We start from the raw sequence: 257064 nt of genomic DNA, 5'->3' as shown, positions 1-257064 counted from the left end.
TGACCCAGAAATCTAGGAACCAAGGGCAGTGCAGAAGGCTAAGAAGTAGGAAAAAAGACACAGCAATCATGTTACTGCTAGAACAGCAGGTTCAAAACACTGTTCCCACTGCCCCACACCACCGGATCACCTGTATTTATTTTTGATGTCTTTGAATTCAAAGTATCCGAAGAGAAGGCCTCAGGGGCCTGGACTCTTGTCACATGCCTGCCTCCTGGCTGAAACTAGATCCTGGTAATGGAAGGATTTGACCCCTAGCTTTCTTCTGAATGGTAGCAGGAGACAGCGAGCTGCAGTTACCCTTCCATCAAGACACAGTGGCAGGAGGTTAACTCACCAGTTGAAAGTTGTGGTGCAGACCAAAGGTGGCAGTTGACTACAGTGCCAGACAGAGTATTGGAGGACAAGGAAAAGCTCCGGCACAGGGAGAAGAGGGACATCTTGAGCACAGAACACAGCACAAGCATGCGCAGAACCACGCGCACGTCAGTACCGCCATGTTGGGAGCAGGGATGTGAGCGGGGATTGGGGAGAGGGCCCCGCGTGATGTGCTGCAGAACTTAGACTTCAGTCAGTAAATAATGAGAGCCATGGCGGGGCTTAAGCAGAAAGTCTCCAAGAGATGATGGTGGGGGCGGGGAAAGTATGAGAGAATCCACCACTGGAAAGAACCTTGAAGGTCATCTTATCCAATCTCGTCATTTTCTACCATATGACTACCAAATGGGATAAAGATTTGAACTTCTCCTGTGACAACTTGCCAAGACAAGTTATTCTCTTTGAAAGAAAGACTAGTAGAGAGTTTTTATTATGTTCAGCTGAAATCTGCCTCCCACAGCTTCTATTCTTTGGTTGCACTTGGAAACTCAATGTTATCCAAAAATCTGTTTCCTTGTCATTTGAAGGCTTTTCCCCTCAGTCTGAATATGCGTAATTCAGTAACTATTCCATGTGTGACCTGATTTTTAGATCCCCTTCACCTTCCTAATCACCCCATAGACAATTTCCTGAGAGCTGGGTCCAACATTAATATAATACCATATGGACTCTAGCCTGCCAGGCTCCTCTGTCCATGGAATTCTCCAAGCAAGAATACTTGAATGGGTACCATTCCCTTGTCCAGGGGATCTTCCAGACTGAGAGATCAAACCGGGTCACCTGTGCAGACAGATTCTTTACCGTCTGAGCCATCAGGGAAGCCCCCATAATACTATCTATATATATATGTATATATTTAATATATAAAATTCATAAATATATACTATAAAAATATAATTATAATAAATATATTTATATTTTAATATAAATTTTGTTTTATGTTTATATAAAATATAAATTTTATGATAAATATAAACATATAAATTTAATGTATAAAATTTAATATATAAATAATATTAATATATATGCCAGCCCAGAGTAGAAAAAGGTGAGATTTCTAATATGGGAGCAGCACAACAGGTGTCAGGAAGAGGGCTCTGGCCTACAGCACACTCTTTTGTTGCAGGAAGGGAGGCCCCTTCCAGGACCCGAGAGTGGGCTTTTGTCTAAGAGTTGGAAATGTGTTGTCTGATGAGACACACAAGCTGACAAAGCAAAAAACTTTATTACGAAGAGGCGCCTAGACAGAGCAGGTTAAGGGAAACCGGGAGGTCTGCTCTGCCATGTGACTTGCAGTCCTGGGTTTTATAGTGATGGGCTTAGTTTCTGGGTTGCATCTGGCCAATCACTCTGACTCAGGGTCCTTCCTGGTGGCACATGCATTGCTCAGCCAAGATGGATGCCAGCGAGAAGGATTCTGGGAGGTGCTAGGACACGTGACATCTCCTTTTGACCTTTCCTGAACTCTTTCAGTTGGCGGTGGCTTATTAGTTCCATGTTCCTTACTAGGACCTTCTGTCATAAAATAACTCAGGCAAATAGTTACTATGGTGCCTGGCCAGGTTGGGCGGCTTCAGTCAGTGTGTTTCCCCTAACACTTTGACATCTTTTGCTTTATGAACAACTGCTCTCTTAATCCTCAACTCAAGCATCATCTTTTCCAAAAAGCCTTTCCTGGGGACTTCCCTGGTGATCCAGCAGTTGGGACTTTGCCTTCTAATGCAGAGGGTGTGGGTTTGATCCCTGGTCAGAGAGCTAACATGCCTCTCAGTCAAAAAACCAAGACATATAACAGAAGCAATGTTGTAACAAATTCAATAAAGACTTTAAAAATGGTCCACACCAAAAAAAAAAAATCTTAAAAAAAAAAAAAGGCCTTTCCTGCCTGCCACCCGCCTCCACCCCACCAACCACAGTGGGCAGGGCCCCACTCCATCCTGCCAGAACCCCCTTTGTTACAGCACTTCCCACACCACGAGGAAATGGTTTCTGAGTGTGTCAGACGCTCCCAGTGGATTGTGAGCTCCCCAAGGGCTGGAATTGGCTGACTCAGTGCAGTTCCCCAGAGCCCAGAACCGAGACAAGAGGATAATCAGCCCTCGGGGGGTGGGGGGGTGGGGGTGGGGGGGAATGTTCAGCTGAAGTGAACTGAATTGGAATTTGAGCTGCGTTACAAGGGTAAGTAGGCTGTGAATAAGCACAGGGGGTGAGGCATACTTGGTCTATGAATAAATTCAACTTAAAGCAAAGAAAATCTACGGGTGACAACTGGGAGACAGGGAGACTTGAGACTTGCTGGCGGCCTTCCTGCCAGACTGGCTGCGGCAAAGTCATGAGCTGAAGTTGGAAGGGTGGGTAGAGACCAACCTGAGGCTAAATTAGGAAAGTTGGAGTAGGGAAACGGTAGGAGAGTGGGCAGGGAGCAGGGCAGAAAAAAATAGTAACTGGATTAGAGTTTTTTTTCAGCTGTTTGCTATTCCCACATCTGCATGCTTCCCCCTAGTGGACAGGGATCAGAACCTCTGCCTTGGAAGGAAGGCAAATTCTTCACAGTTAGGAAAGTCTGAGGGTCAGGTTGGGGATCAACTTGAGTCCACAGAGTGGATTCCTGCAGAACCCAAGTCATCTTCTTCCCCCTGCTTTCTTTCCCCCATGACCTGAGGGTGCCTGGATAATACTCAGTCAGTGAATCTTAGTCTTCAGCCAGAAGGAGTCTGTTCTACTTGTATTCAGAGAAAACTAAGGTCCAGAGAGCAGTGATCCTTTGATTTACAAAGCAGTTCAGGGGCAAATCTGGGACTAATACTCAGGTCTCCCAACTGGCAGTCCCTTTCTCCTTCTGTATAAATATTTAGTAACCAAGCTTTCCATGTGGCTCAGATAGTAAAGAATATTCCTGCAATGCAGGAGACCCAGGTTTGATCCCTGGATCAGGAAGATCCCCTGGAGAAGGGAATGGATACCCACTCCAGTATTCTTGCCTAGAGAATTCCATGGACAAGAAGCCTTGTGGGCTACAGTCCATGGGATTGCAAAGAGTTGGACACAACTGAGCGACTAACACTTTCACTTTCAACCTACCAGGAGCAGGATCCTGAACAAAAAGTTGGTAAGACGTAACCCGCATATTTAAAAAGACAAAAACAATTACAATGCAATAGAATTGCAGTAGTAAAACTAAGTATAGAATGCTGCAGGAATAGAGGAGTATCTTTGCTGGATCCTGGAAGGGCTCTAAACAATTGCTGGGAGCCTTGAAAGAATAGCTGCTGCTGCTAAGTCACTTCAGTCGTGTCTGACTGTGCGACCCCATAGACGGCAGCCCACCAGGCTCCCCTGTCCCTGGGATTCTCCAGGCAAGAATACTGGAGTGGGTTGGCATTTCCTTCTCCATGAAAGAATAGCTAGAGGTAGAGAAAAGAGGAAAGACCTTGCAGACACAGGAGACAAGAAGAAGAAAGCAGGAAGAAGCATCCTGCAGAGGCTGGAAAATAGGTTTCTGATCTCAGCCAATGGTATAGATTTTACACACTTTTTCTGGGTGAAATGTCCAAAGTTCCAACTATCACTCTGAAGTTGGTGACCTACATACAAGTCTATGTGTTTAGGCCAGACCTTTCTAAGCTTCAGAGCCACACAGGATTTCAAGAAAAAGAACTGACACATGCTCTTGAGGCATCTTGAGGCTTAATAGTGCCACTGCTTCATTCCATAGGCCAAGAATGTCACAAGGCCACTTCAGATTTAAGGAATGGAGAAATAGTCTCCATCTTTTGCTGGGAAGAACAGCAGGGTCACAACTCAAAGAGTATGGATTCAAGGAGGATTGAAAGATTGTGACCCTTTTTTAATTCACCACAGTATGTACTTTGTGACTGTAACTGTTCACATTCCTTGCACAGGCAAAATATGCTTACCTTCATTTCAGAACCCCTAAAAGTCTCTTGCTGTTATGTCATCAGGCTGTAAGTCTAGGATCTTATCATCTACATCAGGTTTGTAGGTGACTTGATGAATGTTGTTCTTTCTGATCTTGATACCTATGAATTTAAAAGACAGCAGACATTTCCATTCAAGAAGGAAAAGCATGAGAGATACATAATCATCTTTAAACAGAGGCAGTTCTGGACTCCAAGTTGACAAAATTTGTTAGGTCCCCTCTCCTGGGAGAGGGTATATTCCTTTCTGAGGCCTAAATTCTGCCCCCGGGAGTAGTTCCCAGTCTATTGATCTCTGTGCTTCTTGCTCTGCCCCCTGGACTATGCTTTGTCCATCACCTTCCTTGGCTACTTCTGAAGAAGTGGCTCATATTGCCAGCTGAGTGGCAATTTGAATTATTTAAGCCCCTTTTAATCCAGGTTGGTGATATTCTCACATGTGTAACCAATTTAAAATGTTTGTGGGTCTTCTATGTATCTGATTGTAGTCTAATCCATACTCCAAATGCCACATTCACGCAATCGTTTTTGAGACATCTCTCAAATTTATCATTGCTATTTTGGCATTAGGTTTCTGTGGATATTGCTCTTAAGATTTCAAGAAGTCATTTTGTCTAGGAGTCTACTAGACATCACTTTAATTCTCTCAAAGGTCTTTACAAAGTGTGTTACAGCCACACCTTTGGTGTGATTCACATCTCTAGACTATATTTCCCTGTAAGAATTCTTCACTGGCTAGAGAGCCTCAAGATGAAGTTTTATTTTTTAAGGTAGTAAGTCCTGGCCCTCTCTCTTCTCTCTAAATTCATGTTTCAAGCAGGCCAGTTCTTTCTTTAACTCATACCTCTCTCCCTGTTATAAGGTTATCACACCTAGCTGGGAGCACCCAACTGACACTACATTCTCCTTAGAAATTTCCTTTGTTGGATCAAAATTTTAGTATTTCCCCCCATCTCCCCCTAGTTACCACAGGCAACAGTTTTGCCAATATAAAATACAGATTACCATTTTTCTAACCAGTCACAATTTCCTCATCATTTTCCCAGATTTCACTGTTTACTTGCCAGTTTTCCAGTCTCCACCCATCCCTGATCCCAAAGCCAATGCCATGAATTTTGGGACTTTTTTTTAAAAAAGCAGTATTTCAGACACCAGTTCTGTAACAGTCAACTTTTGCTGCAAAACAAACTACCCACAACTTTAGTGACTTAAAACAACAATTATTTATATATCTCACAGTTCTGCAGTTTGGACTGGGATCAGCAGGCTGGTTCTTCTGGTCTTAGTTGGGTTCACTTATCAGATGGAAGTCAGCTGCCAAGTCACCTGGGTGCTGGTTAGCTCAGGATGGTCTCAGGTGGGTCGGCCAAGCTCTGCCACGCTCCAGCAGGCGAGCCCAGACATGTTCACATGGGTGCCTGCATGGGGTTCCGAAAGTCAGGACTGAAGCATGCAAGGCCTCTTGAGGCCTAGGCTCAAAGCTGACACATTGTTCCTTTTGTTGTATTTCATTGGCTAAAGAAAATAGTAAGGGGAAATTGACTCCTTAATGGAGGGAGATGCAAGCTCACACCACCAAGGGTGTGGATACAGGGAGGAATAAGGATCATGGCTGTCTTTATAGTCTACTTTGCTTTCTCAGAGGCCACCCTCCTCTTGAATCTTTTGTGTCCTTCCCTTCCAAATTTTTAAATTTATGTATGTGTACATATATACATGCACACATATGGTATTATTTTGTCAGTTTTCAGTTCAGTTCAGTCACTCAGTCATGTCCGACTCTTTGCAACCCCATGGACTGCAACACGCCAGGCCTCACTGTCCATCACCAACTCCTGGAGTTTACTCAAACTCATGTCCATTGAGTCGGTGATGCCATCCAACCGTCTCATCCTCTGTCGTCCCCTTCTTTGACTTTAAATGAATAGCTTCATATATACTAAAGAATTTATGTAACCTAAGTGTAAAATATAAAGAAAATAATACTTTTGTACCTACCACTCAGAGAAAGAAATGGAATTTTACCTATACATTTAAAGCTTCCCATGTACACCTACCTCCTAACTAAACATTCATTTCTCACCTGGATTATGCAGCAGCTTCCTAATTGGTCTTTCTACCTGTGACCTTGCCTCCTCCAATCAGTTCTACCCATTATAGTCAGAATGATCTTTAAAAAACAAAAATCTAATTGCATCATTCCTCTACTTAAAACTGTTCAGTTGCTTCCCATTGACCCTAGTGTAAAAGTAAGCTTAGAGTAGGCCCTTCATCATTTGGGTCCTGCTTTTACTTCATGCCTCTTTTTTGCCATGCATCCCTCCATGTGCTGCGTTTTTTCTCAAAACTGTTCATTGGTTTTTAGCCAAATGACTACCATAGTTCCTTGCACCTTCCCCGGCATGGCATATATCACCATCGTTCTTGACTGTTTACTTGTCTGTCTCTCATACTTGCTATAAGGACTCAGAGGACAGGGAAGTCATCTGGCTCCTCTGCTGTATTGCTGGTTACCAGGAACAGCACCTGGCACAACCGATGCTCAGTAATGGTTAAATGAATGAATGGATGAGTGGTAGGCTCTGGGGACAAAGAGACACTCCACAAAGAGCTAGTCCCTAGTCTAGGGGCTTTCCTGGTGGCACAGTGGATAAGAATTCACCTGCCAATGCAGGGGACACGGGTTCAGTCCCTGGTCCAGGAAGATTCCACATGCCATGGAGCAACTAAGCCTGTGAACTGCAACTACGGAGCCTGCACACTCTAGACCCCACATGCTGTAACTACTGAGCCCATGTACTGCAACTACCGAAGCCCGCGTGCCTAGAGCTGTGCTCACCAACAAGAGAAGCCACTGTAGTGAGAAGCCCTTACACAGCAACAAAGAGGAGACCCCACTCACAACAACTAGAGAAAGCCCGTGCAAAGCAGCGAAGACCCAGCATAGCCATAAATAAATAAATAATTTAAAAAAAAAAAAAAGCTCCTAGTCTATTGGAGAAGAGATACATACACTGAGGTATTAATCTTGTTTCTAAGCAGACAGCAAGTGTTTAACAAGGATTATGGGTTTGAGTTGGCTTCTAAATTTCACCAGGGGGCGCTATAGGAATGCCTCAGGTTTCTATAAAAGAGCAGGTAGGATCTTTTCAAGGAAATAACGATTTTCAGAGATGGTAGTGGTTGTTCTGTGTTAGAATAAACTCCCTATTCTGTCCATTTGGAAGAGCTATAACTGAGCCATCTGCAAATCTGAAGAACTGAAGTAACTTCTCTTGGTGTCCATTTTATACCTGTAGTGGTTCTTCAACTTGGAATCAAAAGAGCTTTGAAAAACATGATTTAATTTATCTTCCACACCAACTACTAAAAGCCAGAATAGGGGTTGTTGTTATTATTTTCATCTTAAAAGATGATAACTCTAAGGCTCAAGAGGTGAAGTAATTTTCCCAAGGAATCGCAGCTGGTAAATACCCAAGCAGGGACTTGAATCTGTCTTCCAAATTCAAGTGTATTCATTTACGAAAAATAGTATGTATTGAGTTCACAGCTCTGGAAAAGATGATAGGGCTACAGAAGCCTGGCCTCCAAATTCAATGTCTTAGAAGACAAGACTGTCAGAGCTGGAACTTTGGAAATCATCTAAGGAAGTGTTCTCAAACGTGCACGAGAATCACCTCATGAGCCTGTTAAAAATGAATCCTTAAAAAAAAAAAAAAAATGAATCCTAGACTTTGCCTCCCCTTCTCCTACATTTTGATTCAATGAGTCTGGTAGCAGTATGTCTCCTGAGCACATCCACTTTCCCCGCTATGATTCTGGAACAGATGTACTGTGGACCACGCTTGTAGAAACATCAGTCTATTGGTTTAATCCTTTCATAACACAAAGGAGAAGAGAATGAGACATGAGTATCCCAGAAACTCTTCTTGAAGGGAGACTGAGCCAGGAGCTGGTAATGAGCACCTGAAGTAATGATATAGTGGAAAGGGTACTCAGCTGAGAACTGGAGACCCTGGGTTCAATTTCAGGCTTTACCATCTTGCTGCTGAATCACTAATCTCAATGAACTATGGTTTTCCCAACCATAAAATGCAAAGGAACAATACATACCTCGTAGGCTTATTGTGAGGATAAAGGAGATGAATAAGAGAAAAGACCTGGCAAAGGACGGTCACATAGAGGACCGTCAATAAACAGATTTAGTAGTAGGATTATTTTGAATGCTGTATTTGCTCTATTCATTCTTTTTAAATGAGTACCCACTATTGCCTGTTACTCTGCTAAGCACAGTCCTGCCTACATGAAACTTATGCTCTGGTGGAATAGATAGACATGAATTATAGAAAAAAGAAATTACAATTGTAATAAGTGCTACCAAGGGAAAATATAGGGGGTATTTTGATATTATGGGGATTCGACCCTAATCTGCAAGCAAATGAAAGATTCTTGAGGAAATGAGTCAAAGGATGAGTAGGAGTTAGTCAGAAATTACACATGAATCAGGAAAGAGGTTGGCAGGAGCAGGAAATGAAAAGGCCAAAGGCCAGCATGGCTGGTGTGGAGTGAGCAGGGGAGAATGGCGTGACATGAAGCTGATGACTTCTGGGAAAGCCTTTCTCTTCTCTGCCTTGATATTTATTTTGAAAGTCATGATCTTTTCCTCGATCCTTTTATTTCTGCTTTAACTTTCTATTTTTGCACTTAAAAAAACTAAAATAATAGTAACATTTCTTTAAAGCTAACATCATTTTTTAGTTTTTAGCATTCCGAAATAGAAATTGTGTAATAATACAGGTCAAAAAACAAACAAACACCCTGCTGAATACCAAACAGGAACAAAAATTGAACCTCACAAACTTAGGTCTCATAGAAAAGATCGATTCTATTGTCACATAAGTATTTGTTTTTGTAATATAATTTAGTTAAAATTCAGTTTGGCTTTAGTCAGACTTGGAAGCCTGTTGTTATTTAGAGTGACTTAAAGTCCTCTCTGATGCAGAATTAAAATAAAATATTATAATGTAGGAAATTCTGTTTGTTGGAAGATGTCTTGCCCACTGAAGGCAGCTATAAAATCTAGACAGAATAGAGCAGGCATTTGAGGACTCTATAGTCAGAGTGGGGGGGAAAGCCAGAACATGAAGCACCGCTGAACTGGCAGTGAGTTTCCTCTTTTTGATCCTCAGTAGGCTTAAACCTGTAAGTGGACCCCAGGTTGAGGACTGGGAAAGCTACAGGGGAAGCCCTCTAGCTCTGGCTCAAGAACAGGGAAAGAGGACCCTCACATTGATGTGTAGGGGTGGGGTTGGGGGTAACATCCACTTGTTTTTTATCTTTTGTTCTCCATCCTCCTGCACCCCTCCCACCAGGCAATCCTGCAGTGATGGGCCACAATGGAAGTGGTGGTAGTGAGTGCATATGGCCACCTAAAACTTCAAGTTATCTCATGTATTCCATTCACGCACATTAAAACCATATAAAATAATGCTGTAATTTTTTCTTCCAACAATCCCAGTAGGGTGGGGTAAACCGCTGTTGAATTTTTTTCTCCCTCTATCCTCCCGTGACTTGGCCCCAGATACATGAAAAATGCAGTGGAGAGGAGAGCAACTGAACCTCCAAGATTTTTGGCCGGAGGGCTCAAAAGTGGGGGGTTCAAAAGACTGGAAAGTATCAGAGAAATCACAAGAGAGGGAGGAGTTCAGGAGAACAGCCCCATAGTTTCTGACCTCACCCCTGAACTGTGCAAGCATCAATCTGATGCTAAATAGCATACCATGTACTTGGGTACTGAGCATGGAATGGGCCACTGTCCAGATCTGAAGCTGACCACTGGGTGGCGTACAACCAGGACAAATCTAAATAACATTGCAGAACTTTGAAAACTGGATGACATTTTGGGTTTTGTTTTTTTTTTTTTTTGCTTTTTAAGTTTTTTTTTTCCATTTATTTTTATTAGTTGGAGGCTAATTACAATATTGTAGCTGTTTTTGCCATACATTGACATGAATCAGCCATGGATTTACACGTGTTCTCCATCCTGAACCCCCCTCCCACCTCCCTCCCCACCCCATCCCTCTGGGTCATCCCAGTGCACCAGCCCTGAGCACTTGTCTCATGCATCCAACCTGGGCTGGCGATCTGTTTCACACTTGATAATATACATGTTTCGATGCTATTCTCTCAGATCATCCCACCCTCGCCTTCTCCCATAGAGTCCAAAAGTCTGTTCTATACATCTGTGTCTCTATTTCTGTCTTGCATATAGGGTTATCGTTACCATCTTTCTAAATTCCATATATATGCATTAGTATACTGTATTGGTGTTTATCTTTCTGGCTTACTTTACTCTGTATAATGGCTCCAGTTTCATCCATCTCATTAGAACTGATTCAAATGTATTCTTTTTAATGGCTGAGTAATATTCCATTGTGTATATGTACCACAGCTTCCTTATCCATTCATCTGCTAATGGGCATCTAGGTTGCTTCCATGTCCTGGCTATTATAAACAGTGCTGCGATGAACATTGGGGTACACATGTCTCTTTCAGTTCTGGTTTCCTTGGTGTGTATACCCAGGAGTGGGATTGCTGTGTCATATGGCAGTTCTATTTCCAGTTTTTTATTGAATCTCCACATTGTTCTCCATAGTGGCTGTACTAGTTTGCATTCCCACCAACAGTGTAAGAGGGTTCCCTTTTCTCCACACCCTCTCCAGCATTTATTGCTTGTAGACTTTTGGATAGCAGCCATTCCGACTGGCATGTAATAGTACTTCATTGTGGTTTTGATTTGCATTTCTCTGATAATGAGTAATGTTGAGCATCTTTTCATGTGTTTGTTAGCCATCTGTATGTCTTCTATTGGATGACATTTTGGAACCACAGAAGCAGGTCAGTACTTCTGAATCAAACTGGGCAAGCTACATGCTAAAACAAACAGCAAAAAAAAAAAAAAAAAAAAAAATTACTATTATCCATTATATTTTTTTTTATGTCTGATCTTATTTATTTGTTACTCTTAGAACATCTCATTTTTGACTGGACTCAGAAGTAGAAGTTCTCAGAGACGACAGCCTCCGTCTCTTGGCAATCTGTTCCTGCCGTTTTTCTTTGGCCTCCTTCCTTCTCTTGGCCAAAAGTTTAGCATATTCTGCAGCCTCGTCTTTGTTTTTTCTTAGTACGCTGTTTCTTCAGAGCAATACGCCGTCATTTGTGTTGCAGAACTCGTGGAGTCACGAGACGCTGAATCTTCGGTGCTTTAGTCCTAGGTTTCTTACCTTCTTTGTTTAGGGGCTTTCGCACAACATACTGGCGGACATCATCTTCTTTAGAGAGATTGAAAAGTTTGCGGATTCTGCTAGCTCTTTTGGGACCCAGGCGACGAGGCACTGTAGGATTAGTGAGTCCAGGAATATCCTTCTCCCCTTTTTTCACGATGACCAAGTTGAGAACACTCAGATTGGCATCCACAATACAACCCCATACAGATTTGCACTTTCTCTCTCCAGTCCTCCTTGGTCTGTAACAGGAATGCCCCTTACTCAGTAGCAGGCGAACTCAGCCATGGGTCAAGACACTCTGCTTCATGGGGAAACCCTGCTTATCGTTCCCGCCACTGATTCGGACCACATATCCCTTCCATTCTTCACCCAGAGCATCAGCAGCAACTTCTGTGGCCATACGCTTCTCCTAGAAGGTACGAAGTTTTTGTTCATCATCCACTTCAATGAGCTTCTGGCAGCCAGTGGCCGGAAAAGAGATGTTCAGCTTCATTCTGAAGTGGTCGACAGCCTCCAAGGTGCCACGAAAAAGAGACTATCCATTAGATTTAAATGAGATCTAGAAAAGAGTCGGACATGACTGAGCAACTGAACTGAACTGAGACATTTATAACATAATATTCAAAATGTCTGGGGCTTCCCAGGTGGCATTAGTCGTAACTAGAGGTTTGAAAGTTAGAGTGTTAGTTCCTCAGTCATATCCAACTCATTGCGACCCCAGGGACTGTGGAGCACCAGGCTCCTCTGTCCATGGAATTCTCCAGCCAAGAATACTGGAGTGGGTTGCCATTCCTTCTCCAGGCAATCTTCCCAACCCAGGGATTGAACCCAGGTCTCCTGCATTGCAGTCAGATTCTGTACCATCTGAGCCACTGGGGAAACCCAGTAGTGGTAAGAACATGCCTACTAATGCATAAGACAGATATGGATTCAATCCCTGAGTCGGGAAGATCCCCTGGAGGAGAGCATGACTACCCACTGCAGTATTCTTGCCTGGAGAATCCCAATGGACAGAGGAGCCTGAAGGGCTATAGTCCATAGGGTTGCAAAGAGTCAGACATACTAAAGCAACTTAGCATGCTTGCATACATTCAACATGTCTAGTATTTAATCCAATGTTATTCAGCATATAAAGAACCAGGAAAATCCCCATTAGTATGAGAAGACAATCAACAAATGTCAAGGAAAAGATAACACAAATGTTTAAATGATTGAAGATTGTTATAAAATGCTCCAAGAAGTAAAGGTAAATGCTCTTGAAGTGAATGGAAAGGCAGAAAATGTGAAGAAAGAAGAGATATAAATAGGAGCCTAATGAAAATACAAACACCAAACTAAAAATTTCACAGTTTACTCAACAGCAGAATACACCTGACAAGGGAACAACTCAGTGAACTTGAAGATAATTCCATTAAAATCATCTAATCTGAACAACAGAGGGAAAAAGATTGTTTTTTTAATGAACACAGCCTTAATGACCTGTGATGCAGTACCTAATTTATGTCATTATAATTCCAGAAGATTTTGAAAAAGAAGTATTTGAAGAAATAATATATGGATATTTCCCAGATTTGACAAAAGACAAAGTGAGAAGTTCAGTGAAGCACAAACAGCAAGCTGAATCCAGCAACAAAGAACAAGTTTTATCCCAGAATGCAGTGTTGGTTTAACAAACAAAAATCAATCATTATAATACAAAATATTAATACAAAAGATAAAAACCACATGATCATCTCAACTGATGCATAAAACATATTTGACAGAACCATTAAAAAAATTAGGAGCAGAAAAGATCTTCCTCAACCTATTTAAAGCATTGACAAAAAACCCACAGCTAACATCATACTTAATGGTGAAAGACTGAAACCTATCCATCTAGCACCTGAAACAAGACAAGGATATCTTCTCTTGTCACTTCTATTCAACATTACACTGGAAGTTCTAGGAAAGTATTGATAAGTTAGTAAAAAAGACATAGCATCCAGATTCACATGGAGGAAATAAACTTCATTTTCCAATGTTTTGATCTTTCATGTATATAATTATAAGGATTACACACAAAACCACAATTAGACATAATAAGCAATTTCAGTAGAGTTACAGGACACAAGATATGTATACAAAAATCAATTGTATTTCTATGTACTAACACTGAACAATCTAAAAAAATGAAATTAAGAAAACAATTTCATTTACTGTTGAATAATATCAAAGGGAAACTATTTATATGAAGCATCTATAGTAGGTAAATCCATATAGACAGAAGGTAGATTGGTGGTTGTCACATGGGAAGGAGATAGAGTGACAGCTAATGGGTATTTTTTTTTGGGGGGGTGAAGAAAATGTTCTAGAGTTCAATAGTGGTGGTGGTTGTACAACCTTGTGACTATGGTAAAAATGAATGAATTGTACACTTTAAAAATGTGAATTTTTATCGTATGTAAATTATATCTCAATTTTTTAATATATTTCAATTTTTAAAAGAAAAAAACACTTAGGAAAAGTTTAACAAAGTTATATATAATTATCTAGTTCTATCTGCCAAAAGGACCTGGGAGCAGAGACATTCCAGTTGCAATGAGCATACCTAGCACCAAGATCTTGGTTTCTGAATACAAGGAACCAGGGCTCATGGGGGGAATGCTTGATTCCAGGACAGGAGAAGTACAGACAAGTTGGAATATCTTGGAAGTAATAAAGTATGAAAGTCCTCAAGGAATAAAGGGAACATATCAAAAGGACACAGGAGCCAGATTGAAGGGGCTACCTCTGGGCAACTCTAGGGCAATTTAAGTTTCAAAATAAGCAAGTAATGAATTATAATTCATTCGATGAAATTCATGAGCCCATACTGATATCAAATAAGTGAATATATAACTGGGGCATCTCAGGATCCTTAAATTAATCACACCTGCAAATTTCCTTTTGCTATGTGAGGCACCATAGTCACAGGCTTTAGGAATTAGGATATTAGCATCTTGGAGGGGTGGGGGGCATTATTCTTCCTACTACAACGCTCAACCTTCTAAGAGCAGAAAGCAGGCTGAGATGACTACTCAGTTGCAAATACAGACCCTTAGTTATTCCAACATTGCCACCATAAGGGGACGTGTGATAAAGAGGAAGTCAGAATGGAAAGAGAAAACTTAAACAACTGTGGTTAAAATAGCTTTAATTTACAAATTTTACAAATACATATAACAATAAGAAAATAATGTTGGGTTCTGCCACCCCTCAATCCTGAGGGTGTTTGTTGGAAAGGATTTGTGCAAGTTAGGGGCCTTGAAGCTTAAGCTTCAAAAGCTTCATGATAAATCTGCCTCTGGTAGCAATTAAGAAAATGGCACCCAGACCCACACCACCTGGGTTCAGGTTACTGCTCTACACTTACCGGCTGTGTATGTTGATTGTGTTGCTGTTACAGCTTGGGTTCTCCAGAAGCAGATGCTGAGATGATGCTTGAAGTGCAAGATATTGCTAGGGATCAGGGTCTGTGAAAGCACAGGGAAAGCAGAAAAGGGCAGAGGAAGAGGTCAAAGAAGAGGTCAAAGCCTTGGTCCATGTGGCAGGTGGACTAGAGCCTATCAGAGCTGTCTCATGTTGGGCCTAAATCACTGGGCTTTTATTCCCTCACCTTGCTCAGTCACTGGACGACTATTAACGCCCTTAAAAACTTCCACTGGTAAGATGCAGAGGGAGGTGAGAGGGAGGTAAAAAAGAAAAAGTTTCCATTGGATTTTCATAGCAAACAGGCTAAATTTCTTAGTATGACATGCAAAACCCCTTCACAATCTGATAGTCCCAGCCCCAAGGAATTTGTCATCATTTCTGCAACTCGAACTATTTTCCATTTCAAACCTTGGTATACGACGTAATCACCTTCTCCAGGAAAGCCCATCCCTCCCTTGCAGTAGAACAGGTGCTAAATATTTGTTGAATGAATGAGTGAATCAACATTGCCTGGGAAAGAGGGGGAAAGGATAAGTAGCAGGATTAACAATGCTTTTGTTGGCTTAAATGACCATGGGTATGTCGTGCAGAGTAATGACCCAGGACCCCAGAAGTTTTGATTGTATAGGTCCTAGATTTGTCACGCACTGACCCTAATGGCCTTCACCCTCTTTACCTCCGGTCAAAATTCTACTCATCCTTGGAGATAGTTCAGACGTCAGGTCCTGTGTGAAGTGTTTTCCTTTCCCCTGGTCTGTCACAGCTCTTTATTCACACCGCTGTTACCATACCACAACGTTTACTCTCTTGATTTGTCCATCAGAATCCAGGGATGTTTCTGTATTTCCACCCCTTGATCCAGGGAGTGAATATTTTTGAATGACGTGGTACAGCCATAGACTGATGAATTCATTCCTCACCACACCCGTTGCCTTAATTTCCCCAAGTGTGAAATAGGCACAGTGGAAATGCTTCCCCAGGGATGTGACTGGGGGAGGCCGGGGGACACTGAGGCTGCAGGCAGCCCGCATGCTGTCCGAGGGGCAGGAAGGTGGGGGGTGGAGAGCGAGAGGAGGGGTTAGCGAGGAGTCGGGGGCGGGACCCAGGGGCTGGCGGGGGCGGAGCGGCGAGAGCAGCGCCCAGGCGCGACGCTCGGAGAGGACGGGCGCGAGCGCCGGCGATGGGCCCCGCGGCGCGGCTGGCAGCGCTGTTGGCGGTGCTGGCGCTCCGGGCCGGGGACCCGGCCGAGGTGGCGGCGCGCGGGGACACGTTCTCGGCGCTGACCAGTGTGGCGCGCGCCCTGGCGCCCGAGCGCCGGCTGCTGGGACTGCTGCGGCGCTACCTGCGCGGGGAGGAGGCGCGGCTGCGGGACCTGACCAGGTGAGGGCACCGGGGGGCGGGGTGCGAGCCGGAGAGACTGAGTCTCGGAGGACGGACGAGGCCGAGACTTTGTGCCGCAGGGTCGGGGGTAACTCAGCTTCGTGGTCAGCCTGCTGGGACTTCGGACGCGGTGTCCAACCCGCAGACCAAGGTACAGTGGCCCAGTGTGACTCCCCAGAGCCATCGTCATCCTGAGGGGCTCCCCGAGACACCGTGTCACCCTGCGTAGGACTTCAGACTCCGCTGTGGGAACGTGCGGTGGAGCGACTGTGGGGCGGAGTGGAGCTTCACAAGGTACTGAGGCAAGCTGTTGGGCCCCCAGTTTCGCTGTTAACAGAGACACAGCGACTCTGAGAGAGTGAAACGGAGAGAATGCGGTGACACTGTAGCCACACGTGTGTTGACCATGTGACCCAGGGAACTGATGTTTAGTATGGGAGGACATTCTGTGACTGTGTATGAGATTTACATGTCATTGTGACTGGGTGGGCACAACCCTATGGATATCATGCGGAGTAATTGTCCAGGTCTCTATAGGAATAATGCTTCAGGTTTATCAATTCATTCAACATAGATGTTTGAGTGTCTACTGTGAACCAAGCACTGTTCCAGGCACTGGGGAGAGAATGGTGAACAAGACCCTACCCTGCCCTCTAAGAGCTTGGAGTCTGTAATATCATGATTGTTAATCTGAGATGTCTTCTCTTTACACACACATAAGAACTCTAAATACTATCACTGAGATGTACATGTGTATGAAAGTATTTGACAGCAGGAAAACCAAACCACTGGGCAAAACCATACTTGATGCTTGGAGATGCTGAGTGTAGCACACACTAATAGATGCTCAGCCAATATTGTTTTGCGATACAATCAATGAGAAAAACATCTACTTCTGCTTTATTGACTATGCCAAAGCCTTTGACTGTGTGGATCACAGAAAACTGTGGAAAAGTCTTAAAAAGATGGGAATACCAGACCACCTAACCTGCCTCCTGAGAAATCTGTATGCAGGTCAAGAAGCAACAGTTAGAACTGGACATGAAACAACAGACTGGTTCCAAATTGGGAAAGGAGTACGTCAAGGCTGTATATTGTCACTCTGCTTGTTTAACTTATATATGCAGAATTCATTATGAGAAATGCTGGACTGGATGAAGCAAAAGCTAAAATCAAGATTGCTGGGAGAAATATCAATATGCAGATGACACCACACTTGTAGCAGAAAGCGAAGAAAAACTAACAAGCCTCTTGATGAAAGTGAAAGAGGAGAGTGAAAAAGTTGGCTTAAAACTCAACATTCAGAAAACTAAGATCATGGCATCCAGTTCCATCACTTCATGGCAAATAGATGGGGAAACAATGGAAACAGTGACAGACTTTATTTTGGGGGGCTCCAAAATAGCTGCAGATGGTGATTGCAGCCATGAAATTATAAGATGCTTGCTCCTTGGAAGAAAAGTTATGACCAACCTAGACAGCATATTAAAAACAGAAACATTACTTTCCCAACAAAGGTCCATCTAGTGAAAGCTGTGGTTTTTCCAGTAGTCATGTGTAGATGTGAGAGTTGGACTATAAAGAAAGTTGAGTGCCGAAGAATTGATACTTTTGAACTGTGGTGTTCGGGAAGACTCTTGAGAGTCCCTTGGACTGCAAGGAGATCCAACCAGTCCATCCTAAAGGAAATCAGTCCTAAATATTCATTGGAAGGACTGATGCTGAAGCTGAAACTTCAGTCATTTGGCCACGTGATGCAAAGAACTAACTCATTTGAAAAGACCTTGATGCTGGGAAAGATTGAAGGCAGGAGGAGAAGGGGATGACAGAGGATGAGGTGGTTGGATGGCATCACCGACTCAATGGACATGAGTTTGAGTAGGCTCCGGGAGTTGGTGATGGACAGGGAGGCCTGGCGTGCTGCAGTCCATGGGGTCACAAAGAGTCGGACATAACTGAGAAACTGAACTGAAACTGAAAATACAATCAACAAATTCTACTTTAGGACTTGGAACACTGAGGCACTGTAATCATGTATTGACTCTCTCAAACAATGAAAGATGAATGAGTGGATATAACACCATGGTATGAATATGTGCTGTGCACCTTCTCTTGGGACACTGAGAAACTCACAAAGTGAGAAACGGGTGTAACCACATAGTTACTTGAATATTTAATGCTGTATTTATATCCTGTGACCCTCAACTGAGCTGGGACAACAGAGGGTTATCTGTTGTCTCACAGTGTACTGCTTATAAAACTGTGAGTGAGTGTATGTGGTAGTAATACTGTTTTCAGGGCATATGGGAAGAAGGTGTGAGGGCCACTATGGCTATGTGGGAGAGCCCATGTAGAAGAGAGTCAGTGAGTGTGAGGAAGTATGTGTGAGAGATCTTGTTTGTTACTCAGTGGTAACTGAATGATGATGTAATTTGGTACATGCTTTTAAGTATGTAGCTTGTATATAAGCAGTTGTATGCCTGTTTAAATTTACTGTTAGTTTTATCTCGAAAGCTAAGATCCCACAAGGTGCATGGTGTGGCCAAAAATAGCATGATCACACAGACACACACACACACACACACACACACACTATATAATGCATATAAGTGTGTATTAATTATTATAATCTGCTATACTCAGTTGCTTAGTTGTATCCAACTCTTTGCGGTCCATGGACTGTAGCCCGCCAGGCTCCTCTGCCTATGGCATTTTCCAGGCAAGAATACTGGAATGGGGTGCCATTTCCTACTCCAGGGGATCTTCCCAATTCAGGGATCTTCCCAATTCAGGGATCAAACTCAAGTCTCCTTTGTCTCCCAAATTAGCAGGCAGATTCTTTACCACTAGCACCACCTCGGAAGCCCAATTATAACAATAAATGATGATAATTTTAATAATGCTTGTCACTCTTTGGAGTAGCATAGTTGCCTAGTATTCTGTGGGCCCATATTTACAGAGTAAAATGATTTAATTTGTGGAATCCTTGATGGTCCAGTGGTTAGGACTCTGTACTTCTGCTGCTCGGGGCCGGGATTCAATTCCTGATAGGGAGAACCAAGACCCTGCCAGCCACATGGTGTGACCAAAAAAAAAAAAATTTCATTTTATTCTTAATCCATATTCATTGGAGTCCAAGTTCATTGGTGGAAATAGAACAGACTTTTTCCTTTGATTTGAGGCACCATCATGCTCCCTGCTACCAGTGTGCTTGTTCTCATAACTAGTAATCTCTCTATTTGGGTGGCTCAGATTGAGATGAGAGTCAGAATCCTGATGCTAGGCTTAGTAGGGAACAGAGTCAGAAGAGAGAGCTCATGATGTTGATCAGAGTGGCTGGCTAGAATTCCCCCCTCCCACCTGCATGCCGGTCTCCTTTACTGTCTTCTCACCATTGTAATTGTCACAAACTTGTCACAGTGGGAGGTCTTGCACAAACCCTATCTCATTTGATTCTCACACACAGTGTTTTGAAATAGGTTTGTATTACTCTTTTAAGCAAATGAGAAATCATTTTAAAGTGTGAGAACTACAATTTGTACCTTAATCCAAGATTATAAAATCTAGTAAGTAGCAAGGACTTCCCTGGTGGCTCAGTGGTGAAGAATCCATCAGCAATGCTGGAGACACCGGTTTGACTCCTGGGTTGGGAAGATCCCCTGGAGCAGGAAGTAGCAACCCACTCCAGTATTCTTGCCTGATAAATCCTATGGCCAGAGAAACCTGGCAGGCTCCAGTCCATATGGTCACAAAGAGTCAGACATGACTTAGTGACTAAACAACAGCAAAAAGTAAGTAGCAAAGCTAGGACTAGGACATAGTTCCTTTGACTGTTTCTTTCTATCACGCTATAATGTCCCTACTGCTTGCTTTGTGTGATATGCCAGGACGCTGACCAAGCCCCATAGCTGTTGAGGTTTAATGGACAGCTGGAGTACATAGTGGTTAAGAGTTTGGATTCAGGAATGTAACGTTTGTTAGAATGCTTGGCTCTGACCTTGGGCAAGCTCCTTTACCTCTTTAAGTATTAGTCTCCTAATCTGTAAAATGATGATAAAAATAGTACCTACCAATATGGGTTGTTGGAAGCGTTAACGGAAGCGTTAACTACCATGTAAAGGAAAGTATTAATTGCTCTACAAATGTTAGTTCTTTATGATTGTTGTTTAAGACTTGCTGGTGGAGCTAGACACAACTTTTGGCTCTACACAGTAGCTAGGGTTGTGAGAGCCCAGATAATAAAAAAGAATCAGAAAAATTCTAGAGTCTCTTCCCATATGACTTATGAGCATTTAATTTCAGAAAGCTTAGTTTGATAACTTAGAGACTGTCTGTTCTCTAGTCACTGCTCTAAAACCTGGTGAAATGTTTGCTTTTAAAACAAGAATGCTGGCAGTTCCTGCTCATTTTCCTATACTCACAATCTGGTGGTCTAATGTAACTTGAGATGTTATTTCTAAGGGGCCTAAGTTGATATTCTTTGAATTTCTAAAGTTAGAAATTAAATATTTTTTGATGTTGAAACTATACTCCCTACCCCAAATTGATGAATAAAATTTATACTAGTTACAATATATATAGCTATGTACTAATATAGTATTATGTATACTTGTCATATAATATTTAGATAGTTAACCCCTAGCTTCTTTTGTTGTTGCAGTTTTTAAAAAGTACCAAGATTTAGAAAGTAGTATCATCAGCAATGACTTCTGTGCTAGGAATTAAGCATTCAGAATGTCTCAGAAGAACTGAAACAAAGCCATTTATGAATTCCAAAGGAAAAACATGTTGAATTAAAACAGCCCATATATTGTGGTTGGGTAACCTGTCCCAAGCTATGTTTAATGCAGAGATTGGGTTGCAGCTTTTATGTGCAGATTCTTGAAGGAAAGGATCTGATTTTCCACTCTCCGCAGCATTTGTTAAAGCAAAAAAGCTGTTTAGGAAACCCTGAGGTTTGAATTCAGCATCCAGTAACTCGGTCTCTGAAAACCAGCTATTGGCTCAGAGGCTGGGCATAGGGCCAACGTTTGGATTCCAAACCAGCCTCAGATATCAGTTGATAGGTTTTTTCTTTTTTCTTTGTGTGACAGAATGATGACATACATGAACACTGAATTGAATTATGTTCTTCAGTAGAGATTAAACCTCTGTCCTAAATAAATTGACGCCATAATACAAAGTGGGATGTGAAGAGAACAAGGAGATGGTGCCTTTGATCTTCACCCCTCCGTCATGCTTCCTTTGTGCCTCAGTTTCCTCTGAGGCTTGTTATATTGGGTTGGCCAAAAAGTTCGTTTAGGTTTTTCAGTCAAGATGTTATTTTTTGGCCAACCCAATACAGTAGGTCTCAAGCACCAGATGAGGAGTTTGTTTATTTGGTTGTGGAAAAGGTGATGGAAAGAAAGAATAGAATGGTTGTGCTGAAAGCATCCATGGAGATCTTCTAGACTAGACCAGGTCTACCGTCTTATAGGAGAGGAAACTGAGGGATAGCTAGAGGCTGGCTCAGGATACCTCTCATGTCTCCTCCCAGCTCCTCTCCATGCGACTGTCTTGTAAAATCCCTGCCGCTCAGCCTCAGTTGTCCCTGGACACTTACCCTTCAGTCTGAACTCAAGCCCGAGTCTCTGCTTGTATTTTCGTCTAGCAGTGGAATATCTTTCACTAAGTAGTTCCATATGGAGCTGAAGCAGAAAATAATGGGTATTAAAAAAAAAGTCCCACACCCTGGAGGCTGGTTTAGTTTTAAAACCCTTGAGTAGGTTTAATTTAAAAAAACCCCTGTCTTAGGGATCAGAGATATCCTGGGACTTAACAGGCTTCCTATTTCCTCCCTGGGGCACCCAGGAGCAGACTGTTTTTCTTAGTTTATGCTTGAATTGAATACTTGGCTCACTAGAAGCATCTCTACCCAAAGCAACTATTCTGTTTCAGGCTGTGTTTATAGTTGAGGCCCCACCCTTGAGAAATCCTTAATCAGACTGTTTCAAGGGATTGAAATCTTGCACCTTACCCCCACCCCACCACTCCCTCTATTCCTCACTTCCATCCCTTTCCGCTCACTGAAGTCCTCCACTGTGGCCAGAAAATTCTTCTATTCTCACATGCTCTTCATACATTCACTTTGCACCACGCACACTTTTTCTTTTATTTCAATTGTTATTGTATTATTTTTGAAAATAATGTTTAAAACAAAGGGAAAAAGTGTTAGAGGGCAGGACTAGAACTCTTAAGTCTGCCTTACTGTAACTAATAAATTTCAATAATATAAATCCCAATAGGGAATTAGAAATGGGATAACCATAGTATGCCAGGAAAGTAAACACTTATATCTTAATTGTATGAACACTCTTATAGGACATTGAGGAGGAGATAAATTAATGAAAAAGATGATCACTTCTGGCCCCTAAATTTCTGCCCCTTTACTGCAAATGTTGGCAAACCAGAAAGGTTGGAAGCGTGCTGAATAACCCACCTTTTCATTCCCCATTACAATCTTCACCAGTTTCTGTATGATTTGCTTCCTAAATATCTCTCTTGAAACCATTCCATTCTCTGCCCCCACTGTCACTGTTTTGGTTCAGACTGTCCTGTCTTTTGCTTACAGCTTTGAAATGGCCTCCTAACTGGTCTTTCTGCTCTGGTTACTTCCACTTCTAACCCCTTCTCCTCACCCTCTCACAGATTTATATATGTAACGTATCATAGTCCATCCCACTCTCACTTAAAATTTTGCTGCTCCTAATTGCACTCAGGGCAGAACCCAGATTTCTCAGCAAGGTCTGTGAGCTACTCCTTGCTTCTCCAGTCTCGTCTCCCCATCCTCCTAATACATTGCGTGCTCCAGCAATACTCAACGGTTTGTAATTTCCCTGCTGCTTCTCTCTGTAGTTTTACACATGTTGAACTGTCTCTGCCTTCCTGGAGGGAGACCTCCTTCTCATTATTTGCTTTTACCCATCAGGTCTCCGTTTATTATCTCCTCTGTGATACCTACTGTGATCTGCTCTGGCAGATGTGTGTACTTTTCCTCTAAGCTTTGTTTTAAATCTGGGGTTGCATCTGTAATGCAATTATTTGTGATCTCAAATGTTTTGAGATCAAGGTTATTGACTTATTCAAAATTTTGTACCTAGGTCATAGAAGAATATATTTTATTCATTCTTTCATAGAAATATATGTTGAACTTAGGAAAAGGGTGATAAGAGGAAATTCCCCCATGGTCCAGTGGTTAACACTCGGTAGTACTTTCACTGATGTGGCCCAGGTTCAGTTTCTGGTTGGGGAACTAAGATCCCACACACTGCATGATGTGGAAAAAAAAAAAAGTGATGAGAAATCAGCTGTTTTCTTGTTCATGAAATTCTTGATCATTGGACCCTGGTTTGCCTTTTTATCCCCGGCTTCCAGCATAGAGTTTGACTTCTAGCAAGCGAGTTACTGAATGATTAAATATAAGTCAAGCCTCTGTGCCTTTGGATACATTGGTCCCTGTTGGCTCAAAAAACCCACTCTCCTCCCTTCTTTGTTCTGATTCCATGGGAAACAGTATGGTAAAATCAATCAAGAACCCCAGCTTCAGAGTCAGACAGGCTTCAGTTCACTCCTGGCTTTGTTGTTTACCAACAGCATTGCTGTGTTTCAGTTTCCTCTTCTGTAAAATGTGCGTGATAATATCTATTCTGAGCATTTGGGGCGGGGGGAATTAAATGAGACAATATGTTTAAAACACTCAACAGGATGCCTAGTACATGATAAGGGCTCAATAAGTAGTAGCTATCAGTATTTTAACCAGTCCTTCCAAACTCAGATTAGGTGCCAGATCCTCTGTAACGTCCTCCCTTACACCTTCTAACTCCCACCTGGGTCAGGTGCCCTGCTTACAGATTGCCAGAGCATTTCATAGCGTTATATGCTCTCTTCTCTCATAGCACATACCACAGTTATTGTAATTAATTCAACAATGTTTTTTAAGCTTCTATCAGATTCTAAGTTTTGATTATAGAATAATGAGAGAAAAAAAGATCTTCTTATTTGTAACCTCCTTGAGAGCTCCACCCTTTCTTGCCTTTGGGTCTCGAGCATCTAGCATGATGCCTGACATATAGTGATTGAGCAGTGGAGACTGACTTGAATGAACAAATGAGTGGACCTACTTTTGTTGTGTTCGTCGTTTTCACCCTCTTTGTTCATGTTGCTCAGAATATAACATGAGTCTCAAGGGGTTCAGCATTTCATTTTTAGCTACTCCAAATGTGCCTTCACTTGGTAGAGCGGTTGTATTAGTGGCTGAGGTCATTCTACTCCTCTCTTTCAGATTCTATCACAAGGTGCTATCTTTACATGAAGATGCAGCAACCCCTGTGTCTAACCCTCTGCTTGCATTTACTCTCATCAAACGCCTACAGTCTGACTGGAAGAATGTGGTACATAGTCTGGAGGCCAGTGAGAATATCCAAGGTAATGAGGAGGAGGGCTGGAGGGTAAGAGAAGATTCTATCTCCTGACTTAGTAGAAAGGAGAGAGATTCTGATGGGATGTGATGATGGATAATGAAGTGATCTCCTTAGCTCTGTTACAGAGAACTAGGTTCTTTTGTTAATATGTTTATGCAATTTATGCAATTATAATTAGAAAGCAATTTTGTATCCATTATCTCATTTTTTAAAATACTTTTTTGGCTATACCGCATGGCATGTAGGATCTTAGTTCCCTAACTAGGGAGTGAACCCGTGTCCCCTGAAGTGGAAGCGCAGAGTCCTAACTGCTAGACTGCCAGCGAAGTGCCTCCATTATCTCATGTGATTTTCACCCAATCCTGTGAAGAACTATAGGTTATATCATCCCATTTACATATGTGTAAAAGTGATGTTGTCTATTAATTTCTGTTTTATTAAGTTGCCACTACAGTTCTGTAGTAAGATCACTTTCCTAATTTACTCTACTTTGTACTTGAAAGGCTTCCCTTGGGGCTCAACTAGTAAAGAATCTGCCTGCAGTGCTGGAGACCTGGGTTTGATCCCTGGGTTGGGAAGATCCACTGGAGAAGGGAAAGGCTAACCCACTCCAGTATTCTGGCCTGGAGAATTCCGTGGACTGTATAGTCCATGGGGTCGCAAAGAGTCAGACACCACTGAGCGACTTTCATTTTCATAATTGAAGAAGTTTGTCGACTTTGGGGAAGTTAAGAAGAAAAGTTTTCCCCTCAAAAGGCAAGACTCCCGGAGACAGATAGAATGGAACAACATGATAAAGATACTTAGTTTTTACTCTGGAATCTTTATTCCTCATTCAGAAGATTTATTACCCTGGGGACAAGATCAGATAAAGCATTATCTTTGCTCATGAAAATATTATGAACTTAGTGATTATAGTAATTAAGGTGATGATGCCTCGCTGTATCAAATGCTCACCACCTGTTTTTTGAGTGATGGATTGATGCTTTCATGACTTCCACAGCTCTCAAGGATGGTTATGAGAGGGTGGAGCAGGACCTGCCAGCCTTTGAGGACCTCGAGGGAGCAGCAAGGGCCCTGATGCGGCTGCAGGACGTGTACATGCTCAATGTGAAGGGACTTGCCCGAGGCGTCTTCCAGAGGGTCACAGGCTCTGCTGTCACGGACTTGTACAGTCCCAGGCGACTTTTCTCCCTCACCGGGGATGACTGCTTCCAAGTTGGCAAGGTAATGGTATTCAGAGGGAGGGCAGATTGCTCAGCTCTGTTTCTAGGGCATAAAATCACTATACTCTGATTGCTGTTATTAATACATATTTCTAATCCTGCCAGCAAAATTGGAAATCGGGCATTATTCTCCATTTTCAGATGAGATGAAAAAACTGAGGTTCAGAGAGGGTAAATGATTTGCCCAAGGTTACACAAGTTTAAGTAGAACTAAATTTTGAACCTGTGTCTTTTAACTCTGAATCCCATGCGGTCTCCATAATAGCTAGGGTAATCACATACTTAAGACACTCTTGAGAGTGAAGGAAGTGTTATTAGCCAGGCTGAGAGACATAAAATGGGACTATCTTGGGGAAAATGGCCCTTTGGTCACCATAACCATAGCATTCCAGTAGATGGACAGCCAAGTGGGAAGGAGAAGCAAGGTCAAAGGATGGGGGAAAGGAAAGGAAATGGTGATGTGAAGGTAAGATCACGGAAACTCAGCCTCCTGGGACTTCATGAAATCCCTTGCAACATTTCCTAGCCACTTAGAGATACTAAAGTAGTGTCAAAAAAACAAACCATTTGGGAATTCCCTGGTAATCCAGTGGTTAGGACTCCATGCTTCCACTGCAAAGGGCATGAGCTCGATCCCTAGTCAGGGAAGTAAGATCCCACAAGCCAAGTGATGCAGCCAGAACTAACCCCACATTGCTATAAGATTGTTTGAGAAAATAGACTTTAGGAACCTTCCATATGAGATGTTTAACTGATCTTTGTTTAGAAGTTCTGAGTACACTAGAGGTTATTTTACAATATACTCTTTGTTAGCCTTTGCCCAGAAGTAATGGGGTAAATCCTTTTTAATTTTGAAGATGCATACTGCAGGAAAGTGAATTTTTCCCAGCCCCTGCAGTATTCGTTAGCCAATCTGAGAGTGGGCCTCATGTGTCCTAAATCCAAGTTTTGAGGATACATGCTCCAAATTAACAGAGTGGGTTTCCCTAAGCCTCTCCATGTATAACTTTTCCTTTTCTGAGATCCTAATAGAATCAAGCTCAATCATCATGTTCATGGCTAATTTAAAATGAAGTCAGTTAAAACAGTTCCATATATGGTACCAATATTTGCTTCCTTAGTGAGATTTTTCTGAGACTAAAACCATATGTTGAAAATTCAGTTAAGTCATTTCCTGAAAATCTCACTGACAGTCATCATTTCTGTATTTACTTACTTATTTTGAAAGATAAAACATTTCAAATATAAGAAAAGTACACATAAAATAAGCAATTTTATCTATAATTGAGATGAAATATATGTTCAAATTTTGCTGTATTTGTTTCAGATTTTTTTTTCTAGATTTTTAAAAAAGAATGTAAAGATAACCAAACACACACTCCTTTTCCTCCTCACCACCCCCACCCGTGCTTTTCTTCCCTTGCCCAGGTACCAAGCGACCACTGTCCTAAACCAAATAGTGCTCTTGAGTCCCTTAGCACCTTGTATCTGTGACATTTTATCCATGTTGCTGCATTTATCAGTTCAGTTCAGTCGCTCAGTCGTGTCCGACTCTTTGCAGTGCCATGGACTGCAGCACGCCATGGACTGCAGCATTTATCAGTAGTTCATTCCTTTCTATTGCTGAATAGTATTCTGTTGTTTGAATATACCACAAACTGTTTATCAACCTCATGTTGATGGATTCTTAGATTTGTTTCCAGCATTAGCTGGAATAACGCTGCTGCTTTATTGATGTGTCTTTTTGTGGACATTTGTGTTCATTTCTCTTGGTTAAATACCTGGGTTGAAGAATAAACATAGATAATTATTAGCATGTAGATAAGTCTGTTTTATCTACATGCCCTCAATTCCCTCCTCTATTGATTATTTTACTTTTCTTCTGAAATGCTTTATTGTCTAGTTCTTCTGTTCCACTGATGTGTCAGTTGACTCTTGCTCATGGTCTGTTATTTCCTGACATAGTTTATCATGTTTGATTGTGAGCCTGTTTTTAGCAGGATTCCTCCCCCACCGCCAAATAGAGTCTTTTTGCCCAGAATTATGGGAATATCCCTTCGTAGAGTTTTGGGTTTTCTTCTTTCAGGTACTCTGTGGTATCACTAGCCTTAGAGTCCTTTCTTTTTCCCCCTCTACATTACATCTGCATGGCTTATTTATTTTATAACTGGAAATTAATACCCTTTGACCCCCATCATCCATTTCACCAGCCCCCTACCCTGGCCTCTGGCAAACAATCTGGTTCCTATATTTATGGGCTGGGGGTTTTTGTTTCTGCTTTTTTTTTTTTAAGATTCCATATGTAAGTGAAATCATATGGTATTTGTCTTTCTCTGTCTTATTTCGTTTAGCACCGTGCTTCAAGGTACATCCATGTTGTCACAAATGGCAAGATTTCATTCTTTTTAATGGTTGAATTATGTGTGTGTGTGTGTGTCATTTTATTCATTCATTCATCTATTGATGGACACTTGGGTTGTTTCCATCATCTATTTCTCTGAATTGAAACCAGACAGAAACAAACCAACTTTCTTGTCTCCTTGTGGCAGTGGATAGATTTTTTTTCTGGTCAATTCTTTCCCTTCAAGTATAGTTTTTCATGGGTTTCAGTTTCATGAGTGTGTCTTAAATCCAGTTTTTAAGTTTTTCGAGGTCTACAAAAGGCTCATGTACTGTCCTCCTGTGGGCGTTATAACCTCAGATTACTAAGTACGGAGGTTACTAGGACTAACATCCACCCCATCCCAGGCAGCTTCAGCATCTGCTCATCAGCTTGTTACTTGGATTTTCAGCTTCTCTTTTATTTCTGGTACTTGGATATTTCCCAATCTTTCTAGAAAATATATGATTAAATACTTACTATATTTTATTCAAAATTTCTAAGTCTTTGTGGTTAAGGATGGATTCCAGTTACCTGTCTGCCATGTTGCTAAGACTTAAAGTTCCTCATAGAAATCTTAATTAAATAAATTGGTAACTTAGCAGGAAAACTTCAGTCATTTTTTGGTTATTCTTCAAATTAATCTTTCTCAAATAGGAAACTTAAGGACCAGAAAGATAACACAGCAGGCTAATGGCAGATGGGGGATAGGAATGGACTTGCTGTTTGGGCAGCAGAACTGCAGTATCTCCAGGTTCTGCTGTTTTTCTGCCTGTGGGGAATTATGCCTAAGTTAGATCATTTTGCAAGAGGCCTTCCAAATCTGTGACTCTATAATTCCATGCTGTTTCCGACATCAATTTCCAGGAAATTCCACCTGCAGGTCTGGTCTTCTAGTTAACTGTAAGCTCTTAGGAGACAGGAGCTATGTCTAGTGCATGGGGCCATAGTCCCCACTTTCTGACATTTAACGAGCTATGAGAGCTATTCACTGAGCTCTCATAGCATTCCAGTGTCCACCTTCATTAAGGTGGCTAATGCATTGTATCACAATTACTGGTTTACTCATGTGCCCCTTGGTTGACTGCAAGCTCTTTAAGGGCAGGAACCTCCAGGTACATTATAAATACAGTAAATATTGAATAAATAAATGCATTTAATTCATTAGTCACATTGCTGCCAACAATATCTTCCTAAAAACATGACAGTCACATCTCTATTTAGTGAAGCCCATATAGCCTTTTTATGTTTATTCCCTGCTTCGCTTTGCCTTAGACTATAGTCACAATATACTACTTGAACACATTCTTGATTTTGGCTTCTGTTTCTACCGTTCTTTCATCATAAAATACCCTTCATCCCAATCTCTGCTCATTGAAATTCTTTTCCTTGTTTAAGGAAGACTCAGATGGCATTTTTTTCTTAATTTCTATATTTTTTATTGGAGTATAACTTTCCTGGTGGCTCAGATGGTAAAGCATCTGCCTACAATGTGGGAGACCCAGGTTCGATCCCTGGGTTGGAAAGATCCTCTGGAGAAGGAAATGGCAACCCACTCTAGTACTCTTGCCTGGAAGATCCCATGGACAGAGGATCGTGGTAGGCTACAGTTCATGGGGTCACAAAGAGTCGGACACGACTGAGCGGCTTCACTTTATTGGAGTGTAGTTGATTTACAGTGTTGTGCTGTTTTCTTCTGTACAGCAGATGAATCAGTTATACATACATATACCCACTCTTCAGGTGGCACTTCTTCCATGAAGCTTGCGGAGATTCTCAAGTCTCCACCTTTCTTTATGCCTCCACAGCATATTATACATATTTCTTTCAAGTAATCTTGCCATTCTGCTCAGTATTCTAGTTACTTCAGTTCATATTTCTCACTTCCCATTTTTGGCTGTTCTGGGTCTTTGTTGCTACACGTGGGCTCTCTCTAGTTGTTACGAGTGAGGGCTACTCTCTAGTTGCGGCGTGCAGACCCCTCATTGCAGTGGCCTCCCAGGTAGTGCAGTGGTAAAGAATGTGCCTGCCAATACAGGAGATGCCAGAGACGCAGGTTCGATCCCTGGGTCAGGAAGATCCCCTGGAGTAGGAAATAGCAACCCTGGTATTCTTGCCTGGAAAATTCCATGGGCAGAGGAGACTGGTGGGCTCCAGCCCATGGGGTCGCAAAGAATCTAACACGACTGAGCACACACATACCCTTGTTGCAAAGCATGGGCTCTAGAGCATGTGGGCTTCAGTAGTTGCAGCTTATGGGCTTCAGAGCATGGGCTTGGCAGTTGTGGCGCATAGGCTCAGCTGCTCCTCAACATGTGGAGTCGTCCCAGACCAGGGACTGGGCCGTGTCCCCTGCATTGGCAGGCTGGTTCTTAACCGCTGGACTACCAAGGAAGTACAATATAAATTTTTTAAATGCGAGAACACTTCAGTATTCTCCACACCTAGTTACATTGCCTTGTATATAACAGATGCTTAGTATATTTAACTTAAATGAGTTGGAAAGAAAACTTGCCTTCTTGGGTTTCAAAGGCCCCTCACATTTTTGCATTGTTATTTCCTTTCTCTACCTGTGGACTAAACTTTAGTGATGGTACTTATGTTCCCTGCAGGTGGCCTATGACATGGGGGATTACTACCATGCCATTCCGTGGCTGGAGGAGGCTGTCAGTCTCTTCCGAGGCTCTTATGGAGAATGGAAGACAGAGGATGAGGCAAGTCTTGAGGATGCCTTGGATCACTTGGCCTTCGCCTATTTCCAGGTAGGGGAGTAAGCAAGAGATGCACTCCTTTCATCACAATAAGCATAATGCTTTATATCTGCTTTTATCACTTTTTTAGCATTTTCATGTCTCTTAATTTATTTCATCTTCCCAACAGGACTAAATGTGTCAGGCAGGTAGTTGTTTTATTATTTCCGTATTTCTCATGTGAGTAAACTGAATCTCCAAAGAATTCCTAACTTGTTACAAAGTTCACAGAGGTCAGATTAGAGCCTGAGTCTATTTCTTCCTCAGTACTCTTTCCAATGCGCTGACTACTTTAAAATCATCATCTCCAATGTAGGAGGCAGTTTCTCACTTGTATCAGTAGCAGCTGCATTTACAAATGTTTAGTGGCTTCATAGTTAATGCAGGTCACTTTTTTGTACTCTAAACAATTCATAACTCTTGCCATGATATTGCCAATGTCAAGGAAGAAGTTTGATTGTTTCTTCTCCCATCTGCTGTCAAGTCCAACTGTGATGTGAATCGTGTCCAGATACACAGCTGGTGTCATTGGTCCAGAGCATCAGCTCATTGCCTCCTGTAGGTGTTGTTTTTCATTGGTACCACTGACCTTTGATCTGTTGTGTCTCTCGTGAAAGCTCATTTCTCTTCTTGTGGGAGCTGCCATCCTAACCCCACGTCCACCAGAGTTGTATAGTCTTTAAGAATAGGCTGGAAAAATCACTACAGAGTCAGTTCCCTAGAGTTTCCAAAACTAATAAACCATTTCTGCTCCACACATTCCTTTTTCTTTCCCCCTTTTCCTGAGAAAGGGAGGAGGATGTGGGTGGTCCAAATCTGTGTGTTGCTGCCAAAACAGATTTATTCTCAGTGCTGCAAATGGTCCTTTTCCTCTCATAGAAGTTCCTGGCTCTTTGTTGTAAAACTTTCCAGGGTGCTCTTCCTATCTGTCCTGCTTAATTGCTATTAAAGCTGAAATAGAATCACTGTGATACAATAAAGGGTGAGAAGTAATTGAATTTTAATAGAAGAAAATGGAGAATTGATATGGAGACTCAGAGAAGATAAACTAAAGCAGCTCATCTGAAAGATAGAGTTTTAGATACAATGTCTAATAGTTTGGGGTTTTTTCCCCCTATGATAACTTAGATTTCTTGTCTTCTCACTTGTAAACTCTCCCATCCTACAGTTGTGCTTTGTCTGGTAAGTATTATTCATCTTACCAGGTGTAGCTCAAATGTCTCCTGTTTTGTGCAGCCTTCTTTAATTCTCTTTAGACCCCTCAGAATCTCCTTTGTCCTCTTATTGTGTGTGTGTGTGTGTGTGTGTTTATGCCACAATAATAAAACACATTGGCATTGTCTTATAGGCAATTTCTGGTCCCCTTTTTACCACTAGTAAATTAGAGATGAATGTTCCTCATGGATCTTTCATTATCATATAAAACTGTGTATATATACCACAAGAAGTATAATATGTCATATTATATGTAGTACTAGCATTTAACACATTTTCAGGATATGTTTTAGTAAAAAATCATTTCAGTAACTACGAATAATGAGAAACAGTGTGTAGTAACTAAACCATAGGCTCTGAAGTCAGGCAGACCTAGGTTCAAGTTCTGTGAAAACTTGGGTAACTTACTTAACCTCCCTAGACCTTAATTTTATTTCTTTTTGTTTTAAAGCTTCAGTTTTCCTCTATGATCAGATTTTTCTTCTTTCTTCTTTTTTTAAAAAATACTTACTTACTTTTATTTATGTGTTTATTTGGCTTCATTGGGTTGTAATTGCTGGACTTGGGATCTTTGGTGCACAGGCTCAGTAGTTGCAGCCCATGGGCTTAGTTACTCTGCAGCATATGGGATCTTAGTTCCCAGAGTAGGGATCAAACTTGTGTCCCCTGCATTGGAAGGCAGATTCTTAACCACTGGACCACCAGGGAAGTCCCTAATTTTCTTATCTTTAAAGGGTAATACTAATGATAATGTGGGAGTGTGGAAATAATTTTCCCCATAACCTTCTGAGTTTTTGGCTGAGTCCTCTCTGTAATATAAGACAGACTAGTAAGAGGAACAATAAACGTAAGTTAACTAACATGTATACCTCCTGTAGACACAGGAGATATTGGGGGGCAGGGGATGAGTAACTCTCTGAGGGGATCTAAACCTTCATCTTAAATATGATGTATCCAGCTAAAGACAAAAGAAAGAAAGGTATGGGGGAGCCAGTTCTGGGAGGTGACCAGACCAAGCAAGCAAGAGTAAGGCTGTAAGGTACCAATAGATTTAGGGTGCCTTCTCCATTGATAAGATTTTCTTGTGATGCAGAGTCATCCTACTCTTTCAGGTACACAGGGGAGAGAACCCTCACAAAAGGAGATTTCCATTGTAAATATAAATTTCCCTTATGAAAGCGTAGCTTCTACTCTGGTTTAAAAAATTTCTCCTGTATCTCTGATGTTTCTCAAAATAATTAGCTCAAAATAATCCTTATGCCAAAGAGGCATATTTGGGGATGGCCTATTCTGCTACCCTTTGTTGACTTAAAAAAATGCACAATGTGAGAGTTGTGCATCAGGTTTTATTTGGGGCAAAATGAGGACTGTAACCCAGGAGACAGCACCTCAGATAGCTCTGAGAAACTGCTCCAAAGAGGTTAGGGGGAAGGTCAGTATATATGTGATTTTAGTGAAAGGGGAGTGCATGCACTCAAACACATATTTTTTTTGCAGAAGGTTTCTGTTAGTCTTGAGGAGCAGTTGTCACCATGAAAATTTTGGTGCTTTTCTAGATATGAGGAAATACAAGAATTAGGCTTTTAAAATCAGCTTCTGAAAATATCTAACTATATGAAGACCTGTTCTGCCAGTTTTTCCCAGTGCACAGAGTGCCTCATTTCTGCTCTCCACCCTGAACTATTTTCAGGGGGGTGTTGAAAGCCAGTAGCTGCAGCAGCTCGTGATTTAATCTTTGTGGACGTAGATGGAAGTGCCCATGGCAAGTGCCAGTTTGTAGTTGGCACCTTCAGCACTCACCTCAAAGGGCTGGCATGAGGATTAAATGAGCTAATACACGTAAAGCCCTTAACCCAATTCATAACACATATGTTCTCAATAAATGTAAGCTATCTTTACAATATACACAAGTGTGTGTTCTCCTTTTTCATTGAACATTATTTACTATACACATTTCCAGAGAAATTTAACAGGGGTATCAAAAGTAGCTCTAACTGTTCTTGATAAAACATAATTTTATCTCCTGATAAAGCCCTTGAGTTTTAAAAATATATAAAATTAATATTTTAGCTTTATTCATCTCAAGGGGTTTGAAAATCTATAACCCTGAGTTAATATCTGACATTATAAGATATTAGTAGATTAATTAACTACCCCTCAAGTACAGAACAGAATAATTCATGATATTAACTAATTAGAAACAATCTATTTCTGAGGACTATGTAAAAATATAGAAAGTACTCCTGATTACACTGTAGAGGGAAACCATCAGGATATGAAAATGTATAATAAATATGACTGTAACTGTGTACACACTATATATTATTCCAAAGTGCTTGAAGTGCCTGAGTTTCAGTGGAACCTTTACCCCCTATTTCTCATATGTTTTATAGTGTCCTTCTTCTTGCTTTTATCATTAAAAATGCTTTTTTTTTAACATGCAAAAGTGAAATGATCAGAAGTAAATACACGTCTAGTGACTTATCATCATTTCACAGCACCCAGAGCAGGATGACAGCCCACCCACCCCGAGTTCTGTTCCCCAGGCTTGTCTGGAAAGCTTGTGTTTACTTTTGACCATGTGTAACCCAAGGTTGAATGGCTGCAGGGAGAGTCATTGCTATGCAGTGGGAATGGTTCAGGTTTAGCTCTCCTTTTTCTTCCTCTCACTAACTTTGTGGATTCTCAGAAGTGCTGAACCTGGAGAACACATCATATTCTCAGTAGGATTGTTGCAGTCCCATATTAACATTTACTAATAAAATATACCAAAATAACAATACCCTACAATTATATGGGTTTGCATGCTTTGAAAGATTTGAGAGAATTTTAAGAAAGTTTATTTTCATTTATTTTTCTCCCTTCCCTGGTAAGGGTGGTAATAAGTCATTTGTAATTGAGGAAACTGAGGAGACCTGATTTGCATCAGGGCTGCAAATCCTGAGTTAGGACAGAGAACCTCTACATTTTAGTCTGCAGCTCATTTCAGTGAGTCTTACTATCTACTATTGGTAAGCTTATTTTAGAGGTTTTTTTTTAATCCATTTAATGGTTCATTAGGGGAGATATCCTCAGTGCAGTTAACTCACTCTTTCCCTTTTCTTTCTTTTTTACAGGCAGGAAATGTTTTGTGTGCCCTCAACCTTTCCCGGGAATTTCTTCTGTACAGTACGTAATGATAAAAGATAACCAGAGGTCAGACCTGTGGGAAATCCCTCTTGCTCTTGGCCTTTCATCCCTGCAAATGAAGTATAGCTGTCTATTTTTATTTTTCAAATTTCATAATCCAAGGCACATTTCTAATTTTTTATTAAGTCTTAACATACTGTTCAGTGCACCAGGGGGAGTTTTTAAGTTCATTGGAAGTGCTAAGAAGATACCAGCTTGTGCCTTCCTCCTCCACCCCTATTGAGTCATACGTATTAGTGTTGCTTCAGTGGGGAACAAGTCCTAGGTTGGGAGCCAGTTTCTTCAGGGACATTTGAAGATCCAGGTTTTGGGAATAGACCTGGGAACGAGTGCAATCAATGAGAGCTGTGTGTGCAAGAAGGAGAGCGACTCAGCAGGGTTGTTCACTTTGGCTGCTCACAGAAAGATAGCAATTCTTCTCTTTATAGTGGAGCTCACTTTGCTATGCAAGCCTTCTGCCCAGCTGGCCACAGCGTTCAGCTTCAACCCTCTCAGGCAGCACTTCACCAGAGTTAAACTAGGAGAGAGATTCACTAGCTTAACTCTGCTTAGATATTTTTGCTTAAAATTTTGGTGGTAGAGGGCTTCCCAGATTTTCTTTTAATAAGATGGATACTAAAAGATAGGTACATGTTACAGATATGTGTATATACAGATATGTATATGTATCAGATAGGTTAAGATACGTAATAACCATTCACAAAATTAGGTTGGCCAAAAAGGTCGTTAAAACCCTGAACAAACTTTTTGGCCAACCCAGTATTTATGAAGTATTTCTTGTACTTACTTCACAAATGTATGTATCACTTTTTAATGAATCCATTTAGTAACGTTATTCCTTTCTGATAGTTTGGCAAACAGTAGGATAAGGCAGTAGCTGTGTGGTCTGGAAACATGTGGACAGTTAGTGGTACTGACAAATTGATAACACAGCCCCTCTTTATTTTTTGTGCTTGAACTATTTAAATCTCTGCATATCCCAGAGAATGTAAATTGTGCACTATTAAAGGTGAATAAGTAGACACAGCAAATTGAAATTCCTCGTTCCATAAATGGTCTCGCAGTATTTTCATTGGTATTTTGGGCCCACTGTTTCTATTCCTCCAAATTTTATTTCTCCTTTGGTTAAAAAAAGGATGATAATTTCTGTCCCCTCGTTTGCCAGAATGATGGTAATGGTGGAAGTGGTTAAAAGCACATTGAGCTCCTCAGAGAAAGATGCTTTGGTGACCCTTACAGCAATGGAACACCTCCTTCTGAGATGCACTGAGATAATGCAGAGTCTAGCTGGCCATGGGTAGCTGCCAACTCATGGCGGATCTGCAACCAAAGTGGGCACAAACAAGACACAAGATCCCTGTCGGGACCTTGGCTAGAACCAAAGTCTAGAACCCCTTTGTCCCATAGTGCTCTGTTGTGTCTAGGCCAGGTCGGGATTCTGAGGAATCTAGTAGAGTTGGGAATGATTTAGCTTCCAGTTCTCTAGGGAAGAACAGAGTGAGTCTCTCTGCCCTAGGCTTTGGCTCTCTGGACTTCTCTTTCATAGCACTTTCTTGTTGTGTTTTGTTGTAAGTAGTTAGTTAATGTGTCTTTTCTCTGATAGACTCTAAACTCTGAGAGTTTAGCCTCTAGCGCAGTGTCTGGTACATGTTCACTGGAGAGTTACTGAATGGACGGGTGAATGAATGATTGACGCTTCTTCCCTATACATAAAACTGACCATCACACTGTCCTGCAGCCCCGTCCTCATGATCCCTTGGTCTAAGAGTGTTCCTTCAGCTCTACCAGGCCCTACTTAATCCTTTTTAATACCTGGTACTCTGGGGGTGCGGGGCTTACACCCTCCTGTGCGTGGACATAGGAAGTTGTCCAGGTGCTGGTGGCGTGTAACAGTGAAGCTGCAGGAAACCTTGGCAGCACTCCCTGGGACCACTGTTTGTTAATCTGTTAATTTGTATTTTTCCCTGCTGATTTCTTCCAGGCCCAGATAATAAGAGGGTAGCCAGAAATGTCTTGAAGTATGAAAAGCTCTTGGCAGAGAGCCCTAACCAGGCTGTAGCTGAGACTGTCATGCAGAGACCCAATGTGCCCCACCTGCAGACCAGGGACACCTACGAGGGGTTATGTCAGACCCTGGGTTCCCAGGTACCATTTCTCATGAGAATAAAAAGGGGGAACCAGCTTGGGGGATGGGAGAAAAGGTAGAATTGGGACAATTTGAAGGGAAAAACTGATGCATTAAAAAAAAAAAAAAAGTTCACTTGGATAGCATCAGTGACTGAATTCTGAATCTCCTGAATTTCAGGTTTTTTATGCTAGAGTTCCCGTAAATTGGTTTCCACTCCTAGACCCTTCTTCTGAGCTGATTCTAGTCTTTCCTTTCAGCCTACTCACTACCAGATCCCCAGCCTCTACTGCTCCTATGAGACCAGTTCCAGTCCCTACCTGCTGCTCCAGCCGGTGCGGAAGGAGGTCATCCACCTGGAGCCCTATGTTGTTCTCTACCATGACTTTGTCAGTGATGCCGAGGCTCAGAAGATCAGAAGGCTTGCAGAACCATGGGTGAGTGTCCCCAAGGCCTGCTGAGAACCCCCCTTTGTTTCTTTGCGTGACTGATGTTCAGACGTGTGAGAACAGGCAGCCTGAACAACTAGATACTTCATCTGTTCAGGAGTTCAAAATACCAGTCATTCCATAAAACTAATCAGCGGTGAAAAAACTCACAGTCGTGGTTGCTTCTGGCTGAGAAAGGGTACAAGGGGATTTTCTGGGGTGTTCACAATGTGCTTTCAGTATCTTGTTAGTGGAGTACATGGTAGTATGTTTGTGAAAACTCAGCAAATGGTACTCTTGAGATCTATGTATATCACTGTATGTAAATTTAATCTAAAAAAATTAAAGGAAGCCCCCCCTCCCCAATATCAGTCATTCAATATAAGTGATAGAAGGAAATAAAGGGTGAGAGAATTCTCTGGTGTTTCAGTGATTAAGACTCAGCACTTTCAATGCCTCCCTGGGGCCTGAGTTTGATTCCTAGTTGGGGAACTGAGATCCCACAAGCTATTTGGTGTGGCCAAAAGAAAAAAAAGGGGGTCAAATGACAGGGGAAAGGAGAGATTTCCTAGCACAGAAAAAGAGTGTGAAGATTATTTAGTTAAACTTAATATTTTGTTAAAGAGAAATCCGAGGCCTGGAGAGGGGAAGAGACCTCAGGTCACATATATGGCTTGGCCCAGAATTGGAGCCCAGAGGTCCCGCTGATTGCTGCTCTGCTATTTGGCCTTCATGTATCAGTTAACTTAGGCTGTTACATTTGGTAATGTTGCAGGAAGTGGGGGGACCCCCTTCAGGGCCTGAAAGTGGGCTCTTGTCTAACACTCAGTAATGAATTGTCCAAGGAGATACGCATGCTGACAAAGCAAGAAACTTTATTGGGAAGAGGTGCTTGAGCGGAGAGCAGGAAGGTAAGGGAGCCCAGGAGGACTGTTCTGCCGTGTGGCTCGCAGTCTTGTTTTTTTTGGTGATGGGATTAGTTTCCAGGTTGCCTCTGGCCAATCATTCAGACTCAGGGTCCTTCCTGGTGGTGCACACATTGCTCAGCCAAGATGGATTCCAGCAAGGAGGATTCTGGGAGGTGGTAGGACACGTAGCATCTCCATGTGAGGTGAATTTTCCCAAATTCTTCTGGTTGGTGGTGTCTTGTTAGTTCCGTTTTCCTTATCAGAACCTCCTATTGTAAAATAACTCATACAAATGGAGCCTAGAGAATAGGCAGTTACAGTTAGGATTTCCTCTAACAGTAACAAGCAGCCCCCAAATCTCAGGGAGGACAACAGCAGTAGAGGTTGGCTTGGTCCTTATGTTATGTGTCTGTCTTGTGCTGGTTGCTGCTCTGCCCCATTCTGTCTTTACCCTCGGACCCAGCCCAACAGAGCAGCCTTTGTTTGGAACACTGCCATCTCATTGGAGAGGAAAAAGGCAAAGATAGCAAACTACTAGCTGGCTTTTAAAGCTTCTGCTTGGAAGCACCAGGCATTACTTCCATCCACATTTCCCTGGTTAAAGCAAAGCATGTAGCGAACACTGCAGTCAGCTTGGTGGGTATATCTCATTCTTCCATGGAGAAGGCTCTGCAGCCACTGTGCCAAGCTTTATGTTGAGGGGGAGGGGAGTTAGTCCTCCAGAAAGTGTTGTTGTTATTCAGCCCCTCAGTTGTGTCCAACTCTTTGAGATCCCATGGACTGCAGCATACCAGGTTTCCCTGTCCTTCACTAATTCCTGGAGTTTGCGCAAATTCATGTCCATTGAGTTGGTGATGCCATCCAGCCATCTCATCCTCTCTCACCTCTTTCTCCTCCTGCCCTCAGTCATACCCAGCATCAGCGTCTTTACCAGTGGGTTGGCTTTTTGCATCAGGTGGCCAAAGTATTGGAGCTTCAGCTTCAGCATCAGTCCTTCCAATGAATATTCAGGACTGAGAACCTTTAGGATTGACTGGTTTGATCTCCTTGCAGTTCAGGGGACTCTCCAGAGTCTTTTCCAACACCACAGTTCAAAAGCATCAATTCGTCGGCGCTTACCCACTCCACTGTTCTGGCCTGGAGAATTCCATGGACTGTATAGTCCATGGGGTCGCAAAGAGCTGGACACGACTGAGTGACTTTCACTTTCACTTTCCAGCCTTCTTTATGATCCAACTCTCACATCCATACATGACTACTGGAAAAATCATAGCTTTGACTAGATGGACCTTTGTCAGCAAAGTAATGTCTCTGCTTTTTAATATGATGTCTAGGTTTGTCATAGCTTTACTTCCAAGGAGCAAGCATCTTTTAATTTCATGGCTGCAGTCACCATCTGCAGTGATTTTGGAGCCCAAAAATAAAGTCTGTCACTGTTTCCATTGTTTCCCCATCTATTTGCCATGATCTTAGTTTTTTGAATGTTGAGTTTTAAGGCATTTTTTTTCACTCTCCTCTTTCACTTTCATCAAGAGGCTTTTTAGTTCCTCTTTGCTTTCTGCCATTAGGATGGTATCATCTGCATATCTGAGGTTATTATTTTTTCCAGCAATCTTGGTTCCAGCTTGTGATTCATGTGGCCCAACATTTCACATGACATACTCCATATATAAGTTAAATAAGCAAGGTAACAATATACAGCCTTGACATACTCCTTTCCCTACTTGGAACCAGTCTGTTGTTCCATGTCCAGTTCTAACTGTTGCTTCTTGACCTGCATACAGGTTTCTCAGGATGCAGGTAAGGTGGTCTGGTACTCCTATCTCTTTAAGAATTTTCCACAGTTTGTCGTGATCCACACAGTCAGAGGCTTTAGCATAGTCAATGAAGCAGAAGTAGACGTGTTTCTGGAATTCTCTTGCTTTTTCTATGATCCAGCGAATGTTGGCAGTTTGTTCTGTGGTTCCTCTGCCTTTTCTAAATCCAGACTTGTATATCTGGAAGTTCATGGTTCACATACTGTTGAAGCCTAGTTTGAAGGGTTTGCACAATTGTGTGGTAGTTTGAACATTTTTTGGCATTGCCCTTCTTTAGGGTTGGAATGAAAACTGACATTTCCCAGTCCTGTGGGCACTGCTGAGTTTTCCAAATTTGCTGGCATATTAAGTGCAGCACTCAATGAAACTATGAGCCATGCTGTGCAGGGCCACCCAAGATGTGTGGGTCATAGAGGAGAGTTCTGATAAGATGTGGTCCGTTGGAGAAGGGAATGGCAAACCACTTTAGCATTCTTGCCTTGAGAACCCATGAAGATATGAAAAGGCAAAAAGATATGACACTGAAAGATGAACCCCCCAGGTTGGTAGGTGTCCAATATGCTACTGGAGAAGAGTGGAGAAATAGTTCCAGAAAGAATGAAGAGCCTGAGCCAAAGCAAAAAACGATACCCAGTTGTGGATGTGTGTGATGGTGAAAGTAAAGTCTGATGCTATAAACAATATTGCATAGGAACCTGGAATGTTAAATCCATGAATCAAGGTAAACTGAAAGTGGTCAAACAGGAGATAGCAAGTGTGAACATCAACATTTTAGGAATCAGGGAACTGAAATGGACAGGAATGGGTGAATTTAATTCAGATGACCATTATATCTATGACTGTGGTCAAGAATCCCTTAGAAGAAATAGAATAACCCTCATAGTCAACAAAAGAGTTCAAAATGCAGTACTTGGGTGTGGTCTCAAAAATGACAGAATGATCTTGGTTTATTTCCAAGGCAAACCATTCAGCATCACAGTAATCCAAGTCTATGCCCCAACCATTAATGCCAAAGAAGCTGAAGTTGAACAGTTCTATGAAGACCAACAAGACTTTCTAGAACTAACACCAAAAAAAGATGTCCTTTTCCTCATAGGGTGCTGGAATGCAAAAGTAGGAAGTCAAGAGATACCTGGAGTAACAGGCAAGTTTGGCCATGGGGTACAAAATGAAGCAGGGCAAAGGCTAACAGTTTTGCCAAGAGAACACACTGGTCACAGCAAACATCCTCTTCCAACAATACAAGAAATGATTGTACACATAGACATCACCAAATGATCAATACTGAAAATCAAATTGATTATATTCTTTGTAGCCAAAGATGGAGAAGCTCTATACAGTCAACAAAAACAAGACCTGGAGCTGACTATGACTCAGATCATGAGTTCCTTATTGTGAAATTCGGACTAGAATTGAAAAAAGTAGGGAAAACCACTAGGCCATTCAGGTATGACCTAAATGAACTCCCTTATGATTACACAGTGAAGTGACAAAAAGATTCAAGGGATCAGATCCGACAGACAGAGCACCTGAAGCACTAGGGACAGAGGTTCGTGACATTGTACAGGAGGTGGTGACCAGAACCATCCCCAAGAAATGCAGAAAGGCAAAATGGTTGTCTAAGGAGGCCTTACAAATAGCTGGCAAAAGAAGAGAGGAGAAAGGGAAAGATATATCCATCTGAATGCAGTTTCAAAGAACAGCAAGGAGAGATAAGAAAGCCTTCTTAAGTGAACAATGCGAGGAAATAGAGGAAAACAATTGAATGGGAAAAACTAGAGATCTCTTCAAAAAAATTAGAGATACCAAGAGAACATTTCATGCAAAGATGGGCACAATAAAGGACAGAAACAGTGTGGACCTTACAGAAGTAGAAGATATTAAGAAGAGGTGGCACAAATACACAGAAGAACTATACAAAAAGATCTTAATGACCTGGATAACCACGATGGTGTGATCACTCACCTAGAACCAGTCATCCTGGAGTGCAAAGTCAAGTGGGCTTTAGGAAGCATCACTATGACCAAAGCTAGTGGAGGTGACAGAATTCCATTAAATTATTTAAAATCCAGGAATTGTGGCAAATATTTAGAAAGGTCATGCAGTTGACCTCACTGCTATACGTATGTTGCTTCTTTACAAATGGCACATAAGACAGTTTCAGAATTCCTGTGTCAAAGCAGACATCATGCCCTTCATGGTGTGCTGTTTGCCCTGGCAGCCAGACCGTCATTCATCACTAGAACAGAGCGTGCTGTGTGCTAGATGCTGTACTGGGTTCTGGGCTGTTACACGGAGGTTAAGTATTGCTCCCTCTGATTTCAGAGCTTCCTGAAGAAAGGGAAAGAGATATTTACAATGCACTGGGATACGTCCTGTAATAGCATAGGTGTTTGTGCTGCAGCAGCATAAAAAAGAGAACCTTCCTCCAAGGGAAAGGCAGTCAGGTGAAGAGCAGATGGGGCAGGGGGAGAAGAAAAACAGAGGCTTCCCCGTGGATGTGAGATTCATCCGAGTTAAAGGTGACAAAGGAGAGTCCAGGAAGACAGGCAGTCTCTGCACAGGCCTGCTGTGTGGTGTGTTCAGAGAGTAGGGGAAGCTGGGGGCTGAAGTGGGCAGGGGTGGGTGTGGGAGGTGATGGGAGATGCAAGGTGAGACACAATTAGAAGCTCCAGAAGTACCACGCTGGGGAGTTTGGATTTTATCCCAAAAGCCAGGGAAAGCAGTGGGACAGTTTGAAATTGGAGAGCGCCCTGATCAGATCTGCAGATTTTGAGGGAGACTTTGGCAGCAGACATGAATTGGAGGAGAAGAATAGCAAAAATAATTCCATCTAAAAGCCCTTCAGACGAACCTGGAATCTTTGTACAGAAAATTTTTGAAGCCATTAAGCTCCCCATGAATTGGAATGATGTGTTTTCAATATCTTTGGTTTCTCAGTGAGCCAGCAGCAGCGTTTGGCCTGAAGTTCCCTTTTCCTCAGGACAACTCTGTTGCTGTGGTAACAGGACAGGCGGCCCACTTGGAGATGTTCATTTAATCCCCCGTGGCCAGGTCATCTGTCTGGCACGCACAGACCTTGCCACACTCCCTTCCCCCAGAAGTGTCTTGCCAGAGTTGCTGGTCCCTGTCTCGCCCTTGACTTGCCCAGGAACAAGTCCTGGGTGTGTGTGGTAGTGGCTGCCCCGCGGGAACCAAGCCACCTCAGTGGCTTGTGTTGAATTTCTCTGCTCCTGTTCACTGTCTGTTTCTCAAAAAAGAATTTCTCTGCTCTTTCATCATTCCTCCCCCATCTGCATTCTGCCCATTCTTGAAGACTCAGATGAAACCGGACGCCTCTTTTGGCTTCCTAGCCCTCACCACTTTGGCCCACTTTTACAGATTCTTTCAGTAGGAACATTTTTTCCAGAGCACTTTTTGGGGTCACCTACAATAACCTTCCTCCTCTGAACTCAAGAGTTTTTGTCTCCAGTTGTTTGGTACTTTCATTTATTCTGCCATTTACATGTTGTCTGGAATTGCTCAGAGTTTTATGAGTTAGTCCCTTGTCCCCCTCAACCAGACTGGAAGCTAGCAGGGATCATATGTTGTCCTTGAAATGCATGGCCCTGTATTATGCCTGTTGCAGCCAGAGCAATCTGCAACCGGTCACTTGCAACTGAGTCAAGCCCTTGCTTAAACTCTTTAATGGGTCCCTTTTGCTCTCAAATGATTACAAAGCCCCTTGGCCTGGCTACTGCCACCCTTTCTGCAGCATGCCCCCTTACACTGACATCCCAGAAGCACTAAAAACAACTTGTGTCTCCATGAACAGGCAGTACTCTCACTGGCCTCCCCACACACTCCTCTCTGCCTGAAGCACTCTTCCCCCGGCCTCTTTTCACCTGTGTGATTCCAGTTGTCTTTTGGGCATCCTGGGAAGCCTTCCTGCCCTTCATAAGAATGGCTGGTTGTCCCTTCCGTAACCCTGTACTTTTCTAGTAGGGCCCCACTGAATGACTTATGGTTATCCTATATTGTGTTTACAGTGTCTAGCACAGTGCTTAGTCAGAGGACAACCAGGAAGTGTTTGTCCCCTCAAATGAATGACTTGTGGATGCACAGTAAATAATTGTTATTCAGAGTGTATAATGCAGTATACAGATAATTTACACAAATAATTGTGTAAATGCAGTGTGGCTGTGGAAGGGAGGGGGCTGGCAAAGTGGAGTGGAGATTCTGTAGGATTTGTTTTTAAACCGTTGATATTGTCCCAGAAGAGGAGCAGGGACTCTCCTCACTATGAAGGCTCAGGAGAGGAGCTAGATAGAGGACCACACAGAGATATTATCAGTCATTTACCGATTCTCCGCAACCTAGTATTGTAGAGAGAGAGGCTGAGAAGGCCTCCAGGAGTGTGTTGTTCACATGCTGCATTTTATAGCTGAGAAAACGGGTCCAGGGAAGGGAAGAGCAGAGCCCCCTCCAAGGTTCTCTACCTGGTTTAGCGGCAGGAACAGTAATATTGTTGAAGCCTCTGAGAAAGGAAAGGGTGCCCTGCGTTGCTCCATGCTCTACTCTGACTGCACACGGAGTGCCGGGACTGTGTCTTTAGGCTCAAGACTCTGGTTCATTCACTCCTGGATGCATTTCACCAGTATTTAGCACCTACTCCCTGCCGGGCCTTTTCTGCACCCTCGGGATACAGCACTGAAAAAGGACCAAGCGCTTGCCCTCATGGAGCTGACATTCTGGTGTCAGATGCAGAAGCAGACATCCTCATGTAGATATTATTTCTCTTTCTGTCCTTGGTACAGTATTTTTGCAATTAGAGGCTACTTTATTTAAAAACAATATAAAATTTCTATCCGAACATTCAGAACAAAATAGAGACATTCAGTTGAATTAGTGACCTAAGACCTGATGGGTTGTTTTTTCCCCATAACAAAGGCAGCTGCAAGCAAAACAGATTTTGATTCTCTGTAAGGAAGGGATTTTATCTGAATTGTTCAGAAGGAGCAGGCTGCCTCTGAGGGTAGAGAGTGTCCTGTCATTGTCATTTAATTTGTCAAACACTAAAGTCAAAGCTTAGCTGACCCTTAGTCAGGCCCTGACCCAGACACTGGGATATAAAGATGAATAAGAAATAACCCTTAGGGACTTCTCGGGAGGTCCAGTGGTTAAGAATCCTTCTTGCAATGCAGGGGACATGGGTTCCATCTGGCTGAGGAACTGAGATGATCCCACATGCCATGAAGCAATAAACCCATGTGCCACAACTAGAGAATCTGTGTGCTGCAATGAAAGATCCCACATGCCGCAACTAAGACCCGACACAGCCAAATAAATAAATATTAAAAGAAAAAAGAAACAGCCCTTGTTCTTACAGAACTTACAGTCTTGCAGATGCAAAAGGGATTAAAAATCACTTTTATTTCAGTTCCAACAGACTTTTTTCAACATTTAGTATTTACCAGATATGAAGCTCAAGTTCATTGTCAACTTTGAGTTTTTATGTCACTTCACTTATTTTTTATTTTCAAGATCAATAGCTATCACTAAATTAGTAGCGAGTGCAAAATATCCCTTAATTAAGGAGAAACTGGTAATTGTTAGGCTTATACTAAGAAAGGGGCATGTCTATGCAAATGAGAGTCCTTCCCTTTGCATGGTAACCACTTGGACTTTCTCTTACATCCTTCACACCAGTTACAGAGGTCCGTGGTGGCGTCAGGAGAAAAGCAGTTACCAGTGGAGTACCGCATCAGCAAGAGGTAAGAGGGGTCCTTCCTTGGCAGGGACTCTGGTCACACCTGCTGGCCGCCCTGGCACAGGTGACTGAAGGTCAGCAGCAGTCATTCAGGTGCCATCGGAGATGCCACCGGAGAACCTGTAGTTCAGGTTTATATCTGTGCATTCTTGCTGAGAGGGAGCAATATCCACTCCCCTCACCCAAGGGCCTTTTACAGGCTGTTACATGGTCTGAGGACTTAACTAGGAGACCATTAGGGAAAGAGCTGGAAAAGCTCCTAAGCCCTAGACCAAAAATTAAGTATGTAGTTGTTCTCCTAAACAGGATTGCTTTTCCAGAAAGTCTCCTTTCAAAATTTGACTTACAAAATTCTAGTTCCACCTCCTGATTCATATTCAAAGCATGACTTGCCACCACTCAGGCAAGAGGGAGGGCCAGAATCTCTGGATCTGGTGGCTTCTCTAGAGGGGAAGATCCAGCTGCATTCCCTTCCCTCCATCCCTAATCAGCCCCACTGCAGCCCTTGGTTTGCGCCATAAGGACAGTATGGATGATACAGTAAGAGGAGGGTCCCGACCAGAGCCATGGGAGACGGCGAGGACATCCTTGGGGAGAGGCCAGACCTCAGGCTGGGTGGATGGTTTTTGTAGTCTGGGAAGTGAAGTGAGTGATGAAGGCTTGGATTCAGAATCCTTTGGCTTAACTTACTTGGTCTGGTTTACATTAGGAAGTTATTTTCTAAGTTTTGAAAGATCCATATAACTTCAGCTTCATTGCTTTGCTAATCTTTCTGACATTGTAGTGTCAAGGGGAAAATTCAACTTTCTGTTCTGCTTTTAGGGGAAGGAGGTGGTATTCTCCTTACTTTTCAGGTAAAGAAACTGAGACCGTCATTGCCTCCCCTCATTCACCATCCCCAAGCCCAGCCACCACATTGCACTCATTTGAATTTTGGTTCTGTCCTCACAGGGCTTCCCCAGTGGCTCAGATGGTGAAAGAATCTGCCTGCAATGTGGGAGGCCAGGGTTCAATTCCTGGGTGGGAAAGATCCCCTGGAGGAGGAAATGGCTACCCACTCCAGTATTCTTGCCTGGGAAATCCCATGAACAGGGGAGCCTGGTGGGCTGCAGTCCATGGGGTCACAGAGTCAGACACGACTAAGTGACTAACCCTTTCACTTTCTGTCCTCACAGCTTCACTAGAACTTGTCCCTCAAAGGTCACCAGTGAACTCCTAATCACTAAATTATTTTCCTACACAGAAACCTCCACTGACTCTTTCTTATCCACTAAGACCAGATTCCTGAACCCAGGGTCCTCAGCTTACACAACATGCCCTGAGCCTGCTCTTCTTGCCTAATTTCCCGTTACTTCTCTCACAGACCAGATGCTTTCATGTTGATATATGTCACCCCAGCACATCTGCACTTACACTATTTCTTCAGCCTGAAATACCCCTATGTTTTTTCTATCTATTGAAATTTTATGCACCCTTCAAAATTTGGCCTACATGTCCATCTTACTGCCATGCCAGTCAAAATTAACATCTTCCTCTGTGCTCCTCAGGACTTTAAAGGCTGGTTCTCATTTTTCTACTTCGATTTATACTCATTGTGTTTGTGTATATTTGTGTATCTCTTCTAATGAGCTCTTTGAACATAGAAGCCTTGTCTTGAGTACCTTTGTAAACCTTAGCGCCCATAGCATAGCACTATGCATGCACTCTATACAAAGGAGTAAACAAATTAATCCATCATTTATAGACCCATATGTGCCAGGGTACTTCCCTTAAGAGCCCTCATCATCTCCCTAGGAGACTCACTGGTTTGCTTCCTTACTTCCCAGGGACCTACATTCTGATCCCAAATCCTCCACTTTATCAGAACTTCAATAAGACATTCAGGAAAAAAGACTGAACTTTGCTCTTTGGCCTTTGACCTATCGTGGTTTGTCTTGGAGTAGAGCAGAACAGAGATTTTTCTGCGTTTTACAGCAATCACCAGCATATAACATACAAAGCATTTTCATAAGCATTGTCTGTCATGATCTTCATAAGTCTCTGTAATAGATATTATCACCCCCGTTTGATAGATGAATGCATTTCCTGTCCTCCCTGCCTGCCTGCCTTCTGGCAGTTGACATCATTCATTCATTCATTCACAGTTAGTCATTTCTGGCATCAGATCACTAATGCTTCAACTTGTGGTGTGTTTTAGTGCCTGGCTGAAGGACACTGTTGACCCAGTGCTGGTGACCCTTGACCATCGCATTGCTGCCCTCACAGGCCTTGATGTCCAGCCTCCCTATGCAGAGTATCTCCAGGTGGTGAATTATGGAATTGGAGGGCACTATGAGCCTCACTTTGACCATGCCACGGTAACTATGGGGTCAGTGACCATCTCCTGGGGGTAGGGAAAGAGGGTATTACTTATTTCTCTGAGGCAGAGCTCTAATAGGGCCCCCAGGGAACATTGAGTGAAATCTTAGAACAAACGTTCATGTTCTAGGTAGATCTGAAAGTCTTAGTTTCAAGCTGATAGCTGCTGATTCATCTTTTACTAAAACTCATTGAAGAACACTCTTACAATGACTGGATTTTATGACATGTAAATTATATCAGTTAAACTCTTCTGTAACAAAAGAATATGTCTCTTTGGCAAATAATTAGGAATTCCAGTCTTATGACTTGGCACGTTTACAGAATAATTATCTGTAACATTTTATATATTAATTTATTTCACTAAAAACCTGAAGATACAATGAACCACCAGTCCTTTCATTGAAAAGTGAAAGTGAAAGTCACTCAGTTGTGTCTGACTCTTTGCAACCCCATGGACTATACAGTACATGGAATTCACCAGGTCAGAAGACTGGAGTGGGTAGCCTTTCCCTTCTCCAGGGGATCTTCCCAGTGCAGGATTGAACCCGGGTCTCCCACATTGCAGGTGATTCTTTACCAGCTGAGCCACAAGGGAAGCCCAAAAATACTGGAGTGGGTAGCCTATCCCTTCTCCAGCGGCTCTTCCTGACCTAGGAATCGAACCGGGGTCTCCTGCATTGCAGGCGGATTCTTTACCAGTTGAACTATCAGGGAAGCCTTTAACTACTAATAAGCAATTTAGTTTGATTAGTATACAGTTCACTTATATGTGTACCTAATAAATTGGTAAAAGGAAAAAAAAGTATATTGAGTAACTGCCAGCAAAGACAGGCACATATGTGACCAGGTATAGCTCAAGCTCTCTCCCATCTGTGACTCCCCCATTTTTCTCCTCCCTGTATTGTGGTGGAATACTGGTACCTTCTGGTTGCCACTCTGGTGCCTCCTGCATAAAATAATGATGTGTTCTATTTTTGTCTCAGTCACCAAGCAGCCCACTGTACAGGATGAACTCTGGGAACCGGGTCGCAACATTTATGATCTATGTGAGTCTTGCTCTGGAGGGACCGGGGTTACTTACTTAATGATTATTTCTCTCTCTTTTACTTTATGGTTTTCAAAGCAATATAAGATACTGATTTTATGTGATATTCACAGCAGAAAAATTTCCAGGATGTTTGTAAATTTCATATAGCACTCTCATTAGGCACCATAGGAGGAGTAAAAAAATACATGTAGACCTAACTGTGACCTTGTCGTTGGCTGTGATTAGGATGGGAAGTGGCCTTACGTGAAGGCCAGGAGATCCTGGGACCTGAACAACACGGGAAGGGGATGTGGTTCTCTTTCTTTGAGGTCCCATAGACTACTTGCTGTAGAAAAGCATGGACCTATAGATGAGGTCGTGGAGCTGTGAGGGTAAGAGAGGAGAGAAATGAAGCCTCTGAGATTATGAGAAGGAAGAACAGAGATGCCTACAGAGAAATTCAGTAAGTGTGGCTCTCTCATATGTAATGAAAAATTTCTTCCTTTTCTCCTTATAAAGTCTTCAGTTAACTCTACATTCAGTTCAGTTCAGCTCAGTTGCTCAGTCGTGTCCGACTCTTTGCGACCCCATGAATTGCAGCACGCCAGGCCTCCCTGTCCATCACCATTACACCCCTTTAAAACAGTAAATTGGCCTCTTCTCCTAGTTTCTGACCTGACCCTATAGAATTTGGACCTGGTCTTTATTATCTCACTGATCCTCTTCCTGTCAGATCATGTGGTTTTGCCTCCTTCTCTTTGGACAAGTCATAATATCAGCCATCTGTCATTTAAAGCATAAGATGTGTATTATACTGTTAAATATAAATGCTCTACATTACACTCTAAGATGAGGGCCTGGTTTCAGGCTCATTAGAGTAGCAGACACCCCCACCCTAGCATTCCCTCTTTCCTTAGTCCTGTATCTGGTCTCCACAGTGCAGCCAAGAAAGGATCGAGGCTAGCACTCTATAGTCTTATTGCTGGCAATCCCAACATGGCTTTTTTCACATGGCTTGGTTTTAACTTTCTGTAAAACTGGAAAGCTGCCACTGCCAGTGGTGTCTGGCCTCTTGTGGTCATTCTGAACATTCTGATCAGGCGGAGGGATGGCTGACGTCAGCTCTCCGGGCAGGGCACATGGCTTGGATCAGCAGCTAGTGCATCTCTGGTTGATGACTCAAGCTGGCAGGTGTGAAGTCATAGGCAGTTGATGTCTTTGGACATCCACCAAAGAATGGACTTCCAGGGGCCACAGTCTCTCTGTTCTTTATCCCCTAGTGTCTTCTGCAGCTGACTCCCTGATTACAGAGGCCTGGTTACTATGGTAAAGGTAGCACAGATGCAGGAGACCAGCAGTTTTAAATGGCAAGTGCAAAAGTGCATCTGTGTTTGGATTTTAAGCTTCTGATACACAGTGGAATGGCATGCATTTGGGTTTGGAGTCAGTTGGCCTGATTCAGGTTCTGCCACTTAACATGTGGCCTCAGCACAAATCACAATTCTCTGAGCTTGTTTTCTTGCTCTGCACCTCCCCTCAGGGCTGTCAGGGGGACCTGATGAAGTCAGGTGAGGGGATATCTCTCTGTGAAGTTTCATACAGTATGTTTTTATCATTCTATCCTAGAAAGCAAGTATAGGACCCCATGAAGGGGACTGTGGGACCTAGGAAGTGCTAGCTTATTCCCAGTTCTTTCATCTTCAGATTAGGGTTAAGACCATCATAAACATTTCTGAAGACAAGAGATAAGGTTTGTGGAGAATATAAGAATAATATTATAGGGGGAAAATAATCTTTAAGAAGTAGAGGATTGAGTTGAAATCAGGTTAGTGATTTCTGCTAAGGGCATGGAAGATCAGTCCCAGTACAAAGCAGTGGAAGGTTTACAGAGGGAAGATTTCCCTGCCCTCCACCAAGCTCACAATCCATGCCCTGCTCTGGAGCCTCACAGCACACTGATCCAATTCTCTTTTCAATCTGTTGTTTAAGTCCTTCCACCCGCCTGTGCTATGATACCACAGGTAGTGTGCAAGAGTGCCATATGATGGTTAGCCGCAGGGCCTTCATAGTCAGATAGCATTGGCTCAGCTCCAGTCCTGGCTTGGAGTTATGTGACCTTTTGTAAACCACTCAGTCTCTCTGAGACTTGGCTTCCTTATCCCTAGACTGTGAATAACAACAATCCTAACTAAGGATGATATATTTGTTGTGAGGAATAAGGATTTAGTATGATGCCTAACATCACTCACTGCTCACTCATCACTCACTGCTCACCTACCACTCACTGCTCACTCATCAATCTCTGCTCAATAAATGTCAACTATTATCGTTAAACTATAACAGTGCTTTTTTTTTTCTGAATGGTAAAATGATGAATAATATAAATTATTTTAAAGTATTTTCCAGTATTTTTCAAAATGTTTAGGTTGTGTATTTCTTTGAAAATCAGTAAAAACTCTTCAAATTAAGTAAACATATCTATAATTCTAGAATATACTAGTGGTGAAGCTCTTTAGCTGAGGTTACCTGGAGAGGGTCTGAGTGATCTGGGAAACACACCAAAGGGGCAATCAGTAGTTCCTATGAGGTCCAGCTTTCAAAAACAGTAAGTGTTCTGTAAGCCATTGGTCATGATGCATTACTAGGCTGTGAAATCAATTTAGTGGATCTGGTCAGCATTTAAGAAACCTGAACTAGAAGACAATAAAATAAAATGGAAAATAACAGACAGTATCTCATGTAGTAAGAATGTTCTATGAAACTTAGGGACATGTACGTGTGTCTTGGGCTGTGATATAAACTAAATTTCTTCCTGAGGGTCTCAAAGCTTGGAGCTACCCATGGTAACCCTTAATAAGGATGTTAGCTGGAAGGGTAAAGAAAGGGGGGATTTCGAATGTCCTCGTGTGGCCATGTGGGCAAACACTGATGCCACTGGGTGGGCTGTCTTCATTCCTAAACTGGGTGATTGTGTTTCCAAAGTATTTCTCCTAGAGTCGAAATAGGGGCACACAGGAGGGAAATTTATGCAGAAATGACATCAGATGTCACATGGAGCAGAGTAAGGTAGTCGGGCTATTTCAACTCTGGCTTTCCCTCTGGCCTTGTAGTTGAGCTCGGTGGAAGCCGGCGGAGCCACAGCCTTCATCTATGGCAACTTCAGCGTTCCTGTGGTCAAGGTGAGTGTAGGTCTGATGCCAACAGATGATTTTTAGGATTGTTGGAACTAACACCTCAACTTTTGTGCTATCTGTGCTTGTACGCTTGTCGGGAGGGGGGCAAAAAAGAGGTCTTTCTTGATTCCCAGAATCAAAGATAGTTCCTCAGTTTTCTTGACTACTGCATTTACTTATACCTCTATTTTTTTTCATCTTATTTACACTTGTATTACAAGTAGATGATTACATGTCTGCCTTTCTATTACAATACAACTCCTCAAAGGAGAGAAATCGTTTATTCCCCTTCAGAATCTCAGCAGCAACTGGTCCCTTCAGTCATTCTTTCAGTAAATAGTGGGGGCTAGAGGCACTCAGAGTACAGAGGAAAGGTCATAGTCCTTGCCTCCAGGAGCTCACGGAGAGGTTGACAGGCAGTAATGGTATACTGCAAAAAGAGCTATAAAGTCAAGCAAGGCATTAGAAGAGGGCCAGTGTGGTAAGAGGTTTACTTAATGAATGAGTATCTCCCCCAAATTTCAGAGCAATCAGTCAGTCAATCAGGGATGGCAGCCCTTAATTACTTCAGGAATGAAATGAAGACAGATAATTGAGATCGTGCCTCCTAGCACTTAGCACAGTGCCCAGCACATCCTAAGCATTCAATAAATAAATGCCGGGTATTTAGCAAAATTCAGTGGTTTGGCCAGGGATAAAGTAAGTGTGTAGGAGAGAAATCTGAGTATAAGAGGTAGAAAGAACATAGAAGATTTGGAGTCAGAACACCTGGGGTTGAGTCCTGACGTTGATCTTCTTAGTTACATTATTTAAAGCCCCTAAGCCTCATCTTCCTTGCTGCTAAGGTGGAAATGACAATGATGCCTGCTTCCTGGGGGTGTTATTAGGAAGTGCCTAAGAAAGGCTAAGCATCAGAATTAAGTTCTTAGTTGTGTGAAGAATATTTTGCTCCCCCTTGTGCTTTTTGTTGAGTGCCTGTCCTCAGTGATCCCGTGACACCCTGTGCTCCCCTTTCCCCTGGCACCTGTCAGTCTCCTCCTGGTTTGTTTTTATGTCTCTCTCCCACGAGACTATGAGCTCCCTGAGAGCAGAATTGATCATGATTTGTCTCTGCATCTACAGGGTCTGGAGTAGGGCAGGGTCTTTAATAAGCAATGCATCAGTGAATGAGCAATGGTAGCTTGTCTACCATTTTGTGCCATTTTATGTATTCCTTGCCCCCATCTGCATGGGCAGTTTTCTTGGTTAATGACATGCACGCATTTGTCCTCAGTCAAGTGCTTCCCTAGGACTGAGATTCTGGGCTGACCTTCCCTGGGGCGGGCTCTGCTTGCTTTCAGAATGCAGCACTATTTTGGTGGAACCTGCATAGGAGTGGTGAAGGGGATGGTGACACACTCCATGCTGGCTGCCCTGTCCTGGTAGGAGATAAATGGGGTAAGGCCTGGCTTTCTGGGCATGGGAAAGGGCTGAGGGGTTCAGGGGAAAGTGAAATAGGGGTTGGATAGAAAATAATATAGCCTTTCATTCCAAAAGCTTCATAACAGGGACTTCCCTGGTGGCCCAGTGGTTAAAACTCCGAGCTTCCATTGCAGGGGGCCTGGATTTGATCCCTGGTCTGGGAACTAAGATCCCACATGCTGCGTGGCCAAAAGAAATAAAGAAGAAAATCTCTTGAACTGAATAAAAATGAAAATACAAAAAATCAACTTTAAAAAAATTAAATGGAAAATAACAAAATTAGGGGGAAAAAAGCTTCATAACAATGCCACGTTATATTGAGGTGATCAGATTCTGGGCTAGCGGCCACCAGTACATTAGGAGGCCGTAAAGAGGAGGCTTCTGTCCTATAGTCAGTGTAGTAAAAGTTGACTGGCCTGACCAGATAGGCCCTGATTCCTCAGGACAGCTAAAGAAGAATCGGTGCAAAGTCCCACTCCTCTGTTCCAAGGAGAAAACCATCAGGTGCTTTCCCATGAGGAGAGGTCAGACAAGGAAGAGATACGTAAGTAAGGGACACGCTCACGTCATACATGTGTCCACTGGAACTTAGCTCTTAAGACAGAAAAAGGAGTAGAGGAGGGACTCTTGTGCTGAGGTGGACCTGACCAGGGGGATCCAGGCCTTTTCTCTTACTACCCTGAAATGGTACCCTGTGGGAGGAGGGGCTTTCAGGAGCTACATGAAGGGTAAGTGACCACAGTACCCATGGGTTTGAAAATTAAGTCTCTAGTAGATAGGACCTGTGGGGACTTTTTCCAGGGGCCACTGCCCTTCTTGCTCTTTATTGCTACTGGATGCAACATCTTGTAGTCCGTGACAGGTCTGGGACCAAGATGAGGCGAGCGAGTCACCGAGGGTATGGAATTTAATGACCCTGTGAGTATCGCCTCTGTCTGCTGAGCCTGCTCTTCTACCTCCCCGTTCTTCCCCAGTGGCCAACAAGTGGATACACGAGTATGGACAGGAATTCCGCAGACCCTGCAGCTCGAGACCTGAAGACTAAAGTGTTGGCAGAGAGAAGCTGGAGGAGTCCTTTGGCTTTCCAAAGAAGCCAGAAGTCAAAAACTAGGGTAAGAGAGGAGAAAGGGGAGCAAGCTTCTGGAGGAGGCCCTTGTCAGCATTGTCTGTTCCTTGCAAATGGGAGACAAGCAAGTGGTCTCTAGCAGGGGTCACCTGAGAACTTACATTGTTTCTCCTCAAGCCATGACTCACAGCAGAATGAACAAGACAAAGGAGGGGGCACGAAGGCTGGAGAGAGAAGTTTCTGGAGCTCAGACTGTCTGTTGGAAACAGGGCATATCAACAGTCTCCAGGGTTTGGTCAGTGGGGCTTTCGCCACTTGAGCCTTGACAACAGGGGCCCAGAAGTGGCAGTGGGGGCCCCTGCAGGCGGCGCCTCACTCCCACCTGCCCTTCTGCCCACTGACTCCTGCTGAAGGCTGAGCAGGGGGTGTCTCTGTATCAGGAGTGTACCTCATGTGATGACTTTTTTAAAAGCAGACAGTAACTTTTAAAAAAAAATGATTTTTAAATACAGCCATTAAAATGTTTTAATAGTCATAAAAAGTGTTTACAGATCATTTTTCACAACCATGAAACATTCTTACGTTGTAACGTTATGTGAAAACAGCAGAGCAAAATGTTTTATTTATGTATAATCTCATCTTGGCTCATCTCCCACCACTCCCCGCTCGGTGCATTCCAGACACATTCTTTCTATTTCTTAAAACCGACATCGGCCCCACCCTTCAGGTCTTTGCACTCACTGCTCCCACCGGGGCTGAGCCCTCCTCACCATTCCACTCTTGACTCAGTGTCGCTTTAGAGAGAACTTCTCTGACACCCGTCCTTCTAGCCATTTTGTTCACATAGACCAACTTTATTTTCTTCCTAACACTTTTCTCAAAGTTACTGTATTCATTTAATTGTGGTCAGTTGCCTGCCCTGCATGGTGAGTGCTTTAAGACCCCTCTCTACTTTGTAAACGCCTCTATTGTAGTCCCCACCTCACTGAATTTTCCAGTATTTGTTTATTTGCCTGGCTGCTTGCACTCCTTATACCTCTTGGTATCCCCCAGAAAAAGGTCTGTTTCAAATAAGTAGGCATTCAGCAAATATTTTTGGATAAATGAGTAAGAAGGCCTCCTTTGAGCTATGCTTTGGAGGACAGGTAGGATTTTTATAGGCAGAGTCTAATGAGGAGCAGCACTTCCCCGGACTAGCGTGAGCTAAGGCTGCAGTGATGAGTGAGTGATACTTGAGCACTTGTGCAAAGTGAACATTCCAGGCAACTTGGCTCAGTTTCCCCAACAGGAGATGGGCTGTGTGTTGTGCTCACAGAGAAGCCTCACAGGTAAAAGGCTAGATGCTTAGATGCTGTGTTGCTTCTGCCCCCTCCCTGTATCACGCATGTCAGGATTTCTGCCTCCCAGAGCTCCGTGGGCCCCAAGAAAAAGGTTCCGGCGTGCTGATATCCGGGGTCCAGCAGGGCCTCTGTGAGCACCTGTCACCAGTATTTCTCCTGAGTGCATCAGGACTCTGGAAGCCCTCTTACTAAATTACTGTCACATAGGTGAGGAAAAACACTTTTCCCCTCCCCTTCTGAGTTCTTAGGAGTTCTGAGTTCTTACAGAGGTTCTGAAACCTCTTTAATAAAAGACATATTAACAAGAGGAAAATAAAGTTTATTAACATGTATATATCATATATACATGGGAGATACCCAAGGGAAAATGAGTAATTTCCCGAGGTGGCTTAGAACTCAGGATGAAATACTGTCTTAAGAGAGAAAGGAAGGAGGGGAGGTAAGCTTCTTAGATTTTTAGGAACAGTGAATAGCCCTTAGAAAGGGGCCCACAGACGGGAGATATGATAGTGATTGTCTGGGTGTGGTGTCCACTTGTGGTCTCTTCTCCTGTGCAGTTTCCTTGGATGGTAAAACTCTTGAGGGAATTTCAGACAATTGAGTTCCTTTTGGAGCATCTGTCTTCAAGCAGGTGAGGGGAGTTTAGAGAAAGGGGTGCAGCTGTGGGGTCCCAACAATGCTTAGTATGTAGGTAGCTATTTCTAAATAGGAGTGATTGTGGCTTGGTGCCTAGTTTGTTTATAATTTTGCTTTTCTTTCTTGCGCTGTTCTTCGGACGTTTTTCTAACAGCTTTCTCTCCAAACTCGGCTCCTGGTGTTGCACTTATATCCTCACAAGACTTGCTCCAGGGAAGATTCTTTATCTTAATGACTGTTATCATTGTCAGTAGTAACATACTGACCACGTACTCTTGGCCAAGCACTGTGCTAAGAAGTGAGGTAGGTGTACTTGCCTCCTTCAAGCCTCACAATGAACAGGTACTATTATCTCCATTTTATAGATGAGGGAAACTGAGGCAGAGAATATGTAACTTGCCTGAGGTTACATAGCTATAAAGTGGCAGAGGCAGGATTCAAAATACAAGTGTCTCCCCAAAGATCTCTTTTTTAAAATTTAAGATTCACACAACACTGTAAAGCAACTATATGCCAATAAAAAAATTTTTATAGCAATGAAAAAAATTTTTAATTGAAATATCATTTCAGGTATACAGTGAAGTGATTCAGTCATACAGTCATCTTTTTCAGATTCTCTTCCCTTACAGATTATTACAAGATACGAGCATAGCTCCCCGTGCTGTACAGTAGGTCCTTGTTGGTTGCCTATTTTATACATAGTAGTGTGTATATATTAGCCCCAGGCTCCTAATTTACCCCCCGCCCTTTGCCCCTCTGGTAACCATAAGCTTGTTTTCTATGTCTGTGAATCTGTTTCTGGTTTGTAAATAAATTCTTTTGTACCATTTTTTTAGGTTCCACATAAAAGCAATATCATGAGATATTTGTCTTTCTCTGTCTAGCTTACTTCACTTAGTATGATAATCTTTAGGTCCATCTATGGACTAGAAAGAAAGAGAAAATATGAATTACCAATTCATATTTACCAGTACTTAAACTGAATCAGTGTAAAACTCCCAACAGAACTCCCAGGTGGCACCAGTGGGAAAGAACCTGCCTGCCAATGCAGGAAACATTAAGAGACATGGCTTTGATCCCCAGGTCGGGAAGATCCCCTGGAGGAGAACATAGCAACCCACTCCAGTATTCTTGCCTGGAGAATCCCATGGACAGAGGAGCCTGGTGAGCTAGTCCCTAGGGTCAGACAGGACTGAAGCGACTTAGCACACACGCAGCAACAAACAAGTCCAGCACCAGATGCCTTCACAGGCAAATTCTACCAAACATTTTAAAGAGTTAACACTTATCCTTCTGAAACAATTCCAAAAACACTGCAGAGGAAGGAACACTTCCAAACTCATTCTATGAGGCCACCATCACTATGATACCAAAACCAGACAAAGATATAACAAAAAAAGGAGAATATTACAAGCCAGTATCATTGATGTAGATGCAGAAGTCCTCAATGAAATGCTAGCAGACTGACTCCAGTAAAAAGGATCATACAACATGATCCAGTGGGATTTATCTCAGGGATGCAAGGATTCTTCAACATCCACACATCAGTGTGATACACCACATTAACAAATTGAATAAAAGTTATATGATCATCTCAATAGATGCAGAAAAAGCTTTTGATAAAATTCAACATCCATTTATGATAAAAAAAAAAAACCTCTCCAGAAAGTGGGCAAAGAAGGAACCTACCTCAACATAGTAAAGGCCATATATGACAAACCCACACCTAACATCATACTCAGTGGTGAAAAACTGAAACATTATCAGGAAAAAAAAAAAAAAAGACTCCTTTTATTGCTCAGTTAACTACCCAGTTAACTGTTTCCTCCATCCACCTATAAGGCCAGCCACTTGGCTAGTCTCAGGTTCCAAGTTTTCGCCTGGCTACAGGCTGGGGTTTCTAGCAAACTGCTGGGAGAGGAAGCCAGCTCTAGGAATATGGGAGCCTCTTGAGTTTACATAACTTTCTGAGCCTTGGACCCAGACTGAGAATGTGTTGACTCTGGCCACTGATGGGACAGCCAGCTGGGGCAGGAGAAGAGTTGGCTTGAAGATTACAAACAAAACACTGTCCCTGCAGGAAAGGGTATGACTGCTGTTTGCTTTCTCAACTCCTGTTGTAGAGTCTTTTCTTGCTTTCCCCTTGTTAAAAGTCATGACCCTCTAATTCCCCAGCTCCAGTTCTGATGACTCAGGCCCTTGAATCCAACTTAAGGGTCCTTGGCACCTCACTGTCCAAATCAGTTTGTTTTGTTCATTCCACTTCTTAAAAAGCGAGCCTTTCTCCTCCTCTCATCCCTGCAGCACTTACCTAGTTCAGAATACCTTTGTCTTTTACCCAGACTACCACTGCCTCTTTACTGCTATCTAGTCCAGTGCCTGCAGTTCATTTCCACAGGTACCAGAGTGACTTTCCTTAGTGTCTGGCAACTCCCCGTCTTGCCACTATAGGCCTTTATATCCTGCCTCCTTCAACGTCTCCTGTCACAGCTTTTACTCCAGCCACACTGATCACACTCATCTACCGGCTGTGTCAGACTGACCTTCTTGGGCTTGTGCATGCTGCCTGCTCTCCCTGCAGTGTATTTCCCTTCTCCACCTCCATCTTGTGATGATGCTTCAAAGCTCAACTCAAATGCTACCTACTTTGTGAAACTATCCCTTGCCTGTTTCCAAAGAGGTTTAGTTGTCCCCTTCCCTTTGTACAGTGTGGTCACTGTTTCTATAATGGTCTTTCTAGACGATGAGCTCATTTAAAAGGCCTCATTATTTATCTCTGCCTCCAGAGTCAACTGGAAGTTTGGCACTGAGAAACTGCTCAGGTTTGCTTAATCAGCAAATAAATGCTGATTTATTTGTAATAGCAGCTTTAGAAGAGGATAACAAGAAGAAGTTGTGCCCAACTCTCCTCAGCCCTTTGAGTCTTCTCAATCTCAAGATTCTGCCCCCCAACATTAGATCTGTGTCTACCCCATTTGCCCACCTTCTTCTTTCAGGAAGTTCTCCTTGGACATTCTTTAATGTATGTGTCTGACAGATTGGCCTCTGGTTTGACCCAAATATGTTCCTTCTGGCTTTGTGGAAATCCTTCATTCAAAGGGTCCAAGGGTCTCCTTTATTCTCTTCCTGAGTTTGGGGTGCTGATCTGCAGGCTTCACAAGGATGCTACATCCAGCGCGTAGCAGGTGCTCCTTAAGAGTACATTATGTGGAAACCAACACAATACAATAAAGCAATTACCCTTCAATTTAAAAAAAAGAATACGTTATGTGAAGATATGAATGGTCTCGTCTCTACAAGGACATAGTGGAATGCTCAAAGATGCTGCCACCTCCTAGCCATGTCTGTGAGCAAGTCATTTCACATCTCTGAAATTCAGTTTCTTTGCCTTTAAATTGGGGGAAAACTGGATAGCTACATGTAAAAGACTGAAATTAGAACATTCTCTAACATCTTAAAGTGGATTAAAGACCCAATAAAATAAACTCAGAATGGATTAAAGACCTAAATATAAGACCAGATACTGGGCTTCCCTGGTGGCTCAGTGGTAAAGAATCCGCCTGCCAACACAGGAGACTCAGGTTCGATCCCTGGTCCGAGAAGATCCCACATATTGTGGAGCAACTAAGCCCATGTACCACAACTACTGAGCCTGTGCTCCACAACAGGAGAAGCTACTGTAATGAGAAGCCCCATGCACTGCAACTCGAGAGTAGCCCCTGCTCTCCACAACTGAAGAAAAGCCTGTGCAGCAATGAAGATCCAGCACAAAAATAACAAATAAGTAAAATTATTTAAGAAAAGACTAGATACTATAAAAATCTCTGTAGGAAAACATAGAACACTCTTTGACATATAATCACAGCAATATTTTTTTGGATTTGTTGCCTAAAGTAATAGAAATAAAAGCAAAAGTAAACAAATAGGACCTAATTAAACTTAAAAGCTTTTGCACAGCAAAGTACAGCATAAACAAAATGAAAGGACAACCTACAGAATGGCAGAAAATATTTGCAAATGATGTGAACCACAAGGAATTAATTTCCAAAATATACAAACAACTCACATAGCTCAATATCAAAATAACCGAATCCAAAAATAGGCAGAAAACCTAAATAGTTCTCCAAAGAAGACATGCAGATGGGCCAACAGGCACATGAAAAGATGTTCAACGCACTAACTAGTCAAGAAATACAGATCAAAACTACAGTGAAGTATCACTTCACACCAGTCAGAATGGCCATCATCAAAAAGTCTACAAATAATAAATGCTAGAAAGGGTGTGAAATGCTGGAAAAGGGAACCCTCCTAGGAATGTAAACTGGTGCAGCCGCTACAGAAGACAGCCTGGAAGTTCCTTAAAAAACTAAAACTAGAGTTGCCATATGATGCAGCGATTCCACTCCTGAGCATGTATCTGGAGAAGACGGAAACTCTTAATTTGAAAGATGCAGCCACACCAGTGTTCACTGCAGCACTATTTACTGTAGCCGAGACATGGAAGCAACCTAAATGTCCAGCAACAGATGAGTGTATAAAGACTTGGTGTGTGTGTATGTATACACAATGGAATACTACTTAGCCATAAAAAGAATGAAACAATGCTATCTCCAGCAACATGGATGGACCTACAGATTATACTGAGACAGAAAAAGACAAATATATGATATCACTTCTATATGGAATCTAAAAAAAATGATACAAATGACTTTATTTAAAACAGAGACTCACAGACTTCAAAAACAAATTTATGGTTTCCAAAAGGGAAAGGTCGGAGGAGGGGTAAATTAGGAGTTTGGGATTAATGTATACACAAAATATACACACATAAAGTAGTTAAACAACAATGACCTATTGCATACCACAGGGAACTATATTCAATATCTTATAATAACCTGTAATGTAAAAGAATCTGAAAAAGAACACATATATATAACTAAACCACTTTGCTCTACACCTGAAACTAACACATTGTAAATCAACTTAAATTTTAAAAAATATATACTTAAATTAAAAAAATGACAATTTATGTGAACTTTTAAAAAAATAATAAATTGGGAACAATAATGCCCATACTTCACAAGGATTCAAAAGATTAAGATGCAACTAGCACAGTATCTAATATAAAGTTAAGTGAATGTTTCTTAGTCTCCATCCATCAAGCCTCATCATCATCCTCTTGCCAGGTATCTGTACCAAAATGACCTCCGCCCAGTGTCCCCTATATTGTCCAGGAGGCAGTGAATTTGGACCTAATGCCTGCCTATCAAATGACAACATCACCTACCTCATAGGGTTGCCATGAGGATTAAATAGTTGTGTGTAAAGTGAATTAGCTGCTCAACTTTGATGACTATTATGCCTTAACCTGGTGAACAAGGCTGTGTCCCTGAAAAACACACATTTGACCATGCTGCCCCCCTGTGGACAGAGTGCAAACAGCCCAGCAAAGAGACCTTAGTAGGCCTCTCCCTCCCACAGAAGGGCCTGGTGGAAGCACACAGAGGACACACAAGGGACTTTTCTTCTCCGCTAGGGAGCTCAGGCTTTACTCAGCTATATTTAGTGACCATCCAAACCAGAACTTCTCAGAATAATGTGCTTGTTGGAATGTAGATCAGCACTGACTCAACAGGTCTGGGGTAAGGACAAAATCTTGAACAAGCTTCCAGATGATACTTAATGCCACTGACCACAGGTCACTCTGAGTAAAGAAGGTCTTAACTATAATATGGGAGTGACATGACAGGAACTATTTATTAGGTGCTTACCCTACGTCAGTTACCGAGAGAGTTAACCTATATTAACTTGTGTAGTCTTCAAGACCCTATGGGGTAAATACTGTTGACCTCTATTTTTCAGATGAGGAAACCAAAGCATAAAGAGAGAAAAGTACTTAGCTATCTCATACATCCAGTAAGGGATGGGCCTTAGGTTCTAATTTAGGCAGCCTAGCTCCAAAACCTGCTAAGAGGACTCCAACAACGTGTAGAGAATAGCCAGGGGAGGGGCTGTGGCAAGGACAGGAGGAGACATAGAACAGAGAATAGACAGCAGTTATGAGTAAGAGAGGAAGCCATCAAGGACACTTTGGCTGCCTTGTTTAGACCAGCGGAGAGATGGTGGAACCTATCACTACTGAGCTAGGAAATATGGGACAAAGAACAAGTTTTAGGGGGAAGGGAAGGTCAACTTTAGGAATGGTCAATGTGAGTGACTTTTGGTCATCTGGACAAGTAGACAGACCTGTGTCTAGAGTCGGAGGTGCTTGAACTTGTAGACAAACTTTGGGCATTAGCAGATGCGAAACTCTGAGAGCTTAAGGTCATGTGGACAGTGCACAGACTGTCCTGTTCTAGGCCAAAGTCAACACAGTACATAACTGGAAGAGAGAGGATTGGAATCTACTCTCCCTGGCTGCAGTGGAGGCTGGCTCTGTCCATTCTAATGGGGATTCTGGCTCTGAGGAGCAGGCAGAGCATAAGATGTTGATGGGCTGCAGGAAACAAACAGGCTTTTCTGGAGCTCTATGGTGACTAAATCCAATGAACTGTCCCCAACCCCTAGATCAACAGAAATAAGGACAACTCCATAGAGAAAGACCAGATTAAAGGTTGGGAGTTATTTATTTTCTTTAAACAAGGTCATAAATAACAAAGAAACAAAGAAGGCTTCGGACCCTGCAGCAGGATAGGGATAGGAAGTTGTGGGGTCAAAAGGTGGAGGGGGCTACGCATCACCTAAGACAGTCACAGAAAAGATGGGCTGCAGGAGACTGCCCCTCCCTACCCTTGGAAATGGCGTGCCTGGGCAGCAGGGAGGCTGAAGTGCTCTGATGAGGCAGCTGGAAAAGGGCAAATGTTGAGGATGCTGGACTGTACTGTTTCTATGAAGGGTGACATGGGAACCACAAACGACTAAGATAAGCTGTGGGTCTAGAAAAGGCAAGCGGGCACTCTGCATACCTCCAGGGACCAACTATGAAAATGGTTAAATCTGCTTCTTAAAAACAACTCCACGGGCCTTAGCCTGTGGCTTTGTGCATGGGCTGTAGTCAACCTGGTTTGCTCTATGGCAGGTGAGGGCTCAAGAGGCCCCTGGAGCAGCCTGGCCTCAGCCCAGGGCAGGTGCCCAGACATGTGGGAGTGGGACGTGGGCCCTCCGCAGATGGGAGGCCATGTGCTTGGACTGACTGAGCCTGGTTTTTCAGGCTAGTTTCTTGTGATGCTATCCACCACCCCTCCCCTCTACCTAAGGATGAAATCCTGACCTCTCTGGGTCTTCCAAGCCTAGAAGAATAAGACGGGGATAAAAAGGTATCTGACTGGTGTTTTATTTACGAGGGAAAAATCAAGGCCATCTTGCACATGGTCCAGCCTGTGAGGCAGGGCAGGACCATGGCAAGAACAATCTCAAGGAACGGAGGTTCCTGTACCTGGGCAAATGTGGGGACCCAGGTACATTACCAAATGCCAGGAAGAGGGCCCAGGGCGGCGGTTCTGACGGAGGCTTCACCCGAGGCAAGGCAGGGAGGACAGGCAAGAGCTATCCTTGAACAGGGAAGGGAGAGGAGCTGGGGAGCCTTAGACTGGGGAGACCAATGTTGATCAAAGGCCCTGGAAAACAGTGCTTTGGGCAGGAATACACGAAAGGGTTTGTACATCTGGGGATGCCCGTCTACAGGGAGCCGGTGTCACATGGTCGGGCGGGATGGTGAGGAGGAGACAGCGGCATCACAGTGGCCTCTGGTGCGATGTATTTACAACAGAGCTCAGTGTTGAGGGAGGAAAGGAGAGCAGGTCACTAACAGCCAGGAAACACACTGTGAAGAGTGGAAAGAGAATGGAAAACAAATGTGACTGTCACTAGCTTACCCCGCTTACCCTGTCTCATCCAGGAAGCCCTCCCTAATGATCACCAAGGCCTTTGCAGATCTCGCCACCTCTTCTCAGCCCCATCCAGGGCTAGACACAGGGTGTGCTCTCAGCGTACAGCTGATCTGACCACAGTTCCAAATGGGCCAGGGCCCCCGGACACTGCTTACTGAGAGAAACTAAGTCTTTATTGTTGATTCCTGGGATCCATCAATGGCCAGTTGCTTGAGGGATGGTTTGACATCAGGGAATCACTGTGGCTCACTGTACCAGGCTCCTGTCATCATTTTCAATGCCCACCTTGCTCTGTCATCCACACTGCTTAGGCCCTGGCATTCAGAACTCCCTGATGTAGAAACTGTATTTATTTCTTCAACATTTTTTCTTCAAACTTTCTCAGGGTGGGGAACAAGTTCCCTTGGAACATCATCAGAATCAGAAAAGAGATTTTCCAACTGGCAGGCATGACTCTTCATATGGCCTGTGGGGCTCTGTGAGAATGGGGCCTTCTGCAGCAAAGACAGGGAGCTCCTTGAGGTGAGACCAGGACCATGTGGTTTGGGTCACCACGCCTCTCTTCCTCCTCCTCCTCCTCCTCAAAGAAATCTACTGTGTCTCCTAATCCGACAAACAATTTCCTAAGATGAGAGGCGTCCTTTTTCCTCTAGACCAGTGGTTCCCAAATGGGAATGACTTTGTCTCCCTTAAGACATTAGGTAAAATCTAGGAACATTTTTGCTTGTCACAACTGTGTGTGTTGAGAGGGTGCCAGTGGTTCCTAGTATGTAAAGTCCGGGGATATTGTTCATCATGCTACAGTGCACAGAAAAGCCCCACCACCACAAAGGATTACCTGCCTCAAATGTTAACAGTGCTGAGGTTGGAAACCCTGCTCCAGATCTCTACATAGCCTCAAGGTCTGCCTCACCTTCCTCGACAGCAGGGCGGGAGAAGGCATATAGAATTTTTCTAAGAGCCCGGAAATGGACAATTCCCATCCCAGCCTCCACAGGAAGGGGCATCTCAAGAAAAAGTACACATCACAAAGGGGGTAGGGGACTAGGCACCGTTTAATGTCAGTTTAGCAACAACTCACTGGACCAGAGCACACGGAAAGAACTAACCACAGCTTTGCAGAAACACACACGCTGGGCTCTGTGTTGAGGAGGAAGAAGAAAGGCATGGTGACCTAAACCAGGCAGGGGTAAGGCAGAGATATTTACAACCTTGCAAATATCTCTTTGTTGGGGTATTGCTGGGCTCTTTAAATCTTTGTACTTCCTTACCACTGGAATCCACCGATAGGCTCTGCAAACCTGTGCCGAATCAGGAAAGTGGCAACAGCTTCAGCTACCTGGAAAAGGGAGAGATATTCCAGGCCATGTTAAGGGTAGCTACAGGGTTCAGCCTTGGAGGTCCTATGGGCTTCTGTTGGAAGTTAAGGCGTTATAGTGGACTCATGGTCCTGCAGTTCTGGGAAGCCTGAAAGCAAAAGGACCTGAGTCCTGCAGGGATGGCTCCAGAAAAGTCAAGAGGAATGATGTGAAGGCTTAATTATCCCTGTAGAGTTACAAAGCACTTTTTTCCTAAAGGAGGAGCACATATTAATTCCTAACTGTGCGTGTATTTTAGGGAGCAGTGTCTACCACAGTTATTCCTTCTTCCATCTGGCTTTTGTGGATAATGGAGAAGTACAGCTTACAATCTTAACCACAGTGTGTCAGTCGCTCAATCGTGTCCGACTCTTTGCGACCCCATGGAGGAGGCTCCTCTCTGTCCATGGGATTCTCCAAGCAAGAATACTGGAGTGGGTTGCTATTCCCTTCTCCATCTTAACCACAGGGCCCTGGGTAAAAAAGCAGGGCGCCAGTAGCTCCTCAGCCCATACACAGAAAGGTAAGACCAAAAGCAGCTGTCAGGGAGATGGCTGGGGGGCTGGTGGAATTGCATGTGTGTAGGCTCCACAGCAGCTGCTGCAGGCAACACAGGCTGACTCAGGGGCTCATGCTGTCTTCTGTGAGATCCACAGTTACTCTCACAGTGGCCCTTTTACAGGCATCCAGCACCACGCTCACCTTGTCTGGAGCATCCTCATGGACCGCGTGGCCACACTGGGGCAGGACCTGCATCTGGAACTTCCCTGGGGAAGATATAAACCAAAGCCACCTCAAGGACTGAAATGGTCCTCTCCTTACCATCTCTGCAGCCTCACAGGTCACACTAGCAGGCCAGGACCTCCCCATCACCCCACCCCAACAGTCTGGACCCAGTTAACAAGCCTGTGAGGAAGATGGTAATACCTGACATTGTAACCTTGAGCAAATCATTTCCTTTCACGTCTTCCTTCTGCACCTACTTAATATGCATTTACTTTGGGCCAGACACATAGAAAGAAACAGTTCCTGTTTACGCTATAGTCTAGTGGGAGAGCAAAACATAAAACTCAGATTTTAATGCAGCATGTAGTTCCTAGCATAACACTAAGCACATGGAACTGGAAAAACACAGGAATTGGGCCTTTGCAATAAAACAGGGATCCAGGAAGGCTTCCCACATAGAAAAAGTAACTTACACAAAGAAACGGAGGATGAAATGGTATTTGCTCCTGCCTGAGAAGATAAACTTTGGCATGGTGCTCATGAGAGTTAACAATGAGGCTGGAGATGTAAGCAGGGGCCTTATCATTAAGGGATTTGTAAATTAAAGATTTTGAGATTTATTATTACAATAATAAGTTACCATCTGAGTGCTTAACTATGTTCCAGACAGTACTAAACACTTTTTCACACTGTCCTGTATAACACTGTAAGCTCAAACAAATGTGATCATTTTATTAAGAGTGGACAGAGATGACTGATAAAGCAAGATCTCTAAGGAGACCAAAGAATATGAAACCCACCCCTCGTCATCAAGGCCATGAGACATCCAAGCAGAGATGTCCAGCAGGTTTGATACATGGTCCAGGTCTGGACCTCGGGAGAGAGGTATGAGACGAGTCAGAGGTTTAGCTTTGTGAGTTATCAGGGTGTAAATGGGAACCATGACATTGTCCAGGGAGAGTAAGTAGAAAAGAAGGAAAGTCAAGAACAGAATCTGCTTAACCTTGGCCCTGGAGTTGGCACCTTTTTTCTTATAACCCAAAGGTGCCAATGCCAATTGACTTCACCTTCACCAAGCCTTTCATCTGTACTAAAGCCAAGAGCTTCCATGAAATTGGTTCCACTGCCTCCACAGTCATCTGGCCAACACACCTGAACCTGAGCACATGTCACTTTCCTACTCATTACACCTCACAATCCCTGTGAGGCTGCCATCAATTTTCTCATTCTACAGATTGAGGCAGGTCAAGTAACTTGCCCAGGGTGAAAAAAAATTAGTAGGAAAGAAATAGTACTCAAACACAGTTCTCCCAACCGTAGAGTCCTTGCTTTTACCACCTCATCATGTTGTCTTCTAAATAGAACTTGTATCTTTTTGTATCTGGGTTATCTTGGACCTTTCCCTTTCCTAAGAGTTCTAACAATAATAAAAATACTGACCAGTATTCAGAATATCTCCTTTCATAATATATCTGCACACAGTACTTTATAATGCCCCTTTCAAAGACACTGCATCACTTTAATTCTTACAATTCTGAGGTCTATGTGGTAATATAATTCCCATTTTTAGACAGAAAATTTCCACATGACTTTGCCCATTTCTCTGCCCTCAGGGGACCTAGGAATGTAATTTCTTCATAACTTACCTTGCATTTGGCCTATAGTCAGATCTTTATCCAATCTATCAACACCTAGAATAAAATAGAATCCACAAGTAACTTACTTGAAAAGGCTGTATGAAATAGGTTTTGCTGTTATGAAGTAAAAATTGTTACAAAGTGGTAAACATGATGACATTCTCAATTCATGTTAATGCCAATCCTAACTTCCTGAGGGTATAGTCTCACCACATGAAGCTTTCAAGGCTGAGGTTCCTCATAATCACTTTGCTTGTTTAAGCTGCTTTCTGAAAACAGGTTTTACTTTTTAAATTTCCTTTTTACTTAGAATATCCTTATACCACTCAAGGAGAAGGACTTGGGTTTGACCAGGTACAGAGACCAGGCCAGAATTAGGTCATCCCTGGTGGATGCTCATGCTTAGTTAGTTATGGATTTGTCAAAGGAAGGAGAAAGGGCACAAATGAGTAAGGATGGTATTTCACTTTGGAAGTCACTACCCATATGGTAAACGCTTTTAACAAAGACATAACTGAGATGACAATATACATATGCTGCTAGGGACTGACTTGTGTCTCCCCCCCCCCCCCCCCCCCCCCCCCCGCCGCAAAAAAATTTTATATGATGAAACCCTAATTCACAATCAGACCACATTTGGCGATATGAAGGTAATTAAGGTTAAATGAGGAAGTAATTAAGGTTAAATGTGGTCACAAAGGTAGGGCCCTCATAAGACAAGATTAGTGTCCTTATAAGAATAAACACCAGACAGCCTGCTCTCACACACTCTGCCACATAAGAACATAGTGAGAAGGTGGTTGTTTGCAAGCCAGTAAGAAAGCTCTCAGCAGAACTTGACAGGCTGGAACCCTTATTTCAGACTTACAGCTTCCAGAATTGTTTAAGCCACCCAGTATTTTGTTATGGCATCCCAGGCTGACTAATACATACACATGCACACTTACCAGCCAGGAGCAACAATTTAGGAATAGGACAACTAAGAAAGAGATTGGATAAGCCTCGGAACCAGCCATCCCAGTATTTTTCTGTTTTTGCCAGTTCAATTCTCCAAGTGTATGGATGGTCTTTCTTGGTCTAGAAGAGTAAGAGCAAGTTTTGAGTCTCTGAGGGCAACCCCAGAAGGAACAGGATAAAAACTAGGTCCTTGGGAAAAGGAAAGGGAAAGAAACTAGCACATATTAAGGGCTTACCATGTCCCAGACATTTTAATATACATTTAATCCTTATAACAGCCTTGTGACATAAGTTATTGTTGTACTTGCATGTTTAGGTGATTAGAAGTATACTTTTTACTTTTATTAGTTTCAGTGAACCTAGGAAACTTTCTTAAGATCACAACGCTAGTAAACTGGTACAGCCAAGATTGAGCTTCTTATACTCATCTGGTAATAACACATTATCAAAAGAATAACTACAAAAAACACACTGCAGTATGGAAAAATGCTTATGACATAACATTAAGTGAAAGAAGCAGAGTACAACATGTCACCTAAGTTAGGATTACTACTGGAAAAATATGTATGCTTTGAGAATGAACTAGAAGGGAAAACTGAAAATATGTTGATAAAATATTTTTTCTTTTATTTTTATATATGACAATGATACGATGTAAACATTATGCTAGTGTGTGAGCATGCTCAGTTGTGTCTGACTCTTTACAACCTCATGGACTGTAGTCCACCAGGCTTCTCTGTCCATGGAATTCTCCAGGCAAGAATACTAGAGTGGGTTGCCATTTCCTTCTCCATATGTATGTTTATATAAACAGTAATTTATATATAATTTAAATAGTAATTTTAAAAAGGAAATGACCAAATATAACAAAATCTGTTAAATCTCAATATAAAGTAGATGGCACAGAGTATGTGCTCATTAAATACAAGCTGAACAAATAAAATGTTCTCTACACTTTTTTGCATCATGTAAATTTTGAAATATTATAACTGAAATAAGTAACTGGAATACCACATCAACCACAATATGAAAATCTAGAAGTGAACATGAGACAGCATATATTGTGTTAATGATCCCCAGATGGTTAAGATGTTCATGTTACCCAAAGTGATTTGTAGATTTAACACAATCACTTTCAAAATCCCAATGGCATTGTTTGCAAAAATAGAAAAATGTATCCTAAAATTCATATGGAATATTAAGGGATTAATATTTATTAATTTATCCATAAAATTCAAATGGATATTAAGGGATCCCAAATACCAAAACAATTTTAATAAAGGTGAACAAAATTGGAGGACTCATACTCTATTTCAAAATATATTACAAAGTTACAGTAATCAAAACAGCACAGTACTGGTATAAAGATAGACAAATAGAGCAAAGGAACAAGCTCAAGAACCCAGAAATAAACCTCACATATATGGTGAAGTGATCTTTGATAAGCATGCTGAGACCATTCAATGGGGAAATGATAGTTTTTTCAAAAAACAGTGTTGGGGAAACTGAATACCCACATGCAAAAGAATGAAGTTGGATAATATATAAAAATGAACTCAAATGGATTAAAACCTAAATATAATAAGAACCTACAACTATAAAATAAAGTTGTAGGTTCTTACAAACTTTTCAATAAAGCAGTTTTAAAAAAGAGATTTATGCATAAAGAAACATCTCTTGGACAACTGAAGCTTATTCAAGAACCAAAATAACGTTTTCCCTTTTTTTCCCTGTATTTTAACCATTATATATTAGAGTCCCCTCATCCCCAATAAAAATGTATAGCTTGTTTTCTTTTACAGAACAGAATGTATGCAACTACCTCTTATGTATGTCTCAGGGCCATTTCAAACACAACTTTTTATACTGTGCTAAACAGAGATGCCCCTAAGAAGCTGTGCCTGGCTTTTTCTGTTGTTGTTGCTACATTTAATTGGCATTACTAACATTATCTCCATCATTTTTATTTATTTTTCCTTTATTGCAATATCAGTGACATACAACACTGTTGAAGGTGTACAACATGTTGATTTGACACATGTATACACTGCAGTGATTACCACCATAGTGTGGTAACCACCCCTATCATGTCACATAATTATCATTTATCTGTGGTGGGAACAGTTAAGATCTAGTCGCTTAGCAACTCTGAAGTTTATCATACAGTATTGTTGCCTATAATTACTACGCTGTGCATTAGATTTCCAGGATTTATCCACTAGCTCCAAGAAGCTGTGACTCCGGGGGTTTCTCTGTGTCCTCCCTCAGGCGGAGACTGTCTAGCTAAGTTCCTCACTGATTGATGTGCCTCAGTTTGCCCTCCTAACAGAACTGCTGGAGTTCATAAAACCCCATATATTAGGGCCTATAAAAATGATAAGAAAAAAATGAGTTGGAATTAAAAATCAGAGGATCTGAATGTGTTTTAGTACTAACATTTACATGTGACCATAGGCAAGTATCTGCATCTGAGTTGCAAAATTGTTAATATTTACAATGCAGAGCCAAAATGAGAACTAGAGTTGTTAATGTGAATCATTCAGTATAGATCCTAGCACACAAAAGGGAAAAAGTAACTGACGATTTGTATCAGAGTCTCAAATCCACTAAACACTATTTGATTACCTTGGACAAGTCTCTTCATCTCTTGAGTCTGTTTCTACACTGTTAACATGTGAGAAAAGCTCTCTCCTCATCTCACAGACTGTGGGAGAGCGAACTGATCACACATTATTCATAATTTTTTGAACTCCAAAAAGGTACAAAGTATTATCTTAAAGATGACAAGAAAAGCCTCACTAAATTAAAAATACTGTTTTAAAAAATGTATTCTCCTCCTTGCTGACACCAGCATCTCCAAATGCAAAGGAATATGTGGTGTACACAGAGTCCATTCCCTGTCATTAAGATATTCATAATCCATCCCTAAAAGTCTGTGGCTCACACTCACTAATCACTTATCAGAAAAAGCACCCCTTCCCACTACCATCCTCAAATCAGTTGCTCAGCAAGTTGTCACAGAACACTTACTATGCACACAACCTTAAGCTCTATGTTGAGGGAAATTCACACATATCATCAGTTCCTTCCCTCCAAATACATAGGTTATTTTTGGGGGGGAGACAATGCTTGTTATTAGAGGACACTGAACCTGTATTATAGGGATGACTATTAGAAAACCATATATTATGAGTGTGGCTTAAGAAAATCAGTTCTATGGCAGTCACAAGTTCAGAGAAGAAAGTGCTAAGTTGTGTCCTACAGACTCTCAGTGCTATACTGCAGAGGGACTAATATAAACTGAGGTCGGAAAGCTTCCCAAGGAGATACACCCTGAAAGATGGGTAGGATCTGATCGGTTCTGTGTAGACTGATGGTAGGAAATGGGATTTTTTCATGAGATAAACCACAGGAACAGAAGTGGAGGTGAGAAAGAGCCTGATGAGAGAGCAGTTCTCCTGAGGGCAGGGTAATACTGTGAGTTTTATGTTCCAATTTGTCCGAGTTATCAAGAAGTGCTTTATGCTTTCAGCCAGAACCACCATCTTCCAGTAATTCGCCAAAATGACCAACACAAAAACAAAGAGAAGGGGCACCTGCTACATGTTCTCTAGGCCTGCTACATGTTCTCTAGGCCTTTTAGAAAACTTGGAGTTGTTCCTTTGGCCACATACACGCAAATCTACATGAAGGGTGATACTACAGATATCAAGGGAATGGGTACTGTTCAAAAGGAATGCCCAACAAATGTTACCAGAGCAAAACTGGGAGAGTCTACAGGGTTATCCAGCAAGCTGCTGGCATCATTGTAAATAAACAAGGGCAAGATTCTTGCCAAGAGAATTAATGTGCATATGGAGCATATCAGGCACTCTAAGAGCTGACAGCTTCCTGAAATGTGTGAAGGAAATGATCAGAAAAAGAAGGAAATCAAAGAGAAAGGGCCTTGGGTTCAGCTGAAGCACCAGCCTGCTCCACCCAGAGAAGCACACTTAATGAGGACCAATGGAAAGGAGCGTGAACTCCTGAAGCCCATTCCCTATGTTCATGGCATTTTGGGTGTAAAAATAAAGACCTGGATTGTAAAAAGAAAAAAGAAGTGCTTTATATCTTACAGTTAATCTAAGTATCTATTATGATAGTATAGTATCTTTGTCTCTTAAAATATCTAATGAATGTCACCTTTCTTTCCCCACCTTACACACTATCCCATCCTTCTAAGAATACTGACTTTCACTCACCTCCATGTCATCTTCCTTTTTCCTCTTGTTTACTGACTCACTTCCTTCTTCGTCTTCTTCTTCTTCCTCTATGATTCCTTCCACTATAGACTTTGAGCCTTCTGGACTTGTAATTCCTTCACACCTAGGTATTAAAAAAAAAAAGTGCTATCACACACCTCTCTTCTAAACATAAATTACCTTAGAGAAGCTGATATTTTTGGCTTTTTATAATCAAATACTAGTTAAAACTTAACAATGTTCTGGGAGGAGGGTGTGAAAAATGTGCATTTAAAAGTATACAAAAGTAGACCAGGGCTGTGGAAGGTCATGACCAACATTTGACTATACTCCAAGGGCTGGTTTCTGGTTCTTGCACCAATGCATGTTTTGTCACTCAGTCATGTCCAACTCTTTGTGACCCGAAGGACTGTGACCTGCCAATCCGTGATCCACAATCCACGGTCCACGGGGTTCTCCAGTCAAGAACACTGGAGTGGGTTGCCATTTCCTTCTCCAGGGGATCTTCCCCACCCAGGGATTGAACCTAGGTCTCCTGCATTGCAGGCGGATGCTCTACCATCTGAGCTACTATTGACCCACAGAAGGTAGTAACCATTTCCTGAGGCATGGTGACAAGAGTTTCATTGGCATTATCTTATATAATCCTCATAGCAATCCCTTAAAATAGCTCTGAAGAGTTAAAAAATTGTCCAGGATCACTTAGCTCATGAGTGGATGAGGCTGGGAGGCAGATCCAGGCCCAATTATAAAGCATGATGTTTTTCTACTGTACCCTGTTTATAGTACAACAAGGCTGAAACAGATTGGTAAAAGGCCCCCACATATAATTAGCTGACAGAAACTGGCAATTACAATAACCAAGGCCAGATAAACCTTGGAGATTAGTGCATCTGATCCAACCAGTTATTGTTGTTTTTCATCTAAAAATAATATCTTTTTATTTTATATAATTAGGTAGAAAAATTATTACAGGTACAGCTGGTACCATAATTTCTTTTAAAGAGAACTCCTTGAACAAAAATACATTGACAGGTGTTAAAAGTAAAACCTCAAGAGCCTAGGTAGCAGCTAGGGCCAAGGTCTGTTCTTCATGATAATCTGTCATATTGCCCTTGAAAAAGGAGAAGGGAGACGAGGAGAGAGAACAAGCAAGATAAAGAGAGACTGGGACAAATTGAAGGGTCAGTCAAACTTTGGTTATAGATTTTTTAAGAATGGTCACTTCTGTCTTCTCTACCAAACCTTCAGTGATATATATGTTCACAAGTGTTTTGTTAGGTGGGAGTTTTCTTAGGAGCGTGAGGTGTCAAGTTTCACAATTAGGTCAAAGTATTAACGAAACAATATGTGCTTTGGGCTTCCACAGCAGTAAATTGGGAGGTTTAAGGGAATTATAACTAGATCAAGAAGGGCAGGAAGGTTCCAGTGGGTATCTAAATGACAATCAAAATGCAGATTTTTTACATACATAGTTTTACCTATTTAGAGAAAACATCACTTGAAGTAAAAATGTAAAGATAACTGAACTACCTGAATACAAGCCATGTAACTCTTCACTGCTTAAATCAGATCTCAAAATATTCAAGCATTGAAAAATGAGCAGTCTCACAGCTTATTTAAAGCCTCTGCATTGTGCCTGCCAGATATTAAACTACTTAAACTGCTCTTTTGGATATAAAATCCATCCTGTAGGCCTTAAAGTCAAACACATATAGGAGTTTGAGTTCTAAGAATATGAGTTCTATCATTCATTAGCTATGTGATCCTGGGAAAGTCACTTGACCTTTCTGAACTTCCATTTCCTCCCATATAAAACAACAGTTACCTTGAAGAGGATTTCTACCTCTTCAAATGTAAGGATTAAATGAGATAGTGCAAATGAATGAATGAAATGAATGAATGGAAAAAAAAAAAAAAGACAACCAGACATTATGTGCTTCCTGATAGCAGTACACATCACCTATTGCTGTTGCTATTTAGTTGTTAGTTTTATCTGACTATTGTGACCCCATGGACTGTAGCCCACCAGGCTCCTCTGTCCATGGTATTTCCCAGGCAAGAATACTGGAGTGGGTTGCCATTCCCTTCTCCAGGGGATCTTCCCAACCCAGGGATTGAATCCAAGTCTCCAGCATACATCTCCTGCGTTGCAGGTGGATTCTTTGTGAACAAATAAAAAACCAAAATAACAACAAACAAATCTGAATTTGATCAAACTTCTGACCTAACTGACAATTTGCAGAAAACACAAGGAATAAAGGAACATGTTAAATTACACCTTGAGGAATCAATCAGCAAATCCAGATTGTGGGAGATTCTACAGAGCAAACAACCAGGTTTCCTCAACAAATAAATTGCCAGGGGAAAAAGAGAGACAGAAGGGTAGCCTATAGATTAAAATATACTTAAGAGATTTATCAATCAATTGCTATATATAAATTCCTATTATAGTTCTGGTTTGAACTAAAAAAAAATTAAGACAATCAGATAAGTAGATACTAAAGACATTTGATGATATTAAGGAATTGTTAATTTTTTTAGGTGTGATATTGGTCTTGTGACTGTGCTTAAAGTATCCTTACCTTTTAGAGCATACTAAAATTTTGCAAAGGAAATTATATCTGAAATTTTTTTCAAAATATTTTGTCCTTAGGGGAAATAAATAGGGGCACAGATGAAACATGAGTTCATAACTGTTGACGGTGGGTAATGGGTACATTGGGATCATTCTATTATTTGACTTGTGTATGTTAGAGAATTTTCCATTATACAAGGTTTTAAAATTACATAGTGTATATAAAATGCCTTGCACAATGCCTGGCAAAGAGCAGGCATTTAATAATGCCATTATCATTTTCATCAACCCTTGTACTCCCTGTCTGTCCTGGTGGGCAACCTTTTCCCAATTCACCTGAAGTTTATTTTGTGACTACACAGCAATACCCAGGACTCATGTAACCCTATCTAGGAGGATCAACTGGGCTAAATAATCTTTTGAAGTCAAGTGTTAGTTGCTCAGTCATGCCCAACTCTTTGTGATCCCATGGACTATAGCCTGCCCAGCTCTACTCTGTCCATGGAATTCTCCAGGCAAGAATACTGGAGTGGGTTGTCATTTCCTTCTCCAGGGGATCTCCCCAACCCAGGGATCAAATCCAGGTCTCCCACATTGCAGGCAGATTCTTTACCATCTAAGCCACCAGAGAAGTTAAATAATAAATAATCTTAGCTCATCCTTAAGATCTGACTTTCACTCAGGCTATGCCAAAGCTTTTTATAACGTGATTTCCTCACAACTAGGTTTGGCTTAGAAGGAGACTGTTACCAGAATGAAACCATGGCTGCCAGCACCAGAGTGAACACTTAATGCCCTTTCTCTGGTATTCTTCATCTTTCAACACCTATCGTTGTGCTAATAAGGTAATTCATTATTATATAGAACAGGTGTCCCCGACCTCCAGGATCTAATATGCCTGATGATCTGAGGTGGAGCTGATGTTATAATAATAGAAATAAAGTACACAATAAGTGTAATGTGCTTGAATAATCCCCAAACCATCCCCTCCCCGCCCCCCAGTCCATAGAAAAATTGTCTTCCATGAAACCAGTTCTTGGTGCCAAAAAGGTTGGAGACCGATGATATAGAAGACATTATTTGGCTTTGGGATTTCTGCAAAAAAAAAGAAGAGAAAATCTACACAACTGGCCAAACTGAGTTCTCTTATAAAAATTATCTAAAATAATGAAGGTATTCACCAACATGGTAGAATAGATGTATGACCAAAAAAGCAATATATAATTCCTCATTATGTTTCAGCCTCTAACCAGCGCAGGGGAGGAAAAATAAAACCTACTGTTTGACTTGGCCAACCATTGAGACACGGGCAGACTCCAGATTCCGAATCTGGCCACTCTTCACACTAGAAAAGTGAGACAGGAGAGAGAAGGTTATTCATCTTTACCTTATCATATCAGCAGGGTCAAATCAATAATTTTGCAATTCTGTGGGAGCTACTAAAAAGGTGTGGTTATCAATGTAGCTTACTATGGAGATTACCACTACTTCCCATTTCGTTATTACGGTGATATACCAAGCAGTAAAAATTAAGGCACTGAAGTCACTTAAGTCCTGGCAATATTTACCAAGAGGTTGATACCATATCCCATGCCTGAGCTCAAGAAGCACATAATTTAGTGGGGAGAAAGAAACAAAACAAATATTTTAATAGAGTAAGGTTCAAAGGAACCTCATTTATTCTGAATGAAGTCAGAGAAAACTTCCCAAAGTCTTGCCTAAACTCAGGACTGAGGATAAGTGGAAAACAAGAGAGGGTGGTCAAAGCAAAACAGGCAGAAGGCACACTGTGAACAAAGGTACTGTGATGTGAAAAGATCAGTAGGACGATGATCTTAGAGGGAAGAGAGCAAGGAGGAACAGGGGAGAGTAACGGGAGAGTGTGACAGAACAGGACAGGCAGGGGTTAGCTCCTGGAGGGTGTTACGTGCCATGATATAGAGGCTTAGGAGCTCAGACCCTATAAATAGAATAGTCTTCTCGGAGTTGACTAAGGGCCAAGAAAATGACTGCCTGTCCCAGGGGACCTGAAAACACTGCCTGAAGCAAGCCACCAGAACACATTTCTTTAAATCTCATTTTTTAGCTTAAAAAAATCACATAAAATTTTATACTGTAACCCCCTTTAGATAATGACTTTGTTTCTTATTTTAATGATAAACAGAAGCAATCAGAAATACTATTTCATTTTTCTACCACCAACTGAATCTACAAATCCACCCATATTTATAATCACATACTCTACCTTGAAGAGTACTGAATATATGAAGTTATTTCTGTTCCTATTCAAGCCCAACGTTGGGCACTGGTTCAATGCTCATTTGTTCATGAAGATCTTGTTCCTTTACTTATCCTGTCTCTTATTTGTGTCATTTTTTTCTCTAGTAGATATTACATAAAACATTTAGTGGATATTATAAAACATCCTTTAAAAACATCTTCAACCCCACATTCACTTCTAGATACTACCTTACTTCTCTGCTCTTCTATCTCAAAAAAGTTATCTTACTTGCTTTCTCCACTTTGTCACCTCACATCCTTTCCTCAACCAACATTCCCAACATGCATCAGCTTTTTATCCCCTACTTACTTTCGGAGATTTCCTTTGTCAAGGTCACCTTCATCAGGCCATTCCTAATGGTCATTTCTTAGTCTTGACCTCACTTGATCTCTCAGCAGCATTTGACAAAGATCATTTCTTCTTCCAAAAGTGCTAACACTCTCTTGCTTTCCTTCTATCTCACCAACTGTGCCTTTTCAGTCTATTTTGATGGATACTGCTTTCCTTCCCAAGCTCTAAATACTGTAGTGTATCTCAAAGCTCAGTACTTACATCTTTTTTCTATCAACTAAATGATTGCATTCAATCTTTTCTTTTTTTTTTTGCATATTCAAAGAGAATATTTTTATTTGACCAATAAAAGTCCTGATTCCTGCCCCTTGCCTGCCCTCAAATCTGCTGCTCTTTGTCTCTATCATTCATCAATTGTTGGGTTAAAAACCTAGTAGTCATCCTTGAAAGCTGCATCTCCCCTCACCTGCTCTCCCAACACACAATCCATAAGGCAATCCTGTCAGCTCTACCTTCAAAATACATTCCAAATATGACCATATAACTTCCTCTGTTGCCATCACAGTCTATGCTGACCATCACAGTCTATGTTTCCTAACCAATTTCTCCCTTTTGTTATCACCCTTCCTCCTCAACTGCTTCCCCTATTCTGCTTTCCTCAGAGCATCTAGGTGGTAGAACCAAGATCCGAACCCATTTCTGACTGCAAAGCCCAGGCTTTTAATGACTACACCCTATTGCCTCTTATTTGCATGACCGAGAGAACAAAAGCAGAAATTCACTTTGCTTTAAATCTTTACTGGATTAAATAGATTGGTCTTGTATTTCAACATCTTGTCCCCACCTCAAATCTGGAATAACCAAAATGGCCACGAGTCATAAACTATTCAGATATCCCTCAGACACAAAATAAAATTACCAAAAAGCTGGTAGTATTCTTCCTGATTCTTACGCTCAAAAGATATCTAAAAATCAGTGGCTCTCATAGAACCCAGAACATTTTAACATTCAACAAAGAGAATGCTTATTCTATCCCACATCTGATACTAGAATCAAGACTCTATCTCCCCTTAAGAGAAGGTGCACCATGACCCTCAGACTGGTTTGGGTACTTATCTTCTGTACCTCCTTCGTTGTGTTGTGTTTATATAATTACTTGTATGTATTCCAGTTTTTTGATGAAAGGAACTAAGCCTAATTCATCCCCAGTTCTTAGGTCAGGTACTGATACATCTTAGGTACTTGAAAAAAAAAGTGTTAACTGAATAAATTTTAAAGGTTATCTGTGATAATTTTTTCACTGGTTCTTACTTGGGGGGGGCAGGCAGGATGCCCAAGGTACATGTTGAGCTAGTAGGAGTTGTATTCTCAGTGTGGCTGCTTCAGTGATCTTTGGTACTTCCAAGAGAGCATCTTACATCATGGTAGTAAACAGGGGAAGCACAAGCAACCATATCAAACACAAACATCATTCTGGCAAGCCATATTTGGCATAAGATCCTCTGTCCTAGGAGGAATCCCTAAGATACATTTGCCAGGTTCTTAATTCTCACTTGATATCTCTGACTCAGTAAATAGATACATTCTGCCTGCTAAAGCCACCTGCAGTATGGTATATGTTATATGAAAGTACAAAAGAAATAGAGAATAGCTTCTGATCTTACAATGCAGAAAGAGCATTAAGACAGAAATAAAAATTAACAATATAAGCACATCCCTTAAAGAAAGACTAGAAGACTTAAGGGGTAAACAGTACAATGTAATATAGACTTGAAGGTTTTTAGCAATTTTGCTGAGGGAATGACCAGGGAGATTTGGAGAAGTTATAGGAAGTGTTCTGGAGAGCGGACTAGAAATGGATTTTGAGGAATAGGTAGGAAGAAAGGATACTGAAGACATTTTATCCCAAAACTGATCTCTGTAGGGGAGGGACAGTGTTTTACTCATATTTGCATCATTACCCTTTAGCACAAAGTGTTCAATAAATACATGTTTAATAAATGGTCAAATAATTTATTGAATTAGTGAATAAATTAATGACTGAACAGTCTTTACTTAAGTGGAAGCCATAGCCAATTCTGTCAGTAATTTCTATGAAAACTATTTAGTAAAGGGTTTTTATTTAGGCCAAACGCAAATAAAAACCGAGAAGGGAACCTACACCCATCTGTTTCTCCACCTTCTCTGGAACAAAGAAAGTGAATACAGAATCATGGCATATCAGAGGTGGAAAAGGCCTTACAGTCTTGTTTAGTCCAAAATCTCACCTTAGAGATGGGAACAGCTAGACAGCAGATAATCCATAATTGTTAAGATTCTAGGAGGTACTATAGTATATTAGAAAAAGGATGGGTTTCAGACAACTGAGCAATCCAAAATGTTTATTTTTTAAAACTGCTCTTTATATAAATGTTTCCATACATATTACAACAAAGCTGAGGCTTGGAAACTGAACCATTCCCTTCAACTTGGTGCTTGAGCTGATGAAAAAGAAAAGCTAAACCTAACATTTAAAATATAGACAATAAAATAAATAAATAAAATAAAATATAGACAATATAAATTTGTAGGTTACCTCCATTCAATGGCATTCTCCAGAGACTTGAAGGTTTTAGGACGACCACGTAAGAAATTCTGCATGCTATTAAGTGCATCCATGGCTGTACCTAGATGTTAAACAAAAAATTTTAACCACAGCACTTAACATATTCTGAGTCAACATAACTTAAAGAGTCAACTATATACTATATATCTCCCCTCAATGACAGAGTTAAGTGACACATGGAGGGAAAAAGCAGTTTAAGAAAATTCAGAAGACTGATGTGATTACTTCCTTCTAAGATGTCCTCCAATGACTTTTGCCTCCTGGTATTCAGTAGTCCCTCCACATTGAATAGAGCTGACTTACACAAGCAATAGTGTGACTTCTGAGGCTGGATCAGAAAAAACATGGCAGTTTCTTTTTAAATAGTAAATAAAACTATGGGATGTACATACAATTGAAATATTATGCAGCCATAAACAATGTTTATGTAGAGTTTCTGATGGCATGTAAAATGATTATATAATGTGAGGTGTGGACAAAATGAATGACGGTGTGAAAAGTACAAACTTCCACTAATAAAATAAGTCCGGTATGTAATGCATAGCATGGTGATTATAGTTAATAATACCATATTGCATATGTGAAAAGTTGCTAAGATCTTATAAGTTCTCATCACACACACAAAAAAAATCTGTAACTTTGTGTGATGACATACGTTAACTAGATATATTGTGGTGATAATTTCACAATATACACATATATCAAGCCATGATGATGTACATTTGAAAAATTAAATGTCAATTATATTCAAATAAAAAAATACTTGGAATGCCTTTGCTACAAAATAACATTTAAAGACATTTAAAAAAGATACAAAAGACAGAGGGACATACTTCAAGATGAAAGTCAACAATAAATAAAGACAAGATAACAATAATCTACCATGGATATCTTTTATAAGTCAAAGATTTTGATTTAGTCAGCACTAAGAAAACTTACCTTCCACAACATCAATCATGCACAGACCCAACAGGCTTGGCACCAGGCTGGACGATGCTGTGTGGACTGCAATAGCACCGCCCATGCTATGTCCAATGAGCATAATTGGAGGAGGGAGGTCCCCATACATGGCTTCAACCACATTGCCAACATCTCTGCAGAGAAGGAAATAAAGCAGGGCATATTACTCTCTAACAACACTGTAAAAATGGTTTTCTTTCCTAATTCTCTCCTTTGGTCTGTAACTAATAATCCCAGGGCTGTAAAGGTCTAATAGACCATCTTGCAAATGCACCTAAGTAAACCTCCTAACACAGTCCCCAGCACCTATACAAGAAGAGCTAAGAACCAAAACTTTGATTTCCCTTTACATCACACTTTCACTGTTCCACACATTTAGTACAATTACATAAATATCTACCTTTATTTTAAACCTAAAATAGGCCTGAAACTCTGAACAATCATTCAACTGCTCTATGCCTCAGTTTCCCCATCCATGAAATAGGAAAACAATTTTTTTAAGCATTATAATGTAGCAGTTTGACATCACCTGCAAGATGAACTGCAGATCTAGTTTATTTTTTACTGTGTGAACTTGGATTTGTTACTTAATCTCTTAGAGTTTCAACATCTATAAAATGAAGATAAGAAGATCAACTACTATTCTGGATTGCTCTGAGGATTACTGAGACACTCAGTAGTGAAAAGAGTACTTTCATCACTTTACTTTGAAGAGAGTAAGGTGTTATACAAATATTAATTATTATTTATAATTTGTCATGTAAAGTTGTTTGAAGTATGAACGCAAATTTAGTGTTCTGAGAAATCAGAAAAATGTTCAGAGCTAATTTTTACTGGCTTCTGTTCCAGTCTTTATTATTTTTTGTTGTTGTTGTTCCAGTCTTTTATTACAAGTGAATCTATTTAACAAAGTCAAACCCCAAAGATTTGAAAAGGAGAAGTAAAGCAGAAACTTTGTTTTTCATTTGTGTATGGGCCTTCTTTGCTATAGGAAGAGTAAGTAAGGTGCGTTTCTAGAGACCACTGGCTCTACTGTCTTCTGAGAGTGAGTCAGTCAGTCAACTTCAAGCAGTTTGTCTTGCTGAGTGTCACTACATACCTCAGGCACTCACGCACTGTCAGCCATATAGCAGCTGTGAATGTAGGGACACAGTCTTTCAAATATGGTTCTCCACAGTATTCAGAATGGCAAAAATAAGTATTATTATTTCTGAAGAAATTAATCTTAAAAATCTCAAACAACAATTAGAGACATGAATAGGATAGCTGCAATATCTACAGACAATGTGAATGAGAAATAAGCAGGCCACTCAACTTTATAAGCAAAAACAAATAATTTTTAATATTCCCTCAGTTAAATTTAAGGCTAAAAGTTTTGGTTTGTTAGGTTTAATGAGTAAAATAAAAGGATGCTATGAAAGATTATCTAGTTAGTAACTGGATATACAATTTTGGTAGATGCTATCTAGGGGGATCCTGTCATATTTATTAATACTAGTTCATTTCCTGAGAAGCAGTATAGCGTATCACAGACATGACAGAAAATGTAGTATCAGAGTAAGCTGAGCTTGAATCTCAGCTCTTCTACTTTCAGTGGAGTTTCATTTTTACATAGAGTTTAGGTTCTAAGTTGATGTGAAAGGCAAAACCCATCTGTCAGGGCTACTTGAAAACCCACCAACTGCCCATTAAAATGCCCATTTTAAGATTTTTGTTTCACAGAGTGATTGAATTCAGAAACAATATAAATGTTTTATTGCTTCACCTATTTCAGCAAGAATCCAACTTGTTGGCTCTTCTGATTCTTGGTAATTATCTTCAACTCTTACAGAAGGTTTTAATCATTTATTTTCTTTTGAACTTTTTGTGTGAGTTATCAACTTATTATCTCTTAGCTCTTATTCACCATTTACATGTTCCGCAATAACTGGATGAGGCCTTTCAATATTTTTCCTTTGCTAGCTGGCAAGATGTCAAGCTATGCCAGTGGAGGGCAAAGGAGAGATACTGCAGAGAGGGTTTTGTTCCCGGTGTGCACTGACCCCACAAGCTCCTGGAGCTTGTCTAGCATCCAGGATCTGCAGCACCCACAGCTCTTCTGGTGACCAGCTCTTGCAACACAGAAGGTTTCTCCAAACACTCCATCCCCCCATCCCTAGTGTTCTTTTATTCTCCCTAGATTTTTGAAGTATAATTGGTATATAAAAATGGTACATAATTAATGTATACATTTGGTAAGTATACACTCCTATTATCATCACCATGATCAACTCCTGTTATCATCACCATGATCAAGGGAATAAACACATCCATCACCTTCAAGATTCCTTGCACTGCTCATGTGTGTGTGTGTGAATGCATACATATGCATGGTAGAAAGACTTTACATGAGAGCTACCCTCCTAACAAACTTCTAAGTGCACAGCATCATTAACTAGGCATCATGCTGTACTGCAGATCTCTGGAACCATCCCTGGTAATTCTGCTGCAGACTGCCTCTGGTGAGACAACTCCATGTGAACAGCTTCCCCGAACCCAAAAGGGCAGATTTCTGGCAAGTTCTGGCATCAAAGTGACTTCTATACCTTCAGTAAGCCATCACTAGTGCCCTCTCCAACAAGGTCTAGATCTCAATCTTTTCCACTCAGGTGCTGTCTCAGTCTGAGGGGAAATAGGAAGTGGCTGCTTCTTACATCTGCTATTTCTAGTCTTTCCTTCTGTTTTTCAAACTTGTTCCCAGCTTTACTGAGATGTAACTGATAGATAAAATTATAATATACTTAAAAAGTATACAATGTGATGATTTGACATATGTATACACTGTGACATTGATTCCCATAATCAACTTAATTAACCTTATATTCTTTAGAGCTCTTACTTTTTACCAGCCAATTCCTCATTACTCCAGTCCCGTTATAATTAATAAATCTTTATATTAAGCTTTCCTTGTTTATTACTATCTGATTTCTCTCTCCTGATTGTCCCAGATTCATACATGATTAGGCAATATTTCCTTAAGGTCATCATCAATTCTTTAATTTCTTCTTGAATGTCAGTCAAGCTATCACATCCTTGTCTGGCTGACTGGCCACTTAGAAGATATATTTCACTTTTTTGTACCCTTTAAAAATCATCTGCAAATCTTTCTATGGGTATTACATGCTTGATTATTTCAGGCTTTACTGTTCTCATATTACAAAGGAAAAAATGAGGGAGCAGATTCTTGGCTCTCCTTTCGTGGTTTCTCAGGCACATGATTATTGAGCTGAATGGTTCTCACACATTGTTATTTCTCTCTCTTTGCCAAGTACTATGGCTGAATGATCACAGTTCAGGTCCATTAACTGTGTGACCTCACACGGTTAGTTACTGTGCCAGTTTCCTCATTGATAAAAAGGTGACAATATTTACACTATGGATTAAAACAAATAATTTATTCTAAATAAATGTTTAATTTACACTTAATAAAGCCTGGAAGATAGAAATCACATAAATAATATCTACTATAACAATACAATTTTGGCCACATGAGTTTGGGTTCTGAAGGAAAAACAGAACTTATGTCCAGATTCAACTTTACTTATATTGAGATTCAAGCTGCTAAAGTAAGAAGGGACAAGGTATTTTTGGTGCCAAAAAAATACTTGAGCGCGCATGCATTAAACACATGAGAGAGCACGTGTTAAAAGCAAGGCAGCTTGAAAAAGCCTGTTTACAATACAGAACGTTGTGTGTGTATGTACTCAGTCGTGCCCAACTCTTTGTGACCCCATGGACTGTAGCCCACCAGGCTCCTCTGTCCACAGAATGTTCCAGGCAAGAATACTGGAGTGGGTTGCCATTTCCTACTCTAGGGGATCTTCCCAACCCAAGGATCAAGCTCGTGTCTCCTGCATTGGCAGGCAGATACTTTACCACTGAGCTACCAGGGAAGTCCATACAATACAGAATAGTGGTTCCCAAATACCAGTCATGGGACTGGCTGCATCAGATTCCTTTATAGAAATTTATCAAAACATAAATGCCCAGACCCACTGGTAGAAGCATTAATTCAAAAGCTGTGAGGCAGGGCTGAATGATCTGTACTTTAAATCATTTCTCAGATAATTCTGATGAATGGCCAGGTTTGAGAGCCACTGTAGGTGCTGTACTCATCTTTTACTTTGCAGTTCAGAGTATAATCAGTTAATTCTTTAATACCTTGTTCCCATCTTACTATAAAGCTGGAAAAGGCATGTGGACAGGAATCTAAGAATATCCTAGAGGGCCTTTTGTAAACAACTATTTTTCAAGCTTGGGTCCCCAGTAGATATTCAGATTCTATTCAACTGTGTGAACAGAAGGAAACTTTTCAAAAGCTAATACAGACTAAACTGTTCCCTGAAGAATTTTCAGGGCATCATTTTAAATGACCATCATATTGAATATACCAAGAAACTGGAGGTTTCTTTCAATATTAAGTACTAAAGAAACACCAGATAAAGAGGAAAGAAAAAAGAAGTAAAATGTTCTCTGTTATTTATTGTTCAACAATCTCACCAGGAGAGCCATAAAGATATATTATTATTTATGGTAGTAATGTAAGCCAGGTGATTGTATAAACATATTACTTACTTTGCCATTGTTTCCGCAGACAGGTCTTCAGAATTCCTGACTTTTGTTTCACCTAAAAAGAAAATATTTTAAAAATAAAATTCCCAAGGAGATAAATGATAAAATCAGAGTACTGGCTTCCAAAAATCTCACTTTAGGATAATGAAATGGGGACTTTATAATTGTACATGATAGACACAGCAAGGATTTTCTGTTACAGATGTATCTTTATGAAGAAGGATAATTACAGTAGCAGATTTTTCCACATTCCTTATACACCACCAGAACTGGAATTTGGTCACATTAGCAGACATTTTCTCAACAAGATATATATGTGTGTGAATTTATAAAATATTTGTGAAAACTAAAAGCTAGGATTTCCCTCAAAATGCCGAAATGGAAATGACCAAACCCAGTGAACTTTTTAATACTTTACACTATTCAAAAGGGTTGGCAAATATGTCATTGAGTCAGTGAGTAATTAAGAACTTCACTCACCATGACCTCGAAGATCCAAAGCCACAATCCTACATTGAACTCTACTAATGATTGCTGCCTAGGAGGAAAACGGAAAGTATTAAGATACATCAGGGTTAGCAAAACTTTCCCCATTACCAATGATAACTTTGTTGGGTGAACTGCCATCAGAATTAAAGGATCCCAAAGGAATCAAAGGAATTCCCCTTTGAAGAAAAATTTTAAAACTAATGACTCTGTTTTTTTAGTACACATTCTGGCTCTATCCCAACTTCAAAATATGAAATCCCTCTTTAAAATTTAACTCTTCCTAGCTTTCCATGAAACAGAATAAGCACCTCTAAGCAAAGCCCCTCTGAACTCTGCTATCACCTGTGATTTTCATCCACACTCACTGGTTATCTTTTCCCTATTCTAGAAGGGAAATTCTTTAGATAAGAACCAGTGAGTCAGTCTATATCTTGGTTCAGCATATCACACAAATGTGACACTCAGATAATGAAATAACCTTGAAAGCAGCACAAGTCATAAAATCTACCAAAGATTCACTTAAGATAGAGCAGCAGTACACATAAGTTTGTGCCAATTAAAAATATATTGAAAATCATAATATCATAAGTAAGTACAATTTTATTGGTTTAAACAAACCTGAAATTGAGGATCTTCTTCCTCAAATGAACTAGACTCTTTGACAGTAATACATCACAATTAGTGTTAGTAAACGTCATCGACACTTTTTTAACTTTTAAGAAAAAGATAGGACAACTATCTAGGCTAACTCCTACATTTCATGAATGAGGAAACTGAAGTCAAGAGAAAGGAAATTATTTTCTTGGGATCATACAACTAGCAGTAAAAATAAGACCAGAACCAAGGTAAGCTACTAACATAACAGTCAATGTATAACATAAAACAAATCAAAGCTCTTAAATCACATTTTCTCATTTTATTTTTGACTAAACATTTTTAATATATTCACATTATAAAAATATAGAAAATTAGTAAGAAAGAGAGGAGAAAAAAGCTCATGATTTGCCATCTAAATGTCATCTCTTTGGATGTTCTCTATGATCTTTTCCCCCAACTCTGCTGAAATATTATTGACATATAACATTTAAGTTTAAGGCACTGGATGTGATCATTTGATACATGTGTATATGCAAAATAGTTATCACAATAACCTCCAGCCTCTCACATAATCATCATTTGTGTGTGTGGATAACATTTAATATCTATTCTCTTAAAAACTTTCAAGTATTAATACCATACAATTAATTAGTCACTATGTTGTACACTTAACAGATTCCCAGAACTAATTCATCTTACAGCTGGGAGTTGGTACCCTTTGACCAACATCTCCCCATTCCCCCACGTCCTCAGTTCAGTTCAGTCGCTCAGTCGTGTCCGACTCTTTGCGACCCCATGAATCACAGCACGCCAGGCCTCCCTGTCCATCACCAACTCCCAGAGTTTACTAAAACTCATGCCCATCGAGTCAGTGATGCCATCCAGCCACCTCATCCTCTCTCGTCCCCTTCTCCTCCTGCCCCCAATCCCTCCCAGCATCAAGGTCTTTTCCAATGAGTCAACTCTTTGCATCAGGTGGCCAAAGTATTGGAGTTTCAGCTTCAGCATCAGTCCTTCCAAGGAACACCCAGGACTGATCTCCTTTAGGATGGACTGGCTGGATCTCCTTGCAGTCCAAGGGACTCTCAAGAGTCTTCTCCAACACCACAGTTCAAAAGCATCAATTTTTTGGTGCTCAGCTTTCTTCACAGTCCAACTCTCACATCCATACATGACCACTGGAAAAACCATAGCCTTGACTAGACGGACCTTTGTTGGCAAAGTAATGTCTCTGCTTTTTAATATGCTATCTAGGTTGGTCATAACTTTCCTTCCAAGGAGTAAGCGTCTTTTAATTTCATGGCTGCAGTCACCATCTGCAGTGATTTTGGAGCCCAAAAAACTAAAGTGTGACACTGTTTCCACTGTTTCCCCATCTATTTCCCATGGGGTGATGAGACCAGATGCCATGATCTTAGTTTTCTGAATGTTAAGCTTTAAGCCAACTTTTTCACTCTTCTCTTTCACTTTCACCAAGAGGCTTTTTAGTTCCTCTTCACTTTCTGCCATAAGGGTGGTGTCACCTGCATATCTAACATTATTCATATTTCTCCCGGCAATCTTGATTCCAGCTTGTGCTTTATCCAGCCCAGCGTTTCTCATGATGTACTCTGCATGTAAGTTAAATAAGCAGGGTGACAATATGCAGCCTTGATGTACTTCTTTTCCTATTTGGAACCAGTCTTTTGTTCCATGTCCAATTCTAACTGTTGCTTCCTGACCTGCATACAGGTTTCTCAAGAGGAAGGTCAGGTGGTCTGGTAGTCCCATCTCCTTCAGAATTTTCCACATTTTATTCCCACCTCCTAGCCCTTGACAATCACCATTCTAATCTCTATTTCTATGAAGTCAGATTTTTTAGATTCTACATGTAACGGAGAACATATATTATTTGTCTTTATCTGACTTATTTCATCTACCACAACGCACTCAAGGTCCTCCATGTGGTTGCAAACAGCAAGATTCCTTTCTTTTTCATGGCTGAATATTCCTGTGTGTGTGAGAGAGACATGTTTTGCATGGAGTTATTCAGTTTTCCCAACACCATTTATTTTAGAGATTATCTTTTCCCCATGGAGTCTTCTTGGAGTCCTTGGAATTTTTGGTTTCAGTAAAGTTGAACTTATCAATCTTTTTCTTATGGCTTCCACTTCATGTGGCTGCCCCACACCATATATTAATGTTCTTATCATCTTTTAAAATTCAGTAGTTTAATCCATTTGGATTTTTTTATAATAACCTATTTTTATACATGGGCTTATTTCTGGATTCTTTCTGCCAATACCATACTACTGATAAGAGTTTTAGAATATGTTTTTGTTCATGTACTGTTGAAGCCTTGCTTGGAGAATTTTGGGTATTACTTTGCTAGCGTGTGAGATGAGTGCAATTGTGCAGTAGTTTGAACATTCTTTGGCACTGCCTTTCTTTGGGATTGGAATGAAAACTAAGCTTTTCCAGTCCAGTGGCCACTGCTGAGTTTTCCAGATTTGCTGGCATATTGAGTGCAGCACTTTCACAGCATCATCTTTTAGGATTTGAAATAGCTCAACTGGAATTCCATCACATCCACTAGTTTTGTTCAGTGATGTTCCCTAAGGCCACTTGACTTCGCATTCCAGGATGCCTGGCTCTAGGTGAGTGATCCTACCATTGTGATTATTTGGGTCGTGAAGATCTTTTTCATATAGTTCTTCTGTGCATTCTTGCCACCTCTTCTTAATATTTTCTGCTTCTGTTAGATCCATACCATTTCTGTCCTTTATTGTGCCCATCTTTGCATGAAATGTTCCCTTGGTATCTCTTAATTTTCTTGAAGAGCTCTCTAGTCTCTGCCATTCTATTGTTTTCCTCTGTTTCTTTGCAATGATCACTGAGGAAGGCGCTCTTATCTCTCCTTGCTATTCTTTGGAACTCTGCCTTCAAATGGGTATATCTTTCCTTTTCTCCTTTGCCTTTCACTTCTCTTCTTTTCACAGCTATTTGTAAGGCCTCCTCAGACAGCCATTTTGCTTTTTTGCATTTCTTTTTCTTGGGGATGGTCTTGATCCCTGTCTTCTGTACAATGTCAAGAACCTCCATCCATAGTTCATCAGGCACTCGTCTATCAGATCTAATCCCCTGAATCTATTTCTCACTTCCACTGTATAATAGTAAGGGATTTGATTTAGGTCATACCTGAATGTTCTAGTGGTTTTCCCTACTTTCTTCAATTTAAGTCTGAATTTGGCAATAAGGAGTTCATGATCTGAGCCACAGTCAGCTCCCCGTCTTATTTTTGCTGACTGTATAGAGCTTCTTCATCTTTGGCTGCAAAGAATATAATCAATCTGATTTCAGTGTTGACCATCTGGTGATGTCCATGTGTAGAGTTTTCTCTTGTGTTGTTGGAAGAGGGTGTTTGCTATGACCAGTGTGTTCTCTTGGCAAAACTCTATTAGCCTTTGCTCTGCTTCATTCTGTACTCCAAGGCCAAATTTGCCTGTTACTCCAGGTGTTTCTTGACTTCCTACTTTTGCATTCCAGTCCCCTATAATGAAAAGGACGTCTTTTTTGGGTGTTAGTTGTAGAAGGTCTTGTAGGTCTTCACAGAACCATTCAACTTCAGCTTCTTCAGCACTACTGGTCAGGGCATAGACTCGAATTATTTTGATACGGAATGGTTTGCCTTGGAAACGAACAGAGATCATTCTGTCGTTTTTGAGATTGTATCCAAGTACTGCATTTTGGACTCTTCTGTTGACTGTGAGGGCTACTCCATTTCTTCTAAGGGATTCTTGCCCACACTAGTAAATATAATGGTCATCTGGTTAAATTCACCCATTCCAGTCCATTTTAGTTCACTGATACCCAAAATGTTGACATTCACTCTTGCCATCTCCTGTTTGACCATTTCCAATTTGCCTTTGATTTGATTGATTTCCAATTTGATTCACGGACCTAACATTCCAGGTTCCTATGCAATATTGCTCTTTACAGCATCGGACTTTGCTTCTATCACCAGTCACATTCACAACTGGGTGTTGTTTTTGCTTTGGCTTCGTCTCTTCATTCTTTCTGGAGTTATTTCTCCACTGATCTCCAGTAGCCTACTGGGCACCTACCAACCTGGGGAGTTCATCTTTCAGTGTCCTATCTTTTTGCCTTTTCATACTGTTTATGGGTTTCTCAAGGCAAGAATACTGAAGTGGTTTGCTATTCCCTTCTCCAGTGGACCACATTTTGTCAGAACTCTCCACCATAACCGATCCATCCTGGGTGGCCCTACATGGCATGGCTGATAGTTTCATTGAGCTAACGTTAACTTCCACTATCAACTACTTACTTACCGTGAACACAGCCCAGGAAAGGGCAGAATGGCCTCCTCCATGCAGAAGGAGTAGGACTGGACCCTCTGAACCACTCTTGTAAACTCGAAAAGTGTATGAATAGTTAAAGATAACATAACTAAGCTTTTGCTCACTGAAATTTTTGATTACTTAATTATGATGATACCAATCAGAAAATTCAGACAGGACTAAGCTATAAGCAAAGCTACAGCCTTCCAAGCTTAAGAGGAACTTACGGAGAAGTTTCTGAGACACCAGACCTGTTTTTGAGGCATGGGAGCTGTGTGACACTTTTTCAATTGAAAAAAAAAATACACCGAACTATTCCCTTTGCCCTAATGAGGACATAATTCCTGGTTTCTAGACAATAAACTGGTTCAACTCACTTCACTCATGAAACCGTTCCTCAAAAGATATATCAGTTTCAGGAATTTAATTTCTTAATCCCTTCCCATGTATTAGACAATTATAGCCAAGTAAGATATTAATAGTCTTACAAGTAACATCCCATGTCGTGCAAGGAACAGACAGAATAAAAATGAAATAAACAGCAAAAATAAAGAACATTTTAGGAACTATACAAATCTTTGTAGACACTATAAATTTATTAAGGAATAAGCGAGTTTGCAAAGGATATATCCTTGCCAGTTTCATTCTCTACTTCTACATCTTCCATGGACTCAAAGTACTGACTCCAAGGAACAGGAGAAAAGTCCCGCTTTCTTCCAGGGCTAAGGGTAAGAAAAAGAGAGAGATTACAAATAAAACATAGTCATGCATGAAAAGATAAAATCTTGATCAAAATATTAAACCTGAAATGAAAACAGCATTTCTCATAAAGATATGAAGAGTTTTTATACAGTAAGTATTACATTAAAATGTGTTTTGAAAAGCTCAAATATGTATAAAAACTTTAGGATTTTAGGAAATTCATTAGTATATTTTAATCACAAACATATTGCATATATATACACAAGTTCTCTCACCTTATTCTTGGCTATAGGCTCATTCCTATCCTTTCAACCCAGTTTAATATTGTTCCTACCACAATAATTTTTGGTCACTATTGCTTCGTCATACCTTTAATCTTCCTTTTTTTTTCATGCTTCTATGTCATTTCCCAACCAAATGGCAAACTGGCCGTATCAATACCTTGAATTTCTGGGCATTTATTTGAAGATAAGCTTACACATAACTGAAATGACTTATCTAGTCAATGTACCATTGTCTGTTAGAGAAAAACTGAAAATAACCTAAGTATCAGCAGGTAACTGATTAAAATAAATTTTGGTATATAGAGAAACAATAGTTATAAAAAGCAATTATATATTGATAAAATTCCTTATTTATAGATATGATACACTGTGAAGTAAACAAACATGATGCACATACTACCATATGGGTAAAAATGGGAAATACATATAAATACAATTCCTTATGTATGTTCAGACTATCTCTGGAAGTATACTGATATAACATTGATGGTAACCTGGGAGGGGAACTATGACTAGGAGGAGAGAGGAACAATTTTCAATGCACATCCCTTTCTATCTTTCTATTTTTGAACAATGTATCATTTAAAAATATTAAATCATTTTAAAACAAAGCTAATCAATAAATATCCACCTACAACCTATGTCTTCAACTTTGGATGGAACATAAGAAAGAAAAACCCTAAGTCTTCCTCTATTTCCATATCTACTCTTCTTTCCAGTAATGAAGGAAATTCAGAACTCTTTTACGAGCAAAACATTAACTACTGCCTGAGATCTTACACATGCTATGGGACCAAACCGCGGGTATGTATAAAGTATAATATAAAGTCCCCTTTAAAAATTTAAGTGAATACAGAAGTACTCTAGGTTGACTATAATACGGAATGAATTACAATGAGGCAGCTGGGCAATCAAGGATGTATTCTCTCAACAGTCAAGTATTTATTGAATATCATTTTCTACTAGGCACTGAAACAGATTAGTGGGTCTCAATCCATGTAATAAAATTACGTGGGAAGTTTTTAAAAATACTGATGCTTAGGTCTAACTCAAGAAATTGATTTAAACCATCTGGGATGTGGCCTAGGTACTGATAATTTTTAGTTTTCCAAGTTGAGAGAGAGATGCTAGAAATACAAAGGAGAGTATATGGTTTGCAGTGACAGAGGAGTTCAAACTCCTCATTAGTTCAGTTCAGTTCAGTTCAGTTCATGCGACCCCATGAATCACAGCACACCAGGCCTGCCTGTCTATCACCACCTCCCGGAGTTTACTCAAACTCATGTCCATTGAGTTGGTGATGCCATCCAGCCATCTCATCCTCTGTCGTCCCCTTCTCCTCCTGCCCCCAATCCCTCCCAGCATCAGGGTCTTTTCCAATGAGTCAACTCTTCGCATGACAGTTCCTACCACTGCCCTATAATTCCTAACACAGTATGAACTTGGGCAAATTCAACTGATCTAAACTCTTTCTGCCTTAAATTATAGTGACTAAGTAAAATAAGATATCTTTTAAAAGAATCAAATAAATCTGGTAGTTGCTCAGTAAATGTGTAAACCTACCTTCTGATAGAAAAACTTCTTCTGTGGAAGTAAACTACAACTTTAGACCTATTTTTCTGGTTTGCTGGTTACACTTGAATTCCTACTGGAAAACTAAAAGCAGAACTCTTTAATTTTACTCACACTCACAAACTCATCTATGCATATATTAATTTGAGTATATATAACAACAATAACATGGCATGCCAAACATATTATTATAGATTCTAAGGATCTTGAATGAAATTTTAATGTCTAGACCTAGGATATGGTAGCAGTAGTACTTAACATCTGCTGTACACAACAGTGAGTCACTGTTCCAATTTACAAGCATAATTCGATTTAATTCTTACAAAACTGAAAGATATTTTTATCCCCATTTCACAGATGAGAAAACAGATTAGATACACAAAGCAACTTGCCCAAGGTTATACAACTACCAAGTGGCAGTAACAGGATTCAACTCCAGTTCCATCACTCTTCAAAGTCTCTGTACTTTATTCCAATGCTGCACTAATTCTCAGATTTTTTAAAAAATATATTTCTTTGGTTGCGTCAGGTCTTCATTGTGGTGCACAGGACCTCTGTTGCATCACGCAGAATCTTTCATTGCAGCACGTGGACTCTGGTTGTGGTGCAAGGGCTCAGCTGCTCTGTGGCATGTGGGATATCAGTTCCCTGACCAGGGATCAGACCTGCGTCCCCTGCATTGCAAGGCAGTTTCTTAACCACAGAACACCAGGGAAGTCCCCTTCAGATTTTTTTTCTTTCTCACTCTTTCATTTATACTTCTGAAAAGTAATAAGGCTTTATTTAGGGCATATTATCAAAGGTTTCCTGTTCAGAATCTAGATATGATTAACTTTGCCAAGGCCACAGAAACTTTCCAAGTTGGCCAGGCACAAGTTAAAGAAAAAGTACTTTCTACAATCAGAAATTATTGCCAGGAGAACAGCCTCCACTTCTATCTAATCTTCCTTTTAAAAAAAAGTTTCAGGGACTACCCAACTTTCCCAACGTATGAGTAATTCCCATTTAGTTTAAAAGGCAATAATTTACACCTCAAAATGCTGCTCCTACTACCACAGAGATTTTTCAGGCATACTCCTAACATCTGCATTTCAACACATAATTGTTTATATACTCCAAGACTTGGAGACATTTGGTAATTTAGACAAGAAGTAAAATAGTAAGGACCTTGTATGAAAACTAGTTCTAAAAAATACATGCACCCTAATATTCAGAGCAGCACTATTTACAATAGCCAGGACATGGGAGCAACCTAAATGTCCATCAACAGAGGAATGGATAAAGAAAATATGGTACACATATTCAATGGAATATTACTCAGCCATAAAAAGGAATGAAATAATGCCACTTGCAACAACAAGGATGGACCTAGAGATTATCATACTAAGTGAAGTAAGTCAGACAGAGAAAGACAAAAACAGCGTATCACTCATATGTGAAATCTAAAAATACGACACAAATGAACATACCTATGAAACAGAAACAGACTCACAGATACAGAGAACAGACTTGTGGTTGCCAACTTGTGATTGGGGATGCAGGCGGTGGGGGGAGAAAGGATTTCAAGTCGGGGATTAGCAGATGCAAACTAGTATATATAGGACAGATAAACAAGGTCCTATATATTCCATGATAAACAATAGAAAATATATATTTATTTATAACTTAGTGACTCTGCTATACAGCAGAAATTAATTCAACATTGTAAATCAATTATAGCTTGATTAAAAAAAAAAAACCCTTGGCCTATATGTTAACCTTAACAATCTATTTCCAGCAGAAAGTGGAAAAATTTTAAAGGGGATGAAAAGAATGAGGGGCTACTGCACTCTTAAAACTTTTAAAATCTAAATTAATTTTCCATTTGCTAGACTAAAGCTTTGTTCTGCCATTATTAATTGTGCGACCTTGGGCAAGTCACTTAACTTCTCAAGGCCTGAGTTTCTTCATGTCAGATAGGTTTGTAGCATCAGTTTTATAAGCTTTGTTATGAGGATTAAAGTAGTCCTTTGGCTACTCTCAAATTACCCTGTTCTATTCTCTGGTGGCTCAAACAGCAAAGAATCTGCCTACAATGCAGGAGACCCGGGTTTGATCCCTGGGTCAGGAGGATTCCCTGGAGATAGGAATCTTTTCCATGGCAACCCCCTCCAGTATTCCTGCCTGGAGAATTCCATGGACAGATGAACATGAGTCCAGTGGGCTACAGTCCATGGGTTCACAAAGAGTCAGACACAGCTGAGCAACTAACACTTACTATTTTTGTCATGGAGCCAATCATTTTCAAAAATTAGTTTATTCCTTGGATGTATGGATCCCAGTGAGGCTGCAGAAGGAGAGGGTGGTGAACTGGGAGAACAGGACTGACATATACACTATCATGTATAAAGCAGGTATCTAGTAAGAACCCTACTCTATAGCACATGGATCTCTACTCAATGCTCTGTGGTAACCTACATGGGAAGAAAATCCAAAAAAACTCCATCTTATTTGATAGAACACATCCTCCATTAGCTTCCTGAGAAAGGGGAATTAATTTTGAAACTTTGCATGTCAGAAAATGCTGTTACCCATTTTTACACTTGACTGACAGCTTTCTTTGATATTGAAATTTTATGTTACAGACATTTCCATACTGTGGAAGGAAGTACCTTGATAGATTCAACTTTGGAAGTGTTGGCTAAAATTATACGTACATTTGTATAAAAATGTGAATATATAAAAAATAAGTATATATAAGATCACATTTATATAATTACATTTTTAAAACATATACAGGGAATTCCCTGGTGGTACAGTGTTTAGGAGCTGGCACTTTCCCTGTGGTAGCCTGGGTTCAATTATTGGCTGGGGGACTAAGATCCTGCAAGCTATGTTGTGTGGTGGGGAAAAACACAAAAACAAAAAACAAAGGACACCACTGAAAATATGGAAAATCATAGATCTGATAAGGAACTTGTATCTAGAATATATAAAGAACTCATAACACAAAGATAACCCAATTTCTTAATGAACAAAGGATCTGAAAAGACATTCTTCCAGAGAAGATATACAAGTGGTCAATAAGGACATGAAAAGATATTCAGCATCATTTAGTTATTAGGGAAATGCAAATCAAAACCACAACAAAGAACCACTTCACATCACTAACACAGCTTTTGACAGAAAGACTGCCAATGACAAGTGTTGGCAAGAATGGAGAGAGTCAGAACCCACATCCATTGCTGATGGGAATATAAAATGGTACAGCTGCTTTGAAGAACAGTTTGTCAATTCCTCAAAAGGTTAAACAGAGATATCATATGATCTAGCAATTCCATTCCTAGGAAACTTCCCAAGGAAAATGAAAACATCATGTCTACATAAAAACTTGTATGACAATGTTCACAGGGGCATCGTTCATAATAGCTAAAAAGTAGGAACAACTCAAGTCTCTATTAACTGTTGAACAGATAAATAAAATTTGGTATAAATCCATACAATGGAATATTATTGGGCAACAAAAAAAGAATAGAGTAATTCAACATGCTACAATAAAGATGAACTTAAAATATTATGGTAGGCAAAGAGCTCATTCACAAAAGATCACATATATTGTTTAAGTCCATTTATTATAAATGTCCAGATTAGGTACATCTATTGAGAAAGAAAACAGATGGCTGCCTAGGGCTTGGAGGTTTAAGGGAAAGTGAGGACTAAAAAGCAAGACATATTGCTCATGGGTATAAAGTTTCTTTTGGGATGCTAAACATGTTCTAAATTGACTATGGTAATGGTTGCAGAACTTTGGGCATATGCTTAAAAAAAAACATTGTACATTCTAAATGAGTCAGTTGTATAGTATGTGAACTCTATCTCAATTAAAGTGTTAGCCAAAAATGAGAAGGGGAACATTTAATTATATCATTACTACTCTAATAGAGAAAACAATGAAATTAGAAAAACACAGGTCAGATGAGACAAAATACAAAATAAGATGGCAGAAATAAATCCAAATGTATGAAAAATAAACTAATTACTCTAGGTTTTAAATATCTTAAGATGAGATTTTTTAAAAATTTCAAAATATATACTTTTTAAAAAGAGACAAAAAGTTCTAAAATAAAAAAAGATGGACAAAAACATAGTAGGCAAATATTAGACAAAACAATTTTACATTATTCTTTCTCAAACTTTAGGGCATTTTTCTATCAACTTCTAATTAAGTTATTGCTGTTGAGTTTTTTTAATTTATAGATTTTCTATCATTTCTTACCAATATATACTTTTAAATTTTTATTTTATATTGCAGTTGAGTTTTAAAGAATCTTTTTATCCCCCACATTTCTAAACTTTAATCTTAAAGTAGAACAAGCTTCTTCTTAGGAGATCCCTTAAACTTTCTCTTCTATTGAATTATATCGACTATACATGTTTTTATTCCCAACATTTACATTTTGTTCTCTGAAACCAGGTTCCTTTTTTTTTTTTTAATAATAGAGCATTCTCTTCTTGTTTCACAGATGCCAAACTGTCTCGTCTCTAACAAGAGATGTTGGTTGGGGCGGGGGGCGGGGGGGCGGGTGTTTGGTTTTTTGTGGGTTTTTTTTTGGCTGTACCCCAAGGCTTGGCTTGCAAGATCTTTGTTCCCCAATCAGGGATTGAACCTGTGCCATAGCAGTGAAAGTGCCAAGTCCTAACCACTGGACCACCAGAAAATTCGAGATGCTCACTTATTTAGTATTTTATTTTGTTCTATGCACTACTGTTTCCTTTTCTCATTTTGTTTTGGTTTCTGTCTTTTGTGTTAGAGGCCTTCCCTGGATTACTGGTGATTCTATGAAAAAGGAGGGGGAAAAAAAAAAAGAAAAAGGAGGGTTTGTTGACTACTGAGTATCACTGTACAGTTATCAAGTAGAGACCCGGACTTTTAAATGAGGGACTCTTCCCTTTAAATATCAATATCTGCATGTCTTTTCTCTTAGGCCAGCCATTTCTCCAGAGATAAATCCTCCAATCTTCTGCTTGGGCCATAAAACTAGCTGTGAGCCTTCTGAAAAGGATGTGAAGAGTCTCATTTGTTCAGTCAACAAATAGGCATTAATAAGCACCTATGAGATATTATTTTAGGCACTGGGAATACTGCAGTGAACAAAAAACAAAACCCCTCCTCTTGTGTTTACACTTAATAGGAGACATGGGCAAAAGTTTGCAAGGTGGCAATAAGGGCCATATAAAGTCAGGAAGCGGGACAATGAATATCAGAATGGGAAGGAATAAATTTTAAATCAGGTGATCAGGGAAGGCTTCTTTAAGCAAAGACCTGAGGAAAGTAAAGGAGAAACCATAACATATTTAGAAGACACAATTATGTACTTTCACTTAATACCTGTTTCATCCAGCTGCTTTATCCCTCTCATATCCCTACTGTCTCTAAATCCAGAGCCACTCTGGTTCAATTTTTCCAGAAGTTAACCTGTCTCCCATTATTGAGAAATTTATTTTCAATAAATAGAGGGAAAGGAAAAGATCTGGGAGTCTAATGGAGTCAATCAATCCTATTTTTAACCCCCTTTCAGAGGTACCTAGCATCTACAATTCCTGAATCTTTATGGGGTTGACATATGGATTAACTTCAACTTTCATTCTCTTTCTACAGTTTGCAGTTCGCTCTTCCCTGTCAGTGAATTAACAGTTTTCAACTTGCCATCTTCCTAAATCCTGCTGGTATCTTACCTTCCCTCCTCTTCCTTGTCCTTTGATTATTCCTTTTTCCAAGTTACTTTACTATAATTTCAAGGGGCTTGAGGAGAAAATGGAGATGAATTAATGAACTAATTTCAACAACTCTCTAGGGTAGCTGCTATTATTCCTCTTTTGCAAATGAGAAAGCTAAACCCAAGAGAGGTTAAATAACTCATCCAAAACCATAAAAAGTAGCTCAGCTAGGGTCATTTCCTTATTGGTTTTTAATACTACCCTCAAAATAATATTAGGTTCTCTCTCCATTCTTAAAATCATCAAAGCTAACAATAAGCACCCAGAAATCCCCAGGAAGAAGTGGAAGAGGATTAGTTCCTGCCATAGGGATAATGATTGGTAGAGGACTCTTAAAGCAAGTCTGAGTACCACGGAGACTAAGAAGAAAGTCAAGGTTTACAACTATAATTATAATGATGGGACAGAGCAGAAGGGTGGAGTGAAAAGGAAGAATCAAAGACAATTCTCAAGTTTCTCTGAAGTCATTCACAAAGAAAGAACAGAGGAAACCTTATAAAAGAGTTCCAACTTAACAAAACACTGATTTACCAGGTGCTTGAAAATTCTACATCCTACTCCTAATACTTCTCTGCGTTGGCCACTGATGAAAATGTTCCTTATTAACTGGGCATCATAGAATCCAAAAATGGAAATAGCAGGATCTTACACAACGTCCTGTATTAGACAAGAAAGGATACTTATGGCCCAATATACGACTGGTTGTATGAATGAAACTTTACCTCACTTAAAACCACTTTCAGATAAGATATTTAGTCTATGGGAACTTCCAACCTGCTGAGTCAGATCACACAAAAACCTGCTTTGTTTCAAATGGATGGATAAAGACAATGGCTGCAGCACAATAACAACTCTAAACTTATACTTCTGATAATTAAGAACTGTGCTTTACCCAAGTTAGAAATTTTTCTAAATTTTATTTCTACCACTCACCCAATATAAGAACAGCATAAGTAATAACATCTTTTTCAAAAACACTAAAAGTAAACAGAAAAAAGGATATAAAGTGATCCGGCCTCAAACAAAAACACAACCACTGAGATATCAGTAATGAAAGCAAAAAAGCAGGCAATAGAACACTTTATGACAGTCTACAAAGATCAACTGGAGTTGTTCACTCTTATTACTGATGCGTGGCCATTCTCAGTCATCAGAACACGTGGAAGCTACTATTCTGCTTAGATATATCACAATAGGAAGAAAGAGTTTTGAGGTCAGAGCTTAAAGGCCAATAAAATCCTTATAGAAAACCCTAATATTTCAGAACCAGTGGTTCTATAACCCCTTCCCTAGACTCATCTAAATGCCATGACGATCCAGAATAAAAGACAAACAGCAAATATCTTTAGGGTAATTATTTAAGGGATTTTTTCCAGTCACAACTTGCTTATATAAGCAGCTAACTTAATTTCAATTAAAGAGACCTCTGGGTATGCCTTGAATGGCAGGCCCTGATACACTTTCTGGGCATGAGGGAAATCAGCAGGCCTGAAATTTTCATCAATGAAAACTTGCTTCTTGACCTCAAAGAGCTAATGCTTGGAGGGAGATAGGCAAGTAAACAGTCACTGTATACTATAGCTATGACAGAAATAAGCCTAGGGTACCATAAGAGCTCACAGATGGGACATTCAATCTTGTTCAGGACACTTATGGGGATGGAACCAGGTCAGAGAAGGATTCACAAAGATTACATCTGGTGGGAAAATTTTGTTAAATCAAATGCTATAAAAATTGGAAGTACCATTTTTATTAAACAATGACTTGGATAGGGAATAGGCAAAAGTACAAACCTTCTAATTATCAATAAAAAAGTAATTTCCCAATATTCAGTGGAAAAAAATGTTAGTGTATTCTCCAACTTAAAAATGGCCTTATATTTCAAAGGTTTGTAAAGTAAGTTGTTGGAAAAACTGAAGTACATTTCCTCTGATTAACAGTATTATAAAATATTCGTAGATTCTCTGAGAAGCTCCATCCCCAAGTCTAGTTAGCCATAATATGTTACAATGCTATTTCTGATGAAATTCAGTTAATAATAAGCATGTAGTTCACGTGATTCACATAGAAAACTGAATTTAAATTATATTAATATATCTTGAACCATGGTTCTTAGGCTTAAGGAAAAGCTGGTTTAATTAAATGGATGAGAAGGATTAAATGAAACAAACCAGACACACGTGCATTTGTGCTGGGCACTTGACAAGCATTATCTAAATTTAATCCCCACAACAACCTGGATTGCATTTTCTTAACAGGATAAACATAGAGGGATATAAATATGGAATCATAGAGGGATATAATAGGGTACAAGTTCATTTTTATATACTGTTAATAATCACAGTTTTTTTTTTTTTTAATAATCACAGTTTTAAAATTTCACTTCTATGCTCAAGAAGTCTGGCTCTTCCCTCATATTTACTTCCCTACTAAATTCAGGGTGCACAATTCTAAGCTGATGAAAAAACGTCATATGTCCACTGTATCTGAGCATCATTCATTCATTGATCAAATGTTTACTGACCTCCTGTGTGCTAACCACTTTGGGGCTAAAACACAAAAGGAGATTACTGTTAAATTAGTGAAGACTAAGCAAAATAAATCACAATCAAGTTGTGAGATGAAATAGTGTATGTACAAGGCACCACTGACTGATGATAAACCATGATTTTTCTAACACTAAAAAAAAAAGAGTTACCGGGGAATTCCCTGGTGGTCCAGTGGTTAGAACTCTGCACTTTCACTGCCAAGGAAGCAAGTTCAAGCCCTGGTCAGGGAACTAAAAAAAATAAAAAGCTACCAACTAAAGTATGCCACAATACTTTATCACGCAGAATTCATTTTACATTTCTTTTTATAACTTTATATCTTTAGTTAGCTATTTTTGGCTACTCTGGGTCTGCATTGCTGGGTGTGGGTTTTGTCTGTTCTGGCGAGTGGGGGCCACTCTCCAGCTGCAGTGCACAGACTTCTCATTACAGCGGCTGGCTTCTCTTGGGGCAGACTACAGGTTCTAGAGGGCGGACTCAGTACTTGTGGTGCAAGGACTTAGCTGCTCCATGGCCTGCACAATCTTCCTGGGCTTCATAGGTGGCTCAATGGTAAAGAATCCACCTGCCAAGCAGGAGACCTGCGTTTAATTCCTGGGTCCGGAAGATCGATCTCCTGGAGAAGAAAACGGCAACTCACTCCAGTATTCTTGTCTGGGAAATCCCATGGACAGAGGAGCCTGGTGGGCTACAGTGCATGAAGTCACAAAGAGTTGGATATGACTTAGCAACTAAACAACTAACTACTCTCATAGTAAGGACTTACTTCAGTTCTGGAGAATAAGAGAGAAAAAGTGTCAAGTTTTGTTAAAGTAAAACTAAGCAACACGCACGAATCTTTATATACAAGAGACAAACTCCAAGCATGAGTTTCAACCTTATGAGCATTTTAAATCGCAAATTAGTCAATGTACTTGTAAACACTCACAATACACTCAGCCTAAATGCTTGGTGTTGAAATAAAGTATTGATTCTATTTATGAACTGAAACGACTTTCAGAGGAGTATCACTTAAATTACCCCATCTTAATGCAACTGGTGAGGAAATAAGGTTTCTTTACAGAGTGAAGCTAAACAGGTCTAGGATTTCAGTTTCTCATTCAGTCAGCACTTCAGCAGCCAGCACGTGAGACACCCAGGAAATTAAGACATGATTCCTACCATTAAGAAGCTCACAGTCCTGAGTAGACAGCAGATCAATAATTACAGGAGTCAGAGGGTTAAGTGTTATATCTACAGAAGACTGTGGGGGCATAGAAGATGTGCTCCTTGACTATTATGTGATAATGCCTACTAGGAGATAATGACCAAAACCAACAGAACTGTATGACCACTATGCATCAACTGTTAAGGAAATAAGGGAGAGGAAGAAGAAAAAGAGAGAAGAAAATTTTTTCCCTGCCTAGACACAAGGAATAAGAAATAAAAGTTGTATGTTTTTAGGTGAATGTCTCAAATCCAAATAGACTTATTAGTATTTCAGCATCTACTAGGCTGCTTAAGTTTGTTAGGAGGGCAAGTAATGAGGCATGAGCTGCACAGTAGCAGTTCCTAGTCATTGTTGTCACAAATTCTCCAGCTTAGGAGTCTTCTGGTGGGGACAAAATACTGAAGTCTAATTGCAGCCAGCTATTTAAAGCAAGACACCACTGCACTTATATAAAAAAAAGAAAAGTTCTCATTAGCAACACTGAAGAGAATGGCAAGAATGGAAAGGAAGGCAACCAAATGGCTGTCTGGGATGATGAGAGTTCATTACTATTGATAAGGGCATCTTATTAAAGCAGATGACTTAGATTCTAAAAACTGTGTACTGGATCAGATTATTAAGAGATCATCTAATTCAAATCTTACTTTATGGGAAGGAATAATTAGCTGTCTATTATACAACAAGTTGGATTTTGAATTCAGCAAGAAAAATATTCCCTTTTAAAAATGTGAAAGACTCAAAGACATAAATTTCCCAGAGCCACTCTCCACAGCACTAGAGCTTAAACTCAAGCATGTCTGGTGCCACAGAAGTCTTTATAGAACACTTCAGAGTTCCTTCTGAGGCCCAGAAAGAGGAAGACTTGACCAAGTCACATGGCTTATTAGTGGCAGAGATAGGATTCCCACTTACACCTGGAAAAAGTCCATGGCAAGGACATACACAGAGACACAGTGGAAAAAGACTGATGGTAAACAACTTCAGCCTTCTGCCATGATTTATAATGACAAGAATTTTCAACATAATCTCTTATTCAATCTTCAAAATACAGAGTTGACCCTTGAACAACATAAGAGGGGCTGGGTTTGGGGGTGTGTGTGTGTAACCCTTCATGCAACTGAAAATTTATGTATAACTTACAGTTGGCCCTGCGTACCTGTGGACCCTCCATATTTGAGATTCCACAGATGCAATTTCAACCGACTGTCAATTGTATTAAGTATAGTACACCTGACCCTTCCACAAAACAGCATGAACTGCATGGGTCCACTTACACAAGGATTTGTTTTCAATAGCAAATACTGCACAAGTGTAATGGTAAATACAACACAAGTGGAAGTTGGTTGAAGGTGCAGACACTAAACCATGGAATATGGAGGGCCAACTATAAGTTTACCTGGATTTTTCACTGTGGGGAGGGTCGGCACCCCAACTCCCTGTTGTTGAAGGGTCTATGGCATTTACTATCGGAAAAAAAAACCTCATGTGTAACAGGACTTGCTCAGTTCAAACCACTGTTGTTCAAGGGTCAACTATATAGGTAGTATGTGCTTGGGACTGGTTGTCAAAACTGAATTTGAAGGACATCTAAGTGTGGTATATAAATGGGCCATCCTTTTAAAAGAGCTCTTTATTACTTAAAAGTTTCTTCTCTAAAAGTAACTATTTCACAGTATAAAGGAAAAAGTTTTTCCTAACCAATCAAAGGTGTTTCCTCAAATCTGACATCAAGTAACATGACAAGAAAGTCTCGTCAGGTTAAAAAAATTCCAATTACCCACTTTAGGAGAAACAGATTTGCTGGCAATACGTCTAGCAAAAATGGAAAAATGGACATTCCATTCAGAAGTGCTCAGGTCAAGGGACTCAAAAGTGGCATATAGGGGAGAGGGAGAAAATGGGGGAGGGAGGGAAAGAGAGAAACCACTTCCTAAACCTGTGCTGTAAAAAAACCAGTAGGGAATCTGAAGTCAGATTAGCCTGTTCCTCTTGTTAATATCAGGACTGAGAGCAGTTGCTGTTTACTCTCTACTCCAGACATCCCTTTCCCACTTCCCACCACTCTCTATTCCCTTAACAGAATTCCAAATAAACAGTAGCTAATAAAGATCTTTGTTATCTCTCCTCCAGTCCAAAAGAATGAATCAGAATTGGTCTAAACCAGTAATCGGAAGAGGCAATGGCACCCCACTCCAGTACTCTTGCCTGGAAAATGCCATGGATGGAGGAGCCTGGTAGGCTGCAGTCCATGGGGTTGCTAAGAGTCGGACACAACTGAGCAACTTCACTTTTATTTTTCACTTTCATGCATTGGAGAAGGAAATGGCAACCCACTCCAGTATTCTTGCCTGGAGAATCCCAGGGACGGAGGAGTCTGGTGGGCTACAGTCCATGGGGTCGCGAAGAGTCGGACACGACTAAGCGACTTAACTCACTTTCAGTGGCACATGAACAGGCTGATGGAAAAGGAAAGAAAATTCACAAACAGACCCAAATCTACATAGAAATTTGGTGTATGATAAAGATGTCATTTTAATTAGTGGGGGAAAGGAATAATTTTTACTGAGGTGAAATTCAAATAACGGGATAAAGACTTTTTAAAAAATTGTGTTACACAATTGGATAGCCTATGGATAAAGACAAAAATGGCTTCCTAAGTGGCTCTAGTGGCAAAGAACTCACCTACCAATGCAGGAAATGCAAGAGACGTGGGTTTGATCCCTGGGTTGGGAAGATCCCCTGAAGGAGGAAATGGCAACCCACTCTAGTATTCCTGCCTGGAAAATGCCATGGACAGAGGCACCTCGAGGGCTACAGCCCACAGGATTGCAGAGAGTCAGAAGCAACTTAGCGTTCAAGTACGCACAAGATAAAAAAGATAGACCTGTTCACTTTGCATTTCAAGATAAACTTCAGATGGATGTAAAAAAGAAAGCATACAGGTCTCAGGGAGAAAAACATATGAATTACTTTATAACTTGGAAGAAGGAAATATCTTTCTGCAATCCAAAATCCAGAAGCAATGGGTTTTTCTACAGAGATTTGAGTATATTAAAATTCTAAAACGGAACTTTTTACATGGCAAAAATTATTATAAGTAAGATGGCAACTCGGAAAAATATTTTTTAACACTTATAAGGAAAAAAACCTCCTAATATATAAAAGGCTTCAAAGCAATTCCATTCTTAGGTATACATCCAAAGAAATACAAACATTATTTCCACACAGAGATTTGCATGTGAATGTTCACAGGATCATCATTCATAAGAGCAAAACACTGGAAACCCAAGTCCAGGACTGAAAAATAACTAAATTGTGATATATCTATACAATGGAATACCATTCAGCAGAAAAAAAAAAAAAAAAAGAATGAAGTACTGATAAATGCTACAATATAGATGAAATTTGAAAATATTATGCTAAGTGAAAGAACCCAGTCACAAAAGGTCACATATTGTATGGTTTTATTTATATATCTCCAGAACAGGCAACTTCATGGACACTGAAAATAAATTAATGGTTGCCAGGGGCTAAGGGAAGGGAGGGTGATGTGAATAGGTAAGTAGTTTCGTTATGGAATGATGAAAACATCCTGGAGTTAGTGATGATTGTACAACCTTGAACATACTAAAAATCACTGAACTGTATACTCTAAAAGGGTAAATTCTACAGTATGTGAATTATAAATTAACTGCTTGAAGTTGATAATTAACATAAACAGATAAACTCTTTCAGTAACTTATGATTTAACTCTTTTAAAAAGTAACTTAATATGCAACCTTGAGCAAATCACTCCATTTTGCCTCTTCTTTCTCTATCTGTGGTAAGCAGTTCCTTAAAGCCTTCCTAAGAGGCCCTGATGTTTGTAACACATTTAAGAAGTTGAATGAAAAACTGTCTGATCAGATACGAATAAATACACAGCTTGAAGGGGAAAAGGCTGACATTATAAGATACTGAAAGAAGAGCTTCTATTTCTTAAAGAATGAGCCTTTCTCATTGTTCTTAACATAATCTACTAGTTACCATTGCTTAAGAGCTTGTGTGTCAGGAAGCATAACTGCTTTTCATATGTTATCTCATTCTCACAGCACTCTAAGGTAAGCAGAAGTATCCCAGTTTTAGAGTTAAGAAACAGACTATGAGAGGATAAATGACTTAACTAAAGTAAATACTCAAGCTAGCCTTCAAACTCAGATCATTATCACTTCAAACAACCATCTCTTTTGCACCAAGGTATAATGAGAACTGGGTTCCAGAATCACTGTGGACGGTGATTTCACTGCAGCCATGAAATTAAAAGACAACTGCTCCTTGGAAAGAAAGTAATGACGAACCTAAACAGTGTATTAAAAAGGAGAGACATCACTTTGCCTACAAAGGTCTGTATAGTCACAACTGTGGTTTTTCCAGTAGTCATAGTCATGTATGGATGTGAGAGTTGGACCATAAAAAAGGCTGAGCACCAAAGAATGGATGCTTTTGAACTGTGGTGCTGAAGAAGACTCTTGAGAATCCCTTGGACAGCAAGGAGATCAAACTAGTCAATCCTAAAGGAAATCAACCCTGAGTATTCATTGGAAGGACTGATGCTAAAGCTCCAATACCTTGGCCACCTGATGTGACGAGCCAACTCACTGGAAAAGACCCTGCTGCTGGGAAAGATTGAAGGCAGGAGGAGAAGTGGGTTGCAGAGGATGATATCGCTAGATGGCATTACTGACTCAATGGACATAAGTTTGAGCAAGCTCCGGGAGAAAGTGAAGGACAGAGGAGCCTGGGGCGCTGCAGTCCATGGGGTCATAAAGAGTCAGACACAACTTAGTGACTGAACAACAAGTAAGAACAACAATAGTAACAAAAATCCAATATAAATCTGGGTTTCTGAAGTCTTGTTTCTGCCACTTAATATCTGTGATATTAGGCAAGTTAATGAACATTTGAATTTTCTCAATAAAAGAAAATAATAACCTTCGCCCCAACTTACCTCATGGAATAATATAAAAAAGGGACTAATATATATGTGTCATTTAAAGCACTATAAAACTATAAGAGATAATTGTAGAAACAAAGTACTTACTATTGATGATCCAAAACCATACTGAAAAATGACTTACAGTCTCTCTAATCGTAATGGAATGTACTAAAATAGTGACTTTCAAAACACCCTTAAGCACACCACATGAAATAGATTAAATGTTTGTGCCCCCAAAATTCACGTTAAATCCTAACTTCCAATGTTACTTTCAAAGGTGGAGCCTTTTGGAGGTGATAAAGTCATGAGGGTGTAGCTCTCATAAAAGTGATTAGTAACCTTATAAAAGAGACCTTATAGAGCTTCCTTTCCCCTTCCCACAGGTAAGGACACAGTGAGAAGACTGCCATCTATGACCAAGAAGCAGTCCTCACCATACACGGAATCTGCTGGTGCCTTGATCTTTGACTTCTTAGTCTTCAGAACTCTGAGAAAAAAAATATGGTATTTTTTTTATGGTAACCTAACAGACTAATACCAGTTGCAAGCAGGGCTCTAAAGTCAGAGTAGTTCCAAAAGCTTTAAAAAGTTCAAAACCACTGTTCTGAGCATCATCTAGTGGCATCTATCAGGGAACAATAAAACCAGGATTTCAGGCTTTACCCAAGAAATAACATACATAAAGCTACTGCCACAATGCCTGGCACACAGTACTAACAAAAAGAAAAAAGTAATTGCTATTATAGCTTTATCCAGTAATACTTTGGAATTACTAAATTCAATTGGAAAAAAATAAATTATGGACACTCAAGAAAAACCAAAATCTCAAAACCACCCTGAATATGCAAACACAGCTAAACAAGGTTTACTGAAACTGAAGGCAAGAGATTATGGAAAATAGTTAAAAGAGTAAGTCATATAAGATACTGTCAAAGGAACAGTTCCAACCTGAGAGTAAGAGAAAGGCTGGGGAGTGGAAAAGATGGGAAGATTAAAAAAAGCAAGTGAGAAGAAGTTAGAAATGCAGGATGATTCAAAACTGGCGGAAGTGAGACTTTATAAACTAGGACCGACTTTAAAAAAAGGAAGACTGAATTCCAGGGTATTTGCAAAGGAATAAGATACATAACTCAAATTAACTATTGCCAACAATAATTATAAACCCAAAAAACACAATGGGTCTCAGAGTCCAGAGATCCAAGTCCTTAGTGGCCCTACTGCCAAGCTTCTAGGAAGCATAAGTATGAGGAAGATTTGCATTTCAGTTTTCTCATTTATTAAGAGAATATACTACTCCCTGCTTCCTAGTTTACCTAACAGAATACAGAATTCTCCAAGGCTCAGTTCCCTCAACCATTTGATGAAGCAGTAAAACCATTTCAAATCTCTCTTCCAGTTTGATGACTCTAGGGAAGGAGAGTCTATATTATCACTAACCTTAGGGTTACATGAGGCATGCCTATGTTCCAATAAGGAAGTAAAAATTCAGGAAAATAAGCCCCTTGAGGAACACATAAAATTCACCAATATATGCTCTTCTTTTCACAGTACTATAAAAAAGCATCTTTCTAAAGAACTTTATTTTCCAGAATAAGCAGTTAACCTAAATTAAGAGGATCAAAGCATCTATTTAAAGAGGTTAAAGTGAAAGTCACTCAGTCATGTTCGACTCTTTGCAACCCCATGGACTGGTCCATGTAATTCCCCAGGCCAGAATACCGCAGTGGGTAGCCTTTCTGTTCTCCAGGGGATCTTCCCAACCCAGGGATCAAACCCAGGTCTCCCACATTGCAGGTAGATTCTTTACCAGCTGAACTACAAGGGAAGCCCTTAAAGAGGTTACTGCTGCTGCTAAGTCGCTTCAGTCATGGGGACTCTGTGCGACCCCATAGACAGCAGCCCACCAGGCTCCTCTGTCCCTGGGATTCTCCAGGCAAGAGTACTAGAGTGGGTTGCCATTTCCTTTTCCAATGCATGAAAGTGAAAAGTCAAAGTGAAGTTGTTCAGTCATGTCCGACTCTTCATGACCCCATGGACTGCAGCCCACCATGCTCCTCCGTCCATGGGATTTTCCAGGCAAGAGTACTGGAGTGGGGTGCCATTGCCTTCTCCGTTAAAGAGGCTAAGTTACTAACAATTAAGCTAATCAGTAGATTTTAGTACATGTGCTGCTGAAGTGGGCACTAATCAGTAGATTTTACTTTCTCTTAGCATTTTTCTTCGGTTCTTCATCTTCAGAGAACTTGTTTTGCCAACGTGAGAAGCTAAGCTCTAAACTTATCTGAAGCACATATGGTTATTAAAAAGCTAGTATTTTTATGTATTTTCACAGAAGAGCACTGGAATACTGAAAGACCAAAGTTTAGATTGAAAAAGGCAGCAACTAAGATACATATCAACAATAAATGCTACACTAATTTTATAGTCCAGGTTAATTTCCCCCAAATAATCTACTACAGATCAGCTTCCAGATCCTCCATGATCATGTTACAGTCCTACCTTAGTCTTCCAAAGTCAAAACAATCTTCATTTTACCTTACATGCAGCCTTCTGCCACCTCTTTGTACTGTGTGCATTCACTGACCTACCTTCTACCTTCATCTGTCAAGGTTTTCTCATTTTTCTACTCTGTCCCATGGTCAGGTCTCCACTTAAGTCTTTGTTTCCTTCCCCAGTTTTTCCAATCATTCTCACTACCCCTCTACCCTCCTGTTTTAATTTATAGGATTCTCCTTTCTCTCCATTCCTAGGACCTGTTTTCACAGCACTGTATCTCCTATCTTCGTCTCCTTTTTGGTAAGCTTTTGTACATGTTACTTCTTCAGAACCTAAGATTTTTCTTCTCTAGTCCTTATTCCAAGAATATCTATCAATCCATCTCTAGAATTCCAAATACACACTCTTGATTACCACATACCTAAATATTTTTTCTATCCCTTACAGTCACTAGTCTCCAGAATCCTGTCTGATACTACAAACACACCTCAAAACCGACTACCTGATCAATTACCTATTTTTGAGCAATTACCTCTCCCAGGTTCAACTCATTACACTCTCTCTCCTACATCTTAGATCCCCCAACCTGGCCCAGTTCATTCAACAACCTAAAATTCCAAAAGCCAACACAGCTCCTCCCATTCCAGTAAATGGTGGTTTCCCTCAAAACATTTTAAGCTGCTACTCTCAATACTTCACTGAGTTTTATCAGACCAGTACATAACTTCCACCAGACCTACTTGCCCTGCAAAAATCAATTGCCCAAATCTTCCTCTTTAACCTTTCCAGACCTTCTCTCTGCAGTAAGCCATTAGTTAAACCCTATTCCTACTCATTTCTCAATCTCTGGAGCCCACAGTCACTCTCTAAACCCCTGCGTGCTCTCTCTCATCACTCCTCCCCTTACTCCCTACCCTTACTTCTCAGCACATTCCTGTCACCCCTAACAGTCTTCCTGGCTATGTTCTCCATCTTTCCTTAAGCCTATTCCCCACACTTTCTCAGCACCCCTTAAGAGATCTAATCTCTAAGTCATTTGCTCACTCCCTGAATATGCCTCTTCACCTTTAGAAACTCTCTCCAGAACCTTCTGCTCCCTAGTTCTCTTTCCTTCTCCAACCTTGCCTCAGGCGTCCCCTGTTTCCCCCAGCTTCTTTCTATTATCTAGTTCTCACAGAAACTAGATAAGGATTTACTCCTCCCAAATCTTTCCCTAGTTCTTCTCCTAATTTCCCTCAACTTTTCACTTAGTCATTTCCCATTTCCCTCAAGCATCCCTGAATGATTTCCCTCCACGTTTGTCACAACTCTTTTTCCTTTTCTCAAACCTCCACCCGTTCTTCTGAGGTGCCTCATACATCTCTTAAACTATCTTCTCAGCTTCCTCAATCTCTGCCTCATTCCCGTCTCCCTCCAATACTATTTGCCCTTTAATTTCCAGTGACTTGGCGCCTCCCCTAGTTCCCAGGTCTGCCTTCTTCTTCATGTAAACGTCTCCAGGCCGCCGCCAACATTCTCTCAATCCTTAGCCTGCCTTGCCATGCCACTCTAAAGGCCGAGAGCCACCATTCTCCAACGGTCGGGGCCGGGCCTCTAGGGAGAAGGGGTACGGGTCACGTACCCCATTCGCATCTTGGCTCCGCTCTGACTGCCCCCGCTGCCGGGTAGTGGAGGGCGAGAGGGCAAGCGCCCAAGATGCATACTCTTCTCGAGGGCCGACATGAAGGGCAGGCCGCAGGTAGTCGAACAGTAGCCGAAGCTTCGTCCCACGCTAAGTGCGGCCCAACCGGTCACAGCTCGCTCCCCTAGCGACGCCCTGTAGCCTTTAGACAGCACCCAGCTACCGGCAGCACCGCCCACCGGCTCTGTAAACTCCACCCCCTCGCCCCAGCACTTCCACCGGAAGTGCGCAGGAACACTCTACAAAGGGAGCTGGGTAACGGAGTCTCTGACCCTTCAGACCCCTACGAGAGAACTCCACGACCTTCGCCGGAAAGAGAAGCGCTCCTATGTACCCTGGGAAATGGAGTCCGCAAAGACGGCATCCTGCGCTTGCGCAGTTGGAGGCAACCGCGTTCAACCCTGCAGAGGTAGCGTAGCAAAGCATCCTGGGTGTTGTAGTCTACTGGTGGGAAAGAGTCTTGGCGCCTTCTTTTCTCGTCGCTTCCCAGAGACTGTTAAAGAAAGAACCACTTCTTCCTGCCTCCCAGGCTGCCCAGCGGCGCCGGTTGCCGGGGAACGCTAGCGCCTTGGGAAGGGATGGCGGGAGGCTACAGCTTAGGTGCTGGAGCCGTAGTTGAGTTGGTGAAAAGCTCGGCATCGTCATGAAGCAACGGAAAGCTCAGGGGCCTGGGGGAGGCCGTAGCCGCAAGAAGAGAGGTAATCTGAGCGACCAAAGGTGGAAGAAAGCGTAGTTGGGCGATTGGGCGGAGTTTGTGGAGAGGGGCTCTAGGCATTCTAGGAAGACCTCCCACAGCCGCGTGTTAAAAGAGCCGGGAAGAGGATTGCGGAGGGAAAATAAACCGGGGCATCGGAAGCTTAAAAGAGAGCATTTGACCCTCCCGCGAATGGAAACGGTATAGGGGCTGGACTAGGGGGCAAAGTGGGTGGATGACTTGAATGAGGGGAAGGCTTGCAAAGGAAGAGAACGAAAAAAAGTGTAGGTTTTGTTTTGGTTTTTACTTTTTAAAAATTGAGGTATAATTAACATATAACATTATGTTAGTTTCAGATGTACATTTGGATTGGATATTTGTATATATTTCGAAATGATTGCCAGTTGTCTCGTTAGCATCCGTTACCATACATAGTTACAATTTTTTTTTCTTTTGAAGAGAACGTTTAAGATCTACTCTTTAGCAACCTTCAAATATACAGTACACTACCGTTATAGTCACCGTGCTGTATCTTAAATCCCCGTGACTTAGGAATGTTTTTCATAAACGTGTGGGGGCAGGAAAAGGGGACGTAGAACTTTGCAGGTCCCTATGGGACTGGAAGAAAAACAAGTTGGAGAGTATGTCGGTAATCCTAGTAGGCAAGGATCACGTTTTAGGCCTTACTGAATCCCCCAAAACTAGCACACAACAGGACTCGATAAATGTTAGTTGAATGACTGAGGTGTGAGGCAATTATGAATCATGAAGGGCCACAGATGGGAGTAGAGAAAAACCAGTTATGGAGGAGAGAGAAATAAAGACTGGGGATTGACAGTGTGGTAGGGGGTGAGGGTATGAAGATCTCTGAAGGATTTGAGATGGTGAAAATGTTTAACAGGAGGACTTTATCAGTTTAGTCCACTTCAGAAGATGCAAGCTCACCAGGAGACCAGGGGAATGTTAGCTTCAGCAAGAACAGTCACCCTGGGAACCCAGGGCAGATCAGGAAACAAAATTGAATCTCTGCAGAGCTGCCTTGAAACAAAAACTGGGTGACTCTGCCTTTTTACGTTATAGGCAAAGAGGTATTTGGAATAGTGATAGTGCATTAGGCCCCTGGGTTGAGGACTAAAGCTGCAGTCTAGAAATGAATCTTATCTGTTGTTTAAAGATAACTAAGGCAGTTTTGAGGCAATGTATTTCCTTCCAGGAATGATGCAAGATATGAAACAGAAGTGTGAAAGTGTTCAGTGCTGTGCTACCTACCTCAAACCAGTCAAGAATATTTGGTTGATAGGAGGAAAATCAAAATTGAAATAACATGCTAATGTCCTTCTCATTATACCATGTGCATATACAGTAATAGTCGTGCACACGCCTGTGTATAATTTTTGTATTGAAACTACTTATTCATAAATATTATGGTGGGTCTTCAGTCAAGAAAGCGGAAGAGGTGTTCTCTCGGAAATCCAAAGTATTAGTTATATAAATTTCTGATCTGATAGACTTCAGTGTATTTTCTTCTTGAGGCATGACCACTCTCCAAAGGAAAAGTGAGAAGAATAGAAAGGTGTGTGTAATATTGGAATAAGTTCTTAAACTTCCTGTAAGTCATGGTTAAAAGATACTGTGAAGGGGAAGACAATCAGGGTCATTAAAGGAAAGCTTTATAGAAAGTCAGGGTTAATTGCCTTCTTTACATGTTATTATCCGTCTAAAAGCCATAAATATTATGAACATAGCACTATGCTAAAGAATAGTGGCAGAATCTAAAGGTGATACTTTGTGTCCTCATTGATTATATGATATTGGCAGGAAGAAAAGACACAGTTTAAGGTGGTCTTTATGGAAGCACTGAGTTGTATGGTGTGCATTTCATTTGTTAATTGACAGGAGTTGATGCTGTTTATATTTAGTGACAGTTTTAAAGTATGAGAATTAGGTAAAAATAGCATCTTTAAAACTGGACATTGCCATAATCAGAATAGCAGTACTTGGAAGAAAAATTTTAATCTCACTTCAGAGGTATTTTAAAATCTATATATTGTATCGTTCATGGTATCTGGTCCCATCACTTCATGGGAAATAGATGGGGAAACAGTGTCAGACTTTATTTTGGGGGGGCTCCAAAATCACTGCAGATGGTGATTGCAGCCATGAAATTAAAAGACGCTTACTCCTTGGAAGGAAAGTTATGACCAACCTAGATAGCATATTAAAAAGCAGAGACATTACTTTGCCAACAAAGGTCTGTCTCGTCAAGGCTATGGTTTTTCCAGTGGTCATGTATGGATGTGAGAGTTGGACTGTGAAGAAAGCTGAGCACCAAAAAATTGATGCTTTTGAACTGTGGTGTTGGAGAAGACTCTTGAGAATCCCTTGGACTGCAAGGAGATCCAGCCAGTCCATCCTAAAGGAGATCAGTCCTGGGTGTTCATTGGAAGGACTGATGCTGAAGCTGAAACTCCAATACTTTGGCCACTTCATGCGAAGAGTTGACTCATTGGAAAAGACCCTGATGCTGGGAGGGGTTAGGGGCAGGAGGAGAAGGGGACGACAGAGGATGAGATGGCTGGATGGCATCACCGACTCAATGGACATGAGTTTGAGTAAACTCCAGGAGTTGGTGATGGACAGGGAGGCCTGGCATGCTGCGATTCATGGGGTCGCAAAGAATCGGACACGACTGAGCGACTGAACTGAACTGAACTGTATCATTGTTGTTTTCATTTAGTATCTTTCAGTTAAAGAATCGTTTATACTACTATGTCTTAAATTGGTGTGTTCTTTCCTCACAGTAACCTGAATCCAATCCTGAACACTAACTAGTTTTCAGGGTGGCTTAGGTGACCAGATAGGTTATTCTGTGGTCTGGTTTGCTAGTTACTTCTCATATATTAGGATAAATAGAAGTAGCCTTCTCTCTGTAGAGATTAAAATATTTTTATGTGTTTTTCATTCAAAAAGAAGATGATTTGTTTTCTATATTTAGACTAAATTTTGACTTTGTATTCTTGGATTCCTCCACAGGTTTAAGTGATATTTCTCCATCTACAAGCTTGCCGCCCTTGGTTGAAGGCCAGCTACGCTGCTTTCTGAAACTTTCTGTTAATAAAGTCATATGGAAGATTGCAAAGCCTCCTGCTTGTGTGCTTGTCCGGGTGAGATGGTGGGGAGAAACATCAGAAGGAACCCTCTTTTGTCCCAGAGATGCATTGCAGACTGAACCAAAAGCTGTGAGAACAACTACACGTTATGCTATTCGCTGTGGTCCAAAGCAGTTTACCTCTTATCTAACAGGTATGTTTTTGTCTTGTCATTTCATCTGCTTGCGTAGTAAGACGCATGTAGCTATGTCATTAACAGTAGGTATTATTATGTTCCTAGTAGCGGTGGCACTGTTAGTTATTGAGGATTCAGAGACGTTATAATTGCCATCATCATTTAGAGTATACTATGTGCTACCAGTTGATAGATATTATTTCTAATCTTTAATAACCCTGAAAGATAGATATTTTCTCTGTTTTATAGACAATGAGACTGAAGTTCAGAGAGATGAAATGAATACTCTATATAAGGTTCTATAGTTGATATATGGCAAAACTAGAATTTGAACCCACTTCTCTCTGACACCAAGACTCATTCACTTGTCACTACATTGTACTTCTTTAGGTAATAACTATAATCTCTACTCTGGAACTTCCACTATACTCAAGGGAAAAATTTACTAATAGTAAGGATATAAAATTTAGTAATAAAAATTTACTAGTAATACAAGATAATACATGCTAAGTACCAATTGAGTGTTTTAGTGAGTTAGTAGTACAGGTTTTCAGAGAAGGGAGGATCCCTCTACTGGGAACCAAGAGCCAAAATTTCATTTCTGTTCAAGGAAGGCATTCTGAATATACTGTGTTATTTCTCTATTCAAGTCAAGCTTTCATATATACATTTTAGATGATGGACTTATCAAGTCAATTCAAGTCAGTAAAAAGCATTTATCATGTAAGTATTGTTGGGCTAAGAATACAGGAGAGCCAGAGGTGAATTAAAGATTAACTTGTGCTTAAGTTTACATTCTTTCCAGAAGAAAATTTTGAAGACATCAAAATATAAAGAAAAAAACTCAGTTATTCAAAAAATATGTTTTTTTGAATAAAAAAAATAAAATACTTAGCATGCATCAGACATTGTGCTTAGGTGCTGTGGAGATTATAAAAATGAATCAAAAGATTTAATCCAAATGGTATCTAATTCTAACTAAATTAACAGAGAAGTTTAGTTATGATATTAGGTAGAAAGTGATAAGAGCTTTTAAAAGATACCCATAAATATTTGATTAAGAAAATTAATGAGACATAGGTGAGCCTGGATGTTAGTAAATAAGCAACAAATGTTGATACATTTCTCGTATTCTATACATGCAGATTATTTTATACTCTACAGAGCACTTTTACACCTATTAGTTCATAGAATTTCCTGGTAACTTACATGATTAGATAAGTCAGGGACTGTGATATGTTAAGTAATTTGCCTAAAGTCATATAATAGCCATTAAGCAACTGCCATATAAAAGGATTCTGTGCTATGTGTTTTATTTACAATACTACCATTCCTCACAGCCATGATATAGGTATTATGATGCCTATTTTATAGACAGCTGTGGCTTTCACAGAAATAGACTATGAATATCAGAGCCACAACACAATCACAGTTCTTCTAATTGTAAATCCAGTGCTCTTTTCACTACAGCATTCAACAGATGGTGAAAATAAATCATTTTCTTAACTTTGGTAAGAAAATATTCAGAAGTTACACTGTTCTGAAATAATCTCAAATTGCATATGCATGCATTGTATAAATTGGGACCATGAAGGTGTTAAGTCAAAGCAACCAATTGAAGAATCCAATTAAGGAGTTTATTTCCATTCCTTTTGGTTCTAAGTGCTCTCAGCATTTCAGTCCTCCAGATATTATTGAGGAATAAGTAATAAAATACTCCTGAGAAGCAGGGACCAGCTGCTGCATCTATATAAGAGAAGCCCTTTGTCCAGTTCAAAACTAGATATGGTGAGAATTTAAAAACTGAGAATTGTTACTTTTTTATGTCAAAACTAAAGCCTGAATCCTTGCCAAATATGTTAAAAAAAAATACTCTTAAAGGTATTTTCCTTATCAAATAGTTGATATGCTAGCTATTTCTGTGTAATATTTTCCCTCCATTTGAGATATTTATCATTGCTTTTCTCTAAAACTTTGTTTTTTTGATCTTGGCTTCACTCTTTCCCACCCCCTGATTGATATGGTAATATATAGTTTATTTGAAAATAAAGTGATTTTTTTTTTTTTAAGTAAAAACATTTAGTAATGTGTACTCCTCTGCCCACTTCCAAAAAAAATAAATAAATAAATGAAATCTGTCTGCTGATGTTGTAATTGTTTCTGGTTAGATATGGCTGTGCTGGTGCTGGAAGTAATCACCAAACTTGAACATCTTCCAGTTGGTAGAGTTCAGATCAGTGGACTAGCCCAGCTTTCTCCAACCCATCACATCGATGGATTTTTTACCATTGTTTCACCAACATCTAAGAAACTTGGAGAACTCCAGGTAAATATATAATTCTCTGCTACATAGAGTAGAACTTTAGGGGCACAAATATTTGAGTCTGTTTGTAGAATGGGAAGGTACATGACTCCCAAGTACCCCGCAAATACCCACTCCATGCCTTTGTTCTTACCCAATGACTGTTTTGTACTTATTTCCCACTTATCCATATCCTCTTAGTTCTCTACTGCCCATCTCAAGTTCCAAGAATCCTTCACAGCTCCTTCTGCACTCATTCTTCTCTGTGCTCTCTGTTACTTTTATAACATGAATTACATAATCATTGTTCAGTTATAATCTTACATAGTCTCCAAAATCATGTATCTGTAGTTTCCTTTTAATTTCCTTTCCTTTTAGTTTATAGATTCCTTGAGAGACAGGACAGTATTTTCTTCTTTCTTTGTTTTTCCCCACAGCTCCTAAGGTAGTGCCAAGCAGTAATAGCTTGTTTGACTCATTTAAGTGGTATCTTTGATGTTCATTCATTCATTCAGCCTACATTTTTTTTAGTCTGTTATGTGCCATTAATTTAGGATACAGAGATAAGAGATCTCCTTTCAATTAGTTTTCCACAGTCAGGTGGGATGAAATAGAAAAGAGTAACAAATAGAACACAATGTGATACATACATAGTAAATATATGTACTAGATAGTGGGAAAGAACATAGAAGGGTCCCTTTCTGAGGGAGACTCTGGGAGTTCTTCCTGGAGAAATCCTTGAGAAATGTGGTGAGTTTAATACTTTGTCAAATATATTCTAAAATATGTATAGAAATTTAAGCAAATATTTAAGAAAGCAGTTCAAAAAAGATGAAGAAAGAACATATAACATTACCAGATGTAAGAATTTGTTATAAAACCATAAGCACATAATTGTGTCAAAGGAAGAGAATGAAGTCCAGAAATAGATTTAACGAAGTGAAAGAACTTGGGCTTCCCTGCTGGCTCAGTGGTGAAGAATCTGCCTACAGTGAAGGAGCCTCAGAAGACTCAGGTTTGATCCCTGGGTCAGAAAGATTCGCCTGGAGGGAGGGAATCCTCCTCCAGATCCCCTGGAGAATCCCATGGACAGAGGAGCCTGGCGGACTACAGTTTGTAGGATCACAGAGTTAGACACGACTGAAGAAACTGATTGTGCATGCACGCAAATGAAAACTTGGCACTTTCTATACTCTTTATCATATTTTTATTTATAATATTATTTAAAGATAGTGACACCTTATAGTGGTAACTTTGTGGTAAAATGAGACTGGATTACTCCTGCTTTTCTCATATGGTACAATATTGCATCAGACCAGCAAAAACAGTTTGGCATTGTGTTTCAAGAGCCATAAAAATGATCATATATCATTTACGTTAATAATTCTACTGCTGGGGACTTGTATTAAGGAAATACCATAAAAATAGAGGAAAGTAATATGCTTAGGACTGGTTATGGAAATGCACTTCTAATATTGAAAATATTCAAACAATTTCATTAGACAATATTAAGACCAAAGTCTATCAGTGGAATATTTTGTTTCCATAATAGATAAAATTATATTGTTAGGATTGTGTAGCAACATGGAAAAATTATTTTGGATTGATAACAGAATTGAAAGTGTACTCACATATATGCATATGATCAGTGACTAGGGAGAAAAAAACAAGGGAAAATAACACAATTGAAATACAGAATTCTAGGTGGGTTCTTTTCCTATTTTTTAAAAAATTTATTCATTTATTTTTGAGTGTGCTGGGTCTTCATTACTGCACACAGGCTTTCTCTATTTGCAGCGAGCTGGGGCTATTCTCTAGTTGTGGTACACACGCTTCTCATGATGTGGTGGCTTCTCTTGTTGAAGAGAATTTCTCTTGTTGAAGTGGGCTTTTGGTACATGGACTTCAGTAGTTGCAGCAGTTGAGCTCAGTGGTTGTGGGTCAGGGGCTCTAGACCACTGGCTTGGTAGTTGTGGTGCACAGATCCAGTTGCCCTAGGGCGTGTAGAATCTTCCTAGACCAGAGATCTAACCCGTGTTTCCTGCATTGGCAGGTAGACTCACAAGCACTGGACCACCAGGGAAGTCCTCTTTTCCTATTTAAATTAGATATAATTCACATGCTATAGAATTCACCCTTTTAAAGTATATAATTCTGTAATTTTTAGTATATTCATAAGAATGTGCAACCATCATGATTATCTAATTCCAGAACATTTTTATCACCCCAAAAAGAAACAATATACCCCTTAGTAGTCATTCCCCTTTTTACTTTCTCCAGCTCCTGGCAACCACTGATTTACTTTGTCTCCATAAGTTACCTGTTCTGAGTATTTAGTATAAATGATGTAATATGTAGCCTTTTGTATCTGACTTCTTTCACTTAATATAATGTTTTAAAGGTTCATCCATGTTGTAGCATGAACCAGTACTTTATTCCTTATTGTAGCTAAATAATATTCTATTGTATGGATATATCACATGTTATTTATCCATTCTTCAGTTGACAGACATTTGGATTGTTTCAACTTTCTGACTTTTATGAGTAATGCTGCTATGAACATTTGCATACAGGTTTTTTTTGTGAACAGATGCTTTCAGTTCCTTTGTATATACCTTGGTGTAGAATTGTGATCATGTGGTAGCTGTTTAAACTTTGAGGACCTGCTGGACTGTTTTCTAAGGTGTTGGATCATTTTTTTCCCCTTATTTGAATGTCAGCTGATAAAATAATACTATATTTTTTTTATTTAAATATCATTGGACTTGTTGGAGAATTGTTTTTATAGAGTCTTAGAGACAGAGGTCAGATTTTGAAAGATTATGGAATAAGTAAATGCATAGTAATTACAGTGAAGAAGTAGAAATAACACAGACTTCTACTCTCTAGAGAGAGATAGTGTAACCTAATGGATATAGCACCAGACTTGGACATGGAAAAATTGGTTGGTGTTCATTTGTACTCTCTGAGTTTCAGTATCTTATTTTGTAAAATGAAGATAGTTAACTTTTACCTTATAGCCTTGTTGCAGGGATTAAGTAATATGAAAAACAATGTGGAAGCACTTAACATGGTGCCCAGGCATATGAGAGTCACATGTAAAATTTACTTGAATTGTAGAGGAAAAGATTGATAGTGGGTGGTAGAATTGAGAAATTTGTTGATACTTTAGAAGAGGAATTGGCACACTGCCTAGTGATCTGAATCTGGCTTTCTAACTGAAAGCTTTCTTATATTTTTAAAGGGTCATTTTAAAAAAGATTGTTCAATCCAGCTGAAAATATTTACCCTCCGCCCCTTTACAGAATGAGTTTGCTGACCCTTTGTAGAGAGTAAGAGACCTGATTTGTAGACCAAGAGAAAAGCAAGTGAAGAAAGATACTGAAAATAAAAGAGGATAATTGAGCAAGGTTAATTATCTGGAAAAGGTCAGTTTTCATTCCAGTCCCAAAGGCAATTTCAAAGAATGTTCAAACGTACAGTTGTACTCATTTCACACACTAGCAAAGTAATGCTCAAAATCCTTCAAGCTAGGCTTCAATAGTATGTGAACTTAGAACTTCCAGATGTACAAGCTGGATTTAGAAAAGGCAGAGGAACCAGAGATCAAATTGCCAACATCACAAAAAAAAAGCTAGAAAATTCCAGAAAAAAATCTACTTCTGCTTCATTAGCTGCTGTAAAGCCTTTGACTATGTAGATCTCAACAAACTGTGGAAGATTCTTAAAGAGATGGGAATACCAGACCACCTTACCTGCCTCCTGCAAAACCTGTATGTGGGTCAAGAAGCAACAATTAGAACTGAACATGGAACAATGGACTGGTTCTAAATTGGGAAAGGAATACATCAAGGCTGTATATTGTCACCCTGCTTATTTAACTTATATGCAGAGTGTATCATGCAAAATGCTGGGCTGGATGAAGCGCAAGCTGGAATCAAGGTTGCTGGGAGAAATATCAATAACCTTAGATAGGCAGATAACACCACCCTAATGGCAGAAAGCAAAGAGGAATTAAAGAGCCTCTTGATGAAGGTGAAAGAGGAGAGTGAAAAGGCTGACTTAAAACTCAGCATTGAAAAAACTAAGATCATGGCATCCGGTCCCATCACTTCACGGTAAATAGATGGGGAAACAATGGAAACAGTGACAGACTATTTCTTGGGATCCAAAATTACTGCGGATGGTGATTATAGCCGTGAAATTAGAAGACACTTGCCTTAAATATGGTGGTGGTCACTTGCATCTGAACATAGTTTTGGCCTTCCTTGTTGACTCAGCAGTAAAGAATCCACCTGCCAATGCAGGAGACACTGGTTCTATGCCAGGGTCAGGAAGATCCCCTGGAGAAGGAACTGGCAACCCACTCCAGTATTCTTGCCTGGGAAATCTACTCCAGCTAATTTTTGCCACATTGGAATGGGGACCCAGGATTGTTGGAACTTCTGATTTTTCAAGAGAAGCCAGAAATTCAAATTTTTACCTAAAATCGGTTTTTTTAATCACCGTTAAATAATTTTTAAATCTTAACAAATGCTATATTGACCAGCATAAATCTGAAAAATAGATATACTAGTTTGCTCTCTCCAATACTGATAGATGTTGTAAATGTAGAAGATGACTGTGGGCAACTTAGTGCCAAAGAGCATTGAGTCATTGAGAGAACACTGATTTGTGTTCTTAAGGATATTTCATTAACAGATGTGTGAATCATGTGGTATATTCAAGGTATTTGTGGTTGGCATGGAATCTAGAAAAGATGTGGTATATTTGGGCAGTAGAATGATGATCTGGCAATGGCACCATAAAGGAATAAGTTAACCTCCCTTATCCTAGCTAGTAAAAGAAGTAGTTTCCTTTGGAGAAACTTTGGGGGAAATGAGGACACTTTAAGAGAGATGTTCAGTTAAAGTGTAAAGTGATAAGGTAGTTCGTACCCAGTAGAAGCTCTGCAGGGCTCAGTGAAGGGGTTGTCAAAGGAATGAGTACCAGGGTGAACTTTGATTGGGGGCAGAGCATAACTGCTGTGGACTGAAATGAGGATCTGCGAGATGAACACAGGAGTGTATTGGGTACACTGTACGGAAACAGAGGGGTTAGGAGTGGAGATTGCTTGGACTGGTAGGAATTACTGGAACAGTATTCTGTTTTACACCTGCAAAACTTGACTCATGCTTTTTTCTCTGCCTGGAATGTTTTACCTCTGTCCCCACTCAACTTTATTGCTCACTCATATTTAAGGTTCTAAACCCAAGTATTTATTTTTCAGTCCTGGAAGCCATCTCTGGCCCTTCTTACTCACCTCTTCCCCAAGCCCAGACCCCTCTTTTGTGTTCCTGCAGCACCCAGTACACATATTTATCCTTAAAACTCATCATTTCATATTAAAATTACTTCTTGTTAAATTTCCCTACAAGACGGCTTCCCTGGAGGCTCAGATGATAAAGAATCTGCCTGCAATACAGGAGACCCAGGTTCAATCCCTGAGTCAGAAAGATCCCCTGGAGAAGGTAACAGTAGCCCACTCCAGTATCCTTGCCTAGAGAATTCCATGGACAGAGGAGCGTGGTGAGCTGTAGTCCATGGGGTTGCAAAGAGTCGGACACTTCTGAGCAGCTAACCCTTTCACTTTCACAAGATACTCTGATCCTGTGGGTCAGATTGCATGTTTCATTATCTCTTTGCCCCAGGCAAGTAGCACAGAACTTGGCATTGATCTCAAAAAATACTTGTTAATTGAACAAAGGAGTTAGACCAGCACCTATATTTTCATTGTAAAGTAGGTGTGGCAGGTACCTGGACTTGCTTTCCCCCCCCCCCCCCCCCCCCACTGGTAATAGAGACCATTGAGTTGTTTTGTAACTAGTTCAAATTTTTTAAGGAAAAAGCAAAACTATGACTAGCCAGTAGGTCATTGTTAAGGCCAGGGACTCTATCTTTATTCTCAGTGTCTCCTTTGTATTTAGAATACAGTGGCTGTCTTTTGGCAAGTGATAAATGGTAGGGGACAATTTTCTGACACATTTGGGCAGCCAGGATTTTATTTGGGCAGCCAGGATTTTATGTGATCCTCTTACAGCAGTGACTGCACGAAGTATTTATCCCACTGCATTCTGGTCATTTGAAGAAAATCTTGATGAATAGATTTAAAGGACTTTGTGCTACCTGGTTCATGAACAAAGTTCTCATCAAGACCCAGGTGTGTTTACTGAGTCTCTGCCTTGACAATTTCTCCACACAAATTACTCCATTGAACTTCCCAGAGACTTCTTAAAATGTTTAACTGAAATCTTTTTTAAATGTTAAAATGTTTAACTGAAAATTTTTGCCTTAGGCCATTCATCATTATGTGACTCTCTTTGGCTCCTTTAACAATTCTTTCTGCTTTCTTTGTCATTGTAGCCTAACTTTGAACACTGCTTTTTTTTTCTTTGGGAGTACATTATTCAGTTTTTTCTCTAAAGTTTTGCCTTAGGCTCTGTTTTACTTTTTACTCCCCCATTGGACTTTGTTTAGCTTTTCAGAGAACCGGAGAGTTTTTCAGTAGACTGCCGGAATTCAGTGGAGTGAGATGATAAAGGAAACTTCAAGAAAACTAAAACTTTACATCTTACTGTTCCTCCCTCTTCACCCTGCCTCCTCCCCAGCATAGAACTAGGGCCTTATTTTTCTCAAATAACTAGCAATAAGGATGCAACAAGTTGTTTTTTTATTTGTCAGACCATTAGTCATTATTATGCATACTTGATGTGTGCACTAAGTGTGTGCTATGCTGATTAGTCTACAGAAAAATGAATGAGACAGTCCATGCTTTTGAGAAATTCATAATCTAATTAGGATAACAAATAAACTGAAAGTACAAATCCCTCCTTTAAGCATCTGCTTTCTTTTTTAATCTTCAAATTAGGATAATATACTTTCCTGACAGAATTGTATCATCGCATCAGCTTCTCTATGTGGGGAATGTAGCACAGTTTCTGGCCTCTTATAGTATTCAATAAATGGTGGTTATATGAATGGATAGATAACAGAGTAAGTAGAAAAATGGAAAACGGAGTGGCCATAACATCTCTGCCTAGACACAAAAAAGTTTTCATAGAGGAAATAATACTGGAGGAAATCTGCATATAGAGGCATAAAGGAATGAAAAATAAGGTAAATTTAGAAAACTCTTAAGTAATTAGTAAATCTAGAAGAGGGAGATGGGGGAGGAGAGCACAGTGAGAGATGAGGCTTCTGATGTAGGCAGGAATTTGAACTTGATCCTATAAGAAATGGGGGTCATTAATTTATATTAAACAGTTTAAAAATTAATCAGTGCTAAAAAATAAAACTTCTAATACATTGCATGTCTCTTTCAGGTCTCACTTGCTCTGGAGCCTTTGTCAGAAACTTATGACAGCTACAATCCTCTTCCTACCACTAACATGACAGAAAATGTGCTTTTATCTGAGCAGGGATTCAGAGAATATTCTGAAGCAAGCAATACTCAATTTCTGGTTCCATCAAGGCTTCATAGGATCCCTACTACCAAAATTGATGGAAAAGATTTAGCAGCTAATAGCAGTAGGTCAACCCCGCCAAGGTAATTACCACACCTAATACCAATCGGTCTGTCAGCTAACTCCCACTGAACGCATAATGTTTGTCTTTCATTTGTGGTTGCTTAAAAGACTAAAGGTAGTCATTTCACCAAATAAGTATTAAGTACTCACTGTTTCCTGGTGCTGGGCATAGAAATTAATAAGAGGCAGTTCCTGTTTTATAGATGGCTCATAATCTAGTGAGGAGGCCAATACACAGATAAATAAGTATGTCTAAGTCATATAGAGATGCTATGATGGGCAATGAAGGGAAAGAGGGAAACGGCAGTGTTTTGTGAAAGGGAATGAAGGAAGAAAGATAGATTTTGATTTTAAATAATTATCAGGCATTTGCTTTGTGTCAGGCTCAGCACTGAGCTTTTTGTTTCATTGTCTCACTTTAGCCACAACCATACCATAGGTAAAACATCTATTATTTATTTCATTTGGGAGATGAAAACAGATTTACAGAGTCTGAGCTACACTGCTATATGCCACTGATCCACTTTCTGTCTCTGATGAAGTATAATGTTACCATAATGGTTAATATACTGCTGAAGTTCTCCTTTATTTTAAAACAGGGGGAAAGATCACTTGTACTTTGCAGAGAACTCGGATACAATAAAAGACTCTTTCGGTGGACTCCAGCACCATCTTAATTCAGGACAGAGTTTAGAGTCTGTGACTCTGAAAGGCAAAGCCCCACGGAAGCAGATGTCCCTTCTCAACAGTTCTGAATTCCAGCCTCAAATTAGCACAGTTGCCAAGAGTCACAGTGACTCATGCATTCTTTCTTCAAACAACCCCCCTACCAAGGACCTTCTTTCAGGTATGTATATATTTGTGAACTGAGACTAAGCTATATTTATTGGGACTCTGCTCGTTAAGCAACATACAAAGAGAAGCAAGACTTCTGTTTGAACTAAATAGGCAAATAAAAGTGAGTAATCTTACTAGAGTCCAGAATCTCTAACCATTGAAGGGCAGCTCTATTAAACCACTGAATTACTTCTAAATAATTACTTCTAAATAATTATTGGGTGCTTATAATTTTAAGTTTAGAGAAGGCCATTTAAAGTGAACCTCAGTATGCAAGGAAAGTCTTTATCGCAGAAAAATATTAGTCCTTGTTTTTTTCCAGATAATTCAAAGCGAATAAGAATTTTGTCTCCTCATCAGAATTTACTTATACCATTGTGCAGAGGCTAGTACTAAATCTGTTTCATATTCTGAAAATTGTTGGTTTCACTGGGAACATTCATTGTACAAAAACTGCTAATCTTAAGCCTGGGAGTTAAATATGACTGACAACCAAACAGAAATAGAAAGGAGTCAGTTTACATGTGTAAGAACTTAGACTGAAATTTTAAAAGAAAATAGCAACTGGATCGGATTACCTCATGTTGGAGAGTGGTATTATAAAAGCAGTTTTGGTACCTTGTGTTGCACTGTAATAGTCAGCAATATATCTCTGACATCAACAGCATGACATGAATTTGTTGCCATCCTCACAAGTAAAATTTCCAAAGTAGAATATCTATGACAGTAGTAGAAAAGTCTTTTAAATTAAAACTGCTTGGGTACATAATTTACATTAATAAGGACTTTTTTAAATGAAGAAAAACATTGTGTTCATATTTTTCAACTAAAGTGTCTGTGATCCCCTATTTTAAAAAATATACCCTGATTATAATATTTTATACTTTAATACAACCCTAGGCTGCACTAACAAAGAAAATTGTCCCACTATACTCAGCACTTGTCGTCTCACACCTAAAATATTTTGTATAGACCTGGGAACCAGACTTTGAGAACCAGGCTTTCATTAAGCAGTTATTTATTCACCACTTATCAAATGTCTGACACTCTTCTAGGTGTGAGGAATACAGCAATTTATTTTTTTTTTAAAGGCCCAAAATCTTACCCTATGGATCTTCTATTGTAGATGGGAACAGATGATAAACTAGGTAAGTATGTAGTGTTAGATGGTGATAATGGCAGTGGGAAAAAATGAAGCAGGGAAAAAGAGGGAATGCTGTTTTATACATCTTGGCAAAGGAAGGCCCCTTTAAGAAGTTAATATTAAAGATCTATAGAAGATGAGTTCCTTCTAAGGAGAGTATCTAGACTAGAGTACTCATTTCACATGCTAGCAAGGTAAGGCTCAAAATCCTTCAGGCTAGGCTTTAGCAATACGTGAACCAAGAACTTCAGATGTACAAGCTGGAGTTAGAAAAGGCAGAGGAACCAGAGATCAACTTGCCAACATCCATTGGATCATTGAAAAAGCGAGAGAGTTCCAGAAAAACATCTACTACTGCTTTATTGACTATGCTAAAGCCTTTGACTGCGTGGATCACAACAAACTGCGGAAAATTCTTAAAGAGATGGGGAATACCAGACCACCTTACCTGCCTCCTGAGAAATCTGTATGCAGGTCAAAAAGCAACAGTTAGAACTGGACATGGAACAACAGACTGGTTCCAAATTGGGAAAGTGCATCAAGGCTGTATATTGTCACCCTGCTTATTTAACTTGTATGCAGAGTACATCATGAGAAATGCTGGGCTGAATGAAGCACAAGCTGGAATCAAGATTGCCAGGGGAAATGTCAATAACGTTAGATACGCAGATGAAACCATCCTCATGACAGAAAGCAAAGAGGAACTAAAGAGCCTCTTGATGAAGGTGAAAGAGGAGAGTGAAAAAACTGCCTTAAAACTCAACAGTCAAAAAACTAAGATCATGGCATCTGGTCCTATCACTTCATGGCAAATAGATGGGGAAAAAATGGACAGTGAGAGACTTTATTTTCTTGGGCTCCAAAATCACTGTGGACAGTGACTGCAGCCATGAAATTAAAAGACACTTGATCCTTGGAAGAAATGCTATAACAAACCTAGGGAGCATGTTAATTAGCAGAGACATTATTTTGCCGACAAAGGTCTGTCTAGTCAAAGTTATTGTTTTTCTAGTAGTCATGTATAGTTGTGAAAGTTGGACCGCAAAGAAGGCTGAGCATTGAAGAATGGATGCTTTCGAACTGTGGTGCTGGAGAAGACTGTTGAGAGTCCCTTGGGTAACAAGGAGATCAAACCAGTCAATCCTAAAGGAAATCAGTCTGGAATATTCATTGGAGGGACTGATGCTGAAGCTGAAGCTCCAGTAGTTTGGCTACTTGATGCAAAGAGCGGATTCATTGGAAAAGACCCTAATACTGGGAAAGATTGAGGGCAGGAGGAGAAGGGGGCAACAGAGGATGAGGTAGTTGGATGGCATCACTAACTCAATGGACATGAGTTTGAGCAGACTCCAGAAGATAGTGAAGGACAAGGAGCCTGGTGTGCTGCAGTCCATAGGGTCCCAAAGAGCTGGACATGACCGACTGAACAGCAACAGCCTAGACTAGGGAAGGAACCACCACGAGATATTTAGCTTTAAGAAAACAGCTAAACAGCTACCATTTATTGAGTATTCATTATTGCTAGCTACTATGCCAGGTGCCTTATACATATAAACTTAACAAAAACCGACTGAGGCTGGAATTGTTCAGTTTAGTCGCTCAGTCGTGTCTGACTCTTTGCGACCCCATGGACTGCAGCATGCCAGGCCTCCCTATCCATCATCAACCCCCAGAGTTTACCCAAACTCATGTCCATTGAGTCATGATGCCATCCAACCATCTCATCCTCTGTCGTCCCCTTCTACTCCTGCCTTCAATCTTTCCCAGCATCAGGGTCTTTTCAAATGAGTCAGTTCTTTGCATCAGGTGACCAAAGTATTGGAGTTTCAGCTTCAACATCAGTCCTTCCAATGAATATTCAGGACTGATTTCCTTTAGGATGGACTGGTTGGCTCTCCTTGCAGTCCAAGGGATTCTCAAGAGTTTTCTCCAACACCACAGTTCAAAAGCATCACTTCTTTGTTGCTCAATTTTCTTTATTGTCCAACTCTCACATTCATACGTGACTACTGGAAAAACCATAGGCTTGACTAGATGGACCTTTGGTCACAAAGTAATGTCTCTGCTTTTTTAATATGCTGTCTAGGTTGGTCATAACTTTTCTTCCAAGGAGTAAGCATCTTTTAATCGGATTGTTATCCCTTTTAATGGGATTATTATCGTTATTTTAAAATGAAGACATAGACTCACAGTTTTAGGGAGTTTCTGTTCTATCAAGGGGGACAGCTGCTTCTTGGCTCCAGTTCATTGTTATCTTAGACTCTAAGGCAAGGTCCTTGCTTCAGTCCTGTTGTACGTTCATAGTTTTCTTAGACCTGCTTTAAAAAAAAAAATCAAGAACTCTGCTGGCCAACTGTTCAAGCCAAACAAAGTGTGCCGGTTGCAACCCATGGGCTGCCAGTGCGCAAATCTCTTCCATAAGGGTTACTAGGATCATTGGGTTTAAAGATAAAACATGACAGATTGTGACTAAGTGTGAGTTAATAGTCCAGTATTCCTACCTGTGCAAAAATGGGAAAGGATAGCTTCAAAAGATAGTGAATTCTTTATCACTGATAATGGTCAAGTGTGGGCTGGATAACTTTGTGATGGGACTCTTACAGATGGGATTAAATCACCAAGTAGACATCTATCTTTAAGATCCCTTCCAATCACGAGACTGTGGATAATGAAGATTTAAGTGGACCACTTTAGTAAGTAGGTCTAGAGCTAAGGTCTTGGAGGATTATAATAAATACATAAACCTAACCACCTTCCTGGTCTTTATTAAACTGACCTCATGAAAGGGGATACAGAGCTAAATTAGTCATCAAGGCAGTATTTATGAAACACTAAGTACACATCCTACTTATAAGAGTTGGGATTTAGAATAGATAGCAAGGAGTAGGAGCAAAAACCAGAAGCTCTATACCTCGCTGTTTAGCAAGGGCTGTGCCCATGTCATGTAAGAAATAAACAAGGGAAACATTTGTCCTAAACTCACTTAAGTGCCTTTCCTTTGTGTTCAGAAAATGATTATTGAGTTGAGGTGCAGGAAGATCCCATGACAGCTTTCTTAGTGTAAGAACCAGCTTCCTCTTATGATGAGGAGCTAAGGTCTTTTTGTTGCCATGCCTTAGACTTTAGAGAAACTTTTCTAAGAGTGCTTGTTTCAAGGAAGAAACCACTTGAAAGCCAATGAATGGACCATCCTTGCTCAGATTTGTTCACTTGTTGCCATCAGTGTTTATTTCTTTTTTAAAATCTGCTATTGGAAGAATCTTCAGTGCCTATTCTTATTCAGATGTTAATAACTTAATTAAATCATTCTTAAAATATTACCATTCCAGGGAAGTTTTTATTTAGCAAAAAATGCAATTCAACAGATAGCAATTCAACAGAGTGCCTATTTTGTGTCAGCCATTGTTTTGAATATTGGGGTTATAGTAAGAGATAAGTCCCTGACCTTAATGAATTCATTCTAGTAAGAGAAATAGACTCTAAAGCAGATATGATATAATTATATATGATATATACAACAGTAGAAGTGTTTATTAAAACATTTAATGACCACATATATAATCATGTATGATATATTACAACAGTGGAAGTATTTATTAAAACATTTAATCAGGGAGGGAAATGGGAAGAAGGTTCAAGATGGAGGGAACATATGTATACCTATGGCAGATTCATGCTGAGGTTTGACGGAAAACAACAAAATTCTGTAAAGCAGTTATCCTTGTTAAAAAATAAATGAAGTGAAAGTCGCTCAGTCATGTCCAACTCTTTGTGACCCCATGGACTATACAGTCCATGGATTCTCTAGGCCAGAATACTGGAGTGGGTAGCCTTTCCCTTCTCCAGGGTATCTTCCCAACCCAGGGATCGAACCCAGGTCTCCTGCATTGCAGGCAGTTTCTTTACTAGCTGAGCCACAAGGGAAGCCAAAAAAAAAAATTTTTTTTTAATCAAATTCCTGATGTGTACCAGGCAACAAGGATACAGAGACTAACAAAAGCCAGTCCATCACCTCAAAGTTGGTTGGGTGAGATAAACAATTTTAATACTGCATGGTAATTCTTTGATAGAATGGAATACCTAGAACTTTGAGAGCACAAAGGAAGTATTGTGTTTAAGGAATTAAAAATAGTTGTGTATGGTTAGATCATAAAATACCATGGCAGTAGAAAAACTATTTTTCTACATGGCCCTAAAGTCAAATGAAGTTTATTATTGACACTGCTTTTTATTAACTACTTTATTCAAGCTTTTATTGAGTGTGCCTATCTCATTAAGGAAATGGCAACCCACTCTAGTACTCTTGCCTGGAAAATCCCATGGACTGAGGAGCCTAGTAGGCTACAGTCCATGGGGTTGCAGAATCAGACATGACTGAGTAACTTCACTTCACTTCACTTCACTTCACCTCATTAAAGACCTTTAAACCATATCAAATTAAGCCAAGTATTAACTGGAAACTAAAACAAGGAGGACTTCATGTCATATAGCAAGCTTCTTTTTCTTTTTTTTAATTAATTTATTTTAATTGGAGACTAATTACTTTACAATATTGTGGTGATTTTTGCCATACATTGACATGAATAAGCCACAGGTGTACATGTGTTCCCCCCCACCCCACCCCGCCATCCCTAACCCCCCTTCCACCTCCCTCCCCATCCCATCCCTCTGGGTCATCCCAGTGCCCTGGCTTTGAGTACCTTGTTTCATGCATCAAACTTGGACTGGTCATCTATTTCACATATGGTAATATACATGTTTCAGTGCTGTTCTCTCAAATCACCCTTACCTTCTCCCATAGAGTCCAAAGTCTGTTCTTTATATCTGTGTCTCTTTTGTTCTCTTGCATATAGGGTTGTTGTTACCACCTTTCTAAATTCCATGTATATGTGTTAGTATACTGTATTGGTGTTTTTCTTTCTGACTTACTTCACTCTGTATAATAGGCTGCAGTTTCATTCACCTCTTTAGAACTGACTCAAATGCGTTCTTCTTAACAGCTGAGTAATATTCCATTGTGTATATGTACCACAACTTTCTTATCCATTCATCTGCCAGTGGACATCTAGGTTGCTTCCATGTCCTAGCTATTGTAAACAGTGCTGCAGTGAACATTGGGGTACATGTGTCTCTTTCAGATCTGGTTTCCTCGGTGTGTATGCCCAGTAGTGGGATTGCTGGGTCGTATGGCAGTTCTATTTCCAGTTTTTTAAGGAACCTCCACACTGTTCTCCATAGCGGCTGTACTAGTTTGCATTCCTACCAACAGTATAAGAGGGTTCCCTTTTGTCCACACCTCTCCAGCACTTATTATTGTTTGTAGACTTTTTGATGCAGCCATTCTGACCAGCATGAAATGGTATTTCATTGTGGTTTTGATTTGCATTTCTCTGATAATGAGTGATGTTGAGCATCGTTTCATGTGTTTGTTAGCCATCTGTATGTCTTTGGAGAAATGTCTGTTTATTTCTTTGGCCCAACTGGGTCATTTGTTTTTCTGGTATTGAGCTGCATGAACTGCTTGTATATTTTGAAGATTAATTCTTTGTCACTTGTTTCATTTGCTATTCTCCAGTTCTGAAGGCTGTCTTTTCACCTTGCTTATAGTTTCCTTCATTGTACAAAAGCTTTTAAGTTTAAGTAAGTCCCATTTGTTTATTTTTGCTTTTATTTCCAGTACTCTGGGAGGTGGGTCATAGAGGATCCTGCTGTTATTTATGTCAGAGAGTGTTCTGCCTACGTTTTCCTCTAGGAGTTTTATAGTTTCTGGTCTTACATTTAGATCTTTAACCCATTTTGAGTTTATTTTTGGGTATGGTGTTAGAAAGTGTTCTGGTTTCATTCTTTCACAAGTGGTTGACCAGTTTTCCCAGCACCACTTGTTAAAGAGATTATCTTTTCTCCATTGTATATTTTTGCCTCCTTTGTCAATGGTAGAGTGTCCACAGGTGTGGATTCATTGCTGGGCTTTCTGTTTTGTTCCACTGATCTATATTTCTGTCTTTGTATAGCAAGCTTCTTTACCAAATTTTCAGTGCTAGCAGACCATGTTTTCCTCATCCTTTCTCATTTAATAAACAAGATAACCATTTTCTGGCTGAATCCCAAAGAGGTTTTTTTTAAAAATAAAAATGCATACAGGGATTTCTGAATGGAATATTGTATAGCCATTATTTATATAGAAAAAAAGTTAATGTATATTGTTAAGTGAAAAGGCAATTATAAAACAGTATACATCATATACCATTTTTGCAAAAGAAAAAATTTATATACACACACACACACACACACACACACACACACCTATACAGGAATGTGTATGCATAGATTAATAACTATACAGAACATATCAAAATGTAAATCATTATTCATGGGTAGTGCCATTAATGGGAATATTAATTTTCTATTGCTATATAACAAGTTACCACAAACTTAGTGTCTTAAAAATAATACCCATTTATTAGTCACAGTTCTGTGGATCTGAAGTCCAACAAAGTATGGTTGGGTTTTCTGCTTGGGGCATCATAGGCTAACATCAGGTTGTCAGCCCAGCTAAATTCTCATCTGAAAGCTCTGGGGGGAAAATTCACTTCCAAGTTCATTCTTGTTGACAGAATCCAGTTCCTTGCTATAATAGGACTAAGGTCCCATATCCTTGCTGGCGGTCAGCCAGGGTCCACTCTAAGCTCCTAAAGGCCATGTGCATTTCCTGCCATGTGGCCACCTCCATCTTTAAGACAGCAGTGATACATTGCATCCCTCTCATGCTTTAAATCTCTGACTTCATATCCTGCAAACAGACAGAGAAAACTCTGCTTTATAATGGTTTGGGGTGACCAAGATAATTTCCCACTCTTAAGGTAGATTGATTTGGAACCATAATTACTTCCATAAAATCCCTTTACAACATTGTCTAGATGAGTAAATCACTAGGAAAAGGCATGTGTATACCAGTGACTGGAAATCTGAGAGGAACTCTTAGAATTCTACCTACATCATTTCTCAGCCTTTTGGATAAGATCAAGTGAAGAATTCTGCATACCATAATTGGTAACCTTTATTTTTCTTTTACTTATATTTTCATGTAACAAATTGAACATATGATATTTCAGGGTTTTTTGGGGTTTGAGTTTTGAGTTTTGAAGCTATATGTTGAATTCTTTATACTAAAAAATGTTGAATGTTTATGGATCTGTTTGGGGTTTGTTTTTTTTTGGCCTGACTATCTTTTTTATTTTTAGAAGCTATAAAAACTCTAGATCAAGATAGACAAGCACTTGGTATCTAGATTTACTTTACCTCCTAAACAACTGTGAAACCTCAAGAAAATAATAATTCTTCCCAGTGTTCCTTGAAATAATGCCAGTGGTCCTAAGCTTTTAAAAAATCTAAGAAAAGGTGGGATCATATATGTATAGTGATGTAGAGTCATCCTGGTTATACTGCATGATGTATTGGGCAAATGACACATCCTCTGTTCGTCAACTTTTTCATCTGGAAAATGAAGGAAATAATAGTACCCATTTCAGAGGATTGTTGGAAGGGTTAAATCAATTCCTATATATAACATACCTAGAGAAGTGCCCAGGAAGTGGTAAGGGTTCAGTAAATGTTATCCACTATAATTGTTGTTGTTGTTGTTACTTAAGGATGGGAAAATTATTTTACTAAATTTATTATGTACAACCACCAGTTGGAAGAGTCAGTGCATGTATTGCATGTACAACTGCAATAAGGAGATCAGTCTCTGTGGAATAGAGAGACTCCATTCACTGCTGTAGTGCCAACATCTGAAATAGTTCACATAATAGAAGCTCAGTAAAAATTTGTTGTAAAGTGAATGTCCTCAAGGGATTCTCAAGCTAGTGGGGAAAGTACACAAATAAGCAATTATAGTACACTATGGTAAGTTGTGTGATAGAAGAACAAGGGCTAAATATTGCAAATATGTCTGCTGGATTTAGATTTCTTATGTTCTGCTTTTGCCCTCTTCAGCTCTGTTAGAACAAGGCAATAAACTGCGTAATGCCATGGTGATTTCTGCAATGAAATCAAGTCCAGATACTAGCATGTTGTTGGAAGAAGTTCATCCTTCTATGAAGGAAGATTTTCTTAGAGCATCATCAGAGTAAGTTATGGGATAAACATGAATTCCAGTAGTTCATTTCCTAATAGTTGTTAATGTGTCTTTTTTGTCAAGATATGGACTAAATAATCTTGGAAATGTTCAGCAAGTAATTTTTTAATGTGGTGGGAAAGAAGCCTAAACTAGGAGTTAAGATACTCAAAATCTAGACCTAGGACCTCCACTTGCTAAATATGTAAATGACTAAATTCTTGATCTTTCTCAACCAGCATGCTTGTATATAAAATGGGTATATTTTTTCTTCCCTCTCTTACATAAATGAAATGAGATTCTAATGTAGGAAAAGGCTTTGTAAATTGTGAAGTTTTGTATATATTTAAGGTAAAGTCTAAAACATTTCAAGTCTTCCATGTTGAACTGTCTACGTGTATACTTCTTAGCTCATTAAATTCTGATTTAGATTTTCCCATATGTTAGCCACTGAAAACATTTTTTTTCCTTCCTTAGAATCAAAGCCTTATCTAGGAATCCAGTTAAAGACCACATTGAAGATCACCTCCTCCCTCCAACAGAGAATACACTTTGGAAACATGACTCAAAGGCTGATACTGGAGCCATACAGCTGCTGTTGGGCAGGTAAGAGCTCCTCACTCTCCTTTCTTTTAAATTTTTCCTACAATTTATTGTGTATATTGTTAACAGATTTATCTTCCTAAAGCAACAACACTTCTTTCGAATAACTAAGTCATTCCCTTGTTATTCATTACATATTAAATCATTATTCATTATCTACTAAATAAAAAAAAAAAAATCCAATCTTTAGCCTTTTATTCTTAGCATCACTTATAGAATGGTCTCCAGTCTACCTTTCCATTCTTACTTCTCACCTGTTTCCTTAACACCAGTGTTAGCCTTGTATATTGAAGAGAACATGGATTTTAAATAGACACAGTTGAAATTTGGGGTCTATCTCTTATTACCTATATGGCCTGCACAATTAGTCAGGAAAAAAAAATAAAAGGGTTCCAAATTGGAGAGGAAGAAGTAAGACTGTATTCACAAGTGACATGATCTGGTATGTAAAAAATCCCAAAGAATCCACTGTGAGACAGATTGCAGAATAACATGATAAGTCAATTATATTTACTTGTAGTGACCAATCAAAAAATAAGATAAATGGAATTCCCTGGCGATCCATTAGTTAGAACTCAGAGCTTTCACTGCCAGGGCTAGGGTTTTATCCTTGGGCAAGGAGCTAAGATCCTACAAGCCATGCAGTAAAAAATAAATAAAATTAAGAAACAATTCCATTTATAATAGCATTGATAAGAATAAAATACAAACAAACAAACAAAAAAAAGAATAAAATACAAATAAATTTAACTGAAGAAGTTTAAAACATAACTGCAAATTGTTCAAAGAAATTAAAGGAGATCTAAATAAATGGGGAAAATCTCATGTTCATGATTCAGTACAATCCCTGTCAGATTCATAGCGGACTTCTTCATAGATATTGACAAGCTGATTGTAATTACTATGAAATTACAGGGGACCCAGAATAACCAAAAGAACCTTAAAAAAGAAAAAAATAGAAGGAGTCATACTTTACTATTTTAAAACTTACTACAAAGCAAGAGTAAGCAAGTCAGTTTGGTACTGGCATAAGGATAGACATATAAGTGAATGGAATAGAATTGGTAGTCTAGAAATAAAGCCGTATCAACTAATATTCAACAATGGTGTCAAGACCATTAAGTGGAAGAAAGAATTGCCTTTTCAATAAATGGTGCTGGGACTGCTGGCTAGCCACATGTGAAAAATGAAGTTGGGCCCTCAAACCATATTAAAAAAATTAATTCTCTATGAATTAGATAGCTAAATGGAAGAACTAAAACTATAAAACTCTTAAAACAGAGATAAATCTTTGTAATCTTGAATTTGGGAAAGGATCCTTAGATATGCATCAGAAGTACAACCAACAACAAGAAAAAATTGATAAGTTAAACTTAAGAAAATTAAAAATGTGTGGGCTTCAAAAGATACTATTAAGAAGTGAAAAGCTAATCACAGAATGGAAGAAAATATTTACAAATCTTATATCTGATAAAAGACATATCTAGAATATGTAAGGAACTCAACTTAATAATAAATAATCCAATTTAAAAGATAGGCAAAGTTTTTACATAGAGATTTCTCCAAAGAAGATAGTAAGGTGGCTAATAGCATATAAAAGTTGTCAGCACTGTTAGTTAGCAGTCAAGTGCAAATGAAAACTGTAAACAAGATACTACTTCATACCCACTAGAATCAGTTCAGTTCAGTCGCTCCGTGTCCAACTCTGCAACCCCATGGACTGCAGCACACCAGGCTTCCCTATCCGTCACCAACTCCCGGAGCTTGCTCAAACACGTGTCCATTGAGTAGGTGATGCCATCCAACCATCTCATCCTCTGTCATCCCCTTCTCCTCCCGCCTTCCGTCTTTTCCAGCATCAGGGTCTTTTCCAATGAGTCAGCTCTTCACATCAGGTGGCCAAAGTATTGGAGTTTCAGCTTCAGCATCAGTCCTTCCAATGAATATTCAGGGCTGGTTTCCCACTAGGATGGTTAGCATCAAAAAGTCAGATTAAGTGTTGGTGAGGCTGTGGAAAATTTGGAATCTTCATAGACGGCTGGTAGCACTGTAAAATGATGCAGCCACTTTGGAAGATAATCTGTCGGTTCCTCAGTTGTCGCACATCAAGTTATCATATGACCCAGCAGTTCAACTCTCTAAGTATATATCCAAGGAAAATGAAAATATAAGTCCACGCAAAAACATGTACATGAATTTCAATAGTCATAACAGTAAAAAATGTCTATCAGCTGATTAGTAGATTTTTTAAATGGAGTATTATTTGGCCAGAAAAAGGGGGAAAGTACTATAACATGCTGCAGCATGGGTGAACTTTGAAAAATCATGCTAAATGAAAGAAGCCAGTCACAAAAGAGCACATAAAGATCAAGAATCCAGCACAGGGGCTTCCCTTATGGTCCAGTGGCTAGGAAGCCACACTCCCAATGCAGGGAGCCAGAGTTTGATCCCTGCTTGGGGAACTAGATCCCGCATGCCAGAGCTAAGAGTTTGCATGCTGCAATTAAAGATCCCACATGCTGCAACCTGAGTGCCACAACTAAGACCCAATGGAGCCAAAAATAAATAAATGTTTATATATATTTTTTAAAAAGACTTTTCTACCAGCTCCATGGAAGGCAATGGAGAGTTACTTTCAGGATTCTGAAAACTTTAATTACCGATCTCAAATTCCATTTCCAGTCAAACTATCAGTCGTGTGAGGGCAGGGTAAAAATATTTTCATATATCCAAGGACTCAAAAGATTACCTCTCGCACTAGTTCTCAGGAAACCACAGGCTATTCTCTGCCACAAAGAGAATCTAGGAATAAAGAGCAAGGCTTGGAGTCCAAGAAGCAGGGGATGTAATAGAGAAAAAAGAGAAAAGGAGCTTTATGGTCTGTGTCCATGTTTAGAGCAGACGCTGCTTGTGGAAGCAGGACAGGGCTTCTGTAGCGATACTTCTAAGGAGGGGAAAGGATAGGTGGAAACACATTTCTCCTGTGTTTGACCAGATCGAGAGGAAATGTTCAGTTCTCTTGGAGAGTTCAATAATGAAGTAATAATTGGCACATAGAAAGCTACTTTAAACAAAAACTATTTGTTATAAAACAGTTATTAAAACTGTTATAAAGCAGTTATTAAAACAAGAAAAGCTAGACGTTGTAAAAAAAAGTGTAGTAAATTATACTTGGCTCTGATACGATGTTAACCCTGAAGATTAACAACAGAAAACTGTAATATAAATTTGAGAAGATGGTGGAAAGGGAACTCTGTTTCCAAGAATAGTGATTTAAGAGAATGGATCCTCCACATTTCATAATAAAAGTCCATAAATCATTTAGAAAAGTTAAAAAATCAGAAAATAGCAGCACACATGTGTTACTTAGAAATATAAAGGTAAGTACCAGCAGAAACAAGGAGTTGAAAGTGATTACTTCAAAGGAGGCAGGCAGCTACTGTTTCTCATTATGTCTTATGATCCTATTTGACTTTTAAAATATGTACATGTACATGTTTTCCTTGATTAAAACATGATTAAGAAGAAAAAGAAGAGAGTGGGCTTGTCTTGTAGCCAAAGAATACAGACAAATTCCAGGCCCCCTCTAATTTTTTTCAACTTTTATTTTTCCTGCCCTCCCAACAGGAACCCCAGAAAAGGCAATGGCAACCCACTCCAGTACTCTTGCCTGGAAAATCCCATGGACGGAGGAGCCTGGTAGGCTGTGGTCCATGCGGTCGCAAAGAGTTGGACATGACTGAGTGACTTCACTTTCACTTTTCACTTTCATGCATTGGAGAAGGAAATGGCAACCCACTCCAGTGTTCTTGCCTGGAGAACCCCAGGGATGGCAGAGCCTGGTGGGCTGCCGTCTGTGGGGTCGCACAGAGTCGGACACGACTGAAGTGACTTAGCAGCAGCAACAGGAACCCCAGGCCACTGGCCTGTGCAGTATAGCTCTGACCTCTCTCAGTTTCTGTATAAGTATGTCCTAAGTATTGCATGGAGGGAAATGGCATGCTTTTTTGATGTGTCGTAGACAAGAATACATTCAAAGAAATGTTAATTTGGAAAAATAAGTAAAAAGTGGAGGACTATATACTGAGCAGTAGAAATATTCATAACTTAAAGGGTTCCAAAGAGGGGAGAAAAGTGACTAGAGGGGAGAGGGGATCCATAAGTGGCAAATGAGAGTTGTGTAGAACATCAAGAAGAGCTTCAAAAAGGAGCAGTGTTCACAGACTGCAGAGAAGCTGTGTGGATTGTGAAGTTGTTAGTTGGATTTGAGCAGTTAGGAAGTTGTTCTTAACCTTTGAAAGAAAGATTACTATAGATCAGTGGTTCTCAGCTAGAAGCCAAGTTCCCCCCTATCCCCACTGTATGGGACATTTGGAAATGTCTGAAGATACTTCTGGTTATCACACCTGGAGGGACTGCTTTTAGGCTATTGGCTTCTGATGAGTAGAGTCTGATGAGTAGAGATCCAGAATGCACATGGTAGCTCCCAGTAACAGTGACTCATCTGACCCAACATGTCAGTAGCACTAAGATTGAGAAGCTCTGCTACAGGTTAAAGAAAGGAACACTTATTGAACATCTATTTGTTGAGCATCTCTGTTCCAGGAATTTTAGGAACACGGTGTAATTTGAAGGTGAAAAGTGAAAGTGAAGTTGCTCAGTCGTGTCCGACTCTTTGTGACCCCATGGACTATAGCCTACCAGGCTCCTCCGTCCATGGGATTTTCCAGGCAAGAGTACTGGAGTGGGTTGCCATTTCCTTCTCCAGAGGATCTTCCTGACCGAGGGATCAAACCCAGGTCTCCCAAATTGTAAGCAGATGCTTATAATTTGAAGGTAGTGATTGTGTATTATTTTCTTGAGAAAGAAAGGGGAAAAAAGTATAGCAGCTGCCTTGAAAGGGAAGCAGAGTTGAAAGAATTAATTGAAATGCTTAGCTCAGTGTTTGGCATATATTCAGTAATTAACATGTTCATTAAGAATCAATAAGTTTATTTGTAGATGTTTATTAAATGCTAATTAGAAGAAACTAAAATTAAATATACATGTATTTGTATGCTTATCTTTCTTATTAGTTTACAAACTCTTTATAAGTAGAGTATCTATTTTACTTATTTCTCCACTCCACATAGAACTGATCTTTCCATAAATAACCTAAATACATATATTTTTGCTTAATAGAAGAAGGTGTGTTTATGAATTAGTCATTCTTCACAAAAACAGTATATAACATTTAACTCAATTGAATTATAGTCCGCTCTTTACTTTTTTTCTCTCCCTACTAGACCTCGAGCAGCACAAGAGTAGAACAAGTTAGCTTAGCCATCTCTGTACCATTCAGGACCTAACATCATGCCTGGCACATAATAGGTGCCCAGTAAAATGTTTGTTCAATAAATGAATGAGATCACAATCAGTGTCTGTAATGCAATTTTTGAGTGCTAGTTGTTGACATCCCAGAGGAGGAGGAATATGATATAAAAGTATTAGATAGTCTTCTATATAATGTAAGTCTCTGTTTCATGTATTTTCTTCCATATTTAGAACTTTAGAATGTTTAGCAAAAAAAAGAATAACAAAGATGAAACTTCTTTTAAAGTTCTGTTTTCTTTTTCTTATTTCTGCAGTGCTGAATTGTCCCAAGGTCGCTATTGGGATGGCCTAGGCTCTCCTCCAGATTCTCCATCTCCTGGCAGTGATGTGTATTGCAGCAGTGAGCCCAGTGACCCTCAGTATGACCAGAGTCTCCTGGAGAACTTATTTTATACGGCACCTGTAAGTTACTGAATCTGAAAGCTTAGGAATTGGAGAAATTAATTAAATAATTACTTCTCTTGTGTTAATCATAGAGTTATTAATAATATTAGTGGGTGTAGGCACATTACCACTTGCCAGACAGAAAGCTATTCATTTTACATACTTTAATTATAACAACAGTCTAAAAAGGAGGGTGTTACCTTCTTTCTACAGATGAGGAGATAAGACTAGTAAGATTAATTATTTTGTCCAAGTACACATATAAATAAGTGTTAGAACCAAGATTCAAATTCAGGTTTGCCTGAGTCCAAAGCCTATGGTCTTGATATATTATATGGCTTCCTTAGAGCTCTTTGAAGGAAGAGCTAATGTAGGTATACTCTCAGAACCACCCTTGACTGGTATCTTTTCAGATACAGATGTTCCAGAAGTACCTCTACTCATGGGGAACAAATATCCCTACTGACCCTTAAGAAAGAACATTCTCTTTTCAGGCAGTTTTCGCATTTTCAAAGTTCTTTCTTATATCAAGCTATATGTTCCATTCATTGATTTAGCATCTTCTGGAGTATATGGTGGAGAAGGAAATGGCAACCCACTCCAGTGTTCTTGCCTGCAGAATCCCAGGGACGGGGGAGCCTGGTGGGCTGCCGTCTATGGGGTCGCACGGAGTCGGACACGACTGAAGCGACTTAGCAGCAGCAGGGTATATGGGGCTTCCCAGGTGGCACAGTGGTAAAGAATCCACCAGCCAGTACAAGAGATGCAAGAGACTAGGGTTTGATCCCTGGATTGGGAGGATCCCTTGAACTAGGAAATAGCCACCTACTCCAGTATTCTTGCCTGGAAAATTTCACAGACAGAGGAGCCTGGCAGGCTACAGTCCATGGAGTCACAGAGTCGGACACGACTGAGCCCACACAGAGTGTATACAAAATAAGTTCATTTACTCTTCTACAAATAATACTTTATATTTGTGAAGATTGCTGTCGTATTCCCTATTTTCTGTTTCTCCAGGTCAGCACAGATACCTGAAATACAATGTAGTTTTATATCAGCTCAGTGGAAAGACTGAGAACTACCAGGGTACAGAAGAAGCAGGGAGAACTTTTACATGAGATTGTCAGGAGGGAGCGTCATGAGGGATAAGGGATTTTAACTGAGACTTGAAAAATAGTTTCAGAGCAATAAAGGATGTAAAATAGGAATAGAAAGAATGACCTGTTTAGAGAAGCAGTTTGTGTACTACCCAGGCATCTAGTTTGATTGGGTAAGAATTCATGTGGAGGGGACATCAACAAGGTGAGCTAGCACACTGCAACCAGTCTGTGAAAGTATTTGAATACTAAGTGAGGAGGAAATGACATGACCTAAATAGTGTTCTATCAATGTTAGCCTGGCAATTATGTAGGCGGCCAGCTGAGAGGAGAATAACAGAAGCAGATAGGAAGCCATTTTTGGTATTGGAAGCATGAGACAGAGAGAAAGACAGACAGAAAGAGCCAGAATGAGAGTGGTAGCTAGCAGTGGGGTTGGAAAAGAGGAGATGGATTTAAAGGACATTGTGAATTGTTAGGATTTCTTGACTTTCTACAATAAAAGTCATCACTGATACTGTTACCCGTAGGAGAAGAGAAAGGGAGCTTACTTTGTTTTTTAATTGGAGGATAATTGCTTTATAACTTTGTGTTGGTTTCTGCTATACAACAACGTGAATCAGCCATAAATATAAATACATTTCCTCTCTCTTGAGCCTCCCTCCAACCCACCCCATCCCACCCCTCTAGATTGTCACAGAGCACTAGGCGGAGCTTCCTGTGTTTTATAGCAACTTCCCACTAGCTATGGGAACTTACATTGATTACACATTTTCTGTGTGCCAGAGAATTTATGTTACCTGTTATTAAGAACTGTCCAAAATGTTTTAAATTGATTATTTCATTTTATTCTTTTGCTAGCCCCATGAGATAGTGTCATCTCTTTTACATAGCATGAAATAAAGGCTTAAGAGATGTTAATTGTTAGTAATTATTTATAGGTGGCAGAACTAGAATTCTTACCCTGGTCTGGCAAAAAGCCCATGTTTTTCCCCCTAGAGCCCATTACCTCCTGAGCCTTGAGCACTGCATTAGAGTGGTGAAAAAAATTAGTCTTTGCACCCATATAGTTAGGTGATACTGTACAATCATTTTGCCTCAAACTGTAGTAAAAATAGAGGCTTTGGAACCCATGGAGATCAAGATCTGCCTCTACTACTTACAGCTGTGAATCTTGGAGAAGGAAATGGCAACCCACTCCAGTATTCTTGCCTGGAGAATCCCAGGGACAGAGGAGCCTGGTGGGCTGCTGTCTGTGGGGTCACAGAGTCAGGCATGACTGAAGCGACTTAGCATGCATGCATGCATTGGAGAAGGAAATGGCAACCCACTCCAGTGTTCTTGCCTGCAGAATCCCAGGGACAGAGGAGCCTGGTGGGCTGCTGTCTGTGGGGTCACACAGAATCAGACACAACTGACGCAACTTAGCAGCAGCAGCAGCAGCTGTGAGTCTTAAAGGCACCTAACTTCTCTCAGCGTTCATTTTCTCATTTGTAAAAATTGAGGTGAGAATGCCTTATAGGAATGTAATAAGTACTAAAAATACACATGCAACATTTAACATAGTACCAGATACATAACAGGCAATCAGTAAATAGTCGTTGTTATTATTATTGAGAATTTGAAAGAAGAATCTAATTTTGTTTATTTTCTTTGAACTGAACTTGCAGGTTATTTTTATGAACTTTGGGTTATTTTTGTGTAACCAAGAGAAACATAGGATTGTCTCCCTAGTATCAGTTCTTTCTTGATTACTACTTTCAGAGAAATGTTTTCATTACCTCTGTCCACAAAGCAGTTATCTTTTAGTGCCTCTCTTCTCTTTTCTGTCCCTCGATAGAAATCTGATACCAGCGTCAGTGATATCTTCAGTGAAGATGATGATGTCCCTTCTAAAACAATGAGCCAGTCAAAAGCTCTTGCCAGATCTCCTAAGGGTCTAGAGTCAAATGATCATAAGTCGAAGAAGGAGATGGGTAAGAAAAATAGGTGAGCCTCTTTATGAATGCTTGTTTAGAGGCAAAAGCAAGGAAAGATGATTTTCACAAGATCTCCTCATGTGAAATGACCTGTGTTTGCCAACACTGTCAGACTGGTTAAGTGAATTACAGTAATACATTAAGTATTGCAATCCTTAAACATGTAATAACATGAAAAAATGGATGTAGTAAAATGGTTAAGAGAGAAAGCAGAATTCTGGGTTGTATTTGTACTCTGTTACACTTAATGTAGAAAGTATACATAAAGAACGCAAATGAAAAGGAATACACAAAAGTAATGATAGTAGTTTATATTAAAGTAGTAACTGAAGTAAAGTCTTGTTGAAAACCTGATTCTCTAATATCAGTTTCTGTACTTGTGTGGAGATAAGCCTTTGGATTATAAGAATGTTTTTATAGTTTTTCAGATTTTTTCACTGTAAATTAGGACTAAGGCCGTTTCTCAGTCCTTGATAACTTGTGCATTAAGATGACTGCTGCCCTTCTTTTCTCCTGTTACCTGTACAAACTAGATCATTTCATATTTGGCTTCTGACAGTCTACCTTACTACCTATATGAACTCCTTTCAGAAATCTTGTTGAACAGCAGATGCTATCAGAAACTCCAGAAGATGCCCAAGTGATGACACTAAGTGTGGATAAACTGGCCCTTCTGGGTAGAACACATTCAGTCAGAATCATCATCGAAACAATGGGAGTTCCTCCAGATAGTCCTCAGGATACCTCTGGCAAAAAAACTTTTCCTGGGAGACCACCTAAGCTGACGTCAAAAAAGCGGTATGTCTCTCACATGGGAAAACTAAATTTGACATTTCTGGAAAGTGTTTGCGATGAGAGGAAATAATTATATTGTACTTAGTGTTTTCATATGCTTCATCAATCAATAAAATGTACTAAATCTCCCACTAGGTCCCAAGCACGAAAAGTCTGAGAATAAAGAAACTTAAGAGCCAGGCTCTGTTCTTCCATGCCTTACGGTCAGCAGGAGAGAGAAACATTTGAATGGCTGCTATAATAGGGCTTTAGGGGCCAAAAGAAATGTTTTATATGAAAAGTGCTGTAGGAACACAAGATTGGTGAAGGTTTTGAAAAGAGGAAGTCCTCTGAGCACCTGGGGTTCTAAAAATAGGGCCTTGAAAGATATGTAGGATTTACCAGAAAATAAGATTATTATCTGGTTTGTTTTTTAATTGTTTTGATTTTTTTAGCACCTTCTTTGTGGAATATCACTTTCCTGTGGGTTTTTCCAAAAATGGATTGACAAAGACCACTTTGATTACTGAGGTGGTTCGACTTGCATCCAGTAAAATTATAGATGGAGGTAAGAGAGAATTTGATTTCTGCTCCTTAGACATTTTGACTTTGGGAGGATTTTTGAATCTGTAATTACTCATATACTCCTATATTATCATAGAATCTTAGAGGTAGAAAGAATTTTGTGCTCGCTTCGGCAGCACATGTACTGGAATTGGAACGATACAGAGAAGATTAGCATGGCCCCTGCGCAAGGATGACATGCAAATTCGTGAAGCGTTCCATATTTAAAAAAAAAAAAAAAAAAGAAAGAATTTTGAGGTGACTTTATCTTATTCCTTTACAAGTGAGGAAACTGGCCCAGAGGTTTATCCTGTCCTCAGGCTATTCTCATGCAAGGCAGTGACATAGCAGTAACTATAACTCAAAACTTGATTCTTAAATCACATTCTTGCAGCTATTATTGTTTTTCTTTTCTTCCCTTTTTAAAATATCTTTATCAAGATACAATTCACATACCATGTCATTACCCATTTGAAGTATACAACACAGTGATTTTTAATATATTCACAAGTTGTATAACCATCACCACAATCTTAATTTTAGAGCATTTTTATCCCACCTAAAAGAAATCCCATACTTACTAGCATTCATTCTTCAGTTCTCTCTTTGCCCCCTTTCACTAAGCAACTCCTGTCCTACTCTGTCTCAATTTTCCCATCCTGGACATTTGATTTAAGTGGAATCATATGATATGTGATTTTACTGACTGGTTTTTTGACTTGCAATAATGCTTCAACTTTCAATGTTTAAGTTGCTTTCTATGCGTTGCTATTAAAAACAGTGCTTCAATGAGTAGTATTGCACATATATCATTTCTTACTTGATGTATTTCCAGCCCAAACATTAAAAATAAATACCCTTAAAATAAATCCTTATTTGCCCTTAAAAACAGCACCTAAAGTAATTTAAAATACTCTTTTACTAGAGTCATTTGTTTCACTTTCTCCATCACCTTAAGGAAGAATTAGGACACTTAGATTTTTCATATGTTTTCTGTATACTTAAATTATTGATAGCAACAAAAGGTACTGTGTAGGTTTGTTCAAAGCATTTGAGAGTGTATAGTTGATTCTGCTGGCTGAAGTATGTTTGAGAAGCTTTAATGCAATTAATCTGCTTTTATCAAACCCCAATGCAAAGAAAAATGTTGGATTCTTTTCTTAGGTCTTCCCTCTTCTACCTCCTTCTATCCATATGACATTTGATGAGCTCCTTAAAATTTCTCTGAGCCTCACATTCCCCATCTATAAAATTGAGGTACAGCAAGGACATGGTTCTGATATACATGAGTTTCAGTTTACATAGTATCTACAAAGCAAGGACTGCCTGTATTACACAAGGGCTTAATGTACAATCAGATAGGATGATGAATGTAAAAGCATTAAACTCTAAAATAGCATGTAACTAATAGTAGTTTACATTTGGGGGGCACTAAATTATCAGTGATTTACATACATTAATCATGTGATCCTTTAAAACACATAAATATAGATGAGGAAAGAGGAAGCTAAGACATAAATCAATTAAGTAACTTGTCTAAGATAATACAGCTGATTTATGGTTGAACTAGAATTTGCACCTAGAACTTTTTTGATTCCAAATTGTGTGTACTTAATCTATATTGCTTCTCATGCATTATTATTGTTGGCCACAGAGACTGAGTGTTCCTTTTGTCATTCTGAGAAGGATAATATGGGACATATGGAATAAGCATCAAGTCAAGAATTGGAAGAGTTCTAGCTCTAGTTATACCAGACAGTTAATTCTATGACCCTGGACACAATGGCCTTTCCATCTCTGGGCCACTCTCAATGACATGCAATGGACAAGATATTTTCAGTATCTCCTTCAGCTCTTTTAAAAAACAAAGTCTTTTAGGGATATTGCTAGCAATTTGTTTACATGAATTTCTTCTTCCATTATTGCCTTAACTCACTTTTAGTTTAATAATGAGCTTAAGAAGCAGAATTATGTAAGAAATAAAATAACAGTGCCAAGACATACTTAAAGTAGTAAGGAGAAATCCGAGTAGCACCAGGTTGATATAAAGTTCTTTTTGTAAAAGAGATTTTATAGTGTTTTAAAGGTTTCATAGTGTTTTAAAGTTTTAAAGTGCTTTTTTAGCTGTTACCTCAGTTGATCCTCTCAGCACACCAATGAGGCGTAGGTGTTGTCTTACTTCTCTTTCCGTGGTGGGAGAAGCAGGGAAACTGGTCTAGTGAGTGTGGGCTTGCTGGGACCAGACCTTTTGTTAACAGTTCCTGTGGATGGATCCAAATAACAAGGCCCAGATCCTGTCCATGAGTACCAAGAGAAATAGAGTCAAGAATTAAGATGGCAAGGATAGAGATCAGTAGATCAAGTGGGCTGTTTGAATGAATATTAGAGATAGTGGATGCCCTGTATCTGGGCATTTTTGTGTGGGTTCTTCAGATCCATTTTAAGGGTCTAGAAGTGAATGAACTGGAAGATCGTTTTACAGGTGATAAATTGTGGCTAAAGTGGTTCTTTAGTAAATAACAGAACTTACTCATATATCAAATGATTCCACCCTACATTCCTGTTTTAAAAAAACCTGTTAAAGCCCCATAGCAGGGAGCACAGACTCAGATACTACCATCATTTTATCCCATTCACACTTGCTATTACAGCAGAAACCTTTTCCTTTCTATCTAAAAAACAGACTCCATTCTGCCCAACGCTGCAAACAAACATCACACTTGTCCAAGTGTGACAAGAGGAGTCCCCTAGTCTTCAGTCAGAAAATAAACTCATTTTCATTATTATAGCTTTTGATTCAGTTCTTCTCTTCATTTATCCCTCACTGTCCAGCCATCTCCCTTCTTTCATTATACTACCTATCAACTTGTCTTTTAAAACACTAAGCCATACCTTACACCCAGTGAAGTGTATGGTATGTCTCTTTACACATCCAGTGCTCATATGCTTGACACTGATGATTTCTCATAGCAAAGCAGAGCAACGTAGCCCTCCTTATCTTCTCTGTACTGTACCCAGGATTTTCTCTTTGTCTTTGTTATTTCAGTCCTGTAGAGGATAGTCGCTCAGTTGTGTCCGACTCTGTGACCCCATGGACTGTAGCCCGCCAGGCTCCTCTCTCCATGGAATTCTCCAGGCAAGAATACTGGAGTGGGTTGCCATTCCTTCTCCAGGGAATATTCCCAATCCAGGGATCGAACATGGGTCTACTGCATTGCAGGCAGACTGTTTACCATCTGAGCCACCAGGGAAGTCTACTATTAAGAGACATTTCTACGTATAAAGACAGATCAACTTAAAATGGCTGATTCATGTTGAGATTTGATAGAAAACAACAAAATTCTGTAAAACAATTACCTTCAATTAAAAAAATTTTTTTAAGTATCAGCAGATATATCCTTGCTGCCACTGCTAAGTCACGTCAGTCATGTCCGATTCTGTGCGACCCCATAGACGGCAGCCCACCAGGCTCCTCTGTCCCTGGGATTCTCCAGGCAAAAATACTGGAGTGGGTTGCCATTTCCCTCTCCAGTGCACGAAAATGAAAAGTGAAATGAAGTCACTCATTCGTGCTAACTCTTAGCAACCCCATGGACTGTAGCCTACCAGGCTTCTCCATCCATGGGATTTTCCAGGCAAGAGTACTGGAGTGGGTTGCCATTTCCTTCTCCGATATATCCTTGACTTGACTTTATAATCTGTAGACAATACATTAGAATATGTAATGAATCTGTACACCTTTTCCAAAGTAATACCCGAGATAAAAATAACAATAAAGTTATAAATGGCTGTTATCAATCATATGAAATAATTTAGATGAAGCTTATCTCTCTTAAAGAGATGGGGACTAGGAAGGTGGTCAGGAAGGAAATACAATGTGCTTTTAACTTTGTATGAAAAATAATGTTCAGTTCCATGTTGCTGCACATTGTTCTGTTTTTGCCAAATAAATCCTCTCCTTCAAAGTACTGTCTGAATGCTTTATTAAAACTCTGCTTCTGGCCTTTGTTTTGGAATCTGTTCCTTGTGTAGCCACCTCCTGTTCACTGTCCTCTGAAGCTTCTACTTCTTTTCTGCTGTTCCCTGACACCTCGGTTGCCCTCACGCTGTCCCCTGAAGCCTCAGTTGCCTTCCTGCTGTCCTCAGAAGTTGTGATATTCTTCCCATGGTCCTTCCAGCTCTGGTTGCTCCATGGCCACAGAAAGCTGCCAGCACCGTGAATCATGCCACTTTTCCTGTACTTCTGTTACTGATGCAGTGGGGATATCAAAGCAAACACCCTGCTTTCCTTTGAGAAAGACCATTCCCTTTACTTTGAAATCAATATCCTCATCCAGTTGCTCTTTTAAGTTCTTTCCAAGCATGACGAATGTTTGGCATTTCCATTGAGCACCACACGATCATGGTCACAAAGCCCACATCTCAGTTAAGGAGCACTGGTCTACCGACATAGCACCAAAATGTGGGCCGGGACTGCTGCCAGAGCTTCCACGGCTCCCTTCCCCTCAGTCAGCTTCTCAGCTGACTGCTTGAAGTGACTAATCATGGTGGGAGGCACAGAGTCAAAGTCCTATAACCCTAACATTTCTGTGAAATTACACTGACTGGATTTCTAAAAGAGATTTTAGTTAGATTTGAAAGAGAGGTGGGTGGTATCAAGACATGAATTGGTGAAATGGCTCTAGTTGGATGGTGTGACATGTGCTTACGTGTCTGGTTCTCCTTACAGTGGTGAAATTCCAGCAAAGATCTGTGTTTCCAGTACAGTTTGGTGGCCCAATGATCAAACACTGGTGGAATTCCAATCTCACTTTCCAAATTTACACAAAGAAAACCCCACAGAAAAAGGTACTTCCAAGTGATTATGACTTTTGCCTTACCATTTAGTCACACCAGGGATTTGGAGCATACTTAAAATTATATTTGTATCTTCAACTAGAAATTTCTGCAGGCTCAAACACTAGTAATACTTACGATTTATTGTCTATTACTATAATTTTAAATTTCCGTTTAGTATTTATCATAAGCTAGATATTATGCTAAAGGCTCTGAATGGATATTATCAAATTTAATCATTAAAACAAGTCTGTGAATTAGGTACCTGCTATCTTCAATTTGATGAAAAAACTGAGATTTAGTGAAATAACTTAGGTCTAAGCTCACCCTAATAATAAAGCTAATAAAAGACAAAGCCAGGACTCTATCCCAAGTCTTTATAGATCCTAAGTTCTTAAGCTCTTTGCTATGCTCCCTGCTATGGAGAGTTGACTATTTGGATTGATACAGAATAGCAGCCTTAATTTGAGGCTCTACTTTCTTTTTTCAGACAGAATATATAAGGTTTCCATCCCATATCCAAAATAATATATTGTGGATAGCAGTTTTATCAGCTAATTCCAGCTTTATAAAATCCACTTGCAATTGGTACAACAAAAATCAATAATTATGTCATGAGCAGTTGTTACTTCCTTCAATTAAAAGAGTAGTTTTTATAATATTTGACCTCTTTGATATGGATAGCATGGAGAATGCATCTTGTTTTCTTTTTGTTTGTATTTTCAGGGGATTTAAATAATATAGGTTCATTTTGGAAGATACAGCAAAATAGGAGGAGAAGGAAAAATATAATTTCAGAACCTTAAGACACCTTTATAAGCATTTCAGTGTATTTGCATTGAATCAGTAGTTAATGGCTTTTTCTAATTATAAAAGAATTATGTTTTTAATAGAAAAATATCTTTAAAACACAAAAATCACCTATAATTTCTTCACCAAGAAATAGCTGTTGTTAATATTTATGTATGTCATTTTTATCTTTTTCAAATGAATACAGTATATGTATAAATCTTTGACAGTATTAGGATAATTTTATATGCAACTTTTATCCTTTTTTTAATTTAACATTGTCTTAAGGATTTTTTTTTCAAATATATGTATTTATTCTTCCACATAATTTTATAAATATGTGAAGGTTTTACTATATGTATATAACTTAATACCCTATTTCTCATAAACATAACAAAAAGTGTTCATATTATTTCAAATTTTAGTAAAAATTATTGTAGCAGCTGTGTATTCCATTCTAGGAATGTGGTATAACAAATAATTCCTGATTATTGAACATTTAATCATTTCAAATGTGGTATAACGAATAATTCCTGATTATTGAACATTTAATCATTTCTCATTGTAACTTTTAAAATATACATTTGCATATAAAATTATTAAGTATTATTATTCAGTATAAATTTCCAGAAGTGAAATTACTGGGCCAAAGAATATGAATATTAAAAGCTTTTTATATTTTTTGCTAAATTTGCTTTCAGAAGTAACGCTGCCAGTTTATATTATATTCCCAACTTTAGGCACATGACAGCCTCTGTTTCTCCATAACCTTGACAGTATTGGGTATATTTTATAGTTTTCTTAGTTTTAATGACAAACATTTGTATCATCTTAATTGCACTTTTTATTTTTAAGAGTGAAATTAAACATTTTTTGTAAGAACTAACTCTTAAAAAGAGAAAAAAATAATCTCCTAACTTCTTTCTAACTCCTGAAACCCTTTCTAGTCTTTCACGGAGAGGTGGTGAAACCCAAAAGGGAGACTACAAAGGCAGAATATGGGCTCCCACTTAAGAGTTGATTCAGTCAAATAATTAAGCTATTGACTTCATAAAGCATGGATTCCTTTATAAGTCATCATGTGTTGTCATTTTTAGTCCCTGTGGCTCCTGTTTAATTTAACCCAGACTTTTTCTTTCCTTCTTTTCTCAGCCGGAAGTCATTGGTTCCGCATCACTTCCTTTACGAGCTGTCATGCTGTCTGAGCTGCTTTGTTTCAGTGACCAGCTTCCAGTACAACAGGAGAAAGGTCAGACTCCTCTTGGCCCCATCAGGGTAGGTATATACACATTCAGGGAGTCAAGTATTTATGGAGCATGTGTTACTGGCTGGGCCTGAGAATGTAGCAGTGAACGAGAAGACCAGCATCTTAACTTTTGCAGCTTATGTTAAAATAGGATAACACAAGTTCTGCGAAGGAGCTAAAGGGTGTGCTCTGTGATACCCTGGAGGAGGGCATGGCAACCCACTCCAGTATTCTTGCCTGGAGAATCTCATGGACAGAGGAGCCTGGCGGGCTATAGTCCATGGGGTTGCAAAGAGTTGAACCCAACTGAAGCAAGTTAGCATGCACACACATATGACAGTAAGTACCTGGGAGGAAATAGAAGATGGAAAGATGTCTCCAAGGAGGTGACATTTAGGTGATAATTGAAGAATGAGAGGAAGAGACCACCGAGGAAGATCATTCCAGAGAAAAGAATGGCACATGCGAAGACCCTAAAGTGAGAATGGGCTTGACTTCTTCAGGGGTCAGAATGTTGCCACACAACAGTGAGCCAAATGGGAGATTGGCTAGACAGGCAGGAGTCATATTGTTCAGAGCTTTGTAGTAAGAGTAAAGGTCTTAATTTTATCGTAAGAGCCAAGAAGAATATTGAAACAAACATGAAAGTAATACCTGATTTACATTTTAAAAGATGGCCCTGTGGAGAATATTGTAGGGTACAGGAGGGAAAATAGGGAATCTATTGCATCCGGAGAAGAAATGATTGATGGTTAGGATTAGAGCAGTGGCAGTGAACAAGGAGAGAAGTGACTGAGTTTGTGTCTGCATGCTGAATGTAATTCTTCAGAGCGAGAGTTCTTTCCTTTTATTTAGAAGCATCAGTTTCTTAGGTGGAAGAAATTTTTTTTTTTTAGAGCTTACCCTAATCATTTCTTTAATTGAAGTATAGCTGATGTGCAGTATAAGTTATGGGTGTACAGTATAGTGATTCATGATTTTTAAAGGTTATATTCCATTTATAGTTATTATAAAATATTGACTATATTCCCTGAACCGCACAATATATCCTTGTTGCTTATTTTACATTGTACATAGTAGTTTGTGCCTCTTAATCTGCTGCCTCTGTTTTGTTTTTGCCCCATCTCTCTCCCCACCACTAATTTGTTCTCTGCATCTGTGAGTCTGTTTCTTTTTTGTTATATTCACAAGTTTGTTGCATTTTTAGAGTCCACATATAAGTGATACAGTATTTGTCTTTCTCTGTCTGACTTATTTCCCTTAGCATAATACCCTCCAAGACCACCCATGTTTTTGCAAATGGCAAGATTTTTATTCTTTTTTGTGATTGAGTAGTATTCCATTGTATATACACCATCTTCATTATTCATTCATCTGTGTTGGATACTTAGGTTTCATTCATATCTTGGTAATTGTAAATAATGCTGGTATCATTGGGGTGGATGTACTTTTTCAAATTAGTGTTTTTGTTTCTTTCATATATGTATCCAGGAGTGAAATTGCTGGATCATATGATAGTTCTTTTTTAGTTTTTTGAGACACCTCCATACAGGTTTCCACAGTGGCTACACCAATTTACATTCCCATTAGGTGGAAGAATTTGAATGTGTGGCTTCAATATAGCTTTGTCCTGTTGTCCTGGTGGGCTTTTGAAATCATCACAGCCATGCATAAAACATTTCCATGGCTCCTTACCACCCACAGGATAAAAGGGCCCATCCTATGACCCCAGCAGACCACTGCAGCTATCTCTCTTGCAGCTTCCCTACCAATAGCCATGTCAAACTATGTAAAGGATTGCCAAGGTGTCATGCTGGCTTATGCATTCGTGCTTTTGTTCTTGATTTTCGTACTGCTTCTCCTTGGAAGCCCTCTCTGCCCTCTTTCTGGCCTCCTTAGTAATAAATACCGTTTAAAGACTTGTTTCACTTATCATTGAAAAAAATCAATATAACATTATTCTTCCCCTACCGAAGTCTTGTTTTTTTGCTTTCTTAGTCCATTCTGAGCTGTAAGGTTTACAATCAGAAAGGAGTAATAAATAGAACTGATGGACTAGAAATTGTTTCTATCCTGGCTTTGTTGAGAGAAGTACTGTTCTAGATAGATTGCTGTCTATATTCAATAGAGGAAAAGAATTTTGCTGTGGATTTCAAATAAAAGGTACAACAAGTCCCCATTGTCTCTAGTAATTCAGTCTCATAAAATAGTGACCATTTTCATTCTTCATTTATCCCACATCCTTTTTTACTTTTTAACATTTTTAAACTTTGAAAAATAACTTCAAACTTAGAGAAAAATTGCAAAAAATAGTACAGAGAACTCATATACCCTTATTACCTGAACTCAGCAATTATTCTTCATGTTTGCTTTATAACTATCCACCTCTTCTCTCTCTCTCTCTTTTTGTCTCCTTCCCCACTCTCTGTCTCTGTACACATACACAATTTCTTTCTGAACTATTTGAGACTATGTTACAGACATTAAACTTTTCTCCCTGAATTCTGTGTGTTTTTCCTAATAACAATTAGGAAGATTGTTATTCTTGGGCTTGCCTGGTGGCTCAGCTGGTAAAGACTCCTCCCGCAGTGCGGGGGGCCTGGGTTCGATCTCTGGGTTGGGAAGATCTCCTGGAGAAGGGAATGGCTACCCACTCCAGTATTCTGTCCTAGAGAATTCCATGGACTGTATAGTCCATGAGGTTGCAAGGAGTCGGACACAACTGAACGACTTTCGCTTCACTTCCTAATAACAAAGGCAGAATCATACATAATACTGTACAGTAATAAAGATCAGTTTAACAGCAATACTATATTCTATCTATAGTTCATACTCAGATTTCACCAGCTGTACCAGTACTTCCCTTTGTAGCATTTTTTTCCAGCCCAGGATCATCTGCTACATTATTTATTTATAATGAATTAAATTTTGCTTGTTACCTTTATTCATATAATATGTAAGAGAGCTTGCATGTCTTACATGATATGTAAGATAGGGTAGCTGATTCCGAAGAAGGGAAGAACCTTTAAACAATTAACTAACCTCAATTTACATAATGGTCTTATTTGCATAGCAAATAGGTAGGGTTTGATTCTAGGCCATTAACAGTCATTAATAAGTGAAACTGTGTTAGAAATACTACTTGGGTGTGTATTTCAGACTCAAGAACCAAACATCTGTTGCATTTAAATGTTGTATCTCTCTAATTTCCTTTAGTCTGGAACAGTTGTGCTGCTGCTCTTTGTCTTTTAGTACTTTACTGTTTTTGAAAGTAAGGCCATCTAATTTTCCTTGTTATGGCTTCTTAGATACACCCAGCCTTTAAAAGTGGAAATTTCATTTCCAAATAATGGGCTTTTGTTTAAAGTATCGTTAATAATAATTTCTCATTTTGATATTAATTTCTCATTTAAATGCTTTCTTCTCTGCAATCACCCTCTGTATAGTTTTGGGGTTTTTTTTTCCCCAGTAATAAGGATACTTTATTACTTTTGATGAGGCTTTTGATGCCTAAGTCAAAGATATCTCTTGGTAAGTGTCACATTACACTTGAAAATATGTGGGTTATTTTCAGATATCTTTTGCTATTGATTTCTAATATAATGACGCAGTGATAAGAGAACAGATTCTATTTGATTTCAATACCTTTAGACCATGAAATTTTTGCACCTTATTTTATGTCCCTGGATATGTTCCGGTGTCTCCCAGTTTATAGTCTATGGGAGAACATGAATAGAATTTGTAACCTACTATTGTGTGAAAATTGTATAAATCTTAATTATGTTTAAAAAAAAAGTAAAGTCAGTTACTTTGTACAGTGTCCTCCATTTGGGGTTTATCTGAATGACTTACTACTGTGATAATTGGAAGGATATGGTTTTATATGGTTTTCTAATGTCACCATTGACTCCCCCACTCCCTGTGCATTTATTAATCGTCATTCTACACAGAAAAGTTGAACCTTCTCCCTTATTTGTTGACAGTCGTATGGACTCATGGATTCTGACATTCAAAAGCTTATAACCCACTACTATTATTATTCATTTTGAAATTCAGATTGTCCTATATTTGTCCAGTGGGAGCCCCTTCCACTGAATTCTGTCCTTTCAGTAAGTCTCCATTCTTTTCTGAGCACTTCCCTTTTTTTCTGGCACAAGATGGTGTTGTAGGCTCATCTTGTGTTATTGATGAATTATCTGCTTAGCTTTTCTTAATCCTGGTAAGGTAAGGCAGTCTATTAGTGTTCTTACTATTGCAATATTTGAGTATGAATTAATTTATATCCTAACAATCTGATGCTGCTTCTAGCTCCAAAATTCTGATTCCGATTCTAGAAGATATCCCTATTAACTTTCTTCCTTTTATGTTTTCTAGGTAACTGTGGAGCTTGTTTTAGATAACAAGGATTTCACTGGTGTCAATACAAAGTTGAGTAGCAACACCCAACATACCCCACTTAGTGCTCTTACAAATCCAGATAAGACACTGCCAGAAACTATTCAAGATGTTACTTGTACCAAAAACCCACAGATCCTAAATCAAAGTCATGAAGAAACTGTAAAGAAAATGCAAAATTTGATGCCCCCCACCCCAAAGTCACCTAGCCCTTACATACCAAATTATTCAACCTTCATGGCAGCACCAGCCTCTCATGATTTGGTAAATGAGATGAATGGGTCAACAGAAGAGAGTGCTTTGCTATTGCATGTGCTATTGATGGTGCCAGATGGAAAAGATTTCATTACTGGAGAATCTGAGAAACAACCATCAAGTAATGTTTATTTAAATTGCAAACTCTTCAGCACAGAAGAAATCACCAGATCTGTCATTGCATGGGGCACAACAAAACCAGTCTTTAACTTTTCTCAGGTAAATTTGTACATGTCTTAATGTTCCATATGCATTAAGGATGAAGATGGGAGTTGGGGAGGGAAGAGAAATATGTTTCCCAGATCATAATTACATTGTAAAGGAACTAGAGAATGTTCAGACTGGGAGGATTTTTATAATTATCTGGTGTGCAGATCCAGCCCAGTATTGGTTGGGAGGAATAAAAGACATTGCCAACATTTTAAAACATTTTGTGTCTTTCTTTCTTTCTGTTCTGTTTATATGGTTTCCTGCTATTTCTTTTCCCTGAATTCTGAGTTCTATTTCTTTGTTTCCTCTAGGACTTTGATCAGTTAAACTTTTTTCTTTTCTGTTTCCAGTCTCTTATTATTTATTTTTCCTTTAGACTCATTTATTTCTCTGCTGATTTAAATACTCATCTTACTTGATTTCTCAGTAGAATTTGATGCTGTTGTTTAAATTGTTTCCTCCCTTGATTTTTGTGATTCTCTCCTCTTATTTTCCTTCTGACTCAACAACTGTTCTTTTTCCGTCATTGAGCTAGTAGGAAAACTAGGAAAAGGATTGTGACCCCAGCACTTCTCCCTCTCTCCTACTTTTAATTATTAGTATCCCTGTTCATTACTATATGCTTAGCATTCTCCAAACCAACCCTCTTTTCCCCATGGTCGCCTCATCTACTCCCATAGCTTCATTTATGTGAAGATGACTTCCAAATCCACACTTCTTTGTAGGCCAGGCATTTCCCTCTAGTTCCAGATCTCTGTGTCTAACTGCCTTCTGGTCATCACCACCTAGATCTCTCAAGAGCCCTTTCCTCTTGGCACCTAACACATCCCCTGGCAAATTGCAGGTATTCAATAAAGTTGTGTAAGTGGAAAAGTAATTCAGATGTATTCAAATTTGAATTTATTTTTCCTTCCAGGTCTGTTCCTCTTCCTCCTGTCTGCCCTAATTCATGTTATAATTCACTTAGAAACCCAAGCAGAACCTAGAAGTTGACCTTGAGTCTTTCTTACATAATGACTTACAAAGTCCAGTAGATGCTACAAACTTAATTATCTCTGGAATAACTTATCTTATCTCTCCTCCATTGCCACCGCTTTCACTCAGGCCCTCGTTCCTGTTCCAGATAGCTCTCCGACTGTCCTACCTGTTTGTCTCTACTTGTCCATTCCTTCTTCTGTGTACCAACAGTCATGATCTTTCTAAAACACTAACCTGAATATTTTACTTGCCTGCTTAAAATATTTCAGTGATTCCCCATAGCCTTCAGACTAGAATTCAAACCCTAATTTGGACTATAAGACCCTGCCTGTACTTCTCCAGTGTCCTCTTCTCTGCACACTAGATAGTCCAGCTGTGCTCAACTCCCTGCAGTTTTCTAAATATCCTCTTTTCCCACCTGTGCCCCAGAAGCCCTATTTAGATGAGCTTTGTCATCAGAGAATTCATGCTGTTTCGTATTTGGCCTTTGTGTGTCTGTCTCTAAACAAGGCTATGGCTTTAGACTGAGGATACAGAGTGGGTTTTATTTTGATGTTTTCAGCTCCTAGCACTGTGCATGGCAAATAGGCTTTTCGTAAATGCTTATTGAATAAAAGTATGAGTTAATACTTTGTCTCAGATGTGGGGTTTTGTTTTGTTTTGTTTTTTGGTTGTCCCTCTCCCCAGGTGATTCCTGTCTCTCTGTCTTCCAAATGTCTGGAAAGGCTTAAGAACAATGTGATGATAATTGAAACTTGGAACAAGGTGCGGAGCCCAGGACAGGACAAGCTTCTCGGGCTGGTGAAACTCCCCCTCCATCAGTTTTACATGTCATTCAAGTAAATAGGACCTTTTGAAGTATTCTTTTTTTACATTTTTAACTTTGTATGAACTTGAATAGGAGTATTTGCAGTTTGTAAACATATCCAACCCAATAATTCCTTGGAGGATTTTTCTCAATTTCACTACATTTGCTGCTCTTTCTCCTAGGTTATAGCAATCATACAGATACTGCTTTCCATGTTTCAGGCCCTATGGTAAGAACCTTACATACATCAAGTCCTTTTATCCTCACAACAGTCCTCTGAGGCAGGTAAATTTTATTTCCCCTGTTTACAAATGAGGTAACAGAGGCACAGGAAAGTTAAATAATTTGTAATATGTATTAAAGTAGTGGGACCAGGATTAGAACCCAGAAATCTGGCTCTCTAGTCCACTCCCCTCACCAAAAAGCTCAGCTGCCAAAGTTTATCACCTCACAGAACTGATGGTTTATCTCTGTCACAAACTTTAGTTAGTGTTGTTTGCATCAACCATTTGCAAGATTTCTATAGTGAGCATTGTCTTTTAGACCTTCAGATTTGACTGCTGTACCTCATTTATCACTACTCAAACTTAGATGGGATATTGATTTATCTGAAAATCATTTCCATCCTCAGTACAAACTGTTCAGTTTTTGTTTCAAGGTACTGATTTTTAATTATTCTAGAACTGACCTCTTTCCTAACAACCTTCTAATGGTTCTGTGTTTTAAATGCTGCACCTTACACTTTGCAAAGGGCACTGTTGTGGGCAGTGTCTCACATGAGCCTTTCTATAACCCCAGGAAGTATTATCATTATCCCCATTTTACAAATGAGGAAGCTTATCATTTAACTTGGAGATGTCAGCCTTTCTGGCTTTCTTTTTATCATCTGTAAAATGAGGGTGATGACAGATATCCTACCTCCCTCTTGGAGCAGTTGTGAGGATCCAGCGAGAAAATAAAGGAATGAGCCTCCAGTGAACAGTCTAGTACTTACATGATGGTAACATTGGGAAGCCTGGTCAGGCTAAGGAGTTCTGCTGGAATCATGGATGTCGTTCTCAGCTGAAGGCGTTCAGCTTTTTCCCCTTTTTTGTTGTGGTATTAGACTGGTCTGATATTCCCCTTTCTTTTTCATTTCCTTAGACCCCTTTCATTGCTGAGTGTGTAGAACAGTAATAGCTATCAGTTACTAAGCACTTATCATGTTGGCATTTTATATCAGTTATCTCAGTTTAGTCCTAACAGCAGCCCTTTGATGCAGGTTTTCTTACCTACAGTTTACAGATGTGGAAACACTTTCAAAAGTTATACTGATTACTTAGTCATACAGCAAGTAAGAGGCAGATGTAAGATTCAGCATGGTAATGAAGAGCATTTAGACTTTTTTCTCATCTGTGAATAGTGAAGAATAGCAACCTTTGCCATGTTAGAAGGATTAAAGGAACTAAAGTGCTTATGACATAGTAAGTACACAGTAAATTAGCAGATATTATTTGTAATATTACTCAAAACTTATCTGCTGGACTCCAAAATGTATATACTTTTTCTAGTTGACCACTGCCTACCTCTAAAATATTCTTTTCAGCAACCCTTGGGGCCATGATGATACAGAGATAAGTTAAATACATCCCTTCCTCCTCAAATTGCTGCATTTGGAGCTTATCTGCCTGTCATTTTTACTTGATGGATTACGGATAGAATCCTATTTTTTCGAACCACCATTACTTTTCTAGTTGTAGGTCCGTTTTTAACAAACTGAGAAAACAAGTAAAAAATGAAGCAACTCTATGACGTGATTGATGACTGTTGTTTGCTCACGCACAATTTCTCTCTCTTTAGAGATCCCAAGGTTTCTCGCCTGCTGCTTGATGCTCGGTATCCAGTTGTTGCTGTCGACAGCTACATGCCTGTGATTGACGTGTTCTCAGGCCACCAAAATGGGAGTCTTCGAGTCTTTTTAGCTATGGGCTCTTCAGATCAGATAATAGCACTACAAAGATTAAAGAATGAAGAAGGAACAGTTACTCCCTTCAGCCCCAGGCCAGCCCATTTCCTGGACCAGCCGTCTGTAGCATCTGTTGCTATGGTAGTAACCAAACACTTGATTGTTTAGAAAAAACATAATCTTATTTTAAGGCTTACAAGGTGATGCTTTGATAATTGGAGTGAACCTAAATCTGCCCTAAAAAAAAAATAGTCTCAGTGAAAAAAAGAAAAGGTAATCTGGGGGAGAAAATGGGGATGGGGTGAAGAGTGATCCTAAATGTAAACTGGCAAAATATTCTGTTTCTTGACCAAATCCATGTTGCAAAGTTTTCAAGTGACATTCTTAATTTTTCTACTCATAACTTAAAAGTAATTTGTTTTGTACAGTTGTTCAGTTAAGAAAGCACATTGACATACTTTATTGTGTTTATTCCCTTATACATGAGGTAGGTCATTGTCATTCTATTTTTTAGGTAGTGAAATAGAATTAGAGTTTATATTACTCATCCAGGGTCACGTAGCTGAGAATGGGAGAATTGGTGTTCAGACGCAGGTCTTCTGACTCTTAAGTCCACTATATCTTGTCCTCCTGTATCTTACATTTGATGTCTTTACTAGAATAGCCAAATCTCAGTCTCCACTGTATGTTATGTTTTTTAATCTGAATCTAAATGACAAATTGATTGCCTCTAGCAGAGAAAGAACTATTAGGAAAATATCTATTAGTAGGCTATTGTTTATTTGTTATGAACTCTGAACTTTTTCTGTTTTATATTTATGTCTATCAGTAGATAATAGTGAGGGGAGTTAATTTAAAAATGACATAAAAGCGCAAATAAAGCTCATCTGTTTAATATTCCCAAGTCTTTTTTAGGTGTTACGTCATGCTCACATTGCAATGTAAACTTAGATTTTGTTAAATTTCATGCCGAAGGTTAAAAAATGTTACTGTGAACACAAAAGAAGTCCTTAAAAGGTTCATTTCAGTTTAGTCGCTCAGTCATGTCTGATTCTTTGCAACCCCATGGACTGCAGCACGCCAGACTTCCCTGTCTATCACCAACTCCCGGCGCTTATGCAAATTCGTGTCCATTAAGTCGGTGATGCCATCCAACCATCTCATCCTCTGTCATCCCCTTCTCCTCCCACCTTCAGTCTTTCCCAGCATCAGGGTCTTTTCCAGTGAGTCAGTTCTTCGCATCAGGTGGCCAAAGTATTGGGGTTTCAGCTTCAGCATCAGTCCTTCCAATGAATATTCAGGATTGATTTCCTTTAGGAAGGACTGGTTGGATTCTCTTGCTCTCCAAGGGACTCTCAAGAGTCTTCTCCAACACCGCAGTTCAAAAGCAACAATTCTTCGGTGCTCAGCTTTCTTTATAGTCGAACTCTCACATCCATACATGACTACTGGAAAAACCACAGCTCTGACTAGACAGATCTTTGTTGTCAAAGGAATGTCTCTGCTTTTTAATATGCTCTCTAGGTTGGTCATAACTTTTCTTCCAAGGAGCAAGCGTCTTTAAATTTCATGGCTGCAGTCACCATTTGCAGTGATTTTGGAGCCCAAAAAAATAAAGTCTGCCACTGTTTCCATTGTCTCCCCATCCATTTGCCATGAAGTGATGGGACTAGATGCCATGATCTTAGTTTTCTGAATGTTGAGCTTTAAGCCAACTTTTTCACTCTCTTTCACTTTCATCAAGAGGCTCTTTAGTTCTTCGCCTTCTGCCATAGGGTGGTATCATCTGCATATCTCAGGTTATTGATATTTCTCGTAGCAATCTTGATTCCAGCTTGTGCTTCCTCCAGCCCAGCATTTCTCATGATGTACTCTGCATATAAGTTAAATAAGCAGGGTGACAATATACAGCCTTGATGTCCTCCTTTTCCTATTTGAAACATAAATACAGTTGTTTCTGCTTCTGCACTCCGTGTCTCTTATCCAGTCTAGTGTCTGCAGAACTGAATTACTGTAATACTGCATGGTTATATTAAGAAGCTGCTATAATTCTGAGGGGCTTTTTTTTTTTTTTTGCCTGTACTCTTCTCTAGAGAATCAAAGTACAAATTTTCTGTTTCTCTAAGGAACTTTTTTGAACAGCTGTCACTGACATATGCTTCTAGATGCCAAGGCAAAGACCTAATGCGATCTCTGTTCCACATATTTTGGATTAGTAGTTAGACACTTAAACACATAAAAATCATATGGTCTGACCCTTATCTGAATCCTGAATTCCCCTTTGGTGAGTATTCCTAATAATCACTTAGCTAGTGTCTGCTGAGGCTGTCTGGAATTGAGGAAAGGAACACTGGCTGTGGAGTCACTCTACCTGAGTTCAGACCCTGGTTCCACTATTACTGGCTATACATGTCAAATTAATATTAATAAGTGCAAGGCTCAGAGTAAGTAATAAATACATTATTGTTATTAGAAGTACCTTCAGTAACAGTATATTTACTACCTCTCCTCTAATAAACACTCTGTGTTACTCCTAGCGTCATTAAAAAGAATAATTAACATAATTAATACTTAGCTGCTTCAAATATGTGTTCTTTATCCTGTTAAGGAAATAGCCTTCTAAGCATACGAAGAATCAGAAACATCTGATTAAATTTTATCAAATACCCTTTCAGCCTTTATTGAGGTAGTCACTTTTTTCCTTCCTCTATTAGTGTACTGGATTACATTTATGGATTTCCTAATATTGACCAAGTCTCACTGTCTAGAGTAAATGCTCCCTGATCTGATTACAGTGAGCAGTCGTGAGATTTATACACAATGAATATTAAGTATCTGCTTATTTCTTCATCTCTTCTCAGACTGTACAGATAATAAGCGTGAACACTCTATACAAATTACTCTTTAAAGCTCACCAGCATCTCTGTTTCATTTCATAGGCAGGGGACCATGGAAATGGATTGATGGAGCACCACTTTGAACTCCTTGTAGACAAGGTTAAAGGGCTCACCCCTCTTCAGGCCACAGTCTGGGGAGAAGCAGATTGTTATGTCCAGTACTACTTTCCAGTTCAAGACTCACAGTCCAATGTGCTGAAAGGACCTGAGTTCCTTGAAAATGGTAGGTTTGGGAGATTAGACCTTGTCATTCTTGTGTGGCTCTTTTATTGAATATACTCAGAGATTTTTCTTCCTGAGTAAGTCTTGTGTTCCTCGGTATTTCTAGTCTTAGCTGAGCAATGCAGGAGACACCCTGAGTTTTTGCTTTTCTTAAATTGTTTCTTTTAACATTTTATTTTGATTTGATTTCAGATTTATGGAAAAGTTGCAAAAATAGTACAAAGAATTCCTGTATACCCTTTACCTAAATCCATCAATCATTTACATTTTGTCTCATTTAACATCATTTATAAGCCTATTCACTCTTATCTATTAACATACAGTTGATTCTCATTATCCACCGTAATTATATTCTGTAAGGTCATCAAGAGCACTAAATTAAGAGAATACTGAACCATTGTTTCTAGGGGAAATATGTACATATACATATCTCACATAGATCATAATCTTAAATCCTAAAGCAACTTACCGTGGTAGATTCTAGTGTCTTTATTTTACAGAAGAGAAAGCAAGGTTCAGAGTGTTAGTGACTGCGGCCACCCCACTAACAAGTGCCAAGGTTGGCATTTAAACCCTGTCCAGCTGGCCTTAATGTAGAGCTCTTGCAGTACATTGTACTGTCCCTTACTACATCTATCCTCTGGTCATCTCTGAGAGCTCAAACAAGAGGACGAAGTGTCACCTTGTTTGATTGCAGCTGGGAATGAGCAAGTTGGGTGACTCAAATTTTCTGTTATTCTGAGCATGTCCTTAAGTAACTGAAAGTGCTGCCAGGATTGGTTTTGAGGTTCAAATAATGGACTTGTACCCAGGATATATAAAGCACTCTTAACAAATCAGTAGTAAAATGACAACCCAATTTAAAAACGGGCAAAGGATCTGAATAGACACTATATAGAAATGGCTAATAAGCACATAAAAAGATAGTTAATATTATTAGTCACTTGGGAGATAAAGATCAAAACAGTCACAAGGTACCACTTCATACTCGCTGAGATGGCTATATGTATAGGTTTTAAATAGATTAATAAGTACTGGTAAGAAAGTAAAGAAAATAAAGTGCTGGAGCTCTCACACACTGTCCACCAACAAAGGAATCTCTTCTGTATTATCATGGCACTTTAGGAGACCATAGCTACTAGGGAAATGGACCTTGGTAGGAGTAATGCAGTCAGAAGATACAGATTCTGGTTCCAAGTCTGTGACCTGCTAGCTCTAAGATCTTTGGATTGACTGTGTAACCTCAAGGTATCTGTACTCTCATCTGTAGCAGGAGAAATACCTGCTTTCTTTTCCCTTGGAGAAGGGAATGGCTACCCACTCCAGTATTCTTGCCTGGAGAATTCCATGGACAGAGAAGCCTGGCGGGCTACAGTCTATTGTGAGGATAAAATTGAATAATACTGGATATTAACATTCTCTCTTACTACATTTAAGATACTTGATGATGTGTTGAATTACTCTGAATTTCTTATCTTTTCCAAAGGAATCACCCTGAGGCCTTTCAGATCTGCAACCACACTCTGTGTTCCAGACCCCGTCTTTAACAGTGAACACCGTCACTCTCTCCTGTTGCCAGCTGAAGTTCCAGTGCAAAGGCTCCTGCTCAGTGCCTTCTCTGCACATGGGCTTGTCCCTGGAGGTGGAGTTCAGTTTGAAATCTGGTGCAGGTACAGTATGGACAATCCATTCCTGTGCCTAGGAAAGAAGTGCATAGTCATAGAACATCCTTCCCTTAATTAGCTCTGGTTGAATTGTAAGTAAGCAAAGTAACCCCTTCTGCCCTGTTTAATGTTATTTAAGAGCTTGGTAGTGACTCTTATCCAGCTTTTACCATAATCTGTTAAATTATTAGGCTTTAGGGAGCAGTTTGTATCTCTTGCTTCTAACCACTACTTACATTTGGAAGAGAAGTTTTCGTTTTTATCTCCTACTGTCACTTAACATGTATTAGTCACCTTTCTTCTGCTTCTCTTTTTGCCTTACATTGTTCAGGCCCTCGCTATATCATGCCTCAGCTATTGTAATACCCTCCTAACTGGTCTCTCCACTTCTAGACTCATTTCTTGTAATCTGTTTTTCCCATCACCGAAAGACTAGCCTTTGTGAAATAATAATTCCACTCACAGCACAGAACCACCTGTGCTGCAGGATGGATGTTGTCAGGGGCGGCTACTCCCAAAGGGCAAAGCCAGATGCTGATTCCTCAACAGAAAACCTGTGAGAAGCTGGGCTTTGTCTTGAACACAGAGTATAATTTATGGGGTTCCTTCTGCAGGTTATGGGCAGTAAATCCAGCCAGACACAACCACAGCTGCATACCACAAATACAGAACAATCAGGCTCCAAAGAAAACTAGATACTGAAAGCTTACCCCTGGGACAGACTGAATCATTTGTCCACCTAATTCTTTCAACTGACAGCTTGTGCTTTTGTGGCTTACAGATACTATTATCCTAATGTGAGAGACCAGATGGTTGCCAAAGGAACCTTGCCATTATCGAGGATCTGTGCCTTGGTAACCATGCAGCACCGTGAGGATGGGGGCATACAGACCTTTAATCTCCCTTTAACCCCCAGGTTTGAGAATAGGAAAGAACTGAGAAACCAATCATCAGGTAATTTAAGACATTTACCTTTCCCTTTCAAAGGCAGTATATGTGAATATCCCTTTTCTCTCTAATTTAGTGATTCTTCACATTTTGTGATACTTACCCTTTTAAGAATTTGGTAAAAACTGAGGCAGCTTCTCTTAGAAAATGAGTAGAATACATACTGCAAATTTTGAATATAATTTTAGAAAATTCATAGTTATGTAGACTATGTACATAAATGTTGCTTGTCTCATCTCGCCTTTAACTTCAGTAGCATTTGACAAGCCCTCATGACACAAATCCCAAGTATTATGTAGGTATACTCAGAGAATTATTATTCCAAGGCAACATGATGTAGGATTGGGAGAAAATAACATGAACTGGAAATTCACTGTGAGGGAAGAGAGAGTCAGGATTTAAAGTTAAAAGGGATTAGTTAGAGCTGGAGTTTTGAATTCTATCCTATTGGTTCCAGTAAGATGACCTATCCTCCAAATACATCATGAATAACTAGAATGAGCCTCATAAATCAAGTTACTCTTCCCTCTTACTGGAGAGGATCTGCCCAAACAAAAGGCTTTATCTTGTTAGATTAAGTTTGAGTTGTTCCTCCTGACTGTCACTGATCAGCTTGTTCTGTTGTTCCTTAAAGCTTTCCCTGGGGACTTCTCCGGTGGCACAGTAGATAAGAACCCACCTGCCAGTGCAGGGGCTGTGGGTTTGATCCCTGGTCCAGGAAGATTCCACATGCTGCAGAGCAAGTAGAGCTCAAGAGCCGGGACTGCTGAGCCCACGTGCTGCAACTGCTGAAGCCCGTGAACCTAGAGCCTGTGCTGCGCAGCAAGGGAAGCCACCGCAGTGAGGCGCCTGCGCACCATAACTGAGAGGAGCCCCCACTCTCTGCAACTAGGGAAAGTCCACATGCAGCACCTGAGACCCAGTGCAACCAAAACTAAGTAATCTAAAAACAGTGTTTATTTTTATTTTTGGCTGCACTGGGTCTTCATTACTATGTGAACTTTTTCTCTAGTTTCAGCAAGTGGGGGCTACTCTTTGTTAAGGTGTGTGGGCCCTCTTGTTGCAGAGCCTAGGCTCTAGGGCACATGGGCTCAGTAATTATAGCACTTGGGCTTAGTTGCCCTGCAGCACGTGGCATCTTCCTGGACCAGGGATCAAACTCATGTCCCCTGCATTGACAAGTAGATTCCCAGCCATGGGAATACCAGGGAAGTCCAGGAGAATTTTTATTAAAAGATGGCATGTGAAGGTGTTTCAGGTGGTGGTAGTAGGAGGGTGATAGAAATGTGTGAGTGTAAAAACCTTTTAAAGATTTTAGAAAACCAAGATTAGAGTCCATCTCAATTCTATAAATTAACTAGAATTACATTATGCCTGTTAGTAATGTGATTTTTGACAAGCAGTTGAATCTCTGAGCCATAGTTTTCATAGATATAAAGTGAAAATTGTGACTTCTATTCTGCTTTATTAATCCTAAAGTACAATAATATAATGTGATTCTGACCATAGACAGATTGTTTCACTGCTGAGGCCCCTTACTGTTCGTTAGGATTATAGTGTTTAATCTCTTCCTTCCTTCCTGACTAGGACTTAGGGTTTGGTAGAACAGAAGATTATTTCAACCAACCTTTTCATTTTTCCTTTCACCCTCATTCTTCAGGTTTACTGGATGTGGGCCTAAGGTACAGGCGTACTCCAAGGACAGCAGAGGGAGTTCTCGCTGCCCGAACTGTCTCCATCTCAGTCCAGATAATCAGAGCCTGTGGTTTGCAAGCAGCAGCCAAGTAAGTTCACCTTAGAAAAGCAATTCTCAAACCAAACCTTTCTCCACTGCAGTCCACATAATTTGTAATGCTCAGATAACATATAACTTCCTTGGGTACAATCTTCAGTTTATTAACCACAATTCTGCTCTTTTCTTTTTCTCTTAAGAAAGCACGTAGGAATATAAGTGAATAAACCACTTGCAAATGTTGCTGTTTTAACTGTTATTAGCAACTTAGTTCCTTGACCTTGTCCAGCAGTTTGTCCTCTACCCTGCTGCTGCTAATGTATAGTCGCATAAGTCATGTCTGGCTCTTTACAACCCCATAGACTGTAGCCCACCAGGGTCCTCTGTCCATGGGATTCTCCAGGCAAGAATACTGGAGTGGGTTGCCATTCCTTTCTCCAGGAGATCCTCCCGACCTGGGGATCGAACCCAGACCTCCCCCGTTGTAGGCAGATTACCATCTGAGCCACTAGGGAAGCCCTCTACCCTACTCACCCCTTAACCCAAGGTCAGAACCTATGCCCTCCAACCATGCCAAGACCAATCACTATTATAGATCCTCTGTAGTCTCATGTTTAGTCTGAGTATCAACTTCTGTTTTTCTGGCTCATTCCCCTTTAGTCTGTTCTCAGTACAGAAGACAGTGAGCTTATTAAAACTTAAATAGATCTTGACACACATCTACTTAAAACCCACTTAAAATGCCTTTCCATCTCATTTAGAGTAAAAGCCAGAGCCTTTTAAATGCCTGTGAGACCCCACATGATCTGACTCCATTATCTTTATGACCTCCTCTCCTCCTGGTAGTTGCGGCTCTGCTCACTTCACTCCAGCCACTGGCTTTTTCATTGCTTCTGCACACTTACTCTTCTTCCTCTCAGGGCCTTTGCCTTGCTGTTTTCTCTGCCCAAAATACTGTTTCTCTGTATAAACAGCATGGCCCTCTCTTGCCTGCATTGCTCATTCTTCTCTCTACTTTGGATGTTCTTCCTTATTTTGTCCTCTAAACAAACTTCGATTTTCGTCAAGGCTTTGCAGCCTTCCTCCATCTCTCCCTACATGTTGATAGAATTGGTGCTTTGTCCTTGTCTACTAGCTCCATGTTGCAGCACATAGCAGTCTGTTTCCATTACTTGCAGACATGAGTTTTCCTCCACTAGGCTGTGAATTCCTCTGCATGCACACACTGCCTGAACTCTTCTCTGTACCCCCACCACAGAGCATTATTCCAGCATATAACAAGTACTCGGCTAAGAAGGAGAATTAGGGACTTCCCTGGTGATCCAATGGCTAAGACTCCATGCTTCCAATCCAGGGGGCTCAGGTTCAGTCCCTTGTCAGGGATCTGGATCCTGTATGCCACAAGTAAGAGTTCATTTGCTGCAAATAAAGGGCCCATATGCCACGACTAAGACCCGGTAGAGCCAAATAAATCAGTTCAATGTAGTCGCTCAGTGGTGTCCGACTCTGAGACCCCATGAACCACAGCACGCCAGACTTCCCTGTCCATCACCAGTTTCCGGATTGTACTCAAACTCATGGACATTGAGTCGGTGATGCCATCCAACCATCTCATCCTCTGTTGTCCCCTTCTCCCACCTTCAGTCATTCCCAGCATCAGGGTGTTTTCAAATGAGTCAGTTCTTCACATCAGGTGGCCAAAGTATTGGGGTTTCAGCTTCAGCATCAGTCCTTCCAATGAATATTCAGGATTGATTTCATTAGGAAGGACTGGTTGGATCCCCTTGCAGTCCAAGGGACTCTCAAGAGTCTTCTCCTACACCGCAGTTCAAAAGCATCAATTCTTGGTGCTCAACTTTCTTTATAGTCCAACTCTCACATCCAAACATGACTACTGGAAAAACCACAGCTCTGACTAGATGGACCTTTGTTGGCAAAGGAATGTCTCTGCTTTTTAATATGCTGCCTAGGTTGGTCATAACTTTTCTTCCAAGGAGCAAGCGTCTTTTAATTTCATGGCTGCAGTCACCATCTGCAGTTATTTTGGAGCTCAAAAAAAATAAAGTCTGCCACTATTTCCATTGTTTCCCCATCCATTTGCCATGAAGTGATGGGACCAGATGCCATGATCTTCATTTTCTAAATGTTGAGCTTTAAGCCAACTTTTTCACTCTCCTCTTTCACTTGCATCAAGAGGCTCTTTAGTTCTTTGCTTTCTGCCATAGGGTGGTGTCATCTGCATATTTCAGGTTATTGATATTTCTCCCAGCAATCTTGATTCCAGCTTGTGCTTCCTCCAGCCCAGTGTTTCTCATGAGGTACTCTGCATATACATTAAACAAGCAGGGTGACAGTATACAGCCTTGACGTACTCCTTTCCTGATTTGGAACCAGTCTGTTCTTCCATGTCTAGTTCTAGCTCTTGCTTCCTGACCTGCATACAGATTTCTCAGGAGGCTGGTTAGGTGGTCTGGTATTGTCATCTCTTTCAGAATTTTCCACAGTTTGTTGTGATCCACAGTCAAAGGCTTTGGCATAGTCAATAAAGCAGAAATAGATGTTTTTTCCGGAACTCTCTTGCTTTTTCGATGATCCAGCGGATGTTGCCAATTTGATCTCTGTTTCCTCTCCCTTTTCTAAATCCAGCTTGAACATCTGGAAGTTCATGGTTCACATACTATTGAAGCCTGACTTGGAGAATTTTGAGCATTACTTTGCTAGCGTGTGAAATGAGTACAATTGTGTAGTAGTTTGAGCATTCTTTGGCATTGCCTTTCTTTGGGATTGGAATGAAAACTGAGCTTTTCCAGTCCTGTGGCCACTGCTGAGCTTTCCAAGTTTGCTGGCATATTGAGTGCAGCACTTTCACAGCATCATCTTTTAGGATTTGAAATAGCTCAACTGGAATTCCCTCACCTCCACTAGCTTTGTTTGTAGTGATGTTTCCTAAGGCCCACTTGACTTTACATTCCACCATGTCTGGCTCTAGATGAGTGATCACTCCATCGTGATTATCTGGGTCATGAAGATCTTTTTTGTATTGTTCTTCTGTGTATTCTTGCCACCTCTTAATATCTTCTGCTTCTGTTAGGTCCCTACCATTTCTGTCTTTTATTGATCCCATCTTTGCATGAAATGTTCCCTTGGTATCTCTAATTTTCTTGAAGAGATCTTTAGTCTTCCCCATTCTATTGTTTTCCCCTATTTCTTTCCACTGATCACTGAGGAAGGCTTTCTTATCTATCCTTGCTATTCTTTGGAACTCTGCATTCAAATAGGTATATCTTTCCTTTTCTCCTTTGCCTTTCACTTCTCTTCTTTTAACAGCTATTTGTAAGGCCTCCTCAGACAACTATTTTGCCTTTTTGCATTTCTTTTTCTTGGATGTCTTGATCCCTGCCTCCTATACAGTGTCACGAACCTCAGTCCATAGTTCTTCATGCCAAATAAATAAATATAAATACATTTTTTTAAAAAAGAATAACTAGATCATGATCCTGAAGCAAGCTAGCTCACTTTGGACATGAATTCAAGAAAGATGCAAATGCTGTTTAATTTGGTCCCTGTTACAACTTAAGAGTCAGAATATTTACCTGTAACTTCATAGTCGCTAAATAACTATTGGGATTACTGCCATGTGAAATCTGATGTGAAAGTAGCTGGTAATATGTTCAGTCTAATTAATACTTTTCCTCACTGAATTCTCCAAATAGACTTTTCCAGTAACCACTCAAGAACATCTTAGTGTTAGTAAGATACCAGGATGGTTTTTTAATCATGTTCTACCATATAGTCAAACTTCTGATGGTTTCTCATTGTCAGTAACAGTGGTCTCCTAATTTTAATTCTACATTCCTATTATTATAAAAAAAATTAGCATACTCTCTAAACATGTGGATACTTATTCATGTATGAGTCATCTTCATGTACTATTATACTGATATATATATTGTTAAGAGTAGTAAAACTTTAATATATGAAATAACAACTCTAGAAATTTTAATAATTTTTTTCTTATGCCCGTATAGTTTACTCTCTGAACCCCCTATATGGTACTCACTACGTTCTAGGGTAGTGGTCCACAGGATAAGGTCCAACCTGCTTGCTCAACATGGCATTCAGGGCCCTTCAAAATATCTTAATCTGAGTCTTGAAAGAAGAGTAGGAGTTAATCTAAATGCCCAAGAAAGCTGAAAATTATTCCAAAGAGAAGAACATGTGCAAAAGCCATGGAGGCATGAAACTTACATATAATGGAGTACCTGTTCTGGGTAAGACCCAGCCTATGTCAGAATCATAAACATAGTGTTAAATAAATTAATTACTATGTAATTGACATATTAAAAAGCAGAGACGTTACTTTGCCAACAAAGGTCTGTCTTGTCAAAGCTGTGGTTTTTCCAGTAGTCATGTATGGATGTGAGAGTTGGACTGTAAACTAAGTTGAGTGCCGAAGAATTGATGCTTTTGAACCGTGGTGTTGGAGAAGACTCTTGAGAGTCCCTTGGGCTGCAAGGAGATCCAACCAGTCCATCCTAAAGGAGATCAGTCCTGGGTATTCATTGGAAGGACTGATGTTGAAGGTGAAACTCCAATACTTTGGCCACCTGATGTGAAGAGCTGACTCGTTGGAAAAGACCCTGAATGCTGGGAAAGATTGAAAGTGGGAGGAGAAGGGGACGACAGAGGATGAGATGGTTGGATGGCATCACCAACTCAATGGACATGAGTTTGAGTAAGCGAGAGTTGGTGATGGACGGGAAAGCCTGGTGTGCTGCAGTCCATGGGGTCGCAAAGAGTCGGACACAACTGAGCGACTGAACTGAACTGACAGAAAGGACTCAGAATTTCAGTACTCAGATCTCAGAGAGACTGAGTAATAGATAAGAAATTCAGTAGTTTCTCTCTCTGGGAATTCATGGGGAAAGTCAGATTAGATGGCAGGCAGTTTTTTTTTAAGTCCTGCATCTGATCTGTGTTGCACTTTGAAGAAAAAAGGGCAAGAAGTCAGACCAGGCAGTGGAATGTCCTTGTAGTAGCACTCTAGTAGGCAGATGAAGATTGTCTCCTTCATACACACGTATGCTATGACATCTCTATTACTAAGAAAACACACTGTGGCACTACCACAGCCTAGATAGGAAACACATGGTCTGTGAGTGTTCTTGGTGGCCTCGTGGGAATGGTGATGTTTCTTAGGCAGTCTCCTGATTTCTGATACTACATCCTTCTCATTTCTGATATTCCTCCCCTTCTCCCCTACAGGGCTTTGGCTGAGCAGGAACCTGCTCTGCAGTTTAGTGCCACAGTCGGGGTCAATGCCTTTGTCACCACTCACCTGTCCTTCCTGCCCAAGGGAGAACAGCGCCAAACCCGGCCTGTGGCCTGTTCCTTCTGCCCCGAGTTCTCCCATCACAGTGAGTTCTCATGTAACTTGGTGACCCAGCACTGCAGTGGAGAAGCCTGTTTCCTGGCAGAGCTGTTAGAGTTTGCAGAAGTTACTTTTGCTGTTTATCATGAAGATACCAGATCAGGTGAGGACAAATGGCTCATAGCCACAATTAAAAATGTGACTGTTTTGAATGGTATAGCGTTTCCAACTTACTTCTAAAGGGTATAGCAAAAATATGTAGAATATGTATTGCGTGTGTTTAAGAGAATGTAGAGAAGTAAAGCAAATGTGTCAAGTTGTTAGCAGGTGAATATAGGTGAAGGATATATAGGAGTTCATAAGTATTCTAACTTTTCTGTATGCCTGAATTTTTCAAAGTAAAATTATTCAAGTGTGGGTATACACATACTTAATGATTTAATTTAAATGATTTAGAAGGCATTCAAGATTTGACTGGAGCAAGATGATCTCTAATGCACCTTCCAACACTGAAATTCACTGAGTGTAAATGGGTTCTCATATAGCTGTATTGTAACACAAGCCCTTTAGTCAGTAGACCACCAACTAATTTCCCTTTTTTTTTGTTTAACAGCCAGTGATATAACCAGTATCCATTCATTCAAAGATTATCTGCTTGGAGTAGTAAAGATTCCAACAAAAGATCTGCTGATCAAGAGATCTGGTAGGGATCCTGGATTATCACTTTCTAATCCTGTCCTTTCCTGTTCATTTCCCTGCTCGAGAGGATCTTGTTTGGCTCTCTTGCAAGATATGAGGGGAATAAAAAGACCCCTTAACACATACTTCTCAATTCTGCCAAATTACCTCAGAAGTTTTCTCAAAAATATTTTAAGTCCTTTGCTAGTTATTTCAGAAGTCTTCTAATAAAGCAGAGAAGCTCTAAATACTGTACTGTCAGTCATCTTCCCCCAGGAAAGGGAATGATGATGATATTACTTATAATAAATATGCCAATACCTATTGCATTATATAGCACTCTGTAAAATATTTTTTCAGATCTCATTTGAACCTCAGGGTAACTCTTACTGTCGGGGATACTAGGATTATCTTCATTTGACAGATGAGAAAATTTAGGCTCACAGAGTTTAAGTGATTTGTCAGAACCACACAGCCACGTAGTGGAGTCCTGGAAATCAAATCCAGGTTTGCCCATTCTTTTTCACTATACTCTTCTGTCTCACTGAAGAAGAAATGAGGCTGTCAGATAGAAACCCGAAAGAAGGTACAACCACCAGGACAGCAGTCTGGAAATGTTGGTCCCATCCTGCTTTTTACTAGCTCAGTGACCTTGACCTCTGAGTCCCACTTACGTTGTAGATGAAGACTGTTAATGATAACAAGTCTATGAGGTAGAACTCAGTGAGATAGGATATGTAAAGTACCTGACACATAGTAGGCATTCAGTAAACGTTAAGTTTTCTTCTTTTGCCCATCTTCCTCCCTAGGATTATATGATCTATTTTCCAGAATTTTCTCACACATCTCCCAGTTTTAACTGTGAATTGAAATTTGAACAATACTCAATAAGCAAATACTATGTGCCTGCCAGAAAGAAGTCGCTACAACTTGATAAAGGGTTCAAATCTCACTTCTGTCACTGTTTGTGATCTAGGACAAGTCGCTTCATCTCTCAGCTCCCTAAATGGAATCTCTAAAAATGGAAGTAATAAGATCTTTGCAGGATTAGTGAAGCATTCAATGAAGTTATACATGTAAAAGATCTCTGCACAGGTCTGGCCACGTGGTTTCTTTCCTTCTAAAACTTAGTACAGAGTTTGTCAGCAAATAGGCACCATCCGAGAAATCCCATCTCCACAAATTAAATTTAACCACTTGGAAATAAACCTTTTGATAATTTAGAATGTAGCGTTTGTCCTTATAGTCAGTTATTCTAAAGTGAACATTCTGTTTTGTTTCCTCCTGCCAGAAATCTCAATTATAGAATCACAGAGCCAGAGGAATGATCCTATGCAGCAGTTCTTAAGTGCTAAAATGGTGTGAAATTATTTGTGTAATTTATATTTGAGCATTTTTCCGGGCCAACTTTCGTTACTGCCAAAGGGATCTGTGACCAAATAATGTTAAGAACCACTTGGTTGTGAGGAAATTAATACCCAGTGATGAGAAATTACTAAACCAAAGCTGTAGGTTTTTAGACTAAAGTCAAGAGTCTCAAAGATGTACATTCTTATTTCAGCATCCTCGTTTTGTAAGTGAAAACTTGGAAGGCCCCCCAAAATTAAATGCCTTAAGTCATAACACCGTAAGTGACCTTTGGCAAATTCATCTCAATAAGTCTGAATCTTCTCATCTATAATTTTAATTAATAAAATCTCAGAAAATTGCTGTGAATATTATATCAGTCTATAAACTGCTTTACATAATTATGAAATCCAAAAAGCTCAGAAAATTATAAGTTTTTTTTTAATTAGTTAAGCAGCCAAACCTGACACCAACTGCTTAGTCTTTATTTTCTGACTTAGGCCGCTTCCTGATTATACAGTTTTATTGGAGCACACTGTGCCCATTCATCTGCATATCATCTATGTCAACTTTCTCACTACAACACAATTGAATAGCTGCAACAGAGACTATATGGCCAAAAAGCCTAAAATATTTACCATCTGCCCTTTTAGAGAGGAAGTTTACCAACCCCTGACCTACATGACCACTGACTAGTACATAGTATTCAATTTATGTACCATATTAATTTCTAAAATCTGAAAATTTTTAAAATTGTAAACAAATCTGATGCTGAAGATTCTAGATAAGATATTATGAATTTATAATAGGTGGATTGTAGACTTTAAAGCCAGCTGTACCTGGATTCAAAGCCTAACTATATGGCCTAGTAGCTGTAACAACTTGGGAAGGTCTCTGAGCTTTCATTTGCGCATCTGTAAAGTATGGATTATTGTCCTGTTTAAGCCTTCCTCAGCAATCAATGCAAAGAAATAGAAGAAAACAGTAGAATGGGAAAGACTAGAGATCTCTTCAAGAAAAGTAGCGATACCCAGGGAACATTTCATGCTAAGATGGGATCAATAAAGGACAGAAATGGTAGGGACCTAACAGAAGCAGAAGATATTAAGAAGTGGCAAGAATACACAGAAGAACTGTACAAAAAAGATCTTCACGACCCAGATAATCACGATGGTGTGATCACTCACCTAGAGCCAGACATCCTGGAATGTGAAGTCAAGTGGGCCTTAGGAAGCATCACTATGAACAAAGCTAGTGGAGGTGATGGAATTCCAGTTGAGCTATTTCAAATCCTAAAAGATGATGCTGTGAAAGTGCTGCACTCAATATGCCAGCAAATTTGGAAAACTCAGCAGTGGCCACAGGACTGGAAGAGGTCAGTTTTCATTCCAATCCCAAAGAAAGGCAATGCCAAAGAATGCTCAAACTACCACACAGTTGCACTCATCTCACACGGGAGCAAAGTGATGCTTAAAATTCTCCAAGCCAGGCTTCAGCAATACGTGAACCGTGAACTTCCATATGTTCAAGCTGATTTTAGAAAAGGCAGAGGAACCAGAGATCAAATTGGCAACATCCGCTGGATCATCGACAAAGCAAGAGAGTTCCAGAAAAACATCTACTTCTGCTTTATTGACTACACCAAAGCCTTTGACTGTGTGGATCACAACAAACTGGAAAATTCTGAACGAGATGGGAATACCAGACCACCTGACCTCTTGAGAAACCTGTATGCAGATCAGGAAGCAGAACTGGACATGGTGGAGAAGGAAATGGCAACCCACTCCAGTATTCTTGCCTGGAAAAGTCCATGGACAGAGGAGCCTGGCGGGCTGAAGTCCATGGGATTACATGATTGAGCATGTGTGCACAAGGGTGGAGGGAGATGGGTTGGTAGCAATAAAGTGGTAGAACTGATAAAAAATAAAAAAGAACTGGACATGAAACAACAGACTGGTTCCAAATAGGAAAAGGAGTACGTCAAGGCTGTATATTGTCACCCTGCTTATTTAACTTATATGCAGAGTACATCATGAGAAACGCTGGGCTAGAGGAAGCGCAAGCTGAAATCAAGATTGCCGGGAGAAATATCAGTAACCTCAGACATGCAGATGACACCACCCTTATGGCAGAAAGTGAAGAAGAACTAAAGAACCTCTTGATGCAAGTGAAAGAGGAGAGTGAAAAAGTTTGTTTAAAGCTCAACATTAAACAAACTAAGATCATGGCATCCTGTCCCATCACTTCATGGCAGACAGATGGGGAAACGGTGGAAACAGTGGCTGACTTTATTTTTCTGGGCTCCAAAATAACTGCAGATGGTGATTGCAGCCATGAAATTAAAAGATGCTTACTCCTTGGAAGAAAAGTTATGACCAACCTAGACAGCATATTAAAAAGCAGAGACATTACTTTGTCAACAAAGGTCTGTCTGGTCAAGGCTATGGTTTTTCTTGTGGTTATGTATGGATGTGAGAGTTGGGCTATAAAGAAAGCTGAGCACCGAAGAATTGTTGCTTTTGAAGTGTGGTGTTGGAGAAGACTCTTGAGAGTCCCTTGGACTGCAAGGAGATCCAACCAGTCCATCCTAAAGGAGATCAGTCTTGGGTATTCATTGGAAGGACTGATGTTGAAGGTGAAACTCCAATACTTTGGCCACCTGATGCGAAGAGCTGACTCACTGGAAAAGACCTTGATGCCAGGAAGGATTGAGGGCAGGAGGAGAAGGAGGTGACAGAGGATGAGATGGTTGGATGGCATCACCGACTCAATGGACATGGGTTTGGATGAACTCCGGGAGTTGGTGATGGACAGGGAGGCCTGGTGTGCTGCAGTTCATGGGGTTACAAAGAATCAGACACAACTGAGCAACTGAACTGAACTGAACTGAATCCTCAAAACTTGACAGGGTTATCAAGAAAAGATGTAGTATATATAAGGGCTTCAGGTGGCACTAGTGATAAAGAACCCGCCTGCCAATGCAGGAAACATAAGAGACGTGGGTTTGATCTCTGGGTCGGGAAGATCCCCTGGAGAGTGGCATGGCAACCCCTGAAGTATTCTTACCTGGAGAACCCCAGGGACAGTGGAGCCCGGTGGGCTACAGTTTAGGGTCACAAAGAGTTGGACACAACTGAAGCAACTTATAGCACAGTATGTATAAAGTATAAGAGAATTTCTGACACATAGTAGATACCCAGTAACAAGTAGCTAATATTTAAAATTTTTATTTGAAGTCTAGTGCCTGGTCCTCTGTATGTGTTCAGTAAGTGGCAGTTCCCTTGGTAAAAGACCCATGGCTAGACATCTCTCAGATCTCCTGATCCTGTCCCATGCCTTCTCCATTGTACTCATCGTATCATGATAATATTTCCTCTTTCAGAGCTCTTCCAGAACCATTATCTCATTTGACAATCATAATACTTTTGTCTGGTAGGCAAGATTGGCACTGTTTTTCCCATTTGTCAGGTAATGAAATAAGGCTAAAAGATATTAATGGCTTACCCAGACTAAACCACTAGTTTTGGGCTGAGCCAAGGAGAAAATTCAGATCTTCTGGCTCCTAACCGTTGTTCTTCCACCTGATTTCATTGTCTTTCAGTGGTCAGATGAAACAGACTTCAGTTCACTGTGGGTTTGTGTTTTCTTTTCTATCTTGAACCAGGGTGATGGTGGCTCTTAGGCAGAAAGTGGGTTAGTCTTTTTACTTTTAAAACAATAATTGAAAATCTTCCTTTTCTCTCATAAGGGATCACAGGATGGTATCCTATCATTTTCCCAGAAGAGGGGGTCCTGCCTCATGGCTTGGAACTCATGCAGAAGATTGTGGGTGGTCTGGAGCTTTCGGTTTCCTTCACCCATCCTGGAGACAGAGAGCGGGTATTGGAAGCTGCTGAGCTATTGGGCTGGAGCTTTGAGAATAATCTGAAGGATTCTGTCAAGATGGATGAAGAGGAGCCAGCCACTGTCACCATCTCCACCCCAAGGCTCTGGCTGCCCATCCATTGCGTGCTGCTTGCCGGCCACAACCACATTCATAAGAATACATATTGCTACCTCCGCTACAAGCTGTATGATCAGGAAGGCTTTTGGACCCCTCTCAAGAAGCCTAAGGAATCTACAAACAAAAAGCAGGTCATGGTTACTTTCAAGGCATCCAAAAGAGCAGAAGTCACTCGGAACCCATCACTGCTTTGGTACTTCAGAGAGGAGAGGTTAGAGATCCAAGTGTGGCGGGCTTATGGCAATGAGAGTGTGGAGAGGCCCCACCAGACAGACAGCTGGATTGGCTCAGCCTATGTGGACTTGACCAGACTTGGGGAGAGGCCAGCAAGGACGCTCACTGTCAGTGGTAAGTGATGAACAGCCTTAGCTCTTGTGGTTTGAGCGCCTCTGTTCTGTGACAAGCACCATGTGAGATACCCTCTATGACATTATTTTATTTGGTACTCCCAGAAATCTATGAGACAGATATCAAACTCGTTTTTCAGTCATGAAAATGGAGGCTCAGGTAGGTTGGGTAAGTGCCCAAGGTCACATATTAGTAAGTATTCTGTCCATTATTGCATGTTGAAAGATTAATAGTAATTTAGTAATGCTTCTTGAGAGTAAAGAGATTTCTGAAAGAGGTCTGCTTTAAGAAGGGCATTATCTAGTGACATTATACCTTAGTGGAGCCTAAGGTATACTGTCTAAGATCTAAGAACTGGCTCTGAACTTTTGTAGCCTTAAAGTACATCCAAATTCATCAGATTGTTATACCTAACACAGTGCCTAGAACACTAAGTCTGCAGTTAATACATGTAAAATAAGAATGAGTGAATTTAATCCCATGTATAAGAGCCTATATGATAATCTAAAATGTTAGTTTTTAAATACACTGAGAAGTGTACCTGCTAATGAGATTAGGATATCCTTTCTCTCTGGTCAACACATCTTAGAATCAGAAAATCTACATGGTAATTAACTGGTTCACAAGACAGAAAGGAAAAAAATTAGTATTTTGCAAGTGGCACTATGGGTGCTTTTCTTTCAAGCATTTGTTCAGTATTTGCTCTATGTACATGACCCTGGAAATTCAAAAGATACGTCAAAAATAGTTAATGAGCTCGTTGTCTAATGGGAGAGTAGAGTAGTAAATACATACAGTGAAGTGTAAGAACTATGAAAAGGTATTCTCAGTGGCCCTGTGGGAGCACAGGGACACAACAGATCTTTGGTCCAAGGATGACATGTCAGTGGAAGTGATGCCTGACCTGAGTTTCAAAGGATTTAGAAATAAGAAAAGGGGGAGAAAACAGTTTTCTAAATGGGAACAGCATGGGTGAAGGCACAGAGGAGGAAGCAGCCTGATACATTTTAGGTCTTGTAAGTAATTTGGTGCTGTTGGATCACAGGATATATAGGTTGGGAAATGGTGGGGAAAGAAGCTAGAGAGGTGAGCAGGAGGATTGTGTGGGAAGCCTCTTCTAAGCAGGAGAGTTTAGGCTTTTTTCTCAGAGCTATGGAAAGCTATTTTAATGAGTTCTGAATAGAAGAGTGACTCAGCTTTACTTTATAGAAAAATAAGTCTGGCAGCTATGCTACAGAATGAATTGAAGATGACCAGACTAGACTCTTTACAAATGTCATATTTATAAACCTTAATATTCCTGTAAGGTAGTTTTCCTCACTATACAGTTGAAGAAACTGGGTCACAACCCTGTCTTAGCTCTGTTAGCCTTGTGCTCCTACGCTGTTACTGAGCAGGTAGCCCAAGCTAAAGGAGGACTGAGTATCAGGGTGATCATCCTAGATTCTCTGATTCTCTCTGGACCCAATAGGTATAATTATGACTCTGGTGAGCACCTCATCAAATGCCGTGTAGAGTCACTTCAGAGAGACTACAGAAAAAATCCTTGAAGTATGCAGAGCTCACTTGAACTAAAGTTCATAAAAATAGGCTTATAACTTCACTCTGCTGAAGCAGGTGGGTTTGAGAAACTGAATATAGATTTAAGGATCAGAACTTGAACATAAAAAATTATTTCCCCACTCCCCGACTCCTGTCAGCTTTTTATCCACTTGTAAAAGGGCCTTATACAAAGTGTAGCATTTTATGTTTATTGAATGGGTTGCAATCAGTTCATCTAATCATCCATCCAACCATCTTTCCAAGTACTATTAAATTTCTTGAGGATAAGGATTTAACAGTGTTGCTTTTGGTATCTTCCTTTCTATGACTTGCCCTTATTTTGTGCCTGTGATAATCCTCATAATCTACACATTGCATGGGGAAAAAACAGGTTGCCTAAAAACAGAAAAAGACAGGGAAGACTTTCTCTTATTGCAATCTGTGAATCAGTAAAGTCCATTTTCCTGAATTGTTTATTGTTGTTCAGTCGCTAGATCATTTCCAACCCTTTGTGACCCCATGGACTGCAGCAGCACATCAGGCTTCCCTGTCCTTCACTGTTTCCTGGAGTTTGCTCAGATTCATGTCCACTGAGTCTGAGGCTATCTAACCATCTCATCCTCTGCTGCCCTGTTAATTGGAATGAGTCTTATGAAGCAAACTTTGAGATTCTGAAGGAACTATTAGTGCCCTCTGCTCTATAAATAAATCTCATTTTAATACCCAGCAAACCAGAAAAGTTATATCCCTGGGTTTAAATCTGCCACTTATTGGAAAAGTCATCTTGCCAGGTTACTTAACCCCTCTGAGATTCTAGCACATGAAAAATACTCAATAGATACTCCCTTTTCTTTTTGCCTCCTGCCACCACCTCTTTCCCTTACAAATGATCTTCAGGGCTACTGCCAAAACCTATTTATTTGGTGAAACAGGCTAAATTGAGCATCAAGTCAGATTCCTAATAAGAGGCCTAAGAAGAGGAAACAGTGGGACTTATGGAAGAAAAGACAGGCTACTCTTGATTTCATCAAATGTTAAACTTTTAAGAGACTCCAGAAGTCATTTAAGTCTAGCTACCCCCTCTGCTCATGGATTCCTTCTATGGCAGCTGTGCCTGATAGTCATTCAACTTTGGCTTAAAATCCAGCCTCTCACTGCTTTCCATTATTTCAGATAGAGTTGGGGGGTTGCGGGGGAGACAGTAAAAACTCTCACAGTGTATATTAACCCCACAGTTTCTTTTGCAAATTGGTATGTTAGGGCCTGTGGCCCTACCAAACAAGAGAGGACCACAAGCACCCTCAGTGAACATCTCCAGGTTTAGAAAGTGTTCCTGCTTGCCTCAATTTATTCTCCTCCATCCTCTTGCAGGTGTTTATCCCCTATTTGGACGAAACGCTTCCAACCTCTCGGGAGCTGCCTTGAGAGTTCATGCGGTTCTTTCCTCTCTTTCTTCACACCCTGGGCCCACTCATGAGCTGGACTCCATGGACTGCAGCAGCCACAGTGAGTCTGAGCAGGTCCCCAGAGGAATTGATGAGATCCAGCTCTCTCCACCACATGGCCACCAGAAGTCTCCAGCCTCCACCCAGGTCCCCTGCAACACCACCACTGCTGAAGTCTGCCCAGCCCAGGAGGGCCCTCCTGAGTCAGATGGAACTTTCACAGTCAGCATTCTGGTAGAGAGAGCAATGCACTTAAGCTTGAAAGGTATGTTCTTCTCACTTATCTATAAATAGGTATCTGACTCTGCAGGCTACAGTCCTGTCTTCATAAATCTTTCTAATCATGACAGGGTCTGGAGGAATTGCTAATCATCTTAATCAGTAATAATTATATTTCTCAAGCCTAAAGGTTTAAGCAGTATGAAAGCCTTTCTGAACCTAAGTGGACCTTGTTAGTTATCTTAATTTTGTATATCATAAATTCCTCAGTCCAGAAACCAGAGTATCAACTTAGATACACCTCTTTTTCTTTTTCACCATCAAATCCTCAGATCCATTAAATTGCTGTGTTTCTGAAATTTCTGTTAGATCTCTACCTTTGTCTCTATCCATACCAACTTTGTCCCTCTTCAGTATAGGGCCAAGGATTCTTAGCACTGGATCCATAAACCCTCAGGAATCCAAGGATTCAAGTCAGGGTAGATGATCTTGGATAGGAAAATAATTACATCTTTATTTTTATTAACCTCTAACTAAAATTGAGGCTTTCCAGGTAGCCTAGTGGTAAAGAATCTGCCTGCTAAGCAGGAGATACGGGTTTAATTCCTGGATCAGGAAGATCCCCTGGAGAAGGAAATAGAAACCCACTCCAGTATTCTTGCCTGGAAAATCCCGTGGACAGAAGAGTCTGGCGGGCTACAGTCCATGGCATTGCAAAGAGTTGGACACGACTTGGTGACTAAACAGTAGTACAGCAGCAACTAAAATTGAACATTTCTTCCAATTGTGAGTGTAGGCAATAGAGCCTAGTAATATTAACAGTACCTGTGATGCTGTCAACTATAGAAATCACAGGTATTTTCATATCCCATTTTAGTTACTGCAGTTATCTTGGAATGTCGTTTATTCCTGTCATTACTGCAAAATTACAGTAGTTATTAAACCAAAGTAATTATTAAACCTAAAACTTAATCTTGTATATTAATAAAACACATATATTGCTGTGTCCCAATTTTTTAATGTTTTGGTAACTTTGATTTCTTTGTAATCTTATGTATTTTACATTATTCATTAAAAAAAAAAAAAAAAAAACTACTACTAGAAGCAGCCCACAGACCTCCGCAGATGGCCGGAGTGCTCCATGGCACGAGGAACCCCTGCCCTACATTTTTCTCGCCCTCCCCCTACTTTTATTCAGCCTTGTAATCTCTCCTAAAATTTCCCCTTTTGCCATCACCCTTCTCTTTTGCCTGCTTAATTCTGATTCCTCTCTCAAGACTCAGCACAAACTTCACCATTTACCAGAGTTTCCTTGATGTAAGGGCCACGACCTATTTGCTCTCTTAGCACTTTTGCCCTTTTTATCATAGCGTATATTGCAGTACATTAACGCTAACATTATTTTCATGATTTTCTTCTCTACTAGGTAGGAGCTATTTAAGAGCAGAGACCTTATCTCATTCATTTATTCATTCATTAAGCAACAAAACATATTCTGTTTGCTGTGTGAGCACTGTCCATGGTGCTGGGGATAAAGCAGTGAACAAAATGACAATAATAGCGCCCTTATGAAGCTTACATTCTAGTAGGAATATATTCAGCCCTGTATTTCCAGGCAATAAGTTGTGTATGTTTGTGACTTTGAGCAGTTATTGTCTCTCTGTGTCTTGAATTTCTCATCTGTAAATGGCTGTGGTTATCAGTTCTGAGATGTGTGATTATTCTGAGAGCTACAAATCCATAGCTTTGTGAGTCTAGAAGATTTCAATATTTATCTTCTGATTTGGCCTTCCTGCTTGGCTCCTGCAGATTCTGTATTGCCTCTGAGTTTCTGCTGTGTATCCTTATTACTTTGGAACAGAAACAAAATTCACGCTCACAGTAACTGTTGTCTGTCTTTTATTTCTATTTCTCCATATCCATACTACCAACAGGTGTTACTTCCAGAATTACAAGCTTCTACAAAGACCCTGAGGTTCTCAACCTTCTCATCACCTTTGTGTGTCAGAGACCTTGAAGCATTCTGTCTCAGGACAGAATCTTCTCCACATACAATCTTGCTGTGCTATATTAGAGATACTGAGGTCCTGTATGAGTCACAAAATTAGGAAACAGTTTTCGCTTTTTGACCGTCCTACCAATGCAGCCCATCTGTGACAAGTCTGATAAGGAATGAGTTTAAGGAAAGCACAAAAAAGCCTTGATTTTTGCAAAAATTGTTTTGGTGTTTGTTTTCACATTGAAAATAAAATTTAATGTGCAAAAACATGGTTATGTTCTGTTTTAGGGGTTGTCTCCATGTTGCAAAAAGCAAATATGCTTGTAACTTCTCAGTTAGACAGCAAATCGCATTTTTTAAATATGGCTTGACAATTAGTAGTGATTTATTGAGCATCTCTTTGTAACAAATTCTATTCTCACTTTTGTACATTAATTATCTCATTTAATCCTTACCACTGTCCAGTATTCTTGGGCTTCCCTTGTGGCTTAGCTGGTAAAGAATCTGCCTGCAATGCAGGAGACCTAGGTTCGATCCCTGGGTTGGGAAGATCTCCTGGAAAAGGGTAAGGCTACCCACTCCAGTATTCTGGCCTAGAGAATTACATGGACTATATAGTCCATGGAGTCACAAAGTTAGACAAGACTGAGGGATTTTCACTTTAATCCTTACCACAAAGGATTATTTTATGAGCAGATTACAGTACATACCCATTTTATAAATTAGGAAACTGAAGCTCACAAAACTGAAATGACTTGAGTCACACAGTTGATAAGCTCTACAGAGCTGGAATTTTAATTCTAAAGCCTGACCTAAAGGAATTAATTTCACCTAAAGCCTGTGCTCTTTGGTCTAGTGCACAGAGTCTTTACCATCCTGCCTCTCAGGATGTATTTATCAGTTTATCTGTGTTTATCATTTAGTCCTGCTTACACTCTGTATTACCAGGGTAATTGTGTACTGTATGTCCAGTCCTGTGCTTATGTTGCAGGAATGGTAGTTCAGTTCAGCAAGCAGTAAATCTGTGCTAGGCCAGTGCCAGGTACAGAAAGTGCAGAGCAAATGGCACACAGTTTCTGTCCTCTCAGAGCTGATAACCCAGATAAGGGGATGTGATGAATTGACTTGATTTAGAAGGGCCGTGGACACAGTGGTGGCACCATGGTGACTTTCTTTCCCTTCTAGTCATAATATATAGCAAGCCAGTCCCTGGCTCATGCACCTTTCTTAGCCTAGATTCCTTTCTCCCTTCCCCAGTTACCAGTTACCAAATTCTTGCCAGCATCCTGCTCCATCGTTTTGTTCCAGCCATGCTGGCCTCTTTGTTTTTTCTTGAACGTATAGGCAAACTCCTGCTTTGAGGCTTTTGAATCTGATGTTCACTGTGTGCCTGGAACATTCTTCACTTTTGTCCTGGCTTTACTGAAATCATTGGCTCAGCTAGACCTTCCTTGGTCACCCATCTAAACTTACAGCCTCACCCAACAATACCTGTCCCTTTTTCCTGCTTTATTTTTGTCTATGGCCTTCAAATAGTGTATTTTGTTTATCTTCCATCTTTCTAGGAAAAGATTAAGTCCTACAGAGACAACAGTTTTTTGATTTATTGACTGCTAACTCCCCAACACCTCGAACTGTGTCTAACACATAATATAAGCAGTAAATGTTAAATGAGGAAGCAGATGAATCTGAGACCTTGTTCAAATGCCCTTTCTCTCCTTTTAATATGTTCTCTGCTTCGCCTCTCCTGCAAGAAAGTTGCTTATATGGAATTTAACAGAGGATAAGTTGCAGGGATTAGATTCATTCAACAAATAGGTATTAAGTTCCTGCTGTATCCAGCACAAGGCATAGGATCATGTCCTCTTACCCAGAAAGTTTTATATCACCTTTTCTCTATTCTCACTGCTTCCTTGCATGTTCAGGCTTCAGGAACTTAGATTAATGGGATTGCCCTCTCAGTGATTGCTGTGAACAGTATTCTCTTTCAGTATCTTCTTCATCCTACTACTGAGATTATATTGTCTGGTCAACAAATGTGACCTCATCTGTCCAGTTAAAATACTTTGTTGACTTCATGTCACTGCAGTCACAGTGGCCTAGCACACAGAGTACTGCCATGTGGCCTAATCAGTCTTTCCAACCTCATCTCTCACTGTTTCTTATATTAGGCAATTCACTTTTTGCCAGTGCCCCATCCTCTATCATGTTACCCTTGATCGTGGTCTTTTCTCTACCTGGAACACCTTCTCTCTTATTCAGTGAACTTGCTCCTCATCCTTTAAGAGTAAACTAGATGATACTAACACTTTGCAGCCTACTGACCACTCTATTAGTAGAAAACTTTCCTCTCTGTTCCCAAAACTTCCTTATTCCACCACCATCCCTACACAGGTTTCCTCCTTCATATCACTTATTACTCTGTACTGAAAATGTTTCTTAATGTGTCTCTCCTTAGGCTGCCTGTTCCTTGGGGACAGGGACTGTGTGTTTATTCCTGTATCTCAATACCTGTGTCTTCATGATGCAGCTAAGCAGGCATAATGTCCTTTTGTTTGTGAATACAATACTCGCTGCCTTACTCGTATTTCTGGGATGAGTTACAGATCTGTAAATCACTTGTTATTTTGCCTCTTTCTGTTTAGCCAGGGCAGATTAAGCATCAGAGTGGACACTTTCAGAGGTCTCTTGTCTCCCAAGTCCTACTCTCACAGTGATAGGCCCATATAGTGCTTCCCCTGCAAATATTGATGGTTCACTCAGACCCTGTGCTGGGCCCTGAGTGTACAGACCTGCGCATCATCTCTCTGAAATGTGCTTCCAAATGATGATATGATAGGAAGACTTCTGGGATGGAATTCAGAAGACTGGCTTCTGGCCCTAGCTAAGTCATTAACTTGTATAGTGACTTTGGGCAACCCATTTCTCTTTTCCTCAATTGTAAAATGTAATAGATAAGATCGTCTCTGAGCATATGGAGCTGAGGGCAGCACTGTAAGTCAGCTATAAATTGCCAAGTTCTTATGAAAATCCTGTGTAGATGCTTCCTTAATATCCATATTGACCATCCTGCCTTCAGCAGTGTTCTCAGTGTGTCTGTCCCTCTCATGCCTTAGAAGCGTCTTCACTGATGAAGGAAACAAATGACTCTTTAGTGCAAAGCTGCAGGCAGAGGCTTCATAAACAGCCCTGAATTATGCCTTACACCTGAGACAGTGTAGTCCCCACTGTGGTCCTGGTTCTGAAATACAAGAGTTTCTTGGATACTTTTGTTAGAAAAAACTCTGAGAAACCTTCAAGAATCAGCTTCAGTACTCATAAGATTTGTGTACTTATACTAGACATGACCAGTATCTCTAGCCCTGCCTTACAGATGAAACCATCAAGGAACAGAGAGGTAAAGTGATTTGAGGTCATTTAAATTATACCCAGTGAAAACCAAAACCATCTTCGGTATCATCAGCCTTTAGAGGCTGTCTTTCAGCTACCCAGGCAGGGTTAGGGGTCCTTCTGCATTCCCACAGCCCCCTGTGCTCTTGGTATAGTCTTTATCTTATTGTATTATAATTATCTGTTTGTGTCTGCCTCCAGATCAAGAATTAGATCTGACTCATCTGTGCATGTAAGCCACATTGCAGGTGTCAGTTAATGATAGCTTAACACAACTGAGCTAAGTTTTTATTAATGTACAAATCTGGGCATTGCTTGAGGGAAAGTTTCCATCTATTGACTCCAGGCCAGAGGGAAAGCTTTTCTTTTAACCAGGTAGAATTAATTAGAAGTATTGCAATGGAATACCCCTGGAATAGGAGTTAGGAAACCTTCAGTTGACCAGATGTGTGACGAGCAAGCCACTTTACCTCTCTGTTCCTTGGTTGCCTTGTTTGTAAACTAGAGATAGAGACACCATCTTATGTGATTATCAGGGATGTTATCAGCTCAAATTTAGTGTGGATAAGAAAACTTATCCACACTAAAATAAGGAGTTATGGGACTTCCCTGGTGGTTAAGATTCTGAGCTGCCAGTGCAGGAGGCACTGATTCGATCCCTAGTCAGGGAACTAGATCCCACATGCTGTGTGGTACAGCCAAAAGATTTTAAAAATTAAAAAAATAAGGAGTTATTACTTTAATCCCATTGGAGAAATTATACCATTTTTGATGCATAAAACTACTACTTTCCACACTTAGGTGAAACACAGGAAATTCAGTGAAGACTCTTATTAAACGGTAAGGGTGGCTCATCTCAAGTCCTCTTAACTGCTCTCAGTGTGTGTCCCAATTCAATAGGAGGTATAGCTGTTTTCATCTCGGCTGCCTCCAAAAGTATTTCAGAACTTGACCTTTCAAGGAAGGTAAACAGGCCCAGCCAGATTTCCAGCTGCAAGGGGAGAGCCAGGGAAACCTGATAGACTTGCTCTCCCAAGCTGATTTCTTTATCACCCGCCTGTTTGGCTGAAAGGAGTATCTCTGTTCAAGACTGAATAAGGAACAATTTTTTTCCAGAGTAGAAATAGTACTTCTGTTTCACGGCCTCTAGCAAATAGTAGCCTCAAAAGTAGTGAACCTAAAAAGAGAGGGTTGAGGTATGAGAGAGAGATCTGAGCAGTATTGGTAGGTATCTAGCATCATAGAATTTATCGTAGGTAATTATCAAAGAATTTGAGAGTATATGTTTCTGATGAAGCAACTTGATGCCCAGAGGGTCAGAGTGAAACCCCCAATATATCATGCTAAATGAGTGCAGAGTACACCGGAACCGAGGAGTCCGGTCTCTCAGAACTCCAGGTGTCCTCTCTGCTGAGCTCTCTGGGCACTGCCCTGAGCAGCTGCTGCAGTCCTCTGCAGGTGCACACCGCACACAGACAAGGCCGCTTCTCTCTCCTTCTCCCTCTGTGTCTCCCATTTTTCTTAGTAGGTCTCAAGTTTAGTAGGTCTCTCTTCAACCCTGGCAACCCTCTCAGACCAAGGGCAGCAGGGAGTCTGCAAACCATTCTGAAGAGCTGTGGGCCTACTCTGTGCATTTAAGAGACTCTTAGTTTAGTGAGGGAAACATAGACACAGATTATTATAGAATCTCCCTTGCTGTGAGGATTTGTGACATTTTAATGGAAGAAATCAGTTGAGAAACTTGAGACCTACTTAAAAAAATGGGAGACAGAGAGAGGGGGCTGAGATTGAGAAAGAGAGAAATGGAAGCTACATCAGGGAGAGTCTAGTTGCCGGAAACAACTCACTCCAGCTGTTTTAAACAGAAGTTTAATGTAGAATGTTAAGGTACTTGAAGGCACTGGAAGGGCTCAGGGAGTTGGCTCTAGGCTAAGCTTTCAGGAAAGAACCAGTAGATCTTTTAAGTTAGAAATAACAGTGCCAACAGTGCAGTCCAGGGATCAGGAAATCATCTCTGTTACCATTGGGCCTCTGGGGACCCAGGGACACAACCCCTGAGCAGGAAACTCAGTGTCATCCTTGCTAGTAGCAAATGGAAAAGGAACGTGTCCTCTGCCTCCCGTCTGCCTTCCAAATCTGTTATAATGGCATCTAATACATAGAGACCAGTATGTATCCATCTAGCATAGCAGAGTCGTGACCGTTTCAATCTCTACAGTAAAGGAATACAAAACAGTAAACGTAAGTGAGGGTGGATGCTGAGCAAGTCAGTCCATGTAATACTGTTAAGTTTCACGAAAATAAAAAAAACTTTTTAAGACGATAGCTCAGTAGATAAAGGTAATACTAGTGTTATTCTATACATTTCACATTAGTAATTTATTGATTTCTATTAGCTAATCTTTGATTACTGCCATTTTATTAGAATCATTTTTTTTCCTGCTCTTTCAAGAATATGCTTGTAAACTGGTTTGACCAGGTTGTAGCCAGTCTGTCTGTACCCCGGTTTTTTTCATCTATATAATGAGAATAATAATATCTTCCTCATAGGTTTGTTGTAAGGATTAAATGAGTTAATACACGTATAGTTCTTAGAAAAATGCTGGCACACAGCAAGTGATATATGTTATCTACTACTATTATTTTTAAGGTTATATACTATGTGACTCCATCTATGTGATAATTTTTTTTTACAATTTTTTTATTTATTTTTGGCTGAGCTTCATTGCTTCATGGGCTTTTCTGTAGTTGCGGTGAGCAGGACCTCCTCTAGCTGTAGTGCGCAGGCCTCTCGTTGCGGTGGCTTCTCTCGTTGTGGTGGCTTCTCTCGTTGCGGTGGCTTCTCTCGTTGCGGAGCACAGGCTTTACAGCACACAGACTTCGGTAGTTGCCGCTCATGGGCTCAGTGGTTGTGGCCCGTGGGCTTAATTGCTCCACAGCATGAGGGATCTTTCCAGACCAGGGATCGAACCCATGTCTCCTTCATTGGCAGGCAGATTCTTCACCACTGAGCCACCAGGGAAGCCCTGTTATTTATTTTTAATCCTTACAACATCTGAGGAGATGTTAAGTACCATACACGTCGTTTGAAGACGGGGTGACCTAGATAGGCCTTGCCCAAGGTCACACATTGCCAAGTCACACAGAATGTGTGTGGCAGAGCTGTCATTGATCATCAGACTTTTAAGTCCGGGTTCTTTGCAGTTCTATCTTTTTCCTCTTAATCCAGTGTTTTCCATCATCCCACAGAGTATAAGGAGATGGGAGATGTTGTTTCTTGCTGGATGGTATTTATGAACTGAACCTTGAAAGAACAGTTTCAATAGCAGAAACATTTCAGACACAGGGAATAACTCAAAGATCCAAAGGTAGAAGATAAGAATGGTTCTTCTTGTACCTGTATAATGAGAGGCTTCCAGCACATTCTTTTTTGGTAGCCTAAAGTTTAGTCACTTCACTGTTTCCTATTTCAGGGAGCCCCTTGACACAGCGGAAAGTATCAATACCCAGTTGTTGTGTATCCTTTGTAACAGCTGATGAGCCATCTCCTATCTACACCCAAGTGGTTGAAAACACAGATTCCCCCATCTGGAATTTTCAACAGCAGTCAAGGTTTGTATTTTATGATGTACCATCAGCCTTCCAGAATCTGCTTTCTATTCCAAGAGACAGACTCAAAGTGAGGCATATAACAAGACACTACAATACTGAGCAGACTTGGAGAATGCTTTCCTTATCAAACAATTATTTAATCCTAGTGCTTACGAATTCACAGCTAGTGGTGGTTTAAAGCTTTTGTTGTGTGTTTTTTAGCTCTACTCAGTACAACTCAAAAATTATTCAGTGGAGTCCTCTTATTTGCTCTGCTGTATTCTTGGGCAGTGGGAATTAAAGACAATGGATTAAAACAGTCCCTATAGAAACCTCAGCTAAGTGTGAAAGAATGTATACAAGTTATCTAGGTGAAGAAGGTGGAGATCTCCGGAAAGGCTGTAGATTATAGTGAGGTCCAAATTATATGAAATTTGGAAATATTACCTCATGGTACATGGTAGGTACATAACAAATGTCAGATCTGATTTGAAAGCTCAAAAACAGAGGAGGTGAAGGAGTCCTGTCAACCACGTGGCCTGCAGCTCAGAGGTTGGGGGCTGGCACAGAGCCAGGCTCTCCTCCCTTTTCTGCTGTTACCTGTTTCATCATAATTAAAAGTGTGAGTTCTGTTACTAATTATTGTTAATATTATCTTTACACTGCATCACCTTTTGTAAAATTTAATTCTTGTCCACCAGCACTAGCCACACACATGGTATCTGATCTGCTATTTTCTCACAGTGTTTATGTACCTAGTTGAATCTCAGAGGTTGCTCACATGTTCAGTGTTTTTGAAATTTGAAAGGTTGACCTGAGTCAGGAACTTTAACTGCAGTGACAATTCAGTAGTGAGAAGATGTCTAGAAGATGTCTAGATGTCTAGAAGATGTCTGTGGTGAGCTACTAGAAATTACAGAAATTCTGGCCATAGTGGCCAGTACTTTATCTAAAATACCAAATCTGCCTTCAAAGGTAGGCAATCAGAGGGTTAAGCCCAGCGTAGGTGCTCAATAAACATTCTTTTCCTCTCTTCTCACTGCCTCCACCTACCACCACGAGACATGAGAAGAATTCTTACCTGTTCCAATAAAATGGGGGTCACGGGTGTTGGGGGAAAGAATACCACGTCCGGGTTGCATGTTTTCAGTTCTTGACAAGTTACTAGTTACATCACCTCTCTGAACTTCCATCCCCTGCTTTTAGAGGATAAGAATATATCCTAGAAGATGGTCATAAGCTTGAAAGGAAAGTGATTTGCAAACTTTAAGATACCCTTCAAATCTGGGTTTCATCCTAGAGAAGCTTCCTACACAGTTAATTTATGCTTGTTTTACTTACTAGGCTTTCGAAAGAGCTTCTTTTGGACCCACAACAAACTCTGGTCTTCAAAGTTTGGCATAAAGGAGGTATGAACTGTTTCTTTGGTTATAAAATAAGTCCACATCATATTAATTTGCCAGTCTTTTTCTTTTCTTAACCAAGTAAAACCATGGCACTGGTGGTGCTGGGAACACATATGTGTGTTAGAGGTGATCCCGTAGAATAGCATGTCATTCCCTGGTGGAATTTAAATCCTTAGAGGCCATATCATTTTGTTTGACTGCTTGCTTTGTTTTTATTAGTGAATGGCAATATATTTTTATACCTTTAGAAATATCTCTAATCTTGTAAGGTAAAAATACAACTAGTTAGATTTTATATATATAAAAACTGAGGACCAAGAAAGTTTAGTGGCTTGACTAAGGTCATATACCTATTAATTGATGGAGCTAGGCTTCAGACTCACTTCTTTCTCTTTTTTTGGCCACACGCAAGGTTTGCAGAATCTTAGTTCCCTGATCAGGGATTAACACAGGTCCCAGCAGGGGAAGTGCCAAGTCCTAACCACAGGACAAACAGGGCATTCTCCTCAGACCCAGTTCTGACTGGCTGTTTAGCCTTTACTGTTTGTACTTCACCAGACTAGTAAGATTGAATAATTCAGAAAAACAAGGTGATTAGGACATTCAACTATCTCACAGCTCTTAGAAAATTTTGTCTCACTAAATCCCTCCTTACAAACGTAGCTCCTTTAAGATTCCTGCTGGATCTTGGTTTCCAAACCTTCAGTGGTTTTGAGTTATCTATAGCATCATAGTGTTTGCTTGCCAATGGGTAACCCTAAAACCTAATAAAGACCTGAGGGTAGTTAGGGGGTAAAGGAGATCGACTCACCAGGCTCCCTTCTTGTGCTCCTCTTTGGGAGTGATGCCTTGGATCTGGTTTTGATGATTGGTCCCATGCTGCTGGCAAGGATTCCCAACCCCGCCCAACCTCATTAGTGGGTCAGGAACTGACCATAATTCAGTTTTCTCTAAATCATTACAAGGAATTCTTGCTATATTCAGCTCAGCACAACACTCCTCTCTAGTTTTCTATTTCTGTCTTCTCTCTCAAGTATTCCAGATTGTCAAGCAGACCAGGCTTTGCCTCAGTTCAACACTTACTTCAGCAGGAAAAAAGAGTAAACTTTGGTCTTATGCAGATCTATATTCAAATCTTGGCTCTGCTATTTACAGACTGTATGAACTGAGATAAATTGCTCTACCTGTTTGAGTCTTTGTTTCCTTATTTATAAAATTAGGATTAATAGAACCTGCAACGCAGGGTTTTTGATGGAGAAGGAAATAGCAACCCACTCCAGTATTACTGCCTGAAAACCCGATGAACAAAGGAGCTTGGCAGGCTACAGTCCATGGGGTTGCAAAGAGTTGGACACGATTTAGCAACTGAACAATAACAACAACAGTCTTTGTAAGGGTTAAAGATAATTATATAAAGTATTTGGGACAAATTGGCACTTAATAAATGGAGCTATTTTTATTATTATGCCTACTATGTGTAACGTACAGTGCTAGGGCTGTTAGGTATGGAGATGAAGAAAATACATTCCCTACCTTTCAGGACCCCTAGACAATTGTGTAGAAGCCCAGAGTAAAGGGGGACAGAGCTCAGCCAGCTCTGTCTCTCAGTGTATGTAGACTTGCTTAACTCCATCCTTTTCTTAACTCCATCCTTTCCACACACATTGAAGGAATCTGTTGTAAAAGGTACTCAGACCAGACCAAGCTGTGTTCAATAAATATTTGAGTTCCTACTCTATGCCAGGAACTGTGCTAAGTGATGGGGATACAAAGGTAAATCAAGACATACGGGATGCTCTGGTAGCAGACATCTAACCCAGACTTAGGATGTTAGAGAAGGCTTTGAGGGGCATACCTCTGATGAGAAATGAAGGGACCTGACATTGTATGGTCAGAAGGGATAGCAAATACAAAAGCCTAGAGTAAAGAAAGAGTACAAGGGAAGTTCAGGATCACTGGAGCATAAAACTGCAAAGGGAGAATGTGGGATTGACTGATGAATCTGATATTAAATTTAACTTACAGGGACTTCCTGGCAATCCAGTATTTAAGACTTTGCACTTATACTGCAGAGGGTGTGGGTTTGACCTAGGATAACTGCATGCTTTGTGGCTCAGTCAAAAAAAATTTTTTTTTAATAATAAATAAATTTAAGTTGCAGTTTGTGGGGTTTCAGTTCACTGACCAGGGATTGAACCTGGGCCACAGCAGTGAAAGCCCAAAATCCTAGTCCTTAAGCAGCCAGGGAACTCCTGATTTTTTTTCTTGATGGTCAGTTTAGCCAGATTTCTCCTCCACTGTGTTTAGGATGAAGTGCTTTCATGTTAGGCAGAACCTTCAAGTGGGGTTGCCTAAAGTTATTATATAACAAGAACAGGTTACATCTTTGGTAACCAAAGAGAACAAGATTAGCTTTCTTTGAAAAGCAAGAATATCTTTGGAGAACAAATCAATGGCTCTCCATCATTCTTCACCTGCAGTGGGTAAGAATTACATGACCCCTACTCTGGGGAAAACAACTTCAAATGTTCCTACAATCTAACTTTGTCCAGGTTAAAGAGAATCTTAAATCTGGTTCAGCACTTCTCCTATATATGAAACTTGAGGCCCAGGAAATTAGAATAATGTGTTTTCAAGTCAAAGCCACATTTAGATTTGCTGTTGTAGTACACTGCTTCTTAGTCTCTCTCTACAGTGGCCGGTTCACGCATGCTCTCAGTGGATGTCTTATCTAGTTCCTGTAGTGCAGGAAGAGGCTATGCCAGGTATGGAAAGTTTAGGGAACATAAAGTGAGTTATACTTGGTCTCAGCTTTTAGGTAGGTCCCAGTCTAGAGAAGAGCAAACTGTGTAAACAAATGTTAGACAGTGTGTGATGAGTCCAGTGTCAAAGGAATCGGGAAACTCATGACCACTCTTCTTGAAAATTTGCGTTCCTTGATTTATTCAGCAAATTGAAAACTGAGAATTGTGTCCATGTTTGGTAGAATCAGTCCTTGATTCAGTGTAGGGAGTGGAGCCTTTACAAAACAGGAGCATGTAAGGGGACGGGTCTGTTTGTCCTCAGCTACTTTCATGTTAGAAGTGAGAAACAGTAAATCTGAAAATAAAGGTCATTGCATGGTAGCTCGTCCAACCAAGAAGAGGTCTTCTCTGTCATTAAGAGCAGCCTGAGCCCAAACTCATTTTGTACCCTGTACTGGTTTTTTACGGGGTTGTTTGTCTTCTGTGTGTGTGTGTGTGTTCTTAATTAAATATAATACATGTGTATGTTATAGAAAATTTGAAAAATACAGAGAACTATAAATAAGAAAATGCAAATCATTCATAATTCCAAGAGTGGTTTTTTTCAAGACCCACTTCCCTAAGGAAAATCAGTGAGACCTGGTGCCCTAGGGAGAAGAACAAGTGTCTCTTATGTTTAAGGGATGTTTTCCAGTAGCCTATATGAAGAGGACAGAGCCTAACCCTGCCAGCTTTTCCCTACCATACAAAAAAATATACAGTTGGAAAACAAGCTATGGTTGCCAGTCTCTTATCCTCGTTATCTGTACTCTCTGTTGATTGTGGAATCACTGAACCCTCCCACCCCCTAAACCACCTCTGTGCCACCTCGAAGCCCCATGGCAAGATGTGCCCGGCCACACTGCCCAGCTCTTCTTTCTCCCCCACAGATGAGGAGAGGGTGATTGGCTTTGCCTCTGTGGACCTTTCCCCACTTCTCTCTGGCTTCCAGTTTGTCTGTGGCTGGTACAACATCACAGACTTCAGTGGAGAGTGCCAAGGGCAGATAAAAGTTGCTATCTCCCCTTTGGAGAGTTTGATTCATTTCAAAGAAGAAAGGCAAGCAAGACGTGTGGTGGGGAACCCAGGATCACTGGTATGTATCTTTATTCACATCCTTAACCAATAAAGTTCTACTGAGCAAAACCTATAAGAAGATAATTTACATGTGTTTGGTACTTTCCAGTGTACAGAATTTTTTTTTGTTTTGGTTTTTTTTTTTTTTTTTTTTTTGCTTTTTTTTTTTTGCATTTCTGTTTTATAATGACTTCATGATGTTTTGGGGTGAAAATGTTCTGAAATTACACGGTGGTGATGGATGCTATTGAAAAACCACTGAATTGAACACTTCCTTTCAAAGGGTGAATTTTATGATACATGAATTAAATCTCAATTTTTTAAATAAAATAAGGTTAGATAGAGTGTGGAACCTGAAACCACATTAGATAAACTTTAAAAATAAAAAGTGACGGTAACATCTTTGGTCTCTTAAAAAAAAAGAGAAAATGGGAAGAGGGAAATTGATGTTAGTAAGTATAGACAACTCTTTCAGGGAGTTTAACCGTAAAGGAAAAGAGAATTTTCCAGACTGTCCCAGATAGGGGAGCTCTGTCAAGGGCAGACTGTGTCACGCATGCCTGATCCAGGGTTGGGCAGAGTGGGGTTCAGTAAATGTCAGATGAGTTACTGAGTGAATAAACGCATGCATGAGAATGACAGTTTAAATAATCCCGTTTGTAGGAGGGCGTTTTCTTTACATCAGCCCGAGTAATCATGTGATAAGAACTATCACAGCCAGATTATCCTCACATGTAAAGAAAATGTAAGATATCCAGCCAGGGGTTCACAAACTAGATGGAGGAAACAAGAGCATAAATAAAAATAAAGCAACTTTTAAAAAGCAGTCTGACATTGTAGTTTGTAAAATGGGGATGATAATAGTACCTCCCTCATAAGAGTGATATATAAATGAGAAAATACATATAAATTGCTTGGTACAGTGTTCAACAGAAAATAGTAAGTTATACCTATACAATAAGTTTTACAAATTTATTTATACTGCTTTATTCCAAAAGGATTTGTGACAAGTGTGCCGTTTTCTCATTGCTTCCGCAGACCCCGGTGTACAGTACCTTCTCCTTCCCTGCCTCTGCTGTGTACACTGCATTCCCTGGCTGCACTGCGGGACAGACCCCAGAACTGCCTGCTCACCCCTCATCAAAGGACGTTGATTTCTCCTCTCCTGGGAGGTGAGTGATTTCTTGATGACAGGAAGAGATGGGGTCCAGAATGGAAGTGTGCAAAGTAGCTTGTCATTTCTCTTTCCTTTATTAGGGGAAGAAATGAGAAACAGGCAAAGACTAGTGATCTTCTTTCATAAGCCCAGGGAACCCCAAAATCATATGAAAACAAAATTTTTATAAAATTAGGTACTAGAAGTTTTACTGCTATCAAAAGGATAGTTTCAGTGCAAGGGATTCGTTTCTTCTCAGAGACCTTTAACCTTCATGCCTAAAATCAGTCATCAGCTATGTGAGAAACATATCATGACCTTTCCCCTCCCAAACCTATGTGCCAGGTTATTGTGTAAAAAGCACCTGGCGTTCTCATTTCACCAAACTAACTGGATATGCTTATGTATATTAGGGCTAGAATATATTCCATCCTGTCAAAGGATAGAATCTAAGATTTAAGATTGCTTCTTTCCACCCCACTCTCCTCAGGCCTTAGTGCCATTTGGCATCCCTCTGCCTCCATCAGTCTTTTCCACGTCTCTCTCTTCACTTTAGGGAGAAGGCAAGGGATCGTGTAGCAGCCACTCCTACAGCAGCAGTTACTGAGGAGACCATTTATTCCAGGAAAGATGCTGTTATACTGCTTAGCCACGCAAAGGCGTGTCTCAGCACTGTGTAGCTTTTCCACCACATGAAGAGAGCCTCTGCATAGAAGGAGCCCATGTATCTGTGAAGCCCTAGTTTAGAAAATTTCTGTTACCTGTTTTATAGATGTTACATTGAACATAGCTAGTCAATGAGACAGTCAAAGGAATCTCAAAATAATTATGCTGAGAGAGAACAGCTAGACAAAGAGTACATTGTATGTGATTCCATTTGTATAAAATTCTAGAAAATGTGTACTAACCTGTAGTGACAGAAGGCGAATCAGTCTTCAGCCATAGCACCCTGAACATGCCCGATCTGGTTTCTGATCTCAGAAACTAAGCTCGAATGGGAGAAAGCAAATCAGTGGTTGCCTAGAGACAAAGCAGGATGAACGGAGTGGGAAGGAGGGAGGAATTTTGAAAGATAGGAGGAAACTTTAGGTGTGATGGATATGTTCATTATCTTGAAATGGTAATGGTTTCCTTAGAGGTACATTTGTGTCAAAACACATCATACTGTACACTTTAAATATGTGAAGTTTATTGTATATCAGTTATACCTTAATAAAGCAATGGTTCTCAGACATTTCCACTTCAAAATTCTTTTATACTCCTAAAAATTGCTGGTGACCTCAGAGAGGTTTCTGTAGGTTTTAACTGTCAGTTTTTACCATATTATAAATTTAAACTGAGAAACTTTAATGTCTTACAGTTCTTTTAATTTTTGTTGAAATTTAATTGATTTACAATATACAATTTTATTGAAATATAGTTGACTTACATCATGTCAGTTCCGGTGTACAGCACAGTGATCCAGTTATTCCTTTGCAGATTCTTTTCTCTACAGGTTTTCACAAAATGTTGAGTATAGTTGCCTGTGCTCTACAGTAGGTCCTCACTTTTTTTATTTCTTGGCTGTGATAGGTCATTGCTGCACGTGGGCTCTCTGTAGTTGCCATACGTGGGGCCTCCTCTTTGCTGCAGTGTGTGGGCTTCTCCTCGTGGTGGCGCCTCTTGTTGTGGAGTCCAGGCTCTGAGTGCGCTGGCTTCAGTAGTTGTGGTCCATGGGCTTAGTTGCTCCTCAGCATGTAGGATCTTCCTGGCTACTAGGGATTGAGCTGGTGTCTTACATTGCAAGGTGGATTCTTAACCACTGGATCACCAGGGAGGCCCTATCTTTTTTTTTTTAATGTTTTTATTTTTTTGGCCTCACTGTGTAGCACGTGGGATCTTAGTTCCCCAGCAAGGGATCAAACCCATTCCCCCTGTATTGGAAGTGCAGAGTCCTTACTGCTGGACCACCAGGGAATTCCCAGTTATCTATTTTATATATAGTAGTGTGTATATCGGAGAAGGCAATGGCACCCCACTCCAGTACTCTTGCCTGGAAAATCCCATGGACAGAGGAGCCTGGTAGGCTGCAGTCCATGGGGTTGCAGAGTCGGACACGACTGAAGTGACTTAGCAGCAGTAGCAGCAGTGTGTATATATATTAGTATGCTAGTTTTATATATATATATATGTTAGTTTTATATATATTAGTGTGCTAATCCCAACCTTCTAATTTATCCTTCCCCCACCACCCCAAATTGAGAAACTTTTAAAATGTAATATATAAAATCAGTTGTATTTCTATACATCAGCCATGAATGATCCAAAATGAAATTGAAAAAATGAGTAGATTTACAATACCGTCAAAAAGAATAAAATACTTAAGAATAAATTTAACCAGGAAAGTGCAGAATGTATTTTCTGAAAACTATAAACCATTGTTGAAAGAAATTAAAGTTCTAAATAAATCGGAAGATATCTGTGTTCATGGATTAGAAGACTTAATATTGTAAAAATGGCAGTATTTCCCAAATTGATCTATAGATTCAACATACTCCCTATATCACAAGTCTCTGCTGGATTCCTTATGGAAATGGGCAAGCTAGTCCTCTAATATTGTGGTTACTGTTATTTCAGATCTGTGTTTTTAAAAAATCACTGAGGCTATAAGGTAGAGAATTTATAAAAGGAGAAGGAATAAAACTGTAGGCAGAATTACTCAGGAGGTAATTGTAATCCAAGCACTTGAGCCAGTGAAGCTAGAACTGTGGTGATGGGGATGGATCTGCAGTGCCATGTCAGGAGGGTGAGTTGTTTGTTGTCACAAATTTATTGTTTTCTTATCGGTTGGGAATATATTTTGCCCCCACTTATTTTCAAACAGAAGTGGTACCACAAGAAGCCAGGCATCACGCCATGAAGAGCATGTGCAGAACATCCGCCGATTCCATGAATCCCTGCAGCAGGCAGAGGCAGTCTTGCTAAATGACGACAGACTGACCACCTCACCCTTGTCCTCCCGTACCTCCATTCTGACTTCTCTCAGGTGAGACTCTCCACTGAGAAAAGACACGGAGAACCATAGTGGAGCACAAGGTGAATGGGCAAAGGCAGCCTGCAGTATGTTTTCCATTAGCTACCACTGCTCTGGGATGTTTTGCAGGGGCTTTCATGTATGTTCATGTCAAGGTGGACCTGGAACCTGTCTCAGCTTGGAGCCTTCCATCCCTTCAGGGGGCTATAGTACTGGCCCAGCTATAAATACAGAAACTTTAGATGAGTCACCAAATAACCACCCTCACATCTACTCTACAATTTACAAAGCCTCGTCCTGCCTCCTGTCTTTATCCTCACAGCCACTGGGTGCTTCCAGACCAGCATCTGCCCTGTTAATGCTTCCCTGTCTCTTTCTTAGCTCAGTCAGCATCTGAGCCAGAAAAGCATTGTGAGAATTGGAAGGATCTTTACAGATCATCTGGACCAGCCCCTGGTTTACCTAGTAAGAAGGGTGGTGCAGTGGGAAGGATTTGGCTTCAGAGTCAGATAGACTTGATTTCCAATCATGGCTCTGCCATTCCCAGCAGAGGAGACAGCTATGTTGCCATTATAGTTATAACCATGGTATGTATGATTAAGATTCCAGATTTCCTGACCAAGAGTACATGGAGGAATGAGTAACATTCTAGGTTGGTCATGGAAAGATATAAAGAAGTCACATTTGAACTGGTCTTTAAAGGAACAAGTCAACAAATGTGAAGGGCATTCTGTTCAGGAAAAAAATGTTGTAAGGAGCATGAAACAATAAGCCCAGTTTGGGAAAGCAGTGAAGTTAGAGTGAAGCTGAGCATAAGATGTAAGGAGCAGGACAAGTTCTGTGGGAGGCAGATCTTGAAGGGTATTGAGCATCAGGCTGTTTGGACTTGACTTTCAAATGGAAAGATAATAGGGCTGGGAGGAAGAGCATGTGTAAAATTTGACAAAAGAAATATTAAAAAAGGATTTTGTTTTGAAAAAATTAATAACCTATTGTTTGATTTCATAAAACAAACTCAAAATGAAAGATTAGCAAAATCTTTTTTGGTGGAACATGGGTTAGAATGGACTGATCAGTTGCACTGTAGACTGGGGAACTGCTCAAACTTATAAGGAAGTAATATGTTCACTTTCTCAGTTTAGTAAGATGCTAGAGACTGCAGGCCAAGTAAAACCATCAACAGTTTGGCTGCATTTTATTAGATCATTCACATGACACACTGGAACCCAATGAAGAAAGAGAAAAAGGAACTCTACTTTGCCCTGGAGCAGTTTCTCTCAGCCTCAGCACCTTTGACATCTGAGCCATGTATTTTGCCTCTGGGGGCCTGTCCTGGCATTGTAGGATATTTAGCGGCATCCCTGGTCTCTGTCCACCAAATACTAGTGGCACTCCTCCCCCACATGTGACAACCAAAAATGTCTCCATATGTTGCCAGATGTCCCCCTGGGGCTAAAACCATCAGGCTACAAACCACTGCCCTAGAGGAGTGGTTCTCAAAATTTAGTGTGTTTCAGAATCACATGAAGGGCTTGTTAAAACAATGATTGCTGGAACCCACCCGTAAGTTCCTGATTCAGTAAGTCTAGGATGGAGCCCAAGAATTTGCATCACTCAGGTGACGCTGCCTCTAGTCCTAGAGCCAGGTTTTGAGAACCACTGCCATAGACAGATTCTCTACAAAAGAGATGAAACAAGATACTGTCAATTTTGCATTACTTCTTTGGGTTCACGAAGCCCTAAAACAAGTGTTTCATTTGAGTCACAGCAATCCTGTGAGGCCTGCAGGGTGAGTATTACCAAACTTTTTTCACAGATGAGAAAATTGCAGCTTGGTGTCAATAGGTTCCATACCCAGAACCTCAAACGAGGGCAGTTGGGTTGGCATATTTTCTAAAGCTTCATCAAGTTTACATATGTCTGCATGCTCCTGCTTCAGGTATTTAATCTGTGTAGCATAAACCCAGATGTAAACACCTAAGTAAATCTACTGTGATTTGATAGAGTTGTGGCTTCTAGTGATAGACTAAGGATCAGCTTTGTCCTCTCATTTAATTTAGATTCAACTCTAAGATACACAGACTGTTCTTAACAAAAGGATAGACTTTCTGTTTACTTCACAGGTGTTTAATGTCTGTGTTTTGCCAGTCGTGCCAGGCACATTGAGAAACCTAGAGAAATAGAGAAGTTTGATATACTGTCTTCTGTTACCAGATGCTCATGGCCTAGTTAGGGAAGCTAAACTAACTAACACATAATGAAAAAACTAAGGGAAATTTTAAGGCAGAAGGTTAGATGCCAAGAGTGAAGGAGTTGAAGGGAGAGGTGGTCCACTGATTTGGGGCAGTGGACTCTGAAAGGGAGAAATATGACCTACACCTTAAAAAGTGAATAGGACAGGGACAGAGAAGAGAGCAGCTTGAACGCAGGTTCTGGCATGCAGAGGTGTGAGGCAGAAATGAACCCAGTTAGAACAGAGCCCATTTACTATAATGGAAAAAGCATAAGTCTTGGAGTTCCAATTTCTGAGTAACTGTGTGCTACTGCGTGTCTAGACAAATCATTTAAATTCTCTGAACCTCACATTCCTTATTTGTAAAACTAATTGCTGACCTCATCTGGTTGGATGAGTATTAAACAAGATAATGTATTTGAAAGCATAAAACATAAAATCCTATGCAAGTGAAGGTGATCATGGTTGGTATAATTTCTCATTGGAATAGTAAGAATGAATGTAGCCCCATTTAAGATTTTTGAATTAAAGATTTTTAAGTTATTTATTCATGTCTGTTTATCCATTCAGCATTCATTTTTTGTGCCAAGCACTGTCCTAGGTGCAGTAGATACAAAGGAGTCAGCACAGAATTCACATCACATTAGGGGAAATTGATGTGAAACAAATCATGTGGTTGAAGAGTATAGAAAGAACTGTAGAGCACAGAGGAATGGCCCTTAAACCAACTTAGAGGGTCAGGGAAGGCTTGCTATAAGAGGTCATTTGTTTGAAGGATCAAGAGTGGTTGTTGTTGTTTAGTCACTAAGGCATGTCCTCCTCTTTGCAACCCCATGGACTGAAGTATGCCAGAAATGGCTTTAAGGTAGTACAGATCAGTGCTAGCCCAGAGTTAGGGAAAGTGAGGACTGGAATGATGATAAGAATGTTTCCTTATAAGGAGGTAGAATATTTGCTAGACATGAGAAGAGGAATTACATTAGCCGGACAGAATGAGGAAAATGTCCTAGGCAGTGGGATTGTAGTCGAAGGATGAATTGGTGGATTGGAGAGAGGGGGACCCTGCTGTTAATAGATCAAGTGAGAGTAAGTTCCTAGTTCAAGCAATAGAATGTCAAGGGAACATAAAAGATGCTCGTAATCCTAGTAAATGACCCTTTTGTCTTCTCCCTCTCTTTTGCAGGAGGAATCTGAGTGAGCTAGATCAGATGCAGCGGTACTTCAGCCAGAAGCTCACCAAGCCTTTACTCCCCCTCAGCCCTCAGACCCACACTGCCATCTTGCAGTGCCAGGAGAGTCAGACGGACCGTCTTCGGCCAGCAGCCAGCAGCCTAGACCCTGAGAGCCAGTGCATCCTGGAGAAATCCAATAACCTGGTGTTGCAAGTCAGCTCCTTAATCACGGGTATGGCTGTTGTTGAGTTACTGTCACTGGGTGCTTATTCAAAAAGCATTTAAATGTGTGCAGACAAGCCCTTATGACAGATAGAGACCAACAACTGTCACCATCTTACTTGCCATCTTCCTTTTGGAAAGAGAGAATGTGTGCAATGGAAAGAGCACTAGACTAAGAGGCATGAGACCCGAGTTAAGTCCTTGGTGGGTTTCTGGCACGGCCGTACTATTTGACTATGAGGATGTACTTTGCCTTCTCGAGCTTCAGTTTCCCCAACCAGAAAAAGGGTGGGGGGGAGTGGGTTCGGTGATTTCTGCAGTGGTAGTTTCTGAACACATGCCACTGTATTTTCTGAAAAACTCAACTACAAATATTAAAAATTTTAATTCTCAAAAAATTTAATTCTCAAAAAAATTTAATTCTCCAGAAGACTGCATTTTTAGCAAGCACCCCAGATGATTCTAGATGTTGGTAGTCCACAGTCCACCCTTTCAAAAACCCCTTAAAATGGTAATTCTTGCTTTACTGCATTAAAATTATTGCGAGAACTTTAAAAAATCCAGATCCCAGGCTGCACTACAGGTCAGGTATATCAGAATTTCTGAGGGTGGGGCCCAGCCATCAGGATTTTTCAAAACTCTCTGGGTCATTCTGTTCTGCAACCCAGACAGAGAGCGCTCTAGAACAAGTATTTCCAACTTGCCTGAGCATAAGAATCACCTGGGACACATATTTTGAAATATGAATTCCTGGGTCGTGCTCTGCTCCTCTGAATCAGAATCTAGAGTTAAGGTCTGGAAAACTGTACGAAGCACACCTGGGGGAATACTGAGAAGTCAACTAGATCAGCATCTTTAGCCCTCACTTGGTATCACTTTTGCTCAAGCAAAATGTGTCGATTCTACAGAGGGATGAGTAAGTTCAGTTTTTTCCCTTTAAAAGGAGGAAAAAAGCCACCATGGTTGCTATTAGACACAAATCTAATCTTCTCCCAGATATATAACCTGTTGGTAACCAGGACCACAGACGTGTGCTCTTTGGCTTCCACTTGCTTGGAAATAAGCAGTCAGCTCTTTATTGATCACCAACTATGCCAGACATTATTGTGTTTCTAGTTTCAGCAGTATACAGTGGTGGACAAGACAGGCATTGTCTGTGCTTTCATCAAGCATACATTCTATGGTCAACCGAAGAAGCTGCCCCCCAGAAAGAAAGCATAAGAGCACAAAAGAAGGAGGCTTGTTTGAGGTGGAGGTGAGAGTGGATTAGGGGAATCCCTTTAAAGGTTAGAGGTAAAGAGAGCAAGGAGAATCAAAGGCTTAAAGCTGAAGGGCGTTAAAGGCAAGCTTGGGGGTTTAATCTTTATTCTGAAAGAAAATGGGGAGTTCTAAGCAAGGAATGACAGAAGGAGAACTGATTTTCACAAGGAGAGAATGAATGTTGAAAGGAGCTACTGATTGCCTATGTATGGCCTCATTTATGTTCATTCATCTCATGTATTTTTCACCATAACCCTGTGAAAAGGGTGGTGTTTTATCACGTTGTAAAAATAAACAGACTCATGATAGTTTGCTCGTAACCACAAAGTTGACAAGTGACAGTAGATATTTGAACCCAATATTGGCTCCAAAGCCTGTGCTCCTTTCACGCTGCCTCCATTCTCTCGGTGTATCTCCCTTGCCTTACCATTTGGGTGATGGGTATTTCCTTGCTTTTATTTTCCAAGTAAATAGTTCTAATAATTGTCATCAAATAGGTAAATAAGTGGATTCTCATTTTGGTTTTTGATATAGGTAATTACTGACGTAAATGGAAGCTTGAACATGCCCACCGGGACTCCCAGCTCCCAAGAATTCCTGAGCATGAGCAGATAGTCTCTGAAAGCGTTTCCGCAGATGTAACCACAGCTATAAATAGATTAGATTTTGGTCCTCTGATATTAGAATAAAGTGCTAGAAATTGTATTGCCTTGAATATAGTTTCATTGATTCTTGGGAGTGAATTAACTATTATCTTTGAGATTTATTCGAAGTCTGATTGCAAGACTCCATCTGAAACTGGAAGCTGGTGTGGGAGAGTTGAGTGGTCTGTGGCCATACCTTGTAGTAAGAGTGATATCTATTACTGTTCAGATCTGCAGACTCTCACCAGGAATTCTCCAGGATCTGTGAGTTCTCACCAAGCCAGGAGTAGAAGCAGAGAAGTCCCCACCCTCCCAGACGCTCAGGACAGAGGAACCATGCAAGAACGGAGCACAAGTCCAGACCTGCCATTGGCAAGAGCTCCAGATGAGGACAGGAACTCCCCACCTCCCTCTGCTCTTAAGGAGACTTCAAGTGGAAGAGGAAAGCTTCCTGAGGCCCTGGAGCACACGGAACCCATCACAAAAGTGCAGAGCACTGAGGACACCGAGGCAGGCCCGGCCTTCAGTGATGAGGACTATGAGGAAGACGTCATTGAGCCCAGGACCCTCAATGAGATCACCACTGTGACAGACAAAACTAGCCCGTGGTCCAGTTTCATGTCAGATGCAAGTGACGGCATGAGCCCTCAGCCTGATGAAGTCCACAGGGAAGGCTTCTCTTGTCCTTCAGAGTCTTTCCCCAGAGAGGAGCTCAGGGTCAGAAGTAGCTTTCTGTCCAGCCCAGAAAGGACTGTCAGTGCCTACTTGCATAGGCAAGGTTCTCCAAGCCAAAGTACTTTGTCTTGTGAGGGTGTGGCCTCTAAGGCCAGGGTTGGAGAGCCTGCCTCAGCAGACCCACAGCTCACCTCCCACATGAGACTCTCAGGAGCCCAGCAGAGTGACACTTGTGTTGGATGGCGCTCACCAAAGGCAGACCAGGACCAGGGCCCCAAGCCACAGTCCCAGGCTAAGAAGGAAGTGGCCTATGATGAGCTAAGTGATTCTGCTGATAGCTCCGAGAAATTCCCTCTGCAGCCAGCATCTGAAAGCAGAAGGGAAAACCATAAGGAGCCACCCATCACTTGCCCTGACATCAGGCAGAAGCAGACAACCTCTGGGTCAGAGGTGTCCACAAGTCAGAGCCTCCTCCTGTATCCTTTGGTGTTTCCCCCAAGTAACCCCTTAAGCCATCTTTAGGCATTTTGGATGCTGGTATTTAGACCAGCCACATGAGTGAGCTGTGCCCCCCCTCCCAATCAAATGCACTCAGAGGCATAGGAATCCCCTTTCTACTGAAAACTCACCTGCACTGACCAGGTGCTATGATTCTACCATTATCATCAGGCCTCTGAAGCATAATGCTTTGCACTGGCTTTAGATGTTGGTAGCACATTCACTGGGCTTCCCTTGTGGCTCAGTCGGTAAAGAATCCACCTGCAATGCGGGAGATGGGGTTTGATTCCTGGGTTGGGAAGATCCCCTGGAAGAGGACATGGCAACCCACTCCAGTATTCTTGCCTGGAGAATCCTGTGGACAGAGGAGTCTGGCGGGCTACAGTCCATGGGGTCACAAAGAGTCAGAGCGACTAAGCACAGCACATTCATTAGCCTATCCTAGCCTGATTTATCTGATTAATTTCGGGTATTTTACACCTGAAGGCAAAGCTCTGCATCTAAGGTTATGAGACCATTAATCTCAGTTGAAATTTCAGGGGAGGGTATAGAGAAAGGGGAAGAAGAGTCCTACCAGTGATTGAGCATTTACCATGTGCTGGGTGCTTTACATACATTCCAAGTTCAGTTATCACAAGTCTTTAAAGTTGGTATCTTTTTTTTTTTTTTTAATATTTGTTTATTTTGGCTGCACTGGGTTTTAGTTGCAGCCTGAGGGGTCTTTAATTGTGACATGTGGAATCTAGTTCCCTGACCAGGTGAACCCAGGCCCCCTGCATTGGGAGCTTGAAGTCTTAGCCACTGGACCACCAGGGAAGTCCTTAAAGTCAGTATCATTTCTGTTTTGCATGTAACGAAACAAAGACTCAGAATTATAGTGACATCTACTATTTAATTTTTTTTTTTAGGCAAGGGATGGGGCCTTGATATAGGGGGAGTGGGTATCATTGAAATGGTCTTGCCCACGCCCCCCAGGATGGCAGTGTTGGTTGGGAGAAGTGTGTCTAACACTCCCTCTCTTCCTCCTTTAAAATGCGGATGGGCATGTTATGGGGAAAGGAAACCAATTAGGACCATCAGTAACCCTCTCATCCATAGCCTAAACAGCTGATTGATCAGCTCACATGATATCCCAGTGACAAAGAGGTTATCGCATGGCCAGTGGGGGAGCAGGCTGCCTTTGTGGCACTTTGCAGTGATTTCTCTGCTAGAAGCCAGGGACCTGGCTTCAACCCTTCGAGACCCAGCTCTTACTACTTGTGTAACTTTAGGTGTATAGTTTAACCCTTCTGAGCCTCGATTTCTTCACTTATAAGATGGAGGTAATAATCCCTTATCAGACTGTATGCTCCAGGGAAGTCAAGGGCCTTGTCATTCTCTGTGTCCCCAGACATCGCACACAAAAAAGGTCAGTATATAGACTGAAGTGAGCTATCAGTTTCACAGGATTCTTGAGAAAATCAAATGAGTGGGAACATTTGTACATACCACACAGATGATTCTGGATGCAAGACAGACAGAAACCTGAGGGTTGGGGAGTATGGGCTCAGGAGAGACTTAAGCATGAAATGGCTGGAGGCTGAGCACTGAGAGCAGTCTCTCGAGGTTGTTTCTTGCCTCCCTCACCCGGGCTTCTACCACCTCTGCCTCTGCAGTCAGTTTCTGTGTGCTCAGAATTTATGGTCAGTGGAGGAGCAGTCACATGTGCCCAGGTCCCAAGGGTACTGCTGTAATTCGGGCCTTCCAAACTTCATTCTTCCAAAAAGTAAGTATACCCAGGCCCTGTGCTATGTAATTGCAGGCCCAAAAGCACAATTGATAAAGTGCTGCACTCAATATGCCAGTGAATTTGGAAAACTCAGCAGTGGCCACAGGACTGGAAAAGGTCAAATTTCATTCCAGTCCCAAAGAAAGGCAATGCCAAAGAATGCTCAAACTACCACACAATTGCACTCATCTCACAAGCTAGCAAAGTAATGCTCAAAATTTTCCCAAGCCAGGCTTCAACAGCATGTAAACCATGAAATTCCAGATATTCAAGCTGGATTTACAAAAGGGAGAGGAACCAGAGATCAAATTGCCAATATCCGTTGGATCATAGAAAAAGTAAAGAGAGTTCCGGAAAAACATCTACTTCTGCTTTATTCACTGTGCCAAAGCCTTTGACTGTGTGGATCACAACAGACTGTGGAAAATTCTTTTTTTTTTTTTTTTTTGGAAAATTCTTAGATGGGAATACCAGATCACCTGACCTGCCTCCTGAGAAATCTGTATGCAGGTCAGGAAGCAACAGTTAGAACTGGACATGGAACAACAGACTGTTTCCAAATAGGGACAGGAATACATCAAGGCTGTATATTGTCACCCTGCTTATTTAACTCATATGCAGAGTACATCATGTGAAAGGCTGGATGAAGCACAAGCTGAAATCAAGATTGCCAGGAGAAATATCAATAACCTCAGATATGCAGATGACACGACCCTTGTGGCAGAAAGCGAAGAAGAACTAAAGAGCCTCTTGATGAAAGGGAAAGAGGAGAGTGAAAAAGTAGGCTTAAGATTCAACATTCAGAAAACTAAGATCATGGCATCTGGTCCCATCACTTCATGGCAAATAGATGGGGAAACAATGGAAACAGTGGGAGACTTATTTGGGGAGGCTCCAAAATCACTGCAGATGGTGACTGCAGCCTTGAAATTAAAAGATGCTTGCTTCTTGGAAGAAAAGCTATGACCAACCTAGACAGCATACTGAAAAGCTTTGCCAACAAAGGTCTGTCTCATCAAAGCTATGGTTTTTCTAGTAGTCATGTATGGATGTGAGAGTTGGACTATAAAGAAAGCTGAGCACTGAAGAAAAGCTGAGTGCTTTTGAACTGTGGTGTTGGAGAAGACTCTTGCGAGTCCCTTGGACTGCAAGGAGATCCAACCAGTCAGTCCTAAAGGAAGTCAGTCTTGAATATTCATTGGAAGGACTGATGCTGAAGCTGAAACTCCAATAGTTTGGCCATCTGATGCAACGAGCTGACTCGCTGGAAAAGACCCTGATGCTGGTGACGATTGAAGACAGGAGGAGGAGGGGACAACAGAGGATGAGATGGTTGGATGGCATCACCGACACAATAGACATGAGTTTGAGTAAGCTCCGGGAGTTGGTGGTGGACAGGGAAGCCTGGCGTCCCGCAGTCCATGGGGTTGCAAAGAGTTAGACACAACTGAGCGACTGAACTGAACCGTGCTACATAATAAGTGCAGAGGTTTGAATCAAACCCTACCTCAAGAAGTTCCCATATTAGGTAGGAGACAGGTAATGACAGCAGCAAATTAAAACAGTACTTTTCTCGTGGGGGTTTTGTGAAAATTAACAATGTAAACTACTTAGTATAGTGCTGGTAGGTAAACAGTGTTCAGCAAATGTTAGTGTATGGTTGGTCAGATTTACACATTAAAGAATTCTCCCAGTGCCTTGTAGAGGGTGGGTAGGTCAGGAGAGACCAGAAGCAAGGAGACCAGGTAGGAAACTTGCAGTAATAATGACAAATAAAGTCTGACCTAAAGCATAGACTGCTTTATGATGAGGGAGAAGGGGAGGGATTTGATAGGATTAAATAGGGGCAGGGGATGAGAAAGACAAAAACGGAAAGATATGACTTAGAGATTTCTGTCACAAGTAGGTCATTTACCGGGTAAGGAGCAGCGCACAGTTAATTTGGAGGGAAGAAGCAGATTTCCATTTTGCATATTTGCATTTTCATTTTGCCTGTGAGAGGAGGACATGCTGGCTTGGAATTCAAGATGAGCTCTGCTCTAAAGGTCAGTGTCTCTGGAAACAGACGAGGATAGCAGGGAGAGAGGGAAAGGGAGAGCCACGCAAGGCAGATCCCTAAGGATCACCAGCACATGAGGGCAGGGGGAGCAGAGACCAGCACAGAGGAGGCAGTGGAGGGCTGGTCAGAGAGATGGGGGTAGCAGTTTCAGGGAGTGGTGGTCATCACCCTGATGCTCAAGGCGGATCCAGCAGAAAGTGGGCTGACATGTATTCGCTGGCTTTTGTGTTAGGAGGACAGTGCAGAGGTAGGGATGGAAAGCAGGTTTCAGTGGGGGAGGGAACCAGTGGTAACTTTTCCCTCTCAACTAGGGAGCCAGGAACAGCTGACACTGATGGAGTACATGCTCTGTATCAGGCGCCATTCTAAGCACTCTGCATGTATAACATCATTTAATCCTTAAAAGGTATAGTTATTATATCCCATCTAATAGGTGAAGGAACAAGCCCAAATTTGAACTTGCCTAAAGTTACCGTCTAATATAAGACAGATTACTGAGGGAGTAGTACCCTTAGAAAGGCAGTTGGTGCCGGGCTGAGAAGGGGAGTTTTGTGTTTCAGACACACTCTGAACCCCTCACAGCAAAGCTGTTCTCCCCACAGTATCAGCTGACTCTCAGGCAGAGTCCCCAGCAGTCAGAGCGGCAACAACAGCTAGGCCCTACCTCACAGAGCCCTCTGAGGAAGTCTGAGTTCAAAGGGCTCTTTTCTTCATGGTCTCCAACTCCACTCCCACCCTCTCTGTAGAAAATTCGGGGACTTGAGCCAAAGCAAGAAATGCCTTTCACTCATTCTGTAGATATTTATTAAACATTTATTGTGTCCCAGGTACTATACTAGGTGACAGGAATATAGTATGAAGAAGAGCTCATATTTGCCCTCCTCAAGTTCAAAGCCTAACATTAGAGCAGTATTAGACCAGTTTGCATCAGAACCTCACTTAGCTTACTTAATAGAAACAAAAATGTAGACCATCAAAGTAGTCCCCTCCCCGGAATTCCCTGGCAGTCCAGTGGTTAGGACTCGGTGCTTTCATTCCATGGCCCAGGTTCAGTCCCTAGTCGGAGAGGTAAGATCCTGCAAGCCTCGGGGAGGGGCCAAAAAACAGTCCCCTCCCAAACTCAGTCAGTGCTTTGAACAAATAGTACTGGGTGTCTCCAGAGGATACAGAGAAGTGCGACTACAGTACCTGCCTTCTAGAGCTCACGTCACAATGGTGGATCGGCTGTGCCCACTTAGAGCCATTTCTGGGTGTGAGCACAGAACACCCAGTAGGACAGGCCCTCCTTCAGTGCCCGGCACCACCTTCCATCCTAAGGCACTGCCCTGGAGCTGCCTTCCCACGCCCACCCTGTCAGGTTCTGACCAGCAGGCCCTCAGCAAGAATCATCCAGTGCTTGCTACCTGTCAGCCTCATGCGGGCTCTAAGGAGTTAGTGAGGTGACTGAAGGAAGTACAGTGGCACTGCCTTTGTGAAGCTTAGTGAATATTGAGGGAAACAAATGGAGAATCATATCAGATTAAATAAGGATTAGCCTTTGTTTCATGAAGGCTATGGTTTTTCCAGTCGTCATGTGTGGATGTGAGAGTTGGACTGTGAAGAAGGCTGAGCACCGAAGAATTGATGCTTTTGAACTGTGGTGTTGGAGAAGACTCTTGAGAGTCCCTTGGACTGCAAGGAGATCCAATCAGTCCGTCCTAAAGGAGATCAGTCCTGGGTGTTCATTGGAAGGACTGATGCTGAAGCCAAAACTCCAATACTTTGGCCACCTCATGTGAAGAACTGATTCATTGGAAAAGACCCTGATGCTGGGAGGGATTGGGGGCAGGAGAAGGGGATGACAGAGGATGAGATGGCTGGATGGCATCACTGACTCGATGGACATGAGTTTGAGTAAACTCCAGAAGTTGGTGATGGACAGGGAGGCCTGGCGTGCTGCAATTCATGGGGTCGCAAAGACTGAGCAACTGAACTGAACTGACTGAGCCTTTGTTTCAGACTGTGCTCTGGACTAGGAAGGAGGAATTATTGTGGGCTATAATTTAGAGAAGGCTTCCTGGAGAAGGTGAGATTTGAAGTGACCCATAAAGTATAAACTGATCTATATCTGTACTACATCTGTACCTGTACCTCTAATGGAGTTCACAGGGTCTTCTCAGCAGAGGGAACCACTTGAGCAAAGGATTCGTGGACAGGAGTAAGTTGGGTGGGGCTGGGGGAATAAAGGAGTGGTTGAGGTCAAAGGAAACGGGTCAGGAGACGATTTCCAGGTATTTGTGTCCCTTAACTACCTTTACAGCCCAGAGCCCGTTGTGGTCCCCAACTTCTTTCTACCTCCCCAGCAGTTGGAGGCCTCCCTGCGGATGCTCTCTGTCTCCGCAGCTCTGCCACCGCCAGCCACAACAGATCAGGTAAGAGGATACCCAGCTGACCTGTTTCCTGTAGAGTCATTATCTCTTCAGTGAAAGCGTACAGAATGCAGAGTGGCCCCGGCCACACTCCTGGAAAGGTGGTCACAGTGGTCACTCTCTTGCGCTGAGCTTATTCTGTGGGCACAACAGTGAAGGAGCTCAAGAAAAGTGAGGAAGTGCACATGTGTAAAGAGCAAGGCATTGTTAGCTAAGATGACAGGAGAATTAGCACGGAAGCGTAAAAACAGAACTCAGCTAAAATACGCATACTGAGTGCTGCGGAAGCTTCAAGCAGGAGATGCAGAGACCAGATTATTCATCGTGCAGCCAAATTAGGTGCTTAGAACCTTGGTACAAGTCCTAGCTGTCATCTATTCTTCCTTGGCACAGCACCTAACTTTTCTAATATCTATTTCTCGAAATCATTCAGCATATATTTACTGAGTACCTGTGCTGTATCAGGCATTGTGCTAGGTGTTGAGTGTACAGTAGTAAATAAGGCAAATTCCCAGTCTTAATGGAGTACAAATCGTAAACAAAAAATATTTACCAACTGTGATGAGTACTAGATGCTCTGAGAAAGAACAGGCTGTCTGAAGAGGCAGTGTTTAAGCTGAAAATGATGATCATGGCAGTGCTGGCCAGGTACCCCACACTGTTTGAAGCACTTTGTTAGCACTTTTACTTCAGCAGCCTTATGAAGTACATCCTTGTATCTCTGTTTTAAGGTGAGAAAACTGAGGCACAAAGAGGTAAAATAACTTGGTTCACACAAGTAGTGAAGTGGTAGAACCAGAATTGGAACCCAACCATTTTGGTTTCAAATTCTGTGTTTCTAACTACTGTACTCTGCTGAGGAGACACAAAACCACTGCCTCATGCAGCTTTTATTTTTAATTCCCCTTTTTATTATTTGGGCATGGGCACCCAATTTATAAATGAAATTTTGGAGTAAATTTCTGTTGGTTATACAGTCACAATGGTTAAAGTCATCTCACCTGCAATCCAGGGAAGACTTTTTTTTTTAATTTTTATTTTATATTGGAGAATAATTGATTTAAAATGTTTCAGGCATATAGTAAATTGATTCAGTTATATATATATATATATCTCCATTCTTTTTCAGATTCTTTTCCCATATAGGTTATTACAGAACATTGCATTCCCTATGTTACACAGTAGATCCTTGTTGATTATCTGTTTTATATTTATTAATAGTGGTGTCTATATGTTAATCCCATACTCCCAGTTTACCTCTCCCACACGCACACCTTTTGTCTTTGGGAATTGTAAGTTTGAAGTCTGTGAATCTATTTCTGTTTGGTAAACAAGTTTTTGTATCATGTTTTAGATTTCCCCATATAAGTGATATCATATGATATTTGTCTTTGACTTAATTCACTTAGTATGATCAACTTTAGGTACATCCATGTTGCTGCAAATGGCATTATTTCATTGTTTTCTATGGCTGAGTAATATTCCATTGTATGTCTCCCATATCTTCTTTATCCATTTTTCTGCCATTGGATATTTTGGTTGCTTCCATGTCTTGGCTATATTAAGTAGTGCTGTGTCTGTATACTGTGCTGTATACTGGGGTGCATGTATCCTTTTGGATTATGGTTTTTCCCTTGATATAAGCCCAGGAGTAGGATTGTTGGATCTGTTGGATCTGGATTGGTAGCTCTGTTTTTAGTTTTTGAGGAACCTCCGTACTGTTCTCCTTAGTGGTTATACCAATTTACATTCCCTTTTCTCCACACCCTCACCAGTATTTATTATTTGTAGACTTTTTGAGATCCATCCAGTCCATCCTAAAGGAAATCAGTCCTGAATATTCATTAGAAGGACTGATGCTGAAGCTGAAACTCCAATACTTTGGCCACCTGATGCAAAGAACTGACTCATTTGAAAAGAACCTGATGCTGGGAAAGATTGAAGGCGGGAGGAGAAGGGGATGACAGAGGATGAGATGGTTGGATGGTATCACTGACTCGATGGACGTGAGTTTGAGTAAACTCCAGGAGTTGGTGATGGACAGGGAGGTCTGGTGTGCTGCAATCCATGGGGTCACAAAGAGTCGGACTAAGCGACTGAACTGAACTGATGATGGACATTCTGACCAGTGTGAGATGATACCTTATTGTGGTTTTGATTTGCATTTCTCTGGTAATTAGCAGTGTTGAGCATCTTTTCACGTACTTTGGCCTTCTATATGTATTCTCTGGAGAAATGTCTGTTTAGATCCTCTGCATTTTTTGATTGAGGTCTTTGTATGTTTTGGAGATTAATCCCTTGTCAGTTGCTTCATTTGCAAATATTTTCTCCCATTCTGTGTGTTGTCTTTTCATATTGTTTATGGGTTCCTTTGATGTGCAAAAGCTTTTAAGTTTAATTAGGTCTCATTTGTTTATATTTTATTTTCATTACTCTAGGAGGTGGATAGTAGAGCTTTGAAAAAGCCATTTTAGAGAATAATACATGCTGTGAGCAAAATGTATTAGCTTATTTGTTAATTATAATAGCTAACTCCTATTTAATGCTTACTATGTACTAGACATTATTCTAAGCACTTTACATGTATAAACCGATTTAATTCTCCCAAGAACCCAACAGGAGAGGTACTATTGTTATCCCTACTTAATAGATGAGAAAACTAAGACTAATACAGAACTTCCCATACAGACCTACAAGGTATTGTAGTTTTTATTCTATAGAAACTGAGACACATATAAAGTTAAGTATGTTCTCACCTGCCCAGGGTCTCCTAGCCAGTAAAGAAAAATGTATGACTCCAAACTGTGCTTTCCATTGCACCATTTTAAAATCATGACATTCGGCTTACAGTATAGTTTTCTAGCTAATTTACCTTCTTTCTGTAGGTCTCCTTTTGCAGTTAACATTTGAACATTTTTTGTGCTCTTCCAGAGCCTACTTTGATGACAGATGGAGTCAGTCCAGAAGTATCCTGGAAACCTGGGGTATAGTCCTAAAGAGATGTCTGTTCTTTCATTGGTTTCCTTCCACTTCTCCCTCATCTACCCCAGCACCATTTTAAGGACACCTCGTTTATTTGGCACATGGATCAGTCTTCAGTTCCCACACATCTCAGTTTTTATCAGATATGTATTCCTGTCCTAGAGGAGGAGAGGTGCAAGTCCCCACCAGGAGCTTGCATTTCTGGGGCCTTATTTCTGCCCTGGCTCAGGTCACTGGTTCATCCCCTTCTGCTCTGCATCTCCCCTTGCATGTCCTTTGTATCTACAGCAGCACTTACGCCAGCATAGCAGGGCCGTGTCCAGCACCAAGCGCAAGCTTTTGAGCAAGACCACCTATGAAGTGAAATAACGAATCTGCCACGTAGCTTGGTGATCTTTGGCAGGGGACTTGGCCTTTCTCTTTTTTTTTTTTTTTTTGAAGTAATATTAGGCTAATATAATTCTTACCTAATAAGAGGATGATAAGAATTACCCTAGAGGAAAAAAAAGCAGACACTGTTAGTTTTCTTTCCCTCTTCCCCTCCCAGCCAAGTGGGTGAAATGTCAGTGAGTTGTGCCCTGTAGGAAGGGAAGCCTTTGAGTCACTGTGTCCAAGCCAAACAGAACTGCTCTTCCTGCTTTTGTGTTTCTGCCTTCATGATGTGCCAGCTCCTGGATGACTTATTGTCTTCAATCTATTAGATATAAATACAAAGGATGGGAGGGGAAGATACAAGAATGTTTACTTCAGTTAACAAGCACGTCTAGTTCTGAGAAAGAGAAGTCTCAAACACTTCTCAGCCTTTTCCACTGTTATCTTGGGTCGCGTTGGGTCTCTGTTGCTGCGCGGTCTTTCTCTGGCTGCGGTGCGCAGGTTTCTCATTGCCATGGCTTCTCCTGTTGCAGAGAAACTCTAGTGCACACGGGCTCAGTAGTTGTGGCACAAAGGCTTAAGTTGTCCCGAGGCGTGTGGAATCTTCCCAGACCAGGGATCCCTGAATTGGCAAGCGGACTCTTAACCACTGGATGACCAGGGAAGTCTGCCTTTTTTCTTTCTTAACCACAACAAAACTCCATGGTTTGCTGCTGTCAGAACACCTGTCTCCTCAGGACCTCATCTTGGGTCCTAGTTAGGGTAGCCAGTCATCACAGTTCACCCAGAATTGTCTCATTCAGCACTGGATGTCCCCAGGACCCAGGCAACATCAGGATGCTGGCCATCCTCACTGGTTATGAGCCTCTCACTACTTGATGTGTTTGTAGCAGTATGTTTTCTCCGTCCTATGCTCTTGGCTTCATTCCTCCTTTACACCCTGGTCTCAGCCTATTACAGTTTCCCTTCAGCATGAAGAACCTCCTTCAGAATTTCATACAGTGCAGACCTATGGGGAACTGATGCTGTCAACTTCAGTTGGCTGAAGATATATTTTACCTTCATTTTACAAACGTATTTTTTTCCCACTGGATATAGAATTCAAACTTGAATTGTGTTTGTTTTAGCATTTTACTTATTTATTTTTGGCCACTCTAAGGATCTTGGTTCCCTGACTAGAGATTGAACCCAGGCCCTCAGCAATGAAAGCTCTGCATCCTAACCATGGGACCAAGCAATTCCATTTAGAACTGTCCCTCCACATTCTACTGACTTCCATTGTTTCTGATGAGAAACAACTGTAATTCTCATTGCTGTTGCCTCAAATGTTATATGACCTTTATTCTTTGGCTGCTTTTAATATTTGTGTGTCTGGTTTTTAACAGTTTGACTACAACCGTACATAGTTGTAGAGGTAGGGGATTGGATGAGGAAGAAGAGCACATAGTCTATTCAATAATATTGATGATGCTTTAGTTCTTAGGTTGGATTGTGGATTTATAGATGTTCATTTTTATTATGCTTCATAATTTACATATGTTACATATTCTCTGGTATGTTACACAGTGAAACACAAAATCATATGTAATTTAAATTTTAAGAATGATTGAATGGTGACAAAATAGAGACACCAGCTTCTTCCATAGATTTGGCTAGGAATATGGATCGGAAGTATAGAGTAGTGGGTGGAGTAGCAGCTGAGATGGGAAGTTTGGTTTTTGTTTTTATGAGAAAGGCTACAGTTTTTTCTGAGTGCCAAGTACAGTGACCAGTAGAGAAAGAGAGAAGAGGAAGATGCTGGAGTGGGAAAGAGAATAAAGAAACTACGCCCTGGGTTGTAGAGATTGCATGAGATCCAGAGCATGTGTGGGTTAGCCTTCTGAGAAGTAGAAAACTCACCCTGCAGCATCCAGGCAGGCAAAGAAGGCGGGTACTAAAGCAGATGGGACTAGATGTGGTAATGGAGTTTCCCATTTGATAAAAGCTTCTGTTTTCTTGTCTTCTGTTTTTGGTTAGGTTTCAGGCACAGTCAACAGCTCAAAGTGAGAGGTAGGCAGGGGAGGGCCGGAGCCTTGTCCTGTATCCCCAGCTTGAGGATTCCATCTATTTTGCCTCTTCCTAAGGCCCTGACTTCCCTGGTGGCTCAGATGGTAAAGCGTCTGCCTGCAATGCGGAAGAGCTGAGTTTAGTCCCTGGGTCGAGAAGATCCTCTGGAAAAGGAAATGGCAACCCACTCCAGTACTCTTGCCTGGAAAATCCCATGGACAGAGGAGCCTGGTAGGCTATAGTCCATGGGGTCGCAAACAGTCAGACATGACTGAGCGACTTCACTTAAGGCCCTAAAGGCTCAAGAGGAGCCTTTGAGAGGCTGGACTCTTCTCAAGCAGTGTCCTGGGACAGCTATACAGTAGCTCACCTGGCTTCACAAGATCTAAGGGAAGGCCCAGTCCTTCTTCCACACTCAAACAGTGCACCTGAAGCCAGGAACTTAACTTCCCAGACAGTCTCCACTTCCAGCATTTGTGAGACTGGTGTTTTCCCTCTGTCCCCCACAGTGTAGTGGATACAGGACTCTGTGTGACCTTTGTCAGATCTTCTGATCTTTCTGAGTCGGTGTCATCTGTCAGATGGGGTTATAAGGCCTGAAAGCCTGATTGTACTGAACAGAACCAGGTGTCACACAGAGAGTGTAGGGGGAGTTCTCAGCCCTCCTTCCTCATGACTGTTTGATCTTCTGGCTTTCACCTCTTCAAGAAGCAAAAGAGGGAGAAGGATGGAGGGTCTGGCAGGAACACTCCACAGCCATCCAGTGGCACATTTGAAATTATTGGGTTGGCAAAAAAAGTTTGTTTGGGTTTTTCCATAACGTGCAGAAAAAAATCCAAACAAACCTTTTCGCCTACCCGATACTTAGGAATCAGTCAGGTTCTGCTATTTCTGCTTTCTCTTCCTTCTTTGTGATAAAGTAACTCTTCACCAGGACAGCTCCCTGGTTTTGTTTATAGTTACATCTGATTCTGTTTGCTTTGTTGCCAGGGGCAAATTAATTTTATCAAATTCCCTAAAAAGGAGGTAGAGGGTGCAACAGCATTAGTGTATGTATTGTTTTCCCCAGGCTTACGTCTTCTGCTCTTGCAAATGTTTCTTTGGGAAAGTCTCAGCCACTTCAGTTATTACAGTTTGACTCTCGAACCCTTACTTTCAGCCTAGACTTCTCTGCCATGCTGTAGACACATGTGGGTCCAGCAGCATCCTGAAGTCTTTTAGTTGATGTTACAAACAGTTTGGCACATCCAGAACTTGAGCCTGTTACCTTCCTTTGCACACCTGCCCCTACTACGTGCATCCCTTATCTCAGTAGATGCGACCACCATCCTGTAGTTACCCTGCCGGAGTATATGTGTCATCTTCCCTTCCTCCTCCCCTCCTCCTACTCTACCCCCCACACCTACAGCCGTCTATCACCGAGGCCTGTTAATTCTGTCCCCTAAATATTGTTGAATCCACTCCTCACCATTCCATTATCTCGTCCCAGTCATCTCCTCCACAGCTGTTTCTAACCAGTCTACTCATTCCCACTCCCTCCCACTGCTGTGCCTCTCCAAACTGCATCTCCACCAGCCTTGCCCGCTGTAATGGACTTTTACCACACTCTACTCCAGAGGATGGAGGGATTCTTCAAGGTTGTCAAAAAAAAAAACTTCCATATTCCTAAACCAGTTATTCAGTCTGAGTGCCCAGCTTATTTGACCTGTCAGCAGCATAGGACACACTTGGCCTCTCTCCTGTGAACAGTTGTTTCCCTGTTTAAACAGGCATCAGTGCTTCTCGGTTCTTCTCCTCCCTTGCTGGCAGCTCCTGCTCAGCCGCCTTTGCTGGTTTTCCTCATTTCTTCTACTTCCTCATTCTTCTACCCGTGAATACACGGGTGACCCAGGATGTGGTCTTATACTTCTCTATTTGCACTTACTTTCTAGATGACCTTGTCTGATCTCAAGGCTTTGAATCCCATTTATACATTGAAGACTCACAATGACCATCTTAGCCCAGACCTATCCTTTGACTCTAGGTTCGTATGTCTGGCTGCCTATGTAGCATCTCAACTTGGATATCTAATAGGTATCTGAAATTCAGCATAACCAAAACTCAGTGCCAGAGTATTCCTGAAATCTGTTCTTCAGTCTTTTCCATCTCAGTTAATAGTATTCTTTTTCTGGTTTAGTTGTTCCTGCCAAGACCCGTGGAATCCTCCCTGATGCCTTGATTTCTAATCCACCAGGAAATTCTGGCTGCTCTGCCTTTAAATTCAGATCTAGCTACTGCTGACACTCCCAGCATTACTTTGTCTAAACTGCCATCATCTCCCATCTAGGAGCCTCCTAACTTGCCTTTCTGCTCCTGCCCTTGCCCCTTGCAACCCACTCCCCATACAGTTTCCTGTTAAGTTTTTAAGATGTTAAGTAAATCATGAGTCATGTGACTCCTCCACTCAGAACCCTCCAGTAACTTAACCATTGATGACTAGGAGAGCCCAAAGTGACCGGAGGACAGGCAGGCCAGGGAGTAGGAAAGTAGTTAGGGCCTCAAACTTGAAATGTACATCTTTCAGCAAATTGCAAAGTCCTGAACTCTGTACACAAGTAGAGAAGGAGCCGTGGCCCCTTCCTCACCCCCACGCTTCCACACACACCCACACCCGCCAAAGCTTACAGTTCCCCAGGGGATTTATCTGTATATGTTAAGTTCTACCAACTCCATCAAGTTCATTTGTCTAGTGTAGAAATGCTGGACCTGGTGCCATGGACCCTGTCTTCAGGGAGGGCACAGTTCCTTGAGAGGCACTGGCCACCAAACTACTCAACTAACTTTCTCAAATGCCATTTAGCCTATATTAGTACTTACCAAAACAAAGAGAATGAGTACAGGGAAAGGCTGACAGAGCCATGTGGGGCGGCATGAGTAGACGTCAGCAGAGATGAAGGAAAGGCTTTGCAGGCTGTGGATATAGAGAAAAGAAACCTCTCAGAGAATCAACAGAATGTGGTAACTGGGAGGTACAAACAATATGTGCTAGAGAAGAGGCCAGAGATGGGGCAAGATCAGCCTGGGTCGAAGCAGTCAGAAGAGAAAAAGAGAAAAGCAAGAGTCAAGCTGTCATCTGAGTCCCTGGAATAACCGCAGGCCTGGGGCCAGGTGCTATTGATCATGAGGGGTCCTGTAGGAGGCGGAAGTCAAGACCAGGCATGAGTGTCCCCTTGAAAGCCTTCAGTTGCCCAGCCCTCTCCCACCCTAGAGGTTTCAGACATCACAGGGATCAAGGTTCTCCAGGCCAGCTGGGGAGCTGGGAGCACACCTGGTTTCTTTCCTGGCTCTGCTGCTGGCCTTCTGAGGTGCCATACACACTCTGGGGAGGCAATATGGACCTAGTTTGTAGCTGTACCTCCCTCAAAGACTCCCACACAGTTTTGTTTAGCGGTTAAGTGCATGGCCTCCAAATAAGACAGCCTAAGTTCAGAACTCAGCTTTGCCACTTTCTAGCGGTGTCACCCAGCACAAGTTACCTAACTTTTCTGTGCTTCAGTGCCTTTATCTGAAAAGTGGGTGTAATAGTACCTGCCTCCTAGAGCTTGTGTAGCATTAACTGAATAAGATGTTAAGTGCTTAGAACAGTTTTTAGCACATGACATATTAATGTTAACTATTTTTGTTTTTAATCATCATTATTATTGAGACAACTTCCCCTCTTATGCTGTTACATTTTGGGAGAACTAGTAAGAAAGATACAGAGAGATAGGGACCTCAGCAGAAGATTAGCACCAGGGGCAGGAAGACAGGATGCTAGACCCCACAGGGCAGCTCCAGAAGGATGGAGGGCAATGGTCAGAGCCCTGGCAATTAATTGTGTGTCCAGTTCAGACCCTGAGCAGAGGTCAGCACAACCCACCGCCCCTACCTCAGGGTGACAGAACCCTAGCCTCAGAAGTCTGTGGCCTGCTTACCTCTGAGTCCTGAGGCAGCTTCTTTTCTCCCAGGAGCTCAAATAAGTTTTCTGTCCTTTGGTTTCCCTTCCGCAGCCCAAAGCCATTTAAGAGAAACACAGTCTTGGTGGAGGAACCCAGCCTACCACAAGATCACCAGACTGGATGGTTGGAGTCCAGGGGAACTTCCTGGCTGACCTGCCCCTCTTGGGGCAAGAAGCCTGACCTGTTGCCTCCCTATTTCAGCTACCGAGTCCCTAGCCCTCTGCAGAGCCCTCAGAGGAGACCCAAAGGTCAAAGCGTTTCTGATTAAGGCCACACAAAGCTTTAGGGAGGAGAAGAGCTCTCTGGCCAAGGGTGTACAGAAGTCAGGGGACACAGCCACGATTGGCTGGTGGCCCACCTGGCCCACATGCAGTCAGCAGGTACCTAGAGGGAGAGGGCCTGCAGGGCCACAAACAGGTGTTCGGCTCAAGTTGCCTGAGCAGCTCTGAGGCCAAAGTCTTCCGGGAGTGTCGCTTTACTCTTTCCTGCCCAGGAACCAGGACTTTTGAGCCCTCTCCCTGGCAGTGCATGGGTTCAGAAGGCTGAGGCGTCTTGATCTAGTCCAGCTTCCTCATTGTGCAGATTAGGAGACTGAGGCCTGGGCTGAGGGGTAACCCAGGGCCTGTGGAATAGGTCTGTTTTCAGGGAAGCCTTCTAGGAGGAGGGGAGGGAGGCATCAGGGCCTGAGGAAAGGTGGGAGTGTGTAGGTAGTGAGAGCCACATGACCAGAGCTCTGCGGCAGGGTTACAGGGGCCCTTGGAGTACGGAGCCCCGCCATGCCGCAGCCAGGCTCCGTGGTCAGATTTAGGATTTGCCTGTCAGGGCTGGGCCCCCGGCCTGCGCATCTTGTCCTCACTTACCCCCTGCTCTGAGTTGCAGCTGCTGAGTCTGCTACTTCCTGCAGCACAAGGAAGTCCTAGTCTCAGGCTTCAGAGGGGACTCTGGGCGCCACCCCAGGGGAGGCAGCCAGCCAAGGGGGTGAAAGGTGAACAGGCGGCGGCGGTGCTGAGCCTCACTCAACTCTGTCAGCAGTGCTGTCCAAGCCAGAACCAGGCGCTGTTTACTTGCAGTTTTCAGCTCTAGAAAGTTTTACTTCCGGCTCCTGAGTCATTGTTTATGTCATATAAGGGATCTGTTCTGGAATAAAAAGCAACTTCAGCCCCGTTGCCAGGCCCAGGAGCTCGCTGGTGGGGGGCAGTAGGAGGGGAGCGTGGCCAGTGCTGGGCTTGCCTTGGGGGGTGCCGCACCCACTCGCACTGCACCTTAAGTGCAATCTGAGAGCAGCAAGTCTTTGTTCTGCTCTCCGCTCTGGTGCCACTTAGCCCTTCCCTTGAGAGGATGGCATATCAGACCCGAGCCTTGGTCATGTCTGAATTGTATTTCAGTTTCACAGTAGACGTGGGGCAAGGAAGGGGAGTTCTCAGCTCCACTTGGTAATGAAGGTACCAGGACCCAGAGAGAGAGAGTTTTGGCCTCAAGCAAGTGAGGGAGTTGAACTGGGCCACAGCCCAGTGTTCCTCCCACTCCACCCCACCACCTCCCCTCTGAGAAGGTCCAGGGACACCCTGAAGCAGGGGTAAATGGGGGCACCTGCACCCACCACCTTCCAGGGAACATGTGGCCTATTTAGGGACATCCATCTGGGGACTGGATGGAGGGAACCCAGAACACAGGGGCTTCGATCAGATCACATTTCAGACCAAAGAAGAGGGCTAGAGCGTTCTGAGAAGACATTGCATCACAGGGAGGTGGCCAAACAGGAAGCCACGGTCCGAGAGAAGTCCCTGGGTTACAGGGCAGCTCCTCTTGTATTATCTGCTCATCTTGATCTGTTCTCAGATGAGGAAACCAAGGCCCAGAGAAGAAGTGACTTGCCCAAAGCCACTTGGCTAAGAAGTGATAGAGCCAGGACTAGAACCAGCTCCCTGGCCAAGGTCGGAGAGCCCCAGCTCCTCACTTTGAGGAGCTCCAGGAGGCCCCATGTTTTCCTGCCACCACTGTTCCTTACTTGTTCCCTGATGCTTTATTTTCTCCCAGTGGAGTTCTGCCTTTGACACTGAAACTCCTTTGAGACATCAGTCTCAAACAATAGACTGAAAGGCCTATCCATGTTCATGACCTGGGTGCCCAGAAAAGAGCAGGTCTCCATATTTGGAAGTGGAAGAAGTTAATGGCAGACCTGCGTAGATTGGATGGGGCAGTCAGACCCCTGATGTACTGCTAGGCTTAACACACAGATCACTAGGAAGTCCAAGAGGAATATGGTCAGTTGCTCCCCAGACATTCAGGAACTGTAGCCCCCTCTCTCTTGGCATGTCTTCTGCTCTCCATTTCTGCAGTCAGCCAGGCCCATCCTCACTGTTTTCCCAGCAAAGACATTCCACACCTTTGCTCAAGTCTCCATCTAGAACATCCTTCTCATAGGCTTTGTTCAGATTCCACCTTCATGTTGTTTTAAGTCCCTCTTCTGGAAAGGACCCTTGTGGGGACTTCACCCCCCATATGACATCCTCAGTCTGATGATCCTGCTTCAGTGTTGGCTCCTCCTGCCTCCCCAGGAAGGCTGAGACTCCTCAAAGCACAGGCCATAGTGACAATTTCCCAGTGCCCCCAGAGCTCCAGCGAGGAATAGTTGTATATGTAGGGTTGCCCTATTCTGGGCAGCTTCAGTTATCTGGGGAGGAGACAGCCTCTTGCGGCAAATATCTCATTCATTTTTTCATTCATTCCAGAACCGGTGATGGCTCAAGCTGGAGGGGAGACAGATGCTGACGTACCCCACAACCACAGAGATGACGCTTGGAGCCTGGGAGCTTGCCCAGCCCCTCCAACGTTGTATGTCCTGGGGTAGCAGCCCTGATGAAGAAGGAAACTTTACTGTTAGGACAATTTTAGACCCTTTGGAGGTCAACATAAGCCAAATGCTGCTGACCTTCCACAGCTCTGCCCAGCCCAGGACACAGAGCCAAGCCCCGCCCTGTCCGTCCCTGGGTCTGGGCCTTGCAGATAAGCGCCCCCGCCCCTGCAGGTTGCTGGGCCCGGGTGTGGGTATGGGAAGTTGCCTGTGGCTGGCTCACAGATGTGGGCCCAGCTAGCACGTATAGGCCCCGCTCGTGCTGCTCCCTCCAGTGGCATGACCTCACCCCACCCCATCTGTGCTGAAACCCTGTGTGTCTCGGATACCACGTCTGTGTGAAGCTGCCCTGTCCTTCCCACTGTCATGAATTTCTCTCTGTGCTCCCAGGCTCTGAGCTTCATCTCTGTGGTTGTGGGGTACGTCAGCATCTGACTCCCCTCCAGTTTGAGCCATCACTGGTTCTGGAATGAATGAATGAATGAATGAGATATTTGTCGCAAGAGGCAGTCTCCTCCCCAGTTAACTGAAGCTTTTGGTCACCATGGCTTGACGCATTCACTGGTCTGGCAGCTCTCAAGCTCCCATCTCAGGCCTGTCCCAGTGGGAGGGACAGCATCAGACTCCGGCCATGCCCTGCAGGAGCACTCAGTCTGGAGGGAGAGGGCCTCAGGCAGTGGCTGAGTAGCTGGCCTCCCTGTCCTGAGGCATTAGAGGGTGCAGGTACCATCAGCACAGGATGGGTTTCCTTCTTCCCCTTTTAGCCTCGGCCTGTCTGGGAGATTGGGAGCAGTACACTCTCACCTCTGCTGAGCATGCCCCGCCCCGCGCTCCGTTCTGCTCTCAGTTCTCCAGCAGAGAACCTACCTGTGGCCTCTCGGTGCTGAGAGCTTGTCAGGGTGTATGCCCTCCCTTGGCATTTAGAATCCCAGATTGGTGGAGACCCTCAGGGTTGCCTGACTTCCATTCCCCCTATCATCTCCAGGCTGCTATTTTAATTCTTGGAATAGTTCTCTGTCTTGCCAGCTCAACTCTGAGCTGTGGAGGTCAAGAACAGTTGGTCTCTCTCTTCCTCTCACCGTAGACAAGGTGGTGAAATGAAGGAAAGAAGGGCTCACTCAGTATTACTGATCCCAGAAGCAACTGGAGCTGGGCCTCAGTTTCCCATTAGCAGAACTACTAAGGAGTAGGGAAGTAGTCTCCACCTCTAGGATCTCCACCAAGCTGGTTCTTGGTGCCTAGGGAGTGGTACAGTGTGCTTCCAGCATGTGGGGACAGGGAGGAGATACCCATCCACGGGACAGACTGCACACTGTGAAGTCAGCCAAGTTCACCTGCCTCTTCCTCTGCCAGGCCTCCACCTCCGCCCGAGGGCCTTGCTCTCCGCCACCAGCCTGGGGTGGCTTTCTTATATCCTTCAAGCTCCTTCAGGGCAGGAACCCAGCACAGAAATAAAGGATTGATTAAACAAATGGATGAGGCATAAAAGAATCCAAAGAACCATGATGCCATAACCCAAAAGCACTCACCTTAAAGGAGGAATTAATGGGACTTCCCTGGTGATCCAGTGGCTAAGACTGTGCTCCAGTGCAGGGGGCCCAGGTTCGATCCCTGGTCGGGGAACTAGATCCCACATGCTGCAACTAAAAAAAAAAAAAAAATCCTGCATGCTGCAACAAAGCAGACTGAAGATCCACATGCCCCAACTAAGACCCAGCGTAGCTGAATAAATAAATAAATATTAAAGGTGAGGGGATTAGTGATAGCCATCAGCCCAAGACAGGGAAATGTTTGGTAGCAGGGCTGTGGGTATGTGCTTCATGGCACCTGGCAGGTCACACACAGGACACCCACATTTCAGAGGATGAATGACTTGTCTAGACTCATGCAGCGAGAGACAACCCCTCCTCCTCCAGAGGCACAGAGGAGTCTGAGCAGCAGTGAACATCTTAGCTCTGCTACTCTGGGGGGGTGTGTGTATCCTGAGTTTAGTTCACCTGAACTGTCATTTCCTCATCCATCCATGCACCACATACCAGCCTGCAGAGTCGAGGTGAGGGTTAAACACACGCAGGTGTGTGAGTGCCTTGTCAGTCAGTCAGCTCTGTACCAGCATCAGCCGAAGGAGCAAGAGACGAGGGGAGTCAGAGTTGTGCTGTGTGCGCAGTGCTCACCCCGCTGACCTCTTCCTCTCCAGGACAGGAGCACGGCCACCAGAGGGTCCCTGTCCCAAAGGCCTTGTCGCCCCAGACCCAGCTCGCTGCCACCCACCCTGCCTGAGGAAGAAACTCGCAGGATTGCACGGATATTTTCTTCCCAATTCTCCCAGAAGGACTAAGACAGCCCAAAAGACTGAGGGAAGGATGACCCGCCCACTCATCCTCAGCCTTGTCCCGCTTCCTTCAGGGCTGTGAGAGCCCTGAGACCACCACCAGCCTAGTTCCTGGACACCAGTCATCCCAGACTAGAGGAGCATCCCAAACCGGGGCTGTGTCCACCTGCCAGGACTTCCGCTTCCTCCAATGGTGAGACAAAGGCAGGACACAGTGGATTCCAGTGCCCAGGTGGCCCACCATCTTTTGACCAGGGGACCCAAGTAGGCATCCTTCAGCTGGGAAACTCCTCCCAGTGTCCTCAACAGAGCCTGCTGCTGACACGAGCCTACCCTCTGCCTGAATATGATGGGCCCTTTTGCCTTAAGGGTTGGGGAAGGTGGGTGGAGAGTTTGGGCATCGGGCATAGCCAGGGAAATCCTAGGACCACTTCCAGTTTATTTGCTTGGGAATAAGGGTATTTTATAGGTAAAATTTTTATGCTATGTTGAATTAATCAGTAGGAAAGGAGGGGGAAATTACCTCCTTCAAACTTTTTATCTGATTGTCTGAAATTCTAACCATGCTTTTAACTTATTGTTTTTACCCAGCTCTGAAGGTCATTGTTCCTGCCTGTGTTTGAATAAAATAATACTGGTATTTCTGTTCTGTGCAGAAGTGTTTACCGGGTTGGCCTCTGGAGTGTTAGGAATTTGTTTGTGCTCTAACAGCCAGAGAGAAAGCTTGACAACCATACCGGCCCTTGGAGAAGCTCAACTGGAACCAGGGGGCCAGGCTCACCACGAGACCTCTGACTCTCCCAAAGATTAGGTTGGTCCAGATTGGGGTGACACCTAGTATTTCTTCTGCTGGTTCCTCAAGTCTGTCAGCCAAGTAAAGGGGTCTCATGCCACAGGCTTGCTTGAATCCCCCGTCTCTCTGGGATGAGTACATAGCTCTGGCGTAGACTGTCAGACTCCACACATTTGAGCAGCTACTACAGACAGGGCCTGTGTGGAGAGGATTAGAAAGGGGCAGAGGGGAGGGGAGAGGAGGGAACAACATGGAGAGCCCTGCTTTCCACCCTCAAGCACAGGTCATCTCAATCTTCAGAGCAACTCTACAACCTACATACTATGGTTCGCATCTTATAATTAATCTGAATAAGCTGAGAATAGTATTCACAGCTCAACAGACTACATGACTTGCCTCTGTTCATGTACCTAGGAAGTAAGTCACCACATGAGACACCTCCAGACACATCAGAAGGCTTCTGTGCCCAGGGTACAGTCAGTTAAGGGTTGTGAATTCAGGGAGTTTGGGGAGGTTGCCGGGGGGGAAACCATGTGGACTGGAACAGTCAGAGAAGGCTTCCTTGAAGTCCGGGGGTAAGCCAGCAGGGCATTTGGGGCCACATGCAGCAGCGGGGAAGAGCAGAGAGCGGCCTGGTTCTGCTGCTTCCTGATAGGTGCCCTCAGGCCTGACTACGCCTCTGTCTGAGCCTCTGTCACCTCCTCTGTAAAGCAAGATAACAAGCCCAGCTTCAGTGGGTCGCTGCGAAACTTAAATGAGATGACATTTGTGAAAGTGCTTCGCCTGCACTTGGCCCTTGGTGGAAGCTCAGGAAATGTCAGCCCCACCCACTCCTCCCCCACTGACCAGAGCAAGTCAGTAGACAGGCGAGTTCACCACTAACTGTGAGACCGGCAGGCCGGGCCCCAGAGGGGACCCAGAGGAAACACAGGCTGCCTTCCTCATCAGTCAAGGGCCCTCAGACCAGCGTATCCCCTTCATCTGTTCATCTGGGCCCCTAACCTTCAGGCTACCAGCTCACCCTCTCCCCAGCATCTCCCTCTCAGCTCACCAGCTGCCTTGAAGATTTCAAGGCCCAGGTCTCCACCTGCCTTGAAGCCACAGAGAAGCTACAGAGGGGCCATCAGAAGTCCAGGCCTGAGAGGTTTAACCTCAGGTGAAGAACATTCCTAAATCCTGCTCCAACTCCTGTAAATAACTCAATGGGGTCAAGTTAGGATAAGGACTCCTGCTCAGGCCAAGGGCAGCCTCCAGTAACACAGAGGCACCCTGGGGGTCTGAGCCCCCCTCCACTCTTACAGAGTCTTTACCAGCATCTTCTCCCCAGAAAGTGGCTGTCTTCCCCAACACCAGCTCAGAAGCACCCTGCCGAGCGTGCAGCACAGGGTGCGGGCACAAGGTGCAGGCTTGTTCCCACCACAGCCGAGAGAACCAGCCGGTGTCTCCCCACTTCCCTCTGCGCACCTGCTCCCCACCACAGAGCCCTGAAAAGGGGTGCTTCTGATCTCCCAGAGGCTGGTTGATTTCAACCCATAGCAGCCAACTTGGAACTTCTAGCACAGGCTGGATTCTGGGGAAACAGAGCCAAAGCAGACAGGGCTCACCCTGCCTCAGCACCCAGGCCCACGTGAGCTCAGCTGCCCACAGTTTGGGTTTCTCCAGGGCCCACTGCCCCTATTTACCCCTCCACACCTCCTGGCTGCAAGTCCCCCACCACCTCCAGACTGCCATTCTCAGGTGGAGCCAAAAACCTCCTTCCAGAGCCCTCCCCACCTCAGCGACCCAAGCAGCCGCTCCCCTTATAGGACTAACCCAGCTGCCTGTTCTGTTGACAGGGCAGGGCCTGGCCCGAGGAGGAGGACCTTGGTACTTGAGTATTTGGACCCGTAACCACTTGTACTGTGGCCACAACGCTGCGCCCAAGTCTAGAAGTGGCCTCTGTCCCACCAGATTAACTCCCACCCCCTCCACCTCTCCCTCTCTCCTCCCCTTGCCCTCCCTCTTTCCTCGGCCACCTGGTTCCCAGGTTCAGACTTGCCCAACCCTTACCCTCAGTGCCTGCCACTGGCTGCTGCAAGGGAGCCTCCCCTCCCTTCCCCACACACCCTCCCCAGATCTCTTTAGCTCCAGTGGTGTCCATGCTGAAGCCTCCAAGTGTCACGTCATAGAGAATAGTATTCACAGCAGATAGGTCCAAAGTACATTATCATTTACAGGCTGGAAGTCAGGCCCTGCCACATAACTGTATGACCTGGGCAAGTCCCTTTCTCTCCCTAACAATCAGTTCTCTCCTCTGTAAACTAAGCATTAAAATGCATGAATCCTCAGTCATAAAAAGGCATGAAGTGCTGACACATGATCCAACAAGGACGAACTCAGAAAACACTATGGTAAGTAAAAGAAGCCAGTCACAAAAGGTCACATTTTGCGTGATTCTATTTGTATGAAATGTTCAGGATAAGCAAATCTATAGAGACAAAGTAGATTAATGATTGCCTGGGCGGAATCCTGGGTTGGAGGGAAAGGAAAACAAGTGACACTGTTGATGTGTACGGAGATGTGTGGGGAGGGAGGTAACGAAAATGTTCTAAAATTGTGATGGCTGCATAACTGTGAATACACTAAAAACCACTGAATTGTACCAATTAAACAGGTAAATTGCATGGGAATTATATCTCAATAAAGCTTTGAAAAAAAAGACTCCTAATTGTACCTACCTTGTAAGAGTTGTGAGAGAAATTATGTAAAGTTTCTAGCACATAGGCACCAAGAAATGAGTTAGCATCACCATTGTTCCTATTAAGAGGAGGCCCAGGGGAGCCCTGACCAGTCCATCATGGCAGCCTTGGCCTTTGGACTCTCAAAAGTGGCAAGTCCAACCCCCACCACCCCATATACACCCTCATCACCCAAAGGCGCTCTTCTTTCATCAACTGGAATGGGGTGTTTTAAAGAAGCTCAAGTCAAGGGAACTGAAGCAGGTCTGGAACTCTGACCTCCCCCCTCACCTCTCTGCCCTGCACCAGCCGCCTCTGGTCAAGTGACCAGGCTGTCAAGTAGCTACTCCAGGGTAAGGTTTCAGGTCAGCCAGAGTGTATAAAGATAGGTGCCAAGCCAGAGGCTGCAGAGACTCCAGCAAATGGCAAAGGGGCGATCAGATCCCTGCTGCCGCCTCCTGGGACGGAGCCCTGAGGAGCCTTAAAGAGGCCCCATGCTTCCGCCACCCTGGCTGCCCCTACAGGTAAGACCCCACCCTCCTCCACCCCATCTTCCTTCTCCATGTTCTCCCCAAAGGCAGCTGGCAGCCAGAGCTGGTGGCACACAGCGGGTAGAGACTGAGTCGGGATGAGGGAAAGGCAGCCCTGATGAGGGCACTGTTGGGGCTGGGACTCCACCCCCTACTCCTGTCACTCACCAAGGACTCACTTCCCTTTTGCTCTGCTGGCGGCCTCAGCTGTGATTTTGCAAATCCCCAAAGATAAGATGTGGTTTTCTCCTTAGTCTGGCCCAGAGTCCCCACAATTCCTCCAGAGCATAAAGCCCTTTCCCCAGGAGGGCCCCCCTCCTGAGTAGGGGGGGCTCCCCGACTCAGTGGGCATACAGGAGAGGCTTTGCCGCGAAGGTGGGGTCGAGGGCATCTCAGAACAAACTCTGATCCCTGCTCCAGAGCCACCACGGAGAACTAGTTTCTAATGCAGATTCCCAGGGCCCGGCTCAGACCTGAATCTTGGGCTGAGGGCCAGGAATCCAGTCTGTAAACAAGCGACTCCAGGTACCCTGAGCTCCCTCTGAGACTCTGGGAGATGGGACTGGAGCAGGTGCCAGACAGACTGGGCTCTAATCCCTCTCCATCCCTCTAGCCTTGTGACTAGCTGAAGCCCTCAAAGCTTCGGGGCCCTTGGACCCAGACAATCATAGCAACTATCTCGTAGCCTTATAAAGGGGTTGAATTAGTCACTGCCTCTAAAGCCCTCAGCGCAGTGTCTGGTGTGGGAAGTGCTCAGCAGACGTTAATGGGGCACCACTACTCTGGGTGTGCAAGGCGGGAATGCCCCGTTCCTCGTGCCCCAGCAGAGCACAGGGAGGCACTTCCGCTCTACACTCCACCTATGTCAGTGGGATAGGTCTCCTGGCCACTAGGGCTTCCCAAGTACCTTTTCAGGAGGCTGGAATAAAGGAAGAGGTTGGGGAGCACCAGCCCGAGGATCCCTACCTCTGCCCACCCTGGTGGCCTCCCCCTGTCCCACCCCAACGTGATCACTGAAAGTCTAAAGCCCACCCCGCCTGAGTCCACGCCCATCCACTCCGCCCCCCGGGGGGCTCAAGACTGCCTCTGGAACAGGTTCCGGCTTGCCTCCTGGCTGCTGCTCCTGACCAAGGCCAGACTCCAACACCTCTGGTGCACCATCCCTTCAGCCTCACTGGTCTCAGAGCCTCCACTGGCTCCCTCCCTGTCCAGCCCCGACGCCTACACCAGCCTGACCTGAACACAGGTCTGATGGTGTCATCCATCAACTTGAAAACACCAGCCAGCCCCCATTCTCGCTAGATTAAGTACAGCCAGGGCATTTGAGCCCCTCCATCAAAGAACACTGTGGGCATCTCAGCTGCTTCCCCATTTCCCCACCTCAGCCCATGGGGTCTCTTGGTCGTCTGGTCCTCCCTGGGCCCCTCTGGCTCCAGGCCATCCAGGTACCAGGCTGCACAGAGAAGTGGGATAAGTAGCTCCTGTCCTTGCTCTGGGGCCCCCATCCAGGGAGAAATCACGGCAGTTAATGAGCTAATTCTAGGGACTTCCTTGACTGTCCAATGGTTAAGATTCCATGCTTCCACTGCAGAGGCCACAGGTTCGATCCCTGGTCAGGGAACTAAGATCCCACATGCCATGTAGCCAAAGCGGGGCGGTGGGGGGGGGGGGGGGGGCGGGGGGAATGAGCCAATTTTAAAGAAGGTCTGGGACAGAGGCAGCCAAGGACCAAGGAGGTTCCGAAGGGAAGCCATATCTGATGGTTCAGCCCACTGGCTGGGGACACAGGCTCCCCAGGGAGACAGACCCAGCCCAGAAGGCACAGTTCGTGAAGTGCTCAAAGCCACCCAGTGGGGCCTGGCCCATCACAAACACTCCACACCAGGGGCCAAGGGCAAGGAGCGTGCAGCCACACGGCTCTAGGGGTCCCACCTCTGTTCCTCAGTTTCTAACTCTGAGAGCGGAGTAAAAATACCTAACTCAGCAGGGTTCTATTGGAGCCTGGGTGGCCACCAAACATTTTGGGAAAGGGACACTCATACAACCAATAAGAGACACTAGAGAACACACCGCCCAGGGGCCTCTCCGCCCTGGGAGTCAGGCCCTCAGACCCCTGAGCAGCCCTGCTCCTGTCAGAGGGGGAGATGGGCAGGGGAAAGGCCAGGGCCTGAGGGAAGAGAGGCTGACGGGATGAGGGCACTGGGAGCTGCTCCTGCACTCACTCGGACACATGCATTCCAACCCCAAAAGAGGAGCCAGAGCCTCCCCACCAGGGACCAAGCCTCCTGGCAGTTGCTGGGCTTCTATTGGGCAAATGGGAAGGAGGATGGTGTTCCCTCTGCTGGTCTGCCATGCTGTCCCCTCAACCAGGCTCAGCTCCACATCAGCCCCTCAGGGAGCAACACAGAAAAGCAGAGAGATAGGCTGTGGGATGAGCCCTGCAGGGGGATCCCAAGCCTTGACTGTGACAGGCACCGGTCTCGGCCTCCCCGGGTGCATTGTCTTCTTCTGCCAGCCTGGACAGCAGTGCCCACCAAACCTCCTCACCAAGCTGTTGTTGCACATGCTTAGCACTTAAGTCCCCAGAGAGTGGGGCTGCATATAATTCAAAGGGCTTTGAATACCCGCAACAAAAAGGCAAGATGGTGGACATCCATTCTACCACATCCATTGGGGCCGCTGAGTGGAATGCACAGTGAAGGGGGTCTTATTGCCACCACAAGACCCTGGCTGCAGTTCTGTGAATTTGAGGAAGTCTCTCTCCATCTTAAGCCTCTCTTTTTCCCACCTGTAAAATAGATTGAAATACCATCCTTCCCTCTTTCCAGCACCGTTTCAAGCCTAGGAGAGCAGAGTGACCCATGCTCTGACACTGGAGACCCTGAGCAGGCCAACATCTCTGAGCCCAAAGCGGGGAGAGGAGAGAAGCTACCCCGCAGCCAAGTGTGAGAATTCAGTGAGACGGTGTGTAGCGCTCCGCCCCCAGAGTCTTGTGCCCCGTGGCCATTCCCTCCTCCTCCTCTGAGCCTGCCCCGCACTGTCTCACAGAGCACGCCCTTCCCTGCGCCTGGAGCCCCCTCCCACTTCTCCAGCTGCTGCAGTCTTGCCCACCTTCCCAGGCTCTCCGCCCACCCCTACCATGTTGATTTGGGATGGCAGGACCTAAAGTGATAAGGCTGGGCGAGCTCTCCATACACCAGCGTATTAAAAAATAGAGACATCACTTTGCTTACAAAGGTCCATATAGTCAAAGCTATAGTTGTTCCAATAGCCATGTACAGATGTGTGAGTTGGACTATAAAGAAGGCTGAGCTCTGAAGAATTGGTGTTTTTGAACTGTGGTGCTGGAGACGACTCTTCAGAGTCCCTTGGACAGCAAGGAGATCAAACCAGTCAATCCTAAAGGAAATGAACCCTGAATATCCATTGGAAAGACTGATGCTGAAGCTCCAATACTTTGGCCACCTGATGTGAAGAGCCGACTCATTGGAAAAGACCCTGATGCTGGGAAAGATTGAAGGTGGGAGGAGAGGGGTTGACAGAGGATGAGATGGTTGGATGGCATCACCGACTCAATAGACATGAGCAAACTCTGGGAGATAGTTGAAGGACAGAGAAGCCTGGCGTGTTGTAGTCCATGGGGTCGCAAAGAGCCAGACACGACTGAGTGACTAAACCACCACCATACACCAGGGAGCAGGCCTTTCCCAGGAAGCAGCTTGAGGCTGGGGAAGAAGAGGGTTGTGGTGTGGAGTCAGAACCAGGTCTGTCTCTGCCTGAGCCTTTATACAATGAAGACCCCTTCCAATGGGGAAGGGAAAGGGCAGGGCGAGGATGGCAAGAGGTTTGGGAGGAAAGCGACCTGTTCTTATAAGTCAAATCCACACAGCTAAGACAGCCCTGCTCAGGCTTTTCACTTACAAACCCACTCCTGGTGCTGAGGGGAACCTGGGGATGGGCCTGGAGGGCACAGGTCCCATGCCCTCCCCTGGCCTGTCTCCTGCAGCTCCCTCCATGCACTGAAGCCCAAGGCTGGGCAGCAGCCTCTCTCCTTGGACCTCCACTGGGCCCTGGAGGGACCAGGCAGAGCCTCTGGGACCATGGTTGGACTGAAACCTTCAGAGAGGCCCCCCACAACGGCTGTGAAGTTCCTGGGGGCGGGCACGGCGGCCTGCTTTGCTGACCTCCTCACCTTTCCATTGGACACAGCCAAGGTCCGCCTGCAGGTAGGTGCCCTTTGGCCAAGGGTCACTGTTCCCAACAATGGAGGGGCTGAGTTCTCCACCAGGGCACCTGCGGCGTCTGCCCGCCTGCCCTTCCTCACAGAGAACCCTGAGCAGGTCACTCACTATCCATGACCCTACCTCACCATCCCCTCATCACCATCACCCAAGATCTTAATTCCTTGGCAGGACGTGCCAGGGCCCTTATATGGCCTTGCCCTAATTTGTAAGCCATAAAGTGAGAAGTAAGGAATTACCGTGTGAGCTTGGGCAAGTCACAGACAACTTGTAACGAGAAAAACCATCACCCTCCATTTTACCACACTATGTACAACAGTTTGTGGGCTGGCCACTGCTACACAGAACTGTCATTTTTACTGAGATGTGACACTGTGACCATGCTTGTTCCAAGGTCCAGCCCCAGGCAGGGCCCCCTGCACACAGCCCCACCCACCCCCCACCCAAGTCCTCATACTCTGCGGGGTGTCCCTCAGATCCAGGGTGAGAACCAGGCGGCCCAGGCAGCCCGGAGTGCCCAGTACCGCGGTGTGCTGGGCACCATCCTGACCATGGTGCGCACCGAGGGCCCCTGCAGCCTCTACAGCGGGCTGGTTGCTGGCCTGCAGCGCCAGATGAGCTTCGCCTCCATCCGCATTGGCCTCTACGACTCTGTCAAGCAGTTCTACACTCCCAAGGGATCAGACCGTGAGTGCTGAGGGGTGGGTCAAAGCAGGATCTAGGCTGTAGGTCAGGAGATCAGAGCGGTGCAGACTCAGAGGCAGAGCTGGGGCATGGAAAGCTGGTAACAAAGGCTCATGAGGAGACTGAGCCTCTGTCAAGGAGGATCCGGAACCCTGGCCTGGGAGAGGTGGGCATGGGGCAGGGGCAGCCCCCAGAGACCAGCATCAGGCCTGCAGAGGTGTGGGGTAGTACAACACTGGCCCACTTGCTCTCCTCCTCTCCAGACTCCAGCATCATTACCCGGATTTTGGCGGGCTGCACCACGGGGGCCATGGCAGTGACCTGTGCCCAGCCCACAGATGTGGTGAAGATCCGCTTTCAGGCCAGCATGCATACTGGGCTGGGGAGCAACAGGAAGTACAGTGGGACAATGGATGCCTACAGGACCATCGCCAGGGAGGAAGGGGTTCGGGGCCTGTGGAAAGGTAGGTCTGGGCTCCAGGCTTGGGGCTCTTGGGCAGCGTCTTCTCCACCCGAGGGCTGGGACAGGGAACTGAGCAAGCAGAGAGCTCCCATCAGGACTATTCCAACAGATCTAAAGGAATATCCTAACATATCCCAATGTGCCAGCTGACCTGCCATACTGCCCCAAATTCAGTTCAGTTTACCAACCCTTCACCATGTGCAGGGCTGTGAGGGAGACAGAAATGAACAGAGGATACCCTCACAGCTCCCAGTCACAGAGGGGAGGGGCCACATCAAGGAGCAACCATTCCACAGGGCAGGATGTGCTGGGTTCACACAGAGGTGCAGGCCATGAGGGCTTGGGGGGTTGTGGGGCAGAGGCGATGTGAAAGCTGGGCCTCAAAGTTCCCGTGAGCTCCCAGGGGGTAGAGAGGAAGAGAAGGGCCTCCCCAGCAATGGCCTATGAGGGGTGACTGCTGGGCATGGAGAAGAAGCAGAGGCCACTGGGTGAAGCAGTCATGAGGAGGGGGCTTCCTTGGGAACAAGGCTTTAAGGTTCCCTATGTGTCTGAGTGGTGACCACCTTGACAAATAATGTTGTCTCTCCCACATGTGGCCAGGGGTCACATGAATCTTGCAGAAGAAACCAATGACCCAGTGACGGTTAAAGGCAAGACACCTGAGTCACAGCCTTACTTGCTGTGTGCCTTCCTGGAGCCCAGCCCTCATCTGTGAAATCAGCGGGTAGTCTCAACCCTAAGGGCCCTGCCATGGCTGCACCCTGTCACTGTTTCAAAAGTCTACCATTCCTCTTCCAAAGAAAGGCTTCCTTTTCTAGCTATAGCCAGGTCTCAGGGAGGCATATTTTAATTTTGATGGATGTTGCAGTTTATCCTCTGAAATGTGGCCCAAACACACACAAGTCTCTAAGATGGACATGGATAATCTGAGAGTTTTTAACATCGGAAAGGAAAGTGTGGAATCTGCCCATCTAGGGTGGGCTCCTTTCGACCACTGGAATGAGACACCATATCCCCCAACTGTGCCTGTGTCCTTGCAGCCAGGGGGTCCACTTCTTCTATTTCCCATTCATTAGCCCCACCCCCTTCCTGACAGGAATTCTGCCCAACATCACGAGGAATGCCATTGTCAACTGTGGTGAGATGGTGACCTATGACATCATCAAGGAGAAGATACTAGACTACCACCTGCTCACTGGTGAGGCCCTGGGCTCCAGGCAGATAGCCCTCCCACAGTCTGGAGGGGACTGGGACTCCACAGAGTGGGCACCACCCACAGGCAACTGGGCTTTAGAAGGAGTGGAGGGAGGCACGGTGCCCAGTACAGCATTAGGATGAGAAAGGAGGAAACCCAGACAGGAGGCCAGAGACCTGGGTTCCAGCCCAGCACCATTACTCCTGTGCACCTTCAAGCAAGGGTCACCTTCTCTGACTTCAGTTCCCTCTAATGAGGCGGTTGGGCCGGATTAGCTTCCAACTCTGGGACAGCCCAGTTTTGTGAGTCCTTATCAAGAGCTCCACCTTGGCACTGCAAGAGAGTTGGAAAACACTATCCTCATACTTGGGCTTCCCTGGTGACTCAGACGGTAAAGAATCCGCCTGCAATGCAGGAGATACGGGTTCTATCCCTGGGTCAGGAACATCCCCTGGAAGAGGAAATGGTACCCACTCCAGTATTCTTGCCTAGGGAAATCCCATGGACAGAGGAACCTGGTGGGCTACTGTCCAGGGGCTCACAAAGAGTCAGATATGACTGAGCACAAGCACTGGACTATACTAACCTCACACTCAAGGAGTTGAGTTTCATTAGGGACAAACAATGAACACACGTGAAACAGAAAACAAGGGCCCTCTTCATCTCACAGCCCAATATCTGCTCTTCCCCACCCCGCGACAGACAACTTCCCCTGCCACTTTGTCTCTGCCTTTGGAGCTGGCTTCTGTGCCACCCTGGTGGCCTCCCCAGTGGATGTGGTGAAGACGCGGTATATGAACTCGCCCCCAGGACAGTACCACAGCCCCTTCAACTGTATGCTGAAGATGGTGACCCAGGAGGGCCCCACAGCCTTCTACAAGGGGTGAGCTCCCCTCCTGCCACCAGCACACCCTCCTAGAGAACCAGGCCTCCCTCCCCATTTCCCTTCCTCCCCTCCATGTAGAGTGTGTCTGCCATGGGTTCACCTAGAAACGCAGTGTTGAACAGCACAGATATAAATGCCACAAAAGAAAATTACAATATAAAGACCTAAGGAAATATTTTTTTGAAAAGAGGGGACCAAATCTGAATTGAAGATCAGGGAGGCTTATTTGAGAAAAAAAAAAGGGGGTCTAGGCATAGATCCAAGTGCATCCCCAAACACACAGGCAGGGGAGGAGGAGGAAAAGGTGCTTGGTAATCCTGAGGCTTTTCCCTGACCCTCTGCCATCACTGCGGATCACCACTGCCGACAGCCCATGTGCACGATGTGCTTCACATATTCTTGGCATTTACAATTCCCTCTGCATGGAAGCCGTTCCTGTGCCATCCACGTCCTCTACACCTTACTGTCCTTCAAGACTAGTTAAAATACCACCTTCTCTGTGACACTCTCGGGTACAAATATTCCCCCTCTGTGAACTTCAGCAGTACTTTCTTGATACCATTTTTACGGTACCCACCACTTCCTACTTTGTAGGATGGTATTTGTAAGTTTAAATGATCCCCCATGCTACAGTACAAGTTCCCTGCAGCTAAAGACTGGCTTATCCAGCTGACCCTTGAACAAATGCCAGGGTTACAGACATGGACCCAGTGCAGTTGAAAATATCAATACATGTACAACTTATAGTCAGCCCTCCATATACGCGGTTCCTCTGTTGCCATGGTTTCTGCACATCCCTCGTTCCACACCCACAGATTCAACCCATCTCAGATCATTAGTATTTAACATTTTAAAAATAATGTATAAGTGGACCCACACAGTTCAAACCTGTGTTGTTCAAGGGTCAACTGTATTCATCTTCCACTTCCCAGAGTCCCCAGCACAAAATCAGCTCTCTATAATAAAGTTATGAACAATCACCATGACCACCAAGTCACTAAGCATGAGGACTCGGGTTAACACTTCACATATATTATCTCCACACTCCCCCTGAACTGGGCTATTTCTCCCCATTTACTGAGGAGGAGAATGAGACTCAGAAAGGTCACAGAACTTGTCCCAGCTCACAAAGTTTAAACAGTAGAGCCACGGCTCAAACCCTGACCTTTAGACATCACCCACTCCGTCCCACACTGAGCTCTTTGCTTGGTCCTCGTACCGCCACCATTGAGGATGGTTTTTTGACACCCACCGTTATTAGGCCCAACAAGCACACATGTCCTTGACCCCGGGATGATGTCACGAAACTGAGCTTCAGCTGACAGTTCTTTTCCTATAAGTGCCGCCATCAGAAGGTTCTTCATCCCACTTGTCTTGGCTTGTACTTTCACTTGGCAAACATTCCCTGAGCACTTCGTGGGTGCTGGGCCCTGTGCTGTGCTTCTTTTGAAGAGCAGCTAACAAGCAGGGGACATTTATTGAGGATTTACTAATACCGAACCCTGTCCATTATCATTGAATCCTCTCGACAATGTCCTCCAGTTACAGGTAAGTAAACTGAGGCTGAGAAAGATTAAGAAGCTGGTCAAGCTGGGATTTGAACTCAGGACCATCCCCAGAGTTCACATGTGTTGCCCCCGTGCCGTCTTCCCTGTGAGGGGCCCAGGCTGAGGGTTCAGGAGAGGCCCTGGTGTCAGATTCTGGTGCCCAAGCCAAGTCCCACAGAGCCAAGAACAACCAGCCCGGCAAGGAGAGGAGCAAGCAGAAGGAGCAACGTGGGCCAAGGTGTGGGAGGAAGGGTCTGACAGGAGCTGAGAGAACCAGGAGGGGATTAGCGGAGAGACAGGCTGAAGAGGAGGGCAGGAGCCAGGCTCCTCCCTGAGTGGGTGAACCACAGCTGAGGTGAGGATTCTCTCCCTGTCACAGGACAGGCAGGCTCTTGGGAGATTAGCTAAATTGGCGTCAAGTTGTTTTCGCCTTGCGATGCCTCCAGGTGGAGGCAGGGGCCTCCTCAGGGGTGGCTGCTTAGGTTGTAAATGAACCCAGAAACACTCAGCAGCGGAGTGGAGTCAGGTGGTTCCAACGGAGCTATCTCAGCCTGGTCTCTGAAGAGAAACTGGCAGCAATCATAGCTACCTGATAAAACTGTGAGAATTAACCGCCTAACACGGTAACCCGGCCCAAAGTGCTAGTTTTCTTTCCTTGCCTGACTCTGACTTCAGCCTAAATCCCTTCAGTAGAGAAGAAAATGACAGAACCATCTCAGAAGTGCTCGTGACTAACAGGAGTTCAGCACCAGCACCGAGCGGGGAGGGCACACAGATCTCTGCGGGACTCCAGTCCACCCACCTGACCATGTGGTTGTCTCTCTCATCAGATTTACACCCTCCTTTTTGCGTTTGGGATCCTGGAATGTGGTGATGTTCGTCAGCTACGAGCAGATGAAACGGGCCTTGATGAAAGTCCAGATGCTACGAGACTCTCCATTTTGATAAGACAAGGCTACTTTGTATTTAACTAGGACAAAACCAGTTAAGATTGGAATAAAGCAGTGGGTCCATGCCACAGGGACACAGACCCACACATGTTTGTTTACGGAACTGTTTACTTGATGATGACTCAAGAGACAGAAGAGGAGGAAGGATTGTGGTCTTCAGTGCTTTGTCTTAAGAACACCTTTGTTTTACACTGACAAGATGGAAAATAAATTATATTAATTTGTGAAATCCATTAGGTTGGATGCCTAACATTTAGGCAAGGAAAAAAAAACAAAACAGATCTATTTGGGTAAAACGGAAGTTTGCATACTTATATCCCCTGGAAGATCTGATTAGATGATGAATTATAAACAGGGAAGACTGCAAGCATGGAACAAGAGTGGCACGCATTTACCTTGGAAATCAGCTAAGGAGTCTAGTGGGACACCACCAAAGCAACGCAAAGACTTCTGACTGCAGCCTTGGGTTAGCCACAGATCATCAGCTGTATTTGTTATGTGTCTGCGTGTAGAATCCATTGGGATTGTGGGAAATGTGAGAAAGAAAACAAAAGAGAGAAAACCTAGAAACTGGGTCAAAGGAGCATGGCTGGGCCAGTGTGAGGCTGAGACCCATAAATGTTCGCTGACAACACTGGAGAACCAAGAGGGCAGCCTCAGTCTCCTTTCCTGTAAAATGGGAGTAATAATCCCTTTCCTCCCACCTCCCTTGGGGTGTTTATGAGGATCAAGTGAGAAGCTGGGCAGAAAAGCACATTACAAAAGCAAAAGCTCTGGACAAGTGTGCATAAAAGGACAATGCCTCGGAAAAGATTTTGTTGATTAGTGAGGAAGTGCCAGGGAAGAAGTTTTTGAAAGACACAGTTGCCTAGAGGTGAGACCAAAGGAACCAGGGACTCAGGGGGCCAGGGGTGACAGAGAATGGTGTACAACTGCTGGAGCCCCACTCCCAGGCAGCCCCCACTCCCCCACTGGACTGTGAGGCACCTTGAAGGGTGTGGAGTCTGGGGACAAAGAGGTAAAAGCTGGGCTGAGAGTCTAAAGTATCAGGACTCAGAATTTTTGAAAATTATCATGACTCAATAAAGGAATTCACACCTTGAGTGTGGGAATGAAAACAGTCACTTTTCTGCCTTCTCTTTCTTAGGTGGAATTTCCCTTTCTCACTTCAGGCATCCTGTTCAGCAGTGCAGGGCCATGCCTGGCCCCTCACACATACACTGCCTTCTGCGCTTCTGCAGGCCGGCTGCTCTGCATTTTAAGGGTTTGGCTCCTCCATCTATAAAAGGCAGGCTTGAACCAGATGACCTTCTCCTAAACGTAACTGGATATATTTCATGTTGATAACTGGGATCCAGGAGATCAGTCTTTTTCTGGTTCTTAGCAGCTTGTGTGGCTCTGATGACAGAACTGAGTTCCAACCTCACTCACCCACCCACACACACACAGTTACTAGCAACCTAACCATGGGGAATCCTTGCATCATAGAGTCCTCCAGAGACGTGGGAAGGACAATCCGCACCTCACAGGAAGGGCTCAGTGATGTCACCCCTCCCTTCCCACTCTGACTCCTCTGTATCCTGGGGAAAAATGAATATCCACTTACCTTCAGCACTTTCCTAAATCTAAATCGTAATTTGAGATCATTTACATATACAAACTGGAAAGTCCAAGCAAAACCAAAAAATTAAAAATCATTTTGATTTAATGTCTGGTTTGGCTTTCAAATAAAAACCACATTTAAAACTTTTTCTTTTCACTTGACAGAATATACAAATCATTTTTAAACACTTGCTCTTGATTTGTAAGTTGCTAGAGGCCAAGGACTGTGCCTTCCATGAATTTCTATCTGGAAATATTAACCCATCATCTGCCAGAGCATACTATTTAGATGATGCTGCTGAAACAGGATAAATGCTTCTGAGCGATGTTTTGATTGGAATCAGAAACCCAGTGACTTTCAGATTTTTGGGAGAGGGAAAACAAGACCGGTGGGAGGTCATCTAAGGTTTTCTGGACAAAATACTAGATCTCTTTCCCCATTTCTTAAAGGTGGAAGTGGAACCAAGTGACCTCAGAATAAAGTTCTGTGATTTTAAGAACCAAAAGACAGCTTCTGCCAGCCACTTCCCACCGTCTCTGCCACCAGGAAGCCATGGATGAAGACTCACAAGGTCAGATCATCAGCTGAGGCCCACACTCATTCCCTCACTGCACACTCACTGACACCTACCTCCATCAAGTCATTCAAAAGTTTAGCAAACTTGGACGTCCCTGATGGCCCAGAGGTTAAGAATCCTCTTGCCAGTGCAGGGGACATGGGTTCAATCCCTGGTCTGTGAAGATTCCACATGCTTTGGGGCAACTAAGCCCACGTGCCACAACAGCTGAGCCTGCAAGCTCCCTAAAGCCCTTGCTCAGGGCAACAAGAAAAACCACTGCAATGAGAAGCCTGCGCACTGCAACTAGAGTAAGCAGTCCCCTCTCAACAAAACTAGAGAAAGCTGGCATGCAGGAATGAAGACCTAGTGCAGCCAAAAATAAATAAATAACATTAACAACAATTTTTTAAAAAAGGTTTACTGAATCAAATGTGTCCTCTTGCCTGAGCAGTAAAACTGATGTACTGACATCAGGTTGCGGTGAGGGAAAGCGCAGCACTTATTGCAGGTACCATCAACGAGTCCAGAACAGCTCGTGCTCAAAAAGCTCAAATTCCCCAGTGGACTTCAGCAGAGCATTTTGAAAGGCAAGCTGAGGGAGGGGCATCCCAGGGTCTGCGATCAGCTTGTGCACAATTCTCTGATTAGCTGATGGTGAGGAACAGGGCTGTGTCACTGGTGCTAACATTATCAATCCTTAGGCACCAGGAGGCCTGGGGGTAGCATGCTCATCAAGTAGTTAATTCCTTCCATTTTGTGGGGGGTTTCCACATCTACAAAACAACTCAAGAAATGTGCATCAGATACTATTATTAGGTAATATTATCTAGGTACGTCAGAGAGGATCGAAAGCAGATGATATAGAGGAGGGGTCTGTCCCAGGAAGGCCCCATGGGGTCTCGCTGGGTTAAAAAAAAAATCTGCTTTCTCACAAAAAATTTTTTCTTCTAGTATATCAGGAAAAATGAGATAGTCTGGCCCCTGACTCAGTCACATTAGTGACATAGTGGATTACTGACTTCATAGAAGTCTTATCAGTAAAAGTAATATTTTTAAAGGAATATTTTATTCAGGAAGAATGGATGTTAAGTACAGAAATATAATTATACCTCTATAGCTGAGTTCATTTGTGTCAGGACACTTTAAAAACTACAGAGTGGGGACTTCCCTGGTGGTCCAGTGGCTAAGACTCTGAGCTCCCAGTGCAGGGGGCCCAGGTTTGATCCCTGGTCAGGGAGCTAGATCCCATATACTACAACTAAGACCCAGGGCAGCCAAATAAATAAATAAAATTTAAAAAAAAACAAAGTACAGAGTGCTATACAATGAAAGTATTCATAGTGCCTACGTTGTTAGCCACACATTTGACTAGGTGTTGAGGTGAACAAGGCCAGTGATTCGTTCAGGGAGTTCACTGGGGTGATGGATGGCCGAGCAGAAAAGACAAATAAATGATACAGCATGATGAAAGCCACTGTACAGAGATGCACAAGGCACTCAGGAGCAGGAACACAGATGAAGGATACCTAACCCGGTTTAGGAGCCAGGGAGCTTCTTTGGAGAAGATACCTAAAGGATAGATAGGAGTTATCCAAACAAAAGAGGGGTTGAGTCATTCTAGGAAGAGGGAGTGACTCATACACACAAAGGCCCGGAAAGAAGCAAGAGCTAGGGGCAATCAAGTATTGCCAGCTGTCAGTGCCGCTAGGTTGCAGAACTAAAGGGAAGCAGTGAGAGAGATGGGCGTGAAGAGAAAAACAGGGGCCCTGAAAGGCTAGAGAAGTCACATATTATGGACTGAATATTTGTACCCCCAAAATTCATATGTTGAAGCCCTAACACCCAAATGTGATGGAATTTGGAGTTTGGGCCTTTGGAAGGTAATTAGGTTCAGATGAGTTCATGAGGGTGGGGCTCCCATGATGGAATCAGGGTCTTTATAAAAAGAGGAAGAGAGACCAGAGCTCGCTCGCTCTCTGCCACATGAGGACATGGTAAGCCGACTGTCTGCAAGTCAGGAAAAGGACCCCCCCACCAGGGAGCCTAAAGGACGGGCACCTTGATCTGAGTCTTCCCAGCTTCCAGACCGATGAGAAATAACTCCTGTTGTTGAAGCCACCAGGTCTGTGGTATTTTGTTATGGTAGGCTAAGCTAAGACACCACATAAGAAGTCTGGAGTATTTTGAGGGTAGTGTGGAAACACTAAAGTGTTGTAAGTAGGAATGACAGACTGCAGGGCAGAGAATGAATTAGTAGAGTGGACTCTGGTCATAGGAAGATGAAAGTGTTGTAACCCAAGCAACAGTACTGAAAGTGGTAATTAAGTGAACAGACTAGTAATCAAATCAATAAAAGATTCCATTTGGAAGGAGTAGTGAGATCCTGCTTTCCATGCTTTTGGGTATAAACCCAGAAGTGGAATTTCTGGATCAATTGCTAAATCATTCTACTTTTCTATTTTTGAGGGACTTCCATACTGCTTTCCATGGCAGCTGTACCATTCTACATTCGCACCAACAGTACATAGTGTTCCAATTTGTCCCTTCCTCATCAACACTTATTTTCCATTTTTAAAAATAATAACCATCCTAATGAGTGTGAAGTGGTATCTCATTGTGGTTTTGATTTGAATTTCCCTGTAATTAGTGATATTGAGCATCTTTTCATGTGCTTATTTGCTATCTGTATATCTTCTTCGGGGAAATGTCGATTCAAGTCTTTTGCTCACCTTTGAACTGGATTTTTGTGGTTTTTGAGTTTTAGTTCTCTATATATTCTGGACATTAACCTTTCATGAGATATGTGATTTGCAAATATTTTCTACCATTCTGTAGGTTGTCTTCTTACTCTGTGATTTTATCCTTTGATGGACAAAAGATTTTAACTTTCATGAGCTCCAATTTGTCCATGTTTTCTTTTATTTCCTGCGCCTTTGGTATTATATTTAAGAAATTATTGACAAAGGTAATAATGTGAAGCTTTTATCCTGTGTTTTCTTCTAAGAGTTGTTTTTTTTACAGCCAGAATGAAAAACTTTATCAACGGGTTTCAACAAGAAAATGAGTGGGTACACATAGAAACATGGACAGCATCTCCCCCAGGAGCAGGCAGGGTAGGAAAAGAAGGTGGGGGTGAGGGGGGTAGGCCCAGGGGATTCCCCTCTGTGCTCCAGCAGCTATGGGATCTCAGGGTCAGGGCCAGATTCCCTCCGTCCAGCTGCAGGCCAGACTGCATCGCCCAGGGAAGCCCAGCACCGCAGCTGATGGCAGGAGGCTGAACAGCCACGGGTGAGGCCTAGGGCAAGGTAGATAGAGAGGCCCAGGCTGTGTACCCTCTAGGCTGATATCACCAGGGGGGCGTCATGGGCTGCGGGTTCTGCAGATATGACGTCACCACAACAGAAATGGACAGCATGAAGCTACTCATCATCTGCTTCATGTCCTCAGAGCTCTGGGAGTTGGCAAAGCTGATGAAGGAGCAGTAGACAGCGACCCAAGTGCACCACTTCAGCTTAAGCATGAGGCCACACATGCTGAAGATCATGCCCAGCAGGTTCATGTAGTCTGGTGTCGGATCATCCAGGGCTGGGTTACACTCACTCGGTGGGGGCTTGTACCTCAGCACTTTGTTGGGCCTCCGTGGGTCCGACATATTGTTCTCGGACAGAGTGAGTCAGAAGTCCTTCTAAGAGTTTTATAGTTAGTTGTTTTGTTTGTTTTTGGCTGCATAGCATGCAGAACTTCCCCAATCAGTGACTGAACCCAAGTCCCCTTGTATTGGAGGAACAAAGTCTTAACCACTGGACCACCAGAGACGGTCATACAGTTCTAGATCTTATGTTTAGGTCTTTGATCCATTTTGAGTTAATTTGTGTATATGATGTTAGGTAAAGATCCAAGCTCTCTCTAAATAAATTTTTAAGAGATTTAAAAAAATTCCTAAAGTAGAGCTTTGCCTTTGAGACCTAAAAACAATGAATAATCTATTTTTTGCAGGCGGTGGGGCACAGATGTCTTGAGTATTCAAGTATACATCTCAATTCATGTAAATGAAGTGAGTATGAATCTTGTAATTAAAAAATAAGTTAGAATTCCAGTTCTTGGACTTATTAGCTATGTGACATGGCTCAAATTCTTGGTATTCTTAAGCCTCAGTTTATTTACCTATGCTAAGTCTGCCAGGCTCCTCTGTTCATGGGATTCTCCAGGCAAAAATACTGGAATGGGTTGCCATTCCCTTCTCCAGGGGATCTTCCTGACCCAGGGATGGAAGCTGCATCTCTTATATCTCCTGTGTTGGCAGGTAGGTTCTTTACCACTAGCACCCCTGGGAAGCCCCCTTATTTACCCATAAAATATGAGTAATAATTTGACAGCAAAAATCTGCAGTTTTGTCATCTAAAAATGGTAAACTTTGTAGGAAACAAACTGTATTCTCCATGCACTGTTGGCAGAAATGTAAGATAGTAGGGCCACTTTGGAAAATTTGAATTTTTAAAAATATTAAATACATATTTACCATTTGATCCAGTCACCAGAGAAATTAAATTGTATGTCCACACAAAGATTTGTATATGAATTTCCATAACAACCTTACTCATAATAGCCTCAAACTGGAAATATGTAATCAACTGGTGAGGACACAAACAAAATGTTCTACTCAGCAATAAAAAAGGATCAAACTGCTGATACATGCATCAACATGGATGAACCTCAAAAAGCATTATATTATATGAAAGAAGCCAGACACCAAAGACTATATCTCACTTACTCTAAAAATTATAGAAAATGCAAAGCTATAGAGACAGAAAGTAGATCAGTGGTTATCCAGGGCAGAAGGTAAGAGAAGGAAATGACTGCAAACAGATAAAACACAACTTCGGGGTGATGGAAGTTTTAGGGGTGATAAAACTGGATGGTGGGGACTTCCCTAGTGGTCCGGTGGCTAAGAATCCACCTTCCAGTGCAGGGGACACAGGTTCAATCCCTGGTTAGGGAACTAAGATCCCACATTCCACAGAGCAAACAAGCCCATGCACCACAACTAGAGAAGCCCACGTGCCACAACAAAGACCCAGCACAGACAAAATTAAAAATAAAATAAAAAATTGGATTGTGGTTATTGCTACACAAAAATATAAAATTACTAAGAATTAATTAAATCATACACTTAACAATGAGTGAACTGTATGGTAAGTTATACCTCAATAAGGCTGTTAAAAGTGAAAAAAGTTATTCTTAGCTCTTGGCAGTACTACTGTAATAGACAAAAACTAGACACAACTGAAATGTACCATCAACAGTGGAGTGAACACATTGGATACACTCACACATACAGACTATACAGCTCTGGCAATTAAAGATCTACAACTTCATGTAACTTGGATAAATCTCACAAATACAATGTTGAGTGAAAGACACAATACAGTACAACTCCATTTATATGATGTTTAAGGACAGGCAGTGGCCACAGGACTGGAAAAGGTCAGTTTTCATTCCAATCCCAAAGAAAGGCAATGCCAAAGAATGCTCAAACTACCACACAATTGAACTCATCTCACATGCTAGTAAAGAAATGCTCAAAATTCTCCAAGCCAGGCTTCAACAATATGTGAACCATGAACTTACAGATGTTCAAGCTGGTTTTAGAAAAGGCAGAGGAACCAGAGATCAAATTGCCAACATCTGCTGGATCATCGAAAAAGCAAGAGAGTTCCAGAAAAACATCTACTTCTGCTTTATTGACTACACCAAAGCCATTGACTGTGTGGATCACAACAAACTGTGGAAAATTCTGAACGAGATGGGAATACCAGACCACCTGACGTGCCTCTTCAGAAATTTGTATGCAAGTCAGGAAGCAACAGTTAGAACTGGACATGGAACAACAGGCTGGTTCCAAATAGGGAAAGGAGTATGTCAAGGCTGTATATTGTCACCTTGCTTATTTAACTTATATGCAGAGTACATCATGAGAAATGCTGGGCTGGATGAAGCACAAGCTGAAATCAAGATTGCCAGGAGAAATATCAATAACCTCAGATATGCAGATGACACCACCCTTATGGTAGAAAGCAAAGAACTAAAGAGCCTCTTGATGAAAGTGAAAGCTGCTGCTGCTGCAGCTAAGTTGCATCAGTCGTGTCCAACTCTGTGCGACCCCATAGATGGCAGCCCACCAGGCTCCTCCGTCCCTGGGATTCTCCAGGCAAGAATACTGGAGTGGGTTGCCATTTCCTTCTCCAGTGCATGAAAGTGAAAAGTGAAAGTGAAAGAGGAGAGTGAAAAAGTTGGCTTAAAGCTCAACATTCAGAAAACTAAGATCATGGCATCTGGTCCCATCACTTCATGGCAAATAGATAGGGAAACAATGGAAACAGTAAGAGACTTTATTTTGGGGGCCCCCAAAATCACTGCAGATGTTGACTGCAGCCATGAAATTAAAAGAAGCCCAATCCTTGGAAGAAAAGTTATGACCAACCTAGACAGCATATTAAAAAGAAGAGATATTACTTTGCCAACAAAGGTCTGTCTAGTCAAAGCTTTGGTTTTTCCAGTAGTCATGTATGGATGTGAGAGTTGGACTATAAAGAAAGCTGAGCACCGAAGAATTGATGCATTTGATCTGTGGTGTTGGAGAAGACTCTTGAGAGTCCCTTGGGCAGAAAGAAGATCAGTCCATCCTAAAGGAAATCAATCCTGAATATTCATTGGAAGGACTGATGCTGAAGCTGAAACTCCAATACTCTGGCCACCTGATATGAAGAACTGACTCATTGGAAAAGACCTGATGCTGGGAAAGATTGAGGGCAGGAGGAGAGGGGGACGACAGAGGATGAGATGGTTGGATGCCATCACCGACTCAATGGACATGAGTCTGAGTAAGCTCTGGGAGTTGGTGATGGACAGGGAGGCCTGGTATGCTGTAGTCCACGGGGTTGCAAAGAGTTGGACATGACTGAGCAACTGAATTGAACTGAACTGAACTAACAGGCAAAACAAATATTTGGTGTTAGAAATCAGTATAGTAGTTACTCTTTGGGTAAATAGTGACTGAGAAAGAACATGAGCTTTTGTTTCTGGGCTGTTAATAATGTTTCTGTTTAAATTATTTTAATTTTGTTGAAGTATAATTGACATATTATATAATTAAATAATGTTAATAATGCTTCTTGATGTGTGCAAATTATATAGAGACATTCACTTTCTGAAAGTGTGTCCAGCTGTATACTTATGACTGTGCACTGTTTAATGCATATGTTATACTTCTATTAAAAAAGTTTACTTAAAAGTGCTCTTAACTTGAAGAGATCCCTGGTGATCTCCAAGGTGTACGTGTGTGTCTGTGTGTGTCTCTGTGTGTGTAGGGATGATGAGAGGTGCTAGCCAGGTAAAGATCTGAGGCAAAGTGTTCCAGGAGAAGGGAACAAGCAGTCCACAGGCCCTACAGGAAGGGGCTTGGCATGTTCAAACAGAAAAAAAGAACTGTGTGGCTGGCATATAGTGAATGAAGAGATCAATGTGAGATCATTCATTTATTCATTCATCAGATACGTAAGAGTTGTGCCAGAAGCTAAGCCAGAGGACAGCCAATTGTTCAGAAAGTTTGGCAGAGAAAGAAAGGAGAAAAAAATAGCCACTGTAAAGGGGTAGGAAAGTCCTAAGAATATATTTTACACACAAACACACACAGTAGAAGAAAGGAAAGATTGAAGATAGGGGGGAAAGTCCCAGAAAACAAAGAAGCGTAGAATAATGGATACAGGTGGGAAGGATCACTCTGGAAAGTATATGGTAAACCTAGAAATAAGAGTCACGTAGGCAAGAATTTTGAAATGGAGAGAAGCAAAATGAAAGCA

General features: G+C 41.6%; 5 protein-coding genes and 1 non-coding gene across 13 annotated transcripts; 4 read left to right on the top strand and 2 right to left on the bottom strand.

Moving 5' to 3' along the window:
• The first annotated feature begins 16182 nt into the window (after window positions 1–16182).
• On the top strand, window positions 16183–56298 carry P4HA3 (prolyl 4-hydroxylase subunit alpha 3). Of its 2 annotated transcripts, none has more exons than XM_043906981.1 (13): window positions 16183–16432; window positions 24753–24895; window positions 25895–26118; window positions 31110–31259; window positions 35579–35630; window positions 37633–37796; window positions 38037–38213; window positions 46618–46682; window positions 48876–49035; window positions 50023–50085; window positions 53177–53245; window positions 54580–54660; window positions 55675–56298. In XM_043906981.1, exons 1-13 carry the CDS (start codon window positions 16233–16235, stop codon window positions 55903–55905), a joined length of 1779 nt encoding a protein of 592 aa, XP_043762916.1. In that variant the 5' UTR covers window positions 16183–16232; the 3' UTR covers window positions 55906–56298. The 2 variants fall into 2 exon arrangements, with proteins under 2 accessions (XP_043762916.1, XP_043762917.1); XM_043906982.1 differs by having other exon boundaries at window positions 54580–54676.
• Window positions 56299–64349: 8051 nt separating this feature from the next.
• On the bottom strand, window positions 64350–114730 carry PPME1 (protein phosphatase methylesterase 1). 3 transcript variants are annotated; one of them, XM_043906956.1, is made up of 14 exons: window positions 114466–114728; window positions 93928–94021; window positions 93291–93383; window positions 88357–88414; window positions 87880–87931; window positions 83245–83399; window positions 82276–82366; window positions 78408–78473; window positions 74551–74674; window positions 70300–70429; window positions 69362–69406; window positions 67692–67756; window positions 66903–66970; window positions 64350–65564 (listed from the first exon to the last, which is right to left on the bottom strand). In XM_043906956.1, exons 1-14 carry the CDS (start codon window positions 114564–114566, stop codon window positions 65546–65548), a joined length of 1161 nt encoding a protein of 386 aa, XP_043762891.1. In that variant the 5' UTR covers window positions 114567–114728; the 3' UTR covers window positions 64350–65545. The 3 variants fall into 3 exon arrangements, with proteins under 3 accessions (XP_043762891.1, XP_043762886.1, XP_043762895.1); XM_043906951.1 differs by lacking the exon at window positions 64350–65564 and adding an exon at window positions 66669–66805 and having other exon boundaries at window positions 114466–114730; XM_043906960.1 differs by lacking the exon at window positions 64350–65564 and adding an exon at window positions 66669–66771.
• A 231-nt stretch (window positions 114731–114961) lies between these two features.
• On the top strand, window positions 114962–233677 carry C2CD3 (C2 domain containing 3 centriole elongation regulator). Of its 4 annotated transcripts, none has more exons than XM_043906927.1 (33): window positions 114962–115223; window positions 118253–118522; window positions 120673–120830; window positions 128168–128391; window positions 128971–129218; window positions 138348–138480; window positions 138946–139074; window positions 144699–144846; window positions 147766–147914; window positions 148496–148702; window positions 149134–149246; window positions 153972–154090; window positions 156020–156142; window positions 160488–160982; window positions 162639–162790; window positions 164599–164845; window positions 167644–167824; window positions 169310–169493; window positions 170269–170441; window positions 172096–172219; window positions 177433–177701; window positions 178152–178241; window positions 183312–183914; window positions 186828–187166; window positions 195983–196121; window positions 197445–197509; window positions 201180–201385; window positions 202405–202538; window positions 205386–205547; window positions 208952–209172; window positions 211296–212217; window positions 218366–218477; window positions 232903–233677. In XM_043906927.1, exons 1-33 carry the CDS (start codon window positions 115169–115171, stop codon window positions 233041–233043), a joined length of 7035 nt encoding a protein of 2344 aa, XP_043762862.1. In that variant the 5' UTR covers window positions 114962–115168; the 3' UTR covers window positions 233044–233677. The 4 variants fall into 4 exon arrangements, with proteins under 4 accessions (XP_043762862.1, XP_043762881.1, XP_043762874.1 ...); XM_043906939.1 differs by having other exon boundaries at window positions 114983–115223; window positions 230584–233677; XM_043906934.1 differs by lacking the exon at window positions 114962–115223 and adding an exon at window positions 115449–115503.
• LOC122703535 lies at window positions 149364–149470 on the top strand. Its single transcript, XR_006343511.1, has one exon. It is a non-coding gene; the product is annotated as a U6 spliceosomal RNA (small nuclear RNA).
• A 3263-nt stretch (window positions 233678–236940) lies between the features above and the next one.
• On the top strand, window positions 236941–248748 carry UCP3 (uncoupling protein 3). Of its 2 annotated transcripts, none has more exons than XM_043906921.1 (7): window positions 236941–237071; window positions 241084–241303; window positions 241795–242005; window positions 242266–242466; window positions 243562–243663; window positions 244363–244543; window positions 248191–248748. In XM_043906921.1, exons 2-7 carry the CDS (start codon window positions 241178–241180, stop codon window positions 248303–248305), a joined length of 936 nt encoding a protein of 311 aa, XP_043762856.1. In that variant the 5' UTR covers window positions 236941–237071; window positions 241084–241177; the 3' UTR covers window positions 248306–248748. The 2 variants fall into 2 exon arrangements, with proteins under 2 accessions (XP_043762856.1, XP_043762853.1); XM_043906918.1 differs by lacking the exon at window positions 248191–248748 and adding an exon at window positions 246924–248164.
• A 3728-nt stretch (window positions 248749–252476) lies between these two features.
• On the bottom strand, window positions 252477–252889 carry LOC122705537 (PAT complex subunit Asterix-like). Its single transcript, XM_043921002.1, has one exon. It carries the CDS (start codon window positions 252855–252857, stop codon window positions 252552–252554), a length of 306 nt encoding a protein of 101 aa, XP_043776937.1. The 5' UTR covers window positions 252858–252889; the 3' UTR covers window positions 252477–252551.
• Window positions 252890–257064: the final 4175 nt, after the last annotated feature.

This window comes from Cervus elaphus, chromosome 1 (assembly GCF_910594005.1).
Source record: "Cervus elaphus chromosome 1, mCerEla1.1, whole genome shotgun sequence".
Taxonomy (NCBI): Eukaryota; Metazoa; Chordata; class Mammalia; order Artiodactyla; family Cervidae; genus Cervus; species Cervus elaphus.
This window is presented reverse-complemented; position numbering and strand designations above follow the sequence as displayed.

Excerpts from the sequence above, each read along its gene's own strand:
- P4HA3 (XM_043906981.1), top strand. The coding sequence starts at position 16,233 with ATGGGCCCCGCGGCGCGGCTGGCAGCGCTGTTGGCGGTGCTGGCGCTC. Across the intron at positions 38,214-46,617 it reads GAAGGCTTGCAGAACCATGG|TTACAGAGGTCCGTGGTGGC; the intron begins GTGAGTGTCCCC and ends CCTTCACACCAG. Across the intron at positions 53,246-54,579 it reads TCAGCGTTCCTGTGGTCAAG|AATGCAGCACTATTTTGGTG; the intron begins GTGAGTGTAGGT and ends GCTTGCTTTCAG.
- PPME1 (XM_043906951.1), bottom strand. The coding sequence starts at position 114,566 with ATGTCGGCCCTCGAGAAGAGTATGCATCTTGGGCGCTTGCCCTCTCGC. Across the intron at positions 66,971-67,691 it reads ATGAGGATGCTCCAGACAAG|GTAGCTGAAGCTGTTGCCAC; the intron begins GTGAGCGTGGTG and ends TCCCTTTTCCAG. Across the intron at positions 66,806-66,902 it reads CCTATCGGTGGATTCCAGTG|GTCACCATGCCTTTCTTCTT; the intron begins GTAAGGAAGTAC and ends TGCCTGGTTTAG.
- UCP3 (XM_043906921.1), top strand. The coding sequence starts at position 241,178 with ATGGTTGGACTGAAACCTTCAGAGAGGCCCCCCACAACGGCTGTGAAG. Across the intron at positions 241,304-241,794 it reads CAGCCAAGGTCCGCCTGCAG|ATCCAGGGTGAGAACCAGGC; the intron begins GTAGGTGCCCTT and ends GGTGTCCCTCAG. Across the intron at positions 244,544-248,190 it reads CCCACAGCCTTCTACAAGGG|GTGGAATTTCCCTTTCTCAC; the intron begins GTGAGCTCCCCT and ends TCTCTTTCTTAG.
- C2CD3 (XM_043906927.1), top strand. The coding sequence starts at position 115,169 with ATGAAGCAACGGAAAGCTCAGGGGCCTGGGGGAGGCCGTAGCCGCAAG. Across the intron at positions 162,791-164,598 it reads CAGTTTTACATGTCATTCAA|AGATCCCAAGGTTTCTCGCC; the intron begins GTAAATAGGACC and ends CTCTCTCTTTAG. Across the intron at positions 202,539-205,385 it reads GATTTCTCCTCTCCTGGGAG|AAGTGGTACCACAAGAAGCC; the intron begins GTGAGTGATTTC and ends ATTTTCAAACAG.
- LOC122705537 (XM_043921002.1), bottom strand. The coding sequence starts at position 252,857 with ATGTCGGACCCACGGAGGCCCAACAAAGTGCTGAGGTACAAGCCCCCA.